At 44.8% G+C, this 288358-nt stretch overlaps 1 protein-coding gene across 1 annotated transcript; it reads left to right on the top strand.

Annotated features, from left to right (window-relative positions):
* The first annotated feature begins 102689 nt into the window (after positions 1-102689).
* Positions 102690-284647, top strand: GRIP2 (glutamate receptor interacting protein 2). Its single transcript, XM_084840214.1, has 24 exons — positions 102690-102876; positions 155307-155387; positions 173796-173931; positions 174436-174581; positions 177168-177254; positions 177542-177617; positions 178671-178816; positions 202397-202544; positions 204233-204402; positions 210061-210186; positions 211577-211729; positions 215910-216096; positions 229771-229916; positions 234485-234565; positions 242092-242155; positions 243594-243739; positions 244020-244164; positions 249888-250027; positions 255132-255305; positions 261336-261492; positions 265961-266081; positions 267283-267510; positions 272773-272919; positions 282311-284647. The coding sequence occupies exons 1-24, from the start codon at positions 102837-102839 to the stop codon at positions 282506-282508; spliced, it is 3243 nt and encodes a 1080-aa protein (XP_084696340.1). The 5' UTR covers positions 102690-102836; the 3' UTR covers positions 282509-284647.
* Positions 284648-288358: the final 3711 nt, after the last annotated feature.

Below are 288358 nucleotides of genomic sequence, written 5' to 3'. Positions count from 1 at the left end.
TAGAATGGCCTATTGTGTTGGATGATGCTTATTTTATCCCCAACTGGTCGTGAATTTTAATCATTCTCAACTGCCAGCCAGCTGCAGTTCTGGGGGAAGCCAATAAAATCAACAGCATGGCTGAGGGGCCAAACAGAGTATGTGGGCAAAGTCTGAGGCAGGAAAAGCATTGCCAAAAAGGCAGTTCTTGTTGGGGCAATTAGTGTGGGTGCATCAATCAGTTAGAAGAGTTCATAAGCCTGTGTATTTTGGCTTTAAAAAGTCATTCCTAAAAATTCGTTTCTGTCACAGATATTTTAAAGAACATTGTTATGATTATGTAACAATAGTCCCCTGTCCCCCCCGGCCCCTGAATGGATATTTTACTTGCTATGCTGAATAATGTTTACTCAGCAATTCTACTCAACTATAAAAATTAAACTAGAGGAAAGTGTAGGGGAAAAATTGGATTATATCTTATTTATGTAGAAATAAGGCTAAAAGATATGACGCTGGAAGATGAGCCCCTCAGGTTGGAAGGTGTCCAATATACTACTGGGGAAGAGCAGAGGGAATTTCCAAGTAGTGCCAGAAAGAGTGAAGCGGCTGGGCCAAAGCCGAAAGGACACTCAGCTGTGGATGTGTCTGGTGGTGAAAAGAAAATCCGATGCTGTAAAGAACAATATTGTTTAGGAACCTGGAATGTAAGATCAATGAATCAAGGCAAGCTGGAGGTGGTCAAACATGAGATGGCAAGATTGAACATCAACATCTTGGGAATCAGCGAACTAAAATGGACAGGCATGGGCGAATTTAATTCAGGTGACCATTATATCTACTACTGTGGGCAAGAATCCCTTAGAAGAAATGGAGTAGCACTCATAGTCAACAAAAGGGTGGGAAAAGCAGTACTGAGGTACAATCTCAAAAATGACAGAATGATCTCAGTACGAATCCAAGGTAAACCATTCAACATCACAGTAATTCAAATCTATCCCCCAGCCACTGAGGCCGAAGAAGCTGAGGTTGATCAGTTCTATGAAATTGAGGAAAACAATGGAATGGGAAAGACTAGAGATCTCTTCAAGAAAATCGGAGATATCAAGGGAACGTTTTGTGCAAAGATGGGTATGATAAAGGACAAAGAAGGCAGGGACCTAACAGAAGGTTAGAAACACCGGGTTGGATGAATCACAGGTCAGAATTAAGATTGCCGGGAGAATTGTCAACAACCTCAGATACGCAGACGATACCACCCTAATGGCCGAAAGCGAAGAGGATCTAAAGAGCCTCTTGTTCAGGGTGAAAGCGGAGAGTGCAAAAGCTGGTTAGAAACTCAACATTAAAAAAAATGAAGATCATGACAGCTGGCCCCATCACTTCCTGGCATATAGAAGGGGAAGAAATGGAAGCATTTTACTTTCACAGATTTTACTTTCTTGGGCTCCAAGATCACCGCAGAGACGCAGACGGTGACTGTAGCCATGAAATTAAAAGACGCTTGCTCCTTGGGAGGAAAGCTATGGCACACCTAGACAGCATAGTAAGAAGCAGAGACATCACCTTGCCGACAAAGGTTCATATAATCAAAGCTATGGTTTTCCCAGTAGCAGTGTATGGCTGTGAGGGCTGGACTATAAGGAAGGCTGAGCGCCGAAGAATCGATGCTTTCGAACTGTGGTGCTGGAGAAGACTCTTACGAGTCCCCTGGACTGCAAGGAGGTCAAATCAGTCCATCCTAAAGGAAATCAACCCTGAGTGCTCATTGGAAGGACAGATACTGAAGCTGAAGCTCAAATATTTTGGCCACCTAATGTGAAGAGAAAACTCCCTGGAAAAGACCCTGATGCTGGGAAAGACTGAAGGCAAAAGGAGAAGGGGACGGCAGTGGATGGGATGGCTAGATAGCATCACCGATGCAATGAATATGAAGTTCAGCACACTCCGGGAGAGAGCAGAGGACAGGAAGGCCTGGCGTGCTATGGTCCATGGGGTCACGAAGAGTCGGACACGACTTAACGACTGAACAACAAGGGAGGAACTATTGTCCTGATGTCACTTATTAAATTGGATTGCTTCCTCTGTTGCCTTTGACATAAGCTTTGGTTCTTTATCAGAATTATATCTGCATTATAGTCAGAATTTCAACAGGTGCAGAATGTCCCATTAATGCATCTCCATCCCATGAAAAGCTGCACCTGTTGACTTTTTTGCCTATTGTGCCACTAATAACAACACAGAACTGTTGAGGAAATGGTAGTAACCTTAGTCTTAAAGTATAGGCCTATAAACGGACTAGGGAGAAATGCAAAAAGGTCTGAGCAAAAGTTTTTCACCTTAAACTAATTTTCTTTGGCTTGTCTTGACTTAGGCATGCACATGCTGGATAAAGCAGGACTGCAAAATCGAGACCAAATATGGGTGGCAGGGAGCCCTGTTGTATGTCTGGCATCCTCCGTGCAGCAAGCTAATAACTTCTAGCATTTTCATGTATCCCTACCATTTGGCTCATAGGGAAATATTTAACAAATTTTACTATTATTGTAGCTCTGTAACAGAAAGAGGGTTGCTGACTGTTGAAATTTAAAAAAAAAACTGGTACTTGGTTGGGGTCCAGGGTAGAATCTAGAAAAACTCTGTTTTTCTACAGTATTTAGCTGTATTTTCAAGTCTCCCAGTACCAATATTATCCACACCTGATATCAGATCACCACAAATCCAGCTAACACAATCCAGGCTACTCTCTGTCACAAGCACAAAGCAAGAACTAAAGCCACATGCAGACTAGGTATCACAAACAGGTGAGCTCAGCCACATATCCAGTCATGTGCATAACACGGATATATGCAGTATACTATTAAGAAATTAAGCATTTAGGAGGCAATCTAGAAAACATTTACTCATTTTGCAGATGGGGAACACTGAGGAGAGAGTCCCAAAGTTGGGATGAGTGAATCATTCTATTTCCAGTCTGTGTCACTTTTGTATGAGTTCATCCATAAGTCATTCCATCCCGTTTCCACATTAATTTGCAATTTTAAAAAATCTGCATGTACATAGCTATTTAAATACTTATGTCAAAACACATTTTCTCTCAAAATAATCCTTTCTAAATGCATTTTCTTTCAAAATACACATTTCAAAATCTATTTTGATACATTCTTAAGCCAAGAATAGCATAGGAAAGTTCAAGAAGTGCTTGGTGGGAAATAATGTGCAGATTGGAAAAGTTCCAATCTGCCTATTATCCCAGGTATAGATTGGGTCAGTTCACATCAGAATTCTCTAAGATTGAATTCTCAAGCATCCCTATTCATCGTTGGAAGATGAATGCATCCCATGAAAGAACTCAAATCCCATGCAGAGTAGCCAAGAAAGGGAAGGAGCAATCCTATGGCCACTAGACACTGTCTAGAGGGCCATAAGATTTTTTGGTTTCGGGGAACCAAAGTCAGAGCCAGGGTTCCAAATGTGGTTCCCAGAAACCACACGCCCTGCCCTCCCATCCCCTCATAGTTTGCACTGTTCTCTCCATGCCGGCTATGTCTCCAAGCTCAGAAACAGAGAACAGAGACAAGGAAAAGGGGGTGGTCCTGGGAGCAGAGAGGGGAGAAGACTGCAGAAGCCACTTTACACAGCTTCCTATGTGCCACACAGCCTCCTTCCTTCCCCTTCCCAGAAGCCATGGCTAGACAGCTGAAATTGCCTGTCTAGCCTAAAATCAGGGTGGCCAGAGCACGGAGCTAAGGATTGCCTCTGTGCTCCAGCCGCCCTCCATTGGAAACTCGGTGGCCTTCAACTTCAGAGGCTGACAACTATCTCAATAGGATTGCACCCTAAACCAAGCCACAGACCATGAGTCAAGTCACAGACTAGATAGTATATCGTCCTTTAATCGATTTTTTATTGTGAGTTTTAACCAAACAACAAAAAACATTAGAAAACAAAAAAATTAAAAAACATAACAACATATTCTAAGATCCTCTGTTTCAAATATTACAATATTCTAAGAAGAAAAAGGAGAGGAAAAAATAGGTCACACACTTCAGTAAAAGCGGACCAGATATTCAAATAGAAGTCCATTTGCAAGTTACGCCTATATATCACTCTTTCAAAAGTTGCTAGCATTGTTAAGTTTAATCCATTGCATTATAGGTGGTGAGCTTTTATCTTTCCATTATTATAATATCAGTCTTTTAGCAACCACAAGCGCACGAAAGATCCATTTACACTGACCATGTGTCACATTGCAAAAAACAGGTAAATAATTTAAGAGAACGTTTACAACAGTAAATATAAAAGAACTTTCCAATACAAAATTTATCCGTATAATAACTTCCTCCCAAAAGGAGGCAACTATTGGGCATTTCCAAAACATATGAATAAGAGAAACATTGACTGCATTACACCTCCAACAATTGGCTGAATTTGACAAGCCTTTATTAAAGAGACGTCCAAACAAAACTTTTTGCTGAATAAGATGCAACCAAAGATTGATAAAGATATCTGATACAGATGCCAAAATGGCAGTCCATTGATTAAACAAAATAAGGCATCCCAATTCCCTATTCCATTCCTGCTGTAAACCACATGTATCAAATTCGTTCATTGATAATAAGTATTTATAAACATGAATTGTAGGTTGATATATCTGGTCAGCTTCAATAAGTATTTCCAGTAATGAAAGAGACTCTGAAGCATTAAAAGCAGCAGAACCAAATCTAGATGCTAACAAATGTTTCATTTGCAAATACTGCCATTCCACTGTAGCAGGCAAGCCACATTTATCTCGCAAAGTTTTAAATAGCAAAAACTCATCATCAACACCCACTAATTGATCCAGGGTAAAGATCCTTTTATCTGTCCAGGTCTGCCATAAAAACATTTTATTTCCAGTTCTTAAATCTGGATTTTCCCATAAAGTCAATTTGGCATGGGAAAATGGGTCAAAGTGTAATTGACATGACATTATACGCCACACATCTCTGACTGCCATAATTGTGGGAGGAACTCTGTCTGCCTTAATGTACCGAGAACCTAATGCTATCCATTGAAAGAGAGGCTCCAGACAAGAAGATTTCAACACTGACCAAAGTGGAAAATCCAATCTGAGTGGAAAAGACCAAAATTTGGTACATGTCAGCAAATAAGCCCAATGGTGTGTAGCTAGATCCGGAAAACCGAACCCGCCTTCGTTAATTGGAAGTTGCATCCTTTTCAAAGATATTCTTGGTGAGAAGGAACCCCAAAAGAATTTATGAAACAAAGCATTAAGTTTTTGAAAATATTGCCAGGTATACATATAGAGATCCCATGTATAACATAAATAATTCGAGGTATAGTATTCATCTTAAGTGTATTGACCTTACCCCATAAACTCAACTTTAAAGATGCCCATCTATCTATATCTCACAAATATCATTAATCCACTTATTTACATTTAAACTAATGATTTGAGATATATGTCTAGGGATAATTATTCCCAAGTAAGTAATAGACTCTGAGCACTGTTGAAATTGCTAATTGGCTAATACACTAGTGTATATCCTATCTCCAATTGACATTATTTCTGACTTTGACCAATTAATTAAACAGCCAGACAATTTACCAAAACTGTTAATCAATTTCATCAAAGCTGGAACCAACGACTGGAGTTTCGAGATAAACAACAAGAGATCATCAGCATAAAGGCAGATTTTAAATTCTAAACCAAAATGGACAAATCCATGAATACTATTATTTTGTGTAATAGCACATGCCGGGGTTCCAAACATAAGTTGAATATCAATGGGGAAATTGGACAACCTTGTCTGGTGCCCCACTCAAGTAAAAAAAAAGCCAAAAATAAACGGTTAGACATCTCGCTCTTGGAGCTGAGTGTAAGATTTTAACTCATTTCAAAAATTCTATAGGAAAACCAAAATTAATCAATGTGGTAAAAATAAATTTCCAATGAATTTTGTCAAAGGCCTTTTCTGCATCCAAGGAAATGATGGCCACCTGGTCAGTTGTTTCAGAGTTTAAAGCAACTAGATCAACAACTAATCTGAGATTATCATCCCCCTGTCTGTTTTTAATAACTCCCACCTGGTCCGGTCTAACCAATGCAGCCATGACTTGTTGCAATCTATCGGCCAAGATTGCCATTAATATTTTGATATCTACATTAATTAATGATATAAGTCGATAGTTAGCACAATAAGTATGATCCTTGCCAGGCTTAGGAATCATGGTAATATAAGCACCTTTTAATGATGAAGAAAGGGAGCCCGCCTCAAAAATATGGTTATAGAGGTGATACAACTTTGGGGCTAAAACATTGGAAAATGGTTTATACCACTCAATTGGGACTGGGTGATTTCCCAGGCTTCATTTTCATTATTGCATTCATAATTTCCTCTAAACGCAGAGGAGCTAAAAGAAGCTGTTGTTGTGAAGAATCTAAACATGGAAGATTCATCTGAGAAAAAAAAGCATCCATATCTTGCTTTGGTATGTTATCACCAGTACAGTAAAGATCAGAATAAAACTTTTAAAATTGTGAGTTTATGACTGTAGGAGAGGTATATACTTTGCCACTCTCATCTTTAATAGCTGAAATGACATTTTGATGTTGATGCTGTTTAAAACGATGTGCAAGGATCTTACTAGATTGTTCACCATTTTCCTAATATTTCTGTCGTAGACAGGTCAGAGCAAATTCTGCCTGCTATGAAAGAATATTATTCAGCTCATACTTAGTATTCTGTAGCTCTTAATAGAGTTGTGCTGTGGAAGAAGTGGCAAACTGGGTTATTAAAGATTCCAGCTTCTTGTTTAATCTGTTGAGTTCTTTTAAGCTTCTTTTGATAAGTAGCATAAGAAATAATTCGACCCTTTATAAAAGCTTTACTGGCTTCCCACTCAATGGCACATGAAGCCACCATACCCTCATTAGTATTAAAATACTCTGTTAGTTCAGCTAACGTCTGAGTTTTAAACTTCTCATAACTGAGAAGAGAAACATTAAAACACCAAGACTGGGGGCCCTACAAGTATCAGGAAGTTGCAGTTCCAAACATGATCTGACACTACCAATGTGTCCATCTTACAATCTTTAATGTGACATACTAAAGATGTAGAAATAAAAAAAAAATAGTCTAATCTAAAGCAATTATGGTGAACTGGTGAAATAAAAGTATACTCTTTGTCAGCAGGATGTAAAATTCTCCAAGCATCAGTTAAACCATATTCCATCATATAAGCCTGGAGCACCAATCTCATAGCAGATTGAGCCTTAGGAGAAGGTGTACTCCTATCTAACAAAGGATCTAAGACCTCATTAAAGTCCCCACTAGGGATGTGAGAACACATCCCAGCTCAGGTTCTCCAGGTGCCCCCAAGCTTTCTTCCCACACACTGGCCCTCCAGGCTGCAGTCAAGCACCCCCTCTGTGCTCGATGAGCAGCCCCCAACTTGCCCGGGCCTGTTAGTCTCTGTGACAATCGCCATGTTTTTTTTTTTTTTAAGGCAATCAGCAGCACTTGCCCATAGAGTTATACACAAAATAGCTCTGTAAACTAGAGTCTATGGGCGATTCACAGCGCTTTTTGCGTATAAGTCTATGTGCCCACCCCTCAGTATCAAGAATCACCTGTTGAACTACCATAGAAGATCACTTATGTATTAAAATTTCAACCACTTTACACCATGTTGAAGTGTCTATAACATAAGCCTCACCAAACCAGTCTTTTCACAACATCTCTCCATCTGCAGCCATCAAACGAGTTTCTTATAAAATAAAAAAAGCCATGTCAACATTACGCTTGTTTACATTTCACAGCCCCTTGACATTCCATGAAATCATGTTAAGCACTGAAAAACAAAAACAAATTGTTTGACCCTCCGCCCAAACACATCTTTCCAAATTTACAAAAAGTAACTAAATGTATATAATGTAAGTGGTATAACAAATACATCCTTAGTTTACATTTAGGACTAACCATTTCAGACATTGTTGGAATATTTCTTATTGCATAGAAACTGAGAAAAAATTAAAATAATTCAAGAATATCAACAGTAATTGAAAATTAAAAAACAGAATAAAAATCAAATGATCTAATTTGTGTCCCCATCCTTTATCTGATACCCAAAAAAGTGCCGCCGCCCCCCCCAACAAAACGAAACAAACCTTAACAAAAACAAAAAATAAAAACGTTTGCCTTCCGTTTGGACTGACGTGCAACTGTAGTACTCAGCTAGGCCCCTCCCACTTATTGAATACATACACAGAGCAATATTACAAACAAGCAGATTTAACCAGCAGGACTAATAATAACAATAAAAAGGAGTTAAAGAAAAACCCAATGGGGTATTTTAAGTAATATTTTATCTGGAGACATATACACATACATACATACAGTCCAAGAATTAAGCTTCTAGGATACATTGACCCATTGCACTCCCATTACACACACAGAAAGACGCATTCCCTCACATCCTATCATAAAGATATATACACAAGCAATAGACATACAGTTTCACATACACAAACACACACACAAGCAAAGATGGAGGTCGTGACTGACTTGATTACTGCTTGTGGCTGATTTTCATCTTTTCTTTCCTCTCTGTGTGAGCTCCTGGTTGCAATCAGTCCTCAGGGACTCCTTGGACTGTAGGAGGCTGCTTTAGACCATATCAGACTATTTGTTCATCTGGCCCAGCATTGTCTATGCTGACTCTTCAGAGTCTTGAGCAGAGGTCTCTTACATCACCTCCTGCTACCTGTTTTAAAATCTGTGTGTTTAATTTTGGGGTGTTTTGAGGTTTTGTTGTTGCTGCTGCCATATTTTATGTTGGGTTTGCTTGTACATTCTGCTCTGTATTTAAATTGATTTTACGTTTGTTTATTTCTTTTTTCACCCTCTTGACTGCTAAAAGACTGATATTACAACACTGGAAGGATAAAAGCTCACCGCCTATAATGCAATGGATTGAAGACATAACAACACTAGTAACATTTGACAGAGTGGCATCTAGGCGTCACTTGCGAATGGACTTACATTGGGATATTTGGTCTGCTTTTACTAAATTTTATGTATAATCCATTCCTTCTTTATTCTTTTCTTTTCTATTTTGAGAGTATTGTAATATTTGGAACTGAGGCCTTTAAAGCAGGTACCTGTACTTGTGAATTTCTTTTGGGGTTGTTTTTGTTTTGTTTTCTTTTGTTGAAACTCACAGTAATTTTTTTTATAAAAACTTTGTTTATTGCAATCCACCCAAAGAACTTTGTTATGGGGCGGCATGCAAATGTTGTCAATCAATCAATCAATCAATCCCTGAGATGCTTTTAAGTGGAGATGCCAAGAATTGCACCTTGGACTCTCTGCTTCCAAACCGCTTCTCCTGTTAAAAGGCATAGTAGGTGATGATTGCTTGCAACAGGAATTTCCTATAGATGCATCTGTCTCTCACAGATAGTTCCATATGACCTTGTCTGAGTTTTAGGTATTGCCTCACCTAAAGTGACCTGAACTCTCTTCTCTTTTGTTTTTGTTTTGTTGTTCATATGGTATTCAATCTGCTCGTGAAACAAGGGAATAAGACCAAAGCCCTAAATTATTCACACAGTACACGTGTAAGCTTTAAAGCTACAAATAAATGCAAACTGAGAGGTGAGCCGACAAGGCTTCCTGCAGCATGAGCACAGAGATCTGGGTTAGCCCTGCAGGAGCTGATGAATCACTAACACCTTGGTCAGAAGAAGCAGAGCTTTCTTCATGCTCAGAGGTGTGTGTGTGGTATGGAGGCGGTGTTCCTTTTCACCAATGGAAAACCCAGTTCTCGAAACGTATGGCTGAAAACTCCCTTAAGCTGGTGCAAACATAAGTTATGGGGATACAAACATGCCTCATTTCACTCAGCTGCAGCTGCTGCTTTCTGACCTAGTGAGGACCCTCTTGCTTTAAGAGCCACTGATGTGGAGCATGTCTAGTGTTTATATGGGGTGAGGGGAAACCATGTTCTTTGTTCTGCATGGTTCTTCCACCACCACCACCACCACCACACCCCACCACCCCACCACTCAACTGTCGCTCATCTCCAATGACAGGAAGTTGGGAGATATTAATGAAAATTTATTTCTAGGCCACCTTTAAGCCTGGAACCTTCTCTGTTCTGTGGCAGCAATTCTTAAAGTAATGGGTGGTAACCCCACTCCCAACTCATGTAAGGGATATCTAGAAGGGGGTCCATAGACCGATTTCTTGTTGAGTTTGGTCCCACAGAGGTTCAGGGTTCTCTCAAGGAATAATTGCTCTGCATTCAAAGAAAGGACTGGGTTTGAAGCACAAAGTATTTTTTGTGATCTTTGACATAGAAACATTTCACTGTTGTAGCCTGTATTTACATGAAGTTACCCATCATCATTACAAATCACTGCAATGTGAAGTAGGTTAATTATTATTTCATAAAGCGCCTAATCCCCTTCATGGATCACTGCCTTGTTGTGGCGAAGGGGCTTGCGTAACTCAGTGAAGCCATAAGCTATGCCGTGCAGGGCCACCCAAGATGGACCGGTCATGGCGGAGAGTTCTGACAAAATGTGGTCCACTGGAGAAGGAAATGGCAACCCACTCCGGGATTCTTGCCAAGAAAACCCCATGGAATGTATCACAAGGCTAAAAGAGATGACGCCGGAAGATGAGCCCCTCAGGTCGGAAGGTGTCCAATATACTACTGGGGAAGAGCAGAAGGAATTTCCAAGTGGTGCCAGAAAGAGTGAAGCGGCTGGGCCAAAGCCGAAAGGACAGTCAGCTGTGGATGTGTCTGGTGGTGAAAAGAAAGTCCGATGCTGTAAAGAACAATATCGTTTAGGAACCTGGAATGTCAGATCAATGAATCAAGGTAAGCTGGAGGTGGTCAAACATGAGATGGCAAGACTGAACATCGACATCTTGGCAATCAGCAAACTGAAATGGACAAGCCTGGGCAAATTTAATTCAGGTGACCATCATATCTACTACTGTGGGCAAGAATCCCTTAGAAGAAATGGAGTAGCACTCATAGTCAACAAAAGGGTGGGAAAAGCAGTACTGGGGTACAATCTCAGAAATGACAGAATGATCTCAGTACGAATCCAGGGCAAACCATTCAACATCACAGTAATTCAAGTCTATCCCCCAACCACTGAGGCCGAAGAAGCTGAGGTTGATGGGTTCTATGAAGACCTACAACACCTTCTAGAACTAACACCAAAAACGATGTCCTCTTCATCATAGGGGATTGGAATGCTAAAGTAGGAAGTCAAGAAATCACCGGGATAACAGGCAAGCATGGCCTTGGTGTACAAAATGTAGCAGGACAAAGGCTAATAGAGTTTTGCCAAGAGAACACGCTGATCATAGCAAACACTCTTTTCCAACAGCACAAGAGGCAACTCTACACATGGACATCACCAGATGGTCAATATCGAAATCAGATTGATTATGTACTTTGCAGCCAAAGATAGAGAAGCTCTATACAGTCAGTAAAAACAAGACCTGGAGCTGATTGTGGCTCAGATCATGAGCTGCTTCTTGCAAAATTTCAGCTTAAACTGAAGAATGTAGGGAAAGCCACTAAACCATTCAGGTGTGACCTAAATCATATCCCTTATGAATATACAGTGGAGGTGAGGAATAGATTTCAGGGATTAGACCTGATAGACAGAGTGCCTGAGGAACTATGGACGGAGGTCCGTAACATTGTTCAGGAGGCAGCAACTAAATCCATCCCCAAAAAAAAGCAGTACAAGAAAGCAAAGTGGCTGACTGATGAGGCTTTACAAGTAGCTGAGGAAAGAAGGGAAGCAAAAAGCAAGGGAGAAAGGGGAAGATATATCCAACTGAATGCAGAGTTCCAGAGAATAGCAAGCAAGAAGGCCTTCTTAAATGAACAATGCAAAGAAATCGAGGAAAACAACAGAATGGGAAAGACTAGAGATCTCTTCAAGAAAATCAGAGATCTCAAGGGAACGTTTTGTGCAAAGATGAGCAAGATAAAGGACAAAGAAGGCAGGGACCTAACAGAAGCAGATGAGATTAAGAAGAGGTGGAAAGAATACACAGAAGAACTATACGGGAAAGATCTTAATGTCCCTGATAGCCATGATAGTGCGGTCACTGAACGTGAGCTGGACATCCTCAAGAGTGAAGTCAAGTGGGCCATAGGAAGCATTACTAACAACAAAGCTAGTGGAGATGACAGTATGCCAGCTGAGCTATTTAAAATCCTAAAAGATGATGCTGTTAAAGTGCTGCACTCAATATGCCAACAAATTTGGAACACTCAACAGTGGCCACAAGACTGGAAAAGGTCAGTTTACATAGAATCATAGAATCATAGAATCATAGAATCATAGAATCATAGAATTGGGGATAAGGTTCAGTACATTGGATAGGCCCTTTCAGAACTTTGGATAGCACCATTAGAGTTTTGGTGACTAAAAAATAAGAATCATAGAATAGTAGGGTTGGAAGGGGCCTACAAGGCCATCGAGTCCAACCCCCTGCTCAATGCAGGAATCCAAGGCAGAGCATCCCTGACAGATGGCTGTCCAGCCTCATCTTGAACACCTCCAGTGTGGGAGAGCCCACCACCTCCCGAGGTCATTGGTTCCATTGTCGTATTGCTCTAACAGTCAGGAAGTTTTTCCTGATGTTCAGCCGGAATCTGGCTTCCTGTCACTTGAGCCCATGATTCCGTGTCCTGCACTCTGGGATGATCAAGAAGAGATCCTGGCCTTCTTCTCTGTGACAACCTTTCAAGTACTTGAAAAGTGCTATCATATCTCCCTTCAGTCTTCTCTTCTCAAAGCTAAACATGCCCAGTTCTTTCCGTCTCTCTTCATAGGGCTTTGTCTCCAGTCCTCTGATCATCTTTGTTGCCCTTCTCTGAACCCTCTCCAGTTTGTCTGCATCCTTCTTAAAGTGTGGTGCCCAGAACTGGACACAGTACTCCAGATGAGGCCTAACCAGTGCAGAGTAGAGGGGAACTAGTACTTCCCGGGATTTGGAAACTATGCTTCTATTAATGCAGCCCAAAATAGCATTTGCCTTTTTTGCAGCCACATCACATTGTTGGCTCATATTCAGCTTGTGATCGACAACAATTCCAAGATCTTTCTCGCTTGTAGTGTTGTTGAGCCACGTATCCCCCATCTTGGAACTGTGCATTTGGTTTCTTTTTCCTAGGTGCAGAACTTGGCATTTATCCCTATTAAATGTCATTCTGTTGTTTTCTGCCCAGCGCTCCAGTCTATCCAGATCACTTTGAATTTTGTTTCTGTCTTCCAAAGTATTAGCTATCCCGCCCAATTTTGTGTCATCTTCAAATTTGATCAGCATTCCCTGCACCTCCTCCTCCAAATCATTAATAAAAATGTTGAAGAGCACTGGAACATTCCAGTTCCAAAGAAGGGCAATGCCAAAGAGTGTTCAAACCACCGCACAATTGCACTTATTTCACATGCCAGCAAGGTTATGCTCAAAATCCTACAAGCTAGGCTTCAGCAGCATGTGAACCGAGAACTACCGAAAGTACAAGCTGGGTTTCGAAGAGGCAGAGAAACTAGAGATCAAATCACCAACATTCACTGGATCATGGAGAAAGCAAGAAAATTCCAGAAAAATGTCTATTTCTGCTTCATTGATTACACTAAAGCCTCTGATTGTGTGGATTACAACAAACTGTAGCAAATTCTGAAAGAGATGGGAGTACCAGAGCACCTTACCTGTCTCCTGAGAAACCTGTACGAGGGTCAAGAAGTAACAGTAAGAACCGGACATGGAACAATTGATTGGTTCAAAATTGGGAAAGGACTACGACAAGGCTGTATATTGTTGCCCTGCTTATTTAATTTATATGTAGAGTATATCATGAGAAATGCCGGGTTGGATGAATCACAGGTCGGAATTAAGATTGCCGGGAGAATTATCAACAACCTCAGATACGCAGACGATACCACCCTAATGGCAGAAAGTGAAGAGGATCTCAAGAGCCTCTTGTTGAGGGTGAAAGAGGAGAGTGCAAAAGCTGGTTTGAAACTCAACATTAAAAAAACGAAGATCATGGCATCTGGCCCCATCACTTCCTGGCATATAGAAGGGGAAGAAATGGACGCAGTGACAGATTGTATTTTCTTGGGCTCCAAGATCACCGCAGACGGTGACTGTAGCCATGAAATTAAAAGATGCTTGCTCCTTGGGAGGAAAGCTATGGCAAACCTAGACAGCATAGTAAGAAGCAGAGACATCACCTTGCCGACAAAGATTAGTATAATCAAAGCTATGGTTTTCCCAGTAGCAACATATGGCTGTGAGAGCTGGACTATAAGGAAGGCTGAGCGTTGAAGAATCGATGCTTTCTAACTGTGGTGCTGGAGAAGACTCTTACGAGTCCCCTGGACTGCAAGGAGGTCAAATCAGTCCATCCTAATGGAAATCAACCCTGAGTGCTCATTGGAAGGACAGATACTGAAGCTGAAGCTCAAATATTTTGGCCACCTAATGCGAAGAGAAAACTCCCTGGAAAAGACCCTGATGCTGGGAAAGACCGAAGGCAAAAGGAGAAGGGGACGGCAGAGGATGAGATGGCTAGATAGCATCACCGATGCAATGAATATGAACTTGAGCACGCTCCGGGAGAGAGCGCAGGACAGGAAGGCCTGGCATGCTATGGTCCATGGGGTCACGAAGAGTCGGACACGACTTAACGACTGAACAACAACAACAAAAGCGCCTAATATCACAGTTTATATTATTGCACTTTTCAGTATTACTTGTGGGAGTGGTGATCATCTCTTTAAGGGCTGATATTTCCAACTCTGCTGCTTGGGGAAGCTCCAGTTACACTCAATGCATTACTTGACAAAATGATATCCTTGGGTATAGAAAGGGAATTACAGTTCAAATCATCAGCATGAGTGATGAATAATAATTTAGTTGCCAAACACATTTCAGCCTTATGGTCTCCTTCAATGGCATAGATGTCAAAAATGGTACATTCCGCGGGGAGGCCAGGGTAAGTGTTCCATTCCACCACAGACTCCGGGGGGGGGGGAAATCCAGCCTCATTGGGGTCTGTTGCGGAATTCTCTGCCATCCCTAACTTTGACCCCCACCTTTGCCTTTGGGAATGCATTTTAAGAAGTCCATTAGAAACTGAATTGCTTGATCTAGTCTTGCATGTTGCTCTCAGCCCCATTCCTGTGCCTTTTGCCCACCTTTGTGGAAGCCTGGCTTTGTGGCTGTGTCTAATGCGAAGAGAAAACTCCCTGGAAAAGACCCTGATGCTGGGAAAGACTGAAGGCCAAAGGAGAAGGGGACGGCAGAGGATGAGATGGCTAGATAGCATCACCGATGCAATGAATATGAACTTGAGCACGCTCCGGGAGAGAGTGCAGGACAGGAAGGCCTGGCGTGCTATGGTCCATGGGGTCACGAAGAGTCGGACACGACTGAACGACTGAACAACTCAAAATGGAATCAGTACAGTTCACTCAAAAAAGAGCTACTCCATAACAGGTGCCCCCCCCCCATTTGTGGAATGAGCTCCCTGATTAGGTTCGCCTGGCACCAACATTATCTTTTTGGTGCCAGGCTAAGACCCATCTCTTTTCCCAGGCATTTGGCAACACATGATGACTTTTACTCGGTCCTGGATGTGTCTCTAAGTTATGACTGACCGTTCAAAGTTGTTCTTAGTTATATATTGTTTGTCTGTGTGCTTTTATGGGAATGACTTTTAAAGTCTGTATGTTGCATTTTAATGTTTTTAACTTCTGCAGACCGCCCAGAGAGCTTCAGCTATGGGATGGTGTAGAAATGTACATCATCGTCATCCCAGTCTTTTCAATCTTAAAACCTTTTAGTGATTTTTAGACCTGCTGGGTATTCTTGGATTTAAAACTGATGATATTTTGGTGCTGGTATGAACTTGATTGTAGTGATTTTGTTTTTGTAGCTGTTTTTATGCTGTATTCATTCTTACAATCTTGTTTTGTGTTTTTCTGTTTTCATTTTCATTGGAAACTGCCCAGAGAACTCATGTTATTGGGTGGCATATAAATATTGTAAATATAATATGATAAATGAAGAGTGCAATCCCATGGTCCTTGGGAAGGTGTCCCAGGTGGCACATAGGGATAATGGAGAAATCCGCCATGGACTCCAATGAGGCCGGATCCTTTAGAATCCGCCCCCCGGAGTCTGTGGCGGAATGGACTACTCCCCCCGCCACCCCCCGAAATCCTCCCCAGATGGACTCTACCTGCTGCCAGCCGGTTCATCCAGGTCCATCCACTGCTGTCCATCCGCTGCCCCAGACTGCTGATGCAAATGGCGTCCAGCGTATCCAACGCCATTTGTGTCCCTGCTCTTTTCGTGATAGACTACATAAATATTTACGTAGCCTATCACTGAAAAGTGCAGGGACACAAATGGCATCGGCTATGCTGGACATCATTTGCGTCCACAGCCCTGCAGTGGATGGAAGTCCAGCTGCGGACGAGCCCAGCCAGCAGCTCGGTGGACTCACTGCAGAGCGGAGCCGGCCGGGGAGGATTCTGGTGGGAAGGACGGATCGCCTCCCCCCCACCCCCGCTGATGCCCCGGATCGGAACGGGGTGAGTATTTCGTACACCCCTAGTGGCACAGGATATAGTGGATTCCCCCCGCCTCCGGGCATAGACAGAGCTACACCCTCAGGGGTGGGAGGCAGAGGCTGTCTGGCACAAAACGCTAAACTGGAGGACAGAGAGGCTGTAAAAGCTTCCATCGTTCCTCCCCGCCCTGCAAGGTTCTTGCTGGGGGGGCTTAGGATAGATGGAGGACTCTGAGATCAGAGGCCTCCATCTATCGAGGATCAATCCTGTAGGATTGTGCTCTAAGTTGGATTAACCCTTCAGAGACTGCCAAAGTCTAAAGCGCGAGGACGGAAGCAGCTACCACAAAGAGGGTCATTGTGTAATTTGGCCCTTACTTCTACCCACTGTCATACTCAAATGTTATCTTTACCTGTAACTTTAGACATGGATGAAACTTGCAAGACTGCACCTGGATTTTTAAAATGTGAGACGTTGACCTTCTTTAGAAGTTGGCAACTGAGGCTTTTCAGCAATAGAAAATGGCCATGCACATAAGCAAACTGGTTTCCACTGCAGAAGAAGACATATACCTGTTTCATGGCAGTTACTCAAGAAATCTTTAGAAGGCTGCATTTCATTGTAGATGCTGATCTCTGGCAGTCTCAGTGGCAGCACAACCCCAAACTAGTGTTTGATAATAATAATTAAAAAAAAAATCAGTGTACAGCAGGACTGAACTTGACTCCCAGAAAAATAAAATTAGATTGATAGTGGTCTGGGTTTAATAATGACTACAGGCTAAACATTGGAGACTGTATTCTGCCTTTTCAGAGTCTGGCAAGGGAATGATTGCTGCAAGTGAAAGAATCAGAAAATATTCTGATATATACTTGGGAGACAGTCTTTTGTCTAGATGGTTAATGTCACCCGTCCATTATCTAAGCATGAATCTTTTCTCAAGACCTCTAAAAGGGTTGTGCACATTTTATTTCCCTCATATTGAGGTGAATGGGAGAAAATGTGCTGAACTGAAGGAATGAAATAACATTTCAGGTTTGCAAACTATATGCTTGATTGATCATATGATTTAAAGCCCAGCATTTTGCCATGTTTTGTTGTCTGTGTCTATCACCACATATTTTAATGCTCCATATTTTCTATGCTCCACAGTTGAGCTTTGACAGGGTGCATTTGGATTTCATCTCAATCCAAAATTGTAGCATTAGTGCTGATCTTTCTTCTTTTTGATTTCACAACTGATCCTGAGGGTTATTTTAACCTACTTTTATGCTCTTATTTTTTCACAGATTAATTATGAGAAGCCAGCAATTTTTGGAATACCATATAAATCAGCATTTATTTGAATGACTTACATAGAATGTGCTCAGTACCTTAAACACACAAACACCCATGAGGGCACTCTTGAAGATTCCCTGCCTCTCTGTCTGTTAGGGCTCTACATTTGGTTTCCAGATGCGGTGCAGTGTGGCTTTTGTGGAGCAAAAGTATTGCCGGACACTTACAAGAAAACTGTCATAGATATAGATCTGGCAGTGAGAATAATCAGAGCAGGAGGAGAGGAACTAGGGTTAGTGAGAAGATGTCAGGTGCTCATTCTGAGGGCAGGCAGATACCACAGAGGGAGAGTACAGGTGATAGGATAGAAACCAGCAAGCAGACAGGCTAGAGGTGTAGACTTTAGAAGGAAGTCTAACGTCTACCCCATCCTATCCCCACAGTGACAAGTTGCCAAGACTGAAGAAAATCAACCAGTATTTTGGTCCTTCAGTAGCATCAAGCTGGCCCTTGATCATCACCTGACTTCCCAGACCAGGAGAATAATAAGCTGCTATGTCAAACTCCTACCTGAAATGGCCTCTAGTTCCCTCCTCCATGCTCCATGGGGCTTCTAGTTTGAGCCCCACATGCCTGGCAGAATGGAAGGTGTGGCTTAAGCCTTTCATTGGCATGCTTATCCATAAGAAGAACTCTGCTGGATCAGACCAACGTTCCACCTCCTCCAGCACACTGTTTCCCACAGTAGACAGCCAGATGACTCTGGGAAGCCCTCAAGAAGGGCATGGACGCAACAGTCCTCTCTTGAAACACTCTTGAACTCTGTCCTCTCTGTAGCCGGCCTGGGTAGATAGGGTCAGTTCAGAGCCTGAGGATACTAAACTGTCTTGGCAGAGGCTGCAACATGCAGTTCAGTGGCTCACCACGTAGCGCAGTCTCACCCACAGAAGAAGGCTGAGGTCAGGATCAGCCAGGAGGGGAGGGACAGCAAGGTGGCAAAGGAGCCGAGTTGCATGGTAAGAGATACCAGGGTCAGCAGCAAGCAAGGGATACAACAGCACCTGGACAGCTCCACATGCTACAACAGCAGTGCTAATTTAGAGCAGGGGTGTTGAATGTCTTTTGGCCTGAGGGCCAAATTCCATTTCAGAGAAGCTCTCAGGGGCCACATTCCAGTGGTGGGCAGAGCAAAGGCAAAAGGGGGCTAGGCCAAAATACCAGCATATTTTAGCTTAATGCCCTTGCTGCCAAGAATGGAGTGGCATTCCAACCTTTCAGAATGGGGAAAAACTACAGAAAAACCAGGCACCCACCAAGCAATCAGTGGTTGGGGAAACGGAGAGGGGCTAGAGGAAGGGACATGGACATCTGGGGAACCCAGAGAGCTAGATTTTGCCCCCAGGCCTGAGATTCTGCACCCCTGACTTAAAGGCTATATTTCAGGTGAACCCTTGTATATCCTGAACAGTCAACACCCCGGCCCTTAAGCTGAAGAAGCAACGTATTTAGAGTAGTGGCTCTAGTTTGCACCTGTGGTCTGTGATGTCCAGCTGTGCATGTTGCTGCCTCAACTGGGGATCTCTAGACAGCCCCCTGCAGTTAGTGGGCTGAGGCAAGGTTTCCATATTTCTCACCTGAAGCACCTGAACTACCACTCCCAGATCCAGTGGCTGGAAGGCACCAGAGTGGGTGGAGTCCTGAACCAGGCCTCCCCTGGTCAGGTTTGGATGCTTTACCTGTGCCACCAGTATCACACATATTTCTACAATATGTCTGGCAGACTGCTCACTACTTTGCCGGTGCCATCTAGGCTGCATTGCAAACCTTCCTAAACATTTAGTCAGCTGGCTCAAGGGACCTATCCTTCTCCATCAGGCCCTGTCACAAAGCCCCAGCCTCAGACCATACTCTTCAGCCTGAGAGACTTATCCTGTGTGTGAGGACTCTCTCTGCCTACACACCTGCTCGCCCTCCTTAGCTTACGCTCTGGAACTCAACCCATGTCTGGGTTTGACTTTGCTTGCTCTCCCCCCATATCCCAGACACTGACTGCCTAGAGTTCGTCCTTTGTTGAGGTTGGACATTGGCTGCCAATCTGCTCTTCTCAGAGGACTCCAAGTTATTTCTTATTGGAGGCTGTTGCAGGTGGGATTGGGGGCTGTGGGACTCCCAGAGTGGTTCTCTCTTGAAGGTCACTGATGGAAAGATATCTGGGTCATGACAGGGAGATGCCCCCCACAAAAATTTTGGCTTCCCCTTTCCCTTCATGGCAGAGCACCATTCTTCTAACAGTGTCAGCATATAATGTAGAGCTTTACAATTTTGTGGAGAATCAGTGCGGTGTAGTGGTTGGAGTATTGGACTACTCCCTACTCTGGCCCAAAGCTCACAAACTAACCATGGGCCAGACATTAACCTATCTCACAGGGTTGTTGTGAGGCTAAGGCAGGAAAAAAAATTTGGATGAAGGGTGAGCACCTTGGATGAAAAGTGGGATATAAATAAATAAAACATAATCCAGATTATGTAGAACCCAGTCTGGAGAAGCCATCCTCCTAGAAGAGTGCTGGATTTTTAGCCTCAACCATTCATGCCTTTGTTTTTGTAAACTGCCCTGGAAGCTACACTGAAGGATGGTATAGGTTGTTTTTTAAAAAAATAAATAGAAAGTAAATAAATGTCTTTTTCAGTACTGCAGTGAGAACTCTTACCACCTAAATACACTATTCAGAAACTATTACTGGGAAACTATTACTATCACACTATTTTCTTTTGATGAATTTACTCCAGAAAGGAAAAGCAAAGCAAATGCATTTCTTTTTATTCCTTTGATCTAAATTCAATAATTCTAAGCATCCATAAACATGAGAAACTTTCAGAATACCACTAATTTGATGATCAGTGTTATGAATATGTGTTCCTTTACAAAGCAAAAGTCAATTTGCTGGAACAACAGAAATCTTTAAATTATTTTTTAAAAACAACAAACAAAAAAACTCATTCCTCCTTCTGCTTTTTGAAGATTTCCTTAATACTTTTCTTAATATCTTGAAAACAACCTCTGCTTCTGGCCTTGAAATCAAGCCAAACAGAAAATAAGCTGCTTTGACCTGAATAACGCATAACATTATACAGTTGGGAGTCCTGGCTTATTTCTGGAAGCAGAAAACTTAGGGAGCAGTGAATAGTATGATGACCTATCAATTGTCCTGGTTTCCATAAAGAAAGTTATTGGGGAAGGTTCACATATGGTTATACAACAGCTGATTTCTTAACACTTGGTTAGTTTATGATTGTTGCCTTACAATTAATAAATGTGAACTGGGGGCCAAACTAGATTGTACAGCAAATCTGTGGCTGCAACCAAAAACAGCCCCTTCCAAAATACTGTAGTACTGCTGCTGGTATGTACTACCAGGGCTGGGCAATTTGTGGCTCTCCAGATGTTTTGGCCTAAAACTGCCATCGGCCCTACTCAGCATAGCCAATGTTGAGATATTATGGGAGTTGTAGGCCAAACTATCTGGAACGCCTCACGTTGCCCACCCCTGACATAGCGGAACACTTCTCCCTTGCCAAATGAAAGCTTGTGGAGGCGGCCTGAATTTCTGAAGGGCTGAGCATGTACAAACCTGAAATGCAGAGCAAGAGTTATTGCTGCTGGTGTGTTTGGAATCTGGCTGCTTTTCATATATATGTTTAAACATGAAGAGCAGCACTGAACTCTTTGCTTATCAGTCTTTGGGTCCCTGGTCTTGTTGGAGCACATTGTTGGAGCACATGGTCAGTCTTCCATTTTCACTTGCACAAAAGTCCTTCAGAGCAAATAGTTGGGTGGAAAATAAATTCAGAGCTAGCCCCAGGGACCCAAAGGTCTATAAAAAAACTTCTAGCTTTTGAGAGTCACATCAGTATTATATAAACTCATTGCCTCAGGTCCCCTAGATTAAAGTACAGAAGCTCTTGGATAGCCTTGTAGTGGTGCTTGATGAGGGATTGCAGTGAAGTTGATACGTATACGTATATGTTAACAGGAGGCAGCTTTTGAAATGCCATATATTAGATTCCTGCCTATTTGTATATTACAAAGATATATACCATCTTTGTCACGTTCACCTAGGTTATTGCTGCCAATGTTTGCTTGCTGTTTTACACTTTTCAAATTCAACTTGTTATATTTGGTTTGTTTTTTTAATTGTGTAAGCTGTCCTGAGAACACACACCTATTACAAACATATATTACACTGGTTGTTGAAGCAATTGCACTGGCTACCTATTAGCTACCAAGCCAAGTCCAAGGTATTGCTGTTGGTATCTAAAACCCTGAATAACTTGTGACCAGGTTATGCCCTCCCCACTGATATCCAGGAAGCAGCAACTGTGTTGTGCTTTAAGTACCTGTTAAAGACCCATCTCTTTACCCAAGCCTTCCCTGAATGATCCCAGGGCATAGTCTGAAGACACATGAGGTGCCTTGCTGGAAGCTAAGCAAGGTTAGATCTGGTCAGTGCTTGGAGGGGAGACTACCTGGGAACCACATGTAGCCACCTTGAGTTGGATGATGGAAGAAAGGTGGGATATACATGTAATGAATGAATGTGCTGCCCAGTTAGTCAGTTTAGTACTTACTGCATTTTTAGTTTTTGTTTTAAATATTCTAAAAATGTTAACTGATGAGCTCTTTCTTGTACTCAAACCAAGAAAAACAAATGACCACCCAAAGAACTATCAACCAATTGCACTGCTAAGCACTGTCTATAAGCTTCTCGAAAGGCTTCTGCATAATAGAATCAGCCAGAAGATACTCCAGATAATTCCAGTGGAACAAGCTGGATTTCCCCCTGCACGAAGCGCTGACCAAGTGCTTTCACCAACAACCTATATAGAAGCAGGATATCAGGCGAAGCAAAAAAACAGATTTACGTGCAGCATATGTTACAGTGTGGAGACATGGACTACTTTATAAATTAATACAAGTAACCTCATGCCGAAAAACTACCCGACTTATTGATAATATGCTTGCTGGAAGAACTTTCTCTGTGACTATAGGAGAGGATATTAGCGTCCCTAAAATTTTAAACAACGGACTATCACAAGGCTCGGTTCTTGCACCTCCCCTTTTCAATCTATACATAGCTGACGTACCACACACAAAGTCGAGGAAGTATGGCTATGCGGATGATTGAGCTATAGCCACACAACATAAATCCTTTGAGACAACTGAAGATGTCCTCACTTCTGATCTAGACATACTGGATAAATATTTCTGTAAGTGGAGGTTACAGCCCAATCCAACAAAGATGGAAGTAACATGCTTCCACCTTTGTAATAGATCAGCAGGCAGAGAGCTCAACGTTCAATTTAAGGGAAACCAGCTCAATCACAACATGCATGCCAAATATCTTGGGGTCACACTGGATAGGACACTTTCCTATAAAGAACACTTGATGAAGACTGCTGCCAAACTGAGAAGTAGAAATAACATTCTACACAAACTATGCGGCACTAGCTGGGACTCAACAGCGGAAACGTTGAGAACGACTGCACTCAGTCTGGTTTACGCAGCGGCAGTACTGTGCCCCAGTGTGGCTTAATAGTCTGCACACGAGAAAGATCGATACACAACTGCATGAGTCAATGCGTATTGTTAGTGGGACGGTACGATCTACTCCCAGATACTGGCTGCCTGTTTTGAGCCATATACCACCTCTGGATGCAAGACGACAGAGCGCCCTTCTTCAAGAATACCGGAAGATTATTGACAATCTCCAGCTACCAATATTAAATGACGTAACCTACTTGGAGCGAAACAGGTTAAGATCGAGACATCCAGCCATTTCTACTGCTAAAGCTCTTCTAGAAAATGATTTCAATATCCACAACACATGGAAACAACATTGGCTAGGAAACTGCCCTCCACAATGCCGAAGCTTGCCCTGCATCTTGGAAAAACCACCTGGATTTGACCAGCCCCGTGCGATATGGACAACCTTGAACCGAATTCGCACGGGTCATGGTAGATGTGCAGATACCTTTTATAAATGGGGCAAAACAACACCATCAAATTGTGATGGTGGGGCTCAAAAACAAACTACCCAACACATAGTGACAGAGTGTCAAAACCGAGCCTACAATGGAGACTTTGCTGATTTCCTGGCTGTGACAACAGAAGTAAAAACTATATCTGTAACCTAGACAAACATTTGTAATATTCCTGTCTATATATTATATTTTACATTTCATATTTATTATGCTCTATGTTTTTATTGTAATGCGATGTAAATGTACGATAAATAAATAAATAAATAAATAAAGTATTTATATTTATTTCTTTACAACATTTATATACTGCACCACATCCAGACAGATTCCAGAGCGGTGAACAATAAAAATACCAAATAGGGTAAAAGAATAAAACACTACATTAAAATAATTACTATTTTTCCAAAGAAAGTCATTATTTGAACATGGTGTTTTATTCTCTTATCCTTTATCCTCTATTCTTTTACTGTTCACTGCTCTGGAATCTGGTATACAAATGCTGTAAATTAATGAACTCAAGAAAGAGTTCATCAGTTAACATGTTTAGAATATTTAAAACCAAAACCAAAAACACAATATGATGTAATTAAATTTTTGGTTTTGTAAACTGCTGATATTTTGGAGATCTTTTTTCCAGTGGTACATAGCTTGATTAAATAAATAAAATAAAATAAACAAAATATTGAGAAATTGAAAAATGCAATAAATGTCATCAGCTGTACATTGTACTATGGTGTGTGTGGTGGGGGTGGGCGGTATGTCATACTAGGTGGGGCAGGGATCTGTGATCAGAAGACTGGACATTGAATGGCTGAGCATGATGGCAGAGCTTGTAGTCCAGAAAAAGAAGGTTCAGATCAAGATCACCCAGGCGGACACAGGAAGGGATAGACAGCAAAGTGACAAAGGATCCAAGCTGCATAAGAGCTTGGATTACACCAGGCTCTTATACAAGTATCCTGCTATAAGAGATGCTAGGGTCAATAGCAAGGGATACAACAGCATAAGCTGCTGCTGAGACATCCCCATTTAGAAAAGGACATGTACATCAGGAAATCAAAGGCTCATTCTGTTTGCTCATCCTACTTGCAGGGCTAACATTGCTGGCACAGATGTTGAAGTCTTTTATCTCTCACCATGTTTGCAAAGAATGCATTTGTCCAAGCCTTTCCAGTTACCTTGAGAGAACAGGGTACATCCAGTTTGCATAGACAGCCTTTTACTTTTCCAAGGGTAGAATCAACACATCAAATGCTATTTACCACACATCCCATTGGCTGTTATTTAGGCTGAAGCTTTCAGCTCCCTCTCTGACACTTTAGGGACTAATTTAGTTGAGTCTCTTTTGGAGCTTAATTCTCTGCTTTCAAAGAGAAGCTATTTCCACTTCAGTTGAACCCATGCTGTACTGGAGTTTTCCAGACTGCCAGCTGTGAAGACTTAGGAGGGCTACACACAAATATGCATATACTCCCCTCCCCCTGCCGCTGCCCACCTCTCTCTCTCTCTCTCTCTCTCTCTCTCTCAAAAGCCCCAATTATGCAAACAGATTGGGGGACTTGAAAATAAATCAGGGAAGCGGGGGAGTTTGCGATGTAAATGATTTGCCATAAGAGACATGACCTCATTTCAATATTCAGGGAGGAGGCTGTGTACAGAAAAGTAAAAACAAAACAAAATGCTATGTTAGTACAGCATGAAGGTTGTAAACTCACGCCACAATCCTACATATATTTATTTGGATCTTAGGCCAACTGATTCCAGTAGAACTTACTGCCAGGTCAGTTTGGTTAGGATTAGGGTTTAAATATTAGCAAATTTCAAAAAGCAATGGGTACAAATAATGTTCTTTTCTTTTCTTTAGTAGAGATATATCCCACACCTTCAACTCAAAATTTCCATAGGGTGGTAAACAATATATAAAAGCATAAAATACAATCAAGTATAAAAACAAATGATATTAAGATATAAAATTTAAACACACACAACACACAGCAATAGCAAAAATCCATCCAACCTACAGCCTCCTCTACATTTCAGCAGCCAACCAGGGCCTCAGGGCATTGGAACTTATGACACATGGAACTTTTCTACATGAGGCATTTATTGTGTGCTCATGATTCCTTACTCAAGGTTGCCTATGAGTTCTTAAGACAATGTCATGATCCTCCAGTTTCACTTCTGTTTTTTCAGGGCACTTTGCCTGGTTTTTGTTATTGTTGTTTGCAGGGAAAATAGGGTATTATTTCTGAAAGCAAAAAAAAGGGTATTTTCTTACTTGTGTAATTGCGATATTCTGCTATAGCACAGTGCCACCTACAGGTTATGTAGCAGAAAAGCAAGAAAGGAAAAGATCCTTGAGCTTGGATCTCAATTCTGTGATGAAACGAAAAGTAGATACAGTGATTAATACCCTTGTATAGAAAAGCTCATGATAAAAAGGAGTGTCCTACCTTTGTTTCGGCAGTATGCTACAGCTTCTCACCCTATACTACAGTTCCTAAGCTGCTTTGTGAGAGTACACATGCAACAAAACATTATGGCAGTATCCAATGCTAGTCCTACCCAGACAAGGCTCATTCATCTCAATGGGTCTACTCTGTGTAGGAGTACCACTGGATCTCCTTCATGGATCACTGCCTTGTTGTGGCGAAGGGGCTTGCGTAACTCAGTGAAGCCATAAGCTATGCCGTGCAGGGCCACCCAAGACGGACAGGTCATGGCAGAGAGTTCTGACAAAATGTGGTCCACTGGAGAAGGAAATGGCAACCCACTCCAGTATTCTTGCCAAGAAAACCCCATGGAACGTATCACAAGGCTAAAAGAGATGACGCCCCTCAGGTCGGAAGGTGTCCAATATACTACTGGGGAAGAGCAGAGGGAATTTCCAAGTGGTGCCAGAAAGAGTGAAGCGGCTGGGCCAAAGCCAAAAGGACACACAGCTGTGGATGTGTCTGGTGGTGAAAAGTGATCACTCATTTGACAGAAGCTTTCAGAACTGGAACATTTAAACTGGCATACCAGCCTTCCTTAACCTGGTGCCCTCCAGAGGTTTTGGACTTCCCATTGGCTAGCCTCCATAGCCAATGGTCAGGAATTGTAGTCCAAAACTTCTAGGGGGCACCAGGTTGGGGAAGGCTGTTGTATTTCATGATACATATATGTAGATTCATGTAGATTCATGTATATGTATATGTATATTCATGTATATTCATATATTTTTTATTTGCACTTGATCCCCTGGACTCCTGATAGCTGTATTATTTAAATGAGGCTTATCAGTATATCTAAGATGAGGTAGGGGCAAGAGGAGGGAAGCTCTCTTCCATCTTTCATGCAGTTTGATCTGGCTCGTTAACACGCTCAGTTGCTATTGTGATTAATTATTTAATCCTCTTCCTTCGGTGCTGGGGTATAATAGCAGCCCCCATTTCTGCTGCGATTCACAGTTCTTCAGTTTTCCTGGGAGTGCCTCGTAGTCCCTTGAAATGCAATGTGGAGAGCTCTGAAATTAGGCTCTTAAAGGGGCCACCTATTGCACTCTTGCCAGGCACAGTTGGCTTCATTCATTTAAGGTATGCTCTGCATCAGGCTGCTCTTTCTTGGCCTTTCTCTCTAAGGCACCTAGAGGAATCAATCAGATCCAAAGAGGGCACATCAAGTTTGGAGTGAGTGTTAGAGAGTGTACCAGTTCTGGTGTCATTTTGGTTAGCTGTTCAACTGGTGACTGAGGCTAGATCTACACTACTGTTTTATAGTGGTTTTGAAGTGCACTGATAACTGTTGAGGGACATTACACATTCGATATACCGCTTTTGTAGTGTTATTTCCTGCTCTTTATTCCACATTATCCCAAATACCACAGCAAATGTCATTGTGTGGTCAGCTTTACCATGATGGGATCGTAATGATATGACACAAGGTATAGATCTGGCCTGAGACTTGGAAATGCTGCAGAGGCTTTTGGGAATGGCTGCCTGGGGGCCAAGAAATCACAAACCAAAAGAAAGTGAAATACAGGAAACCTTATTCCAAAAGGCAGAATTGCCTCTTTCTTTCTTCAGATGTCGCTTGAGTATCTCTCATTTTGTATAGCTGTGATCTTTTCCTTGCAGCTTCTTCGGCGCTAATGTGTGTGTGGATGGACAGTATTGAGGTTTTATAGGTTTTGAGGTTTTATGGTGCCCAGCTCTTCAGGCCTGGTCTTGTAGCTCACTTCCATTTCACTATACACAATGCTTTACAACTGATATCTCATTTTATCCTCACAGCAATCCATTGAGAAGCCAAGAACATTTTCCACAGACCACCCAGTGGTCTCCTTCATGGTTTTAGCAAGTATTTGGCATGACTTTCCCTTTAAAGAAAACCAAACTTTCATCCACCACAGTGGCTCATATTAGCCTGTAGTGCTGTATGTTCACCTGGATCTGGGAAGGATTTTGCAACCTCTGCATGTACAGCAAGCGTTTTTTCCACCCTGGAGAATTTGTTTGCGGACTTTTGCTGTTGAACACTCACTATAAATAAAATAGTATCCTTGCGCCTTTGATCCAGATCAGTGAGTCATTTGCCCTCTCGTCCACAGGGGGTCTTTGGGCCTTTGCTATTAAAACTGTGTTCCTCCCAGCTCCCTCCTCCCACAGGCCTTTGTACTATGTCAAAAAGCCTGTGAACTCAACCGCTTCTCCCCTCCCATCTTTGTTGTTGTTTCCCCCCTTTCCCAAATAGTTCTTGCCTGTCAGATCCATTACAGGCACATTGCCTGACCTTCTGGACTTTGCGTCAGTAGAAATTTGTGCCCAGGCTACATCCCCAGAAGCCTTAAAGCTGACACAGAATCTGGAGGGAGACAGGCCTCGGGAGTGTGCATGTTACATCACTGTGTGTTTCTTTCAGGTATTTCTGTTCAGAATGGATGGAGATGTTTCCAGAGAGAGGCTGAATGCAGTTAAACAGGACTGCAAAATACCATCAGGGTGTACTTTTTTCTTTTTACTCCAGAGTAAGTACAGTGGCCCCAATCCAGATCAGGACCTTAGTGTGGGGGGTAGAGAGCCTTTAACCCTTCCCCCACTGTGGTCCCAAACTAGATCAGGGGGTGGGCTTGTCGCTAAGTGATCGGTTTGCTTGGATCCCAGGCGGCTGATTTGCGATAGAAAAAAAAGGATAAAAAATGGGTCTTTAATTTATTATTTTTGTAGGTTTCTTTCTGCCAGGAAGGGGGGAAAGCACTTATAGGATGTTCTGCATCAGTTGCCAAAATAACTTGACCTAGCCTTGGGCACTCTGCATCTTGACTTGAGGGTTGGGTGAAGGGGGTGGGGATGCCATTTGTGGCTCAGCTTCAGGCAGCAAATTGCCTTGGGCCAGCCTTGAGGGCCTTTCAAAAATTTGCTAACTATTACTACTCCTAAGGTGAGCAAAGAGGAGAGGGCTCTTGTATTTTTCAGAGTTCTGTAGCAGTTGCTGCTTGTCATAAAAGTCTGAAAAAAGGCACCTTGTTGAATTTTCCGTTCTGCACAACTGGTAATACCAGTCCTGGCATCACACATGGCATGCTTGGGCAAATGCTGGGCCCACTGAGGCCTTTATCCTATTATTATTGTTGTTGTTGTTGTTGTTGGGCCAAGCCGGGCCAGGCAGGTGCAGCCACTGCCATCTTTATTGCTCACAGTGCCTCTGGACCTCCTCCCCTACGCAGCATCCCTCTGCAACACTACATCAGGGCCCAGAGGCATTCTGCGGAAATGAAGTCTGCAGCCGCCTGGCCTTGCACGTCTCCTCTCAGAGCTGGCCTGAAGGCATACTGGGTGGCTGGAGCTGTGCTGCTGGTGATCCCCCCTGCCACCTCCCACCCTCACTGCTGCTTGCAACTGCATGTCCCCCACGTAAGCTTGCTTTTGGGGGTGGGGACCAGGATGGCATGATGGAGACTGGAGGGGACCTTGCTGAGGGCCCCCACAAACCTGGCACCAGTCCTGGGTAAAAGTATAGGAACTGTATCCTCATAGGAATATGGGAAGCTGCCTTATTGGTCATTGTTTGCACTGGTCATTGTTTGCACTGACCAGGAGAGGTTCTTCTGGGTTTCAGGCAAGACTTTTTAACGCAAGTGATTGGACCTACGGCTTTTTCCTTGCATACTGTGTGGTCTTCCACTGAGCAACAGGGCTCTCTTGATAGCTAAATCCACCTTATCATCTGGTCACCCTAATTCAGAGGTGGACAACTTGTGGCCCTCCAGAGGCATTGGCCTACAACTGCCATCAGCCCTAGCCAGCATAGCCAATGGTGAGAGATCATGGGAATTGTAGCCAAAACAACTACAGCTTGCCCACCCCTGCCTAATTACTACTGTTGCTGCTTCTCCTTCTACCAAAACTGAGTTGGCCCAGGTTATTAATTCCAGATGCGCGATTAACAAATTTAATAAATAAATAAATAAATAAATAAATAAATAAATAAATAAAATCCCTACCAGCATTGCAACAATAACACTGGTATAACTAGAACAAGTCAACGCATTTACGTTTGTAAATAGGCCTTAGCAGGAATGAATCCATAAATATCAGCTGCTCGTGATTTCATGGTGCTAAATAGGTTTCTTAAAGAAAAGAAAATCAACCAAACTCTTTGAAGTGAAGACAAGTTTAAAATACCATTTCTGTAGAAGCAGCATCCTGAAACCTACTTAGAGAAAGTTGAGATTGCTCAAATTAGAGTCTAAATATTTTATTGCATTTTAATTTGCTTTATTATGTTGCATGAATGCCTGCAGTACCCCTGGCTTCATAAATAAAATTAAAGTTGTGCTGAAAGACTTTGCTGCATAAAAATTAATGTTTTAATGCTTGGGGACTTATACAAACTTCAGTTATTTTTTTAAAGTAATCTACTAGCTCCAACTGACAGTTCCCTGGGACTGCAGACTCTGGCCTCATCCACCAGCCAGAAAACCAAGGGCCACTGGGTGGTTGCGCCTCCTGCCTCTTGGGCAGAACATCATCACAAGGGGGAGACCAGCCTGGTCCTATACATTGGCCAGAGAGGGAGGAGCTGCAGGGAGATTGCTCGACCCCTCCCTGCTAGAAAGATCACACGGCTTTCAGTCGACGAAAGGCTTATAACTTGGGTGAACCACTCAGGGGACCCACAAGGGAGCAGAGGGCCTGGTTTGTAGTTTTTAAAAATTATTGGTGGCTGGTGGGCTTTGGGGTTGTGTTTGTGATTTTAAGGGGAAGTGACAGGCAGAAGTAAGGGAGGCGTGTGTCCACCTGGCAGAGGCAGTGGGGGGAGTTCTGGGGGCCAGAACATACTGAGGCTGGGCGGCAGATGCTGGCGGAGCGCTAGGGGCAGGTCATGCCAGGTAAGGGGAACAGGAGAGAGATGTGTAATATTTGTCCCCTGTTCCGGGCCTGTCCAGAGCCAAAGGATGGCATGACTCCATCCCCTGGCCTTCGTCTGCTGCTGTGTAATGCCAGGTCTGATGCCCATAGAACATCTCTCATCCATGACATGATCCTGGATGAAGGTGCAGACCTGGCATGTATTACAGAGACCTGGCTAGATGAGGCCGCTGCTCCCACTCTTGTGGCCATTTGCCTGGCTGGATTTTCATATGCACAGCAGCTGGGGGTCAGGGAGGGGGAGTGCTGTTATCTACTAGGAGTCCTTGGTCCTCACCAGATTCCCTCTCCGGGAGACCAGGGTTGCTGATTGCATGTACTTAGGGATGGCGGAGAATTTCTCCCCGAAACTTCGGGGGGCCGAGCGCCAACGTGTTCGGCCCCCCGAACAAGTTTCGGGGAGAAATCCTCCGCACCCTTCCGCACCCCGCACCCCCCCCCCGGGACGGGACTTACCTTCGCCGAATGTCCCTCCCGGCGGCGGGTCCAGCCGGCGGTTCGGCGGCTGTTCGTGCGGGGCAGGAGCGGCAGCCGGTCTTTCGACCGGCTGCCGCCGCCGCCATTCCAAGAAAACAAAAAACAAACAAACGCCCCCGTGATAGGCTACGTGACGATTAACGTAGCCTATCACGGCTAGATTTGCAAAGTCAGCCGTGATAGGCTACGTAAATCGTCACGTAGCCTATCACCGGTGACTTAAAAAAAAAAAAGTGCGTACGGATAATGGCGGCCCCCATAGGGAGCCGCCATTCCCGTTCCTTATTTGGTCGCCGTAGTCTACGTAAATCTTTACAGCGACCAAATATGGAACGCGAATGGCGGCTCCCTATGGGGGCCGCCATTAGCGTACGCGCTTTTTTCTTTTTTATTTCACCCGTGATAGGCTACGTGACGATTAACGTAGCCTATCACGGCTGACTTTGCAGATCTAGCCGCAATAGGCTACGTTAATCGTCACGTAGCCTATCACGGGGGCGTTATTTTTTAAAAAAAAAAACTTTCGAGTTCGCGGCCGGGCGAGGCGGGAAGCCTCCTCCCGGCCTGAATTTCAGCCGGGGCAAGGCGGGAAGCCTCCCCCCTGGCCTGAACTTCGCGGGGGGAGCAGCAAAGCGCTTCCCCCCCACTGCGAACAAGCTTCGGCGAAAGGTAAGGGACTTTCGTCCACCCCTACATGTACTGGAGGTTGGGCCTGACAGGCAGTCTGGGGATTCTGCTCATGTACCGTCCACCCTGCTGCACGACAGACTCCCTGGCCGAGGTGCTTGAGGTGGTGTCTGATGTGCGTGTGCAGTCCCCTAACTTGTTGGTGTTGGGGGACTTCAATATACATTAGGAGGCCATCCTTGTGGGGATGCCTTGGGACTTCATGGAGACCATGACTTCCTGGGAGCTGCACCCTATTCCAACTGGGCCCACCCAAGTAGCTGGTCATGTGTTAGACCTTGTGTTTGTTTCTGGTGAGGTGGGGAGTGATCTGGAAATTGGGGGTATATCCACCACCTCCTTGTCATGGTCAGATCGCTACCTGGTGGGGTTGGACTTCTTGGTTCCACAACCCCTCTGCAGGGGTGGAGGACCCATTAAGATGGTCTGCCCCAGGATTCTTATGGATCCAAATGGATTCCTGACTGTGCTTGGGGATTCTTTGAAGCATGCAAGCGGCCGCTTGGTCAAGACCCTGGTGGATGGCTGGAATGCTGCAATCACCGGGGCATTAGACCGTGTGGCTCCAAAATGCCCTCTCCCCCTGAACAGAGCATGGACTGAACCATGGTTCACCCCACAGTTGCCAGCTCTGAAGCAGAAGGTGAGACAGCTAGAGTTCCGGTGGCAGAAATCTTGCTCCAAAGACAATCAGAAACGGGTTAGATCTGTAGCTTCAGCCTACCACGTGGCTATAAGAGCAGCAAAAAAGAATGTTTATGCTGCCTCTACCACGTCTGCAGAGTGCTGTCCCAGGAGGCTGTTCCAAGTGGTCTGGAACCTGATCAGTCCAGTTGTTTTGGAACCAATGGAGCATTCTAAGGCCTCCTGTGATGAGTTTGCAAAGCACTTTGCAGATAAAATCGACCAGATCAGGAGTGCTATTCCGTGCACTGTGGATACAGTTAGTGAACGAGGGGCGGCCAGTGGCAAACCAGTTGTGTGGGATCAGTTCTAGCTTCTTCCTTTGGAGGAAGTGGACAAGGTGCTTTCATCTTTAAGGCTGACCACTTGCTTACTCGATCCTTGCCCATCTTGACTCATTATGAGCTGCAGGGAGAGACTTAGGGAGGGAATCAAAACAGTGGTGAATGCCTCCCTTGAGGAGGGAGTGATGCCATCAGCCCTCAAGGAGGCGGTGGTAAGACCACTGTTAAAGAAGCCCTCCTTGGATCCCCAAGACTTGAACAACTTTTGTTCAGTCTCAAATCTGCCATTTTGGGGTGAGGTGATTGAGCAGGTGGTGGCTTTGCAGTTGCAGGCACACTTGGAAGAAGCCAATTATCTGGATGCATTTCAGTAGGGCTTCAGGCCTGGGCATGGAACAGAAACGGCCTTGGTCAACTTGGTGGATGATATGGGGAGAGCTCTGGATAGGGGCGAATGCTCCTTCCTTGTTCTCTCAGCGGCTTTTGATACTGACAACCATGGTATCCTCCTGGACCACCTGGAGGGGTTGGGCATAGGGGACACTGTATTATGGTGGTTCTGTTCTTTCCTCTCTGGCAGGTACAGGAAGCTCTGGTGGAGGAGACTTCAGACTCTTGGCTGCTCACTTGTGGGGTGCCACAGAGTTCTATTCTCTCCCCGATGTTACTTAACATCTATATGAAGCCACTGGGGGCTATCATCAGGAGGTTTGGGGTGCAGTGTCACCAATACGTGAATGACACACAACTCTACCTCTCATTTAAATCCTCACCAAGGTTGGCTGTAGAAACCCTGTCCAAGTGTCTGGAGTCGGTGAGTGGCTGGATGGAAAGCACTAAGCTGAAACTGAACCCTGACAAAAACAAAGTACATTTGGTGGGAGACAAGGGGAGGTTGGGGGATGTTGACCTGGTGTTCAATGGGGTGCAGCTACCCCTGAAAGACCAGGTCTGCAGTCTGGGGGTCATTTTAGACTCCCAGCTGTCCATGGAGGCTCGGGTGTCAGCCATGAGCCAGGCAGTGCTGTACCAACTCCAGCTGATAGGCAGCTGTGCCGCTGTCTCCCTAACCATCTGCTCCCATCAGTAGTTTATGCCCTGGTTGCCTCATGCCTAGACTACTGTAATGCGCTGTATGTGGGGTTACCCTTGAGGATGGTTCGGAGGTTGCAGCTGGTGCAGACTGCAGCAGCCTGCCTGATTAAAGGCAGCTGTTGGGGAGACCGCATCACTCAAGTGCTGGTTACCAGTTGTTTTTCGGGCCCAATTCAAGGTGTTGGCATTGACCTTTAAAGCCCTATATGGTTCCAGCCCAGTCTATCTTAAGGAGTGCCTCCAGCAACACCAGGGATGCTACTCAGTGAGATCAGCCTTGGTGAGCCTTCTGTCTGTCCCATCAGCCAGGACAGCTAGGCTGGTGAGGACTAGGGAGAGAGCCTTTTCTGTGGTGGCCCCCACTCTGTGGAATGCCCTCCCTAGTGACCTCTGCCATGCCCCCTCTTTGATGAGCTTCCACCAGGCTTTAAAAACCTGGCTGCTCAGGCAGGCATTTGGGATGGGTTAGGGTTTTTTAGAGCAGTGTTGTTTTGTTATGTTGATTATGTAAATTTGTTATTAGTATTGTACGCCACCTAGAGTGGCCAGGTAGCCAGCCAGATGGGCAGCTAATCAATCAATCAATCAATCAAATAAATAAATAATAAAGATGTGGAGAGGGCCCTAGATGTAACATACCTGGATACCTGAAGTTGTACATCAGTGATCTCCAGTACAAGATGATAACCTTTTCAAAGTGAAAAACTATAAGGTTTCACAGTAATAGTAATAGCAACCTTTAATATATTACTAATATTTAAATAGCGCTGTATTCTAGGACAGTAACAAATAATGGCCTAAATAAATGTACACCAGGGGAACATACTCATGGGTAAACATGTGAACTTGAGCCCTTGGATCATTCATTTCAGCATAGTTCCATAAACATCAACTTATTGCTAGAGTAACATACTACAATGTTCCATAGCCCCATTAGTGATATGTACACTACTTCCATTCTATAGCAAAATTAAGTTGAGAATGGACAGTGGAGTACTTCAATCACATCCCATTAGCCATAAACAGTTCCTATGCCTTTAAATGTGTGTGGAAGAAGGAACTTGGCCTGGAGTAATTTCCCTCACCTCTGCATGATAAGCAGCACCTGCTGGACAGTCTACATAAGTATAAGAAGCAGGAGTTATGCCATCTAGTTCAAGGCTATACCAATATCCTCCTTACTGTGACCCTGCTAAGGCAATGCTGATCTCTGTTACAAGGTCCTATGGAGTTTAAGGCTCTCTGTTCTGTGCAGCTGCGAGGTGCCCGTTCTTTAAGGTTCTATCACGTTCTGTCAAAAAGGATGCTGTGGATTGGAGGATGGGGTACTGTCGAGTTGGTATATATGGGTATGTACTATGATGCGTTTACAGAGCTAGAATTCTGTGGTAATTCTTATAATCTGCCATTTACTCTTAATGGACAGGATAGAGGTAGGTCCTCCCTTTCTTTAATCCTGCTTAATCCTGTTCAATTTTTCTTAGACTCAGCTCATTTCCATTATCCCAGACTCTCCCTTACCTTATATCCCACCCTCCTCCAGCCCAGTATTGTCCATCTACCTTACTAATGGTAAGCCCTTGGGGTCGGTGACAATGGTTCTTCTGTGTCCTGTGTTGGTCTACTTATCTTGTATTACTACCATTTCCAAGATGTTCCATGTGGGTGATTAACACACCCTTTTGAAAAACAAATGTGATGTTGAACCTCCCTTACAAATGCTTCAAGGGCATACAGATTGCATCTTGACTAGTTCTGCTTCTAGAATGGCATAGATCTGTAGCTGGACATGTATTGAACCATTTTCAAGTATAATTCTTTCCAACATGCTAAAGCCACTAGAAAAAAAATCCCATTCATCTTCAAGCATATGATAAATTTTAATTGATCCTGGAATCACTTATGGTTATGGTTGTTTGCTTTTGAGATTCTTTGTCTGAAGTTGTTTTAGATATGTTTCCTTTGTGTAAATTGTCTGTTCATGTGTTTTTTATGTAAATGGTTTTTAATCTCTGTATATTGTATTTTAATGTTTTTAATCTTTGTAAACCGCCCAGAGAACTCCAGCTATTGGGTGGTAAAGAGATGTAATAAAGAATAAGAATTCATCCTCAAACCCTTGAGGGGCTGCTGTATGACTTCCCTTCATAGAAATGTATTGGATTGTTTTGTATAGTAAAGCCCTAAGGTATAATCTCCTTCCCTGATTCAACTTTTGGTAAGTAACACATGAAACTCTGCCTCTTGGTCAAAATGAGGTGCTACTTGTGTTTGATCCTTTTTCTACACCTCAGTGTCTTGGCATTAAGGAGATACCCTCAGAAGCAGCAGTTCCATTGACCTGTGATATTTCACAATCTTCTTAACTGATCTCTAAGAAAGAGTTAATTATAGCTTTCCCCTCTTCTTGCTTAAACTTGGTTGGGTATTATCATCAGAGCTGTAATTATTCATGCTAATTGCTTGTTTGGGGAGTTGGGAGAGCGGAGGGGGAGAGCGCGCTAGTCTTTTTCATCAGTGATTACACTGATCAGGCCAGGTGCATTTCATCGGAGCTGGACTGAGTGGTTTGGGGGGCTGTATTTTGCTGGGGGTTGCTGAAGTAACCCAAGTGGTGTGAAGCGGAGCACGTCGGTCAGGCTAATGTTGCTTCCTCCTTTAGGACTGAAAAAAAAGAGTATGCACTTCTTGCAGACCTTCCTACGGTGGAGGGCACTCAGAGGTAACTTCACATTTGACTGGCCCTTTCTTTTTGTTTGGTGGCTTAATTAGTCCCCTTTTAAAGAGGGACTGGAGAGGCTGCTTACTGTTGGTCTGCGATTTGCTTCTAAATTTTACCATGGGGTCAAGTCAGAGGGCTATATGGCAATAGGTGCCTGATGTCGTATAATTAAGGATGTTTATGTTTTACTGATTGGTCTTTTAAGATGTGATTTGAGCTAATTGCAACTGTAGGAGTAGGTAGGCGTTCCCTCTCTTTCATCGGTGTATACATCTTGTTAGCTCCCAAATAGTAAAGGAAAACTAGTGGGGTTTCTGTGTGACTCTTTGCCCCCTCCCCCATCCTTATGAAAAGATGTTGGTGTTGATGTATTGGGTTTGAATTTGATGCATTGGTGGGGTGAGTTTCTTTCTCTCTCTCTCTCTCTCTCTCTCTCTCATGATCTGCCTATTTGTGTGCCTAGAAGCAAAAGCAGGGTAAAAGTTCTTGTGTATTGCTCAGCATAGAAACCTGAGAGCTGGACATTTTGTGCACCAATTGTGGCTCGTGGATGACAGGGGGTGCTACTTCAGGTTCCTGTGTAGCCAGACAACCAAAATCAACTATCTAGCTGCAAAAGCAGGGCGGAGGGAGCACGGAGGACATCCGCTCCTCACCATTCCTCCTGCACTGCACTGGATAGGCGGTCGACCCCAGGGCCGGAGGCAACCATCAAACCAGATAGGATTGCTTACTGGCTTTTCTTGGCATGCAGATAGAGGCATGGCAAAATCATCCTTTGCTTATGTTCTGTATATCTGCCTAACTTCAAGTAGAGAAGTAAGATCAGAGGGAGAAGTTGGCAACCTTCCTTGAACTGTCATGACTTGCCGACTCTGGTGTGTATTTATGGAGTAAACTTCATTGTTTGAGAGGGTTGTCAATGCATTCGGCACCAAAGGTAGAGGCTGAGCTGTGGAATAGCTCTAAAGGACTTGAGGGTAGGATTTCTATGCCTTGAAAATATCTGGTGTTTTTCTTTAAAAGGATCCTCTTTCATTTTCTGTTCATGCTAATACCTGAACAATAAGCAATACATCAATTTTAATTATAAAAATGAGGGTTTGCTCCTCTTTCTAGAGCTTAGAAATGACACCTGTCACTTGAGTCTCCAATTGCAGGAGAATCTTGCATAACTATGTATTAATGTACTTGTTTTGCTTTCTACTATTTAAATAATGCAGACTTTCTTACAACTTCCAAACAAGACACACTCTGTCTTTCTTTTTCCTAGTGGTATCACTGACTCTCCCATAGAGATGTAGAGCAATGTCTTGGTAAAAACTACTGATAGGAAGAACAGAATGTGCAAAAGGTCTTGGGATTCCATGATACGTATCAGTTCTTCCTATATGGAGATAAACTGTGCACTCCGTGTGTGGGGGGGACATCCAAGTATCCATTTTCCCACAAGAATGCATGTTAAGAAGCCAGATTGTCAGTTTCTTACCTTGAGACCACAAGATTCTTTCTAACTCACATCTGCTAAGCAATATAGTCTTTTTGCCTTAATACCTAGGGATGTCAGAGAATTCCACGACGGATCTCAGTAAGGCCGAATGCCAGTGCATTCGGCCCCCCGAAATCCGTTGTGGAATGAAGCCCCGCCCCCCCACCCCATGAAAGGTGTGCGAAACGGAGCACTTACCTGCTCCCGTCCGCGCTGCTTTGCGAATGGCAGCCGTCCTGCGGCCACCATTCGCTTCCTCCTCTTCATAGCCGTGATAGGCTACGTCAGTATTTACGTAGCCTATCACGGCGGGAGGGGGGGAACCCAGCGTACGCAAATGGCGGCGGCTACCACCATTTGTGTACGCTGGGTTTTTTTTCCCCCTGCCATGATAAGCTACGTAAATACTTACGTAGCCTATCACGGCTCAATACACGTACACAAATGGCGGCGGCTACAACAGCCGCCATTTGCGTCCCTGCAGGGCTGCCCAGCAGCTGGATGTCAGGCTGCAGGGGGCTGGAGTCGGCCTGCGGCTCCGCAGCTTGGCCACGGAGCGGAGCCGGCCGGGCAGGATTCCGGGGGGAGGGACGGAGCGCCTCCCCCCCACCGCGGATTGCCTGGTGCGGAGCCAGGTAGGTGTTTCTTACATCCCTATTAATACCACAAAATATAATGCCTTTCATTTTGGGTTTCTCATCTCTCCAGTCCTCAGTTCATTCTCTCCCATTTCCACATCAGTTTCTGACTTAAAAACCAAAGTCAGCACAAATATTTGTATGTGTTCTTGTGCACATTTCTCCTCATATACACATTTTGCCAACTCTATGCACTTTGCAAGCCATTCTCTCTTATAGGATGCTTTTTTGTACATTAAGGGCACAATCTTATGCGTGTTTAGACAGAGGAAAGGCCTACAACTCCCAGCATTCCCCAGCCAGCAAATGCTGGGAGTTGTAGGCCTTTTCTGGGTCTAAATATGCATAAGGTTACACCCTTAAAGAATGCATATATGCATTTTTGTCTACACCTTTCCCTAATATATCCATTTTTATATGGCGAACTGCTTCGCAAAATTCCGTGAAGTGCAAATGCTGAAAGATAACTGTATTCCGGTTTGCATAACTGAATTACATTCTCCCCCATCCAAATTTTAAAGCCAGGCCAGCTTTGTAAGCAAAGAATAATTATACGCTAGTCTATCATTTTGTACATGACTGCCTCCTACCTCATGACCACGTGCTACAAAGTGGCTGCGTCCAGCAATCCTGTTGCCTGGAAGGAATTGCTTTTCATGCTCCAGGTAAGCAACAAAGTACTTTCAGTAAGGTATCTTAGGATGTGACTAGTAACTTGATGATGTCAGAGTCAGCCCTACCATTAAGCAGAGTGAGGCAGCAGGTATTTGGTGTCATGAAAAGACAGCAAATTGTTAGTTATTAATTTATTGGGTCTGATCCAGACTTGGTCATACTTAGTATAGACCCATTGAAATCAATGGGACTTAAGTTAGTCATGACCAGCTTCTATTTAACCCATGCTTGCTTTTGTGGTGAGGGAGAAGAAAGAGTCAAAGAGAGTGGTCTGGTTCACACGACACGGCCGTCTCATTGTGGGTTGTTTAACCCATGATGAGCCGTGGTGCGTGCAACCAGTGTTTTAAATATTCAACCCCCAATCGGGGTGATCGGGGATTGTGTCATGTCATGCAAATCTGGCCATCATGGGTTATTTGAGGGTTAAACAACCTCACATAACACTCAATTAGTCGTAGGGTTCTGTGAGGGTTGTTCAACCCTTGAATAAACCATGATGGCCAGGTTTGCACGACATGGCACAAACCGAGATCACTCCAATCAGGGGTTGCATATTCAAAATGGCAGCCACATGCACCCAGAACAAACCATGGCTCATCGTGGGTTAAATAACTCATGATGAGCTGGCCATGTCATGCAAACTGGCCCAGTGACTCTCCTAGTTGAATCCCTAGCTTCTTCAGGTGTTTGAGTGAATGCCTGTGGGCTTAAAGTGAAGAAGGGCCAGAGGCACAAGCAAACCCAGCTCACACCATCTTCACACATGCCAGCTCCACTTTCAGACTTTGTGCATTCAGCCTGATGGGGGATTCTGAACATATACAAAGGTCAGAAACGGGATTGGGATGATAGGGGTGGGGTTTGCACACACACCCCTCCCCGCTTAAGCCAAGAGCATTCACCCAAACACCTGAATAGGGCTCCTGTTGACATTATCAAGTAGTGATGCTGCAAAATGAGATGCTGCATCTCAGCTTTCCTAGCCCTAGCCCAAGCCCAAGCCCAAAATTCCTCTTCAGTTAACCTCTGAGGCAGTGTGTGATTTTTAGTGCTGGCAAATTCCCACCCCACCCCAAAGTGACAGTGTTACATTGGTATCCCATCCTTCTTCCAAGAACCAGAGTGGTGCCTTTCTTGCTACAACTTGAGAGAGAGTGTGATGACTTTCCTGAAGTCATCCAGTGAGCTCCATAGCTGAGTGAAGGTCTGAACCTCTGTTTCCCATGCTCGTCATTGCAATACACTGGATCTTTTAAGCAGAACAGTGATGTACAGCGTTGCATGATGTGCAACTGTAAGAGCTCTTCTTATATCCAGTGTGTAGAACTGATTGTGTTTCCTTATTCTCTTCTGGGCTCCTGCAGCAGAGTGAGAATGGCTCTGGCGTCCTGTGGCAAATTCACAGAGAGAGTTGCATTTGCTTAAAGATGCATCTAAGAAATTCTCGTCTGCCTGATTATGAAGCATGTTGTTAAGAAAATGTTGCTGCATGTGTTGTGCCAAACCAATGCCCATTACTGAAATATGAGAGTTTGATGGGGCTGGGAAGTATCGTCACAGCATTATTAGCCTCAGAATATTTTTCAATGTGTGGTGTTCCCCACTGTGTCCGTTCTTAGCATTTGTATTTTAGGAAGTGTAGAAACATGTTAATGTGGCTGAGGGTGGCAGGGGAGAAGCTGAGGAGCAACGTCTTTGCCCAAGGAGAGAATGGTGGGGAAATGGCTTTTTAGAGTTAGACTATGTAAAACTTTCTGGCAAACAGAAATTGACTCTGCCTGCTAAACAAGCCATTGATCATTATGATGAATGTCTTGTTGCGCATGGTAACATCTCTAAATGCACTGTGAAAAGCTCAAATCACGCTAATGAAGTATTTAAAATCTACTGAAAGTCTTTACAAAACCATGGCTTAGAAGAGAATCGGCATGGATTTCATAGGGGTAACTTACATTTCAAATTCAACTCCCTTTACGCAGGAAGAATTATAGTAGCTATATCTTGAAATAAAAGGGCATTGATGGATCTCTATGCCTTAGGCCTCGATAATTTTGATGGCGGTGCTACTTTCATTTGAAGGGCATAAAAGTGCTTTCTTTCTGAGTACCTATAGTCCCGGAGCAATCAATTACATGAGGCTTGATCCCGACATTCACAAATAATACCAGACTTTCCTCATTAGAAAAAAAAAACCCCCTACTAAAATGGTTGCAAAGCACGGGAGAGGCCCTGGAGAATGACGGCATCGTGTAAGGAACCTGCAAACTACCATAGATGAGGAATCATAAGTGCACAATAAATGCCTTGTGTAGAAAGGCTCTGAGTGATCTACTGCTTTTTAACAACCCTCCCTCTCCCCTCCTATTGTGCTTTTGTGGCAGTTCAAACTGGGTAGAAAACCTTCAAAAGGGAATGCTCCCAATACAGGTTACTGTGACAGGGAGCACAGATGTGCGTAAGGCACTGGTGCCTTTAAGGGCCCATATGTAACTCAGGATGATTACTTGTCTCGTCGTGAAGTTGAGCAGAGCCATGTCATACAAATGTGATGTTCTCATTCCATACACTCCAAGTATCCATATCAGTACCAGTGTAGGGTGGCCATGTGTCCTCTTTTATGGAGGACAGTCCTCTATTGAATGGCTGTCCAGTCCAAGTCCAGTTTAACTTTAAATATAAAGGACTTTAAGCGGAGAGACTAGTTAGCACCAGAACAGCAGCCTGCACAGGCACACAAGTCACCTGATCAGTCTTCCCCACTATAGCGCGATGCATTGTATATTTCTGTTTAAATTATGGTAATTATTTCTAAATTTGCATCCATAGCTGTAAATCAGCACATGCAACTTTTATGTCAATCTGTATCCTCTTTGAGGAATGCATTTCTTCTTTTCTGGCAATGTGCAAGTGCCCACTCTAATGAGGAACCTTGTTAACATGTCATCGGCATGAATTGTTACAGTTGCTGTTCTTCAGCATCCATTGCCCTCTTTAGAATTTTTAGAAGTTAAAATCTGACCGTGGCTGTATCTTGTCTCTAACACACAGTTGTGGATGAATGCCAAAATGCTGTGTAGTTACTTCACGCAGTGGTGATGTTTATTTTGAACCATTAAGCTTCTATGGCAGAGGCCTCCTCCTTGGCTTCTGAAACAAAACAGTCCAGGCTACTTCAAAATAAATGGCTACTTTACATAGTAATCCTTGAAATGAGATGAGGGGTCTTATCAGCATGTCCCTAGTTTGGCTGGTATGCTTTTGCATTAACCATCTCTTCACCTCTCCTAAACTATTGCAGCCATATTCTCCTCCATTTCAGATGTAATTTGTGTGAATTGAGGGGCAGTGGGGTGTGGGGAGAGATCAGTGCAGGGACTTCTTATGTAAGGGGGGGGAACTACTCTGGCTTAGTTTGTGAGAATTCTGTGAAGTAGCTACATCTCTTATTGGGGACTTCGTTCCTTCTCTATGTTCAGAATAAAGTTATGTTTTGGGGGCGAGAGAGACTTCCTGAGCTGGAGGGAAGAGAGGGAAAGCAGTGTTAAATCTTTGGCAGTCTTAATTTCCTCCTTTTTCCTGGCAAAATTAATTAGATAGAAAGCTACGTTTGTCAAGACGTATTGAGTTTGACAGGCCTGAGACAGTGCTAATTTATGGAGCTATTTTATTTCACATTTAAAGGGCCTAGGCAGCTATTTGAAGGAGACAGAAATCAAACTGACATATATGGCAAACAAGGCGTGGCCATCCTATGAGAGAAGTCCAGAACAAAATAAGATTATAGCCAGAAATTTCCCATGCTCTATCTCTCAATTGTAATAATTAGAAAAGCATTAATAATTAGAAAAGCTTTCTCTAATTGTAGAAGGGTAGAGAAGCATATGATCTTGGGACCAAAACCCTTGCTACAGACATTGGAAAGCGTGCCATAGTTTCCAGTGCAGGGCAGTAGACAGCCAGCCTTCTTTCCAGGGTGGGGCTCAAAGATATGAATCCTTGGTTTCTCATAACATCTATAATTCACAAGCCAATCCCAAGCGTCCACATGTATTTTGGTGCTGGGCAAGGGAGATGTCAGGCTTGCTGGAATCTACTTTATTTTTCGCTAGAACCCAGAGAACTACCAATTGTGGAACCAAGTACAGAAGGCCTACCCTTAGAATGGAAGAGTTCTGAACAATGGGATTTGTTTTGTTTTCAGTTCCAGAAAACTGTCTCTCCACTCACTGTCTTTCCACACAAAAAACAATCCTGGTTACTCTCCAATCACCATCACAAGCTTTCTTGATTTTATTAGTATAATTGGAGGGGGGGCGGTCACTTTGTTGCCACGGTTACACAACTGGGAGTCAGAAATCCTTGCCAATCTTGTTCAGATCACCCAGAGACATACCAATCAATCTTGATCTACCTTCTGTCCACCTTGTTTTAGCATCTATAACTTGTTAATATGAGACATGTACAAGCTGAATAAGAACTATTATTTTGGAGTACAGAAGACTTTTATTTATTTTATTAAATGTATATCCCGCTTTTCCACCAAAAATGGTGCTCAAGGCTCCATTTTTAGGTAGTTGTAATCATCTTCCTTAAAACACACAATTCCTGTTAATGGATTTATGGATGTAGTTAGGCAGGCTATGTGAAAGTTGAGTGTAACAGCAAATTAATTATGAACACTTGGAACTAAAGTGTTTCCTAAGAATTAAGGATCTCGATAGAACTAAATGAACAAGGGTTGCCAAAAGGTGTAAAAAATAAACCAAACCGTTGAAAGTGAAGTACCAGCTAGAGTTTATTTTCTCAAATTCAGTTTTAATCTTACATCACATACTGATGAAAAAAAGGCATCAAGAAGCAGAGTAAGGGCGCAAACCAGCCGCAGTTGAGCACTTTCAAGTTGCATCGTTTCTGATAGAGTAATGCTGTGGTGCATATATGTTTAAGTTTTCCAATGAAATAACTGAGCCTTTAAAAAATGAATTACAACATCAGCATCTTTGGGGTATATTCATATTGGCTTCTGGGGAGATTTTTCTCCTTGGCAAGTTGAGAAAACACCTGCATTCTGAAGTGTGCATGTCTTGCTCTACTGTCTCTAGTTACCTCTGGGGCACTTGCAGCTCTCAGTGCAAGCCAAGGAGCGCACTGCATGTGTGAAGTCTCCCTAGGGAACAATAAAGTTTTGAGCCCCAAAAATGGGCAGCAGTGGGAGGGGGAAAGCCACCACTACCTGCCTGCTGTAAATATTTACAGTAAGATTACAGACTGGGCAAGGAACGGAGGGAATGTGTACCCATTACCACCTTTAAGTGGCTCTAGAAAAGTCCTGTTAGGCACTACTGTGAAAGTGTGTGTGGCTGAATGCTTAAAAGGTCTTGGGGGTATTGGTTAGATATTTTTCTCAGAATTACTGTAAAATATCCCTTGCTCCCTTTAACACTCAGCCATAGTTTTCAAAGAGGGATTTTTTCAAAGATTACTTAAATGACATTTTTAAAATGTGCTCATCACCCTTGCCTGAGCTTGCAAAAACAGCCACTGGCTGTGAGTTTGCTAGGGTGCTTTAGGATCAGGGCTATTTTATTTGAAGTTACCCAGCCCTACTACTACTCAAGCACCCTGCCATGCTCACAGGCATAGCAAGTAAAGGTGGGTTTATTTTCAGGATCTCTTAAGCATGGTAAGGGGAGTCCTGGGTGGGTTGGGTGTGTGTGAGTTTGGAGCACTGCCATTTAAAAACAAACCTAAAATGTCCCTATTCAAAAAAATATCTCTCATTATTTAAATGGAAATGGTCATGGTCATGTCACAAATTAAGAAGCTGTCTCTCTTCCCAAAATTCATAAGAACCTGGGGGGTGAGGGAGACAGGAAGTCACTAGTATCTCCCTGGCAATAACTCTGCTTCAGTGTAAATTTGTATTTTGTCTTCAACATTCCGAGCTGCTAACTAGGGTAGAAACATGAATTTCTCACAACTCAGCTTTTGTTTCTCATGGCATGTTTCTCTTATCTGGATGACTTAAGCATACACGAATATTTATCCATTGTGAGTCTTGACCCATTTGAGACTCTTGGAGCTGCTTCCTGTCTTGGATAATCCAGCAGATAAAATGTTCTACTGTGAAATTGTACAGTGGCTGGATTAATAGAGCATAACTGTAGCCAGAGCATGCACATTTCAGCTCATAATTGCATTCTTAGCAATGCTTGTCTTGAAAAATAACCTTTGGAGAAAATATATATCGGCTACCGAGAGTATCCTGTAGGTGGTTTCTATGTGCTACATAGGCCTATCTTCACCCTACTCTGCACTAAATCAGGGGTGGACAACTTGTGCTCTTCCAGATGTTGCTGCACTGCAGCTGCCATCAGCCCTGGCCAGCATAGCCAATGGTGGGGGATGATGGGAGTTGCAGTCCAACAGTGTCTGGAGGGCCACAATTTGCCCACCCCTGAAATAAACAAACCCAGCTGGCATGTTTCTTCTGTGCTGAAGAATAACATCCATGTAGTTCTACTTCACTGCCTGATTGACCTGAGCTCCTCCTCTCTGGTTGTCCTTAGGCCGCATCTATATGGCACCACTTTGACCCCCCACCCCACCCCATCGCAACTGCGGAGCGATTTGGCTTCAAGTCAGCATTCCCTCCCCTTCATGGATCACTGCCTTGTTGTGGCGAAGGGGCTTGCGTAACTCAGTGAAGCCATAAGCTATGCCGTGCAGGGCCACCCAAGACGGACAGGTCATGGCAGAGAGTTCTGACAAAATGTGGTCCACTGGAGAAGGAAATGGCAACCCACTCCAGTATTCTTGCCAAGAAAACCCCATGGAACATATCACAAGGCTAAAAGAGATGACGCCGGAAGATGAGCCCCTCAGGTCGGAAGGTGTCCAATATGCTACTGGGGAAGAGCAGAGGGTATTTCCAAGTAGCGCCAGAAAGAGTGAAGCGGCTGGGCCAAACCCGAAAGGACACTCAGCTGTGGATGTGTCTGGTGGTGAAAAGAAAATCCGATGCTGTAAAGAACAATATTGTTTAGGAACCTGGAATGTCAGATCAATGAATCAAGGTAAGCTGGAGGTGGTCAAACATGAGATGGCAAGATTGAACATCGACATCTTGGCATTCAGCGAACTAAAATGGACAGGCATGGGCGAATTTAATTCAGGTGACCATCATATCTACTATTGTGGGCAAGAATCCCTTAGAAGAAATGGAGTAGCACTCATAGTCAACAAAAGGGTGGGAAAAGCAGTACTGGGGTACAATCTTAAAAATGATAGAATGATCTCAGTACGAATCCAAGGCAAACCATTCAACATCACAGTAATTCAAGTCTATGCCCCAACCACTGAGGCCGAAGAAGCTGAGGTTGATCGGTTCTATGAAGACCTACAACACCTTCTAGAACTAACACCAACAAAAGATGTCCTCTTCATCATAGGGGATTGGAATGCTAAAGTAGGAAGTCAAGAAATCACCGGGATAACAGGCAGGCATGGCCTTGGTGTACAAAATGAAGCAGGACAAAAGCTAATAGAGTTTTGCCAAGAGAACACGCTGATCATAGCAAACACTCTTTTCCAACAGCACAAGAGGCGACTCTACACATGGACGTCACCAGATGGTCAATATCGAAATCAGATTGATTATCTCCTTTGCAGCCAAAGATGGAGAAGCTCCATACAGTCAGTAAAAACAAGACCTGGAGCTGACTGTGGCTCAGATCATGAGCTGCTTCTTGCAAAATTTCGGCTTAAATTGAAGAACGTCGGGAAAACCACTAAACCGTTCAGGTATGACCTAAATCATATCCCTGATGAATATACAGTGGAGGTGAGGAATAGATTTCAGGGATTAGACCTGATAGACAGAGTGCCTGAGGAACTATGGACGGAGGTCCGTAACATTGTTCAGGAGGCAGCAACTCAATCCATCCCAAAGAAAAAGAAATGCAAGAAAGCCAAGTGGCTGTCTGATGAGGCTTTACAAGTAGCTGAGGAAAGAAGGGAAGCGAAAAGCAAGGGAGAAAGGGGAAGATATAGCCAACTGAATGCAGAGTTCCAGAGAATAGCAAGAAGAGACAAGAAGGCCTTCTTAAATGAACAATGCAGAGAAATCGAGGAAAACAACAGAATGGGAAAGACTAGAGATCTCTTCAAGAAAATTGGAGATCTCAAGGGAACGTTTTGTGCAAAGACGGGCATGATAAAGGACAAAGAAGGCAGGGACCTAACAGAAGCAGATGAGATTAAGAAGAGGTGGCAAGAATACACAGAAGAACTATACAGGAAAGATCTGAATGTCCCTGATAGCCATGATAGTGCGGTCACTGAACTTGAGCCGGACATCCTCGAGAGTGAAGTCAAGTGGGCCTTAGTAACAACAAAGCTAGCGGAGATGACAGTATTCCAGCCGAGCTATTTAAAATCCTAAAAGATGATGCTGTTAAAGTGCTGCATTCAATATGCCAACAAATCTGGAACACTCAACAGTGGCCGCAAGACTGGAAAAGGTCAGTTTACATTCCAATTCCAAAGAAGGGCAATGCCAAAGAGTGTTCAAACTACCGCACAATTGCGCTCATTTCACATGCCAGCAAGGTGATGCTCAAAATCCTACAAGCTAGGCTTCTGCAGTATGCGAACCGAGAACTACCGGAAGTACAAGCTGGGTTTCGAAGAGGCAGAGGAACTAGAGATCAAATCGCCAACATTCGCTGCATCATGGAGAAAGCAAGAGAATTCCAGAAAAACGTCTATTTCTGCTTCATTGACTACGCTAAAGCCTTTGATTGTGTGGATCACAACAAACTGTGGCAAATTCTTAAAGTGATGGGAGTACCAGACCACCTTACCTGTCTCCTGAGAAACCTGTACGAGGGTCAAGAAGCAACAGTAAGAACCAGACATGGAACAACCGATTGGTTCAAAATTGGGAAAGGAGTACGACAAGGCTGCATATTGTCACCCTGCTTATTTAACTTATATGCAGAGTACATCATGAGAAATGCCGGGTTGGATGAATCAGAGGTCGGAATTAAGATTGCTGGGAGAATTATCAACAACCTCCGATATGCAGACGATACCACCCTAATGGCTGAAAGCGAAGAGGATCTCAAGAGCCTCTTGTTGAGGGTGAAAGAGGAGAGTGCAAAAGCTGGGTTGAAACTCAACATTACAAAAACGAAGATCATGGCATCTGGCCTCATCACTTCCTGGCATATAGAAGGGGAAGAAATGGAAGCAGTGACAGATTTTACTTTCTTGGGCTCCAAGATCACTGCAGACGGTGACTGTAGCCATGAAATTAAAAGACGCTTGCTCCTTGGGAGGAAAGCTATGGCCAACCTAGACAGCATAGTAAGAAGCAGAGACATCACCTTGCCGACAAAGGTCCGTCTAATCAAAGCTATGGTTTTCCCAGTAGTAATGTATGGCTGTGAGAGCTGGACTATAAGGAAGGCTGAGCGCCGAAGAATTGATGCTTTCGAACTGTGGTGCTGGAGAAGACTCTTACAAGTGCCCTGGACTGCAAGGAGGTCCAATCAGTCCATCCTAAAGGAAATCAACCCTGAGTGCTCATTGGAAGGACAGATACTGAAGCTGAAGCTCCAATATTTTGGCCACCTAATGCAAAGAGAAAACTCCCTGGAAAAGACCCTGATGCTGGGAAAGACTGAAGGCAAAAGGAGAAGGGGACGGCAGAGGATGAGATGGCTAGATAGCATCACGGATGCAATGAATATGAACTTGAGCACGCTCCGGGAGAGAGCGCAGGACAGGAAGGCCTGGCGTGCTATGGTCCATGGGGTCACGAAGAGTCGGACACGACTGAACGACTGAACAACAACAACAACAGCATTCCCTGCTATACACTCACAGTGTACTGTGCGCTTCCCTTACAGACTCGCCGTGCCCGGGTTTGGGGCCATTTTACTGAAATGCGCAGCTGTGCTGTCCCAGGAGTGTGGGGGTGCAACATTGCAGTGGCTATTTTGTATTTGGGGGGGTTCTGCTATGTCTTTCCGTCCCTTTTTAGGTAAAAAGTGAGTGTTTTGTGCTCCTTCATTTCCGCACCATCAGTTTGTCAGTTCTCCAACCCAAAACCCTTGCGATGGTTCGCACTCACAAGCATGAGTGCTACGTGCCTAGCCATTGCTGCAAAATAGCGGCCGGAGTGATGTTAGTCCTTCCCCGAGACCCCCCCCCAGCCCTTGGGTACTGAGTCCACAACTGCTGCGAAGATACGAAACTACAAAATTGTTCAAAAGTGTGATTAAATAAATGAAAACGACCCTGCGTGCCTCTGTAACTGCACAGCTACAAAGGGATGGAGGAGTAAAGGGGTGTCACGGAGTGATGCAAGCACTACGCACACCTACAACACACCCACTCTAAAATGTGAAGTCAGTTTGGGGAAGGAACAGATGGCCCGCAACCATGGGGGAACCTGCAGCAACCCAAAAAAATCACAGTAAAACGACTCCTTGGAACTCTGCATTTTCTGGGTGAAAGCCATGGATGGCTGCGAAGTCGAGACTGCGTCATCTATCATGAGGGACCTCAACTCGCACCCGCCCTGGACTAAAAGCCTGGTGTAGATGGGGCCCTTAGTCCACTTCCTATGTAGGTCAGGTTATTGTTGGTTCCAGGTTGAACAGTAAAAACAAGTGAGGATTTAAGAGGGTTCTTTCTACAAAGGAATAAAGCAAGGATAGGCAGTCTTCTGTCTTTCAAATGGGAATGGGTAACAAGGAGTGGAGTGTGTGGGGAGGAAAGGAGAATCTTTCCTTCCCCCCCGCACCAGAAAGTGACTGAGAAAAAGAAAGGTAGGAATGTCATAACCTTATGGCACACTCCCCAAGTTTAATTGTGTCAGGGCGTTTCACCTAAATCCAGAAATTACTGGATGATGCAGACCTGATAAAAGGCAGTAGCCTTCTCCTGACAGCATGTGGAGCTCAGTAACTGTGTTCAACTGAACACCGTTGCAGTGCCATTGCCGACTTTCTCTGTCAAGGTCACAGGAGGAAGGGACAGGGCTGGAGTGTACATCCCTGCCGTCCTCCACACTTAACAAACTTTGAATGCCTGAAGAGGCTACAGTCTTGGCCATGCTTACCAGATTCTCAAATGTTACTCAGACTCTTCTTATGCCTGTCACACCCTTGAACAGTCAATGGGCAGGATCCAATAAGGGCCTTGCGCACATGCTCAGCCCTGCCAGTCGCATTCTGCACTTGGCCCCTACCTCTTCTGGCCATGATGTAGTGCTTCAGGGACAAGCCCTGAAATGAGCAGAGATGACCTGCCCCTTGCAGAAATGAGAATTTCCGCTTGTTTGGGGGCTTGCCCCTGGAAGTGCTACATCACGGCTGCAAACGGTAGGGGCTGTGCGCAGACCGCAACCAGAGGGGCTGGCCACACACACAAGGCCCCAGTCACCACTTTCTATTGTCATGGTAGACAATCCTTTCTTGTAAGCTGCCTAGATGACTTTGTTATGTGGTGAGATACAAATGGCGTAAATAAAAAATGAATAAATCACAAGTTTGCAACAGACTCAGAGCTCATAAAATATCTTGAGAGCTGTCTGCCAACAGGCATAATGAAAACAGAATATCACCTCTACTGTCTCACATTATCACAGTTCTTTGCACCTTGACTCAGTTCAAAACCACCCACTTTTAGACCCCAACTTACTTCTGTTCCAGATTTGGGAATCAAAAGTCTATAACATTTCCGTTGCTATGAGTCACCATGAGAAATCCGGTATTGGACTCCTATAATGCACTATTCACATCAGGATGCTTCTTATGACAGACTATCCAAATAAACTGGTTTTGGAATGGCAAATGGAATGCTCAGTGACTGGTAAGCCCAGTCAAAGCAACTTGGAATTCACGTCCACATCCACGAGTTGGCCTGAATGTGAATGCTTGTTTCTTTGCAGTTCTCCTCCTAGCTTGCTGAACAATATGGAGTCAGGAGTTGTTTTTTTAAATTCGTCATTATTCCTTCACGTGGCTTTCTTTAAAATTTCTTTCTTGAACATACAATTTTACCCAGTGGCCAAGGAGTTTGCACAAGAGAGCTGCTTGGGTCAACCCATTTTTCACCTTATGTCATGTGTATAATGTGTACCCGAAGGTTCTGTGGCTCCTTCCCTCTCTGTCTTCAGTAGTTCGTCTTTCTTTACCAAAGCTATACTGCTGCATGTCTGTGTGTGGTTTTAAAAGCTAGAATAAATCTAATCCCCATAGCATTAGCTATTTTAATAAGTACTCTGTAGGCTATTTTTTTTTCTAGGTTGAAGGTGTATACTGCTCCCTAGTGGTTAATGTAGTACTGCAATGGAAGGAAAATGGGGGTGGAGACATGATAAAATCACATTTTATTCATAGGCTACAAGACCAGCGCACACACTTTTTTGTTTTGTTTTGCTAGGGATATGGATAAATGAAGTGTAAAAGCTATGTTCATCCACTGTCTTGTGGAGAGACAAGGGGGTACTTGCTGGTAGTGAAATTGCTATTATAGATCTTACTACTTCGCTATGTTCTTATTCTTGACTAGATGGTATCGATATAAAAACAGACTTTTTGAAAAGGTATGTTGATATATTTTCCTCTAGCCCTGGAATTGAATTTCTCATATGAGAAGTAACATCTCCCTTAGAATGGAATTGAAAAAATTACTATAAGGCTGAGGTAAAAATGACATTTGATCTTAAAAATGCAGGGCACTCCTATAGCTTTTAATACCACTTCAAGTCACATAGTTATCCTCTCTGAGAACAGAATGATCAGTATCTGTTGCATTTTTCTGGGGAGAACTTCTGTCAAGTCCTGACTAACCTTTTTACTAGACCCTGAGAAATTGCTTGAGACTGCAGTTCTATTCACACCTGAGAGTGAGCCCCATTGAACTCAATGGGGCTTAATTCTGAGAAGACATGTATAGAATTGCACTGTAAATTGTTGTTTATTAAGTCCAGGGAGAAGAACCTGCAGACCATGTGATTTCTGTCATAATTAAGATTGTGAGCCCAATGGACAATTGATCCATTAGGAACTGATCTGTATTACAAATATAAACATTTTAAGAAAGGATTTATTGCTGTTTTTATAGATTCAGACAGAATGTTGACAGTTTGAACCCAGTTTGAAGGATTCCCATTAACAGTGGTAATACTTAGAACAGTCAAGATATTGCAATGAAAATATTGATCAGGGTGGGAGGAGTTTCTCATTGTTTGGGGGTGTCGTTTACTTCTTTTTACTGAAGTTTGACTCTTGGTTATATATAACTATTGACTCTTGGTTACATAATACAATTGACTCTTTCTTCTATAAAACAATTCTGAAACAGAAGTTGAGTAAGGGCTTGGATTATTTCCTAAGCAAGCCCTATATTCCTCAGAAATCTTTGCTTCATTGGTGATCCTGAAGCAGGAATTCTGGTGGCAGATGGTGGTTTGAGCTAAGGGGGGGGGGGTGGATTTAGTTTGGTCCACATGTTTAAGTGACCTGAGCTCATTTGAACTAACCAGACTAATATGTGGACTGGAACACAGTTATCTTTTGGATGGCATGCTTCTCTGAATTTTCCAATGGAGTTTCTTAGCTCAAAAGTTGTGTACAGAAATGCATACGTTAGGGAAAGCTGCACACACAGGAACAGACTTATGTTTGAATACATGAGAAATTGACATGGACCACATATAGACATAGAACAGGTTTGTCCATCCCTAATTTGAACTGAAGGGCTGGCTTGCTTCCATTTAAAGCAGCCGAGTCAGAAGACATGTTGCAGCTAACGCGTAGTCTTTCACCTGAGATCTCTAGTCCAGGCATATCTACAGGGCCAGAGACGTGAAGCTTCTGATGATCCTTCACTAGTATTCCATTCAGATGTTTCCCCATTTTAGCTCAGCCACAGGGCTCTCTTCCCTTTCGTTCTTTGTTTTTAACCATAACGGTCACAAGAGGGCAGAGTTGCCCTAGCTTATCCAAGTTCTTTCCACTTTCCAGGGATCTGCTAGCTATTAACTGGAGCTGCTGTAAGAGCTGAACAGAGCAGTTGGCGAAGTTCTTTGAACAAACAGGTGACCCTGGCCCTACTGAGTAAACTTTGGCGTGAATACCTCTCATTGGATAAAACAGCTTTAAAAATGTGCCAACTGGTTTTCCTTATGTATTAGCATGCACACGTCTGCCCTGGCTATTGTAATATTGGGAACAATCCTTAGTGTTACTTCAATGCCATTACTGAAGCTTACAGTTGGATTGTGCCTAGGTAATAAATATTGGATGTTGTGCTGTATTAGTATCTCTCAGAAGTCAAACAGAAACTTATGCATCTGTTGTCAGATGAATGGCTGCTAACTATAACAGGTTGCTCTAAACTGATATTTTGTGACATATTATTTATGTATAATGGCAGTGTAATTTTCTTATGTCCTAAGTAGGCAAACTGAAATATAGGCCTACCAATTCAGCCGACTTGACCATAATAGTGGTAGTGTATTTCTCAACCTGGCTACTGCTTTTTGTTTAGTTTGCTTTACTTTCTGTGACTTTGTTTTAGTAAAAAATGAATGCTTCACAAGAGCTGGGCTGCTAGATTGCACCAGCAGTAGTGGCAATCTGAGGGGGTGTCTTTGTTTTTTGTGAAGAGGCCCATGAGTTTTGTTTATAGCTGCATGAAGTGTCTCTGAATTCATTAGCTTGCTGCAAAAGCTACATGGGGGCGGCTTGTAACGTGTCCCTCCTGGTGCTTGTCATGGATGGGGCGTCTCCAGGGCTGGCTCCACGATTGCGTGGGGTCAAGCGCCCACATCAGGCGGTGGCGCAGGAAAGAGCGGTGAATTGCACTGCTCTCCCCACCCCGCCCCTGCCAGGAGGGCCCGCTGCTCCTTTCTGTTTCAGGCAGCTGCACCGCTCACCCCTTTGCTTAGCCAGCTGCTCTGTCACTTGCTTGGACAGCCGGCTGCCCATTTGCTGCTGCCTGCCTGGTCGCTCCTGCCTGGTGCCCCAGCCACCTCCGGAGCTCCTACAAGCTATCCTGAGAGGCTGGCCCTGGCCAACATCTCCTGGGTGTTTGCTGGACATCTTGTGATAGCTGGGGCACAAGAGGGGAGCACGCTGGCAGGAGCAAGCAATCCGCTGAGCCAAGCAAGTGAGGGAGAGGCAGCTGACTGGGAGAAAGGAACACATGGAGGGGCACTGGCAGCGGCAACAAGGATGGAGGTAGGCTGGCCGGCTCGGGGAGCGGCACTGCACCTCGTTTGAGGCGGCAGGATAGGGCCGGGCCTGGGACTCTCCATGCCCCTGCCAGACATTTGTGTTTAGAATGTGTTGGTCTACCTCCTGCCGCAATATGGCACAAAAGTCTGGCATTTGTCAGAGAAGAGCTCTTGAGTCTGCCTTTCACTTGGAACATCACTGGACTACATTGTGCCTACTAAGGGTGGATGAATTGGTCTATTTCTTATTCAGCCATAAGTCTGTTCCATCCCATTTCTATAATAATTTGTATCTGCATGAAAGTTTACACTTTTAAACACACATTTTAAATATATTTCTACATATATTTTTAAAATCAAAATATGCATCTTTAAATGTATTTTGATACTTCTCCCACCCCCTCTCTTTTTTTGTTGAGCTGAGGACTGTGTTCAGGAAGTATAAAATCTGGTGGGCAAATTAAGTTCCAATTTGCACATTAATTCAGTGCAGGCCAGTTCACGCCGGAATTTGCAAAGATCAAGTTCCTCAAATATCCTTACTGCCTACTCCTGTATTAAGCAAAAGGAGCTATACCGGCAAAGGCAACATAACAGAATAACATGTGATAAACCTTTGGTGGACCCTCCCCCACCCCATTCTTGCCCCACAAACGGGAGACTGAATTTTAATTAAAAGGGAGAAAACTCTGCCCTTGCTTTTCTGAGTGCTCGTCTGGATGGGAGAAGCAATCCAGAGGTCCTTCCACATCCCAGTTGCTTTTTTAGCAGTTGAGGTTATTGCTACCTTAGGTGCCTCCGTATGCAGGGCTCCAAGCACTACCAGTCAACACGCATTGTGCAGCTACTCTGTCATGTTTTTCTGAATGGGTTTTCCGCAGTAAGGGCAAAGACTGAAGATGCAAACGTGGGGAGGACTGTGGGACCCCCTGTGAAACGTCTGGACCCTCCGTAAAACCCTGTGATAAAAGCCTCTTTGAGAAGTGCCCTCACCCCGCGCCCGGCTTGCCTGGCCGTGGGGGGCGGCTGTTGCGGGTGGCGGGGGAAGGACAGGACAAGGGCGAAGGCCATTGGCCTTCGCCCCTGGTGTCACCAAGGGGCAGGTCAAGCCGGCCGCTATTTAGGCCGCGCTGCCCCACTGCCTCCTCATTCCGGCCATTTCAGCTGGAATTTCTTGCGACCTCTTCATCAGTGGCAGCGGCAGAGTTGTCCGTCCCGTCCTCGACTTCTCCCAACACTCGGTGGCTGTGGCGCAATGGCGGCAGCGGCATCACCGGGACGAGGTGGCTACTCAGCAGCATGATTTGCTCCCCTCCCCCCCCCGGCATAAGCGCGAGATTTCTCGCACCTCCTTCCCTTTCCTTTGGGGGGTCCCTGCTTGGTTGCCATGGCGTTTCAGGCCCCCCTCAGCTGATTTCAGGAAGGGGAAGGTCTCTTGTCTCGCCCTTTGCGCACTTTCTGTAGCATTAGCATTGTGCCAGTTTTTTGTGGGGGGGGGGGTCTCTGTTTGGCTTCCCGGCACTTCCGGGTAGCCATTAACAAGGGGAGGGAAGGGAAAGTGTTCCCATGCCTTGGGCTTACCTCCTCCGTTTTCACCTCCGTAGGCCGTTTATCTGCGGCTGCCTTCAGTGCGCTACCAGCTGCTCCCCGCCTTTTGTCCCAGGAGCACACTTGGGATTTTCCTGGGATTTTTTTTTTTAGCGCTCTGCCACCCCCTGGTGGCTTGTGGTGCCTTGAACCCCCTTTGATATATAAAGAAAGGGGGGGAGGAGAAAAGGAGAAAAAACAAACAAACCAGGGGTGGTTTGAGGGGAGCTATTGTAAGGCACAAGGCATTGCCTGGAAAGTTGTTGTTGTTGTTGTTCAGTCATTCAGTCGTGTCCGACTCTTCGTGACCCCATGGACCATAGCACGCCAGGCCTTCCTGTCCTGCGCTCTCTCCCGGAGCGTGCTCAAGTTCATATTCATTGCATCGGTGATGCTATCTAGCCATCTCATCCTCTGCCGTCCCCTTCTCCTTTTGCCTTCAGTCTTTCCCAGCATCAGGGTCTTTTCCAGAGAGTTTTCTCTTCGCATTAGGTGGCCAGAATATTTGAGCTTCAGCTTCAGTATCTGTCCTTCCAATGAGCACTCAGGGTTGATTTCCTTTAGGATGGACTGATTTTACCTCCTTGCAGTCCAGGGGACTCGTAAGAGTCTTCTCCAGCACCACAGTTCGAAAGCATCGATTCTTCAGCGCTCAGCCTTCCTTATAGTCCAGCTCTCACAGCCATACATTACTACTGGGAAAACCATAGCTTTGATTAGACGGACCTTTGTCGGCAAGGTGATGTCTCTGCTTCTTACTATGCTGTCTAGGTTTGCCATAGCTTTCCTCCCAAGGAGCAAGCATCTTTTAATTTCATGGCTACAGTCACCGTCTGCAGTGATCTTGGAGCCCAAGATAGTAAAATCTGTCACTGCTTCCATTTCTTCCCCTTCTGTATGCCAGGAAGTGATGGGGCCAGATGCCATGATTTTAGTTTTTTTAATGTTGAGTTTCAAACCAGCTTTTGCACTCTCCTCTTTCACCCTCAACAAGAGGCTCTTTAGATCCTCTTCGCTTTCTGCCATTAGGGTGGTATCGTCTGCATATCGGAGGTTGTTGATAATTCTCCCGGCAATCTTAATTCCGACCTGTGATTCATCCAACCCGGCGTTTCTCATGATGTACTCTGCATATAAGTTAAATAAGCAGGGTGACAATATGCAGCCTTGTCGTACTCCTTTCCCAATTTTGAACCACTCGGTTGTTCCATGTCTGGTTCTTACTGTTGCTTCTTGACACTCGTACAGGTTTCTCAGGAGACAGGTAAGGTGGTCTGGTACTCCCATCACTTTCAGAATTTGCCACAGTTTGTTGTGATCCACACAATCAAAGGCTTTAGCGTAGTCAATGAAGCAGAAATAGACGTTTTTCCGGAATTCTCTTGCTTTCCCAATGATCTAGTGAACGTTGGCGATTTGATCTCTAGTTCCTCTGCCTCTTCGAAACCCAGCTTGTACTTCCGGTAGTTCTCGGTTCGCATACTGCTGAAGCCTAGCTTGTAGGATTTTGAGCATCACCTTGCTGGCATGTGAAATGAGAGCAATTGTGCGGTAGTTTGAACACTCTTTGGCATTGCCCTTCTTTGGAATTGGAATGTAAACTGACCTTTTCCAGTCTTGTGGCCACTGGTGAGTGTTCCAGATTTGTTGGCATATTGAATGCAGCACTTTAACAGCATCATCTTTTAGGATTTTAAATAGCTCAGCTGGAATACTGTCCGCTAGCTTTGTTGTTAGTAATGCTTGCTAAGGCCCACTTGACTTCACTCTCGAGGATGTCCAGCTCAAGTTCAGTGACCGCACTATCATAGCTATCAGGGACATTCAGATCTTTCCTGTATAGTTCTTCTGTGTATTCTTGCCACCTCTTCTTAATCTCATCTGCTTCTGTTAGGTCCCTGCCTTCTTTGTCCTTTATCATGCCCGTCTTTGCACAAAACGTTCCCTTGAGATCTCCAATTTTCTTGAAGAGATCTCTAGTCTTTCCCATTCTGTTGTTTTCCTCGATTTCTTTGCATTGTTCATTTAAGAAGGCCTTCTTGTCTCTCCTTGCTATTCTCTGGAACTCTGCATTCAGTTGGATATATCTTCCCCTTTCTCCCTTGCTTTTCCCTTCCCTTCTTTCTTCAGCTACTTGTAAAGCCTCATCAGATAGCCACTTTGCTTTCTTGCATTTCTTTTTCTTTGGGATGGATTTTGTTGCTGCCTCCTGAACAATGTTACGGACCTCCGTCCATAGTTCCTCAGGCACTGTGTCTATCAGGTCTAATCCCTGAAATCTATTCCTCACCTCCACTGTATATTCATCAGGGATATGATTTAGGTCATACCTGAATGGTTTAGTGGTTTTCCCTACGTTCTTCAATTTAAGCCGAAATTTTGCAACAAGAAGCTCATGACCTGAGCCACAGTCAGCTCCAGGTCTTGTTTTTACTGACTGTATAGAGCTTCTCCATCTTTGGCTGCGAAGGACATAATCAATCTGATTTCGATATTGACCATCTGGTGATGTCCATGTGTAGAGTCGTCTCTTGTGCTGTTGGAAAAGAGTGTTTGCTATGATCAGCGTGTTCTCTTGGCAAAACTCTATTAGCTTTTGTCCTGCTTCATTTTGTACACCAAGGCCATGCCTGCCTGTTATCCCAGTGATTTCTTGACTTCCTACTTTAGCATTCCAATCCCCTATGATGAAGAGGACATCTTTTTTTGGTGTTAGTTCTAGAAGGTGTTGTAGGTCTTCATAGAACCGATCAACCTCAGCTTCTTCAGCATCAGTGGTTGGGACATAGACCTGAATTACTGTGATGTTGAATGGTTTGCCTTGGATTCGTACTGAGATCATTCTATCGTTTTTAAGATTGTACCCCAGTACTGCTTTTCCCACCCTTTCGTTGACTATGCGTGCTACTCCATTTCTTCTAAGGGATTCTTGCCCACAGTAGTAGATATGATGGTCACCTGAATTAAATTCGCCCATGCCTGGCCATTTAAGTTCGCTGATTCCCAAGATGTCGATGTTCAATCTTGCCATCTCATGTTTGACCACCTCCAGCTTACCTTGATTCCTTGATCTGACATTGCCTGGAAAGTTAATAGGGTGCAATTTAATATAAATAATAATAATAGTAATAATAATAATAATAATTAAAAACAAAACAAAAAAATTAATATGTAAAATAAATATGTAATAATATTACCAATAAATAAATAAGAATTATAGAAATAGGAAACACTCCAAATATATACATACATACATTTCTTGAAGGGAAGTAGGGTAAGTGTATTTCATCCAGGGTTCCATTCTAAAGTTGGTTAGCGCATTTCCCAACACAGTGATGCCGCCCAAGAAGGGTTTGGGAGGTAAAAAAGGCAAAGGCAAAGCCGCTTGCCCCCCGGCCCAAGCCCCCTGCCCCCCAGCTAAGCGCCACTTCCGTAGGGCTGACTCTTCCTCATCCGACAATGAGGATCAAGACATGGCCCGAATTCTGGCCAGACTGGAGGCTGCTGAGCAGGACTTAGGGATCCCTGCATTAACCACCCCTGCCAGGTGGGCTCCCTGGACTTCGGGTTCAAGGGTTACTAGAGGGCAAGCTCGCAAGGATCTATTGCTATCTATTTCAGAGAGGCTGGAAGCAATCGAGGCTTCCAGGGAGGTCGTCAGTGTGCAAACAGCATCTACACCACCCTCAGCACCCGCATGCTCACTTTCGGAGCAGCCCCTTCCAGTGCAAGGGTCGCTGGCACCCATCTCACTGGCTCCTGCAGTTTTGGACCGCAGCCAGATCCCTGACATTACAAACAACCTTGGTTCAGGTGAGGTTCCGGTATCTGGGGGGTTAGTGCCACCGACTGGCTGGAACCAGTTCCCGCCATACGGGTGGTTCCCCTTTACGGCAGGGATGAGTAGGCCTTTTCACACACCAGCAGGGGGCATCCTAGGGTTCCCTCCACCAGGTGTACTGCCCCACTGCTTCGGCCCACGTTACACACTCCCGGCGCTAAGCCATGCCGCACTGGGTGGGGCCGCCATTATGTTGGGCATCCCTGCATTTGCCCGACCCCATGGGGCCCCATCCCTCCTCTGAACCCCGCTGGTGGGGTTGATGGGGGGGAGCACCCATGGCCCCTCCAGCTGCTGAGACTCCTTCGGCCGGCGATGGGGTGGCTCCTCAACACACCCCATCCGCCATTGCTGCCTGCGCAGCTGTGTGGCATGGCCCCATAGGCGAGAGCTCCGAGGAGTTTGGGACGGGCAGGAAGGACCCTTATGCCCAGGTAGAGAAAAGGGCAATCCCGATTGGTGGTACATCCACTCCCCTGGGATATCACCTATTGCTGGCAACAAAAGAGAAAATACTCCGGGGAGAATTCGTTGACGTCTTTTCCCTGTTATTCCGAGAGTCCGAAACAAAGGAGGGGGAGAAATCTGGTGATAGGGATCAGGGTCAGGCGTAAGAAGGTGTCACGCACTTGGGCAAATTGGCTGCCCGGCTTCTTAATCTATATGGGTGTCATTCAGCAAAAGCACCCAGAGCGTGGTTGGGTCCTCACTAAGTATTTGGTAGGGATGGCGGAGAATTTCTCCACGAATCTTCGGGAGGCCGAGTGCCGACGCATTCGGCCCCCCGAAAGTGTTGGGGAAATTCTCCGCCGGCCCCGCCCCCAGGATGGGACTTACCTTTGGCGAATGTCCCTCTCGGCGGCGGGTCCCGGCGGCAGTTCGGCGGTGGTTCAGCGGGGGCGGCAGCCGGTCTCCTGGCCGGCTGTCGCCGCCACCATTACAAAATTAAAAAGTACAGTAAAAAAACACACACACACACCCGTGATAGGCTACGTGACGATTTACGTAGCCTATCACGGCTAGATTTCCAAAGTCAGCCGTAATAGGCTACGTAAATCGTCATGTAGCCTATCACGGGTGACTTTTGGAAAAGAAAAAAAAAAGCGTACGCAAATGGCGGCGCCCCATGGGCGCCGCCATTTGCATTCCTTATTTGGACAGGGGTAGTCTACATAAAGATTTACGTAGACTACGGCGAAAATAAGGGAACGCTATTTGCGTTGCCCTTATTTTCGCCGTAGTCTACGTAAATCTTTACGTAGACTAGACGTGACAAAATGAGGAACGCAAATGGCGGCACCCATGGGGCGCTGCCATTTGCATACGCGCTTTTTTTTTCCCCCAAGTCACCCGTGATAGGCTACGTGACGATTTACATAGCCTATCACGGCTGACTTTGGAAATCTAGCCGTGATAGGCTATGCAAATCGTTACGTAGCCTATCACGGGTGTGGGGGGGTTTTTGGTTTTTTTTCACGGCCGGGGAGACAGGGTGCTCCTCCCCAGCCTGAAATTCGCCGGCGAGGGATGGGGCGCCTCCCCCCCTCGCCTGAACTTCGGGGGGAGAACCAAAGCGCCTCCCCCCCACCGCGAAGCAAGCTGCGGGACAAGGTAAGTCCCTTTCGTCCATCCCTAGTATTTGGATATTATATATAGGGCCTATACCAAATATGAGGGTGGAGCCTGGCTTGCCTATGACGAATCCTTTCGTATGCGGGTGGCATTTGACCCCACATTGCGCTGGGACACAAAAGATCAGGATCTTTGGCTGCAGTTTATGACCCCTGCCTGGCCGGGTTTTGGCGAGCAATCTGATAGTGGGCACATATTAGCTAAGCCGACGCCCGCCTCAGCCCCTAAGGCTGGGGCGGGACAGGTGGTTCAACACCACGCTCTCTGTTGGGAGTTTGGCTCCAGGGGCATTTGCTTTAAAAACCCATGCAGATTTCGCCATGCGTGCTCCATTTGTGGGGGACAACACGCCTTCATTGGCTGCCCAAAGGCCAAAGGTCAGCAGGGCCCAAATCGGGAATGGCAGGGTGGTAGGAAGTCTGGGGGCAGCCCACAACCTCCGCCAAAAGGGGCCCAGTCCAATTAAGTTGGGGCCCCTACAGCGCCTTTTGAAGCGCTACCCGCTCCGGGAGGACGCCCGCTACTTGGAAGAGGGATTTTCCCTGGGTTTCAGGATTCCATTTTGGGGCCAATGCCAGGCCCAAATTTCCCAGAATCAGAAATCTATTGCAGGTTTCAAACAGCTAGTCTTAGATAAGATCAATAAGGAAGTGGCCGCGGGGCGGGTCATTGGTCCATTTGATTCCCCCCCTTTCCCCGACCTCAGGGTCTCCCCTTTGGGCATTGTGCCTAAAAAGGCCGCAGGTGAATACCAGTTGATCCACAACTTGTCCTTCCCCAGGGGGGAGTCCGTGAACGACGCCATTCCTGAGCACCTGTGCACTACACGCCGTTTGACACAGCAGTATCCATGTTGAAGACACTGGGCCCTGGGGCCCTCATGCAGAAAAGCGACATTAAATCCGCATTCCACCTCATGCCAATTTTCCCCGATGACTTTGACCTTTTGGGATTCGGTTTTTCTGGTCAGTTTTACGTCGACAGGGCCCTACCTGTGGGATGTTCTGTGTCCTGTGCTATGTTTGAGAAGTTCAGTTCCTTTTTGGAATGGGCTCTGATTGATAAAACCGGGTCCCATAGCATTGTGCAGTACCTTGACGACTTCCTATTTGCGGGTCCATCCGGCACCCCTCAGCGCGTGCAGCTAATGCGGGAATTTTCTGCCCTTGCAAATGAGCTGGGTGGGGGAAAAAACTGAGGGCCCTTCCCCCACTATTAAGTTTTTGGGCGTAGAACTGGACTCCGTGAATCAGTTGTGTAGGCTCCCAGCCGACAAATTACGGGCCCTAAAGGACAGGATTCTGCACATGCTTCATTCCAAAAAAGTCATGCTGTTGGCATTGCAGGAATTTGTTGGGCATCTTAATTTTGCCTGTCAGGTAGTTTCCCCTGGCAGTGCCTTCCTTAGACGCCTTTGTAACGCCATGCAGGGTCTGTGCTTGCTGCACCATCGCATTCGGGTATCATCAGCCATGAAAGATGATCTTTTTGTGTGGCTGCATTTCCTTAACACATTCAATGGCGTTTCCTTCTGGAGGAAGGAGTTACTATTGGAAGCAGAACTACAGATACATTCTGATTCATCTGGGGCCCTAGGCTTTGGGGTTGTATTTCGCGATCAATGGTGCCACGCACATTGGCCGGCAGAGTGGTTAGCGCTAGGCGTGGGAAGAGACCTTACCTTCTTAGAGCTCTTTCCGATATATGTTGCCGCACACCTTTGGGCGGTCCAGCTTGCTAATTCTGTCCCGCATTTCTGGTGCGACAACCAAGCCACCATCCAGGTCATTAATTCTTTGTCATCGCACAACAATAGGGTCATGGCCTTGCTTCGGGCTTTCACTCTGCAGTGTCTCCAGTGTAATATTTGATTCCGTGCAAGGCACATTCCCGGCACGGATAATGCCTTGGCTGATGCATTGTCACGTAACCAGGTGCAGCGTTTCCAAGAAATGGCCCCCTGGGAATGTGCTACGCCAGGCACTGTGCCAGCCAGTCTTTGGCTGGAAGAGGCAGAACAGGCCATCCTGCAGTCCTTAGCCACTAGCACGAGAGCCGCTTACACCAGGTCTCTTTTCATTCTGGGTGTTCTTTTCATTCCGGGTGGCCGCACATCTCCCACAGTGCTGGCCAATACCGGTTTATCACTTACTGCAGTTTTGCGTGGATGCCCACAGGCGGGATCTAGCAGCCTGGACCATCGGGGGTAGGCTTGCTGCACTTACCTTCTGGTCTAAAATGAAGGGTATAGCAGATAACACTGTGGACTTCCAGGTCCGGCGGATGCTTCAGTGTTGGTCCAGGGGGTCTCTGGTGCCTCCTGACCCAGGACACCCTCTGTCGCCAGACATATTGCTGAATTGCGGGATCTGTGGCCTTCTTTGTACAAATCTTCTCATAAAGCCACTTTGTTTCATGCTGCCACTCTTACAGCATTCTTTGGGGCATTCAGGATAGCGGACTTGGTGGTGTCTGCTAGGGGCGACCTGTCGGGACGAGCCTTGCAGTTTAATGAGTTACAGTTTTCTCAGCAGGGGGCCCTTATTTGGCTTAGGAGGTCCAAGACTGACCAGGGGGGGAGGGACGTCAGCATGTCCCTGTTTCCAGCCCCTGTGCCGGACCTCTGGCTGGTCACTGCATTGAGAGACTTTCTCAAGGTTCGGGGAAATCTGCCTGGCCCCCTTTTTTGCCATAGAGACTCCTCTCCTTTAACCAAATATCAATTTTGGGCAGTCACACAGCACGTATTAAAGGCGTTAGTTTTGGCACACATTCCTTCCAGATTGGGGCCACCTCCACCACTGCATCTCTGGGGTTCACATCAGACAAAGTGTAGTCGGTCAGCAGGTGGCGCTCCAAGGTGTATTGGGCATACGTGAGGCCACTGCCGGGCCTTTAGCCTGTGTGGACATTTCCGTTCATTGCTTTTCTTGTTCTTCTAGATGGCTGGAGTGCGAGTGAACCACTGAAGGTGCTCATCTGCGGGCACAGTATAGTTTTCTGGGCCGGTCGGAGGGCCTTCTCCAGCTGCGGATCCCAGCTAGGGCTCAGCCGCTATGCCACCATTCAGTGGTTGGGCAGACGTGGGATGAGCTGGCAGCGCCTCCTGCCCACGTTATTCCAGCAAGGGCTGGTGAAGGTTCCCCCACAGATTCTAGTGCTGCACTTAGGGGGGAACGATCTCAGCCTGCTAAAAGGCAAGGCCCTGATTCTTCAAGCTTGGGAGGACTTGCGGCTGATTCGGCGTCGCTGGCTGGGAATCACCATTATCTAGCCCAACCTGCCGCCTAGAGTGGCCTGGAGGGATGGCTTGGATCCTCGCACCAGGGATAGGGCCTGTAAAAAGGTCAACAGAGAGATTGGGAACTTTCTAATCAAACAGGGCGACTGCACCATCACCCATCCCGACAATTCTCCTGCCCAGGGGATGCTCTACACGGCAGATGGTGTTCACCTCACCGAACTAGGCAATGATGTCTTTTTGGCTGATCTGCGAAGGGGCATTTGGGAGTGTTTACTGTGCAGGTGGGGGGAGAGCAAGTAAGCAGAGGCTTGTCGCCCTCCTGTGGCAGCTCCAGGCAGGCTCTCCGCTGGGGGAGAGGACAGGTGAGCATTCGTAGGCACCGTTTCAGGTGATTGGTAAGGCCCGAGGCTCCTGGCTCTGGGTTTTGTGGCCCCAATTGGGAGATACGGCTTACCTTTGAGGCCAACCCTCCTCACCCACTCGGGTTCTGTGGCTCAAGGGAGGGTGACAGGGGAAGGTCTCCCAGCCCAGAACTGGGTATGTCTGATTGGTGGGCGAGGGTGGACGCCTTGCCACAGACAACGAATGCCTCACTCTACACCTGTCATGTTGGTCTTGTTGGTGGTGTGCCTGCCGGTGCTTTCTTCGCAGATTGGAATCTATCAATAAATGTGGCCCTGTTTTATCCCAAATCTATTGGTGTCGTCTCGTCATTTCTCCCCCTGTCCACTCGCAAGTAGCCTTCAACTCTAGACCAGCTAAGATGAATCAGGGCAGCTGAAGTTCCGCCCTTGGATTACAGTGTTTGCTGTTTGCTTGGCCTGTGTGGCCCAAATGAACCTTGGCCATGTGTATGAATTTATTTATTTTATTTGTACCCCACCTTTCTACCAAAAAAATGGCACTCAAGGCGGCTATGCTATCCCCACACCTCTTTATCGCTGAGTGAAGAGAAACATGGTGCTGCTGTTGGGAAGGAGCAGCTTCTCTTGACTCAACAGAACATTGCATCCTGAGTTGCCGCTTCTCCAGTGACGTTGCACTTTGCATTTGCTCAAGGTTTTTACTCCCTCCTCCCCACTGGCTTTCTGAGTGTGAAAGAGATCAGACGTTTGATGTGCTGTTGCTTTCTGGGCTTGAGACACCTGCTTGTTTTAAAAGAATTGGCGATGAAAGCAGTTTGAGAGAGAAGTTTTGCTCGCCATGATGTACACACGTGCGTGTGTGTGTCTGTGTTCCTACTGTTGGTCAAATAGGTTTTGCAGACAATAATACTGTTTGCCAGAGGCAAGAGTGAGATGAGCGTTTATACCAGGAGCAGCTATGCCTCTTTTCAAATCACCTTCAACTCTATGGAAAGACAGTCTGTTTCCAGTACATCCAGGACTGAAGTATTAGCCAGTCAGTCTGTCCCCCAATGGGAGTGTGTTGTTTTCATCACTTTGGTTCCTTCCAGCCTTCTGGACTGCATGATCTTCAGGATAGTTTGCTCCAGGCCCTGGCTCAGTAGGCTCCTTAAACATCTGCTCATCTGCTAACATTGTCAGAATGTTTATGGCTACTGGCTTGTATGCATAAAACATTAAATTGGATCATAATGAGAGGGTTCTGATATTTAAGTGCCTAGAAGAAATGGGCACTGTGAATTTTTTTAAAAATGTGGTCCTGCATGAAAGCATGCAGTCTAATAAAAATAATGCAGTATGAAAAAGACTGACCATAAAATCAAATGTACTGTAGTGGAAACAAATGGGTTTTAAGGTGTTTCTAAAAGGCTGGAAGGGACAGGTTCTCAACAGGCAGAACATTCCAAAGAAAGGGGCAACCAAAGAAATTCAGATATGACAGAGGTAGACACCCCTAGTTTAAACAAAAAAAGAACTGTGAGCATAAAAGTTATGTAGAGGAATAAAAGATCTGTAAAGGAAAATGAAAAGCAAGTATAGTGAAAGCACAGAAGAGACAAGAAGGAACCATGGATGTGGGACCCATGGAATAGGTACATTTAAAAGTAATAATCCTGAACTCAATACAGTAGGATTAAGTAATAAATGAAAAGAGAAGCAAAGGAGTTGTATGGTCACTTCAGCCTGTAAAAGTAAGCCAAGAAGGAGAATGAAAGACAGAAATAAGTGTCTCAAAATAAGGGCAACCAGCAAGCAAAGAATTGCAATAATCCAGACAAGATAAAATCAAAGAATGAACTGAAGAATGAAGAGTGTCAACAGAAAGGAAAAAATGAGTATTAAGAAGCTGAAAGTGACAGACCTTATCAATGGTCAAAATATGAGACTGAGAAAGAACAGAGAAAGCCCACCCATATTTGTAGCAGAATAAGAGAGAGGGACAAATGCCAGCAACAGACAACGGGACAGGCAGAAGGAGGTGGGGAGTAAGAACAGGCATAAAAATAAAATGAAAGTTTAGCTACATTAAGCTTCAAAATAAGTAGATAACAAAGGGGAAACTGATAACTAGAAACATTAGAAAAGGATGAAGGAGGAACATCAAGAACAGAAAAAAATCCAACCAACATTGGGTTGAGTGTCTTCTGCATAAATGTGAAGGCCAATGCCAAAAGACCAGAAAAAAGGACTAATCAGATCGGAGCCTCAAGCAACAACAAAAAACAAAAATAGGATCAAAACACACCATCAACAAACACATGAGAAAACTGATCAGAGAGATGGGAAGAAAACCAATAGAGAACAAAATTCCCAGAATCATACAAAGAAGGATCAAGAATACGAATGCAGAAGGAAGATTATGAAGCACAGACCATTGAACTGTCTGTTTAGAAAAGTAAAGAGAACTGCTTTGCCTTTGCACAGGCTTTATGGAATGAGATCAAAACGCTAACTGACCTGGTTGACATGACAAGCCACGATGGGTTGTTACCCTTTGTTTGTTTCAAGGTGGCTTGTTGTGATATCTGAACCTGGCACAGTTTCCTCAGTGTGGCTTGTTAACCATGCACAAACCACTCTGTGAACCCATGGCTTGTTGGGTTGTTCAGGATGGCTTGTCGTGATATCCAAACTCAGCACTGTGGCTTATGTGTGGCTTGTTGAAAAGGTTTACAGAGCCACCTGGAAAGAGCAGCAAAAAACATGGTTGCTCCTCATGATCTTGTTAACAATATCACCTCTCTATTACATCGTGAAGTGACGCTAGTCAGTTTACTCCTCCACTTCACCACCTCCCTAGAGAGCAACACTTCTTTTTTTAACCTTTGGGAGATTTGCACAAATTTAATATGTGGTTTTTTCCACCTTTGGGAAAGTTGTGCAAATGTACCTTTATTTTTAATTTTTTAAAAAAAAATTGAGGATATCTGCACAAATTCGCTAAAGCACAGTAACTACTGTGCTTATGTGCAGTAGTAGTTGCTGTGCTTTAGCGAATTTGCGCAAATCTCCCCCAAAGTTTGTTTTAAGTTACATTTGTGCAAATCTTCCTTAAGGTGGAAAAAAAAAAGCTAAATATGTGCAAATCTCCCTGAAGGTGAAAAAAGTTCTACAAAATAAACTCTACTCCACTAGTGAGCCAGTATGGTGTGGTGATTAGGGTGTAGGACTGAGACGCAAGAGATCTGGGTTCTAGTCTCCACTTGGCCATGAAGCTCACTGGGTCTCATTGGGCCACTGACCCTCAACCTGACCTACCTCACAGGGTTGTCATGAGGATAAAAAAGGGAGAGGTGGAGGAAGATCATGTAAGGCACATTGGGTTCCTTGCAAGAGAAAAAAAAGGCAGGATATAAATGTAATCATCATCATTTGTACTCATTAGCGGAATAGACTACTGAGGTTGTGCCACAAAGGCCCATGGGATACAATCCAGGAGCGGGCAGGAGGACTAATGGGGAAACAAATCATGGCAAGCTGCAAAGCACCTGATTGTCTGTTGGGATTAATGTGGGTTAGCGAGCGAACCCACCCTAACTTATTTTCAAGGTGGCTTATTGTGACATGCAAACCAACCCACTGAAAAGGGTCAAATATTAGCAGAAAGGTAGTTAAGGCACTGAAGGCAGGCACATTCAAAAGCATAGAAATAGCAGAAAAAACAACAACCAGATGATTAGTCAAAATAGTAGGCTGGAGAAGGGTTCTTTTTTAAAGAAGTGGAGAAACCACAGCAGAAATTAAATTTTGTGTGGAATATCCCAGGAGAAAGGAACGATGACTTCATAACATCTAAAGAAGTTTTGAGAAGGACCAATCTGTGTAAAGAAAGATGAAGGAACCTCATCAAGGAAACCTGTACTAGCCTTATAAGAAGCTTAAAGATAATCTAAATCATCCTTCCCCAACCTGGTCCCCACCAGATGTTTTGGACTAGAAATTCCATCAGCCCCAGTCAGCATAGTCAATGGACAGATGATGGGAGTTGTAGCCCAAAATATCTGGGTGGTACTAAGTTTGGGGACCCTGATCTAAAGGAAAAGGAGAAAGAAAAAAGGAGGCAGAGGGCTAAAAGAGGAAGAAAAGATGGTGATAAAGATTATTGTCATGATGTGCATGCGTGTGTTTTGGAACTTATATTCTATGGTACATGACTAGTTTCTCTTGCAAATACTTGTTTTTAACATTCTTGTCTGTTTTTTGATGTATGGCTTTCATTTCTCCTCACACTTTCTTGACCCATTTCAGTAGCTGGGGATTCTAACTTACACATTGACAAAATCTCTGATTCCTTCTAATAGTCATTTGCATTGCTTGAGCTTTATCAAACAGGTGGCAACATCTTTGTCAAAGAAATGCTCAGAACTCAGAGGCAGAGTAATCAAAGAATTAATATTGGAATACAAAGTATGAGAGAGAGTAATCTGAGATTGTTTAGCAGAAGAAAAAAAAAAAGATAGCATATGCTTGAAATGAAAGGAGATGACAAATAGGAATTCTGTCACAACAGTTCAGCAGCGCGAATGGAAGAGACACAACTGAGAAGTGAGCTAAGCAGAAGAATGAAAACAAAAAGATAAATGACCAAAATAGTCAAGATTAGATACCAGGGTAAAAATAAAATTAAACACAAATGCTACTGAAGTAGAATTGGGTTGCAGGAACCTAAGGTACCTGAATGGTTTAACCACAGTTGGTAAAGCAGTAGTATCAAGAAATTAAAGTAAATTATTATCATGAAGGGGGAAAGGAACACTTTAAAAATCAACAAGTAAACCTGAGAAAGTGAGAAGTAAATCAAGGGTACAACTAGCAATGTGAGTAGTGGAGGAATGGAGAAAGTTCAAAGTGCATGCTGATTAAACAGCCAATCCAGACATTTGTTCTTGCAAATCAAGAGCACCAACTAGTGAAACAGGAGAAGAAAATACCAGAAAAGATGAGACATACTTCAACAAGTAACAAAAAAGTAAACTAAAAATTAGGAGTATGGTAAAATACTTTGTAGGATAAATAGTTGTACAGCACATAATTCAAAACTAGAAGTATAAGGAGAAGGAAATTACAATAGAGAAAAAACAGAATCTTGGTGAATGGTCCTCGTCCTCATCTCCCATCCGAGTAGACAGGAAAAGGGTGAAAAGAACTGGGAAGTAAAGCAGCAGGAGTAACATTCTTGGTATTGGAAGTCATGATCCGAGTCTCAGTTAACTATTGTAACACTTGCACTGACATTTTTTTATACGGAATAAGCAAACAGGAAAATATCTGGCTCCTGTATGACATAAAAGCTTATTTTCATGGCTTGTTTGTTTAGGGTAGGGCCCACTATGATAGTATTAGTCTTAGTCAAGAGTGGTAGGCGGCTGTATAGCAACCGAAGCTCTCCCCACGACCTGAGTTCGATCCCAGCGGAAGCTGGGTCTCGGGTAGCCAGCTTAGGTTGACTCAGCCTTCCATCCTTCCGAGGTCGGTAAAGTGAGGACCCAGCTTGCTGGGGGAAAGGTAGTAATGACTGGGGAAGGCAATGGCAAACCACCCCGCTACAGTCTGCCACAAAACGCTAGCGCAAGCGGCGTCCCTCTAGGGGTCAGTAATGACCCGGTGCTTGCACAGGAGGAACCTTTCCTTTTTATTGAGAATATAAAGAGAGCTTCCATGACAGTCTTAGTATGAAGAACTATATGTTGGCAGTGGTGCAGCTAAGTAATTTTAGACCCTGGAGTTAATGGTTTTATGGGAGGTGAGGGCCTCCTTTAGATAGCCATGTGTATTACCTGTGTCATGAAGCAGACAACTGGCATTGCTCTTCCCCTCTTCCCCACTCACATGCCATGCTTTACAACTGCTTCTACAGTCCTGATTCATTAGAACAAAAGAGCCTGTTTCCCAACTCTGCTTAAAAATAAAAATACAATGAGCATGTGCAGTTTTGCATTTTAGGGCTTTTCTACATGAGGCTATTAATACGCTGCATCTACTTTTGGTTTCATCACAGAATTGAGATCCGACCACTACACAAGGAGTATTTTCTTCCTTGTTTTTTCACTGCATAATCTCTAGGTGGCGCTATACAGAATAGTGCAAATACACAAGAAGAAACAGCATTTTCTTTCTGCCACCAGGCAGAAATACCCCATTTTCCCTGCTCTAAAGAAACTTGCCAAAAGTGCTGTTTACAAACAGAAGTGAAACTGGAGGTTCACGGCATCGTCTACAGAACCCGTAAGCAACCATGAGTAGCAAATGATGAGCACACAATAAATGGCTCATGTAGAAAAGCTTTTGAACTCCACTCATAGCACCGTCATGACTACAGGAAGAAAATGGAGTTTGTTTCTGTTGCCCTGATGCTAAACAAATTTACTTGGGAATAAGTACTATTTTATTGTAAAGAAAGTATACTTTTAATGTAAAAAATAATTAAATGAGCATCTATATCTAGAGGAAACTGACAGACAATAGACACAGGAAAATATGTACATCCAATGAATTATTTAAAAACTACACAGACAACAGCCTAATGGAGTATAGCCAATTGCTTTGGGAGATCTGAGCTCACTGTTATGTTTGCGTATCAATCTCAGTTTGCCTTCGTGTCGATATATGGTGGTCTTGAATGATGGAGCATCTTAATCTAGCATTTCTTGTTCATTTGCTACCTCGGAGCTTATTTATTATAATTTATTACAATTATTTATATGCCACCTTTCAAGATACTTGTAAGCCACCTTGGTAGGAGTTGTAACATAACTAATAAAATCACAATGAACAACATGAACAAATATTTTTTTTAAATAACCATGATCCTTTCCTCAGGCAGTTGCATGATAATGGGCCTGGGACAGGGAGCTTGATGTATGCTGTGTGCACTTCTGGATTGACTTCTCATCGCTAGGGTGGCCACTTGTGAATTGCCCCCAGAGAGGGCATCCATCACCAAAAAAGAGAACACCTAGTGGCATAAAATGTGTATATGCTAATTTATATGTATAAATGCAAATTTGGAAATATTATGATTTAAATAGAGATTTATTTATGTATTTGTTACATTTCTATACCACCCATTAGCTGAAGCTCTGTATAGAAATATAGCACATCCCACGACAGTGTGTAAGGCTGTGACTAGGTGACCTGTGTGCCTTGTTCACTCTGTTGACCAGGTGCTATTTATGGGCAACTTCAACTCCCAACTCTTCCTTGGTTCTGCATCTTTATATTGGACTTGCACTGGACAGCAGGAGTCCTCAACCTTTTTTCTGGACCCGTGGGCACATTTGGGAATTTGAGAAACTGTTGTGAGCACCACCACAAAATGCCTAATCAGTGGATCGCTGCTTTGGTGTCTACCTGCCATATCTATGGATCTTAGGCTGCATCTTTAGCAAAAACGTCTGTTTCATATCTTTTGGCACTGCAACGTCTCTTTAATAACAGATTGTTTAATTTGGCTAATTGCTGATGGTTCAATACAGCTAATTCTTCTTTTAAACATACGCTTTTCAGTGTCCAGTAGTTGTTTCTTTTGGGGAGGAGGTTATTACATAGATAACTTTTGTACTGCAACAGTCTTTAATATTCGCTGATGTACACACTCTTTTTAATTATTTACCTGTTTCGTGGAAATTAACAAATGGTCAGGATTCTCTGCACTCTTTTGATGGCGAAAAGCCTGATATTACAATATTGGAAAGAAAAACATTCACCTCCTGTAATGCAATGGATTGAGTACTTTACAATGCTTTCAATGTTTAAACAGGTAGCACCTTCAAATGGATACTTATTTGGATATTTGGTCCACTTTTGTTGAAGCCTATATATAATTGCTAGAAAGTTGTATGCATTTTATATGTATTCATTGCTATGGATTGAATGGGAAGTTGTAGGCCTTTTTTCTGTCTAAACATGCATAGAATTGCACCCTTATTCTGTTTATGGCCTAAACCAGCCTTACCAACCTGCATCTTGCAGTTGTTTTTGACCATTGACCATTGGCCATGTTGGCAGGGGTGATGGGAACTGTAAGCCAAATCCAAGTACATATGTTAAACCGGGGGGGGATTAAAAAATTGTGGGCACCATGTTGGGGACCCCTTCATGGGTGTCAGGGTGGAAACTGAGCCCAGAGAGCCTCAGAGCAGTTCGGATTCTGAGGAGGAACAGCTATCCGTGGGAGAGGGGCCAGCTCATCCCTCACAGGATCAGCACCTGGCAGAGATTCCTTCTGCCAGCATTCCAGAGATAGATAGCGACCCGGGTAGTGGGGGAATGCGGGAGGGGGGCTTCTTAGACGCTCGACACAGACGCAAAGGGGGATGAGCGATGGAGGGTGCAGAAAGGAGGCGTAGTGCCTGTTTGGCAAGCAAGCAATGGCCGCCTCCCATGGACCCAAGGGAAAGAGGGAGGATCTCTCCCTAGCCCATAAGTTCTGGGTCTTCAAGTGACTCTCTTTCAAACGGGGATCAACTGACTACTTGAAACTTAGGCTACCCTGCTGTTCCTTGCTTTAGTCACTGGTGATTAGCATCTGAAAGAGTCATTAAGTTGTAAAAGAATTAAAGCTTTGAAAAGAAATCCTTTCGTCTGTGTCTTGAGTTGGCTATTGGAATCTACTGGGAGAAGTCGCCAGAGTGCTCCTGACAATGGGTGCCATTGGGGGTGGCTGCGTCTGCTGCATTGGAGACCCCTGAAACAGAAGGTGACTTCAAATAGAAGACTGTCCTCTGTAAAAGAGGACACCTGGCCACCCTACATTGCCTTTCCTGTGAGTCTGTTTATCATGAAAATTGATCAGTGTTAATAACAGTGAGACTGGAGTAGATGAAGTATTTCAATTTGGCTCAGATGGGCGATGTTTGAAAATACCTGGCCTAAAGTGATTCAAACAGGACAACATGGTTTACAACTTCCTTCACAAGTTTTGTTATTGTTGGCCTTTTAGGCCTGGCCATAATTCTCTGAATCACCCCTCTGATAACTCTCATGGTTGCACTTCTATAGTGGAGGTCTAAATTTGGTTGCTCAGTGTGGGTAGCGCTTGCAGATCACCGTGCTACAACTAATCTAGCTGTCAGTCTGTCAAACTGGTCTCCGGTGCATTGGTGCTAATCAGGCATAATAAACAGATGAACATTTCAGATTTCTTCTTTTAATGAGGCGACATGGATATATCTTGCCATTAACCTTCTTGCCTTGCTGTAATTACTCAGTTTTTGATCAGCTGGATGCTAATCTATTTAGAATGTAGGAGCTGGGAGAGGAGGAAAGCAAGATTTTAAAGCATTTTGAGAATCAAACCTGTTTAAAGCTGAACTGTTAATCTGCTTTCATAAGAAGGGATGTGTGGGTAAAGAGTCAGTATTTTGCCAATGGATTGGGAACTTTGCGAAAATGGACCAATCTTAATTAAAATGTTCAATATTTCTATCTGTCCCTGTTAAAATATTTATCTTAACCCCCCTTATTGTTTAAGCAGACAGTATTTCTCCTAACCTGGTCTGTATCATTCTTGGTGCAAAGCTTTCTTTCAGATATGATGGTAGTGTTGTTGCTTCTGCATAAATCTAATTCAATTACAAGGGAAACGAAGGGATCTCTCCAGACACCAACTGAGGAAGATGACTGGAGAGCTCAGGAGGCTCTTGGTGTCTACAGCCTGTCTTCCTGGCTGAAGCACAAACTGCTTTGCTTGTGAGCATGGACAGGGTGGCCATTGGCCATACTGGGTGCAGTCTTTGGGTTGTCAGCTGGTTTACAGCCAAACTTGGAAAACCAAGCAGCTGCTTAGTGTCTTTCCACATCATATTTAGCAGAGCCCTGAAGCTTTGGGGTCTGTTCAAAGCTGCAACTTGTGTGATGGACTTATAATGCCCTTCCCCAACTTATTTATGACTCTGAACTTTCCAAGAGTGAATTATTTTAGGGTGTCCTAAAAGTTATCTCTGCTAAAATGTGGTCCCAGTGTCCATCTTATATCCTCTGCTGTAATCTCTTAACTGACAGGAGCTGTTAATGCCACTCTATGTTGGTTTTCCTCAGTTCACATCTTTGTTGTACTCTCAGGACACAATCCTATACATGTTTAGAGAGAAAAAAGTCCTACAATTTCCCAGCATTCCCTAGCCAGCACAGCTGGCTAGGGAATGCTGAGAAGTTGTAGGCCTTTTCTCTCTCTAAACTTGCAGAGGATTGCACCCTTATTCTGTTTAGGGCCTAAACCAGCCTTACCAACCTGGATCCTGCAGTTGTTTTTGACCATTGACCATTGGCCATGTTGGCAGGGGTGATGGGAACTGTAGGCCAAAATATCTGGAGGGATCCAGATCAGAGAAGGCTTCCGTAGACCAAGAGACTTTTTGATTGTGTATGCTACATCACACTGCCAAGCTGCAAAAGCACATCCCGCAAATCTTGAATAAGAGTGAAACCATGCTTGTGACAAGGCTGACGTTACATGAATAGAAAGTTGGTATGTAGAGAGTACCTTACCTCAGCTTTGTTTTGCGTATGCAGAAATGTGGGCAGTGTAAACATTTTGTTTCACTTCAGCTTGAGGGTGCAGAAGTGTAGTCAAAACAAGAATCTGTGTGAATTTTACCATCTATATCCATACCTTTTTGTACAAGGAATTAGAGCTCTGCTTGAAGTTTTCCTAGTGGGAGAAAGCATCAAGGCAAGATAGTCTAGGTAGAAGAGCCTAGAGTCCTTTCAGTGATACCAGCTATAAAGCAGGCTGTCTTTGATACAATCTGAATGCCCCAGAATAAGGGAAGTGTTGTAGCTTGGTGGTTGAACCCTTGCTTTGTTTCCAAAAGGTCCCAGGTTCGATCCCCAGCATCTCTAGGTAGGGCTAGAAAAACTCCTGCTTGAAATCTTGGAGAGCCACTGCTGCCAGTCAGTGTTGACAATACTGGGCTAGATGGACCAAAGGTCTGACTCAGTATAAAGCAGCTTCCAATCCCTCAGTCCTATGCTTTAAGGCATGGTAGGCAACCCTGTGCCATCCAGATGTTTTGAACTACCATTCCTATAATCCCTGATTAATGGTCATGCTGGCTGGGGCTGATATGCATTGTAGTCTAAAACCTCTGGAGGGGCACCAGGTTGCCTACCTCTGCTTTAAAGTTAGGGCTGTATTTTTTTCAGAGACTGCGTAGTAATCCTGCATGAGCATGGAATTTGGTATAAGTTACTAACGCAATGTCATGAATGTCTCTGCTTTTCTTTCTCTTTTCTTTCTTTACGTTTATAGTCCTTTGTAGCTACGAGTATAGACTTGCATGTTTGATGCATAAAATAGGAAATACCTGGGGAAATTTTAGAAACCAGAGAGGGGCTGACCAGGCTTTCTAATAGCCAGAGGACTGGGTCTTCAGTACTTTGTCCATCCCCATGACTAGTGAAAAGCAGAGAATTGCCATCTCAGTTTATTTCTAGTTGGTATGGTAAGTGCAATGGTTTGTGTTGGCATGCAGATCTCTTGCCACCTCTCAATGCACCACATTATGTCTAGTTTTCTGGGGAGCAATTCCCAATTTGTGCAGAGAGTGAGGCAACTTGCTATGCAAGTTGCTGCTTGTGTCTAGAAGCAGTTTAGGGATGCGGAAGGGTGAGCGAGCTGAAACTGAATGCAGATAAGATGGAGGTGCTGTGGGTAAGGAAACAGACTACTCTAGATGGAAGCTTGCAACCAGTCATAGCCGGAATTGCACTCCCCCTAAGGGACCAAGTACGCAATTTGGGAGTTCTCCTGGACTTGGCGTTACTGGGGAAGCTTAAGTGGTGGTAGTGGTGGTGGTGGTGGCGGCAGCAGCCAGGAGTGCGTAGGCTGGTACATCAACTGCAACCTTCTGGAGAGGGTGGACCTTGCTTCAGTTATCCTTGCTCTAGTGCAGGGGTGCAGGCCTGGGGGCCAAATCTTGCCCTCCGGGAGTCCCAATCTAGCCCCATGCGGGTCCCCAGAGGACATGCCCACTTCCCCTGGAAACAGACCTGTTCCCCAAACCAACAATCATTTGGTGGTTTCCCAACTTTTGTGCTGTTTTTTCCCCATTCTAAAAGGTTGAAAAGCCTCTTCTCAGGCTTAGTAACTGGCATTAATAGCTTTAAGTTAAGATATGCTGGTATCTTTGTTTCCTGGTCTACCCTTTTTGCTCTCGGCCCTGCCCACCACTGTAATGGGGCCCCCAAGAGCTTCTCCAAAATAAAATCCAGCCCTCGGGCTGGAATTGGTTCTGTACCCCCACTCTAGCGACATAGGCTGGATAGCTGTACTGTGCTATATGTGGGGCTGCCTTTAAAGACAGTTTGGAAACTTCAACTGATACAAAATGTAGCCACTGGGAGGTGCTAGGTGGTTGGATCATGCAACACATATTGTACTAATTGCACTGGCTGCTGGTGTGTTTTCAGGCCCAATTGAAAGTGCTGCTATTGGCTTTTGAAGCCCTTAGTAGTTTGGGTCCAGGTTACTTGAAGGACCACCGTCATTCACTCTTGAGATCAGCATCAGAGGTCCTACTTGTGTGCCTGTCTCTAAGAGCAATTAGGCTGGCAGGCACGAGGAATAGGGCCTTCTCAGTAGTGGCTCCTGCTTGTGGAACTCTGTTCCAGTGGATGGTCCCTAGGCCATATCACTAGAGGTCTTCAAGTTCAAGCAGGACCTAAAGACTCACCTGTTTGCCTTGGGTTATAGCTAGGGCCAGTCCTTCCTCAGGCGGTAGATCCTGGATGGCGGTGGAACTGTGACATTTTGACGATGTCAAAAGAACTGTGCACCCTGCCCAGTGCTTCAGAAAGCCATGCTGGAGCACTGTGGCAAGAGTGGCAGGCACAACTCTCTGGAGCGCCACCCATCCAGTGCCTCTCTTTGAGGAACCCTCAAGTGGGTAGACTCTCTAGGAAGCCCTGTGTGACTGCTCAGAAGAGAATGTGGCCAGTGTGGCTTTTGAGAGAGCCTGGCTGAAATGTCTCGCTCTAAGGAGTCCTTCCTCAGAGCGAGGCATTGGTGGAAAGGTGGCACTGGAGATCGCCTGTGCTGCCACGGCATAGGCAGTCTCCAGGCTTACCTCCCCACTTCCTCTGAGGAAGAACCACTCAAGTGAGGCATCAAGGGAGGAGACTGGCTGCCGCAGAGGCGGACAGAGGGGGTGATTGCCTCTGCCATTGGAGGCGGAGGAGGGCAGCCACCAGCAGCCAGGGAAGGGCCTTGCTGTCACTGTTGGGGGGAGGAGGGAGAGAAGAGAGCAGCAGCAGAGGAGGAGGAGGGCAGGCGGCCGGGTGGGCAGCAACTGGGGGTGGGGGGAGGGAGGAGGAGGCAGCCAGACGACCGCTGTCATCATGGCCGGGGTGGGGAGAGGAGAGGAGAGAAGGCAGCAGCGAAAGATTTTGAGCCAGTTCTGGGTGTAGCTGAGTTAGGATTCTTCTGGAACTGTTGTATAGACATTACTGTCAGGTTATAATTGTTCTAGTTTGATGACTGTTCTTGATTTGTTACATTTTCTGGTGTCAAACCGCCTTGGGAAAGTTTACCCTAAAAGGTGGCTAATAAATCTAAAGTCATTTTCATATGGAGGAGTTCCTGTCAAGGTGATATGGGCACCTGAAAGGCCTGATACATCCACCAGAATGGAAACGTTGCTTATAATTTTTCTGGGACCACCTGAGTGCCATTGCCTGGAATTTAGCCTGGAGGAAAACAGCAGGACTTAACACATGCCACCATCAACTGCTATTCTCTTTTCCATATGAAACCTGGTTGCTCCCCCACCCCATTTAAATAAACAGCACAAGTCCCATTTCACTGTAACTTCATCGTTGTGTGCATTCCGTACTGAAAATTATATTTAGCTGAATAAGAACTGTAGGTACTTTCTTTCCCTGCTTCTTCTTCTTTTTTTTTTTTAAGAATTAAATGGAGGTGTTTAGAAAGAGTTGCCTAGGGATTTAAATGGTAATGTGATGGGAACCTGAAAGGGAAAAGACTCTGCAATTAGTAAATCTCTCCTATTGTGACAGCTCTATTATTAAACTGTCATAAATGCAAGTCTGTTAATCAGCTGTCTACTCCGTTCCCCCCACGCGCTCTCTGTGCTAACCCCCTCTTGATTTTGCACTCTAAAATATAACCTGCTTTAGTGCTCAACTCTCCTGCAGAGGGAATCCTTTGTGAAGCTCAAATGCACAATGGGGGGCAAGGAGGGGAAAGCCCCATGAGCTGTCAGACTTCCCTCTCCCCCCTCTGAAGCTTTCAGGGTCTCTCTTTGAAGCTGAAGGAAGTACAAAAAATCCTGGTCTGTTTAAGCTCACATTAAGCTTTCTTTTTTTTCTTTTTTTTCCCCTCTAGGAGGAAAGTAGGGAGGAGGGGCAGGCAAACAAATGGCTGGTCTTGACTACAGTTATACCTTTTTAGCCAAGGAGGGAAAGATGTGGATTCCATAAAGGCTATGGGTGTTAATCAATCTGACTTAATAAAATGAGCTACAGCGTCTCCTAATCCCAAGAACCTAAAAAAGAAACAGAGCAGCTATATGTGGCATAGTGGAAGTACACAGAAGCACAACCGGGATCAGAGAAGAAAAGTCTGGTTTCCTATTCCAGCTGATAGGAACCCACTACTGGAAATAGAACACTCCCATATTGAAGCAGTTACACTGGCTTTCAGTTTGCTTCTGAGCTCAACATGCTAACTTGCTCCCATATTAGCCTGCCCCAATGTTGAAATCTGTTGGCAAAGCCCTCTTGCATAGTGTGAATGCACGGAAGGGCCTTCTTGGTGACTGCCCCTTGAATGCAGAATGCCCTTCTGAGGAAAGGTCTCATTTGCCCCCTCACTGATGGCATCACACCACTGTGCAAAACTGTTCCTCTTGAAATAGGCCTTTCACCTGTAACTGTTTTGTTCTCTCTGGTTTTTAATTTTTTTGCTGATACTGCCTGCCTGCTCTTTTTTTAAAAAAAATCCACTACTATTAATAAGTTTCAATTACTTTCCCCCCTGTATTTCTGCTGCTATTTTTAGATTATTTTTTTAAAAATTTGTATAGATGTTTTGATGCCTTGGGCACATAAGATGGGGAGGCCAGATACAAATAGTTGTAATTAATTAATTAAGAAAATATGCATTTTGATAATAGGTGTGCCCCCTTCTGTCCTCTTTTCCTCTGTTAGCTATTCAGCTTTAACAGGATTGTGTTAATTACATCTGCTTTAATTGCGTATCACAAGGAAAAATGTGCTAGTTTAATTCCCCCTTGTTTTTGCCTCGTTATTCTTAAAAAGTCTTACAAAAGAATCTAATGGATGTATTTCAATGCTTCCCTATAGACAAAGGAGGTTTCTTATTTCATGTACCCAAGCTACAAGTGTACCTTATGTTGACAATACTGGGATGGATTTATACTAATTTTGACTCTTCTAAATTGTCCCATATGCAGGCAGCTGCCCATTTTGAGGCAATTTTGTGTAGCAGTTTACCATGCAGAACCTTCAGTCTTTGCCATGTTGTTGCCTAATGTAGGTGAACTGAAATAGTTTTGAAATAAGGCACCAATTCCTGCTGCTTTAAGGGCCAGCTTGCAATTTTCTAGCTCATAATGGGATCAAAGGGTTGATCCTTATTGTATTCTTGTGTATGCTTTCACTCAAATCTGGCAACAGAGATACAAACCATGCTCCCATCATGTTAACTGTCCTTTGCTCAGCGCTTTCTATAGAAATTCGCAGGTGGAAAGAAATGTGTCTTCCAGAACCTCTGACTTTGATTTCCCAGGCAATAGGATCAGATGCACCATTGGATTACAAGACATATAGCTTGCATAGCTTGCCAGGTTCTTTGAAGTGAGTGATGAGTCTCAATAATAAAAGATGTGTAGAAGCACTGCTCTATTTTAATTGTCATATAAGACAGATGGCTGCATGGGTTGCTAAGTCTGAGAAGAGAAAAAAAATTCTCATCCTAGTGGTGGATATTCTTACAGTGGCTGGAATTCTTTACTATTTTAAAGTGAATGGATACCATGGAATATAGTTACAATAGTATACATCATTGGTAGTATTTTGCAAGGCTTTTCTTTCTCTCCCAAGGAAGTCCCATGCAGAACAGAGTTTCTTAAGAAGTTACTATTTCAGAGATCATGATTAAAGCACTAGAAATATTACTACTGCTTAGCAATGATGCAGAAATCTTGAAAATAAGATAGCAATATTTGATGCCAAATATGCATACTGTGAAAAGTTTATGGCTTTTAACTGGGTATATTCAGTTTGGAATTCAAAAGCGAAACGTAGCTTGCCTACCTCCCAGGGTAGGTAGAAATGACTTGTGGTAATTGGATTCCAGCGAGCCACTTGTAGTAAATAAGTAGACATAGTTGGTGCTCGTTCTACTCTTCTTGTAGAATCCCTTTATACTGGCTCATAAAATGAAAGGATTGTGTCTGCTGGCAATGAATGTGAAAGCAAAGTCATCCATGAGCAGTTCTGTGGCTAGTGTATGGGCCATCTATTTGTCTGGTCCCAAAAGAAATCTTCTAGGGGGCTGTGAAGACATCCACTATACATCTCCCAACTTCCCATATGAAAGTTTCAGGACTTCTAAAGATACATATCTAAAAATGCTTATGTGCATTTCCACACTTAGCAGCAGCCATAATGAAGACTGCTCTGTGGGGATTTTACTCGTGTAAGAGTGCAGTCCTACAGGACTGATGCTTGTTAGATGGAGCTTCACTCTAGGAGCCCTCCATCTAGCCTAAGCCCTTCCAGCAAGAGCCAGGAAGGGCAGGATGATAAATGGAGGCTTTCGTGGCCTCAATGTCCTTTTGTTGCATTTTGAGTTAGATGGGCCTCTGAACCTGCCTGCCTGGCGGTGGGGATATAGGCTGAGAGGCTCATGGACCTGGTGGATCCATGTCTTCTCCCCTTCCCACCCCACCCACTGGCATGCCTCCTTTCTTTCCTCCCTGTCCTCTTCCAAGGTCTTGCCACCAACCTCAGGAGAGAAGCCACTGCAGATCTTTCCACGGCATCTTGGAGGCGCGTGTGTGTGCGTGTGCGCGTGCGCGTAAATCCCCACTCAGATTTTCCTCCATCCCAAGGTCATAGCTCAGTCTGTGGCTGGGGGGCAGGGGCAGAGGAGAATCCCCAGCATCCTATGGGAGTTATATTCCAAAACATCTGGAGGGCACTGGATTGCCTAGAATATCAATATAATTTTGTGATGGAAGCTTGTTAGACTCACAGCTGTTAAACTCAGGGGTGCGTAACTTGTGGCTCTCCAGATGTTTTGGCCTACAACTGCTATCAGCCCTAGCCAGAGTAGCCAATAGTAATGATTAGAGTTGGATGCCAAAGCAACTGGAGGGCTACAAGTGGCCCACCCCTTCTGAAAACAGGGATTGGGATTGAGCGATTGTAGCTCTAAGGGCTGATCCAGGACTATTCTGCTTGGCTGAGTCAGTTGCAAGGCTTTTGAGTCTTCATTACAGAGGTCGCTCATGAAACTTTAAAGACCTTTTTGGTGGGTGAAATGCAGGCGGCAACGTGGTGAGAGACCAGAGGCAGTGAAAGATACCTCCACTTCAGATAAGTCACTACAAAAGTATCCTTGGCTTGGCTTCTCAGATGGGCTGGCATAAATCAGCTGTGCTGTGTAAACACTTGGATTACATCTGCATTGAGTCGCTATGGTAACCTAACTGGAAGGCACGGGTAAGTGATTCCAGGGGATTCTTCCAAGCTAGAGACTGTCTGGTCAAGAAAAAAAAACTTGCTGTGTCTTTGGATCCCTTGGTGCTAATAAAGAGGAGCCGGTGCTGGCCTCTTCTCTTTCTGAGGTCGGAGCCTGTGTTTTCATGTACAGCCCTTCCAGCTGATGTGAATATCCATAATTTTCATCTTGAAAGTAAACTGAAACTCCCTTCCTACTTGGGTCCCATATTTTCTGGTTTTGGATCAATGCTGATGTCATCTCAAGTATGTCCCTTTAACTTGAGAACAGAATACACATCTAAGGTAACGCCTATGGAGCAAAAAGTAGTTGGCTTCCTTACTGATCTGAGCTAATGTACATTGCCCTGATAAGGTGAATATCCCGGTTTGCTTGCTGCTGCTTCTGGGCCGGGCCTGTCACAGACTTTCCGCACACTCCACGCATGGACACGGGCAGGTGGGTCTAGCCTGGTGACCTGACATCAGGAGCGGGGCCAGTAGTGCAGCCCCTGTCTCTGGTTCCACCACGTGAGTGACTTACACACAGTGGGCTCTCCCACACTGGGGGCATTCAAGATGAGGCTGGACAGCCATCTGTCAGGGATGCTCTGACTTGGATTCCTGCACTGAGCAGGGGGTTGGACTCGATGGCTTTGTAGGCCTCTTCCAACCCTACTGTTCTATGATTCTATAAGTAATGTGGGAATAGGCTTTGTTTCTTAAACGATGGACATAAGAACAAAAGAAAAGCCCTGCTGGATCAGACCAAGGGTCCATGTAGTCCAGCATTCTGTTCACACAGTGGCCAACTGGCTGTCGATGAGACAACTTGAAAAATGCAGGAATGCAATATTTGAATAGCGATAGTGTTTGGATTCCCTGTAATATTACTCCTACCATGGTAGTCTGTGAGCATTGACCTCTGGAGTTGAGTTCTCTTCCTGGGTGTGACTGAACAAGTTGTTTTATCACTCTATACTTCTGCCGGCACAAAAGGTTACTAAGTTCCACAGGGGAATTCTGATGTTGCTAAGTATTAATAAGAGCTATTTTGTCATCTTGGTGCTCTCTTTTCGAACTGCTACTCATTTGCATTAATATTTGACCTGTCACCAGACATGCTGAAGTGTGTGTGTGTGTGTGTGTATCTTTCCAAACCAGTGGTGTTGTTGGTGGCACCAGTTAAAATCCTGCTGTTTTCAGAAATGTTATTTTTAAAATCATTATTATTGCATAATGCTGTGGAATCCTATGCTATAGAAATTCTTCAGTAAAATCTGTTTTTACCTAGAATGTTCATTTGCATTACAAACTTCCCTCCAGAAATTAGCCTAAATAGCAAAAGGGAGGGTCAAAGGTGCTTGGTGTATTTTCAGTTAAATGCCAAGTGTGTGCGAGCGCTGGAACTAGTTCCAACTCTCCTGCAAGGTAGGACTTGCCAAACCTGGCCTCTGGTTCCCCAAAAGACGCCCAGTAGCCATTCCAAGAGGCACTGAAATTAGCACTGAAGTTACTCAGAAGGAACCACACCAACCTCAGGTTGGATAAATGTTTATTAGGGGAAAAGGGGATGAAGAGGAAGGGAAGAGTGGCGGTAGTAGATCGTATAGAAGGGTACAAAGCTGAAATACTTCAAGAAAGAAACTTGATACGAAGAGCGCCTTTTAGCTGCACGCCCAAGCAAAATAACAAAACTTGGCTAACCTATCCTTCAACATACTACGGTAATGGCCTCCCAGGATAGAGTCCAGCTATCAGCAGGTCCAAAAACCACCAGAACAAAGGGAGACGACACGCCCCTACCTCAGCCTCCTTGCCCAGCTCTGGCAACCCAGGGCAGATTTCCCTTAGCCCATCACCTGCTCAGCCCCTGGGTGTACCACCCTCACCCACGAAAAGGCAGGATTTTCCCACCAAACCCAGCTGTTATCTCTTTCTCAATTGAGGAGGACTGAGCCTGGCCTTGAGAGGCAGGGCCAAGGAGCTTCCAGACAGCACACTCCCAGGTGGTTGCATCCAACGTGACAACAAGGCCTAGCTTCATGGTGGAAAAGCAGGCCGTCACTCTTGACACCAAGTAACTAGCAGTTGTGCAGAATACTAAACAATCTGTCTTAAAGTAATTTAATGTAGTGTGTCTAGTGAAGGGGTGGGTGGGATACATGCAGAATTTCCTTATCCCCCCCCCCGCCCCTGCCCCGAGGGAAGAAGTGTTCAGTAATGGTAAAAGAGAGTTGTATAATTGGCAGGATGAGGGACATTTCAAATAATTGTTCAACCTAATTGCAGAAAGCATAGTAATTTCTTAGCAAGGGAATGGTAACTGCTACAAGTAGGAACTTCTGAACACTCCCCCATGTGTTGAAAGAATGAGTAATGGAGCCACACTCCCCACCATTGCTGTTCCCAGCAGCCACAGCCCCTGCTGCCAAGACAACCAGCTGCCACACCATCTGCATGTTCAGAATGTGTTGGAAGGGGTGGTACATATGTACCAATATGTGCTCAGAGCTCATCTACTGGGGGGGGGGCTGATTGGGCTTGGCCCCCTCTGCACACTGAAGTGTTTGACACACATGCTTCAGGATGTACGTGAAGCCCCTTCAGACATGTTCTGAACGGTAGGCCAGCTGGGCACGTCAGGGGTGGATCTAGGCTTCATGGCCCACTTGCACATTCTTTCAATGTATGAAAGAAAACCCACAGTATTTATTTATTTAATTTGTTTTATTTAAAATATTTCTTGGCCACCTTTCAGGACAGAAGGCGGCTTACAGCAATAAAATACATTAAAGCTTTTAAAATATTAAAAGTGATAAAAACACAAAGACAGTAAAATAGCAATAAAAACAACAATTAAAGCCAACAGCAAAACTAGCAGCAGCAGCAGCAACTACAGCAATAACAGTACTTCATCTGTCCTGTAAATTGCTAGCTAGCTCAATCACTTGGTGCCATGTTGTTTGTCAAGATAGTTTCAGGGTAAGTTGAAGCTCCTCAGTGATGGAGCATATTAAATGATGATGTGAGGTAGTAATTCTTGAAAAATCAGGAGCAACTGCCCATATCAGTGTAGTTGCTCTTTAGGTATGGAGCTGGCACTGCGTTTAGGGCACAATCCTATGCATGTTTAGACAGAAGAAAGTCATACAGCTCCCAGCATTCCCCAACCAACCATGCTGGCTGGGGAATGCTGGGGTTGTAGGACTCCTTTCTGTCTAAGCATGCATAGGATTGTGCCCTTAGTTGGTATTTAGGTATGGAACGGCTACTGCTTTCACTTACTTTAAAATAGAACCTGAAAGTCTAGGTCTTTGGGGGCAGTTTCAGTCGAGCCAGTCATTAGGTGAAAGTAGCCTTCTTCTTGCCCAAGGACTTTTTATTAATAGCTGAAAAACACTTTCATGCTAAGAAATGGAAAACGTCTCATGTTTCACTACTACAGGCACTGCATGATAGAATCTTATGTTGTTCTTTTTAATGGAAATGACAGGATTCTTGTAATGAAATTTTATGTTTTGGACAGTGTTCAAGCTTTTCAGTAAAAACCTGTGAGCCTGATGCTGCGACACTGTAATCTTGAGTCTGCGTGATGGATAAACTGATTGCCTTGCTTGTTGCAACTTAAAAAAACAGAAAGAACTGGGTCAAGTCAAATTTTGCTTCAACTCTCCGCCCCCGCCCCCCACACGTTTAGATAAAATGGCTTAAGGAGCAATCCTATGTTCCCTAGACAGCATCTGGGGGACATAGGATTGTTTGGTTTCCTGGCTCTGACCTCAGAGCCAGGAAACTGCGCTCCCCACCCCCTCCCCTCCCCCCTTGTAGCCGGCGCAGAGAGAACTGCGCCAGCTACCTCTCTGCACTTGCAAAACAGAGTGCAGTGATGGGGAAAAGGGGGCGTTCCTGGGGGCAGGATGGGGCCTGGGGCAACAGCCATACAAGAAATCCTATGGCTGCCCCAGCCTCCTTCCCTCCTCCTCCCCGAAGCCTCCACTGGACAGGGGAAAACGCCCATCTAAAATGCAGAGCATAGTATCCTCTCTGCATAGGATAGTCATAAGCCTCCAAGTTCGCAGTCTTACAAGTACCCAGGGTGCAACCCATAGGATTGTGCCCTTATGAATACTTCCATTTATCTGCGAGTGTTGTACGTTATCCAGACTCTCATTCTCTGCTGGCTGATATCAGAGGTTCTTGTTTTGCTATCTCCTGTATCCCCCTCTGATAGTTCAGTGGTAGAGCATCTGCTTTGCATGCAGATGGTCCTAGGTTCAATCCCTGGCATCTCCAGGGAGCCATCTACACGACAATGGAAGGAGAAGCACATCATGGTATTATCTACATTTTCAGGAAATAGGCCCTGGACCATCAGGGTTACATGAAGCAAGAAATGCGGAGTATACCATACGTGAAACTTTCCACTGGTCACACAGCACTTGAAATCAACATACTTCCAGGTCAGGTGGGAGGAGTAGAACTGAACATCATCAACCTCGCAGGGGCTGCTCAACCAATGGGAGAGGCTTGTTTCCCACTCCTGTCCAGGCTCCCCCCTGCTACTACATGTTATGAATAGAAACAGTGCTGTAGGACTTCTATGAATTACAAAAGGTAGGCTAGATACTTGCTCCCCATGAAAGCCCCCACCACCACCAGCGCAAATAAACTCCATTCCAGCAAACAGTCAGGAAGTTATAGCCCTTTCTCCTTCCCTAGCTTCCACCCATTTTTATTGCAAACATCAGAGAAGCAAAGTAATGCAAACATCAGAGAAGCGGTGAAGTAACACAAGGATCAGAGAAGCACCAAACTAAAGCAAACATCAGAGAAGCAAAGTAAAGCGACACCAGAGAAACGAAGTAAAGCAACATCATGGAAGCACATAATCATGGCTCTCAATGGGGAAAGGGAGGCTAGTTACTCACGCTGGCGTGAAGGAAATATAGCATGATTCTGAAGGCTTAAAAGAGTGCAATAGCACTTTGATCAGTTGGAAAAGAAAGCTAGTTACTCTAATTACTCTCCCCGGGGATAGTAGTGCCAATGGGGAAAATGAGTGGATGGTGGGGCAAGGGGGGGAGAGGCAGTCCCACCGCTTGACCACCTCTCAGCCAGGTCACAGAGGCATGCCCAGGAGTTAATGCAGAGGAATGCAGCACACTGCAGTGGGAGCTGCTTTAGCGAAAAAAGACTGAGTAAAACAACTTTCCGATAATGCCGCTTTTGAAGATGGAAGCTGCTGGTTGGCAGAGCGCTATCCATGACATTGCAAACACTCCCAATCTGCAGGAAATCCCCCGCGAAGACAGCCCCCAGGTAGGGCTAGGAAAGACCATTGGCTGAAAACTTGGAGAGCCACTGCCAGTCAGTGTGTTGACAGTACTGGGCTAGATGGGCCACTGGTCTGACTCGGTCTAAGGCGGTTTCCTCTCTTCCTAGAGCATATCTTTACACTGGACCCTTTAACAGCCTCATACTGCAAGGGTGCAGTGGGTAAGGAATAGAGGCAAAACAACACAGGGAGTTATAGTCCAAAACAGCCTCTTAGTTACTAAGAAAAGGCACTGGAAATGTGAGAGCCTTCAGGGAAACATGTTTACAGTGTCTTGGGGCAAGATAGCTTCTGAATTTGGAGGGGAAATGATGTACTACTTTGAAGCACTTTGTCCCCCTTTTTTACAGGGAGGTGAAACTTTATTTCAGACCACCCAGTTTATGCATGAAAAAGAAGTTCAGCTAGGTGACTGCATCTTATGGGAGAGTCTGTAGCAGGCTAAATAAATAAATAAACTGCAGACAAACTGCAAAAGCTATATATGCTCCCCTGCATCCATTTTACCATTAATACAAAAGAAAATGGAGACCACTGGGCTTGTAAAACCTTCACCGACCTGCTGGAAGATTAGTTGCTTTCAATTAAAGTATTTCAGCTGAAAAGATAATGACCTAAAATGTCCATATTTGTCTCTTTACAATTTCTTAGTTGAATATATTGCTTTCATTTTACAAAGGCCTGACATCCATATAGCTAGCCTAAACCAAAGGCGTTCACTTGCCTCTTTGCAACTGCTTTTTCTCCCACTGCAATAGCAAATGCTTAATGTGACTCCTTGCGCTAGTACCAGCTTCAAGTAGTGCAAATGGACCATTGTGCATATATATGAGAGAGAGAGAGATTGCCACACAAGTAGCAGGCTGTTTAAAACAGTGGAAATGTGGCCTAGTTTAACTTGCCAGTCTAAAGCTAAACTAGATATTTCACTAATAGTGCATATACTTAGATGTAGCCTTCAATATAGAGAGAGTTCAAACAAGCCCCACCACATGTTTTTTGAACACACGGAGGGGGTTTGGGGGCCATGCGGGCTAGCCCAGCCCACCACTGGAATCACATTCTGCCTCCCGCTCCGCAGACAAAGTCCAAAGGATGTTCATGAGAATGCATTCTCAGTGTCCTACGCTCAAGGAGATGCCCTGCCTGAAGAGGGTGCCTCCTTCAGTGTAGGAAGTCTGTGTGTACATCTGTATGTGTGGAGAATTCATTCTCATGAACATCTGTTGGACTTTGTCAGAGGTGGTGGTGCACGCTTCCAGGGTGGGCGGGGTCAGCCCCATCTGCATGTTTTTTTCATCATCTGCAGGGGGTCATGTGTATCCCCTATACCTGTACATGTGATTGTTGTGACAAATGCCTTGGCCAGTACCTGGACTTGTTTACTGTGTGGTTCTGTGTTGCTTTTAATATTTGTCCATTGCATGCATCCAACTTCTGATACCCATAACCATAGAGTAGACTGCAGTGGGTCCTGTCCTGCACATTCCATCTATGGTGAAGATCATGCTTTGCCCCTTCCTATTTGTACCTGTCTGTACTGCCAAGTGATTGTTCTGCCCCATTACTATCTTTAAACTTGCCTTGGGATCCTTTTGCTCTTGTACTCAAAAAAGTTTCAGTTGTAAACTTTAAATCTACTATATCTGCAGCCATAATGTCTCAACCAGTGCTTTCACTTTCCAAGAACTCTCCTGTGCAAGCCAGCCATATACTGACAGGCACAAAGAAAACTCACTGGTCTGCGACAGAAATCTGATGTCCATCCAGATATAGGGAAATTTATATCATCTAGATTGGCTTAACATGTAACCACAGGGCTGTCTCTGAACTCCAGTATATGAAATGTGCACATGTGGGTATGACAGGAACTGGGGAAAGTGTAGGAAGAAGGCCAGATGTCTCAGGCAAGCATATAAGCAGTAAATAGATGACAATAGCCACTTTGGGGACACAGACTCAGTCTGTCTAGTCTTTGACAAATATAATCATTTCCTCTGAATGAAGCAATGTTTGGTGCCCCATTTCACTGGAAACTGTGCATAACTGAGCCATTGCCCATCACTGCCAAGATTTGTGGAGCAGATGGGCAGATTTCCTAATCTCAGATGGGCAGATTTCCTAATCTCAGATAGGCAGTATATTATTGCCGGCAGTTTTAATTCTGGTATTCCTTATTTCTTTATTATCTGGAGTAAATCACTGCCTTGAATGCCATTTTTTGGTAGAAAGGCGGGGGTTCAAATCAATCAATCAATCACTAGGTATTGAGAATTTAATACTTGGAAAAGACAAAGAGTTTAGTTAGAATAATTTCAGGTTACACTGATAGGTGATTGAGAAGTGAAGAGAGAGCACATAGGAAACAGTCCTTCGACAATCATTGACTAATCAAACTGAATAAATACACTGGTCCAATTAAAAATGGGATCCTGATTAATTGGGCACTGTCCCCAAGACAATCTGTCCTCTGAAAGAACTGTTGGAACCTGCTAAACTTACCTTTTAGCCAAGCTGCACTTGAAACTTTTCAAAGCTCCTTGGATCCTTTGGCTTTGTTTACTTCCTGCTGTGTTGGCTGAAGGGGGAACCGCAAGCTTGGCTTGGTTCAAAAGACAAAGGTTAGCAACTCTTGGGCTAGGGACTATGCAGCAGGACCATTCTGGTATCCAGCCAGCAGAAAGGATCAAGCTTTCGTGAGTTTTTGCAAAAGGTTTGCAGGTACTCTAGGCTCCCCCCACCCCACTGGAAAAATGCTTTGGGACCAGGTGATGACAGCAAGTGCACTGGAGGCCCCAATAGGTCCTGTTTACTTGCCAGAATGGGACTGGGACTACCAGTCTCCCTTAGCCCTGGAAGAAAAATGAAGCTATTGGCCTCATTGCAAAAATTAGTGTCATTTTCCTGCCAGGGATGATGAGAGTGGTAGTCACAGTCCACCCCCCCAATGTAGAAACACGCTCCACTGGGGTCTCTGGTGTGATATGGCAGCTCTTGGTAATTTTTGCAAATTGAACCTCCATGTGCTGGGGCAGTATATCTCTGAATAGTGATGGTGGTTTGTAGCTTTGTATTCTCTCTGTGTGTTTATTATTCAATTAACATTCTAAAGAACAAGGCATACCTGAAATAAAGAAGAACATGTTCTTTTTCATCAGAGTTCTTTGTTTTCTGCATACATTGCTTACATAAATTTACATAAATTTAATAAATTAACTAGTATCCTTTCATTGAGTGTCTACCGTAACTGTCATACACCTCAAAGCTACAAGGGATTAATTCCTTTGGTGGGGAGGGGAGAATGTGGACTTCTTGGACTGGAAGGTCACATGCGATTCCCTGAGGAATATCTGCTTGGTTTGGCCTCTTCCTGTACTTTTCACAGCAGCTTGGTATGTAGGAATGAGCATGTGAAACTTTTCAGGAAGCATAATCATCTGCTATTTTCTGCAGGTAATCTTAAAGATCTAGCAGTAGGGACTAGTTCACAAGTTAGACTGTATAGGATGAGGATTTCTATCATGCCATTTATAAATGACATAGTGTACTTCTCTCTTTTTTTTAATCAGGCACAATGTGTTCATTATGAACAGCTACATATGGTTGAAAATGGATATAGGGTCTTCCACTCATTCTGAGCAAAGAAAAGATTTTAAAAGATGAAACTTCTCTAGTGATGGTTAAACCTCCTGTGACTTGCCTTGAAAATTGTTCACTGATTTAGTTGAACTTTCCTAGAAAATTCTCAAAAGAAACAAGTTTAGGTTTAGGTTTTTTTGTTTTGCTTCTCTCTTGTTCACATGTGGGCGGGGTGTTTATGTGAAACACACACCCTCATTCCCTGCCACTCCCCAAACATATTCCCTGCCAGTCCCCCAACATATTTCCAAGCAAATCCTCATTCCCTGCCAGTACAGAGCATGCTACCGTCCAGAGCATGCTCAGGAGCATCCTTTCCTGTAAGGGAGCATGGCTTTTGTAATTTAATTAAATTGGGAGGCAGAGGAAAATCACAACTCCATCTTCCTCAGCAGAAAATGATGCTCCTGATCATAATTAGGTGTGTCACTAGCCAGTCCTCTCTTTAGCAAATCCCCACCCCACCCCGGCCCGGCCCCAGGTAATGGAGGGGGATTGCTGGGGGGGAGGCAGATCAACTGAGCTATTGATAGGGAAGAGCTTCTCCATTGCAAATTTGCCACATCGCTGATCTTCTCCACCCCAGCTCTTCTTCACTCCATTCAAGCCTTAACCACGTTCTCTTCCGTCTGGTTCGTACAGTTTTTCTACATATGCTAATGTTCACTTTGTAGCATCAGCTGATGTCTCATGGAAGCTCTCTGTGCTGCTTCTGTGTGAATATTGCTGCTTTCTTATGACTGGGTTATTGCTTGCTTCATCATAATGCACACATTAACTCTATAATTCCTCTTTTGCAAAATGTGGCAATCAGTTTTTAAAATGTATCCTGTTGCAATGCTTATTAAAATTAAGCCAGGGGAAGGCACGTTTCCATTTGAAGTTCATATATAGCACCTTGGAGAAAAGGCGTCTGATGCGCTAGCATAAAAATGAAGTCTTATTAAGCAGAAATTCAATGCTTCTGTTGAATACCCCTGCAATTAAATTTTATCTTGATTCGTATGCAGGTCAGGACAGTTTCAAAGGAGAACAAGGAAGCAGAGCATCATGGTTTAATGCTATGCAAATTAGTGTTAACATGGTGTTTTATTTCGCATTAATGCATTGTTACACTGTTACTCATTGAAAAGAAACTATGTGACACCTATTACGAGTGATGACCTACTCATTTAGTTTTCCATTTGGCTTGGCAAAGTGTCCCAGAGATTATTGCGGCGCCAGAAGAATTCTTGAAATCGGAAGAAGGGCTGCACTTTAACAACATGTTTAGGTATTATTTTGCCTGGATAGTTTGTCTGGCGTTTATACTAGATCATTTGTTAACACACTGTAATACCTTCCAACAATGGACAAAGATAGGTGTGTGTGTGTGTCTGTGTAGAACTTTGTTTTCTCTGTTCTGAATCTCCCACCAATCAGCTTCATGGGATGACCCTGTGTTCTAGTATTACGAAACAGGGAGAAAAATGTCTCCCTATCCACATTCTCCACACCATGCATAATCTTGTAGACCTCTATCATGTCTCCCCTTGCCCTCCTTTTGTCCAAGCTAAACAATCCCAGCTGTTGTAACTGCTCCAGCCCCTTGATCATTTTAGTTGTCCTTTTCTGCACCTTTTCCAGTTCTCTAATATCTTTTTTTTAGGTGTGGTGACCAGAACTGTACACAGTATTCCAAGAGTGGTCGCACCATAAATTTGTATAGCGGCAGTATGATGTTGGCAGTTTTATTCTCAATGCCTTTTCTAATTAGGCCTAACATGGAGTTTGCCTTTTTTTACAGTGGCTGCACACTGGAGTGACATTTTCATTGAGCTGTCCACCATAACCCCAAGATTTCTTTCTTGGTCAGTCTCTGCTAGCTCAGATCCCATCAGGTTTGAAGTTGGGATTTTTTGCCCCAGCATGCATCACTTTACACTTGCTTACATTGAACCGCATTTGCCATTTTGATGCCCATTCCCCCAGTTTGGAGAGATCCTTCTGGAGCTCTTCTCAATGCCTTTTCGTTTTAACCATGCTTAATAATTTGGTGCCATCCGCAAACTAACTTGGCCACTTCACTGCTCACTCCTAATTCCAGATCATTTATGAAATGAAATGGTCTGTAGGCACCTTGAGGAGCAGCAGCAGCAGCAGCAGGGGCAGCCTTTTTAACTGAAGTTGGCCAAGGCCACGCCCTCCCTGGCCAAGCAGAAACACATCAAAGGTGTTTGTTTTGAACCCTCTTTAAGTGACTGGCCCAAGGCCACCTGGTGAGTGGTGAGGAAGAAAGCTATGCCATGTTTCCGAGAGAGGCGTGCGCTAGATTTGGTTTGCAAACCAAGTTGATGTGATCTAAATGCGTATGTGTACGTGTCGAAAATAAAAATAGCTCTCCATATCTTGTTTGAGAATCAACTTTTTAGATTTTTAGGAACTGTACATGTTAGTTTTACTGTACAACAAAAATGTATTTTTATATTTCAAAAAGATGAGTTGCTCCTGAAGAAGAGACTTTGTCTCAAAAGGTATAAAGCAGAGCATTTTAGAGATTTGCACAATGAATAAACAACTATTAAAACAACTATTATAGACCATACTCAGTGGCACTTTGGGATCTTTTCCTTCCTGGTCTTTTTTGTGATCTAAATCCAGACTGAAAATGTCTGTGCAGTTTTCAGGATGTGTGCACTAACCCATTTCCATGAGCTTTACAAGGGCACTGATAAGCATGGGTTGGATTGGCCGTTGAAAATGGGCTCTTCATCTCAGGAATCCTGGGCCCTTCCCAAGTTCTCAGGTTTTGTGCTCTTGAGTTGCACTTGTTCAAATTTTGCAACAAGAGAGTAAAGCAAATGTATTCCGCTTATTTGGTGTTTCTTATTTATACAGTGCCACTGGTCTACGAAGAAAAGTCTCTGGTTTTGAGGAGACAGCAGGAAACAATAAAAGCAGGGAGAGGGTGATGGCTGGTAGCAGGGGATTGTAGGTGAGTAGCAGGGAAGGGGAGAAAGGAACAGAAATGCAGTGCAGCCCAGTGCCTCTACTTCTCACGGCTGGTTTCTGTTACTGTCAGTGATGCGTTCCATGCAATGGTATCCGGCACTACCAACTTACGTCCATTTCACTTACTCATCCTCAGGTATTGGGGGGCAGGGGCTAAAGTAGGCAAAGATTGTGTGCGCTTTAAAACATCCTCTTCATCTCTGCATTTACACGGTGTTTCTGAAGTAATTGTAACAAGGGATGCTCTGACTTGGATTCCTGCATTGAGCAGGGGGTTGGACTCGATGGTCTTGTAGGCCCCTTCCAACCCTACTATTCTATGATTCTATGATAAGGAAAAATATCCCCTATTATTAGATGATGACTATAGTCTCTCTCTCCTTCCCTCGTCCATAGTCAAGACTCCTATCTTTAACTATCTCGGGTCTTGTGATGCCTTAAAAAGTATATCTAACTTTCCACTTGCTCTACTGTACTTCTTGGTACTATCAGCCTGTTATCTTGGCATGCATTCCAGTCTGATTAGGGATGGCTGCTATGCTTGCAAAATGCATAATCCTGGGACTTCAAGGAGGCTGGTGTCAGATGGAGGGTCACTTCTGCACCACTCCCCTCCCCATTAATCACAGTCCAATCATATATGATGTTCCTGACTCACTGCTCCCCCACCCCCAAGACTTCTAGCTACAGACATTGGCAATGGTGCTGTTACCTTAGGCCAAAGATGGATGTGGCTGTTTGCTGAAATACTGTGTAGCCATACATGTATGGTAATTCTCATTGGATTCCAGTTCTGAGGAAGACAGAATGTTAATGAGGAAGGCTCTAGAAAAAAACTCCACAAGGAAGGATATTCTTCCCTCTTTCTGTGCTCTGGCAGCTTCTATTTCTGAAGTAAGAGCTATAATTGCTTGTTGGAAAGGTCCATTTATCTTGCAGTGCCAATTATTGATGATGAATTAGCTTTTAAAGATGCTAGAAGAATCCCATCTTTATGAAGGAAACATAGAGAAGACCGGTGGCTCTGTGTTTTGAGAGCTGATCTTGAAGGAAATATTTTTCTCTGGAAGAATTTTTACATGTATAATAAACCCACCGATTTGAAATATACTTCATGATGGTTGTGTGAGCATATGCAAGCTTTTCTAATCTTCCTCTTTCCTAAACCCCTCACACTATTAAAGGTGAAAGCCCCCACTTTCCATTTCAGGCCTGGCTTGTGGAGTGGAGCAGGGGCCTGTGGTTGGACTCTGAAGTCCCACTGCACATGCAGAAGCATGTGGTGGGTAGAACCCTGTGTGGTCCCAAGCATTGCCTAACTGTGACTGTGGACAGTTGTAAGTGGGATTTGCACATAGCCTACTTTCTTACTAAAGATGGCGATTTTCCAATGGACTCTTTGTAATAAGGTACCAATCTTGCATGTCTTCTGTAGTTCTTATTAGCTCTGAACACAACTCCCAAGTTTCTGTGGAGCTCAGAAGCCTGTAACGTGAAACAAATGGCTTAAATAAAAGATGGCTGTGATGCAGAGTACCACACATGCCTCTGCTTCCTGTTGTGTGCTAGGGAAGGAAGTAAATGCCACCAGCCCTGTAAATCATAATTCATTCTGTAGCCAACAAGGAAGAATTTCTGGTTATCATGCTCTCTTCTGGAGTTTGTCTGGAGTTTGCAACTGTGTATTGCAGTTAAAAAATGATCAAGGGGCAGGAGCAACTCCCCTTACAACATTTGGAGCTTTTTAACTTAGAAAAAAGGTGAGTAAGGGGGAACATGATAGAGGTATATAAAATTATGCATAGTAGATCTCATAATACTGGAACCCAGGGTCATCCAATGAAACGGAATGGTTGGAGACTCAGGACGGATAGTACTTCTTCATACATTGCATAGTTAAACTATGGAATTTGCTACCACGAGAGTTTGTGATTGGCCACCAATTTGGATGGCTTTAAAAGGGGGTTAGACAAATTCATGGAGGAGAAGGCTATCAATGGCTACTGATCATGATGGCTGTATGTTACCTCCGGTATCAGAGGCAGTATGCCTTTTGATACCAGTTTCTGGGGAACATGAGCAACTGAGAGTTTCATCACGCGGAGCTTTTATCCTGCGATTGAGATTGCCCCTTCACAGAAGTTTGCAGGCTCTTTACATGACACTGTGACCCTGCCGTGACCCTCCTGCACTAAATGCCCTTTGTTCCATTTTTAAATAGATCACAGATAATGAGCTATCAAATTACCCCGTTGTGTTCCACTTCAGTTTCCTCCATGAAAAGAGTTAAAGCGGCAAGAAGAGGAGTGAGATCAATGAAAGATCATGGAAGACTAGGATACGGGGAGAAGGGGGAGGGGAAAGGAAGTACATGTAAAGGGAGCCAATGGTGATCCTGCATTTAAAATGGAAGCAGAAAGCCCCATTTTAAATGTAGGATTTTAGGCTGGTGTAGAAATGCCCTGAGTGCTATTGTACTCTGTTCCCACAGGGCATCTGGGTAGTCCCTGTGGGAACAGAATGCTGGACTAGGTAAGTCTTTGATCTGACCCAGCATGGCTCTCCTTCTGTTATGTACATGTAAAATGTGGTGGATCCCTAAATTATGCTTCCGAGTGCAGGTTCTCTTAATAAGCCATGTATAATTGACTATGCCTTTTGAGAAAAAGATCCTGGATTAACTATGGAGCCCTACAGAGTGTTGATGGTAAAGTGGCAGAATGACCATGCGTGCTACAGTACACTGTGGGATCAATGTGGATTGGGGGCTGGGGGAGAGGAAAGAAGCGTACCTCTATCCATATTACTATGGCTGTATGAATGCAGGTAGAGTGTGGTGCACATGAGTCAGAAGTACATGTTTGCAGGATATGCTTCATCTACAAAGCTCTCATATTCTCTGTCTGCCTGACTCTGGTTTTCCCTGAGTACGTTTGGGTAAGTTACCATATTTCTACTGATAAGCAGCCTTTGTTAATATGGGAAGATCAGAAGTTGAGGATTATACTGCTTCATAAAGAATATACTGATTATCAAGAGAGAACAACTGTCTAGTCCCTGTTCATGTAAATGTTATGTTGCTGCACCCTGGCTATTTTACTGTACAGAAGTTTATTGCAGGATTAGTTGTATTTTCGTGCCCACATCTTCAGTCAACTTTAAGGGGAAAAAAAACAATTTCTATGATGGTGGTGCATTCAGATTCCTTAATGCATATATTACACTTCTTACAGAGGGGAACAGGATGAAAAGGACTCCACTAATGATACAATCAGCATCATTGTAATTTGTAACTAGTATGGTTTATGCAACCCAAATTAGCAGTTTCCAAATCTATTCATTTTCTGAAAATTTTCCAAAGCTCACACAATGATTTTTTCTGGAGAAAGCCGTGCAGTATGAAGGGATTCTAATTGCAAACTCAACTCTGCTGTTAATTATGTCTATCAAAAGACAACTGTGGTGTTTTTCCCTTAATAACAGATTACAGAATACAATTATCCTTTGTATGCTTTGGGGTGGGTTTTTGGGGGGCTAATTTTAGCTTTCTGCTCAAGCAAGTAACTTTGTCTCAAGGTGGAGATGTTCCTGCACATAAATTAGAGTACTGTGGTGAATTTCCACTGCCTATTTAAATTGGCAGTTCCTTTATTTTATGCCAGCCTTCCCCCTCCTAATGCCCTCCAGATGTGTTAGACTACAGCTGCCATCATCCCCCAGCCATCAAGTCTAATGGACATGCTGGCCAGAGATTATGGGAGTTGTAGTCTGGCACATCTGGAAGGCACCAGGTTGGGGGAAGTTGCTGTATGCATTAGGGCTGGCAAATATTTTGTGACCATCACTTGAAAACCTCTTCAAATGGCTCTATAAAGCAGATGTTGCACATAGATGGTGACCAATTTATGTGCAGTATTTCATCACTCCACTGGGATCAGACATTTTCCCCTACACCACTGTAAATGTCAAAAACCCAAGTGATTGCCGGCATAGGCTGTTTGGCATCATGTGGAGCAATTTAAAGCAGTCTTTATGTGACAGCCCCAACATGCACTGAGTATTAGTGTGCATGTTTGCAGACTGGTAATTTTTCAACACCAACAATTGTGTGAGAGAGTACAGTGTTCACATCGCCACCTTTGGTGCCTCCATTTATCATGTGTGGCCCTTGGTCAGCATGCCACTTCTGTGTTTGTTTTTATTACTAAAGAGAGTGGAAAAAACTCCCTGTGCCTACTCAGGACAAAAGTCTTATGCTTATGGCTATTATTCTACTCATTCTCTTTCTCTAGAAAAGCCTTTTTCTGTACATAAATAATGTGTGTAGGGGGGTTATGCATGGAACTGGTCACTGTACATACTTCGCTAACTTTTTAAAAGATGAAGAGAGTTACTTCTCAGTCATGTAACCAAGCTATTTCATGATCCCATTTCAAGGTTTCTTCCCCCGTTCTATTTTTAATTCACTGCATGTAATTCATTAGTGTGCATGCAGGCACATTGGTGATACAATTATGAAAATTCAGTGTCATTTAAAAACTCAAGCTTACAATTCCAGAGGAAGTAACAGATAGTGAGGGACAAGTCTGTTGGTCTGGACGTTCCCGAACTTCCTGATCTTAACTTCAGAACAAAGATGGATAGTTTCACCAGCTGCTAAGCTATACTTTCCAAACCCTCTCCCCCAGAGCCATTCTAAGGGGAAATGAAATGGGGTTATCAGATAAACACAGTCTAGCCAAAGTCAAGCAATTTTGCATCCCTTTGGCTTCAGTGGGAGAGATTTTAAGCACATGCTTAGCTTTCCCATGAAACTGACATGAGAAGTGTTTGATCCAATCATGCCCGATATGTGATGAAGTATGGGATGATGGAGTCATAAAGCATGGCCTGCTTTCAATCTGTCTCTTCCTTGAGCATTGTCAGCTTTCCTCCTTAACTGCCTTGCCGGTGCTACCTGAATGTGGCTGTTGCATGCTTAGCATCCTCAAGATTTGTTTCCCTTAAATCCAGCAATGTGCACCATAAGAGTGGGGCTAAAGTGTTGATGCCACAGCTGTTGGCACTGTTGGGGAAGCCGGCAATCAGATATTGCCAAAGGAGAACAAAGCAATGCCTGATGGCTTACTTCTTTATGGCTGACATATGGGTCAAACGTCTCACCTTTCCAGTGGACAGGTATCGATGACACCTTTTTTATTTAGTGTGAGGAGCACCTGGTAGAATGTGCTTCCTTTCCTTTCCTTTCCTTTCCTTTCCTTTCCTTTCCTTTCCTTTCCTTTCCTTTCCTTTGGATGGCCATTATGTTTCAGAAGTGTAACCCAGTGGTATGATTTAAGTAAAGAATGCAAAGGGTTTGCACAGGCTTGGACTGAGGGCACATAAGATGCAGGGGATTGCAAGTGTCTAGTACATTGAATCAAACTTGGGGGGAAAACTTCCTGACTGTTAGAGCAACACGACAATGGAACCAATGACCTAGGGAGGTAGTGGGCTCTCCCACACTGGAGGCATTCAAGATGAGGCTGGACAGCCACTTGTCAGGGATGCTCTGACTTGGATTCCTGCCTTGAGCAGGGAGCTGGACTTGATGGTCTTATAGGCCCCTTCCAACCCTACTATTCTATGATTCTATGACACAGTCCAAATCGACAAGTACAGCGCTATGTTCCTGCACCAGTTGCTACTTCAAGGCTAGGGCAAAGTCAGTGGAGGCTGGTGTCAGTGGAGTGGTGAATTCGCTCCGGGTTTCAGTCAGAACCAGTCAGAACTCTAAAGGAGCGATCCAAGGTGCAGATCGCTCCTTCAGAGTTCTGACCGGTTCTGACTGAAACCCGGAGCGAATTCACCACCCCACTGAGACTGGAACCACCAGCCTCCACTGGCAGAAGTACCTCTTCCACTCCGGGTTCAACTCTGCACTTTCCAAGGGTAGCTATTGACTGATACAGTGCAACTGTTCCTGTTCCTTTTCTTTCTTTGTATTCAGAGTACGCATTCAGCATTTGGTGCTTTTCTGATTAAAGGTAATACAAGAAAAACAACTCTAAACCTCTAACTTTCATAGGGCGTACGCTAGACAGTATAATTGCATGTGGGGCTGGCTAGTTTGCTGTCCAAAGTAGGGTTAAATTGAGTTATCAGCAAATGCTCTAAGCAGGCTCTGGCACTGCTGCTTCATGCTCATGTGTGCCCCAGCTCTATGGATGTTGAGAAAGGAGCATAATGTTTCGACAGTAGCTTGACATTGCCTTGAAAGGTGCTGGAGGCTGTACAGTCAGTTGACAAAGGGGGTGGGGGAGAGAGTGGAGAGTGCTGAGCGGTACTGCAGCACTTGCAATCTTCTTCTCTTGCACTCTGAACTGTCACTGCTTTTAACTTGGGAGATTTTTTTTTTAACCTGAAAGCCTTCACAACTTTCCAACTTGTGCTGCTGGAAGGAACCTTTGGTTGTATGGCTCTAAGCCAAGAGATATTCAATTCAGCCTTCTGGGGATTGTTATGAATTTCCTGAGCAAGGGCAACAAAAGGTTCCATCTGAAAGATGAGCACACCACCCATGCGGGATGATGGCTGCTCCCTCCCAGTGTGGTCTAAACTGGCAGTGAAGTGTCTGCTTTGTGTTCGCTGTGCAGGTCACTTGGCCCGTGTTCAGTTCCGTTCCTGCTGCTTCTCCTTCAACCAGCTGTTCTTTTTTTAATGTCTAGATTTAGAACTCTTGCTCTGGTCTTCTGCCTCATGGCAAACCAGTTTGACAGATCTGGATATTTTTTTAAGGATCAGTTTGAAATTTTTTCGCCTCTTATTTTTAATTCTGGCACTTGCAACGTTCTGCATCTTCATATCCTGATCTGAGTTTTGCTTTTAAGGGACCGGGGCATTTGTTGGTTGTCAGTCCAATGGACTCAATAGGACTTTGTTCCCTTTAAGTGGAGAAGCATATCGTGCAGTGTAACCCTGCTCTCTTGTGGGAGACGGCCTGAGAGCGAGACTGCTGTAATGTGATTCCAGTGCCAGCCAAGGCAGAGAGAGAGAGAGAGAGAGAGAGAGAGAGAGAGGAGCGCCTCTTGCAATTCAGCTGAATGCTTTGATAGATAATAGCAGACATGCTTTGTGGGCTGAAAAAGGATTTGCAGTCAGATTTCGGTGAGTGAGACCATATCTTTACCTCCCATTTCTCTTTATTTAATCTTAGCTTCTTCTTTTTAATGAAACTTGATCCTTCAAATGTGTTTTTTACAAACACAATGCCCATCCTTAATAGAAGTCTTTTAAAATCGACTCCAATTTTTTTGCTGTGGCTTCTATGCTTTTGTTTTAGGCAGCTGCGTGTATGTGTGAGATATGGGTGTTCTCTTGCATGTAATTAATTTGACTTTGTAACCTTGGAAACTATGGGCTTCTACACTGAGACCCTCTTTAAAGTCTCTCTCTCTTTCTCTCTTTTTTGTAGCTTATATGATTTATGGAGGCTTTATGTGTAAAAAGCCCTGTACAATGTGTATTGTCCCTGTTACTATAAGGCTGATTTTTTCATTGAAAGGACAGGGAACAGTGTGTTAGTAGTAAAAGAGCATGCTAAATATAGAAGGACTGCTAACTCTGGTGTACGGTGGTGGTGGTGATCTTGCATTCTAATGTAATGTATTAATGATCCTAATGCACTAGAAAATTGCCTGTATGATAAGGACTGTTCACACATCATGGATTAAGGGCATACAGATAGGTAGATCCAATGAGTACAGCTCCACACTTGAAATTGGCTGCATGCACCTATTTCACCATGTGTACACGCTGAAGCTGTAAAGTGTGAGGTGGTCCTCATGAACTGTGCTGTGATAGTTTACTTTCACAAATAAGACAGCATTTCAGCTCCCCCCTTTCTCTTTTATCCTTCCTGTTGTGGTTTTGCTAGCTGAAGGACCTGATATTAGAGGGAGTTAGAGGGAGCCAATTGTAGTTTATCACCATCATGCTTAATTTTGCCTGTTGAGTACTATTTCAGCCTTGGGTTTTATAGCCTGCATTTTCAAATGTGCTGCACGAAGTTTTGATTTTCTCTGATTTGGGTGCTCTCCTTCTAAAAACTTCAGCAATTTGAGAACAGGGCTTATCCCGATGAACCCCCAGAGGGGTAGCCATGTTAATCTGTTGCGGCAAAATCAACAGAGTCTTGTGGTACCTTTAAAGACGAACAGGGTCTTTATAGTATAACCTCTTGTGGATGCTACTTCATTAGCTGCTTTCATGGCCATTTGACCTCACTGTTTACCATTTTCTTTTCATATACCAAAGTGTGTGTGTGTGTGTTTGCCTGCCAGCTGAGGATAATATTTCATGCATGTGATGAAGTGTACTCTAGTCGAGGAAAGTTTATGCCATAATAAATCTGTAGATCTCTAAGCTACAAGACTCAATTAATCTTGGAAACATAACTTCTTCTTGACCTGCCTCTAGTCTTATTTGAATAAATGTTTCCATCTCTCCTCTTAATCCTATTTTATATATTGAAAAGATGCAATTTTGGCATAAAAGGCAAGTCTATCTGGCTGTGTGTTCCCTACAAATATTCATGATTTCAGCCAGTTTATTCCATTTTCGAAGCGAACTTGAAACTTTGGCCCATGAATGGATACAGAGTAAGAATGCTGAAAACACAGGACAGGATGGCATTTGTAGCAAATATTGATATCTGGGGACCTGTCTTCATTGCTGAGAGACCTTTTTAAAGGACCAACAGGTCCAGTGTAAGTGCATGAAACCTTTAAAGTTACACAAATAATGTCAGGCAAAAAGTGAACGTAACTAGTCAGTAGCCAGCTCCAGGTTTTTGACAGCCCTTGGGCAAGACACCCTCCATGGGCCCCCTTCCTCAGCGAGTCTCCCTTCTCACTGCCCTTGTCACCAGCTTCTCTTGCTCCTCCTCCTCTTTCTCATCATTGTTACCGCTTGCTTGCTTTATAGGCAGAGAGCCAGGGAGCAAGCAGGCCGTGGCGTCTGCATTTGCTCCTTCTCATCACCACCATTGTCTGGGCCAGAGCGAGAAACAGGTGAACAAGCAGGTTGCAATGATAAAGTACAGTAGCAATTCTAGGGGTCCTCTGCTGGGATGTGGGCCCTCGGCAGGTGCCCAACCAAGACACCATTGATGCTGGCCCTGTAGCTGCTTCTAAACTTCCTCTCCCTTTGGCAGCGTCAGCCACATGTACATGCTGACAAGGACAGACAGCCGTTTCGCCCTGGTGAAAGGCTATTACCAAATCTGGCTGGGCTTCCGTGAGCCAGATTATCCTAGGAAAAAGTACAAACTGGACGTCTTACAAAAGAGGGGACTGATGAGCCCAAGAGAAGGGTTTGCAAAGGGAAAGAGTAACTGCCCTGAAGAGTTCCAAGAATTGGGAAGATGTGGTTTCCTCACATGAATTGCCCTATCCAAAGAATAAGCTGTGTCTAGTGAAGTAACTGGCAAGGTTGAATAAACAGAAAATGTACTTTTGCCTGGCTGGAGTCATCCCATGAAGCTGATTGGTGGGAGATTCAGGACAGATAAAAGGAAGCACTTCTTCACACAGCGCATAGTTAAACTATGGGATTCGCTACCACAAGACATAGTGATGGCCTCCAGTTTGGATGGCTTTAAAAGGGGATTAGAAAAAATCCTGGAGGAAAAGGCAATCAGTGGCTACTAGTCTTGATGGCTATGTGCTTCCTCCAGTACCATAGGCAGTACACCAGTTGCTGGGGAACACGGGTGGGAGGCTGCTGTTGCACTCATGTCCTGCTTGTGGTTTCCTGGTCAACAGCTGGTTGGCCACTGTGTGAACAGAATGCTGGACTATATGGACCCTTGGTCTGATCCATCATGGCTCTTCTTATGTTCTTAATGGACAAAGAATGGGGGGGTTAATTGTCCCCCTCCTAGAGGAGGCCCAGATACAGACTGGGAGATAAAATGCACACATTCTCTCCAGTCTTTGTAGGAGGCATCTTCCGGAGGGTTAAACTGGGTGGTAGTAATGTTCCAGGTGCAATTGTACTGGAGGTGTGACTTCACAAAGAAGTCTGTCTTCTATTAAGCTGCCTGCACCTCTGTCCTACAGCATGGTTTGAAGGCACATGATGCAGCCACTTTGCTGAAGCTCAGCAGGTCTGGATGGGAGACCGCCTTGGAATTCCATGTAGGCCATCTTGAGTTTCATGATGGAAGAAAGGTGGTATATAAATGTACTAAATAAAATAAATAAAATGCTTACATATGTTTTATTTTCCTTGTCCTCTGCTTTATGTGTATTTCTACCAAAACTGTTATACTAACAACTTCAGATGTAAGATTAGGGTTTTAGCTCTTTGAACTTAAACGTCTTGCTCCCTACCCGCCTGTGCGCACATACCGCAGGTGTTAATACCAGGCTTTTGTGAAGTGACTCGTGTGTTTGAAGAGCACATAAAATAGAGCTATAGAATGTTTATGCTTTAAGTTAAAATGGATTGGCACATGTGTGTAAGTTTGGTTTGGAGCTGTAGAAAAGAGTTGTGCAAGTATTAGACGTGATGATTTAATTCTAGTGTAAAGTGCAGTAGTATTTAAGCTGTCCTTGGGGTTATCAGAGAAATCCGTTTGGGGGGTGGAGCTCGATGAGCTTTCGTTGACTCGGTCCCCTGGACTTCGTTCCATTTGCTGCTAACTGGCCCGACTCGGTCTGCAGCAAGTTGGGCCAGCTAGCAGATTTTCCATATTTTTTCCAATTTGCGCAAATTACAGCCCTGACACACACCCCCCAAAAGAAAGCTGCAAAAAGTTCCTGGAGTTCAGGGGAAACCCGCAGTTCAGCTCGCAAAAGCAAGCCAAGTCAGGCAGGAAATCTGTTGAGTCCTAAAAGGGCCGGATTTCCAAATGATGGACATCCCTAGCTGTCCTTTATTGTCAAAAGTGGATGAGTTTGAAAGTAGATATGTTTGTGATCCAGACCTGCCCCAGTCACACACACAGTGAGGTTATGGTGGGAATATAACAAGTTGTCTTATAGCAGGTTGGCCAGACTAGGCCAGTATTGTCTGCTCTGAGGGACAGCAGCTCTACAGGTTGACAGGTGAAGGTCGTGCCTGCTACCTGGTCCTCTAAACTTAGGGATGCTGGAGAAATTCAAGATGGACTGAAATGAGTTCGGATTTCTAAGAATCTGACTTGCAAAATCCACTGAGGACTGGCCTGCTCAAGCCACACAGAGTCAAGAGACTTTTGGATCTTTGTTTTACTTTCCTGAAATTTATGCAAATTTATTCATAGGAAAATACTCGAGATTCTGCTGAGACAAATGCCATCCTGGAAAACATGTGCAAGTAAAAGTTGAATGGAATGGGGGATAATACACTAAATGTTACAAACTAACACAAATTATGTAAATTGTTGTGAACCCTCTTACAGAATTATTTGCATATTTTTCTGCATAACGAAAAATTTGAATCTGTCTGTGAACAGAAACTGGACCAAATGACACCGCACAATCCACCAAACACACATGGGATGGATTTCACAGAATCCGGCCATCCCTATTAGAGATTCTACTAATTGAATCCAGAGCCATATGCTTGCAAAGCAGGTGCTCTGCCATTGAACTATGGTTCAATCCTGTTTAGAGACCTAGTTTTAGTGGGAAATGGGGTGTATGAGTGAAGAGTACAGAACCATCCCAATGCTTATCTTCCTGCAGCCACTTGCCCCCAGAGATTTTCTCCAAGCTAGGGATGATGGAGAAATCCATTGGGGGGGGGGGTGGAGTTTGTCACATTTTCCTAGGTTCAGCCCCCCCAGACTTCATTTCATTTCCTACTGTCGCACCTGACTCGATCTGCAGTAAGTCAGGCCAGTTTGCAAATTTCAGGGCACTTTGTGCATTTTTTTCCTGCAGGTTCCTCAATTTGCACAAATTTCTGAGCAATTTGTAGAAATCCGGCAGTAATTTGCTTAAATTGTGAAACCTGCGAAAGAATGCATACAAAAAAATCCCAGAGTTCAGGAAAAAGCCTGCAGCTCGACTCACAAATACAAATTGAGCCGTACACCACAGAACTCCATTGAGTCAAAAAATAACCAGATTTCCTAGTGACTAATATTCCTACTCCAAGCCAAGCTCGCTTTTGGTATTGGAGCTCAACTGACAAAAAAGGTATCTCGGGACTCAGACTGTGGGGAAGCATGTTGTGGTCAGTGGAAGGGTTTAGTAACCCACTACCTAATTTTTTAAATAGATTTTCTGCTGTTAAAATGAGATGTCTGCCTCCTGATTTCTGTGTGATAGTGGCACATTTGGCTTTAAAACATGTAGATCTGCCATAGTGTCCTGTGTGACTCTGAGGCTCTTCTGCAGTCAGGATTGTAAGATATGCATGTTTGGGGATGTGAAGTGTTAAAGTTATTCCCTTACGGAGATAACAACTTTATTGGGATGCTTCAAATGCTAATGATGTTTGGGGCAAAGGCTTTACATTTTTCCAACACATATCACCTCTACCGTTGTTTTCCTCTAACAACCTTTTAAAAAAAATGTTAAGCTCCTTCTGCACATCTGCCTATGTTTTTTCAACACTGATATAATCCCTTCTTCAGAATTCACACCCATTGATTTTTGCAGTTCTGTAGTGAGGTAACTCTCTAGGGGCTGGTGCAACTCCGCTATGAGGAAAGGTTACAACATCTGGTATTATTTAGCTTGTGTGGCTTAAGTTTGAATAAATGTGCATAGAATTGGGCTACATCAGCCTTCCGCAACCTCACTGTCCTCCAGATATTTTGGACTTCTACTCCCATCAGCCCCAGCCAGCATGGTCAGGAATGCTGCGAGTTGGAGTCCAAAATATTTGGAGGGCTCCAGGTTGGGGAAGGTTGGACTGCATGTTAAGGAGGGAAAGGTGACAGTGAAGCTTCTTATTTTTCTAGTGTAAATTCTCTGTTGATTCCTACAGTGTCTTGGATGATAGGCTTGGAATGCTTGGTGCCTTGATAACAGTTTGATCCACTAGTAGTCAACTTTTCATAAGAACATAAGAAGAGCCATGCTGGATTAGACCAAGGGTCCATCTAGGCCAGCATTCTGTTCACACAGTGGCCAACCAGCTGCCTGCAGGAAACCCACAAGCAGGGCATGAGTGCAACAGCACCCTCCCACCCATGATCCCCAGCAAGTGGTGTACTTAGGCATACTGCACCTGATAGTGGAGGTACCACATAGCCATCAGGACTAGTAGCCATCGATAGCCTTCTCTTCCATTAATTTTTCCAGTCCCCTTTTAAAGCCATCCAAATTGGTGGCCATCACTAGATCTTGTGGAAGTGAATTCCATAGTTGAACTACGCACTGTGTGAAAAACTACTTCCTTTTATCTGTCCTGAATCTCCTACCAATCAGCTTCATGGGATGACCCCAGGTTCTGGGAGAGGGAGAAAAATGTGTCTCTATCCACTTTCTCCACGCCATGCATAATTTTGTACACCTCTATCATGTCCCCCTTTACTCACTATTTTTGTAAGCTAAACAGTCCCAGCTGTTGTAACCTTTCGACTTTATAATCACCTCTGCTGCCACAGATGTCAGAGGGAAAGCCCATGTATCAGGGCCATGGAGATACATGGCAAAGGCTGAAGGAATCCAGTCTGTTGGATGGGGTAGAACAAGCTCTCGCATCTCAAAAACATCAAATTTCATTCCATGTAATATGAATCTGGAACTTTATGGCTTCTCCCAGTTCTAGCTTGATATTATAGTGTACACTTCTATAGTGCAGAGAAGGGAGCTGCTCTATGAGCAAATATGATACTAAATACTCCACATAATACCAGAATTCAAAAATGGGTATAATTAACACCCCTGCATGCTTTGTAATCTTTGTGTTGTCATTTGATGAATGGGGTTGCTCTAATTTCTGGTTTCGTGTCTGATACTCTGCTTGCTGTGGCTCAGACAGTGGCTGTTATAACCTCATTAAGTCTTTGGCTTCTTCTGACACCATGCAATGTTTTGTCAAGATCAGGACCAAGCAGGAATCTAAGGGGAGATGTTTTGTTTTGAGGGGTTTGCTGCTTCTGCAAATGGCGGCAGCAGCTGCAACAATGGTGTTCGCAGCCTGGCCACCATTTTGCATCCCCCACAATGCCCTGGGCCTATCTGTTACACAACAGATAGTGGAGAACATTCAAATAAAATTCTGCAAAATTGGCTTTTTCTTGGGGTGGGGGCAAGAAAAAGAAAAATCCCCAAAATTTTATTAGAAGAATGTTTTCCAGGACATTTCAGCTTAGCTGTAGTTCTGAGGTTCGGTTTTGGGAAGTCATTGCCTATTGCCTCTCTTTTCTTGGTCCATATAATCACTGCTGCCCTTTACCTCTTCCACTATCTCCATACCTCTTTAGGTACCAGTTCTCCCTGCTGTCACTGTAGCTCTGTATGTCTGTGTGTGCACATATGAGGGTGGTTCCAGGTCTTCATGGATTCCTGGACAAGAAACTATCAGTGGGTCCTCAATCCTTCCAATCACCCAGCCTTTCCAGTTGCAGCCACCTCCTTGCAACGGGGCACCCTGTTGGTAACTCCCCCCTTCCCCTGCTTTGCAATAGGTTCCCCAGTCTCTATACCTGATGATTGAAGGTCATGGCCCAATTGCCCTTTGCACCCAGGCTTGACTACATGCACATGCATGCATACAACCATATAACCATTTTCACATCCCAGGGTTTGCTGCCATGATCTATTCCGCAGGTGTATTGCAAAACGTAACAAAGGCAGAACTTTTGTAATACCCTACGGACTTTATTTGCCACAAGGTAGATCATCTGAAAGCAACCTTGGAGGAAAAGTGTGAGTGTAGAGCAGTGGCTAAGAGACAGGAGTGTGATCTAGGGAGCTCCCAGTTCATATCTCATCTCTTCTGTGAACTTGGGCAAGCTAGTATTCCTTAATCACAGCTCCACATCTGCAGTATGTGAGTAATCCCAGCTACCTAGCAGGGTTGTTTTAAGGGTTACCATTACAGAGATAATATAGGTGAAGTGCTTTGAATTCACTATAAAGTGCTATAAACATTATTGAGACAACTCAGGGTAGGGGGAAAAAATGAACTGCAAGGAGGTCAAATCAGTCAATCCTAAAGGAAATCAACCCTGAGTGCTCATTGGAAGGACAGATACTGAAGCTGAAGCTCAAATATTTTGGCCACCTAATGCGAAGAGAAAACTCCCTGGAAAAGACCCTGATGCTGGGAAAGATTGAAGGCAAAAGAAGGGGACGGCAGAGGATGAGACGGCTAGATAGCATCACCAATGCAATGAATATGAATTTGAGCACACTCCGGGAGAGAGCGGAGGACAGGAAGGCCTGGCGTGCTATGGTCCATGGGGTCCTGAAGAGTCGGACACGACTTAATGACTGAACAACAACAACAACAATTATTTATGTCCAGTTCTGACGAGCAAGTTGTATGCATTTTTCTCCCTCCCCACCTCCATTTTTTTTTTTTTGTTAAAAAGTGTTCAGGAGCCTTTTTATTAGACTGCTTTCAAACTCTTACATCCCATTTGCTAAGTCAAACTTCTGATGAAGATCTTATACAAAGGCCACTGTAATTAACCCTATTGGCAGTACTTCGCATGACTAATGGAACTATTTTTGCCAGGGCCAGGAGTTCAGTCATTAATGGCACTGTCCAATCTCTAAGTCCTTCCTTGCACTTCTTTTTCAGTGGAGGGAAGTGCACCTTTCAAGAGTGAAAAGTTCCACTTTGGGGCATCTTTTCAACACACTCATCGGCAAAATGCTACTATGTTTGCTTGTTTTGATTCTTAATAAAATGGGAAGGAATGGGTTTCCTCCTGTTGGTCTGATGATAACATCTACATTGCGAAAAGTCATGAATAATTTTGTAGCTCCTGCAAGCACTTAAGCATATTTCTAATCTTACTGATGCCACTGAGGATTGTGAGTTCCATTGTCAAATACAAAAACAAACTGTTATCTATAGAGCTTTAGAGTATGCAAACACTTTGCATCTGTTTTGTGAAATGGGGATAAGACTGAAAACAAATGATGAACCAAAATCGTGAGTGCATTTCCCGGAGGCCATCCTCAGGGCTTCCAGCCCTGAGCCTTTGCTAGATTTTAAACTCCACTTTCTAGTAGCTATTGTTTAGTTTAGCAATAGAGTCGCATCATCCATTTATAAGTGTTTCAGTAGTTTCCCTTCTTCTTTCTGATTTTGTGAAAGAAGCTGTCTTAGCCAGAGAGAGCTACTGAAGGAAAGCCTATTCCCTGCACCAGTTTGCCCAGGGCCTGCCCAAGACTTGTTGCTGCCTGAGGCAGAGCAGCAAATGACAACCCACCTCCACCGACCCACAAAGTCAAAGTATAGAAGGCCAGTCAAGTTATTTTGGTACCTGAGGCAGAAATTCCAACAAGCTGCCTCTCCCAGGGACCAAAAATACTCGGCCATGGAAGCTCACTGGGTGACTTTGGGCCAGTCACAGACTCTCAGCCCAACCCACCTCACAGGGTGGTTGTTGTGAGGATAAAATGGAGAGGAGGAGGAGTATGTACACCGCCTTGAGTTCCTTGGAGGAAAAAAGGCGGGATATAAATGAAATAAATAAATAAATAAATAAATAAATAACTTTTTTTGCCACAGGAACATAGAAAGCTGCCTTATACTGAATCAGACCCTTGGTCCATCTTGCCCAATATTGTCGACACCGACTGGCAGCAGATCTCAAGGGTTTCAGGCAGGATTCTTTCCTAGCCCTGCTTGAAGATGCCAGGGATTGAAGCTGGGACCTTCTGCATGAGAAGCAGGTGCTCTACCACTGAGCCACCCTTTCATGACACCCTAGATCAGCTGCCTAAGGCACCTCACCGTCTAAGGATTGGTCCGCCCCTGCCGGAACACTGCAGTCATCTGATGACACCTTCTTCCAGGTGCCCCTGCCCTTTGAAGTGAAGCGGGTGGTAACCAGAGGGGCGTTCTCATCTATGGTGCACATCTCTGCAACTCTCCCCCTGCAGGGCTCAACTGGTGCTTACACCGTTAAGATTTCAATGCAAAAGGAAGACCTTTTTTCTTTTATTCTCCCAGATTTGGGGGGAAAAAAACCCTTTAAAATAACTTCTCGATTTCATTCTTTTTTATCCTACTTTTCAGTGCTATTTTGTTGCTGCTAGTTTTGATTGGTGTTTTTTGCACTCTGCCTTTTCTCTGTAAACCACCCTGAAATTGAAGGGCAGTATAGAAATATCTTAACTAAAACAATATATTGGGCCCCATAACACCATGAAATTGCCTAATGGTCACATCTGTTTCAATCACGTGACTATCCTACATCTTTGGGGCTTTGCCTGGTTCAGGTTACAGTGGAAGCTTCTTTGTGGCATTCAAATGTCCAGTTAAGGACGTGATGTCCAGCATGAGGAGAAGGACTGTATACTCTGTATCGCAGCAAACGTAATACACATAAAGGATGGCTAACTCGGTCCTTGTTCAGTCTGGAAAGAGAATAGTTAGAAAGTGTGGGTCAGAGGAGGACATGATTCTCAAATTAGGACTTCCCATGCTGTTTCATCCAGCACCACTTCTGGCAATATGACCTCCACTTTTGGATGACTTACACTTTTTTTTGGTAGGGGTAATTCAGGCCTTGGTTCTGAACTGGTACACAAAACTGCCCTCCTGTGATCTGTTCCACAGTTGTGAGCTGGAGCCCTGAGTCAAAGGGAGTTAATTCCAGTCTCTGCATGCCTACAGGAGTGGAGTTGGCAGGTGTGGTAACTCTTTTGTTTCTTGTTCTAATTTCCTTCCCTAATACTTAAAAAAAAAAATAGTGCCACATAATACTGGTGCTTTAAAACAAATTGCAAAGTGCTTTGCAATCTCTGTGTTCACCATCACAACAACCTTTTGTCATTGTTATTCCTGTTTTATTGATAGGGAACTAAGGATGAGAAAGCAAGAGTGATTTGCCCAGCAGTTATAGGGAACTTGATCCCAGATCCCCCAGAACAAAGCCTATTCTATACACTGGACTACTGCACTGGCTCTTTCACAAAGTACCTTGTAAGCATCCCTGCTGCCTATTTAATTGGAACATAATTTCTTTCTTTCTTTCTTTCTTTCTTTCTTTCTTTCCTTCCTTCCTTCCTTCCTTCCTTCCCCCCCTCCCTCTCTCACTCTCTCTCTCACACATACACACACACTCTAGAGTGAATGCAAAAACTTCCTGGCAAAACGCATTAACTCCACCCTCATCTTAATAAGAATAGTGTTTCGTTCCTTGCTAGCAGTGTGCACACATGTGCATAATGTTCAAGGCCCTAATAATTATATGCTTGGAAATGGAGGCTTTCAAAAAGTATCTTTTCCCTCCCGTTTTCAGCTGGAAATACAGATAAAAATATCTCCCCCAGATTTTTTTTTTTTTTTAAACTCAGAAATCTACATTTATGAGCTCTGCCTTCACTCAATTATCTTGGAAGAACTTGCTTCACCGGGAAATTCATGTCCTAGCTTTGGTGGATGCCAATGTATTTGGCAGATGCGGGCTTTCAGAAAGAAAGAAAAATGAAAATTGCTGTGTAGCAAATTGGCCCCCCACACCTGGGAACTATGAAAGCCTGGAATGCAATTTTTTTTAATCACTGTTAATTTGCCTTGCATATTTTGATTCCTGAAATGGACTCATGAAAGCGATTGGCCTTGTCAAGATGTGAAGGGATGAGCGCATTTAATCTTGCCTAGCTGTTGATGTGGTACTTAACTTGCAAGTTGACAAAAGGGTGCAAGTCGGGTGAAATAATTTGTCGTTCTTTTTACAACAGGTATTTTGTCTCTCCTCCCCCCACATCAAAAAACCCCTTTGATAATTACTAACCATGCCTCTGAATGAGACAGCCAACCTTAGACCAGCATCTCCCAAACTAGTGTTGGACTGCATAGAACTCCCATCTTCCCCAGCCAGCATACCCATTGGTCAGGTAGTTCTAGTTCAACAGGCAAGTCCGCAGTAAAGATAAAGAACCATAAGAAAAGAGAAGAGTGACCTTGAAATTGCTATCAATAGTTAGCACCTGGACAGCTGACTGAGCAGGCAACCAGGTCATGTGGTCACAGTCTTCCCCGCTCTGAGATCTATTCCAGTTCTGTTTAAATTATAATTATTTCTAAACTTAGTGTTGTATAGTGAGAACAAAGCACAAGGGTAGCTAACAGTAGCCAGTCTTTAATAATTGTCCAACAAATAAATAGTAGTTAACCTTAAGTCTATAGGAGACATCTAGGCCTTGCTGAGGCCTGATCCTGCCTGCCAGGAGGAGAGCTGTTGTCTGCTTAGCTGCTTGCTCTGAACTGAAGCTCTACCTCGGTTATCATGTGATAAACCTCTAACAACTGTAGGAGGGGAAAGTCATTTAAAGAGAGCGGAGGACGGGAAGGCCTGGCGTGCTATGGTCCATGGGGTCACGAAGAGTCGGACACGATTGAACAACAACAACACACTCAAATACACAACACTTAGCATATGCAAAAGTGTCCTCTTTTGCCCCCCTCCTCTCCCTTTTGGTGTTGCATAAGTGGCTACCTTACCTACTGAGTTCATAACAGAAGCAACATTTGAACTGGAGACACCCTAGTCTACAGCTCAGTCTCTTAGCTACTATGCTGCAGCCTATTCTGACCAAAGATTTTGCCCAACAAAACTGTTACTTCCTTATGCCTTTTCATGGATATCAGCTGCTATTGGTTTTTTAGATTCTAGTTGTGGTGAAAGAAGAATTTAACTTATGTTCTTCTGAAAATTTATTCTGATCCTGTGGTTGATATTCCAGCAGATGCTTGGAAGGCCATAGAATTCCAAGGCCCACCTATTTTAGTCCTCTGTACTTTAACCACATCCACACACATATTTCTTTACAACAGGGGTGGGCAACTTGTGGCCCTCCGGATGTTTTTGCCTACAACTTCCATCAGCCCTAGCCAGCACAGCTAATGGTGAAGGGAGTTGCAGGTCAAAACATCTGGAGGGCCAGAAGTTGCACTCCCCTGCTTTACAAATTAGTCTGCCTTGAACTAATTGTCACATGTGTAAAACAGGAGCGAGAGATGACTTGGGTTGCTTGTCTTTGGTCTGGCAGACATGATGGAAGAAACAATAACAAGGAACATTGAGTAATCATCTTTTCTTTTCTTTAAACTGACATGGGTAGAAGATCCTTTCTTAGCTGGAAATAGTCAGGTTGACCTTTGGTATTTATTTATTGATGTTGTTTATATACTGCTCCACATCAAAACATTTTGGAGCTGTGAACAGCAGAGATCAAAGAATAAAACACCATGTTAAAACACTTAAAACATTTAAAAAAAGAAACACGTTCTGATAAGACCGAATTTAATAAACGGCGGATATGAAGCAAAACCCGCCCACCAGTTTACCTCAGGCAGATTTCTTGGCACCCAAGCACAAGGCCAGCTCCATTCAGCATTCTGCTTTCTGGTACTTGTTACATGTTTCTCTAATTACAATTTTGTTTAAGCTTTATTTTCCTGCAATCTTTGTTCTACCCTGCCTAGAAAAAATGTTTCTAGTGTTTTCCCACACATTATTTCCTTGCAGGGGTGGATAACTTGTGGCCCTCCAAGTGCTTTGGTCCATAACTCCCATCAGCCCTAGCCAGCATAGCCCATGAGGAAGAATGCTGGGAGTTATAGGTGGGGATGGTGCAGATGCCTGACTGGGTCTGGGATTCCATAGAATCATAGAATAGTAGGGTTGGAAGGGGCCTACAAGGCCATCGAATCCAACCCCCTGCTCATTGGTCTCCCCCCTGCCCGCACCCCAGACCATGCCCACCCAGCCCCCAGCCTTGCTTGCCCCTGCTGGCACCCTCCCGGATGCTTCCCACACTCACCAGGACCCATCTGCAAGCACCCGCCATTTTGCCGAGGTTTTTTATGGGAAAAAGGTGCTAATTAAAAATGCGCATATTTAAATATGAGCACATTCGGCTGGGAAAGCTTGAGCTACGCCATGTTAGAAGCATTATGCCTCTAACATTGCATAGATCAAGCTTTCCCAGCCCAAATGTGCACATAATTAAATATGCGCTGTGTTGCCCCAGCTGTGGGCGTTGAACTCTTAGGTTAGAGGTGCCAAGATAGGGATAAATCAGGCTCAAAGGTTTGCTTACAAGGAGTACTTTGTTGGGTAACCTACAGCACACAGGTGTACCCAATGGTTGGATCAGACAGCTTCTCTGAACCCAGAGCCATTGGGCACAATGGGTCTTATACTCTACAGGTTAGCAATAAGCAGTGTTTCAGCAGCACGCGCCCCTAGCGTTCATTCTCAGCATCAGCCAACAGCACTTGGTTCTCAAGCATAGGCACCTGCAGCTTTAAGGTAAACAAACCCTGCTTCTCAGGCACATCAGAGATAAAGAGTCTCCTCATTAGTAAGGAATGCGCCAAGAAGGCTGTCATCAGCCACTTGACTCATCTGCACATGCTCAGAGGCTTACTAGCAAGGGAATTGCACCAGTAATGAACTTAAGCAAGCATTATGGATCTCTAGGCCCTTCTAACACTATAAATGACTCGGCTACACTCCTGGGGCCAATACATGTGCATTTTTAATTAGCGCCTTTTTCCATTAAAAAAAACTCGGCAAAATAGCAGGTGCTCGTGGATGGGACTCAGGGTGAGTGCGGGTGCCTCGCCAAGCTCGTGGGGACTCAAGCAGGAGCAGTGCTTCAGTGGGAGCCAGCCAATGGGTTCACCCATCCCTTGTTGTAAGCCAAAATATATGGAGGGCCACAAGTTGCCCACTTCTTCCCTATACGGTGCTCTTTGACTGATCTTTTTTGGGTAGCTTCTTTACCCAAAGGCAAGCAAGCTAGCGAGCAGATGAGCGTAGCAGCCCTATCTCTGATTTCTCTGCCAATTTTTCTTTATTCTGTGCTGAACTAATGGTGGAAAATGTGTCTGTGAAGAGAGGAAGGGGGATTTCCTAACACCCAGTAGCGTAGGCAGGGACAAAGGGTTACTCAAGCTGGACACCAACCCAACAAGATAGGCTGCCACCACCCTTATGTCCAACTCAGCCTGAGCCAGGGGACTCTCAGACCTTACAGGACATCCCTAGGGCATAAGAAATAAGGGCCCAAGCCAGCACCCTCCATTTCAAAGCCGTAAGCCTGGAATCTTCAGTTGTAGCAATAACCAAGCGGAAAGCCCTGGACTCTGCACCGCACCTCTGAGTTGTTTTCAGCTGCGTGTGTGAGGCCATAGAGAATACAGATTTATATAACAATCCCTCCGATCCCCCACCCCCTGTGACTTGCCTGTGTGAAGGGGTGGTAGTTGCAGGGCAGGAAAAGAGGATGCCAGCTGCCAGCAAAAGTGAACCCCAGCCACTGGTTGCACCTAAGGCTGGCATCCAGGAGGCTTCCTGGGTGCTTTGTGAGTCAAAACTCACATTTGCCTGGAATCCCGGCTTTTGCGAGAGCAGGAAAAAGGAAATCTTGGGAGATATTCTTTCTCATTTCCACAGGGGGAGGTGGGGAGAGAGCCTTGAGGGAGGCCCTTTTAAGGCCTTGTACCACATGGCTCTGCCTCAGACCTGCACAGAAGCCACTCACTCACCCTCAGGATTCATAGTTACTTCAGGAATTTGCTGGTCATCCAATGAGGGGCCAGAATATTTTTCATCCTGTGCACATTAGCCAAGGATGGGCATGTTTTTCACCTTCTGTAGCATAGCACGCTTAGGGATCTATACATAAATTTATTCCGCACATGACTGTCACAACTTTGGTAGGTAGAAAGTGAAAGGGGGGAGAATGAAGGCCCAGTGAAGTCAGATGTATATGTAGTTAGAGGCAGGGAGGTTGTGTGGGATCCACTCAACAGATTTGGGGCATCTGCTGGAAATGGAAACCACGCTGAACCCAAACTGAAGGTAAACATAGGGCTTCACCAGAGCAGGAGGCTCAAGCTTGGGTTGACCACCTGAGTAGCCAAATGAAGGAGGCAGCCCAGTCAGCTCTTTGGGCAGAAAGAGTGGTAAGGAGAATGAATGTACTTCAGGGGTGGCATCTGTCTCTTTCTCATCATGATATGCACTGTCCTGTACTAGTAACTTAGCACTGAAAAGCAGTTTTGTGTATCTACTCAAAGACATGTTCTCAGCACCTAACAACATGTAATGCTGCACCTGGATGTTCATATCAATGCAAAACATGGTGTCACATGCATAATTTAAAGATGTGTATACCACACATATCTTAATGGTTAAAAGAAAAGTAACCGGACTCTGGATATCTTGATTGGTGACACTCAAGGGATTTTGAAGCAGGAAAGGTGAAATTATAATAAATAGGGCTACAGATATGGATTAAGTCAGTGTTCAAAATCATAAAGAACAGCTTTTAAAATTTCCTGTGGAAGTGTTGCTTTTGGCCCCTGAAAATCTCCTAGCTATTTGTTTTTTATTGCCTGGTTGATGATGCATCTACTAAGAGCATGATACGCAATGACACAATACTGGAGATAAGTTGTCCCAGCTAGAGATTTCCTATACATTTGGGACATGTCTTCATTTTCTTTTCTCCAGCATAATCCTCACATGAATGGCCTAAAATTCAAATAGCAAAATATGTACTTGAATAGAACTTTTTCCTTTAAATTTTCTGGATTATCTCTTTCCTCACTTTAAATTTTCTTTATTATACATATCTATGTGCCTCTCATGGAACCCGAAGGGCATGTTTATGCTACAATTTGAAACTCATATACCACTTAACTAAGAAACTGAGAATTCTAATTCTCAGTTTCTGAAGGGCCTAAGAATTTCCAACAGAGATTTTTCAGTGCCCTCATAGTACTACAATTCTCAAGGCTGTTTTCAGGTAGCCATGACAGAGTGGTTTCAAAGCTGATATAAATTTATAGTGTGAATGTGTCCTCTGTTCCTGTAACCCAACATTAGAAACTACTCTTGCTCATCTATCTTTGGTGTCCTTCAGACCACTTCAGTAAATGAGATTGTATGAAGTGGGGTGAAACGAAGAAATCGAGGGCAAAAGAGACAGACATGGGTTTTAGCACTTTCCAATTTCACTACCTTGTCCTTCATGCACCTATAAAATGGACGGACAGTGTACTGTATGAGCTGAGAGTTAACTAGCGATGGGCAGACCTGGGGGGTGTCTCCGCGAGCAATTTACTCCGAGCTGGCTGCCTTTGGAGGTTGTTAGGGATATATGACGTCATGGCCATCCAGGAGCCACCCTGAAACTTATCAGGGAAAAGCTGGATCTCCTGAGACTGATCAAAATCCAATTCGTTTCCTTAAGTTCGGTTCTCCCCGGTATAGTTGCTATGTGCCCCAGCCCCCGCATTGACACTGGGTATGCTGGCCCTGCCCAGGGGTGTACCTTCCACTGTGACCCCGGTCAAGGGGTGTTTCCTGTGTGTTTCCCGTCCCTGCACAAAACAATTAGTGTCTACTCAGAAGTAACTCCCATTGTGGTCAGTGAGGCTTCTCCCCTGAATACCCACATCAGAACTTACAGAGATCCCCCTCAGTTGAAATGGCACAGTTTAAAACCCAAATTCCGTAAGTGCTGTAAAGCACGATCTTGAGGCTCTGATTCTCCATTGTTTCGTTTATTGCCTTAGGAAGTAACTACTTCACACCTTTGTTATAGAGATCCTGCAGTTAGAAAGGGGGTAGGTCTCCCACCCCTCTCCCCCTCGCCCCTCTCCCAGCACAAGCATACGTGTGTCCACTCGGAAGTAACTCCCATTGTGGTCAATGAGGCTTGCTCCTGAAATGCAGGTGCATCTGGACCTTCAGGAGAAAGGAGAAAGGGAGGGAGACCAGCTCTTATTGGTTGAGCAGCCCCTGCCAATCAAATGACATTCACTCCAACCCCTCCCCCCCAGAAGTGTGTTCTGTGAAGTGATTTTTACTGGTGTGGAGCACTCGCTCATGGAGCCCTGCATGGACCAAAGTGCAGCAAAGCGGATTCCTTTTTAAAAATCTGGTACTCCTCCATTCGCTTCTCTCTCCATTGTCGTGGAGACACGGCCCTGCTCAAGTCTTCTCTGGAATTAATCAAGAGTGAAAAGGTTAATTTCCTGGATGAGCACTGGTTGTCTGGAAAAATTGGAAAAATGGAAAAATTGGAAAAATTAATTAATTGGAAAAATGGAAAAATAAATGGAAAAATTAGAAAAATCCAAACTCTAGATTATGTTGATCCACTTTGTGCAATTTATAGGCATCAGTGGCAGATTTTTTTTATTTGATTTGTATCTTTTCTTTCTACCAAGATGGCAAGATTGTAAAGTAGCTTACAATCACAGGAACTAAAAAGATGTTTTAAATAAAAACTTGATTAAAATAATAAACCAAATACATTAAAACCTCAATTAAAAACTCAACAGTAACAGAAGAAAAACAGCACCCAACCCAGCAGACCAGCATACATGCAAAAGGCCTGCTTGAATAAAAACGTCTTTGCCTGGATGTTGGAGATAATTTTTTAGAAGGGATGGACACCCCCCCCCCTGCCGAGTCTGTCATCCCTCTGCAGGAAACATTCTTGGACAATGAGGAGAATGCATGCCATGCACGCACCAGGGGTGGGGGAGCAAGGAGGGCTCCTAGAATGCCACAGCTGGTATGGGAAATTACAGACTTATAGAGATCTTGAGACTATGAAATGGATCTGAGGTGGAAATCTAAACTCCATTGTCCAAGCCCTCCTCCCTATTTTGGAGTTAACTCCACTTATGGGGTGACTGAATCTCAACTCCAGCAACTTGTACAACTAGCTAAAGGGTAGTAATCTTCCACAGGAATCTTACCTGTGTACCACTCTTCCCCAACTTGGTGCCCTGCACATGTGTTGGACTGCGACTCATAAAATTCACTGCCGGCATGGAGGGTACCCGGTTGAAAAGGAAGGCAAGATACACCTTCATTAAGCAGGTGGCAAACAGAGAAAGGACCCTCCAGTTGTTGCACCCTGCTGTTGGAAGGCCCTCTCCAGGGAGTCTTGCTTGGTGGCTACTCAGTTGCCTTTTGGCACAGACAAATGCCTCATTTTCCAAGGCTGCCTTTCTTTCTTTCTTTCTTTCTTTCTTTATTATTAAATTTATTAATCGCCCGTCTGGCTGGTCACCCAGCCACTCTGGGCGATGTACAACACACAATAAAAACAGTTTAAACAATAAAATTCTACAATAAAAACATTTTCTAAAATATCCTAACCCACCCCAAATGCCTGCCTGAACAACAACATTTTTAATGCATGACGGAAGCTCATTAAAGAGGGGGCATGACGGAGTTCCCTAGGGAGGAAGTTCCACAGAGTGGGGGCCACCACAGAAAAGGCCCTCTCCCTCGTCCCCACCAGTCTAGCTGTCTTGGCTGATGGGACAGAGAGAAGGCCATCCGAGGCTGATCTTGTTAAGCGGCCTGTCTGGTGCTGCTGGAGGCGCTCCTTAAGATAGGCTGGGCCGGAACCATATAGGGTTTTAAAGGTCAAAACCAACACCTTGAATTTGGCCCAGAAAACAACTGGTAACCAGTGCAACTCCTTCAGCACTGGAGTGATGTGATCTCGCCGGCGGCTGCCTTTAATCAGGCGAGCCGCCACGTTCTGTACCAGTTGCAGTTTCCGAACCGTCTTCAAGGGTAACCCCACGTAGAGCGCATTACAGTAGTCTAAACGAGAGGAGACCAGGGCATGTACTACCGATGGGAGCAGATGGTCGGGAAGGAAGGGGCGCAGCCGCCGTATCAGATGGAGTTGATACAGCGCTGTCCGGCTCACAGCTGACACCTGAGCCTCCATGGACAGCTGGGAGTCCAAAATGACCCCCAGGCTGCAGACCTGGTCTTTCATGGGTAGCCGTACCCCATTCAACATCAGGTCAACATCCCCTAGCCTCCTCTTGTCTCCCACCAAAAGTACCTCGGTCTTGTCAGGGTTCAGCTTCAGCCTATTCCTCCCCATCCAGCCACTCACCGTCTCCAGACATTTAGACAGGGATTCTACAGCCAACCTTGGTGAAGATTTAAACGAGAGGTAGAGCTGCGTGTCATCCTCATATTGATGACACTGCACCCCAAACCTCCTGATGATAGCCCCCAGCGGCTTCACATAGATGTTAAATAGCATCGGGGAGAGGATGGAACCCTGTGGCACCCCACAAGTAAGTGGCCACGGGTCCGAAACCTCCTCTCCCAGTGCTACCCTCTGGTACCTGCCGGAGAGGAAGGACCGGAACCACCGCAGTACGGTGTCCCCAATGCCCAACCCCTCCAGGCGGTCCAGGAGGATACCGTGGTCAACGGTATCGAAAGCCGCTGAAAGGTCGAGGAGAACAAGGAAGGAGCATTCACCCCTATCCAGAGCCCTCCTCACATCATCTACCAAGGCGACCAAGGCCGTTTCTGTCCCATGCCCAGGCCTGAAGCCCGACTGAAATGGGTCTAGATAATCAGTTTCTTCCAAGTGTGCCTTCAACTGCACCGCCACCACCCGCTCAATCACCTTGCCCAAAAATGGCAGATTTGAGACTGGGCGAAAGTTGTTCAAAACTTGAGGATCCAAGGAGGGCTTCTTTAAGAGCGGTCTTATCACTGCCTCCTTGAGGGCTGATGGCATCACTCCCTCCTCAAGGGAGGCGTTCACCACCGCCTTGATCCCCTCACCCAGTCTCTCTCTGCAGCTCATAATGAGCCAAGATGGGCAAGGATCAAGTAAGCAGGTGGTCGGCCGTACCGATGAAAGCACCTTGTCCACTTCATCAGGAGGAAGAAGCTGGAACCGATCCCACAAAACCGGTTTGCCACAGGCCGCCTCTTGCTCACTAACTGTATCCACAGCGTGCAGAGTAACACACCTAATCTGATCAATTTTATTTGCAAAGTGCCTTGCCAAGGCCTCACAGGAGGCCTTCGAATGCTCCAGTGGTTCCGGAGCCACAGGACCGACCAGGCTCTTGACCACTTGGAGCAGCCTCCTGGGACAGCACTCTGCAGACGCGATGGAGGCAGCATAATATTCCTTTTTTGCTGCCTTCACCGCCACGTGAATGACGTGATAGGCTGAAGATACAGCTCTAGCCCGTGTCTGATCATCTTTGGAGCGAGACTTCCGCCACTGGCGCTCTAGCCGTCTCACCTCCTGTTTCAGAGCTCATAACCGCGGATTGAACCATGGTGCAGTCCGAGCCCTGTTCAGGGGGAGAGGGCGTTTCGGAGCCACCTGATCTAATGCCCCAGTGATTGCGGCATTCCAGCCACCCTCCAGGGTCTCGACCGAGTGGCCATTGGCATGCCCCAAAGAATCCCCAAGCGCGTTCAGGAATCCATTTGGATCCATAAGACGCCTGGGGCGGACCATTTTAATGGGACCTCCACCCCTGCGGAGGGGTTGTGGAACCGAGAAGTCCAACGTCACCAGATAGTGATCTGACCATGACAAGGGGATGGTGGATATACCCCCGACTTCCAGATCACTCTCCACTTCTCCAGAAACAAACACAAGGTCTAGTGCATGACCGGCTACATGGGTGGGCCCAGTTAGAATATGGTGCAGCTCCCAGGAGGCCATGGTCTCCATGAAGTCCCGAGGTGCTCCTGTGAGGATGGCCTCCGAATGTACGTTGAAGTCCCCCAACACCAATAAGTTAGGGGACTGTACACGCACATCAGAGACCACCTCCAGCACCTCAGCCAGGGAGTCAGTCGTGCAGCAGGGTGGACGGTACACAAGCAGAATCCCCAGACTGCCCTTCGGGCCCAACCTCCAGTACATGCACTCAGCAACCTTGGTCTCCCGGAGAGGGGGTCTGGTGAAGACCAAGGACTCTCGGTAGATAACAGCCACTCCCCCTCCCCGATCCCCAGCCCTCGGCTGCTGTGCATACGAAAATCCAGCTGGACACATGGCTGCAAGGGTTGGAGCAGCAGCCTCGGCCAGCCAGGTCTCCGTAATACATGCCAGGTCTGCGCTGTCATCCAGGATCATGTCATGGATGAGGGAATTTTTCTGGGTAACAGACCTGGCATTACAGAGCAGCAAACAAAGGCCAGAAGATGGGGTCACGCCTCCCCCAGCCATCCTTTGGCTCTGGACAGGCCCGGAGCAGGGGACAGATACTACACATCTCTCCCTTGTTCCCCTTACCTGGCATGGCCTGCCCCTAGCGCTCCGCCAGCGCCTGCCGCCCAGCCTCGGTACCTGGCATGGCCTTCACTTCCAGCTGGTGATGGTCTCTGGCTGCTCTGTTTTGTTTTATATCTGCTGCGCAGTTCTTGTGTCATTTTTGTCATTTTGTCTTGTGTCAGTTCTTGTGAAAGCAAATGCACAGTTACAAGATGGGCGATACGTGGCTCAACAACACTACAAGTCAGAAGGAACTTGGAATTGTTGTCGATCACAAGATGAATATGAGCCAACAAAAAAGGCAAATGCTATTTGGGGCTGCAATAGAAGTATAGCTTCCAAATCCCGTGAAGTACTAGTTCCCCTCTACTCAGCACTGGTTAGGCCTCATCTGGACTACTGTGTCCAGTTCTGGGTGCCACACTTTAAGAAGGATGCAGACAAACGGGAGAGGGTTCAGAGGAAGGCAACGAAGATTATCAGGGGACTAGAAACCAAGCCCTATGAGGAGAGACTGAGAGAATTGGGTATGTTTAGCCTTGAGAAGAGAAGACTGAGGGGAGACATGATAGCACTCTTCAAGTCCTTTAAAGGTTGTCACAGAGAGGAAGGCCAGGATCTCTTCTCGATCATCCCAGAGTGCAGGACGCGGAATCATGGGCTCAAGTTACAGGAAGCCAGATTCTGGCTGAACATCAGGAAAAACTTCCTGACTGTTAGAGCAATATGACCAATGACCTAAGGATGTGGTGGGCTCTCCCACACTGGAGGTGTTCAAGACGAGGCTGGACAGCCATCTGTCAGGGATGCCTTGACTTGGATTCCTGCATTGAGCAGGGGGTTGGACTCAATGGTCTTATGGTCCCCTTCCAACCCTACTATTCTATGATTCTAAATTGATTTTATAGTTTTATCCTTTTTAATTATTTGTTAGCCATGTTGAAAGCACTTGTGGGATGATAACATTTCTAAATTAATAAAATATACTTCTCAGCTCATGGAAGTGGGTATGTTTGCAAATTTCATACTTACTCTGTGTGACAAGATTACTTTCATTCATTTCTATACTGCCCAATAGCCAAAGGTCTCTGGCCAATTTACAAAGATTAAAACCTTAGGAATACAGTACAAATTAATATAAAAACCATTTACATATTATACAAACATACAGAGACAATTTTAACAAACTATAAGAAATCCCAGGACCCATTAAAACTCCTTTCATATGCGGTCAAATGCCTGGGAGTAGAGGAAGGTCTTAACCTAGCCTAGCGCCGAAAAGATGACCATGTTAACACATCATGGTGGGTGAAACAACAGTTAAAAGTTGTAGGTTTTTCTTTCAGTACTCCCATTCCTTCCAGACATTTGTACCTTACTCACACTTTACACTAAATGTGCTGTTGCTACCCCCCTTTTTTGGCTCTGCCATATTCCATCTTTCATTCCCCTGAACCACAAGCAGGTATATCATCTCACCGTTTTCTATAATGGTTCAGTTATGATGTTTTTCAACAGCTCTTGACAATATTCTTGTAGCAACCGAGGATGAAAGCGTTCCTATCAAAGCCATGTGCTATTGTGCAGTGAGTAGTTTCTGTGGTGAAATGACATACGTTTCCATCAGTTTTGAAGAGCTAACATCTATGGTGTGTGTGTGTATGTGTTCATTTTCTAATGACTACTTGCTTGAATGTGTAATCCTGCTCACACAAGTTGGTATTTATTTTGTTAAAAAATACTGCTTCTCAGTCAAATGCTGGTGGGAGAATCGTATTTGTGGGAATTAAATCTTCATAAGATTTAGGATTGATTGTGCACAGCTTTACAAATATGATGAAAGGCTGTAAGAGCCCTAAGAGGAACCGCTTGTATGCTACTTTTGGACTGTGTTGGTACCTCCTATTTTCAACTCCCATTGGGTTAAGCTTATAGTCACATCCTGCCCTATTCCTTTCAAAGCATCTGAAGTAGCATCCCCTACTGTAGAACCCACTCACTACCAAATCTCTTTGAGTGTAGGTGTTAGTCTTTGCAGGCTTATTAATAATCTCAAACCTTTTGAATGCTTCTCAAAATGCATTGGAGCAGTAGCGTAAACTGGGAAGTCAGTTTACACTCTCCAAAGACTGTCTTATTCCAAACGCTCCAAGGTATAAGCAAAGTTTGGAAAGACAGGCTTGGAAGAAAGGCAGGCAAATATGTTTTTATTCAAGCAGGCCTTTGGCATATAAACTGATCTGTTGCTGAAGTGGGTTCTGTGGGGTTGGGTGCTGTTTTTATTTCTTTTATTGTTGTGTTTTTTAATTGTGTTTGCCATCTATTTGTTCTTATGATAGTCTTAACTAAATTTATATTTTTATTACTCTTAGCTGCCTCAAGTGCCTTCTTTTAATGGCAAGCCAGGGTATAAATCAAATAAATACATAAATAAGAAAGAGTGGGCTTGAGTAAACATGCTGCCATTCAGTCATGAAAAGAGGAGCAGGCTGAAAGGTCAAAAGCTCCAGCCCTGTTACCATGACATATCCAGGACGAATGAAGGCTGGCAAATAAAGGGGGGAAGAAGAATTATGGCATTAGGCCCCACCCTGTACATTCACAGGGAGTCCACACACGTCCAATTGTACACACAACGCTTTCTCCCTGTGACTGTGCACCCTGCTTTCCCCAAGATGCTGGCCCTGATATCTGTGGTATAGTGAATTGATCTTAATGGGTCTGTAATAGAACCATCCGCTTTCCCCTCTGATATTTGACTGGTGTGATACTGTCCCACTGGGTATGGCTGTGGTGTGTTCTATCTCTGTATATGTGCTGGAGCATGCTGGAGGCTGCATAGGCTGCATTGCTTTTGTTACCAGAAGATTACGTTTTCATTCCTTGTTCTTAATAAAAAGGAAGCTGTTTATTACCCTACTGCTGTGCTGACCTGAGAGGGGAACCTACTGGGGCATGGAAGGCTCTGCCCCTGGGAGCCACAGGCAAAGAGGGAATATATTTAGAATATCTTTCCACTGGTCTGTTGATTGACATATTGGAACTGGTGGTGTTAAATTCTTTTGATTGGGATGTTTGTGTAACTGTACCCTCCATATCTACTTCTCCTAAGCACAGGTTAGAAATATAAGTGTGTCTTCTTTTACTAAGTGGGGGGCGAGGGGTTGGTAAAGTCTTACTTTGTCCTGGCATTCCCCAGGCATTTTAAATAGGGCTACGCAAAACTCCGATCTCTCACTTCTGTTGCAAAGAAAAGCCCAACAAAGGTGTGTGGGGCAGAAATTCCCAAGACTTGGGGGTGGAAATAATTCTCACAAATTGCGTTTAGAGGTGCTCTGAAGGCTTCTTAACTCCCCGCCCCCTTTTTCTAGAATTTAAAAGCCCCACCATGGCTCAGCTGAGCAATTGCTGGCAATGCAACTCCTGCATACTTTGAATATGGGGCTGCAAATGCCCTGAGGCGTTTGGCTGCAGCATCTCTAGCTTTCCTCTGATGCATAATGTACTGTTCAGCCGATCCTATAGCCCCATTGAGATCTCCTTCATGCGTGCAGTGAACAGGTGGAGAAGGGTGCAGGTAGTGCTTTGGCCCCTCCCCCAACATCATACAGCCTACTTGACCTTGACCTTGATCTTGCATGGAGTGGAAGCTCTGTGAAGCAGTGCCTCTGTGCATACAGCTGTCATGCGTAAGTGCGCCACACAATCGGGAACTCGGTGTTCCCAACAGTGGAGGCTGGTGGCTCCTATTTCAGTGGGGCAATCTGGGTTTCAGTCAGAAGCAGTCAGAACTCTGAAGAAATTATCCAAAGTGCTGAACCCATTTTTTGGGATAGGGTTCAGCACTTTGGATAGCCCCTTTAGAGTTCTGCCTGTTTCTGATTGAAACCCAGAGCGATTCACCACCACACTAAAATAGGAGCCACCAGCCTTCACTGGTTCCCAATCACACGGAGCACCTGTGTACATAGTGCTGCTATATGAGTATAGGTTTCCCTTTACAGGCCTTTGGATCTATGCATGAAGGTCAGGTGCAGGGACCATGATGTGAGGGAGGGGCCAATGGCATGGGAGGGAGGGGCCAGTGGCATAATCCCTGCTCCTGACCTTCACCCACCTCTCCATTACCTGCATGTTCAGTGTGTGAATGGAGAAGGTCTGAGTGGGGTTAATAGCTGGATAATCAATAATACCTGTGAACTAGTCTCCAAAATAGATCTGTTTCTTTGGCTCAGAGTGGAATATTCAGTATATTAATAATTTTTAAAGGGGCAAATAGGTCTAACTAAGTTTTGCTATCCAGCTGCTGTGGGATATAAAGGGCTAATAGTACCAAATGATATGGCAATTGGAAGACTTTAAAATCAGCAGTAGACTGAGGATGTCTTCCTTATTCAGGAGTTAATCTTTGATGTGAATTAGGGGATTTGGGTTTCTTTGAGAGTGGTTTTCCATGCTTAGTTAAACCTCACAGCTCATAATATCTCCACAACAGAAGTTAACACTTTTATGAATTCTTTGGGGAGCACTTATATTATGCCACTAGCACTTTTACACTTAGAAGTTCTACTGCAGTAAAACAAAAAGCTCTTCGCTATGATTTTAGTGTCCTTTTTATTACTGTATTATTATTTTTTAAGCAAAGATAAGCTGCCCTTCATTTCAGTGTTTCAACTTTCATAATCTGGGACTTTTTTGAACTTTAGTTGTGCCTTCCTCGATGTAATGTGGGCTATATTCTGCTCGGCCGCACAATTGCAGTCATGTTGAATTGGCTGAAGTTACTTAGGACTAATGCAGAATAAAAATGGTGCTTACCATTTTTTAAACTTCAGCGAGCAAGGATTTGCTAACTCAGGAAATTTTAAAAGTGGAATCTGCAGGTAACCTGTTCCCTAGCAGTGGGTGAATCATCACTGCTCTCTTAGCTCATCTGAAAGCCCAGTAAGCTTACAAGACAGCACATGTGTGTATTTGAAGTATTCATATCCACCAGAGGTGTGTTTTGCTTCTGGATAAATGAATAGTAACAGTGATTACCATTGACTGTAGTTACTGGGAAAAAATGTTTTAATATGGAGAAAAGGAGGCTGGGGGCATACACTCTGTTAACTAGCATACATTGAACTAACTGAGAACTAGGCTAGGCAAGGTGTCATATCTGTGAGGGGAAATTTCAACTACCCAACACTGCAGTCCCAAACCAATCCCCCTGGCTGCTTTTTTTTTTTAACTTAAAAACAACAACACAAAATAAGGCCAGATCTATGATCAGACTTTCCAATGTTTTGTCTAGTCTGGCCCAGAAAAAAATGTATGAATTCACAAAACAGTCGAATTGTGCCACTTTTTCTTTCTCTTGCTGTGAAGTCACTTTTGAACAGATATCTACGTGCATCCCATTCTTGGGAATGTTTCAACATATCCAGGTGAGACCAGCCCATCTCGTCAAACTTAAATAAATAAACATTTCCAAACATTTTCTTAATTTTTTATTTACATGTATGACAGGAAAACAAAAAACAATCACTTCACAGCAACATTGGTAAACATTTAATACACGTTTCATAAATATATGGATTTATATATACCTGTATCTGATATATGCTATATAAGTCTAGATATCTGAATAAACATCCAAACGTGATTGACAACTATAGATTATACATTCAAATGTCCAAACATGAGTTTATTCATACAAAATACAAGAGGGTCTGAATGTTACTGGAATAAGGAGATGGAGGGAACCAGTGTGCTTCCCGCAGTTCAAAGTATATTTCCAAATAAAGATTAAACACAAGAAACATGTTATTTTGCTCTCTAGGGCTTACTGCTACCTATTCTATTGGCTAATAATTTCTGTAGTATCTAGGGGGAGGTTCCTTAGTAGAATGGCTTTGGTCTTGGTTATTTCTCACTATTAGTGTTGCTTCCGTTGGATAACCTGCATTTCAGGTGGGTCTATTTATTTTGACTTATATCTTATTTTTGTTCTGGGGGTTTCTTCAGATAATCCCATAATCAATATTTCTTTTTAATCAGTTGTTGGATCAGCTGTTACGCAGGCTTCTACTGCCTTATTTATGAAAAGTATTTGCAACGGCTGAGCCAAAGCTGATAGTGCAGCTTGTCAGATTTTGTTTTGTGACTACGGCCCTGACTGGATGACACGTTCTCCCAAATGGTCTCCCATTGTGCTGTCAAGGAGAGAGCATGTCTTCCTGTCCCACATTCACACCAAGTGTGCCTTCCTGCTGGACATCTATGCCATCCGCATCTGATGTTTGAATGGGGCATATGGATGAAAAATCCAGCATGCATAGGCCCAAATCATCTTGTTTATTTCCTGAAGCGTATGAAGGAACTCAGTCATGCTTTTCAGGCCTACATATATTGGATGTTATGTGTACTAGTTATGTGATGGGCTACCCCATCACATTAATGTCTGGTAGGACAGGGTGGGTGGGGCTGTGGGGCCGGAAGGCCTGTTCTCATTCCCACACTGCATATATGGAGAAAATCTTGTCCAGGCCAGGTTTAGTTGGTTTCTGTTTCCAGCTCTCCCTTACCTTCTTAAAGTTGAAATAAAATGGAATGAATATGCCCTCTTCATACACTTGAGCACGCACAAGATCCAATTTTACAGGGATGGGGACGGGGGGGGGGGGAAGAGAGCAGACCAACAGTGTGGTTGTCTCCCCTCCCCCATTGATCCATCACATCTGGCTTGAATAGGGTGCTGTTGCCTTTGACTTGGGACTTGCAAGACTGCCCCGTGGAGAGAAAGGAATAGTCTTTGAACTGTTCGTTTGGATAAGCTCTGGCTTGCCTCACAGAAGTGCATCCAATTAATGTTGCAGCAGGGCCCCAGTTTGGTAAGGGATGATTCTGTATTTTACTTGGAAATAATGGTTAATGCATCTGTGCTTCCCATATAACCTCTGACTTAGATGGGGCACATGAACATGCTGAGCTGTGTACTTAGTACATAGTTCTGAAGGCATGATTCTAAGTAGGGTTGGAGGGCCTGTCAGCTGGTTGAAGTATGGATGCATTAACCTAGCGGTGTTTAGCATCCTTGGGGGGGATGGGGGATTAAAAGGAAAAGTCAGACCTTCTGTTTTTGATTTCTTAATCAGGTATGTGGGTGGAAGAGAGTGTGTGAAAGATACAGAGCTTAGTAGATAAAAAAAGATTAGTCATCTAGGCCATATTAAGCCAATGATTCAAAGCACTGGAAGAAAATACCTCTTTAATTTTAATTACTAAATGTCCTTTTGCAGCAGGTGGAACTTTGTCAGCATGAGGGCTTGATCAATTAGGCAGCAATCCGGTTTGCTGCTAAATGCTCTTAAATCCCATTGATTTTGTATGGGAATTAAGTACATCAGGAAACAGGATTGCAGTTACAGAATGTTTTCACACATGACAGGAAAAAGTGCATTTGATCTGCTCTCATAATATTTGCGCCATATGTGAATGTCATTAATGAAGGGTGGAATGCTGATGAGAAACTGAAACTACATTTGAAGCCCCTGATCATAAGAACATAAGTAGAGCTGTGCTGGATCAGGCCAAAGGATTATCTAGTCCAGCGTTCAGTTCCCAGAGTGGCCAACCAGATGCAAACGGGAAGCCCACAAATATGACATGAATGCAATAGCACCGTCCTACTAATATTCCCGAGTGCAAAAGCTGGTTTGAAACTCAACATTAAAAAAACTAAGATCATGGCATCTGGCCCCATCACTTCCTGGGAAGGGGAAGAAATGGAAGCAGTGACAGATTTTATTTTCTTGGGCTCCAAGATCACCGCAGACGGTGACTGTAGCCATGAAATTAAAAGATACTTGCTCCTTGGGAGGAAAGCTATGGCAAACTTAGACAGCATAGTAAGAAGCAGAGACATCACCTTACCGACAAAGGTCTGTATAATCAAAGCTATGGTTTTCCCAGTAGTAATGTATGGCTGTGGGAGCTGGACTATAAGGAAGCCTGAGCGTCGAAGAATTGATGCTTTTGAACTGTGGTGCTGGAGAAGACTCTTACGAGTCCCCTGGACTGCAAGGAGGTCAAATCAGTCAATCCTAAAGGAAATCAACCCTGACTGCTCACTGGAAGGACAGATACTGAAGCTGAAGCTCAAATATTTTGGCCACCTAATGCGAAGAGGAAAGACCCTGATGGTGGGAAAGATTGAAGGCAAAAGGAGAAGGGGACGGCAGAGGATGGGATGGCTAGATAGCATCACCGATGCAATGCATATGAACCTGAGCACACTCCGGGAGAGAGCGCAGGACAGGAGGGCCTGGTGTGCTGTGGTCCATGGGGTCACGAAGAGTCGAACCTGACTTTAACGACTGAACAACTGATATTCCCAGCAACTGGTATTCAGAGCCATACTGTTACTGAAAATGACTGTAATATGTAGCCATCAGGACTAGTAGCCATTGATAGCTTTCTCCTCCATGAATTTGTCCAATCCCCCTTTAAAGCTGTCCAAGTTGGTGGCCATCATTACATATTGTGGTAATGAATTCCATAGTTTAACTATGTGCTATGTGAAGAAGTACTTCCTTTTCTGAGTCCGCTACCAATCAGCTTCATGGGATGACCCCAGGTTCTAGTATTATGAGAGGAGAAAAACTCTCCCTAACCACTTTCTGTACACCATGCATAAGTTTGTACACTTCTGTCATGTCTCCCTGTACCTTTTTTCTAAGCTAAAAAGCCCCACTTGTTATAACCCACATGTTGTAATTGGCCTGAATGGGACGGAGCATAGAGAAGGGTTACTAGCCCCCTCCTGTCCATTGCTTTTCCCACTTCAAGTGCTGCCACCCCCTCTGCCTTTACATGTGGGGATGCCCCTTGTCTTTATGCAGAAGCCTCCACTGAGCTCTTGATATATAGCAGGGTATGACTCTTAAAAAACAGACATCGCTGTGTGCACCATCTGGAATGCTTGTAAAGGTACTAAGCAGTGTGCCAGCTTTTGACAGTCATGGTATACTTTGTTTTCTTGTTCTTGATTGACCCAACTTTTAAGAGCCAAAGAGATGTGAATTGAAGAAATGGGTGTGGGGTGGGTGTATTATTCTTTTGAAAAATCAATACAGAATGATCCTCCTTTCCTCACCAGATTTGACAGAATCTGTTGCCACTCCTTTCCTCAAAAAGTAATTTCCCCTCTTGCCTGTGTGTCTGTCTTTTAAAATCTATTTTGTGTAGAACGTAATAACTGTTAGTGAAAACTGCATTATATATTGCACCAGATATTTTGATTAGATAAAGATGGCTGCTCAGGGGGTTGCCTGGACTTCAAGGCAATAATAGCCTTCAGATAGTGTATTTTGGAATTGTTCAGTACTCTAAGATGTGGAGCTGACTGAAGGATGACTTTAATTGTTAAAACTCAGTATATACCCACTCCTATCTTTACAGAAACAGCAAATGTGTGCATATATACACAATAGATATTACTAATTCCCTCCCCTACAGATAGAAAGGAGAAAGGAGCATCTGACTGGTGTGGATTTCCTTATTCACTATCACATCTACTCTATTGTCTTCTGTAGCCCTTCATCATTGGCTCTTGATTTCAATCAGCCCACTTCTGTTGGGAATATTGCAACCTTGTCTGCAAGCCACTGGAAAGGAGGCAGTGTGGCAGTTAGTTCATGGGAATTTTGACCACAGCTAGCCCAGGGGCTCCTTCACACTGAGCTTTTATTCTGCAATTGAGATTGCTCCTTCATGAAAGTTTGCAGGCTCTTTACATGACACTGTGATCATTCAAGGCATCTCTTGCACTAAATGCCCTCTGTTCTGTTTTTAAATCGACCACAGATAATGAGCTATCAAATTACCCCGTTGTGTTCCGCTTGAGTTCTCTCAGTGAAAAGAGGAAAAGCGGCAAGAAGAATAGTAAGATCAATGAAAGATAATGGAAGACTCAGATACCGGGAGAAGGGGAGGGGGGAGGAAGTGCATGTAAAGGGAGTCAGTGGTGATCCTGCATTTAAAACGGAAGCAGAAAGCCCCATTTTAAATGCAGGATTTTAGGCTGGTGTAGAGATGCCCTTAGGATCTCTCTAGCCTACAATGTGGTTTCCTGTGATTTCCTACAATGTGATTTCTTCCTTTTGTTCCTCCCCTTCCTTTCTCCACCCCTTCTCTGACCTCCACCATTGCTGGGAGCACACAGTTTTGCTCTCTCGCTCCTTCCTGTGTAATAGAACACAAAATAGACTGAGCAAACTTATTTTTGAAATTCTACATTATACCTGCATTGTATATGCAAAAATATTTGTGAGTAATCTGTTTTCTTTCTTCCACTGAAGAAGGGTGTGGTCTCTCCTTTTATTGTGCTAAAATAGCCTGTGTGCATGTGGGTCTGGTTAATGTTCATTCTATTTTGCCTTTTTGGATTTTTTCTGTCTGCTAATTGTCTTTGTAACAGGAGGCATCATTACCAAATAATCCCATCAACTTCAGGGAATTTTTCTGGATTGGTCAGAAACTGAAGTCAGCTTGTACATACAAGATAGTCTTAATGTTTACATGTTAAGAATGGATTGGAAATTAGTACCTGATTATAAGCCTGCCCTGTCATGTTATCTCACTAACCTAGGGATGGGCGAAAGTCCCTTACCTGTCCTCGAAGCTTGCTTCGCGGTGGGGGGGAGGCGCTTCAGTTCTCCCCCCGAAGTTCAGGCGAGGGGGGGAGGCGCCCTGCCTCGCCCGGCCAAAATTCAGGCCGGGGGGAAGGCGCCCCATCCCTCGCCGGCGAAATTCAGGCCGGGTAGAAGTGCACCGTCTACCCGGCCACGGAAAAAAAGTAAAAAAAACACAAAACACCCCCGTGATAGGCTACGTAACGATTTACGTAGCCTATCACAGCTAGATTTGCAAAGTCAACCGTGATAGGCTACGTAAATCATCACGTAGCCTATCACGGGTGACTTTGGGGGAAAAAAAAGCGTGTACGCAAATGGCAGCCCCCATAGGGCGCCGCCATTTGCGTTCCTTATTTGGTCCCTGTAGTCTACGTAAAGATTTACGTAGACTACGGCGAAAATAAGGGCAACGCTATTTGCGTTGCCCTTATTTTCGCCATAGTCTACGTAAATCTTTACGTAGACTACAGGGACCAAATAAGGAACGCAAATGGCGGCGCCCCATGGGGGCCGCCATTTGCGTACGCGCTTTTTTTTTTCCCAAAGTCACCCGTGATAGGCTACGTAACGATTAACGTAGCCTATCACGGTTTTTTTTTTTTTTTTTACTTCACTTGTAATGGCGGCGGTGGCAGCCGGTCGAAAGACCGGCTGCCGCCCCCGCCCCTGACGAAAACCCGCCGAACCGCCGCCGGGACCCGCTGCCAGAAGGGACATTCGTCAAAGGTAAGTCCCATCCCGGGGGGGGGGTGGGCGGAGAATTTCACCAATTTTGGGGGGCCGAATGCGTTGGCACTCGGCCCCCCAAAGTTTCGGGGAGAAATTCTCCCCCATCCCTACACTAACCCCTCTTCCCATGCCAAGTTAAAGGGATGCTCTGACACTTAATGTCAACATTTGCCATCTAGTTTGTCCATAAAGGTAACTAGCAGTTACTAACATTGCACCACCCCAAATCCAAGACCTATTTAAGATTCGGTCCCTGTACTGCTGTTTTGCATGCACCTACTTGTCCACTTCCCTTCTAAATCCTTCATGCTTTGGTGTCCATCCATCCGTCCGTCCATCCATCTCCTGGGTTTAAAAATATACACACATTCCAATATCGTCACTTTCTAGTTTCTACTTCAGTAATTCCCTTGCACCACGTTTTATATTTCACCTTTACCTACTCAGGCCATTTGTGGATAGCCTCATCATACCAGCTCTTCCCTCTGCAGTAACCAGCCTCTTTTCTTAGAACTGTTTCTTTGTTCTGCATTCCAAGCCCATTCTTGGACATCCCAAGTTGGACTGGCACAATTTTTTTTTAATGTCATAAGACCATGGGAACATTTAAGTGACCATAAGTTTTTTTAATCACTGAGAAGCTTAGTTTTGGGTGAAAGCTGCAATTATGTTTTCAAGGCTTAGCTTTGCAACAATAAGCTTGCTTGGTTTATCTAGATCAATCCTGAACGTGTCATGAGTCTACAAAATGATCGAGTCTCCCTGCTTAAAAATCAAATATCCTAGGGCAGCCTCCGAGAAGTCCTGTTCTCATCCTATTCAGATGTGCTTCTACCCTGGATGGGACCCAGAAGGGTCTCTTTTCCTTATCTTAGGAAATCAGCAGGAATGATATGGAGTAAAATTATGCATGGTGAAAGTGGATGAGTTTTTCTCCCTCTGTCATAATAATAGCATCTGGGGTCAATTAATGAAGCTGAAAGGTGAGAGAGTCAGGACTGATAAAAGGAATTACACCGTACATAGTTAAATTCTGGAATTTGCTGCCACAAGATGACATGATGGCCTCCTCCTACTTGGATGGCTTTAAAAGGGGATTGGACACATTCATGGAGAATAAGGCTATCAATGGCTACTAGTCTTGATGGCTATATGCCACCTCCTGGATCAGAGGCAGTAAATGAAGTCTAACAACTAGCACATTAGCAGTACAATTTTTCTGACTTGATTTGTACTTCATAGGAATTAGATCCACCCCTTCCTTCAGGTTCCTGTGCTCCAGCAGAGTAAAGGGTTTGTGCCCTGGACTGCTTGACAAACCAGCAAAAACTTCCTTAATTTGCTTTATCAAACTTCAAGCAATCTCTGGCCCTAGTGCCAGGCTGACTTTATATGCTTATTGAAAAGTGTGTGTGTGCGTGTGTGCGTAAGGGAGAGAGAGCAATGTTTGCCCCCTTTCCTTTCTCAACCATGTTATGCCCCTCACTAACCTGGTTCTTCTGATTTCCAGAGTTCGTCTATAATTCATTATTACAAATGGCTGCTTATATCAAATCTAAATGCACCCGGAAGTCAATTTTCTTTTTGAAAATCTCACAAAAGAGATTTCAATTGCACAAAGAACAGAGCTCTTAGCTGAACAATGAACGGCTGTGTACCTTACAGATTTCCTTCTCATGAATAAAGCAGCAGGTGGTTATGAAACTTGCATGCCTTAGTAGTGTCCCTGGGAAAATGGATAATGGCATTCGAAAGAGGTGGGGAGGGGAAAAACCTGAAGATGTGCTGCTGCTACATGTAACAGGGAAATAGACCGGAATGTGCAGCTGAAGTTTATCCGCCCCAAGTGTCATTAAAGGTGAGTTTTGCACCAGCAGGTGGCTGCTGCTGGTACTAGAGAACATTGAGAAGTCTATCTAACCATCATGGGGAGGCGAGGAACTTGAGATGGGTCTGTGATTTCTGGCAGCATCATGTCTGTTTCTACCTTTGAATTCAAAAGCAAGCCAAGTTCTTATCAGAGACAAATCATTTGCAAATAGCAAAATGAGGTTGGGATTGTCTTTGTTCTCTTGACAGATCTGCTGCTGCCGTTGGACATTTTTGCATTTGAATGTGAGGCTGCTTCGTAACTACTGCGCAGTGTCTTCTTTTCTGTTTGGGGTCAACTTTGCACGGTGCTTAGTTCGGTGACCCAACAAATATTGCTGTGTGTACTCGCTGAGCTCTGCCAGTCACTCTTGCTCTACACAGAGACACTGTGTTTAAGGCTGTATACAGCTGATCACCTTTCAGAGATGTGAAAATAGTATTGATGAATTGTAATTGCCTGGGCCCTGGGGCAGACATGTTCATTTCTTGTATCTCTCCATGGTCACTAGTCAAACGTGTTGTACAAGTCTTATTTTTTATTTATTCAATATAATTTCTGCCCCACTCACAGGTTGGCTCACAATTTAAAAAGTAAAAATAATATAATCAAATGTAAAGCATCAAAAACAACAGGATAAGATGGTTTTTTCACTCCTTCAAGCAGTATCCTGTAGGAGCCTACTAGAGGCAAAGCAAACTCCCACAAACATGAGCAGTACTGCTGCAGTGATATGTGTACTTTTCCAGTGTGATTTTTGTGGACACCTGTTGAATTAACACACTAGCCAAATGTACCTGGTGCAGCAGTCTCAAAGAGTGGTACTGGGTGATTATTATTCTAGCCTGTGGGATTCTCTGCGGGATCTCACAAGGTCCTATTTCTGTCTCTGTTTTTTGTTTGGTATCTCTATGATGTTTCCAGAGATATGGAATATAGTGTTGCATGCTGATAAACTCCCAACTCCTTTAAAAATATATACTGTCAAAAATGGGGCAAAAATTCTGGTCTGGAAATAAGTGTCTGCAATCTACCATGGACTGGGTGGTTAACAAAGTAGGGCTGAATCCAAATAAGACAGAAATGGTAGTTATTGCGAGCCTGTGCCATTTAGGGAAATGGGTTTCGCGCATCTTAAATGGGATTACACTTTCCCTGAAAGAATCCGTTTGCAGTCTGAGAGTGCTTCTGGGGGACCAGATAGCAGCTCTGGCCAGGTATGTGGTCTACTGGTTACATCTGATACTCTAGCCATGTCTCTTTGTCACTGTCATCCAGGTCTTGCTAATTTTTTTGATTGACTACTGCAATTGACTTTATGAAGGATACCCTTGAAAACTGTCCAAAAATTGCCACTGGGATAAAATGTCATTGCTTGCCTTCTAACAGCTGTTGGTCAGAGACAGGGCACAATTCAAGGTGCTGGTAATAATTACCTATAAAAATCTAAATGGCCTGAACTTGCTATACCTTTATGAGTTCCTTTGTCAATGTGACACCCCTGTCCCCATTTACTAGGATCTGTTACTGGTTCTTTATTACCTGAGAATTATTGAACCTTCTGTGGTTTCACCACAACGTGGATTTTCTTTCCCTAAAGAGGTCCTGCAGAGTTTCATTTTCAGGCAGGCTTTTGGAAATTGTGGTGGTTACTTCACTTCTTTATTCATTTGTCTGTGGTTTGTATAAGTTGTTTACATTGTGCTTACTGGTTTTGTTCATCCCGTTCTGCATTCCTCTTGAACACATAAAGCTTGCCTGATGCTGAGCCAGACTATTAATCCATCTTGCCAGGGCTGGCCCTGCCATTAGGGAGAGTGAGGCAGTCATCTCAGGCAGCAGATGCTAGGAGGTGGCAGCAGAGTGCTGGAGGAGAGAGCTGTGAACCACATAGCCTGCCTTACACCCCCTAAGTTAGCCTGCTGCATTCAGATGCCCTGGTGGACACTGTCCCATGGTCAGTGTTAAAGAAATATTTAACTGCCAGTCCATTTGGCTTTTGTACATGGAGTGGCAGGGGGCTCCATCTCGTTCTTCTCTTCAGGCAGCAAAATGTCTTGGGCCAGCCCTGCATCTAGCTTGGTATTGTCAACTCTGGGTGGCAGCAGCTTTCTGGAGTGTCAGACAGATCTCGCTACCCAAGTTCCTTTTAAATGGAGATGGCAGGGATTGCTCCAGATAAATTTTTTTACATGCAAAGCATTGGCTTTATCACTGAGCTACAACCCTCCTGGACTGCATGGTTTTAAAAATAATATGTGAGAGGTTTGAAATTCTCACAGTTGTACAAATTATACTGAAACAGTCTAACATTTTTCGGTTTGCTCTCCTGTGGGTGGGTGTTTTCTTTCAGAAACAAATTGTATATATTTGCAGTAGAAACCCCAGTAATATGATGTTGCCAATTCTCTTGAGAAAAGAATGCATCTTAAAACTATAATAGGATTTTGAAAACCTACATCCTTCCCTTTTACTTTTTGTACTTGGTTATCTTAAGCAAAAGGGAATCCTTTAAGCCTGTGTGTGAAGAAGGGTCCGGAGCCCTATTGGCCAGGCTCTGCAATGCCACTGAATAATTCTCTCCCTGTCCCACAAAATCCTTTGGAAATGATTTTGCATTTTGTCAAGCAACTACGGCCTTTGAAGGCCTTTCTTTGAGGAAATGTGTGTGGGGGGTGGGGAATGTCTCCTTCAAAACACTAAACAAACCTGGCCAGCTCCCATTGGTCGAATTAAAGTGATAAACACTTGTCTGGGCTTTGAATGTGAGGTCACCTTCTGAATATAATTGTATCTATGTGATTTTTGCAGCATCCCATTTTGGAAATGGCAATAGTCCAATGAAGCTTTAAGTATCTTCAGACTTTCAGATAATGGTAAAAATGAGCAGATCCTCTCCTCCTCCTCATTTCTTTGAACAAGTTGTCTGACATAATGAGATAAGTATTGGGAAGAAATTGTCCTGCAATGGCTTTGTAAATAAATTCCATATGAAATTTCAGATAGAGTCCAGAATGCTTTGCTGGGGAAATCTATATACTTTAGGTTCTCTCTTTTAATGGTACAGCAAATCATCAATGCTACATCGACTATTATTTATTCTGTGAGGGATAGAAAACTGGAGTGCTTCGAGCAACACTAGGAAACCTTACAGAAGCATGGAGAGAGGAATCCTATGTCCCTTAGAGAGCATCTGGGGGAGATAGAATCTTTCAGTTTTCCAGCTCCAAGCTTGTAGATAGCTCTATAAGCTCGCAGCCAGGAAACCATGCTCCCCACTCCCTCACTGGGGCAGAGAGAATTGTGCCAGTGCCGCCTCTGTGCCTGTAGCACAGAGGGGTGAAAACGGCATGTTCCTGGCGAGGGGAGGAGACCACAGAAGCTGTTTTAGACCACTTCCTATATGGTCTCCAGCCCCATTCCTGCACCCTCCCCAAAGCTGCACTTAGACATGCGAAAACGACATCTAAGGCAAAGTGCAGGGCGACTGCACCACGGAGGAAATCCTCTTCTCCATGCTGCTTGAAAAGTATTTCTTCTGGAAGTTGATCAAAGAAAATCAATCAATTTGAACTCAAATATATGGTATTTTAAAGTGCTGACTTTTGGAGCCATGTTCTCTTTCTTATGTTTGCTTACTGGGAACATGATAATAATAACACTGTATAAACACTTTTCTTCATAGTATGATCCCTGGAATATATCATGAAGTATCATCCTCTTTTGTTCTTTTATATTTTCCCTGCCATTGACTCTACGTGATTCTACAAAGGCCCAACCCATTTCCACGGGTGGATGCAAAAATGGTCTTGGCTGCAAGCTGCCAAGGCATTACCATATAGGTAACATCACTGGATTGCTGAGGGTGATGAGCCACTGGTTTGAGGTAAACGTTATGACAGAGATATATGGTGGTTGAAGTGTGATCAAAGGAAAACTCATGCACAGTATGAGGAGGCAAGTTCTGTGTAATAACATTCACTACTGCTCTATAGATAGGAAGAAAAGGGCCAAATTAGATGGGATGTTTCAAACACAGATCTATCCCAATTCCATAGAAAGAGGAAGGGTGGGAGTGTATTTTTGACACCAAAACTGTCACTAAAATGAAGAGTTCTGACCAACCCCCTCTTTCTGCAGTCTGTCTGTCTGTGCCCCCTGCCCCCTTGGATTTTTCTCTTCAGCCAAGCTTCTGTCGCAGAGGTGTATTTGGGCCAGCCTGGCAGTGCTTTGAGAGAGGGGCCTGCAGGAAGTAAGCGGGGGCTGGGGTCAGTTCCATGCTCATTTTTGCTGTTAATATTAAAGAAAACTAGTGTGGTGTGGTAGGTTTCGACTGGGGAGATATGTGTTAAAATCTCAGTTCATCTGTGAATCTCACTGGGTGATCTTGTGCAAGAGTTGTAGTGAGGAAAACCCTGTGTATACTTTCTCGAGATCCTTACAGGAAGGGTAGGACACACACATAACTTTTTAAATGTTGGGGGGTCTAATGAATAGGTATTCTCCATCGAATTGTTCATTGATAACAGCCATTGAAACCAATTGCTTGTTGGAAATGTAAGCAATCCCTTTTTAATAGACTAAAGTCCTGAGGATAGTTCTTGTTATCATTTGTAGTTAGTTGCACAAGACAGCTTTCTTACTGTTCATCCGTTCTGACAATCTTTTTTGTAAATCTGAGCTGTGGATTAATAAAACTTCCATGTTAAAATGTCAGACTTAAGTGTGGCTAAAATCATACTCACTTCTAACTGAGCATTTATTTAAGCAAAAGGGATTTTCTTGCAATGCAAATACGCTCCGAAGCATTTTTTTTTGGAGTCTCTCTGTCTGTCTGGCTCTTTTTAATTTTGAACAACATCACGCAATTATTCTGGAAGGAAAGTGTTTTGTCAATACCCTTATTTTATGGGAGGGGGGTGTTGGTAAGGTGAAATACTTTTCTTTTTCTCTCACACTAGGATTAATGGATTTGCCTGTTTATCTGGCTCTGGACTTTTTGTAATAAATTCAGGTTCCATTAAAAAAAAATATGACTGTGGCTCTAAAGTGGCGACTTTGGAAGTGACATTTTAATAGTCAGATAAGGAAATGCCAAGTTAGTGTCATCCCTAAATGAGCTTATTCCTTCACAGTTGTTGGTCTGATAAGTAAGCGTGACAGAAGTTTCTTTCTTTCCCCAAAAGCTTAACAGTAAGAATGTTAGGTTCCTTCTCACTCCCCTATGGTATTGTGTTAGAAAGCCTCAAGGCATAAACTTAGAAGACAGCTCACTTGCTTTTAGTACACTAGCGAGTAAACAGAAATGTATACGAAATTCTTAATAGATCCATGTGGATGGGGCACGGTGTACTGGGCAGTGTGGAGCTGCTTAACTGAAGGGGGCTTGCCACAGACCTCAACCTGCTCACTTTACTGTAGTCTTGGGATTGAATCCTGCATTGGATCCTGGGGGTGTTAGGTGGACCTTAAGGTTGTGGAACAAAGGGAACTGTAGACCAGCATGGAAATAAAGTAACATAAAATAAATGTGTTTCATTTTAACTGGCTTATTTTAAAATTGTTTAACTTTTAAAATGTTTACACTAGCGAGTAAACAGAAATGTATACGAAATTCTTAATAGATCCATGTGGATGGGGCACGGTGTACTGGGCAGTGTGGAGCTGCTTAACTGAAGGGGGCTTGCCACAGACCTCAACCTGCTCACTTTACTGTAGTCTTGGGATTGAATCCTGCATTGGATCCTGGGGGTGTTAGGTGGACCTTAAGGTTGTGGAACAAAGGGAACTGTAGACCAGCATGGAAATAAAGTAACATAAAATAAATGTGTTTCATTTTAACTGGCTTATTTTAAAATTGTTTAACTTTTAAAATGTTTAAACTTAAGGTGCTTTATAATGTGTTAATTAATTGCATGGTTTTTATATTGTAAGCTGCCTTGGGAAGACTGTGGGCTTGAAAGGAAGCTAAGAAATCTATTAAATAAATAAAACATGCCTGTTTACAGCAATAAGCCAGAGTGGGTCATGTGGTACGCTGATCCATACAAAAAATTCTAGGTCAGGTTTGTTCACAATTTGAGGGAAAGGGGCTTCTCTGCTGGTTACAAAACTCCTGCTACTTTTTTTACTGGATGTTCCTTGCCTTCTTTCAGCTTTGGTCTTTCTTTATTTCCAGTCTGAACTGGAGTGTTGCAACACATAGTTTATAGTCGTAACATACCAGTTATGTACTCCCAGTTCTCATGTTCCTGTACAGAAAAGTAGCAGGCTGGATTGGAATAGCACACACAATACTCCAGTTCTCTTGCCCTCCACGCCCCCCCCCCCAATCTTAGAAAGGTGCATTTGCATCAGGCATCAGCTGACTTCCACTTCCTAACATCCTCCTAGTAAACAGCTGATGGTCAAAACAAGCTGTCCTGCATTATGAGCTGGGGGTCAAGGCCAGATGATCGCGGCCTAACAGGGATCCATGCTTCCACCTCCACATTCTTGCATTGATCAGTTAAACACTGGACCATTGCTCCTTGTTTTATTTCTAGACTTGTTGGCTATTGAATGTCTAATTGTCTGTAAAAAGAAAAATAGGGGAACTGAGAGGTTTTGGGTTAAGAACAGAAAGAATTGCTCTGTAAAGCCAGGCCTCCCTCGTCCCCCATGCATCCCAAACACCAAATCGCTTGACCATGTCTTCCACATTTTGTGCCTTCCCTGCTCCCTGCCCTAACTTCTTTCAAATTATATAGCGATTAGTAGAATGCCCCTTTGCCAATGCCCATGCTGAGCAAGGAAGGGGAGAGAGGCAAAGCACAGCGAAGTCTGAAAGCAGGTTGTGGTAATTTTTTATTTCCTCTGTGACATCGCTGACTAGGATGTAACATCTGTAGAGTAAGTCTGATCCAGGTTTGACTTCGTAGAACCTAGGGGGGGGGGGTGTTTCCACCAGCAATTTACTCCGAGCTGGCTGCATGTTGAGGTTGCTAGGGACAGATGACATCATGGCCATCCAGCAGCCACCCTGGAGCTTATAAGGGAAAAACCAGATTTCTTGAGACTGCTAAACGTCCGATTCTTTTCCTCAAGTTGGGTTCTCTCCGGTATAGTTGCTGTGTCCCCCGACCCCCACATTGACCTTGGGTATACTAGCCCTGGCCAGGGGTGTGCCTTTCACCGTAACCCCGGTCAAGGGGTTTTTCCTCCCGTTATACTGAATGAGGCTTGCCTTCTTAATGCCCACAGAACTTACAGAGAACACCCTCAATTTACAAGGTACAGCCCAGTCTCGAGGCTCCGATTCTCCTTTGTTTGGTTTATTGCCTTAGGATGAAACTACTTTGTTACAGAGATCCTGCGGGTTAAAATCGGGGCTGGCTTCTGTCTTTGTGTTTCCTGCTCTCTTTCCCACAACAAACCCATTAGTGTCTCCTCAGAAGTAACTCCCATTGTGGTCAATGAGGCTTGCCCTATGAATGCCCACAGAATTTACAGAGATTCCCCTCTATTGACATGGCACAGTTTAAAGCCCAAATTCCCTAAGTGCAGTAAAGTGTGATCTCAAGGCTCCAATTCTCCTTCGTTTGGTTTATTGCATTAGGAAGAAGCTACTTCCACCCTTCATTATAGAGATCCTGTGGGTTCAAATGGGGGCTGGTTTCCATCATTGTGTTCTCCCCCCCCTTCCCAGCACAAATGTATGTGTGTCTACTCAGAAGTAACTCCCATTGTGCTCGATGAGGCTTGCTCCTGAAATGCAGGTGCATCTGGACTTTCAGGGGAAAGGCGAAAGGGGGGAGGGGGGAAGCCTCTCTTATTGGTTGAGCAGCCCCTGCCAGTCAGATGACATTCACTCCACCCCCCACCCCCCACCCCCACGAGGAAGTATGTTCTGTGAAGCGATTACTGCGCTGGAGAACCTGCTCATGGAGCCCTGCATGGACCAAAATGCAGCAAAGCTGATCCCTTTTTAAAAATCCAGTGCTCCTCCATTAGCTTCTCCTTCTGTTGTCGTGGAAACAAGGCCCTGGTCACTCATGACCTGGGCTTTGTTTATTAGCAGCTCCTGCAAGTCCTTCATTGCAACCTCATAATGATGCTTGCTGCTGGGCATTTTTATAGCAGTCACCTGCAACAAAATCTTGGCATTTTAAAGGAAATGGAGTGAAGGAGGAGAGTTAACTTCATCCCATAACTTTGGATGTTGGATCCATTTGCAATAAATCCTTTGTTAAGAAGATGTCAAAGCAGCAGGCTGTCCTCTTTTTACCACACAATGAAAAAGATGTCGGCATACAAAAGGAAGGCAGCGAACTACTTAATTTGACTCATTACTGAATCAAATACTATCTGGTTTGCCAATTGCAGCTGCCCACACACCACAAGCCTCTCTTTCAAACGGAACTGAGAGCAGTGTCTGCTCAATAAGAGAAATGAATTGTTATGAGCTATGGCTCTTTTTTTTTTTATTAATGTTTTTGCCTCCATGGTTCTTTTAAATGGTCACTTGCTGTATGAGTGATTTGTCCACTGACTTAACTGCTGTGTATAGAATTGTTTTTACTCCCATAAAAGAAGGAGCTCAAGAGATGTGATGCAGCTCTTGTTGCTATTGGCCATTTATATCGCACTCTGGATTTCCAAAGTGCTTTATTGCCTTTCTGTTTGCTCTTGCAACAACCTTCTGAAATAGGTCACTATTCCCCAATTTTTAAAAACGATGGAGGAATGTGAAGCGGAGTAAATTTTCCCCCAAATCACCCAATTTCAGTACATGATCAAAGGAATACTTAAATGCAGGCCTTCACCTCTCTAACTGCTGGATATTATCTCTGCCCCTTGCCCATTACCGTGCCTAATAAACATTGTAATTTCCTTATACCAGCCATCTCCAGTGTGGTGCAATGTGCTGATGTTATGGACTACAACTCCCAGAGCTAGTGGTTAGGGATGTTGGGAGTTGTAGTCTAAACTATTGGAGGGTTCCAGCTTGGGGAGGGTTGTCTTAGACTATATCGCTTTATAGGAGGCACTGCTGAAGCATTGCTTTGTTCTGGGTTCTGTGTTTCTCTGGCTTAGTTCCGGCTGAGGTGGAAAACCTATGACTGGGCTATACCATTTCAGATTCCAAGTGGGGGCTCACATGACGGGATTGCCCTCAATCCAAAACTAAATTAATAATTTTCCTGCACATAGCCCAGAATTCAAAGAATAGAACAACTGGTTTTATTCATTCGAAGTCATTTATTTGTTACATTTATATCTGGCCTTAAAAAAAAAAACCCATCAGGGTAGCATAGCTGGTCATCCCCCATCCCACTGCTTAAGACTCACAGCTGCTTGTGAGGTAGGTTAGGCTGAGAGACAATGATGACTAGCCCAGGAAAACCTGGTGAGCTTCCTAGCTGAGTGGGGGTTTGAACCTGAATCTCCCTGGTCCCAGGAAGCTTATGCCAATAAGTTGGTCTTTAAAGGTGCTACAAGATTATTTATTGATTTGATATGAACACTGCGATCCCTCTGTAATTGTCCCGATGAAGGTCTAATCCTAGTCTAGGGCTCCTTCCCCAACCTGGGAAGTTGATTGGTTCCCAACCTGGGAACTATAAGTCCCAGTCTTGCTGATCATTGGCCATGCTGGCTGAGGCTGAAGGGAGTTGAAGTCCAAAACATCTGGAGGGCACCAGGTTGGGGAAGGCTGCCCTAGCCTGACATGCTAACTGCTGCACAGAATGGCCATGCTGGCTGGGTATAATGGGAGTTGCAGCCCAACACATCTGGATGGCACCAGGTTGGGGAATTTTGGCATAAGTTGCAATTATAATATCGCTTAGTTTTCTGAAAATAAACTAGCATAAGCATAGGTGTCAAAGCTGAGATGCCAAGAGCCAAGAAAGATCTTAACATCCCAGTTTTTCAATATTGGATACCTGATGGCATCCCTATATGCCATTTTATCTCCTCATGATATCTGCTATGAGTGCTGGTCTGACCATAGCTTTTGCCAGGCAAGTTGCTGGTAATTATCAAGGATGTTCCTTAATGGTCAGTGGCCAAGCTGTGCCACTACATCTTTGTTAGGGAAATTTCAGGTGACTGCCTGGGAAATAGCTGCAGACTTCCCTGGAAAGTGAGAGCTTTGATTTCTGGAAGGAACCTTTGGGGGTGCAGTACTAGTTTCTCAGGACTGGATGAACGGCAGTGGATTTGCTACTTGTAGGAGAGCTAAGCTGTTTGTTTCCCTCTATGCTCCACTTACATATTTGTAAATCACATTTCAAAAATGTCGTGAGTCTTTTGTGATCTCTCAAAAGTCCTTAGTAAGTGCTGCCACTGGAACTTCTCACTGCTTGGAAGTGCCCTCTGCTTCCAAGCACATAGTAACACATCCTTGCTCATCACTTAATGGCAAGAAGAGATATTGGATCTTCGGCAACTGACTGCTGCAAGGGAAGATATATGGGATTGAATGTGCTGTTATTACAAAAATGGGAAATATAATTGAATTTTAGGATTTAATGCAGCCTTCCCTTTTTTTTCTTTTTAATTTTGGAATTAAAATGAAGAAAACACTTCTGGTTTTCCAGAAGTACACTTACCTAACTAATGCAATGTCACTTCGTTTTTGAGGGTCTAACAACTTGCATTATTCAGTCAGGATCCACATGCATTTCTATAGATTTGTGTGTTTTGTGTCTGCGCACGCATGCACATGTGGCAATGTTATAACAGCAAACTTGCAGTGAGATTTTTTGATGCCATGTACAACTTCATTCAATGAGGACACAAACTTCAGGGACTCCTCAAATGTTTCTCATCTGATCTGTCATCATGAGGCCTTTTTTATGCAGAGTAGGAATATTGCTGGTTTCTTTAATACAAGGCTGCTATTCTTCCAAACACTTAGCTTTGCCTAAGTAGATTTTACACAGCTGTTGGAAAATAGTCAAATGATTGGCACTTGAGACAGGAATTGTGGGACAAAAATACTCTTAACGATGTGCAGCTCTTCAATAAGAAAGGCATGTCTACCTCCTGGGTGGTTTTTCTTTCCGGAAAGCTGGTTCTGATGATATGTTGGCAGCTGATTTGAGCAACAAACTGCTTATGTGTATGTTCTACTTGCAAGCTGTGTTTCTTTTCATAGAAGAGGAGCTGCAATCTCATAGGAATTTATGGCTCTGACATTACAGCTTGCACATAAGCAGGAGTTTTTTGTGGAAGAAAGTAGGTGAATGTGGGCTTCCTTGGGCAAGGAATTCCACACTACAGTTGTAGCCATTGAAAATGCATACATCGAATGCTTTCTTGTGGCTGAGTACCTCAAACCATCCAAGTCCGTAGGGAGGTTTGTGTAGCAGAAGCCGTTCCCTGTCCATTTTGCTGTTCTGGTCCTTAATACGGCTGGGTGAAGGTTTATAGAGCACATCTGCACTTCAAACAAATCCAGTTTTAAACCTGTGAATGTCATAGTTTCCCAACCAAGGAATGCTGGCTATTGTAGTTTTGTTAGGATTATGGAGTCTCTGCCTGCCTGCACAGGGCAAGCAACAATTGTAGGCATAATCTATGCAGTACATAATACCTTTTTGTGGAGGTTGTCCAAATGCTGTTCTCCACACTTCTGGTTGTTATATGCTAGTATAACCAAGAGAAGGGGAACCTTCCTGTCTAGACATGGCCCAGAATATCCCAACATGTAGGGAAGTTCCAGTTGGAGCCTTCAGCCAGGAGAGAGGATGGTCGAAGAACTTCTTTTCTCTTTTCTTTATTTCTTTTTATTGGGAGAACAGTTTATTTATTTGTTTGGTTTATATACCACCCAACTGACATCTTCTGGGCAGTTTGCAATAATTAAAGCCCAAAGCAACAAAAAAGAAAGGAAGGGACAGTTGTTTCAGTAAAGCCCCTAGGATGACATGCTAAGAGATAGGATGTGATAATGTCAAGCATACAATATAAGAGTCTTAATGGAAAATGAAGCAGTGGGGGAAAAGAAATCTCTAATAAAGTAAACCTGATTGACAAAGGAGGAAATCAGCCAAACATGAACAAAAGGCGCACAGCAGGGAAACGAATGCAAGCAAATGCCAACTCACACTTCAACAGGCACCTTCCTTGACTGCTCAAACATTTCAGTGAGATAATGAGCAAAAACAAACACTTTAGCATCATCCCCTGTGCAGGGGAGAAGAGTGCAAGGGATGGGGTGAGTCTTGTTGCTAATGGTTTTGCCATCTGAACTGTCAGTGAAATGCCAGAGGATTTTCTTGACCGGCACCCTATTTGAATGGCTAATTGTGAATGGTTGACATAGATTTCTTATTGCCGGCTCAGGCCGTTCAGCTGTTTGCAGAGGCTCTTGATGGTGAAAAGCTGATTACCTTGGGCAACAGTTTTTCAGATGCTAGCTTGGCTATCAAATTTGTTTGTTTGCCAGCATCAGTTGCACTTCTTGGACAGGGTGTTAACTGATTTTGAGGATGTAACATCAAATGTTGCTTTGGGGTTACCAAAAGGAAATGTCAACACTCTGTTTTGGTGGTTGGGAAGGGACTGCTGAGATGTTTATAATGAGAAGCAGATGGCTGATGGCTTGTCTGGGCCACCCTTGTAATGATGGAGCTGGCTTCTGTGGTTCCCCAGTACAGTCCAGCTTTGCTTCTGGACTCGGGGCTTTGTGCCTCCAATGGCAACATTGTGTGCCTGTGTCTGTCTTATTATTATTATTGTTATTTTTACTGTTATAGTAAAAGTCTCCTTGTTTTGACCTACAGTTGACCAGATTCTGAGCCTTTTGGTGGAACCAACCCCAAAAGGTGTTATACCACTTTTTATCTTGGAGTTCCCAAGGCAGCTGTACTCTGAATTGTTCTGAAAAGCTTGAGGAAGTACTGTTGAAGCCATTATTAAGCCCAAAACATCGGCAGACTAACTTGATGCTTGAAAAGAACTTTATTATTATTAGCAGGACTGTCATCCCGTTAAAAGAAATCCCAGTCAATTAAATTGTATGAGTTTTAGTTGATTAGTCAATTAATTAAATTCCCATAAGAATAACAATAGTTATTCTTAGAGGTGCTTCTTAGGATGATGCTTGCCAATGGCATTTCGTAGAAGTATTTTTTATTTTTAAAGTATCTGGTACCAAATTCAACTGAGGGTGGGGGCTTTTCGTCTCTCAAAAGTAATTTTTCACTCAATTAAAACATTGCAGTCTGCCTTATTTTTTCAATTACTCTCACCCCCGTACCAGTGCTTTCTAATAATGCATAGTGGTGCGTTATGTTTGCTCTGCTAAGCCCCCTGATTTGGGGGAACAAACGTTGCAGCAGTGGCTAGCCGGATGTCTGTGGGTGCTCACAGGCAGAACAGGAAAGTGCTACCCAGGCCCAACACCCATGGGACTTTGGGGTGGGCTGGTGGCATCAACCACAGCTCCCTGCCTGTGCCTGTACATCAGCCAGGGCTGCCATATTAACGTCAATAGCCCTGGCTTCTATGTATGCATGGTGGGGACAAGGGCAGAGCCACCAACATAGTGGTGTGGGCAGGATACGTGCGTGGGCTGGGAGTGCCTTAGCCTGCTTGCCAAGCAGTAAGAGGCCAGGGGCGGGCACTGGTAGGGGCCCATGCTGCTGCTGAGGGGACACTGAGGGCAATTTGTCCAGGGCCTCTCCAAACAGAGCCCTTCCAGACCCTTCCACTGTTGATTGTCCCCAGCATGTCGCTTTTAGATACATACCGCTTCTGGTATGCATCCTTTGAAGCCCTATGAGGCTTGGGCCATGGGTATCTGAGGGAAAATCTTCTCCCAAATTAACCTAGCTGTTACACCAAGATGGTCTTGAGAAGCCTGCCTCTGAGGTGAGGGGTGTGTGGCGGCCAGGGAGAGGGCCTTTTCTCTTGTGGGGCCCTGCTCATGAAATTGTCTGCCCAGGGAGAGTTGCCTGGTGCCCACACTAATGCCTTTTAGGTGTCAGGCAAAGATCTTTTTTATTCTCCTTGCTTAAATCTCTGGCAGGTTTTTATCTTCTGGTGGGATCGTTTTAGTGCTCTCTTTAACTCTCATGTTGTTGTTTCATTGTTTAATGTGTTTTTATGCTACGGTTATAAAATCAATTGCAAAAAAAGAAAGAAAATAAATTACGTATTTAAATGTTTTTCAGTAAACACGTGGTTCATCATTCATTTCATTCATTTATTATATTTCTTTACCGCCCCATAGCCAAAGCTCTCTGAGCGGTTCACAAAAATTAAAAACCATTAAAATACATTATATAAAATATAAAACCATTCACATAATAACATAGAACAAATAACACACACAACAGCAACATATATCTAAAACAATTCAAAACAATCAGCCAGAGACAATCAAGAGACTCATCATATGCTGCCAAATGCCTCAGAGAAGAGGGCAGTTTTAACCTGGTGCCAAAAAGATGACAATGTTGGTGCTAGGCAGGCCACATCAGAGAGATTATTCCATAAATGGGGAGCTACCACTGAAAAGGCCATCTTCCTTGTTGCTGCCCTCCGAGCCTCCCTCGGAGGAGGCTCCTGGGGGAGGGCCTTAGATGCAGATCGTAGTGTACAAGTCAGTTCATGCTGAGAGAGGCGTTCTGTCAGGTACTGTGGTCCTGAGCTGTGTAGGGCTTGGGTTCCCCTTAACATATTTTTTTAGCCCTTCCAGTGAGCCATGTCCCCAGCTTCAAAAGTGCTGCTGTGCTCTTACCCATAACCATAACGCACACCCGGCTTTAGGCCTCTTCCCCTACAGTAGTGCAGCTGGGCAATTTAGACTGGACTTTATGGTCTTATGCTAGGGGGCAGCCTTTAGATGGTCATATGTATGACTTCAGTTGTGGGGCACACAGCTAACACTTCTCTTGGCTCCCTACCCCCATCCGTTCCATGCTTTACAACTGTTTCTGCTCTCCTGAAGTGTTAGAACAGCCTTTCCCAACCAGGCATCTTTCAGATGTATTGGACTACAACCCACATCATCCCCAGCCAGCATGTAAGATTCTGATAGATTGGCATCTTTCCCAAACCACGAATTGGAATGCCATGAGTTAGGTTTGTTTTGTACTGCTGTTGTCCAGGATGGCTTCTGTAGTCATAATATGCAAAGTGACCTTGTTATTTAATAGTGCTTCATAAACATATGTTCATTAAATCAATGCTAAGGGTGGTTATTTGTATGTCCACATCTACTCATATCTAAGGATCTCCTCCAGCCCCTCCCATGCAGATGATATTCTAAACATGCTGATTTCTGCCTTCCCTCTGGGGAACACATTTCCAATGGGTGCTGCAGTGATCAGACACTTGATAAGTACCTTTTGCGAGGGAGGAAGTCAATTTGGGGCACTTGGAGTATCTCCTTCTGTGCAGTAAATTATAGGCACTATATTGAGCTGCAGTGAGATGCATTACAACTATTGCACCCTTGGGTTTCCTTAAAACTGTTTTTGTTCTATCGCTCTGAAGTTTCTGTGATTTGATGCAGCCAGTAAGTGTGGGGGAAGTGATTTGGGAGTTCTTATTTCCTGGCAAATAAATACCTCCTTGGAAAAAATGCACATAAAAAGTGAAACCCATATTCAATTATACAGCTTGAATTTTAAACTGATGTTCCTTCAAACTCCATTCCTCTTTTCTCACCCCATCCCTTTTCTATATGCTACTCCAAGCCGCAGCAAGAAGAGGTGACTTTTGAAATAAAAGGATGTAAGGGAATCGGTGATTGAATTCAAGTATGGTGATTTAGTGCTTAGTTGGTATCCTGATGTATTATTCCACTTTCTAGAGACCATGAGTTTCTTCATAAGTATTATGGCATGCTTTAAGACTTATGGGAATGATGTTCTTTCATCCTTAAAGGGTTATCGCCTGACAAATAAATCAGATTGTGCTCTTCTGGAAAAAGTGCTGCAGATCTTGGAAGATAAGATCTTAGTCTTATGTCCAATAAAATCTTCCATGTGCAGGGCCAGATTTGGGCCACCTACCATGGCCCTGCCACCATGTTAAGTGGCTCTTGCGCGTATTGCGAGTAGTTTTGATTCCAGCAGCAATTGCAGGAAACGTGGAGCAGTGGTAAGGCTATTTGCAAGATGATGAGGGCAGTCTGCACAGTACTATAAAAATCACAAGATCAGGAGAGGGCAACATGTGTCCTGCATGCTGCATGTGGCCCCCATAGCGCCCCTCCTCCGACAGCTACCACTAGGCTACTGAATTTGCTACTGAATTTCAGTGGCATAGTGGCAGCAAAAAAGTGTTGATTTGTCCCAGGAATGCGATTTTGCTTTAAAACTGGAAACAAAGCCCTATGAGGAGAGACTGAAAGAACCGGGCATGTTTAGCCTTGAGAAGAGAAGACTGAGGGGAGATATGATAGTGCTCTTCAAGTCCTTGAAAGGCTGTCACAGAGAGGAAGGCCAGGATCTCTTCTCGATCACCCCAGAGTACAGGATACAGAATAATGGGCTCAAGTTACAGGAAGCCAGATTCCGGCTGCACATCAGGAAAAACTTCCTGACTGTTAGAGCAATACAACATTGGAACCAATGACCTAGGGAGGTGGTGGGCTCTCCCACACTGGAGGCATTCAGGACGAGGCTGGACAGCCATCTGTCAGGGACGCTCTGATTTGGATTCCTGCATTGAGCAGGGGTTTGGACTTGATGGTCTTGTAGGCCCCTTCCAACCCTTCTATTCTATGATTCTATAAAACAATCCACAGGCTTTCCATATGCCTTATTTTAATTATAAATTGCTACTTTTTTGCCTTTGGCGGTGCAGCAGTGGTGGGATGTAACCCCAGGTGGGTCCCAGGGGGGAACTGGGCGTCAGATCCCCGGAAGTTGCCCATCCCTGATCCAGATACTCCTGTGGGTGATGGTAAAGCGCCATAGGGACATCATTTTCACGCCATCCCTCTGGCCATGGTAACATGTCCACTAACTGTAGTTATAAAATATTGTCCAAGCAAATTTACAAAGCATGTTAGGATTTCAGAGAGGTAACTTTGAGTTTTAGGCTCTATGAATTCAGAGTGTTCTCTTCTTCTCCTCACAGATGATGGCCCTTACTCCAAAGGGAGCAAAGATTCAGGTGGACTGGACACAACCTTGGTCTCAAGAAGGCAAAGTATACCAGGTAACTGCAAGTAGTCCCTTATCCATGTTTATCTGTTCGAGTTGCTTTGGTAACATGCACAGATAATTGCTTTTTTTACAATATATGCCCATTCTAAGATTACACTTCTGTTAGACCATTGTCAACACGTGATCTAAAATATTAACTCTAAATATGAAGGAAGGTACAGTAACTAATAAACAGGCAGAAAGGCACAAGTATAGTCTCCCATACATTGGGCAACTTGTCAGTGGTCATAAAAAAATAAATGCTCAAGTCAAAGTAATTGATGTACTAAAGAAATGGTGAACTATATGTACCATTATAACAGACTGAAAAAAATTGAAAAAAACACTGGCCCAGCTCACACATAACGACAAGTCAGCATGTTAGCTCACTCCTGCTAAGGCAGAGTTGGAACCCAAGCTTAAACCCTGGGTTCTAACCTTGGGTTGTCTGGGAAGAGACAAGCCAGGGTTCCAGGTTTGGACATTGTGCAAACCAACCCAGGGACAAAGCGTCCCTGGGTTGTTTAGCCACTCTCACTGACAAGACGAGCCAAGCGGGAGCAATCAACTAGCATGAAGTAGCACATTCGGTTGTTCATGACAACACTGTTTTGTTTTTTTAAATGTGCAAACCAGGCCACTGTTACACTTCTCAGTGCATTTCTCGAAAATTTGTGAATGCTGTCCTAGCTAACATTAAATGCATGTCCAGCAATAAGTTTTAGCCACCCCAGCACAGTGCCCTTTGGTGGGTCCCCTCCGACATTGGGGGGCTGCCTGGATTCACCTGGCAGTGGTGGGTGGCCATTTGAATTTTCCACAATGCCCCAAAGAACACTATGCCAGTGGTATTGTGGGAAATTAAAATGGCCACCTGCCGCTGCCATCACCAGGAAAGTATGCTGCTGGGAGGCTAGGGAGGAATTTATTTTATTTAAAACATTTCTTGGCCACTTTCAGGGCAGAAGCCCTCCCAAGGTGGCTTACAGCAATGAAATACATAAACACAGTTAAAATATTAAAAGTGATAAAAACAATAAAACCCAACAATAAAACCAGCAACAACGACAATGGCAGTAACAGCAGCAACAGTCATATCAAGAGAAGGCCATGGTAAAGTAATATGTTTTCAAGGCCTTTTTAAAAGCCTGCAATGATGGAGCATGGTGGACCTCCGATGGCAACTTGTTCCAAAGGTGTGGGACCACTGCAGAGAAGGCCCTTGGTGGGTCCTATCAAGGTGCTTGACCCCTGGTAGCTACCTGGAAGTACTAAGCCCTGATGCTTGGCCTTGTTCATTTTATACTTTATTTTCCTTACTCGGATATGTCTTGCTAACTGTCCCTGAGGTAGTATCTGTCCTTCAGTATTTATAATTCTGTCCTGCTTTTGGGACTTTGCATAAATGATTCTGGCAAGCCCAATCTATTAAACATTACTTTCTCATACATTATCATATAACTGAGTAATAACATGATCAGATCACATTAAATATTTTAATAACTAACCTGCTCTTGGTACCTCTTTCCTGTTGTACATGGTGTACTATAGATGTTAAAAGTAATTTGTGCTTGTGTTTTCCTACTTCTATCAATATTGCTTTTATGTATTCTGAGTTGCTGAAACTTTTCCATGGCTTATATACATACCTTAGGGGCGCAATAGCTGGTGAGCATTCAAAGTAGGACCCCAAAAGGAGAGAAACATCTCAGGATGCAAAGATTTATTGATGGGAAGTCCTTTCATAGCCTCTTGTGCTTAAACTCTATCTCAGGGCTGATTCAAACATGGTGGCCATCCATGTAGAGTTTGCCAAAAAGTGAAGGAAAAGTGATATCGTCAAAGTGATGCAAATCATTATTGTGCTCTGTCGTGAGACCATAAAAACTGCCTTGCTGGATCAGTTCAGCCGTCTATCTAGATCAGTAGTTCCTGATCTTGGATCTCCAGATATTGTTGAACTATGACTCCCATTATCCCCAGGCAGCATGGCCAGTGGTCTGAGGTGGTGGGTGATGTAGTCCAACAAAATCTGGGGACCCAAGGTTGTGAACCACTGACTAGATAATCCCTTTTTCTCCAACAGCGACCACCGTGAGGATCCTTAGAAAGCTTTATGCTTATATCAAAGGCCTTTCAGATAAGGTGATCGTTATGTACCAGAACAACTTTCTTCCTTGCTGGACATGGTCCATTTCATCTAGTGGCCTGTTCATCATGAGATACTGGCCTGTTCATCATGAGATACTGACCTATTGATGAGTTTTTACGAGACAAACTTGTATAGGGAGGAATATCCCAAGTCTTCACATCTGATTTGAAGCCTGGACCAGGCAGGGGAAGGCAGCCGGGACATCGAACAGAAGCAGGTAGGCCAACTTACCATCTTATTGGCCTGCCTGGGACTGTGTTGTTGCCAGTGAGAAGCCACCCCTGAGGCTGGAGCTGAAGAGGAAAAAAACTCCCCTGGGCTAATTGTGGCTGATGCAAGCCAGCTGGGCCCAAGCTCCCTGGGAAGACTCTTATCTGCCCAGCTCTGACGCGGGGCAGCAGTGATGCCAAAGGCGCTGCTGCTGAAGGCAGGGTCACCCCTTTGTGAGGAGCTGCTTCAGGGGAGACGCAGTGGCAAGCCCCCACACACACACTGGGTTGACTGGTTCTGTGGCTTCTATGTGTTGGTTGGTGTTGTTGTTGTTGATGTTGTTTTGCCTAGGATCCTGTTATGTGCCTGAGAGAGAGGATACATGGCCAAAACGGGGCACTTGAGGGGGCCCCAATTAGTGTGGTTACGGGTCAAGGGAGATATGGCGTCGGGAGGAGGGCTAGCCAGGTTAGGGGAACACAGCCCAGACAGTTAACGGCTGTGCTGTGTTCCGGCCCTCCCCCAAACCGCAGGCATGGTGGTTGCCCTAGCAGCCTGCCCTCGGGTCTCCAGATGCTGCTTTTAAATGCCAGATCGGTTCAAAGTAAGACCTCCCTCATCCATGACTTAATAGTGGATGAGGCAGCTGATCTGGCATGTACAACTGAGACCTGGGTGGGGGAGCAGGGAGGCGTTAGTCTCTCCCAGCTCTGCCTACCGGGGTGCTTGGTTCAGCATCAGGGAAGACCTGAGGGCTGGGGGAGGGGGGGTTGCTGTGGTCTATAGGAATTCTATCTCCCTCTGCAGGCTCCCTATCCATGTGACTACTGGTCTGGAGTGTTTGTACCTGGTGTTGGGCCAGCGGGTCAGATTGGGGACTCTGTTGGTGTACTGCCCACCCCGCTGCTCAACAGACTTCCTATCTGAGCTGACGGAGGTGGTCTCTGGTGCGCTGTTGCAATCCCCCAGACTATTGGTTCTGGGGGATGTCAACATTTGTGCTGAGGGCACCTTGTCTGGGGCGGCTCAGGATTTCATGGCCTCCATGACGACCATGGGACCATCCCAACATGTCATCAGCCCAATGCATGTAGAGAGACATACTCTAGACTTGGTTTTCTCAACTGGACATGGAGATGGTGGTCTGAAGGTGGGGGACTTTGCATCATTCCCCTTGTCATGGTCAGATCATTACCTGCTGAGGTTTACAGCAGCTTACTTAAAGCAGCTTTTCCCCTCTGCAAGGGTGGGGGACCTGTTAAGATGATCCGCCCCCGGAGGCTAATGGATCCAGATGGTTTCCAGAGGACCCTGGGGAGGTTTCGGGCTGATATGGCAGGCAATTCTGCCGAAACCCTGGTTGATCTGTGGAATGCAGAAATGACCCAGACAGTTGACACGATTGCTCCTGAGCGGCCTCTCCTGAGTAGAGCTCGTACTGCACTGTGGTATACCCTGGACCTGAAAGCGATGAAGCAAAATGAGAGATGGCTTGAGTACAGATGGAGAAGAAGTCTGAGTGGATGCAATTGAATGCTGGTATGTGCCTGTGGTAAAGTATATTCAGGGGCAGTGAGAGCAGCAAAAAAAATTATCGTGCTGCCATTATTGAATCTTCTATTTGCCGCCCAGCACAGCTTTTCAGAGTCATCTGGGGGCTATTAGATGCCGGCCCTAAGGAAACTGTAGATCCTTCTGAGGCCCACTGTGATGTATTTGCTAGGCACTTCCAGGATAAGATCTCTTGCATCCGCCAGGACTTAGACTCTAGTGTTATAGCAGGTGAATCTGGTGAGGTATCCAGAGCACAGCCTTGTCCTGTTCTCCTGGATGAGTTTCAGTTGGTACAGGATGTTGACAAGGTGCTTGGACAGGTTTGTGCAACCACTTCTGCACTGGATCGTTGCCCCCCTTGGCTTATAAAAACTGGCAGGGAAAGAACAGCTGGCTGGGCCAGGGAGGTGACTAATGCCTCCTTGCGAGAGGGAGTGGCCCTGGGCCACCTCGCTGGACTCAGAAAATCTTAGTAATTTTAGGCCGGTGGCAAATGTTCATTTCCTGGGCAAGGTTCTTGAGCAGGAGGTTGCCAGCCAGCTCTAGACACTCTTGGATGAGACTGATCATCTAGATCCATTTCAGTAGGGATTCAGGCCAGGTTTTGGCACAGAAACAGCCTTGGTCACCCTGTATGATGACCTATGTCGGGAGAGAGACAGGGGGAGTGTGACCTTGTTGATTCTCCTTGATCTCTCAGCGGCTTTTGATACCATTGTCTGAGCTCGGAGTGGAAGGCACTGCATTGCAGTAGTTTCGCTCCTATTTGGATGGCCGGCTCCAGAAGGTGGTACTTGGGGAATATTGCTCGGCCCTGTGGATTCTCTAGTATGGGGTTCCACAAGGGTCAGTTCTGTCCCCATGCTATTTAACATCTACATCAAACCGTTGAGTGCGGTCATCTGGAGTTTGGGGGCGTGTTGTCATCAGTATGCTGATGAAATGCAGCTCTACTTCTCCTTTTCATCTTCTTCAGGTGAGGCTGTGGATGTGCTAAATTGGTGCCTGGCTGCAACAATGGACTGAATAAACTGAATGGACTGGCTAATAAACTGAAACTCAATCCAGACAAGACTGAGATGCTGTTGGTGGGTGGTTCTTCTGAATGGATGGAGGGTGCTCAACCTGTTCTGGATGGGGTTGCACTTCCCTGAAGGAGCAGATTCATAGCTTGGGGGGGTCTCCTTGAGCCATCTTTGTCATTTGAGGCTCAGGTGGCCTCAGTGGCACGGAGTGCTTTCGACCAGCTTCTGTTGGTGGCCCAGCTACGCCCCTGTCTGGACAGGGATAACCTGGCTTCAGTTGTCCATGCTCTGGTAATCTCCAAGTTAGATTACTGCAATGCACTCTTTGTGGGCCTGCCATTGAAGATGGTTCAGAGGCTGCAGCTCGTGCAAAATGCGGCAACCAGATTGATAACAGCGACCAGAAGGTCCAAACATAAAAGATCGACTCTGGCCCACTTGCACTGGCTACCTGTATGTTTCTGAGCCTGATTCAAGTTGCTGGTTTTAACCTATAAAGCCTTATTTATTTATTTATTTATTTATTATTTAATTTATTAATCGCCCATCTGGCTGGTCACCCAGCCACTCTGGGCGATGTACAACACACCATAAAACAATAAAATTCTACAATAAAAACATTTTCTAAAATACCCTAACCCACCCCAAATGCCTGCCTGAACAGCCACGTTTTTAATGCACGACGGAAGCTCATTAAAGAGGGGGCATGACGGAGTTCCCTAGGGAGGGAGTTCCACAGAGCGGGGGCCCTCACAGAAAAGGCCCTCTCCCTCGTCCCCACCAGTCTAGCTGTCCTGGCTGATGGGACAGAGAAAAGGCCATCCGAGGCTGATCTTGTTAAGCGGCCTGTCTGGTGCTGCTGGAGGCGCTCCTTAAGATAGGCTGGGTCGGAACCATATAGGGTTTTAAAGGTCAAAACCAACACCTTGAATTTGGCCCGGAAAACAACTGGTAACCAGTGCAATCCCTTCAGCACTGGAGTGATGTGATCTCGCCGGCGGCTGCCTTTAATCAGGCGAGCTGCCGCATTCTGTACCAGCTGCAGCTTCTGAACCATCTTCAAGGGTAACCCCACGTAGAGCGCATTGCAGTAGTCTAAACGAGAGGAGACCAGGGCATGTACTACTGATGGGAGCAGATGGTCGGGAAGGAAGGGGCGCAGCCGCCGTATCAGATGGAGTTGATACAGCGCTGTCCGGCTCACAGCTGACACCTGAGCCTCCATGGACAGCCGGGAGTCCAAAATGACCCCCAGGCTGCGGACCTGGTCTTTCAAGGGTAGCCGTACCCCATTCAACACCAGGTCAACATCCCCTAGCCTCCTCTTGTCTCCCACCAAAAGTACCTCAGTCTTGTCAGGGTTGAGCTTCAGCTTATTCCTCCCCATCCAGCCACTCACCGTCTCCAGACATTTGGACAGGGATTCTACGGCCAACCTTGGTGAAGATTTGAATGAGAGGTAGAGCTGCGTGTCATCCGCATATTGATGACACTGCACCCCAAACCTCCTGATGATAGCCCCCAGCGGCTTCACATAGATGTTAAATAGCATCGGGGAGAGGATGGAACCCTGTGGCACCCCACAAGTAAGTGGCCACGGGTCCGAAACCTCCTCTCCCAGTGCTACCCTCTGGTACCTGCTGAAGAGGAAGGACCGGAACCACCGCAATACGGTGTCCCCAATGCCCAACCCCTCCAGGCGGTCCAGGAGGATACCGTGGTCAACGGTATCAAAAGCCGCTGAGAGGTCGAGGAGAACAAGGAAGGAGCATTCACCCCTATCCAGAGCCCTCCTCACATCATCCACCAAGGTGACCAAGGCCGTTTCTGTCCCATGCCCAGGCATGAAGCCCGACTGAAATGGGTCTAGATAATCAGTTTCTTCCAAGTGTGCCTTCAACTGCACCGCCACCACACGCTCAATCACCTTGCCCAATCACCTTGCCCCAAAATGGCAGATTTGAGACTGGGCGAAAGTTGTTCAGAACTTGAGGATCCAATGAGGGCTTTTTTAAGAGCGGTCTTATCACTGCCTCCTTGAGGGCTGATGGCATCACTCCCTCCTCAAGGGAGGCCTTCACCACCGCCCTGATCCCCTCACCCAGTCTCTCTCTGCAGCCCCTAATGAGCCAAGATGGGCAAGGATCAAGTAAGCAGGTGGTCGGCCGTACCGATGAAAGCACCTTGTCCACTTCATCAGGAGGAAGAAGCTGGAACCGATCCCACAAAACCGGTTTGCCACAGGCCGCCTCTTGCTCACTAACTGTATCCACAGCGTGCAGAGTAACACACCTAATCTGATCAATTTTATCTGCAAAGTGCCTTGCCAAGGCCTCACGGGAGGCCTTCGAATGCTCCAGTGGTTCCGGAGCCACAGGACCGACCAGGCTCCGGACCACTTGGAGCAGCCTCCTGGGACAGCACTCTGCAGACGCGATGGAGGCAGCATAATATTCCTTTTTTGCTGCCTTCACCGCCACGTGATAGGCTGAAGATACAGCTCTAGCCCGTGTCTGATCGTCTTTGGAGCGAGACTTCCGCCACCGGCGCTCTAGCCGTCTCACCTCCTGTTTCAGAGCTCGTAACCGCGGATTGAACCATGGTGCAGGCCGAGCCCTGTTCAGGGGGAGAGGGTGTTTCGGAGCCACCCGATCTAATGCCTCAGTGATTGCGGCATTCCAGCCACCCACCAGGGTCTCGACCGAGTGGCCGTTGGCGTGCCCCAGAGAATCCCCAAGCGCGTTCAGGAATCCATTTGGATCCATAAGACGCCTGGGGCGGACCATTTTAATGGGTCCTCCTCCCCTGCGGAGGGGTTGTGGAACCGAGAAGTCCAACGTCACCAGATAGTGATCTGACCATGACAAGGGGGTGGTGGATATACCCCCGACTTCCAGATCACTCCCCGCTTCTCCAGAAACAAACACAAAGTCTAGTGCATGACCGGCTACATGGGTGGGCCTAGTTAGAATATGGTGCAGCTCCCAGGAGGCCATGGTCTCCATGAAGTCCCGAGGTGCTCCTGTGAGGATGGCCTCCGAATGTACGTTGAAGTCCCCCAACACCAATAAGTTAGGGGACTGTACACGCACATCAGAGACCACCTCCAGCACCTCGGCCAGGGAGTCAGTCGTGCAGCGGGGTGGACGGTACACAAGCAGAATCCCCAGACTGCCCTTCGGGCCCATCCTCCAGTACATGCACTCAGCAACCTTGGTCTCCCGGAGAGGGGGCCTGGTGAAGACCAAGGACTCTCGGTAGATAACAGCCACTCCCCCTCCCCGATCCCCAGCCCTCGGCTGCTGTGCATACGAAAATCCAGCTGGACACATGGCTGCAAGGGTTGGAGCAGCAGCCTTGGCCAGCCAGGTCTCCGTAATACATGCCAGGTCTGCACCCTCATCCAGAATCATGTCATGGATGAGGGAGGTTTTCTGGGTAACAGACCTGGCATTGCAGAGCAGCAAACGAAGGCCAGAAGATGGGGTCACGCCTCCCCCAGCCATCCTTTGGCTCTGGACAGGCCCGGAGCAGGGGACAGATACTACACATCTCTCCCTTGTTCCCCTTACCTGGCATGGCCTGCCCCTAGCACTCCGCCAGCGCCTGCCGCCGAGCCTCGGTATGTTCTGGCCCCCAACACTCCCCCCACTGCCTCCATCAGGTGGACACATGCCCCCTCGCTCCCGCCTACCAGGCAGGCTACCCGTCCCTAAAAATGCAACAAAATCCCCCAGAAAAACAAACAAAAAAACAATTAAAAATCCCCTTAAAAATAATGCCAGGCCGGAGTCCACAGGGAAGGCCTGGTGGTGGTGGTGGCGGCAGCAGCAGCAGGCACGCCTCTTCCCCGATGGTGGTGGTGGCCTCTCCTGCAGGCCCTGGCTCTCCCAGGCCACCTCAGCCAGCCAGCTTATGTAGCCCCTCCAGGGAGGGGCAGGTAGAGCAGCACAGCTGGCTCTGTACCTGGGGGCCTGGTCCTGCAGGGACTGGCGGTCTGCCAGGCAGAAGTCTACAGGGAAGGCCTGGTGGTGGTGGTAGTGGCGGCGGCAGCAGCAGTAGCAGCAGGACCAGCAGCAGCAGGTCCGCCTCTTCCCCGGTGGTGGTGGTGGCCTCTCCTGCAGGCCCTGGCTCTCCCTGGCCACCTCAGCCAGCCAGCTTATGTAGCCCCTCCAGGGAGGGGCAGGTGGAGCAGCACAGCTGGCTGGGTACCTGGGGGCCTGGTCCTGCAGGGACTGGCAGTCTGCCAGGCAGAAGTCTACAGGGAAGGCCTGGTGGAACAATTAAAAATTGTAAAGCCTTACATGGCTTGGCACCACAATACCTGATGGAGTGCCTCTCCCAATACGAAGCTACCCATATACTACGCTCAACATCAAAGGCCCTCCTCTGGCTGCCTACATCGAGGGAAGCTCGGAAGATTGTGGCAAAGGAGAGGGCCTTCTTGGTGGTGGCCCCCAAATCTTGGAATGCTCTCCCCGATTAGGCCTGCCTGGCACCAACATTGTTATCTTTTCGGTGCCAGGTTAATACCTTTCTCTTTTCCCAGGCATTCAGCAGCATATGATAAGTTTTAATTGATCCTGGAATGTCTTATGGTTATGGTTGTTTGCTTTTGAGATTGTTTGAAGTTGTTTTAGATATATGTTTCTTTTGTGTATATTGTCTGTTCATGTGGGGTTTTTTTATGTAAATGGTTTTTAATGTCTGTATATTGTATTTTTAATGTTCTTAATCTTTATAAACCACCCAGAGAGCTTCAGCTATGGAGTAGTATAGAAATGTCATAAATCATCATCATCATCATCATCTGTCTAAATTGTTTGTTTATTACATTTATATACCGCCCCATAGCTGAAGCTGTCTGGGCAGTTCACAGAAATAGTTAATAAATAGTAAGTGCCATAGAATCCTCTGGGAAAAACATTATGGTTGGCCCAAAGTCTCAAGGAAGGAATGAGTTTAGCTATCTCAAATGGCAAAATCATAAGGCAGGTTGTCACCCTGTTCTAATGTCTTAAGCTTGCTGCCTTAAAAAGCTCATCAAGGAAAGGCATGCTACATTCTTTTGTCTGAGGCTGCTTTGCTTCTGCTTCGAGTAGCTAATCCTGATTGGCAGATTAATTTATACTTTTCTATGGTAACTCAGAATTGCTACATGTTACTCTGAAGATGTAGCTAGCACCTACAGATCACTTTCTGGAAATGAAAATTACAGGTGTGAGACTCCCAATCTGGATTGGGAATACAATAGGTTAAAGCCCCTTTATGCCCCAGTGATTAAGAGTACTGCATTTTTATCATTATTTCTAAATGTTTAGATTTTATGTTTCTATCTCAGTCCTTTGAATAAATAACTTGTCTTTATTTTGGAGTTCTGCTTTGGCTCACAAAGCCTTATTGTTCAGTCTAAAGCTACTCAATGTTTGTATAATCCAAAAATTTGTTTATACTTCTTGTCAGTCTGCACCTCTTTCTGTTTAGGTGCTTCCACATATTCCCTAAACACCTGTAGTTGCATATGTTGGGTAGTGGCAGTAATTATCCTTGGATATGATGTGTTGGCTTCAAAACTGTAGATTTGAATCTGTTTAAGTTCACACTTATTTTGTGTCTGAGCAGAGGTTGAGAAGTTTTTGCTAAGTAAGCAAGCTCTTTGATGACCACTGATCAGTCAGTCCTTCCTGAATTTGTCTAACAGCACAATCCTATGCAAGTCTACTCAGAAGAAAGATCCACTGGGTTCAGTGGGTATAGGATTGGAACCTACTTCTAATTAGGGGTGTACGAACCCCACTCACCGTTCCAGAGTGGGGCGTCCATGGTGGGGGGAGGATATCCGTCCCTCCCCCCGGAATCCTCCTCGGCCGGCTCCGCTCTATGGAGAGTCTGCAGAGCTGCCGGCCAGGCCTGTCTGCAGCCGGACTTCTTTCTGCTGCAGGTCTGGCATAACGGACGCCATTTGCATCCCTGCTTTAGCCATGATAGGCTACATAAATATTTACGTAGCCTATCACGGAAAAGAGTAGTGACGCAAATGGTGTAGCGGACGCCATTTGCATCCCTGCTCTTTGCCGTGATAGGCTACATAAATATTTATGTAGCCTATCACGGCTACGCCGGGCGCCATTTGCGGCCGCAGACCAGGGCAGTAGACGGCAGCAAATGGACCGGACCAGCCGGCGGCAGGTAGGGTCCATCCAGGGAGAATTTCGCAGGGTGGCGGAGGGGAGTGGTTCGTTCCACCACGGACTCCGAGGCGCCGGATTCTTTAGATTCTCCCCTCATTGGAGTCCGTGGCAGAATTCTCCACCATCCCTACTTCTAATACTTTCTAGGCTACTGGCTACTACATGTCAAGGGGGAAACCAACCTGGCCCAATATGTTGGTCAGTGATGTATTTGCTTTCTTTCCCCTCCTCCCTCCCAATCCCTTTTCCTTTTGTTTCATGTCTTTTAGATTGTAAGCCTGAGGGCAGGGACTGTCTTAATATTAGCTTTTGTAAGCCACTCTGGGAGCCTTTTTCGGCTGAAGAGTGGGGTAAAAATGCTCTAAATAAATAAATGTCTTCCTTATGTGGGTCCTGTCTTATGCTGCACTGTTAGTACATGAGTAGGACTGAACACATGGTAGATTGTTGCAATATTGTATTCCAGGTGAATCTCAATATGCACTGATTGTAAAATCAATGAATTGAATGAATGAATGAATGAATGAATGAATGAATGAATCCTAGTAGTGCTAAGCTCTGTGAGAGTGGCTTGGATGTTGGCTATGATGGAGATTAGAGAAATAATGGCTCATGTTTAATTATGGAGAGGGAATATTAGTGACAATTTCCTCTGATTTCTGGGCTTAAATTTGCTCAAGATTGGTTGTGATGGGGATTCCCACAAATGGTGACAGTGAATGATATATAGGGGCTGCCAAGGTGCCTCGCCCATCTCTGCTTTGTACATATGTTCTAAGAAAATTCTGAATAGAATTTCTTCTTCAATCTTAACTACTTGATAGAGAATTGTGCTCTGTGTGGTCTTGTTAAGCAGTTGGCAGAAACTGATGGTTAACTCCCATCGACAATGTAATAACATTCAATTGTGGCTCCATCAGTGTTTATTTGTCGTTTCTTTGATTTTTTCTAGAGGAAATTTGTAAGATTGTGCCAGATGGCATTCAATTTAGAACAGCAGGGAATGGTGAGAAAATGGCCGGCACTTACTGAAATTTTGGAGCAGTATGCTGAAAAGTTACTATATTTTGCCTTCAATTTGTTGTTGTTGTTCAGTCGTTCAGTCGTGTCCGACTCTTCGTGACCCCATGGACCATAGCACGCCAGGCCTTCCTGTCCTGCGCTCTCTCCCGGAGCGTGCTCAAGTCCATATTCATTGCATCAGTGATGCTATCTAGCCATCTCATCCTCTGCCGTCCCCTTCTCCTTTTGCCTTCAGTCTTTCCCAGCATCAGGGTCTTTTCCAGAGAGTTTTCTCTTCGCATTAGGTGGCCAAAATATTTGAGCTTCAGCTTCAGTATCTGTCCTTCCAATGAGCACTCAGGGTTGATTTCCTTTAGGATTGACTGATTTGACCTCCTTGCAGTCCAGGGGACTCGTAAGAGTCTTCTCCAGCACCACAGTTCGAAAGCATCAATTCTTCAGTGCTCAGCCTTCCTTATAGTCCAGCTCTCACAGCCATACGTTACTACTGGGAAAACCATAGCTTTGATCAGATGGACCTTTGTCGGCAAGGTGATGTCTCTGCTTCTTACTATGCTGTCTAGGTTTGCCATAGCTTTCCTCCCCAGGAGCAAGCGTCTTTTAATTTCATGGCTACAGTCACCATCTGCGGTGATCTTGGAGCCCAAGAAAATAAAACTGTCACTGCTTCCATTTCTTCCCCTTCCATATGCCAGGAAGTGATGGGGCCAGATGCCATGATCTTCGTTTTTTTAATGTTGAGTTTCAAACCAGCTTTTGCACTCTCCTCTTTCACCCTCAACAAGAGGCTCTTGAGATCCTCTTCACTTTCTGCCATTAGGATGGTATCATCTGCGTATCTGAGGTTGTTGATAATTCTCCCGGCAATCTTAATTCCGACCTGTGATTCATCCAACCCCGCGTTTCTCATGATGTACTCTGCATATAAGTGAAATAAGCAGGGTGACAATATAGAGAGCATTAAGAAATTAGAAGATGTAGTTATGAGGTTAAACAGAGGCAAACAATGAATAAATGCCTTCCAAACCAGTGTGTTGGTCAGAACATTATTCCCCATTTCTGTTCAAGTAGGGGAGTGCACCAGGAGGGTGAAGGATGAAGTACACAATATTGACACCCCAGCACCACATGGAATGGTGTGATTCTACCATGAGTAACTGTGCAGTCTGAATTTCTCTGAAGAACTGGGCTGCATAGTCAAGAATTGGAGGGTGTTTGGGGAGTTGTTCTCCCAGGCTTGTCTTCCTGAGATCCCAGCTGTGTACATGAACAAGGCAGTCCACAATCATTCAACTCCACCTAGTGCTGTGCCGAAAATTTTTATTCTTCCATTTTCAGCATTTCATGAGGGGATGGGGGCAAAATGTAAACCCTGGCAAAAGAGGCTAGGAGAGGTGAGAATTTTGGAGAATTTTCTCGCAGAGGAGGACAGGGTTTCCACATACCTTTTTAAGTGTAGGCAGTTCTTGAGGGGTTAATTTTAATTTTTTTTAAAAAGCATCCCCTTCATATGCAGGATCACAAAACTGTTCTCCAGCCTGGCAGTTCTTTCTGAACTCCAAGGAGACCATAAGACTTCATCCTCTCCACTAGGCATTCAGGAAGAACTCCCAGATGGAGAAGAGTCCTGGGCTCCTACAAGTGCAGGAGGTGTTTAATAAGAAAGAAAGAAACCCCCTCAAGAATCACCTATGCTTACAAAACCCTGGTGGAAACCCTGTCTCCTTCCCCAAGGAGAAAATTCTCCAAAATTTTCCCCCTCCCCACCAAAGAGGCAGAAAAAACAATACTTCTTTTGCAAGAAGAGAAAAAGTTCCCAAAAGTAGGGGGCCGGGTTTGGCACAGCACTAACTGCATCCCTGGCGATTATCATGGGTTAGTCATGGATTTCCAAGGAGCATGCATTTTAGGTTCATGAGCAAAGTAATAAGATGCCCCATTTCATATTTCTCAGGTGACCTCCACTGTGACAGAACTTCTGGATTTGTTTTAAAAGGCTGATTTTCACTAGAAAATTTGGGGAAAGAAGTCCTTCCTGTTTTATTCTTCCCAAGCTCCCTGTGCTTGGTAGCAGGTGGGCCTTCGCTGAAGGTTGCCTGAGATCTTGGCATGCTTGCAAGTTCCCAAAAGCAAAATGTTGATAGAGTGCCAGCTTTTTTATTTTTAAAGGCTCATTCCTTGCTCTCTCTGTTTTAGAAAAGAAAAGGTTTTCTGTATATTAGCTCATCTAGAACAAAACATGCTAATTTTCATTCTAGAAAATGGGGATCCACCCCTCTCTTGTCTATGTGTTTTCTGGTTTGGATTACACTTGGTGATCTTAAACGTCTCCGCTGTGCAAATGTGTATAGTATCAAGTTCCAAATGGAGCAAGAATCAAGGATACTCAGTAATGGAATGATTAAGAATATAACACCCATTGTTTAAAGGATAATCTATTAATGCAAGAGAAAAAAGTGAATAAGTACTGTATAATGAGTACCCTATAAATATTTATTACTCTTCAGCCTTGTAATGCATGTGAGCAGAGAATGTTTTACAAGTCGCCAGTATTACAAGCTCCAACTGGTACAGAATATATCAAAACTCACGTGATTGATCAAATATGAAGGAACAATAAAAATGAAAGTTTAAATATGTTCCCCAGTTGCTGTTTGCCATGACCCATTCTCACCTTCAACATTTCTTCTGTCTTCCCCTTTTGACTATCTATTGATCTATGATAGTTTTAAAAATTACTTAGGCCCGATGTAATACTGCAACAACTCTTAACAGTGGTTAGGAGCTCAGGAGTGCTGTATGGGTTTGCATGCCCCTTTTCATTCCTGAGCATGTGGACACTCCCTTTAATTTTGCATCTGCACTGCCATTTTGAAGATTAGTGTGAGCCATTTCCAACCATGATTGGCAAAAACAGTGGTGTAATGGTACATTATAGTTAATTCTGAAAATGACCAAGCGGATGGAATCCACACAGAAGAGGAGGACGAGGGAAGGGGGAAAGATCACGCAAGCTCATAGGAAGCTCCTGGCCTCCCTACAATGGTCAAGATATTTCATCTGGTCTGGACCATACTACCTCAGACTGTATTGGCTACCGGGGTTTGAATGACTGAAAAAATTCTAAGCATGGAACCTAGCATGTCAAGGAGAAATCTAGGCTACAACTCCCACCCACCACCCAGCCCTAACATCTAGTACTACGTGTGGGAGGATTCTATATGTAGCATCATCCAGTCATGCAATTTCCCCCATATGCAGCCTGGACTGCAGAGGCAAGGAGACTTTTTTCCGCTGAGAGCTGTAGAAGAGTTGAGGGTAATCTATTGGGGGCCGCGCGCTGGCAATGAGAGAGGCCAAAGCCAGCAGTGGGCAGGGCCAAAGCCTCAAGTGAGTGAAGCCACCTCTTCTCTCTCTCTCTCTCTCTCTTTCTCTCTCTCTCTCTCACCACCACCCACTCTTTCTCTGTCCCTGTCCTTCTTCTTCCCCATCTAGTGGACTGCCAGGACAGGGACCGTTCACTCTTGCCAGAAGTCTGAACCGATTGCTTGCAGAAGGCTTTTGAAATTCAGCCAAGGGCTGCATGTTGCCTACCCCTGCTGAAGTGGGAACAGCTTTTAGCCCCATTGTGCATGCAGGTTGACTGAATCACTGAAAATTACCCCATTCTTTATCTACAGTTCTCAGGCTTTCCAATCCCGGGCCCATCTACATGGAGTCGCTTTCCAACGTAATTCAGTTAAAAGCCGCGTTTTCATACAATTGGATTTGCTCCTCCCATGGCACATGCAGCCAATTAAAGCAGCATATACAAAAAGAAAAAGAAAAAAAAGAACCTCCTTTGCCTGGCGGTAGGAGTCCACGAAAGCCACTTACCTGGTCTCGCAGCTTGCTTCGCGGTGGGGGGGAGGCGCTTCGCTGCTCCCCCCGAAGTTCAGGCCGGGGGGGGGAGGCTTCCCGCCTCGCCCGGCCGAAATTCAGGCCGGGGAGGAGGCGCCTCGCCTCGCCCGGCCGCGAAATAAAAAGTAAAAAAAAACAAAACGCCCCCGTGATCGGCTACGTGACGATTAACGTAGCCTATCACGGCTAGATCTGCAAAGTCAGCCGTGATAGGCTACGTTAATCGTCACGTAGCCTATCACGGGTGACTTAAAAAAAAAAAAAAGCGCGTACGCAAATGGCAGCCCCCATAGGGAGCCGCCATTCACGTTCCTTATTTGGTCGCTGTAGTCTACGTAAATCTTTACGTAGACTACGGCGAAAATAAGGGCAGCGCAAATAGCGTTGCCCTTATTTTCGCCGTAGTCTACGTAATCTTTACGTAGACTACAGCGACCAAATAAGGAACGTGAATGGCGGCTCCCTATGGGGGCTGCCATTAGCCGTACGTGCTTTTTTTTTTAAAGTCACCCGTGATAGGCTACGTGACGATTTACACAGACTATCACGGCTGACTTTGCAAATCTAGCCATGATAGGCTACGTTAATCGTCACGTAGCCTATCACGGGGGTGTGTTTGTTTGTTTTTTACTTTTATTGGAATGGCGGCGGTGGCAGCCGGTCAAAAGACCGGCTGCCGCCTCTGCCCCTTTCGAAGACCTGACGAACTGCCGCCGGGACCCACCTCCGGGAGGGACATTCGGGAAAGGTAAGTCCCGTCCCGGGGGGGTGTGCGGGGTGTGGGGGGGTGCGGAGAATTTCTCCCCGAAACTACTTAGGGGGGCCGAACACGTTGGCACTCAGCCCCCCGAAGTTTCGGGGAGAAATTCTCCCCCATCCCTACCTGGCGGACTGCATGGGAAATGGCATCAGTTTGGGCATATGTGGGTGGAGTCTCGCAGCATCAATAAGCTTCCTTTTTAAAAAAAAAAAACCTCAGCTCCGTGCTGAGTAAGTGCAATGGATGTCAATGGGAATTACTTTTGAGTAGACATGTTTAGTGGGCTGTTTTCAGAGCAGATGTAGTGATTTCAAAAGAACAAAATCATCCCAAAGCGCAGGCTCATTTGGGGGGAAACCAAGAGTGTTAAAGTCATTAACATGATGCGAGAAGGTGCACTCCTCCACTCCTCCAGAAAAGGGGAGATTCAGAACAGCAGGCTTTCCCACCGCTCTCCAGCTCCATGCTGAGTAAGTGCAGAGGAGGTCAATGGGAATGACTTCTGAGTAGACACGTTTAGTGGGCTGTGTTCAGGGCAGAAGTGAAGACTGCAAAGGAACAAAAGTCATCTCATAGCAATGTGCTGATTTTAAGGCTCATTTGGGGGAAAACACAGCACAATCCTGCGCATGTCCTGTCTTCTGGATATGAGGCAACTTTCCCTTCCTCCTATCAGTGCTGCACCCCCCAGCCAATGCTGAAGGCAGTATAACTAGTTGAGGTCACACAGACTCCCAAACTGCACTGAAGCCGATGCAATGGGAAAATCCATCACAAAATGACTTTGCAAAAGTGCGGGTTTTACAGAATGAAAACATGTGGTTGCTGCAGGGAGGGGGGAATGTCATGTACCATGACTGTCTCTGAGGTACAGTGGCACCAGAGTAAATTCCCCATGTAGATGGGGCCCCTAAGAACTTTTAGTGTTTTTTAAAGATCTTTTTCTAGTAATGTTACTTGCTGTTGCTTGTTTTATTCTGATTTTATGCTGTTGCTTGTTTTATTTTGTTTAGATTCCAAGGTTGTTGTTTGTTTGTTTTTTACTATTTATGGTTTAAATGTTTCTATCCAGAGAAATTTCATTATTGGGCTGTATACAAATAAATGCCCATGCTTCCTGTCCAGCTGCTCAAACAATACTTTTTGAAAGTTTCGACCTGAATGATCAAGAAACTCCTTTTCTACAGTTACCTAACAATTATACAATGTCAGAGTTGTTCTAGCAAACACGAGGGTGTTTGACTGTTCCATTCATATTTATTTAATTTTGCTTATTCTCCTCATGCATTCCTTTTTTTAAAAAAAGGTGGGATGCAAACTATTATTCAAACTAGTTTCATTTTTCTTTTTAGCATAGGCACATATTACGATAAATATTTTAAACTGGATTAGTTTTAATTCTTTTATTACTAGTATTGTTGCTGAAGACACATTTTAACTTTGTGTGTGTTTTTGTAAGCTGCCTTGAGCATCTGCTTTGTCAGAGGTGGAGGGGCGGGATATAATTGCCCAACTAAATTAAAATGTTGATGGTTTGACTTATTAGATGTGCTGGGTAGTGTAACAATGTCCAGCGAACTGACTTGCTCCCACTTTTTATCTCCAGAGGAATTCAGAGGAGTCACCATTGTGGAACTGATTAAAAAAGAGGGAAGCACCCTTGGATTAACTATATCTGGTGGCACAGATAAAGATGGGAAACCAAGAGTCTCCAACTTGAGACCAGGAGGGCTAGCAGCAAGGTAAGACAGGCACATAGAAAAGTATAGAATTACAGTCTGGGGTAGGGTTACAAGGTGTGTGTGTTGTTGTTTTTTTAATCAAGTGCTTTGAGCATATCAGATAGTTAATACAGAGCATGCCAAAGTATAAAAAAATTACTCAACTGGAATGGCCTTGACAGTCCATTCTCAGCTTCTTGCCATGATGAAGCCAAAGCATGTTTTGGGATGGCTTCTTGGTGCTTCCTTTGGCCCCACCACCTAATGCACCTTTTCTAGTTGTGATTCAACAGGTATTGAATCTCTCCACTCCCCTGCACATTCCCTTTTTAAAAAATTTGCTGGTGCAGTGCTCAGTTATTGAGTACCATCTAGTGTTGCCCTGGATGGGGTTTAAATTCACATTGTTCATTGTGTAGGTCTCTGTATTTAGTTAGCCAGTAAAGATGTAATCCCAGATAAACACGCATTATGAAAGGGGCCCTGGAAAGATATAATTGAGATATTTTGTTTTGCATATCACAGGAGCGATCAGCTAAACGTTGGTGACTACATCAAGTCAGTGAATGGGATTAACCTGACAAAACTGCGACATGATGAAATCATAAGCCTGTTGAAGAATGTGGGGGAAAGGGTAGTATTAGAGGTAGAATATGAGCTACCCTTAGCTGGTTAGTACTGATGCTATTTTTGTGGTTACAAATTATGTTTCAAGATGCAGATGACTTCCCTTCCTCTCCTTTTGTTTCATATGAACATACAAAGTTGCCTTGTATTGGCTGCTTCTGTCTAGAGAAGGCTTTTCATCCAGCAGAGGGATCCTGCTGATGGAAAGGAGAAGCACCTTCTGCCAATTTCCCCCTGCTCCCGCAGCCCTGGGTGCCACATCTCACACTGTTCTGGAGGGGCCCCCAACCCTCCGGAGCAGAGTTCTGGACTGGCAGGAGTGTCCGCTGAGGGGAACTCAGTTCTCAAGAAATGTTCCCGCTGGTGGGAACGAAGTCTGAATCCAACCGAAATTAGGGCTGCCATTCAGTGAAAGGAATCTTAGTTGGCTGCTTGTATGAGTTTTTGTAGACGATGATTAAATGTGCATATGAGTTCTAGCATTAACAGAAAGCGTAATTTCTTTTTAGATTGTGCATGTGCATCTTGTAGCAGCCACCCTCTCTGAAAATTGCCTCTCCTAAAACGGTGGCTGCCATCTACCATGTTCTAAAGTACTTGGATTAAATATAATATCCCCACCCCCACTCCAGATCTGCCCAATTTTAACTGGTGAACCTTTTTAGTTAATCAAAAGTTTTGTAAATTGCTTAATCTAACTGATTAATTGATTTAACGTTTAAGCTATAATTTATATGCTGTTACATTAAAGAGGCAGGCAAATTGTGGTGTAGCAGGTGGCAACACTGATGAAAACACCGAATGCATGTAGTAGGTGACTGTTTACTGCTAACATTGTCTTCATTTCTTTTTACTTAGCTTTCATAAATGTTAGAAATTAAATGAAGTACCAAATTAAGTATGAACAAAGTTACGTTTCCTCCAGAATTGATTTACGCTTAATCATTCTTTCTACTTAAAGATCGCAATCAAAAACTATCCTTTTAGCTATGAGGATTTGAGTTTATTCAACTGAAGTTGCCAGCTGGCTTATTACTAAATATATGAGAATCCAGCAAACATCTGGACAAAAACATGGCAAATGCGGTTCAATGTAAACAAGTATAAAGTGATGCACATTGGAACAAAAAACCTTGCCCCACTTCACGTATACACTGATGGGATCCAAGCTGGTGATGACTGACCAAAAGATCTTGGGGCTGTGGTGGACAGCTTGATGAAAATGTCAACCCAGTGTGCGGCTGCTGTGAAAAAGCCAAATCCCATGTTAGGCATAATTAGAAAAGGAACTGAAGATAGAACAGCCAGTATCATACTGCCCCTATACAAATCTATGGTGTGACCACACTTGTAATATTGTGTACAGTTTTAGAATAGAATAGAATAGAATAGAATAGAATAGAATAGAATAGAATAGAATAGAATAGAATAGAATAGGCTAGGCTAGGCTAGGCTAGGCTAGGCTAGGCTAGGCTAGGCTAGGCTAGGCTAGAATCATAGGGTTGGAAGACCATCAAGTCCAACCCCTGCTCAATGCAGGAAGCCTGATTCCCAGGCGGTCTCCCATCCAGGGTTGACCCTGCTTAGCTTCTGAGATTAGATGAGATCAGGCACATCCAGCCCTTTTTGGTCCCTACGCCTCCAAAAAGACATCGTAGAGTTGGAAAAGGTGCCGAAAAAGGCAACTAAAATGGTCAAGGAACTGGAACAACTTCCCTATGAGGAAAGTTTACAACGTTCAGGACTATTTAGTTTTGATAAAAGGCAAGTAAGGGGAGACATGATAGAGGTGTACAAAGTTATATGTGTTATGGATCTACAGTGTTAGGTAATAGCGCTGGCATCATTCTAAAGACCATTGAAGTGACTCTGTACAAAGAAGGCAACAGTTTTGGATTTGTAGTACAATGACATAATATTAGAATCTAAGATCATCCTGTGAAACTGATTGGTGGGAGATTCAGATCAGATAAAAAGAGGTACTTCTTCACGCAGTTCATAGTTAACCTATGAAACTCGCTACCACAAGATGTAATGATGGCCATCCATTTGGATGGTTTTAAAAGGGGATTAGACAAATTCATGGAGGTTGAGGCCAGGAAGGGCTTCAAGTCATGATGGCTATATATTACTTCCAGTATTGGAGGCAGTATGTCTCTGTATACCAGTTGCTGGGGAACACAAGCAAGAAGGTGCTGTTGCACTCATGTCTTCATGTGGGCTTCCCATTGGCAGCTGGTTGGCCAGTGTGTGAACAGAATGCTGGATTAGATAGGCATTTGGTCTGATCTTCTTATGTTCTTATTTTTGACAAGACCTACCAGCTTCTGAAAGGAGCAATCTGCTTTGAAGCTTGTAGAGAAAGGGCAATGGTTCATTTTAAGACTTGTGTATGTATTAAGATTGATTGGCGGGCAATCTAGAAGACAGATTGAACTGTATTTTAATGCTATTATTAAATAGCTTCAGATATTTAAGGCAACGTTTCTGTTCATCTAATTCAAAAGTCCTTCATATTGTAAGATTTGTATGAACGATTAGGCAAATTTTAGATCAAATCCAGAACTAAAAAATGAAGAAGGGTATGGCAGGTTTGATATTAATTCATCCCTTTACTTTCTTATCTACAGCTCCAGATAATAGTGCTGGCATCATCCCAAAGACCATTGAAGTGACCCTGTACAAAGAAGGCAACAGTTTTGGATTTGTACTACGAGGTCAGCATCTTTTTTCTTGATGATGAGAAAACCACGCTGCTGGATCATTTGAAAGAAAGGGGAGGGAACAAAGCTTGGTGTTCTGTGTAAATCAAAAATCCTAAGCTAATAGATGTGTAAAGCAATCTTCAAAGACTGACAAACATAGATAATAGGGTTTTGTGTGCGTTTCTATAGAATCTTTGGTAGCCATTTGCTGACAAAAGCTTCATGTCTTCTGTTGTAATAAGAGATTTCTCATATCTGTGAATTTACAGTTCATGCATGATTTTGCAATTTTATTACAGGAGGAGCCCATGAAGACTGGCACAAGTCCAGGCCATTAGTATTGACATATGTTAGGCCAGGTGGCCCAGCAGACAGGTAATGTTCACATTGTACCTCATTTCGCAATGGAGCTTAAACAAATAGACGTTTAACCAACCTACAACATGAATTTCTTAGTAGGTTTGTATCCCAAGTGTGTACCTAGGTCCTAGGCTAGGTGTTAGAATCTTCTTTTTCTTTTTCTTTACATGTACTTATGTCTCATATTTATCTTCCCCAAGTGATCTCTTGAATGGCAGTCTTCAAGGAGACAGGGAAGAGCTTCAGGCCAAATCCAGATCCTGATGTTTAAAATTTACTGCTAATTTGAACTATGGATTTTCAAGATATTCAGTTAGCTGTATGTATGCTGTGATTGAGGCTTGCAGTTGATGATCTGTTGTATGATCCCTTATCTGTTTTGCAGCTAATTGTTCAGTATCTCCTATTAAGGGCTGACTCAGAAATAAAGTGGTACATGTGATATAGTCCTCCATGCAGCTTTGCCCCCCTCAAAATGCACATGGGTATCCTGCTTTGAAAGTGCATCCACTGCAACATTTTCCCTGCAGGTGGAATGCTGGAAACAACAGGAGAAAGCTTCTACTTTGGAGGACTACAATGTGCATTAGAATTTTCACATACCTTTACTAGCATGGTTCCATCTGCATATGCATTTTTGTTTTATTATTTTTAACATCTCAGTGAGAATTTTCACTCTGCCCTTCCCCTGTGTTCCCAGTGCTCAGGGTGATGTTACTCCTGTGTCAGTCCTAATACATACAGACTTCCACCCAGTGGTTCATCTTCTATGTTTATGTACCATGAAAGCAACATATCTCTAAGTGGGCCAGACATTGCTTGCATTATTTTATAAATTTTCCAAAAACCTAGATCATGTGAATCTAGGTTTAACATAAACCTAGATTCATATGATCCCAATATATGCACTACATTTGCATATATTGGGACCAGTATAGGAGCAATTACAGAAGCAGCAGTAGCAGCCATGCCAGTAAAGCAGGGCTAAGAATCCTTGTAAGTATTTTTCTAGGGTAATATTCTGGTTCCAGATGTGTTCAAGATTTCTTCATGCACTTTTTCCTACAGGGAGGGGTCTCTGAAAATTGGGGACAGGCTGTTGAGCGTTGACGGGATTCCCCTTCACAGTGTGAGCCACGCTGATGCACTAAACATCCTACGTCAGTGCAGCCAGGAGGCACTCTTCCAGATTGAGTATGATGTCACCATAATGGGTAAGGGGTTTTGGTACATGCTCCCCCCTGGGGAACAAAGGCCTGGATGATGGGAAGGGACAACTCAACCTCATATATTTTTTCCCATTGCAAAATTGGAATGTATTTTTTATAGAACTTGACTTGTGTGTAGTGGAACTTGGAACAGGTGAACATACCCAGAGTTGCAAGGAGTCACCAACAGATTATTGGCTAAGATTAATCATGACATAGTTTGCATAGCCAAAAGCAGGCTGAGTAACAGTTTGTATGCGCTCTTCTGGGGCATGTCGTAAATACTTCTCATTTGGCCAAAGACTCCAGACTAATCTAAGGAACATCCAGTGATATTTGCAAGTATCATTTCCAAAGTTTTGTGCACCAGTTTGCTGCCTTAGCAACAAGTACTTAGGATGAGGCAAGTCAGGTAATCGCACTAGTGCAACAGCACAAGTTGGTACAAAATGGTGGTGCTGCAGGTGAGGACTTTGGTGCAAATGTTACAGCTGTTGGTGTAAGAACAGTGGGGCAATGGACCATGTTGTCTAAGTGAGCTGTGGAACATTTTGGGGGAGGTGTTCAGCTGGCTATACATGGAAAAAGTGGTTTCAGAGCAACTAAACCTGCCTTAGTTAAGGGAGGTGGGTTTGATGTTGACCAGACAGCAGAGATGGTACAAGTTTCCACCAAAATAGATCACTCTAAGAGGTTGATCACATGAGGCTGAAATCCCACATCCTTACCCGGGCTTTCTGCTTCTGGTTTCTTTGCAGGATTACGATGGGCTCCTTTGCATGGGGGACATGTGATTTGAATTGAAAACTTTGTTTCTTGGCAGTGTTCTATATATTTCATTATACAGCGCCATCTAGTGGCTGTATTATAGTGCAATGCCGTCATTACACACTGCCGATATCTCGCATTAACGTTTGTTATCGGCTTATCTCTGATCTTTTTAAAAGCGGGATAAAGCTCAAAAAGTGGAAGAGATGCTCTGGAGGTTGATGACGTCATGTAAAGGACTCACAAACTTCTGTGAGTGAGCAATCACAAGCGTGCAATAAAAGCCTCATGTAGAAATGCTTGAAGTCAAGTGAAGAATAAATACTTAGAGTCTCTGTCTATAATGGAGCCAAGTGGCTCAGATGAACAAAGACAAACTTGTGGTGCAGCGACATATCGATGACAGCCCCGATGAAAGCAAGCAGGTACTGAAAAATTGGAAATTGTGCTGCAGGCAAAATGGCAGTCAGTCATCTTGCAGCAAGGGAAAGAGCACATAAACTGCCAGAAAAGTATCCAGACAGGAAGATCTAGACCCCTGTCCCTGATCTTGAAGTCCCCACATCTTTACTTCACCCATAATGCTCAAGACAATCAGTGTATATGTGCACACCTTCATTCAGATCGTATTCCTCAAGCTATGTTCAAAGACAAGAGAAAAAATTATAAGAAACTTTGTATTCTCGTGCTTTAAGGCTGACAGCAGTGGAGGCCAGTGGCTCCGATTTCAGTGGGGCTGTAAGTCCATTCTGGGTTTTAGTCAGAATCAGCCAGAACTCCAGAGGAGCTATCCAAGGTGCCGAACCCTATCCACCAAAATAATTTCAGCACCTTGGATAGCTCCTTTGGAGTTCTGGCTGGTTCTGCCCAGAATGGATTCACAGCCCCACTGAAATCAGAGCCACTGGCTGACAGTAAATGTAAATGTCATTCTGCTTTATGTATAATGTTGTTGACTGATGGATTTGATTTGTACCCTGCCTTTCTGCCAAGAAAAATGTTACTCAAGATGGCTAAATTCTTACCTAGTTGTCTCCTGATGCCTATCTTGCTGGGAAAGGAACAGCTTAGGAGTTGGGAATCTCTGCTAAACTTGAGCATCTATGTAGCTCAAATCTACAGTTCGTTCAACATCTGCCTTTAATGTGGGCAGAGCAGAGGTTAGTCTTAAAATTAACGGACATCCTCCTTCCCAGTAGAAAATGTCGACAGATCCAAGCACACACAACCGTGCGTTTGTTCTGCATATTCAGTTCATTGCCAGACCCTGTTGCTTCTTCATTTTACAATCCAGCCAAAGACCCATATTGTGTTTCTGTGCTTCTGCCTTTACAAGATTACAAAATTAGGGTCCTTCTTCTCCAGCCCATCAGCAAAAACATGGGTCCATGCCCTGGTCATCTCCCATCGGGATTACTACAAATTCCTCTGTGTATTCTGTTGGCCCTCCTCCCCTCCTTCCAACACTCTGCTGCCAAAATCGTTCATCTCTTTCATCGCTCTGATCATATGTCTTCCGGATCCAGCAGAAGCTCCTTGACCTTACCTTAAAATCCCTTCATGCCTTTCTCACTATACATCCCTTCCTGTGACCTTTGTGCCTCCAGCTCCACTTCCCTCAGCCATCCAAAGGTCTCCTTCACCCTCAAAAGACTCCACCCTTTCTCTCTTACTGCCCTGTATGCTGGGAAACAGCCTCCCACAACACACCCGTGAGGCCACCTATCTCCCTTCCTTCCAAACGTTCCTCAAAACCCACCTTTCCTGTGAAGCCTTTAGCTCACCCCCCCACCTCAGTTCCCATGCCCTACTGCAATTGAACTTGTAAGCAAGTCTAACTGAAACAACCATTTACTGCTTACCTGTTTACTCCTGCACACCCTTCCTCTGTTGTTTCCATCCACTGTGGTGAAATTTAGGTTGTATGCTTGTTGGGACAGGGGCCTTCCGCTTGTACTCTATAAAGAACCATTCACACTGATGGCACTACTGAAATAATAATAATAATAATAATTAATAATTAACAATAATTATTAATAACAATAATAAATAATAATTTGGCTCACTGGGAAGGTGTGGATTGGTGATACCTGCAGGAAGTCACATCAAGAGGATATGACGAAATTGGGGGCAGAAGGGATTTTGTGGTGGCCCTCAGAACTGCATGTGCTTCTTTGGGAAGGCCTGTCTTCTCTCTCTGACAATCGCATTCAAAGAAAACAAAAGAAGGTGGTGCAATAAAAATTGGTGGGGTGTGTGAGACTTGCCTGAACTTAAATCAACTCCCAGCGTTGCTGTTGCCTGTGGTCTTTTTCCTACACAGTGCAACCTGTATGTTCTCTTCCCTATATGTCATTCTATATGGCTTTCCATTCTATATGGCTTCCTCTGCTCAAAATCCCTTCTGTGCTCACACATCTGTGTTCGTGTCAGCTCTGGTGACAAAGCTGCACTTCGAAGGCTAAAACTGGTACCTAGTAGTACCTAGTTCCTTCAGCGTGGATGTAATAGCCAGGGATAGCTGGAGTACCATACTCATGTCCAAGGAGAGAGGCCAAATTGGCTGTTTGCTGCTACTTTCTAGATGGGAGACAGAACCCTAGTTGCTTTCGTTTGATAGGCAGCTAGAGAGCAAAGCCCAGCCCAAAATGTTTTGAGGCACACAATCTCTTCAGGCCTTTAAATTTCACAGAGCTTGTGTGGGAGGCATGGAGTTTCTGTGTAGCAATTTAGAACATACTGGAAAATACTGAACAGAATGTACAGATGATGAGTTTAAGGTTACCGCTGAGTCCAAAGCTGTGTTGGCTGTAGAAGCTCAGTGAACTGCTGCAGAGCGTGATGCCTTGGGGGGGCGGGGGGGGGAGACAGACTGGCCGTCCTATTTTTAAAGCTCTTTTTTCCCATGCTAAACCTGTGACCCATATCACCATAGCTCAGCTCTGGAGTCAAGAAAGGAAAATACTAATGGTACCCAATTATATTTCTAATTTACCATCAAATTAGTAAATCAAATAGGCTTGCATTTCAGAATGTGTCTAGATGTGATTAGGGACTATGAAGCTGTGTTTTTCCAAATTAAAAACTGTTAAAACATGTGCAGCTGAATATGTGTGTTTGTGTGTGTGTAATGACTGGAAAAGCTTTCCAATATTTGTCATGCAGGACTTCAATCAGTGAAGATTTCCAGCTACAAATTTGGGTGGGGTGGACCAGAATTAAGCAATGGGGTAGAGAGTGAGATCCACCCTTAGGCTAGGGCGGGGGGAAAATCTGACCTCCGGTGGTCATCCCATCTACCCCCTGCAGAAACATCTACAGTTCTCCCCTCCCCTTATATTGGTCAGGAGAGGCAAAAAGGGGGAGAATCAGGGGCATGGTGGGAGGCTTTGGATCCCATGATCCTCCCAGACCCCGAACATGCCCCCAGCATTGGGGGAAATATATGTTAAGTCTGGCGCTACGCCCTTTCAAAACAAACAGTTCATGGTGTCGTAAAACTGGACTGCACTACATCTCAGTGTAGGCAAGAGATTTTACTGTATATACGGCAGCACCTATTTCTGTATATACGGCAGCATCTTTTTCTGTATATACAGCAGCATCTATTTCTGTATATACGGCAGCATCTATTACTGTATATATGGCAGCATCTATTACTGCCGCTGTACTTGCTACCACTTTTTCGGTTGGGCCAGCAGGACCCACTGCTAGCACAACAGGCAGCTTGCGCTTCCTAAAGCACAAGCAATCCCGGGAACAAGTGGAAACACTCATTTTGGGAACAGGATAGGTCAGGGGAGCTCCCTTTGATGAACCCTGCTGATCTGCCCTGTTCTGGAAATGTTTTGGCCCGTTTCCATTTGCTTTGGGATCTGCCATCTTCCCGTTGCACTAGGGGTGAGGCCCACTAGTGTGTGGGCAGCATTGGATACTGTCCTCTATCTATCCATCCATAATGTCCGAAAGAAGGCTCGGCTAGAACCCTTCTACCTGATGTTTAGTAGAGCAGTATTTAACGATGCAATCCTTCATCTGCATTCTGATGTGGTAAGGCCCAGTTTTACTGCATTTGAGCTGTTTGAAGGCCTTCATTGCGCTATCATCCTGCCTCATTCACAGACATCTAAAGGGGATCTGGACAATGTTGTCCCCCATTTGCAACCCTCCTGTGTTTTCCCACCACTTTTTCCGTCGAGAGGGGAAAAACTGAATAGCAGCACAATGCCTTTTGGCTGGTAGCACCAGGAGCTGTCCGTCAGTAAATACCCTTGGCCTAAGATCCAGAAGTCACAGTTATCTAAGTTTGTGAAGACTCTGTGCTGCTCCATTGCATTCCAGATTAAATGGCCCCTTCCAACTCTATGATTGAAGTAATACAAACTTTCCAGCTGCAGTTTTGTGCAGATTACTAAAGTAAATATGTAGTGATAGAGTTTGGCTTCTGAACTTGAATTTCTATGTCCAGAACTTATGGCTGGTATCCAATGGGGTGCTTATGCCCCACTGATTCTCCTGCACCCTGCCAAATCTGTTGCACAAGCGGCCCCCACCTCTTGCACAACAGTGATATAGTGCTTCTGGGGGCAACCCCAAATGAGCAGGACCACCTGTTTCTTGAAGGAGACAGGTCGGTTGAGCTTGCATAAGGGAGTTCCACTGACCTGCCTCCTTCCAGAAATGAATGTTTCCGCTCGTTTCAAGGGTTCCTCTAGGAAGTGCTAAATCTCGCTTGCGTAAGTGGTGTGTCCTGCTTATGCGACAGAATCGACGGGACCCAGTGCTCACAGAAGGGAATCAGTGGGGGTGAAAGCACCCCATTGGATACTGCCCTATATGTCTTGTTGACTCTTAATGTACCTATATAGTATGAGGGTCAGACAAAATTGGGCTTAATGTACCTATATAGTATGAGGGACCCCTTCATGGATCACTGCCTTGTTGTGGCGAAGGGGCTTGCGTAACTCAGTGAAGCCATAAGCTATGCCGTGCAGGGCCACCCAAGACGGACAGGTCATGGCAGAGAGTTCTGACAAAATGTGGTCCACTGGAGAAGGAAATGGCAACCCACTCCAGTATTCTTGCCAAGAAAACCCCATGGAACGTATCACAAGGCTAAAAGAGATGACGCCGGAAGATGAGCCCCTCAGGTCGGAAGGTGTCCAATATGCTACTGGGGAAGAGCAGAGGGTATTTCCAAGTAGCGCCAGAAAGAGTGAAGCGGCTGGGCCAAACCCGAAAGGACACTCAGCTGTGGATGTGTCTGGTGGTGAAAAGAAAATCCGATGCTGTAAAGAACAATATTGTTTAGGAACCTGGAATGTCAGATCAATGAATCAAGGTAAGCTGGAGGTGGTCAAACATGAGATGGCAAGATTGAACATCGACATCTTGGCAATCAGCGAACTAAAATGGACAGGCATGGGCGAATTTAATTCAGGTGACCATCATATCTACTATTGTGGGCAAGAATCCCTTAGAAGAAATGGAGTAGCACTCATAGTCAACAAAAGGGTGGGAAAAGCAGTACTGGGGTACAATCTTAAAAATGATAGAATGATCTCAGTACGAATCCAGGGCAAACCATTCAACATCACAGTAATTCAAGTCTATGCCCCAACCACTGAGGCCGAAGAAGCTGAGGTTGATCGGTTCTATGAAGACCTCCAACACCTTCTAGAACTAACACCAAAAAAAGATGTCCTCTTCATCATAGGGGATTGGAATGCTAAAGTAGGAAGTCAAGAAATCACCGGGATAACAGGCAAGCATGGCCTTGGTGTACAAAATGAAGCAGGACAAAAGCTAATAGAGTTTTGCCAAGAGAACATACTGTTGCTGATCATAGTAAACACTCTTTTCCAACAGCACAAGAGGCGACTCTACACATGGACGTCACCAGATGGTCAATATCGAAATCAGATTGATTATGTCCTTTGCAGCCAAAGATGGAGAAGCTCCATACAGTCAGTAAAAACAAGACCTGGAGCTGACTGTGGCTCAGATCATGAGCTGCTTCTTGCAAAATTTCGGCTTAAATTGAAGAAAGTCGGGAAAACCACTAAACCGTTCAGGTATGACCTAAATCATATCCCTGATGAATATACAGTGGAGGTGAGGAATAGATTTCAGGGATTAGACCTGATAGACAGAGTGCCTGAGGAACTATGGACGGAGGTCCTTAACATTGTTCAGGAGGCAGCAACGAAATCCATCCCAAAGAAAAAGAAATGCAAGAAAGCAAAGTGGCTGTCTGATGAGGCTTTACAAGTAGCTGAGGAAAGAAGGGAAGTGAAAAGCAAGGGAGAAAGGGGAAAATATACCCAACTGAATGCAGAGTTCCAGAGAATAGCAAGGAGAGACAAGAAGGCCTTCTTAAATGAACAATGCAAAGAAATCGAGGAAAACAACAGAATGGGAAAGACTAGAGATCTCTTCAAGAAAATTGGAGATCTCAAGGGAACGTTTTGTGCAAAGACGGGCATGATAAAGGACAAAGAAGGCAGGGACCTAACAGAAGCAGATGAGATTAAGAAGAGGTGGCAAGAATACACAGAAGAACTATACAGGAAAGATCTGAATGTCCCTGATAGCCATGATAGTGCGGTTACTGAACTTGAGCCGGACATCCTAGAGAGTGAAGTCAAGTGGGCCTTAGCAAGCATTACTAACAACAAAGCTAGCGGAGATGACAGTATTCCAGCCGAGCTATTTAAAATCCTAAAAGATGATGCTGTTAAAGTGCTGCATTCAATATGCCAACAAATCTGGAACACTCAACAGTGGCCACCAGACTGGAAAAGGTCAGTTTACATTCCAATTCCAAAGAAGGGCAACGCCAAAGAGTGTTCAAACTACCGCACCATTGCGCTCATTTCACATGCCAGCAAGGTGATGCTCAAAATCCTACAAGCTAGGCTTCAGCAGTATGCGAACCGAGAACTACCGGAAGTACAAGCTGGGTTTAGAAGAGGCAGAGGAACTAGAGATCAAATCGCCAACATTCGCTGCATCATGGAGAAAGCAAGAGAATTCCAGAAAAATGTCTATTTCTGCTTCATTGACTACGCTAAAGCCTTTGATTGTGTGGATCACAACAAACTGTGGCAAATTCTGAAAGTGATGGGAGTACCAGACCACCTTACCTGTCTCCTGAGAAACCTGTACGAGGGTCAAGAAGCAACAGTAAGAACCAGAGATGGAACAACCGATTGGTTCAAAATTGGGAAAGGAGTACGACAAGGCTGCATATTGTCACCCTGCTTATTTAACTTATATGCAGAGTACATCATGAGAAATGCCGGGTTGGATGAATCAGAGGTCGGAATTAAGATTGCTGGGAGAATTATCAACAACCTCCGATACGCAGACGATACCACCCTAATGGCAGAAAACGAAGAGGATCTCAAGAGCCTCTTGTTGAGGGTGAAAGAGGAGAGTGCAAAAGCTGGTTTGAAACTCAACATTAAAAAAACGAAGATCATGGCATCTGGCCCCATCACTTCCTGGCATATAGAAGGGGAAGAAATGGAAGCAGTGACAGTTTTTACTTTCTTGGGCTCCAAGATCACCGCAGACGGTGACTGTAGCCATGAAATTAAAAGATGCTTGCTCCTTGGGAGGAAAGCTATGGCCAACCTAGACAGCATAGTAAGAAGCAGAGACATCACCTTGCCGACAAAGGTCCGTCTAATCAAAGCTATGGTTTTCCCAGTAGTAATGTATGGCTGTGAGAGCTGGACTATAAGGAAGGCTGAGCGCCGAAGAATTGATGCTTTCGAACTGTGGTGCTGGAGAAGACTCTTACGAGTCCCCTGGACTGCAAGGAGGTCAAATCAGTCCATCCTAAAGGAAATCAACCCTGAGTGCTCATTGGAAGGACAGATAATGAAGCTGAAGCTCCAATATTTTGGCCACCTAATGCGAAGAGAAAACTCCCTGGAAAAGACCCTGATGCTGGGAAAGACTGAAGGCCAAAGGAGAAGGGGATGGCAGAGGATGAGATGGCTAGATAGCATCACGGATGCAATGAATATGAACGTGAGCACGCTCCGGGAGAGAGCGCAGGACAGGAAGGCCTGGCGTGCTATGGTCCATGGGGTCACGAAGAGTCGGACACGACTGAATGACTGAACAACAACAATAGTATGAGGGTCAGACAAAATTGGAGAACATCCAAAAATAACCTGATGGAAACGAGAGAACAAGTCTCAGGATGCAGGAAAATAAAGTTTTATTCTTCAAAATAGCCCAGTGAGTTTGAGTCCTGTGGCATATATTTCTGGGCCTTCAGGGGCTGTAAGAAGGCCCAGAAATATATGCCACAGGGCCAAAACACACTGGGCTACTTCGAAGAATAAAACTTTGTTTTCCTACATCCTGGGACTTGTTCTCTCGTTTCCATCGACCTATATAGTTTGGCCAGAGTTGCTCTGCATACCATCTTTGCAACTGAAACACAAACATAATTTGCCATAGCTCCTCAAAGGAGACCTGGAGCTGAGAAAGTAAAGAGCACTGCCGAATAGAAATAGATAGGCATTGACAGAAATGAAGAAAAATAGGTTTACAGATTGCAAATAACTGGCACAGGAATAGGCTTTTGAAGACAGCAGTCTAATTCATGCTTACTGTATATGGTTGGTTGATACTGATATGAACAGGCTTATTGAAGTAAAGCACAGCAGAGTGAATATTTTCTTATGCTTCTGCCTTGTAGGCACAGATATTTCTTCAGTTTTGTTTGCTTCTCTGTATCAGCCAACATGCATTACTTTATTGTGACACTCTTATTCCTTAGGTTTTCTACTTGGGGTGACAGTAGGGGCAGATGTCTCTTGTTGCTAAGTTTCCATCTGAAGCACAAAAGTTCTTGGCATTCTTTGAGTGGGACAGAAAAAGTGCTATGGAGCTGTTTCCTATGAAGGAAAACTTCTACCCTACTAGAAATTCTTGTCCAGAACTTTAATGGAGAATCTGGGTCCGGGTGGTGGTGGTGGTCATGTTTGATCTGCAGAGTTGGTCTTGTGAAGCTCACCACCATAGCTGGCTATGCTGTGTTAAGCCAGGCTGAAGTACGCTTATGATCTTTAGATTTAAAATGAGACTTTTACCCACCCTCCTTCCAATTTCCTTTTCATTTGACTTCTGTAGTATCTTTCATGGATGAGTAGTTGGTTAGAGTGTTGGACTGTGACTTGGGAGGGTTCTAGTCCCCACTTGGCCATGAAGCTCACTGAGTGACCTTAGGGCCTAACCTACCTCACAGGGTTGCTGTGAGGATAAAATGGAGAGGGGGAGGGGGACCATGTGAAAATTGCCTTCAGTTCCTTGCACAAGGAAAAAAAGGCTGGATATAAATATTAAAAAAAAATAATTACTTAAGTTTCAAATTAATCCAAATCATTTGGATTATAGCTCATAATCCACACCTTGAAAGATGGAATAAACAGCTTTCCAGGGGTTAGTTTGAGAATTAAGGTAAGAGCTGAGCTTTGATCTAAAAACACCTAAATCCTTCCTATACTTGAGTGAGAAAGGTATATGTTTTGCAGACAGGGAATGTGCAGTTTGTCAAGGATCTCTAAAGAATTGTGTGATGGTGGTGGTGGGATAATAGGACTTCACTCATCCATCTTTCAGGGACCGTACAATGCAATGTGAAGGTATTATTCTTTTCTTTACTGAAAGCCCCATACTGTTCAGTTTGCTTGGAGTATTTAAATGGGTTACTTTCTCAGAGCATGTCTTCTGTCATCTGGTGTGTTGCGAGCATGTGTGCATTGCTTGTGTATTCTTTCTGTTGATTTTGTATTAGAAGCCTATTTTGTGTCTCTGGTTGATATGTTATTTTGGACAACTGGACTTTGCCTCGGGATGGGTTATGACTTTGTGTTCCTGTGTTTATAATCTCTTGTTCCATTATACAGTCCTCTGACCGTGTCATATATGAGACTGATGGTAAGCTGCTGGCTTATCTTGTGGATTTCTAGGGCCAGTCAAGGAATATACCTTCTTTTTTCTTTTAAAACACACACACATCAGCATCAAGGCTAAATGGCCAAAGGGAGGGTGTGTGGAGTAAGAGAGGTAATCATAAGGCTCACAGGTGGCAATTGTGAGGGGCCAGTTTCCACATCACAATAACCATGGGTGTTGTGAATGAGCGAGAGTGTTGGTGCACCAGAGAGCAGTCCTGGGTTGTTTGCCATGATGCATGAACCAGGAACTCTGCCTTGTCTCTCCAACAACAAGCCAGAGTTGGAAACCAGGGGAGAGACAAGCCAAAGTTCCTGGTTCATGCATCATAGCAAACAACCCAAGGATGGAGCAATCCTGGATTGTTTAGTCACTCTCATGTGCCGCAGGAGTGATTGGACAGCATGTATGCGCATGCTGCTGTATTCACAACAACCCAGGGTTTTAGAAACCCCAGGGTTGTTGTGAAATGCAGACTGGGTGGGATTACTCCATGCATTTTAATCTAAGGGAACAATCTAAAGGATAAAGGAACAAGACTGAGGTTGCTGGCTTCTGTTTGTTTGTTTTTTAAAACTGGTTCTTGGGATGGAGTTGGGAGTGTAGAGCCTGGGGAGGGTCAGGGGCTGAGGCTGCAGAGGTGTGGGGAAATGGCCAGAACCAGTAACCCCGGGACCTGTAAAACTGGATCTCTGACAGTGACTTGGCCTGGCCTTGCAAATGGTCTAGTGTTTTGCATGCTGTTAAAGGGTTCAGTGATCTTACAATGTCCTTTCTAAAGAAGGAGCACCACCTGTGGTTTGCCAACATCCAGTTGCATATGCAGAAATCCTAAGAATGGAGCAGAAACCAAAATGGAGTGCCTTAGTGTGCCTATGTGCTGCAGCCACACACGCACAACACAACACATGTGTGCTTAACAGAGGATGGTGGTGAGGATTAGTTGGTTGTCTCTCTAAAATTCAGACCACTCCCAAAAGTTCTGACAACTGGCCACAGGGTGGGGGGAAGACCCTGGCTGGTTGGTGAGCCCAAACAAGCTTTGTGAATGGAGTGTGGATCGGGATATATTTAAGTGGGATGATAATGCTTGTGTATTTTGGATATGGCAGGGAAGGGGGTTCTGGAGAGATCCCTAGCAGGCATTGGTTGAGGTTCAGGTCCAAATCAGATGTGATAGCTGCATAGCCACAGCTCTGTTACAATCACATAGAAAGTGAGGGATGAGGTGATCCAGTCTAAGGAGCAGAAAGGTTAGGGAAGCTGGGCCCTTCCACAGTTTATCTCCCTGTTGTCCCCATGTTTTTTCCCTAGCTGGGGCTCCAATACCAGAATGGAGCCTGGCTGATAAAGAAGTGCACAGTTAAGGAAGGAATTTAAGGAGGTGAGCTGAAGAAGCCCCCCCCCCCCCCGCATGCTTTCTACACGATTTTAGCAGGATTTTCTGCTGTTGCTTCTACCTTGGCCTTTCAAGAAGCCAGGAACAGCGGCTTGTTGTCTTAAGTCATTTAGTGGAGTGACTCAACCAAACATGAAAGATGCACAGCCTTGCAGTATCCTTTCTGAAGGGGTCTTTCTGCTAAATCCAAGAGAGAAAGAGAGAGGGGCTTCTGAATAACAAGAGTTATATTCGAAGTTCCCATAAGGAGAATATATGTGATTTTTGTGTAAGCACCCAGAGAGCTTTTATCTATTGGGCAGTACAGAAATAAAATAAATGAAAATAAATGAAATATGTGTTATCTGTTACACTCTCCCCGCTTCTCCCGAGCAGTGAGAAGTTCCCAGGTGCAGCGTTTCCCCAAGTTTTGTTTCCTTTGGGAAGGAGGCCACTGGTGGCTTATGGCATATTGTAATATTTGCTTTTATTTAAACATTTGTGGTGTGTTGCAATATTTGCACGTGGGTAGAGGCACATCTCCTAAAGCACTTCCAACAGACAGTCAAATCCACTGCCCCCATGAGATCTCCGGAGGGAGGCAGCTCCCCCAAATGCTTACAGTGCTGTTCTCTGCCTCTTCCTCTGTATTCCACTCAAGAACTGCGGTCTCTCCCTTTTGTTTCCATTCACAAACACCTGGATGGCATCATACTCAGCAGGGGCGGGGAAGGTGCGGCTCCCTTCAGGAGACTTAAGGAAGATCCAGATTATCGAGAACAATCAGCCATACATTTCCCTAACAAAATATGTACCTGACAGTTTTGCCACTGACTACTGAGGAAGTCTCCAGCAGTACATCTGGGTCCACTGACCATCTCCTGTCCAAGTCCCTCAACCTTACACCACTATGTTGGGCTTCTTCACACGGAGCTTTTATCCTGCTATTGAGATTGCACACTCACGGATGTTTGCGGGCCCTTTAGATGATGTTGTCGACCTCCAGGGCATCTCTTGCACGAAATGACCTTTATTCCGTTTTTTAAAAGATTGGAGATATTGAGGTATCAAATTACCGTGCTTGAGTTCTGCTTGAGTTCCCTCCATGGAAAAGGAAAAGCGGCAAGAAGAGAGCTAGACCAATATGGAAGACTCAGATAAGGGGGGGGGAAAGGGGAGGGGGAAAAGGAAACACGTGTCAAGGGAGTCCCTTGTGATCCTGCATTTAAAACAGAAGCAGAAAGCCCCCTCTTAAATGTTCATAATATTGCTACGTGCTCCTCACTTCCCCAAGGAGTGAGACATTCTAGTGCTACATGGGTATGACCATGCTGGGTTCTAAATCACGGGAGGAACCTCCACTGGCAGCGCAGTCTCCCTGCTTGGGACCCCTCCCAGTGGAGGCTGGTGGCTCCAATTTTGGGGGGCTGTGAATCTATTCTGGGTTTCAGCCAGGTCCAGCCAGAATGCTAAAGGAGCTATCCATATGAACCCCACCTCGATATGGGTTCAGCACCTTGGATAGCTTCTTTAGAGTTCTGGCTGAAACCCAGAATGGATTCATAGCCCCACCGAAATCGGAGCCACCAGCCTCCTCTGGATCCCCCACCCCCACCCCAGCGAGAAAAGGATGTGGATGGTGGGAGTGTTATTTGACATAGTGAACATTCCATCCACATTGAAAAGAAAGTTTTTATCTGATTATTTAGTTCACATGATCTGGTGGTATGTCATCCCAATTAGTAAGTCAATCCATTTTTAGGGTCACTTCACACATTACATATTTTAAAATGTAGGATGTAAGTGTGACAAATGCATGTCTTGCGAACATGTATATCTTACAGATAGGCTTAGGGAGCTGTGATTGGCTGCAACTCCTTGCCGAGTACTCTTGGTGGCAATTCCGGATTTGTTCGTGCCATGTGTGAAATCACACTTATAAAAAAAAGCCACACTCATGCCACTGCTGAGCCACTGGAGATGCCCTCCTGGGGCAATTTAGCTTTCAGCATGTTCTTATCCGATAGCCCCTTTATGAATGGTGTTTGTAATGTCCTACTGGAGACACACACAATTAAAAAAGCAGTTTTCCATCTGGCAAAAAAAATCCAAGTTGTTCTTACTAGGTGTCTTCTGAAGCATAACTATGTTAGTTCACAACTAGAAATCAGCAAATGGCTGATGTTGGAGAAAAGTAAAATTGATCTCTTCCCCCAGCTTCCCAAATTGTCAGTTTCATTCTGGTTGAAAGTGGGATGACTTTTATGGGGCAGCGCAGTATTTTGATCTCTTTTAGGCCCTTTGTTGCTGTTACTTCCCCTAGTATATTCTTGCTGAATCTGTTCATCTACTAGTTTCCCTCTTCGTGAATTACAGGCAGTCTTCTACCTCCTAATAATGCTGAGGGAGGCCAAATTCCTTGCTTGTAAAGCATTTTGAAATTCTTACAGTGTAGTCAATACAGTTGTGCAAGATATTATGAGGCTTTCAGGGCCCAGCTTCCTTTATTGATCACTTCTGCATGAATTATAAAAGCTGCTGGGTTTTTCCCCTCTCGGTACTTGTACATCTCTGCCCTTTTTCCTCTGTTAGCTCAGCAGTAAGAGATGTCTAGCCCTTGATAGTTACAGTACCATATTTAACTGGTTGTTATTTATTCGGTCAGTCACTTCCGACTCTTCGTGACTTCATGGACCAGCCCACGCCAGAGCTTCCTGTCGGCTGTCGCCACCCCCAGCTCCCCCAAGGTCGAGTCCGTCACCTCCAGGATATCATCCATCCACCTTGCCCTTGGTTGGCCCCTCTTCCTTTTGCCTTCCACTTTCCCTAGCATCAGCATCTTCTCCAGGGTATCCTGTCTTCTCATTATGTGGCCAAAGTACATCAATTTTGCCTTTAATATCATTCCCTCAAGTGAGCAGTCTGGCTTTATTTCCCAGAGTATGGACTGGTTTGATCTTCTGGCAGTCCAAGGCACTCTCAGAATTTTCCTCCAGCACCACAGTACCACAGTTTAACATTTTAACATTTAACTGGACCGCCTCTTAAATTCCTGAGTCTGAAAACAGTTGGAAGGAGCAATCGTATGGGGATAGGTGGCTGCCTCTGAACTCGGAGGCGGCCGCCTATCCAAGGAGGGCGGGCAGGGTGCAGTGGGGATCTTCGCCTCCGTGGTCCAGCTGCCCTGCATTTGCGGCTAGATGGCCGATTTTGGCTGTCTAGCTGCAGAGCTTCGGAGCAGGGAGGACGGCCAGATGACACATAGGAAGTGTCGTACCGGCCCTTCCGAGGTCCCCGCCCCTCCCCGCCCCCAGGAATGCCCTCTTTCCTCCTGCTCCACACTGCTCATAGGCAGAGCCAGGACGATCTGCACTGCCTAGGAGGCGGTGGGAGAGGAGCCGGGGAGGTGGTTTTCTGGGAACTGACCTTGGAGTGTGGGCTTTGAGGTTGGTTCCTGAAAACCGAATAATCCTATGGCCATCTAGCCGCTGTCTAGCAGCCATGGGACTGTGCTCTAACTGTGTTTCAGTAAGAATCATATTAATATACTGAACTTTGTAGTTATCCATGCAGGTTTCAGTATAACTATGCCATGATTTTTCCTGGATTCCTTCTGTTCTGCCTATGGCACAAAGCACCTTTGAAAAGTTCTTGAGGCCATTTTAGAGTCAGTTTCCACTGACAAATGCATGTGGAGCCTGATGCCACAGTTTCACCTTCTTCACTCAAATACACAAGGAGATATGGATTCAACTCAATTTGCCTATTCCGTTTTTTAAAAACATGTCTTTCAAATTAGTTTTGACTTAATACATCTTTCTTCTGCTACTTTTAAGTTTCTGGACCCTAATTTGAGCCAGATTAGAACTATTTCTTATCTAAGGTCAGAACTAGACCTTACAAGAGATTCAGAACTGACACCAGTCTACAGTTCAAACATCAACTTTTCCTTTGTGCCTATGAGGAGTTTGGAAGCTTCTGCTTCCAATTCTGTACAAACCGCTGTTACCCAGGACACCCAAACTTGGGAAATGAGGTTTGTTCAATCATTAGTTAGTGAACAAACCAGGATCTGAAACCATGGTTTGTTCCTGGCTTGTTCTTATGAAGTAGAGTTTAAATACATCACAGTTACTTGAGTCCAGATGTAACGAGAAACTGTGATTTGTTTAAAATATGAAATAGGAGGAGACCATGGCTTCCTGTTACGTCTGAACTGGGCTTATTTCTATTTCTGTCTTGTGTGTTCCACTGACCTGGCAGCCAGTTATGTGAGGTGGGCACTAGAAAATGTTCAGAGCAATCATGTCTTGTATTATACGAAATACCATATCAGAATACAAAGCTATGTATTTCAAGTCAAGCCATTGGTGCCTCAAGCCCAGTATTGTCTATTTCAACTGGCAATGGCTCTCTGTGGTCTTGACCAGAATTATTTTCAGATCCTACAGTCTGAAAATGTAGGGTGGACAAATCTGTCAATTTTGGTTTCACTCAATTTCTCATTTTTTAAATCGAAAGTTTAGTCCATTCCAAAATGTTGTGAATTTTTTTTAAAAAAAACTTTGCATGAAAATTTGTACGCACTTCTGTGCACATTTTCCTAAACTGCATTTTTGTGTGCGATTTAGCCTAATGTACACATTTTTGCAAGCCATTATTTCACTAATGTATGCATTTTGTATGAATTTTTGTCTGCATTTGTGACTGGCAAATTCCACTGCAAAATTCAGAGAACTACACATTTTGAAGGATAACTGTGTTTTGGTTTGCATATTGGTTTGAAAATGTGAACTGAAATGTGAAACAAACACATTTCTCCCCCATCCCTATCCTGAAGCACCTTTTGACTGGGGATACCAAAGTTGGAACTCCAGAGCGTTTACATGCAAAGTAAATGCTCTACCACTGACCTGTGGACCTTCCCCTAAACCAGACATTAGCAGGAGAAAGAGACCTGGCACCGCCACATCTAGTGACATCTAGTTTTGCCCTTAGTGAAAATTTGGATGGGTGATCTCTCTTCAGCATTACCAGTGGGAGCCAGAGCCAGACAAAGAATAAACCCTGTTTGCTTTACCTGATGTCAGCAGCATGTGGTGTCTGATACGCTTGGCTCTTGGCAGGGTTGCTAATGTGAGCATTGCCAAGCAGTCTGGATCTTCTGGCTGGAGGAAATGAAAGCATCTGATGCCTTTTAGGTTTGTTGCATTCCTTTTGGTATTTCTTCCTATACTTTTTATTTCCCCTTTTAAGTTTTCCAATGTGGGCTAAAAAAAAATTAAAATAAGCTTAAATTAAATGTTGATTATATTGGCGTTTTTTTATTTATTTGGCACCTTAAAAATGTTGTGTAGCATTTTAAATATTTACTCACAGTTATATTGCTGGTAAGTCTGGGCCACTGCTGCTGATGGAAGATCGTGTTCCTGTCCAGTAGTGTGGGTGGGTGGCGAGAATTGTAACCTTACTGCAGGGCAGATAGCTTATTTTTATTATTAAACACTGGAGTGGGATATTATAGGATTCATTGAAAGGGCTAAAGCAAGAATAGGTGGGAAACCAGAGGAAAAATGACAAAGTAGTGAACCATTGCCAAAGGGAAGGGGGTAGTATTGCAGATCATGGGCAGCACATACCCCTGGCACATGTGAATGCAGCATATAGTGTGGTCACACAGCACCATGAATTGATGTGCTGTGGGCAGGGGAATTGCATTCTCTCAACAGTGAAAGTTTGGAGTGCTGAGTGACTTTCCTGCAACATCAGCATTATTGTGAGAAAGATGTTTGGATCCCCTGAAAACAACTAAGTAGCAACTGCACATTTATTGCTCAAGAAAACATAGTCTGGAAAGGCCTTTAGAGGAGGGGAAGACATGTAAAAAAGGTAAATGGCAATGTCCAACTCTATAAAGCTTTTTCAGTATATTGATGAACTTTGTTTCATTACATAATAAAAGTCGGCATATGTTTTTGTTGTTGTCGTGAATAGCACCGTCATTACCTGGCTGTGGATTTTCTATAATAAATTCTGAATCAGCATTATAGAAATAACATCCCAAAAGCAATCATGTGCGTTTTAGCTGTAATTGTAAAGTTCACTGGAGAGATGCATAGCACAATTGTGCCTAATGGGTAGCAGTCACTGTGCTCAGGACTGTGCATCAGGTATCTGCGAGATCCAGACAGCAGGGAATCTGGGATGTGTCACCAAATTTGGGTTCCTAAAAGTGTTCCTCACTTCTTATTAAATCCAAGCTTTAGGTTGCAGGAAGCTCTTTTGAAAATTAATAATACAAATGGGACCTGCAACGAAATTTTGTAGTGCAAAGTGCTGCTGTTCAGGGTGTCAGCAAGCCAGCTGTGCCATCTTCCCAGATATTCTGTCCTTGCCACATCTGTGTTATGTTGTGTTTTTCTAGAACCCTGAGATTCACCAGCTGGGCGCTGGTGCAAAAGACATACAGTTAGAATTAAAGAATTCTGAACCCAGTAAATTGTTTTGAGTAACAGGACTAAGTGAAAACTACAGTCCTTCCCCGCAACATCCGCTTCTGGCTACCCCAAGCTTTCTTCATTTTAGCAGTATAATGGAGGTGCAGGGTGTTGTGGGGGGGGCGGGTGGGAGAGTCATTTTATTGCTGCTATTGTTAAACGATTGCCATTCAGTAATCCTCGCTGATATACTGGAAATCACCCAGAGCTCTATCACTACATCTAGATCTACCTTCTGCCCACTTTTGCTCAATTCCACCCCCTCTCCAGTTTTCCATCCCCTCCCCCCACACCCTTCAGTCAGTGGAGTGACTGAGCATGCTCAGTCCTCATTAGGCTTTTGGGGGTATGTTCTCCCTTTAGGGTTCTTTTCTAAAGATGTTTGTCCTTCTGCAAACCTTGGGGCTCACCCAGGCCTGCCCTATATAAGACAGGAGGGCAGGTAGGCAGGGTGCAACACTTCCGAAGCAAGGAAAGCCAAAGGCTCCCTTATTCCTTTCTGCTCAGGAACTCTTAGGCTCTGCTTTGTTCTGTCTTATTGGTGCACTTCTTACAATGCTCTGGTAAGATGTGCAGTGGGAGAGCTGGTGGGAGAGGCAGATGATTTCCTATGCTAGTGCTCCCAGATCCTGGGGAGAGACCTGAGACTGTGTTCAGAAGGCAACTTCCTGCATGGTTCAGTGCCAGTGCAGAAGGCACTGTTGCAAAAAAGAGGGGCGTGGTTGCATGTGGATTTTGCACAAAAAGCCCTTCCATGGCCAATAATTTGGTCTTATCTGGGTTTGAACATACCAGTCCCTCTTTCTCTCGGACCTCTGGGGCTGTGCATGGGAGATTGGCAAGTCTTTCTGTGGTTCATAGAATCATAGAATAGTAGGGTTGGAAGGGGCCTACAAGACCACTGAGTCCAACCCCCTGCTCAACGCAGGAATCCAGGTCAAAGCATCCCTGGCAGATGGCTGTCCAGCTTCATCTTGAATTCTTCCAGTGTGGGAGAGCCGACCACCTCCCTAGATTGTTGGTGCAGAGCATAGAGTTGGTGTGCTTGACAGCCAAAAAAACCCTCCATAAGGAACTGCTTTTATTGGCTTACCTGCTGTAAGCTGATTAGGATGTGGGGACCCATGAGCTCTGGATCTTACATTGCAGTTGGCTGGCTTGCTTGCTTGCTTGCTTATTTATTTATTTATTTAAAATATTTCTTGGCTGCCTTTCAGGGCAGAAGCCCTCCCAACATGGCTTACAACAATAAAATACATAAAAACAATTAAAATACTAAAAGTGATAAAATATAGAAACAATAAAAACAGCAATAAAAACCAACAATGTAACCAACAATGATGTTAACAGCAGCAACAGCAACGACAGCAGTCACATCAATAGAAGGCCAAGGTAAAATAAAATGTTTTCAAGGCCTTCTTAAAAGTCTGCAATGACGGAGCATGGCGGACCTCCGATGGCAGCTTGTTCCAAAGGTGTGGGGCCACTGCAGAGAAGGCCCTCTCATGTGTGGTCACCCACCTGACTGCTCTCACGGGTGGACAAATGAGAAAGGCTTCTCTTTCTGATCTTAAAGTGCAGGCAGGCTGATATGGGTGTAGGCGGTCCTTCAAGTAACTTGGTCCCAAACCATTTAAGGCTTTAAAGGTCAAAACCAGCAGTATGTGGAATGGCAAGCTGTGTTCTGCATGGTACCGTTAGTTTTCATGTACCTGCATTTACATGGATGTGCACTAGAAACCAGATGCATCCACCACCCTGTTCAGAGATTTAACTTCTAGAGATTATGGGCAGAGGCAGTTGAACCCTGAAGAATGGCAGTGCTAGCAACCCGTGCTCAAAGCTTTTTAACGAGGCATCCCTCAAAGGCAAAGTCAGGGACCATTCATGCACCAGGGGCAGGTACCAGAAAATAGGGACTGTCCTTGGTAAAAAGAGGCAGCTGGACCCTATACCAGCTTCTTAGCAGAGCAGACATCGGCAAGTGCCATGGGAGTGAAAAGCCTTGCTCTGTCATCAAGAGGCAGGGGATGGAGGATTTCATTGAACTGATTCCATCAGCTTTTCTTTTGCAGGCTGTATGGATATACATACATATACATACATACATATATCTGCTTGATAAATCCTCCTGCTTTGTGACGGCCTTCTCCTGCCTTAGTGGGAGGAGGTTTTTATGCTTCTAGACAAGACAGGTATTTGCTGCTCGGCGCGTGCTCCTTTATCTCCTGCAAACCTCCTTCATATCATTAAAACATATTTCTTGTATTAGTGAGAGGTGCCCAGTACTAATGTGTGCCAAGTCATCGGTCCTTTAATTTCCAAACGTGCAGTGCTTGGATATTATTCCTGCCTCAGATGAGCAATGTTTGGCCATCACCTATGGTCTGCCGGTAATTTAATCTGGACAGAAATAATATTGAAAGCAGTGCTATTAAGGTTCCATTCTTTCTGGACACCCTAACACTGACCTTGACCGTGGCTCAAATCAAGCCCCAGAGGTTGCCGCTACTCTTAGAGAGGAACAATTAACCATTGGGCATGTGAATGTAATGGATGTATATTTACAAACGTAACAGTTGTATCTTATCTAGCAATGAGTTTGAAATGCATATATGAATTAGATTTCTTAAAAGGCCTGATCCAGAGGGTTTAAAGTGGCCAAGTAGCAGTCCTGCATATGTGCATCAGAGAAGCATGAACACTGTCCCATTATTTAAGGCTGCAATCTTAAACACAGTTAATTGTATGGAAGTCCTATTGAAATCAATAGTATTTACAGTCCTATAACTGAATGCCAATGCATAGCTTAGCTTAGCTAGTTAGGCTTTCTTAAATTAATTTTGGAAAGCTTTTATTCCTATCTCTTGTTGTGTTAACCAGGCTTCATTATTCAAGAGCTGACCAGGTCTAAGCAACAAAATGTTCTGCAAGCTTTGCAGCTCAATTTCTTGCCAATGCAAGATAGCTTTACTAAATTTGAACAGCTGGATAGCTCAGATTAAAGTCATGCAAGCAGATCTTGCAAGGCTTTGGTTTGGTGCTGTCTCTAGCTGTTTAGATTTAGCAATGCTTCTTAAGTAATATTTAATTAGATTCTTTGAAACAAAGGTAAACAGGATATGGCTAGATTATAGTTTAGGAAGGGAACAAAATAATGTTTGGATCTATGTAAAATATTACAATGCAGCAATGTGAAGCACCCTCAATATTTTAGATTTTAGGCTGCATTTAAGAATATGATCTGAATGAATGCAAATATTTAAATACAATCCTATGCATGTCTACTCAGAAGTAAGCCCCATTGAGATCAGTGAGACTTACTCCCAGGTAAGTGGGTATAGAATTGTAGCCTTATTGCTTTCTTGTTCTTGCTTTCATTATGGGTGAAGTAATGGGGATGAGGGCTGGGGACTTCAAGACTGAAAAGCCTATTCACACTTCATAATGTTGTTATACTCCAGGGCACATGAAGAGCAGGGGTGCCTCTCCGAACAGGACTTGTGGTGGTTCTACGCTGGGGAGGAGCAATTGCCCAGGGCTCCTTGGCACATTCCCTTGCTTTTTCTTTTGTCTCCCCTTTGCACTTTATGATGTGAAGCACTGTTATCATGGCCTTATGCAGTGAGTCAGATGCCAGCTCAGATGGTGGGTACCATATATAGCCCCCAGCTCAGAGCTAGACACCAAACTGGAAGATATGATACTGCAGAAAATCGTGTCAGTTTTATTGAACCTGCAGCCCAGTCTGTGGCTCTGTCCAGAATAGACAGATAGACAAGCAGTCCATGCTACTGAGCAGCCAGCTGGAGCCTTCTGAGGAACAGCTCCACCCAGAGCCCCACAGCAGCCCAGTCATTCATCCCTGAGATGCCCAAGGGCCTGCCAACAAGCCACACAGTGCAAAAGAAAGGCTAGGCTGCTGGCTTCTGCTGACCGTTACCAGCTGGTGACCTGCTGCCTATCTGTCTGCCATTCCAGTCCGTCCTCAGCAGATTTTATCCTGCCCCTGTGAATAGGGATGTTAGAGAAATCCACAATGGAACCAAATGAGTTCTGTATTTTATGACTCTGACCTGCCGGTTTTGTGGCAAATCAGCTTTTCCCCTGTCGGGCAGATTCCACAGACTTGCAGACCAGTTTTCTATCCTTTGCAAAATTTCACCCAAATTCGCCGCAGAAAAATACGTAAAAATGAAAAAAAACAACCAAAAATGTGCATTTCCCCCACAGGCTAAAGCATGAAAATGTGCATTTGGGGGGGACGTGTGCATTTGGGGGGGGGAATTCGTGCATTTTTGCACATGTGGATTTGCACAAATGTGGAAACTTTGAAAAATTCCAATTCCATCAATGGGCGGACAGGCCGTGAAACTTAGGCAGCTAAGAAAGGCATCGGCAAACACAGACAGGATGGAGGGGGATGTGTGGCCAGCACCCTCATCATGTTGTGTGTAAGAGCAATTCTTCCTTTGAATTTTCAAGGGTGACATATATATGTAAACAAGAGGAGCTTCTCAGTAAAGATATGAGGTTGGATCCAGTTTTTCATCAGTGGGAGCATTCCCTGAGCAGAGTTCCATTCATAATTCTCCCACTGGGGGAAATGGGGGGAAACGTTATCGATTTGCCCTCTCTTTGCTGTCCACAGCACTGCCTCCCACACTGTTCTTGGGGATCCTCTAGCCTTCTGGAACAAATCTGGGTGGGGGGCTAAGGGACTGTAGTGGGACAAAGATGGTTTCCTTCCTCATTTCACCAGCAGAAATGCTTCACTGGATCAGAAACCTTCCCCAGACGGAAGGAGCCCTTCCATCTGCAGAAGGAAGACCCTGAAACCAAGACACGTGGCCGTATGTTTGAAGCATAGTATGATCATCACTGTTTGTCCTTTCCAGTCCGGTTGGTGTCCCATTTGGAAGAACTTAAGTTGAAGCAACTTTAAATTCCTGTTTTGTTTTATAGATACAGTAACCAATGCTTCAGGCCCTTTGCTAGTGGAAATGGCAAAGACTCCGGGCTCTGCACTAGGAATCACGCTAGCAACGAACACCCATCGGAATAAGCAGGTCATAGTCATTGACAAGATCAAGCCAGCCAGTGTGGTAGACAGGTATGAAGCTGAACTGTGATGGTGTTTTCCCAGCTCTGTTTTGTTTTCTCTTTCCCCATATTTGAAATGTCCCTCTCTCCCTTCCCCCCCTCTCTAAACTAACAGGGAGGTTTTCAAGGGGTATGTGAAAACTGGCCTTCCACCATTATGAGGGGGACTCTACTACACCGGTGATGCTATAGGGTTATCCACTATATCCTAAAGAGCTGAGATGTACAGGAGTATACATATAAGGCTGTGGTTTTCAGACTGTGTTGTGGGGAACTGTGGGTCCCTTGGAAGCTTATGAGGGGTTCCTGCATGAGAAGATGAATAATGGAAGGCAAGCTTCCTGGAAAGAGAGTATGTGACTCTCATACAAATCTTTCCTGCGATATGCAGATGTGTGTCTGTTAGGACACGTTCTCAGTTCTCACAGAGCAATAGCAAAGCCCAACAGACTAGGCTAGTACCCTGTGCAAAATGAGTGTATACCTGTATATATATCCCAGAGTTCCCTGCAAAATGCAGGGATCCAGGGCAGACACTCGGAGATCCTTGGAAGGCAAGTTAATGTGTAAAAATGTTATTTCAAGGTAAAAACTTTGAAAACCTTTGATATCAGCCAACTCCTGTGGAACACCTGGGTCAAAGCTTTATAGTAAACATCTGACAACGCCACTGTGGGGATTTAGCATACCATGTGGTCAAAGTTAACCAAGTTTAGTTTGTCAGAGATTAATTAGGCCTGCTTGAATTTGCAATATGAAAATAAATCCACACATTTCTTTGGAGATCACATATGTCTGCTTGAGATCCTAGCGGGTGTGCAGAATGAAGACTTGGTGGCAAAGGGTAAGATGCTGTGAAGTTTGCCTTCTTGTTTTGTGTGCAGTTAAACACACAGTTCATTTGTTGTACAGGTTCTACAAGTCTTTCCTGGTAGGGGGATATTTTATTTCTCGAGCACACAAAACTGCCCTTTTTCTTATTCTTTGTTGCTGAGGAAATATGATTCTGCTCCCCCCCACTCAATCCAGCTGCAACACCTTTTGCTACTTCGGGTGTTTATTCCATGTGACTATATAACACGTACCTTGGGAGTGTTCCTCTAGCACTTTACAAAAGGAAGTATGAAATGCTATCTAGTACCAAAGTGTGCCATTTCACAAACATTTTGCTTTTTTAAAGCTCTTCTGAGTTTTAAAAGGTTCCCTTTCTCCAGTGCTGGATCACATCTGCCCTGATTTCTTTCTCTGTCTCTCTCTTGTATTTTGTTAAAGTGCCAAATGGCAAAGAATAAAAGCAAATGAAAATGACATCTGGGTTTATTTATTGCCTGTAAAAGCCCTTGGATTCTTACAATAAAGATAACTTTCAGACTTTCTTTGGTACGTGAATGATTCTACTAAAGTTCATAGAGGAAGGTCACATGGCGTTTTGGCCAAGCTGTCTTGATCTTCCTTTGGATAACATCTCTATGCTTTCAGATGTTTGCAGCCAGAGGAATCCAAGGCTGGATGCCTGGCTCTTAAAAAGTTGACTTCAGCTGAACTCCAGCAAGGAACATTGCCGAAAATAGATCTGACACAGTGCCACCAGGACCTGGGCTAGGGGGCGCGGGAGTGAATCTGTTTGATTTTGAATGGGTGTAGTAATAGCTATAGACTGACTCCTCTGCATGTGTGGTTCCGTGTTTTTTCTTGCAGGTGTGGGGCCTTGCACGTTGGCGATCACATCCTTTCCATTGATGGTACCAGCACGGAGCACTGTTCCTTGTTGGAGGCCACCCAGCTTTTAGCTGCAACATCGGAAAATGTCAAGTTGGAGATACTGCCTGCTCACCAGAGTCGACTTCCCCTCAAGCCTCCAGACACGGGTGTGTGTGCCAAGACTGACTGTAAGATATGAAGCACTACTCCTTCCTCTTGGAGCTGGTGTGCAACGTTGTCAGCATTTGAAAGCAGCTATGTCCAGTGAGGGAATATTGGCTGGCATTGGGATTACACTGAAACATGAGATAAGGCTCTTAAAGGAAGCTAAGAGCAGGTGGGAGGTGACTGGTACCTGGCCCTTTATTGTATCATAGGACTTGTACAGATAGCCTTCTCCTCATCTGGGCTTTTAAGAAGGTTTTCTTTTCTTCATACACAATAGCCGTTACAAAAAGACTGCATTCACGATTTCATATCTGTTTAGTCAAACAGGCAGATAAGGGTAGCTGGTAGATCTAAAATGAGATGCATGCAAATATTGACCTTTCAGTTATGACACCTGGTTTTCAAACAAAAGGTTGGTAGCTAAACTGAAGGTATGTCTGTGATCTGTACGTTCATATGTGATGAAGTAATAAGATATCCTATGTTCCTGTGTTGCTATCTTCATGGGCAAAGCTGCAATATGGATCAAACCTGAGCTGCAACTTTAATTGAATCAGATGAATTTATTTTAGAAACCCAAACTTCTGATCAATGAATTAAAAGGGGTCCCAATTAATTGTGCGGGCAACTTTTAAAAATTATATACTTTTAAATAAAGTACTTTCAAGAACAGTGGATAGCAGCTTCTGTTTTAGAAAAGGCTGCTCCCTCACCCAGGAGATACTGTGTCTTCTAAAACCATGCCTGCTATGACACACGTCTGCATCATCTAAAAACAAGTATGCTTTTTGCTTCAGAACCATTGTGCTTATTTATGAAAAGTTATGCAAATTGGATTGATTAACTAATTGGCTAAAACGTGTATGATTAATCGGCCTAGATTTAAGATTTCTTTAATTGGGTGACAGCGCTCGATCAAAGTCTACCTGCTGTGTACTAAAAAGGTGTTTGGGATCAGGACCAAAAATTATTTGGCAAGAGTAGGAAGATCATTGCCAAATGATGGGAATGTCTGAAATCTGCACCCTAGCCTAGCCTGTTGATTGGAGTTTTAAAACTTCCAGCATTCAAACATGGAGCAATCCAAAGGAAAAGCATGGTTTTCTGGCTGCTGGTGTCACAACAGTTCTTAACTCTGCATTGAGAGAGCCTTTTCCTTACTGCTTCTTCTAGGGAAAACTGGTGTGGGGGCTTCACTCCCAAGTGAAAGGTTGCAGGTTCCCCACACACTGTTCCCTCTTGGCTTTTAATGGTACCTGGCCTTTCTGCACTAGTGAAACAGTTCAAAATATGTAGATTGACAGTGGTTGGTGTGTACACAGACTTATAGCTATCTGGAACATAGAAGCTATTCAGAAGTATGGCTATGAAAAACTGACTATATTTTCAGTCATGGATGAATTTCGAGAAGTCTGGCTTTTCAACTGATACTGTCACTTTAACTCCAGTTCTTTTAGCCTTGCACAGTCTGATAACCATCCTTCACGGATGAGATACTCTCTACAAATTCAACTTTCAGATGCAGCTTAAATGCTGGCAGCACATAGAGAACCAGATATTACAGAGGAATAGTTCTCTAACGAGGGCACTACCACAACAAGCACCTGCGCTACATAGTTTTGATCTAAAACATCGTGTCCATGGATGATATAGAACATCAGCAGCCCATTTCCCCTTTGTCTGCTGCCCGGTCTACCCTAAGCTTCGGTGGGCAATTGATATCAGCATAATGGTTTGAGTTGTTTGTTTGTAGTTGTGTTCTGGGTACTCTCGTTTCTGGTTTGATCAAGAGACATTACCAGCTGCATTCACTATCTAATCTGCAAAAAAAGAGAGGAGAGACACAAACATTTGTATTCTTTCATTCAGTCGTGCTTACTAATTCAATCGGAATCAGCAGGGCTCCACAAAGGACTGCACTGCACCATTATAAGTTGCTGACTTCTGGGGAGTGGGGGAGACTGGAAGTGAACGTTATCAGACTGGCAAAGGCTGCTCAACCAGTAAGAGAGCCTCCCCCCTCCAGGCTCTGTTGCCCTTAGTGGCAATCTTGGGAACAAGCCTCATTGACAACAGTGGGAGTTACTTCTGAGTAGACTTCTCGGACCAAAGCCCCATTCTGCCCATTTTTTTCTTTTCCCTCTAAATACCAGGGTACCACATTAACAGGGATCCCTGAATAAATGCACTATCATGCGATAGAGCAAATGTGTGGTGCTGCATGTAAGGGAACAAGCCTCATTGACCACAGCAGGAGTCAGCAGGCGCCTCTGAACTCATGTGCTATTGTGCGATAGCACAAATACATAGTGCTATTTTGTGACAGAGGGATAGCGAGACACTGACATAGAGGATATGTGTACTGATGGAAGATCTGTGCAAAGATGTTATAATGAGATAGTGCCTTAGCGTGTAAAATGAAAGTTGAACTATGAAGCTTGCGGAACGGGACCAAAGGACACAAAGGAATATTAGCCATGGACCCTCCCCACATGTAGTTCTGGGGAAGCGACCTCAGATAAACCTGATTCAGGCCGTAGTGGCAGTACTTGCTTGCCCATGAGAGCACGCTTATACGTGCTAGTGATCTAGTGCTTGTTTTCAATGGTTTTTTTAGAGTTGGCCCCTCAGCATCCTGCTCCAAAACGGTGTTGAAACTTCCAGAAAACAGGGAGGGAAAGGGTTGGGTCATAGAATCATAGAACAGTAGGGTCGGACGGGACCTATAAGACCATCAAGTCCAACCCCCTGTTAAGTGCAAGAATGTAAGTCAAAGCATCCCTGACAGATGGCTGTCCAGCTTCATCTTGAATGTCCCCAGTATGGGAGAGCCCACTACCTCCCTAGGTAATTGGCTCTATTGTCATATTGTTCTAACAGTCAGGAAGGTTTTCCTGATGTTCAGCCAGAATCTGCTTCCTGCAACTTGAGCCCATTATTCCATGTCCTGCACTCTGGGATGATCAAGAAGAGATCCTGGCCTTCTTCTCTGTGACAACCTTTCAAGTACTTGAAGAGCGCTATCATATCTCCCCTCAGTCTTCTCTTCTCAAGGCTAAACATGCCCAGTTCTTTCCCAATTCAGTGTGGTCACATGCAGGTAAGCAACACCCCCCCCCCCAGGGGCAGGGCTACACGCCCCCATGGGAGGACTATGATACCGACACCAGTGTGGGTGATGGAACACTCCCCAACAGGACCGGAACTGAGCCAAAGTAAAGAGGGAAAGTTGGGCTATAACCAGTCTCAGAAGAACCAGTTTTTCCGCGATAAACTCTGGGACACCTGCTGGATGGCCACGAAAATCATCTAAACCAAGCAACCTCCACATGCAGCTAGGTTGGAGTAAATCGCTGGTGGAAACACACCCTTAGAAGAACACCACTAGGAATATCTTTCATGACCTTTTAAATTCAGGCACAGTAGAGGCTTCCTCTAATGGCCAACATGCTAGGGTAGCTGTTTGTGGCCTTAACTCAGCCTTCCCCGGTGTGGTGCCTTCTAGATATTTTGGACTTCAACAACTTTCAGCGTCAACCAGCATGGCCAAAGGTCAGGAATCCCAAGAGCTGAAGTCCAAAACATCTGGAGGGCACCAAGTTGGGGAAGGTTGCCTTAGCTGATAAGGTAGAGGACTCAATTCACATCTTCTGTGTCAGAATCCTGGGCTCTCTGTCCTTTTGTGTTTGGGGTCAGGGAATGCTTAGGGGTAGATCCCATGTTTTGCCTGCCAAAGATCACATCCCTGGCATCCCCAGTTAAATGGACTGAACTGGAAATGACCCTGCTCTTTCTGAGAGCTGCTGCCAGTTGGGTGTAGATGATACTCCCAACTAAATGAACTGAGGATCTGATTCGGTAAAAGGCAGCTTCATACATTCATCTGGCCTTGCGATCGCACTTCTGCTAAAATTGAGTGAGCAGCAACAGCTTGTTTCTTGTTTTGTAGAGGCTGCCTGAACCGTTTACAGCACAAACTTATACGTGTCTATTCAGAAGTAAGTCCCATTGAGTTGAACAAGGCTTACTCCCAGTTAACTGGGTATAGGGTTGCAGCCTTAGCCTCTTAATAATCATTTTAAAAAACTAATTAGAATTCTTTCACAAAAGCTATCCCCCAAATTCTCTGTTGACAAGTTCACACATTCTCAGATGAGCATTAGAGCACTGCACTTAGGAACAGATGTACACGGGGAAATAGTTAATGCCCCAACCCGCCCCCCAGCCCCAAGAAAGCTGGCATTCATTGAGGAAAGGGAGAGCATTGATTGATTGATTGATTGATTGATTGATTGCACTTATATCCCACCTTTTTTTCTCCTGCAAGGAACCCAAGGCAGCTTACGTTATCCCCCTTCTCTCCATTTTATCCTCACAACAACAACCCTGTGAGGTAGGTTGGGCTGAGAGTCTGCCCAAAGTCACCCAGTGAGCTTCTATAGCTGAGTGGGGACTAGAACCCAGATTTCCCAGCTCCCGGTCCAACACTCTCACCGCTACACCACATTGGCTCTCTATTCTGTTCCAATTCTGTATGGGCCATGCAAAGCAAGAGTTTGCTTATATTCAAACTCAGAAAGGAGCTTGTGCTGTAGGGTGGGATTCCTAACAGGCACTTGTGCAGCCTGTAGACTGATGGAATTAGAGATGTACAAAATTATGCATGGTGTGGAGAATGTGGAGAATGAGACTTTTTTCTCCATCTCTCATAATACTAGAGCTTGGGGTCATCCCATGAAGAACAGATAAAAGGATGTACTTCTTCACACAGCACATAGTTAAGCTATGTATTCGCTACCACAAGATGTAGTGATGGCCACCAATTTGGAAGGCTTTAAAAGAGACTTAGACAAATTCCTGGAGGAGAAGGCTATCAATGACTACTAGGCTTGATGGCTTTGTGCTACCTCCAGTACCAGAGGCAGTATGCCTAGGTACACCAGTGACTGGGGAACATGGGCAGTGGGTGCTGTTGCACTCATGTCCTGCTTGTGGGTTTCCCATGGGCAGCTGGTGGGCCACTGTGTGAACAGAATGCTGGACTAGATGGACCCTTGGTCTGATCCAGGAGGGCTGTTCTTACATTCTTAATCTCTACACACTGCATACCTCTCAAGTTTTCAAAGCTGTATGGCTGAAAATAAAGGCTTTAGTAGGTGGCAGCATATTTATTTATTTTTAGCCCATCTTTCAGGCCACACTGCCCTCACAAGGCAGCTTATAATATTATAAAAACATGAACATACAAATAACAATTAAGCACACATGCCCAGAGCAGCTAATGATTTTTAAACACCAAATGTAGATTGGAATAAATGTGTCTTTAGGGTTGTTATCTTTTAAGCCCGCAGTGGTTTGTCCCTGCGGAGAGAGTTCTAAAGGTGCGGGGCCACCACTGAGAAAGCCCTATGCCTAGTATCTGCCTTACTAATGGTTCTTGCTTGTGGGCCAGAGAGTCGGGCCTGTGATGGTGATCTTATCCTGTAGTCCACCAAACAGGAGGAGACCCTGTGCTGATTTGGATTGTCTGTGCAACTCACAAGAGTGGTCTTGTCAGATTCTTTCAGTGGCAGGCTTACCAGCAGTCTTTCTTTGCATGTCGTATATATTTCTGACATTCTCTTTTTGTTATGTTTCCTATATTATGCTGGACAAAGTCAAAGTGCAGAAGAGTGACCACCATCATTGCTGGGATCCCTGTGTCAGTTACTGCCATACCCACCACCCAGGCCACTGCAAGACGCCCACCTGGAACCAGACATCCAGCCAGGATTATTGCAAGTGTAACCCAAACTATTTTCCTTCTCCGTTGATCTGCACAGGCACAATTTGGGTTTTCAGCAAGCAGCGCTGCAAGGCAGACACTATCTGAGGGTTAAGCAGACTGTGCCGCAGTGAGTGGCTGCTCCTGTGGACTTGGCCTCTCCATTTGTCAAGCCATCTCCTTCTCCTCCTCCCCATCAACTGGGTTCACACAACACGCTAACCCACACCCAGTGGTTGAGCATGGGTTGTTGTTAAACCATGGGTTAGTGTGTTGTCTGAACCCAGGATATTTTCTACAGGGTGGCTTGTTAACCATACAGTATGGCTTATTTTTCTCAAACAAGTCACCTTGAGAACCCATGGTTTGTTGTTGGGTTGTTCGAGAATAATAAGCCACACTGCATGGTTAACAAGCCACCCTGCGGAAAGTGCCCCAGATTCAGACAACACGCTAACCCACAGTTTAACAAACACGCCACGGTTCAACAACAACAACCCACACTCAACCACTGAGTGTGGCTTAGCATGTTGTGTGAACAGCCCCAATGGTCTTTTAACAAAACCTTCCTTAAAGTATCCTAGTCTTTCCTTTCTTGCTTCTCACTGTCACTTGATTCTGTTGGAGAAAGCCACAATGGGTTTAAATGAGTTTGGATTTCTATGAATCTGACCTGCAGATCCTTCAGCAGACTGGCTGTTTCTGAGTGGTGTGGATTCCACAGACTTGCAAACTGGTTTTTACTTTTGGGGCAGATTTGCACAAGTTTGCACTTGCACTAATGTACATTAGCACTAACATGCACTTGCACTAGTGGAACAAAATTCTTGTAGCTCCCTCCAAAAGTCCAATTCCATCAATGAGCAAATGATGGAAGGAAAGATGCCTGACAATCCACGAACCACAGACAGAACAGATTCAACAAAATCTGTACTTCCCTAACCCATCCTCAGTACTCCTCGGAAATCTGCCTCTTTTCCCCTCATCCCTATCTTGTCCATTGAATGTAGTTTATAATTTCAGCCTTTGGACCAAGAATGTGAGTGAGGAGTTGAGGAACACCCTACAATGAATGTTCTGGGGAAATCCCTTGAATAATGTGGGATTTGGCAGCCTTAGCAGTTTTGTAGGCCAGAAAATATGCTGGTATCCTACAGGAGGTGGTGGTGGTGGGCAGGGGGAAGCTTCAACATAATGATTCTTGGGGTGCTGTGGAGATGAGAAAATACTCGCCCGTTAGTTGCTCATTCTGGTATACTCTCAGGCAATCCTGTGGGTATACAAATGAGCAGGTGTCATTAGGTGACAGGAATAGCTGAGCGTAGGTTCAAATTGACTGCCAACAATGCTGGCAAGGCTGTTTCCTTTCCATCGCTAAACTTGGCTCTTGTGTGTGTGTTTTTGCCCAGCCCTCGTAGCTGCCAACTTTGCATCTCCCACAATGAACACATCGGGGTTTGCCTGCCAGAATTCCAGTACTCTACCTCGGTGCAACCATCCCATGAGCCCGCGGGCCACCATGATGCGGAGAAGACAGCGGAAGAAGGAGCACAAAAGCTCATGTGAGGGTCACAGTCACTTTTTGGGGGAGTAGATAAGTCTATTCTGCTTGAGGTTCCTCAGAATTGTTAGTGCTTTCCCTTACATTTCTGTCCACGTTCCTTGCTTTTTTGGAGGGTGGGGTGAGTTTTAAAAGGAGAATGGACAATCTGTCCATTCTTTCTCCACTACATAAGGTACTGTTGGGAGCTCCTGAGCTCCCCATGGCCTTTCAATCCCCCCACCCCACTAGAAACCAGGAACTCCTGTGCCTGTGATTTGCATTGATGAAAGAAGCTCATATTGCTGCCAATGAAAGCTTTTTTTTCTAATGCAAATAGGAGATCTGGACTGGGGGGTGGGGAACAGATTAAAGCACCCTTCCCTCCAGATCCCAATCCAGATTCCATACACGCACACACCCGTGCTGTTTATTATTTAAGGGCACAATCCTATGCATGTTTAGACAGAAAAAAAGCCCTACAACTCTCTGCATACTCCAGTCAGCCATATTGGATGGAGAATGCTGGGAGTTGTAGGAGCCATTCATTCAATTGCTAATTGCATGAACAGTATCATGTGTAGTTTGGCCTACAGAGGGGCTATTCAAGGGGAAATTACTCACTAGCTCCCCGCCCCCACCAGATCAATAACAAGCAATACACTTTCATTTCAAGTTGTTGGGGACTTTTGCTGAATGGAACTTACTTGTGAATAGACAGTATAGAAAGATATTCAGTTTTTAGTTCATCAGTTTCAAAAATTGTGTTAGTGCACTTTTAGATCAGTGCACTACTGCTAGCTTTTATTCGGGTTTTAAACCTAATATAGCACTCTGTTAACTGTTGTGTGGAATCCCTGTTTTAATTCCACTTCCAGTTAATTGTGGAAAAGCAATGCCACAACACCACTAAGGGACTTCAGTGTAGAAGCCAACTAGGGAGGTGTGAAGTGCTTCCTCTCCTTTGACTTATACCAAGAAGGCTTATAACAAATAAGGACCATAGGCAACATAAAATGGGGGTGGGGGATGTCAAACCAAAGCTTGTCACTCTGTGATGGAGAGCGTACTGCATGTGAACCTCCCCATCATGCATATAAGGAGTTGTGTGAACATGGTACTCCATATTCATAGCCCATATGTGTAGAAGGCCAATTCATGCACTCTTTCTAAAGAGCATGGATATCAAGCCCATGAGCACCTGAGCCTACCTATGGAGCACTCAGCTCACACACTGCATTATATACAGTCAGGGCCAGAAATATTGGAACAAGGGTAACTGTTTTGGCAGTTGGCCTCTGTACACCACCACATTGACGTTGAAAGGAAACACACCCAGATGGGAGCGAAGTCAGGACTTTCAGCTGTAGTTCAAGGGGTGTGACAAAAGTGAGGCACTAACCATTCAGGGAGGACAGCCAGTGGCACACACACCTCTCGTTGGTGGCTCGTAAGTAATGGAACAAACCAACATCATTTCAAACTTAAGGATCGCCTTTAATACCTGGATGAAGATCCTTTGCAGTCAATGACTGCCTGAAGTCTGGAACCCATGGACATGACCAAATGCTGAGTTTCCTCCCTCGAGATGCTTTGCCAGGCCTTTACTGCAGCTGCCTTCAGCTGCAGCTTGTTTGTGGGTCTTTCTGCCTTCAGTCTTGTCTTCAGTAAGTGAAAAGCATGCTCTATTGGGTGAAGATCAGGTGACTGACTTGGCCATTGAAGAACATCCCACTTCTTTGCCTTGAGAAACTCTTGGTAGCTTTTGCTGTATGTTTGGGGTCATTGTCCATCTGCAATATGAAGCGGCGTCCTATCAGTTTGGCACCATTCAGCTGAATCTGAGCAGAAGGTATAGCTCTATACACTTCAGAATTCATCCTGCTGCTTTGATCAGCAGTCAGGTCATCAAGAAACACCAGTGACCCGATTCCACTGGCAGCCATACATGCCCATGCCATAATACTGCCTCCACCATGTTTGACAGATGATGTGGTATGCTTTGGATCATGAGCTGTTCCTTTCCTTCTCCATACTTTTCTCTTCCCATCATTCTGGTACAAGTTAATCTTGGTTTCATCAGTCCAAAGAATCTTATTCCAGACCTGGGCAGGATTTTTATGTGTTTGCTGGCAAAGGCTAATCTGGCCTGGCTGTTCTTGAGCATTATCAGTGGTTTGCCCCTTGTTGTGAAGCCTCTGTATTTACATTCATAAAGCCGTCTCTTGACTGTAGATGTTGACAATGACATGCCTACCTCCGCAAGAGCGTTCTTGACCTGGCTAGATGTTGTGAAAGGGTTCCTCTTCACCATGAGCAGAATTCTGCGGTCATCCACTTTAGTTGTCTTCCGTGGTCTTCCAGGCCTTTTGCTGTTGCTGAGCTTGCCAGTCAATTCATTCTTTTTCAGGATGTTCCAGACTGTTGTGTTGGCCACTCCCACTGTTTTTGCTATCTCTCTCTCTATGGGTTTATGTTGTTTCCTCAGCCTAATGATGGCCTGCTTCACTTGCATGGACCCCTCTTTGGACCTCATGTTGGGAGTTCCACTGAACAGCTACCAAATGCAAATGTAACACTCAGAACCACCTCCAGGCCTTTTATCTGCTTGCTTGGTCATGGGTTAGCCAGGAAACAGGCCCCACCTGGCCATGCAGCTGCTTGTCAGCCATTCGTTCCATTGCTCATGAGCCACCAACGATGGGTGTGTGTGTATGCCACTGGCTGTCCTTCCTGAATGGTTCGTGCCCCACTCTTGTCCAACCCCTTGAATTACAGCTGAAAGCCCTGACTTCGCTCCCATCTGGGTGTGTTTCCTTTCAACTTCAATGTGGTGGTGTACAGAGGCCAACTGCCAAAACAGTTATCCTTGTTTCAGTATTTCTGATTCTGACTGTATATCAGTGGGCTGGAGCTAGGGATGTACGAAAGGCACTTACCTGGTCCCGCAGCTTGCTTCGCGGTGGGGGGGAGGCGCTTCGGTTCTCCCCCCGAAGTTCAGGCCGGGGGTGAAGGCGCCCCGCCTCGCCCGGCCGAAATTCAGGCCGGGGGGGGAGGCGCCCTGCCTCGCCCGGTCGAAATTCAGGCCGGGGAGAAGCACGCCGTCTCCCCGGCCACAAAATACAAAAGTGAAAAAAAAAAACCCACCCGTGATAGACTACGTAACGATTTACGTAGCCAATCACGGCTAGATTTGCAAAGTCAGCCGTCATAGGCTACGTAAATCGTTACGTAGCCTATCACGGGTGACTTTGAAAATCTAGCCGAGATAGGCTACATAAATCGTTACGTAGCCTATCACGTGTTTTTTTTTTTTTTTACTTTATTTTGTAATGCCGGTGGTGGCAGCCGGTCAGAAGACCGGCCCCCGCCCCCGCCGAACCGCCGCTGGGACCCGCCACTGAGAGGGACATTCGCAGGAGGTAAGTCCCATCCCGGGGGGGGGGCCGGGGGGCGGAGAATTTCACCGCCAATTTCGGGGGGCCGAATGCGTTGGCATTCGGCCTCCCCGAGATTCGTGGAGAAATTCTCCGCCATCCCTAGCTGGAGCATATGTTGCTGCCTGCTCCTTCCACCACAAAGAGGCAGCCTTTAACCAAAACATTTGTGAACTCCCTGACCAAAGGTCGTTCACCTGTACGATAATGAACAGATTATTTGGGTCCCTTCCCTTTCCTTCTTGTTCTCATCTTTCCTGCAGCAGCTACTGGAGGAGGGTAGCATAACCACAGCACTAGTTTATCCACGGTCTTGCAAATTCTACATGTGTCTGTCTTTGAACTTGAGACCAGCTAGGTTTGAGTTGTCTCTGTGGGCCCCATCGTCTACATGTATATTGCACAGTATGACAATAATGACTTTCTCTCTAGATTTTCTCTGCCCCTCAAACTAGAAGGGTGGATTTGATTAACCAATTAAGAAATTGGATTCCACTAGTACTACTTGGTACACATTTCTGGGTTGTTCAATGAAGAGTTGTTCTGGTGCCAGAGGCATTCGTTAGACCTCTTCAAAAAATCTAGTTCTGCCATTTGATTTCTGCAAAAGCCAACACTAAGGGAGGAAAGAATCTATTTTAAAAATGGCAGGTTTATGCTTGCAGATAGGTTTCTTGTTATAAGAAGGGAGGACCACTGTCGATAATAGTTGCAGATGTACCAAAAGGGTGTGTTGCTAAGTTGATCATGTCTCTCTTGTTTCAGTGTCATTGGCCTCTAGTACCGTGGGTCCTGGTGGGCAGATTGTTCATACAGAAACGACAGAGGTGATTCTAAGAGGCGACCCCCTGAATGGCTTTGGACTGCAGCTGCAGGGGGGGATCTTTGCTACTGAAACCCTCTCTTCTCCACCTCTCATCCGATTTATTGAGCCTGACAGCCCAGCAGAAAGGTTAGAGACCTTGCTCTTGGGTTTCAAATGATGATGATTGTGTTCCCTTTTGTTAATAGGTGTTGCCCACACATAGAGGTCACTTCTGTATTACTGTTCTCTGAATTCTAATTGTTTGTGACTTTGAGCTTGTGCATCCATCAAGGGAGTAGTAATAGGAATCTCATGCCTGCCATGAAATATTTATCAGAAAGCCCTACCTATTTATGTTCTGTTTCAACACAGCTTGCTATATTTCCTTGTTAGGCTGAACATCATTTGTGGGGTTTGATTTGGGGGTGGGGTGGGGGTGTAATGTTTCTTGCTGTAGCATTCAGACATTAACTATCAAAAGCAACCTACCATGAAATGGTCACAATCCGTTAAAGTTGCACTGTAATTGTCTTGGTGGTCCCGCAGCTCAATTAACCCACAGGGCACTCTGTTTTAGGGCCTAAATTCAACCATCCTGATATGGCACCAGAAGGAACAGATTATTTTGATATTACTTCAGTTGTCTGAAGGACAGCAGCAACCTCGCATCTTCTCAGAAATAGCAATGTTTTCTGTTGTTTTTTATAAATACGTTAAAGTACCTGCCATCACGTTGGATGCCATTTCAAGAAGCATTAACTGAACCAAGCACACAAAGATAATTTTGCTTTTAAGTGTTCAGTTAGGTGCATCTAGGTATGAACAAATTGATACGCACTAAATAAATGCAGGCTGGAAGTGAAAAATTTACATTGGAAAGAGAAACGTATTGAACTAGTTATAGTAAAATTCAGTGCCTCTTTAGAAAACTTATAACAATGAAGACAATTTTCCACTTAAGGAAAATCAGTGCCTATTTGTGTTCCGTTTTTTTTAATTCATAGTCCACATTTTGCCCAGGTAGCCCTTTTGGTAGCGGATACCACTCCCGCACAAAAAAAATAATATAAATTGTAATTCCAGTGTGGATTGTGGTTGCATTGTGTCACAGATCGTTTGTGGGTGACACAGATGATATGTGACCCATTCTCTGTGTGTGTGTATTCATTTACACAGAACTTGACCATTAAATTCATATTAGATTTTTATCACACGTTTCCTTCAAGAAGCTCAGGGCAGTGTTTTCAGTGGAAATAAAAGAACGTGTCCAAGTATTGCTGCTGCTACTCCCTGTAAATGTGGTGGACTCAATGGCTGTAAAATTGCCCGTTTAAAAAAAACCAAAACACTAAATAAATAGATCAGGCTTTAACAAAGCTTGTCTTCCCAGGGGGCTTGGAATCAGCCCAATTCTCTTATGCTCTTGCCAAGCTCTAAGCAAGACTAATGTGTTGCTGCACAGGCTCGCCTGAATCAAATGAGTCACCTTTTCCTCTGAGATGCCTACCCCGCAGGATTCTTGCCTTGCTGGCTATTGGCTCCTTCCACTTTTGATTATGGAGAACGATGGGTTGTTCTCTAGAATAAGTTAGTTACACTTGGGTTTCACTGATATCAATGGGACTTAAGTTAGTCATGATAAACTTTTCACATTGATTTCAGTGGGACCTAATTGCAACTAACTTAGTCTGGGCCCAACCTTATTTCTGCCCTGCTTAGCTGGATAATTTTTTAGAGTCTGGTAATCACTGGCTGCGGCAAGGCGTAACTTGCACAAGTTACAATCTGCAGCCTGTTCAGTCAGTGCAACACCTCCTTTTGGTGTATTCACTTTGTGCAGCATAATCTGCAAGTTTTATATTGGGGCTGCACACCTTGGGATCAACCTTATTTGACAGCTCGCTAAAGGCCCAGATCTTCTTGTTTTCCTGTTTGTTTGGGGGATTGTTAAGTACACAATACGTGGACAGTGTGTTGTGGTCAGCCAGGTGAGTCACAAACTGTGCAGGCCTGGCTTATATTCATGGCAGATGACCTTTGACCCTAGGCTTGCCTTGAAGGAATCAGAGTTTGAAGTGGTTAGATTCAGTCCAGTGGGCCAAGAAAAGTTTCTCCCAGAGGAGGCCAGTGGATGAGCTTTGCTTCACACTTACAAGATCTAGCTGATTGTCACATTTAGGACTTCAAAACAGTTTTCTCTTGGTTCAGGTTTGCTAATGATATAATGATAATGATATAATGGATATTTCCCCCTTTCCTTGTCCAAACCAGGCTTGCCTGCATCCACCTTCTGGATTGATGAGTTGGTAGCAGATACCATTTTCAGTTTTAGCACAATGATACCTAGAAATAAATAATTATTCTGTACGCAGCCTAACCACGAGTAATCTTTGCTGTTTGGAGAGTCTTGTTCATTCTTGCAGTAGTAGTCTGCTGTAATCTAGATTTATATGGATTAATCTGCCAAGGGATGCTGTGGATTACTGTGGAGCCACAGTATCAGTGTGGATGACTCTGTGGAAGACCCTGCCTTGGGACAGAGCAGGGTGGGGGCTGAATGGCCTATGGCTGTGTCCCATTACTGTGAAACTATATATAATTGCCACTCCCTTCCCAGCAAGTTAAGCACTTGACCTGTTTCTATCCTTGCTGTTTGCCTGTCACAGACCTTCATGACAGAGAGTTTCAGCTATTGAGCGGTATGAAAATGTATTGAATGAATGCATAAATGACCATAATTTTTGTGTTACCTTGGAATGCAATGGGATTCCTAATGGAACTCCTAGTACTACTAAAGTGCAAAAGACTGTGTGGGCTCTCCTTCACTGGAAGTATTTAAGCAGAGGCTGGGAAGCCATGTTCTTGGGATGCTGTGGTTTCATCCTGCTTTATAGGCCTGAACTGAGGAGGGAGTTGGAGTAGATGACCTCCAAGGTCCCTTGCAACTCTAAAATCGTATGATTACTGTGTCGCTGTTACATTTAAAAATCATTTTCTGGCTGCTGCTGGTTTTTATACTGACTTTTACTGTGGCTTAATTTCATAGATGTATATCATATCCATTTATATTGTTTTTACTTTCTATTACATTGTTTACCATATTGAATATTCTTTTTATAGAAAGGCAGGCAGGATAGAAATATTGAAAATCACTTCTTAAATACTTTAAACCTAAAACCTGACAAGACTGTACACATTCTGCAAATGCAAACCTTTTGATCTTGTGAATGATTTTTCTCCCCTTAAGGAGAATTCAAACAAGGTAGAATAGGTAACTTGCATTAATAAACAGCACAGAGATTACAGAGGGGGTGGGGGATGGGACAGAATTAAAGCTGAAATGTATTTACTCCCAATTTCCCCCCAATTATTCTTCGTGAATTTTGATATTAATATTCTTCAGGTATGTTGACTAGATAACTTTTTTGTAGTTGTTAAGCAGTTTTAAATATCTTACTCAGGGATGTTTCATCTCGTATGTCCGTATTTTTGGTAGTCCACATAGCCTTACTGTGGGGTTTCCCAATTTCTCTGCTTCCTTGTCCTGTGGCAGTATCTCCTGGTCTGGCTTTCTCCTCATACTTCCTAATGAATAAGCAGGGGGTGGGGGGAAGCTCTGTATTTCGAACAATGTATTTATGGTTTTTTTAAACATTATTTTAAAACATTGTTTTGCTGTTTATTTATGTATTTATGTATTTATTGCATTTATATCCCCCCTTTTTCCCTCTTGCAAGGAACCCAAGGTGGCTTACATGATCCTCCTCCTCTCCATTTTATCCTCACAACAACCCTGTGAGATAGATTAGATTGGTAGTCAACGACTGGCACAAAGTCACCCAGTGAGCCTCATGGTCAAGTGGGGACTAGAACTCGAACCTCCTGAGCCCCAGTCTAACACTCTAACCACTACTCCACACTAGCTGGCTGTTGCACTCATACGCCTCCAGGAGGCAAAATGCAGGAAGTCAATTTTCTATCCTCACCTTCAATGTTAACATCCTTTCCTTCACATAGAAACTTGGTTATGGTCTCTGATTCAACACAAATGCCATTATGTGTCCAAGCATGGCACACAGTTCTGCCTGTGGAAACAAATCTGTTGATCCAATTTTAGGCGTGTGTGTGGAGAGCCTGTTCCGGCAGTCATGCATGATGGGTAGTAAGCATGAGGGTAGCAAAGAGTTTTTCTGGAAAAGGCAGCCCCCTTTTTCAGTGTACATTTGCAAAATGCGAAAAGTGTATATTTTCTTTCGAGATACCCCAGTGAAGATAGAGCAGCAGCACTTTAAATTCTTCTCTGCTACTCAAAATATGAATGTTGCATATTCTACAGCTATTGTTGCCCTTAACAAGCTAAAGCTGACATAGCACTCTGCAAGGACCATCAAAATAACACACAAGGCATTTCGTTTTTTCCCCCCACCCCATTCTTATGCATGTCATAAAACTGGTATGCATTAAATCCCTCCACCCCCCATTAGTAGCAGAGCTGCTCTGTGCTGAATTCATGATGCCTGAAAGCACTTGATCAATTAGCCACATAAAGTATCTAATTCAAATGCCCCTGAACATTTGCTCCTGTTTTTTATGGAGTGAATTCTTAGGGCCAGTCAAGTAGCCACACTCTGTTAGATGAAAGACCAAATGCTTTCAGTTGATTAGGCTGTGCCCAGATGAAGCTTTTATTGTGCCAGTGCCCTGCCTCACTCGCAGAATTGCACAGGAGGTCCAGGCAATGATGTCTTCCACGCATAACCCTCCCGTATTTTCCAACCATTTCTCCCACCTTTTTTCTTCTTGTGGAAAATCCATTAAGGAAAACCAGATGGAATAGCTGCACAACGCTGTTAGCTCTAGGAACTGTTTGTCTGGAAGCACCCTTAAACTAAGCTGAAGGTACCATCTGACCATGGGGATCTCTACACCTCAAGTTTATTGCGCTTTCATGGTTGCTCACTCATCAAATTGTGTGGGTCCATTACATGACGTCGTCGTCCAGTCGTTATTCCACTATTTCCTCCCACCTATCCCGTGTTGTCCTCAAACGGAAAAAATGGGGTATTTTTCCAGATAGGCGCAAATGGAGTGCCATGTCCTCCCCGTGTATTTCTCCCGTAGCGTGCATGAAGCGCCAAGTGCGGTTGCTGGGGGCGCGGTCATGATGTCGAAGGTGGTGACGAAGGTCTGATGGGCGTTCAGCCTTCCGCTCCTGCGCCATTTTGGCTCCTCGCCATTTTCAGCCTGCCTGTTCAAAACGAGCAGCAGAATGGCAGAGCAGCAGCGAGGGGGGGTGGCAGAGCGGAGGAGCAGCAGAGGGGCTGAGCAGCAGGGACTGGCCAAAAGCGTGGAAGAGGGAGGCGGGGCCTGGGAGATTGTGCGGGGCTGTCTGTGTGTCAGTCCCCATCCACCACTAATGTGCAAGGGGAGGGAAAGGGGCAGGAGCCCAGCAGCAAGTATCGCTGAACCTGGAGCGTGTGTAATGCCTCTTTACGGAAACATAACGCTACGGGAACAGCCATCTACAGAGAAGGAAGCGCGTGTAAAGGGAATCCGCTGTGATCCTGCATTTAAAATGGAAGTGGAAAGCCCCGTTTTAAATGCAGGATTTTAGACTGGTGTAGAAATCCCCCATGACAAGATATGTCACAAGTGTTCTAATGCAGAGAGAACAACAGTCCTATAATAGAATCAAGGTGTAGGCATCTTGATTTTCTGATGGTCATCCATTTTGGTGAATACCCAAATCACACAGCTGAGGCTCAGCTGAGTCTTTGTGCCCATGGGTCAATAATGTCCATTCCTTATTTTTGGCACTTGTATTTCTATAGCAGACTGCCAGCTCTAACTTCTCTCTCCCAGGGTCAGACACAGTGTCTCCTCATGAGTCTTGACAGGAACATAGGAGGTTGCTTTGTATTGTGTCAGACTATCTGAAGTCCCCAAATTTTGACTGGCACTGTCGGAAAGGGCTGTACCTTTGTCTGATCCCACGTTGAACTTCAGATGTGTTCAGAGCACCTCCAGCTTGCGGTGTGAGGTATGAGATGGCCCATCCACCTCCCCCAGCAATGAGCTCAAGAGGAAAGCTGGAGCTTGTCTGTTTCACAGCGTGTTTCTGAGGTACTGAGAGTCCAACCCCCTGCTGAATGCAGGAATCCAAGTCAGAGCATCCCTGACAGATGGCTGTCCAGCCTCGTCTTGAACGCCTCCAGTGTGGGAAAGCCCACTACCTCCCTGGGTCATTGGTTCTGTTGTCATATTGCTCTAACAGTCAGGAAGTTTTTCCTGATGTTCAGCCGGAGTTCTGTAGCTCATCATGCTCGTCAGAAGGGAGCATTTAGATTCCCACTTTTCTCCCCTCCTTTTCGCCTCCTCCCCACCTTCCTGCTCAGGGTTTCCTTCCCCTGCCGCCTCTCCTTTCTTTTTTCCTCCTTTCTCTCTGCCCCAACTGCTTCTTCCTCCCACTACCTCCCTCCTCAACCCTGTTGTTCTCCCCACTCATCCACACTGCCGCTTCTGCCTCCCACCATGCTCAGCAGCAAGGAAGCAGGAAGCTGGCAGATCGGGCAATACGTCTCCCAGTCTGCCAACTTCCTGCTTCCTAGCTATTCAGCATGATGGGTGGCAGAAGTGAGTGGAGGGGTGAACAATGGGGTGAGTGGGTAGCACAATGGGTCCTGGTGGGCACCAGAGCCTGCATTGAGCAGTGGGTTGGATTAGATGATCTCCGAGGTCCATTCTAATTCTATGATTCTAAGACCCCCCATATCTTGTACCCAAGGTTTCATTACAACTTGCCCCTCTGATGATGGCTAAATGGAAGGAGTTATCTTGTCTAGAACTAGCGAGTGGAATTCTTCCTTCCGTTAATGTATCCATTGTTCTTGCAATTGGTGTGTGGAATGTGGAGGTCAGCGAGAGACAGCCTGGTGTTGGAGAGCAGAGCTGCGTGTCCCAAGCTTCTCCTAGCCTACTTCCCTCAGGTTTGGTGGACGATGCGGTCCTGTCACCAGTGTTGAAGTGAAATTCAGTTGACAGTCTGGTCAGCTTCTGGAATGGGGTCGGGGCAGCCATCTTGTCCTTTGCCTCAGGCAGCAAAATGTTTTGGGCTAGCCATGAGTATAGTTCTGAAAAGAAAGTTCTCAGTTATATATGCGTGTATGTGTCTTTTTTCTTTCTTTTAATTTCCTGTATTCTTCTAAAGTCTTACTGAAGGACTGGAAACAAAGGCACAAAAAGAAGCCAAATACATCATATTAAAAAAAAAACCACTTAAAAATGTCAAGGATTGATAATTTTGTGTAAATCAATTCCACCTTTATTTTTGCTGCCACATTTTCAGATTGGCTCTGTAGTAATGGCATGTGCCTTATGTATATTCATTCCCATAAACTTTGCAGATGAGAACCTTAAGATGGCTATGCCATTATTATTATATGAAGTGGTGTTTTTGCAGTCCTAGAGGCTGCAGAAAAGTGCCTTGATGGGTCTCATGTGGCGCTGCAAGGCAAAGCCAGAAAGAAATGGACTCTGGTTTTTTACACCATGACTCAGTATGTTTAATTTATTTTTGAAGAATCTAGCTGTGGCATCTCATATCAGTGCCTTTATTAGAGGAACAACTGATCATGGGTTCACTTCAGAAAATTTTACAAACCTGCAAGATTTGGGTATGAAACATCCTCTTAACTCTGTTCACTCTACTAATAAGAGAGACAAAATGCTTTTGACATACCAAAACTATCTAATACATAGAGCAAAAGGATGTTAAAAATATTTCATTTCCTGGGTGAAACTATATAACTATTACCATGATTTGCTCCTACTAAACAGAGATCCAAAGAGGGTTAGACAATATTGCCTAGAAGCTCAGCTCAGTGGCTATACAGTCAGGGCCAGAAATATTGGAACAAGGATAACTGTTTTGGCAGTTGGCCTCTGTACACCACCACATTGAAGTTGAAAGGAAACACACCCAGATGGGAGCGAAGTCAGGGCTTTCAGCTGTAATTCAAGGGGTTTGACAAGAGTGGGGCACTAACCATTCAGGAAGGACAGCCAGTGGCATATGCACACACTCATCGTTGGTGGCTCATAAGCAATGGAACAAACCAACATCATTTCAAACTTAAGGATCGCCTTTAATACCTGGATGAAAATCCTTTGCAGTCAATGACTGCCTGAAGTCTGGAACCCATGGACATGACCAAATGCTGAGTTTCCTCCCTCGAGATGCTTTGCCAGGCCTTTACTGCAGCTGCCTTCAGCTGCTGCTTGTTTGTGGGTCTTTCTGCCTTCAGTCTTGTCTTCAGTAAGTGAAAAGCATGCTCTGTTGGGTGGAGATCAGGTGACTAACTTGGCCATTGAAGAACATCCCACTTCTTTGCCTTGAGAAACTCTTGGGTAGCTTTTGCTGTATGTTTTGGGTCATTATCCATCTGAAATATGAAGCAGCGTCCTATCAGTTTGGCAGCATTCGGCTGAATCTGAGCAGAAAGTGTAGCCTATACACTTCAGAATTCATCCTGCTGCTTTTATCAGCAGTCAGGTCATCAAGAAACACCAGTGACCCGGTTCCATTGGCAGCCATACACGCCCATGCCAGAACACTGCCTCTACCATGTTTGACAGATGATGTGGTATGCTTTGGATCATGAGCTGTTCCTTTCCTTCTCCATACTTTTCTCTTCCCATCATTCTGGTACAAGTTAATCTTGGTTTCATCAGTCCAAAGAATCTTATTCCAGAACTGGGCAGGCTTTTTTAGGTGTTTGCTGGCAAAGGCTAATCTGGCCTGGCTGTTCTTGAGCGTTACCAGTGGTTTGCCCCTTGTTGTGAAGCCTCTGTATTTACATTCATAAAGCCGTCTCTTGACTGTAGATGTTGACAATGACATGCCTACCTCCTCAAGAGCATTCTTGACCTAGCTAGATGTTGTGAAAGGGTTCCTCTTCACCATGAGCAGCATTCTGCGGTCATCCACTTTAGTTGTCTTCCGTGGTCTTCCAGGCCTTTTGCTGTTGCTGAGCTTGCCAGTTAATTCGTTCTTTTTCAGGATGTTCCAAACTGTTGTGTTGGCCACTCCCACTGTTTTTGCTATCTCTCTCGATGGGTTTATGTTGTTTCCTCAGCCTAATGATGGCCTGCTTCACTCGCATGGACCCCTCTTTGGACCTCATGTTGGGAGTTCCAGTGAACAGCTACCAAATGCAAATGTAACACCCAGAACCACCTCCAGGCCTTTTATCTGCTTGCTTGGTCATGGGGTAGCCAGGAAACAGGCCCCACCTGGCCATGCAGCTGCTTGTCAGCCATTCGTTCCATTACTTATGAGCCACCAACGATGGGTGTGTGTGTATGCCACTGGCTGCACTTCCTGAATGGTTAGTGCCCCACTTTTGTCCAACCCCTTGAATTACAGCTGAAAGCCCTGACTTCGCTCCCATCTGGGTGTGTTTCCTTTCAACTTCAATGTGGTAGTGTACAGAGTCGAACTGCCAAAACAGTTATCCTTGTCCCAATATTTCTGGTCCTGACTGTAAAAAGAGTAGTTAAAGTAATGATGCTTTCCCAGTCCTATAAGGATAGTTCAGGAACATCTCAAATTGACTGAAAGAGCAGTTTGTGCACTTCCTCAAATACTTCTCCAGTCTCCATCCATTCATCATAATAACTGAATAGGAAGGGGTTTAGAAAAGAAGGGTGAAAGTTGCCTCTTTAATCACTGAGGTATTCATAAGGACCTCTGCTTATATGGAGTGTGTATTTTCTTGTAGTAGACCATAACTATATTTTAGTCTTTGAGAGAGAGAGTTCTTAAAGCAATAAAAAAATACCTAGAGCATTTCTGCACCTGCCTAAAATCCTGCAACTTTACAGGGGCTTTCCGTTTCCGTTTTAAATGCAGGATTACAATGGACTCCCTTTACATGTGCTCCCCCTCCTTTCTCCCCTTATCTGTGTTGTTCGATATATTCCATTATACAGCCACTAGGTGGCGCTGTAGTCTGGCTCCTCTTATTGTGGGATTTCCTCTTTTCACAAGGGAACTGAACAGGCAGTAATTTGGTAGCCCATTATCTCCGATCTTTTAAAAAATGGGATAAAGGCCATTTAGGGGATGCCCTGGAAGTTGTCAGTGACATGTAAAGGACCTGCAAAGTTCTGTGAGTAACCAATCTTAATCGTAGGATAAAAGTCCTGTGTGGAGAAGCCCCTAGACCATATAGGTGGGCAACATGCGGCCGTGGGCTGCATGTGATCCCTACTACCCACCAATGCGTCCCCCACAGCCCCCCCCAATTTACTTTTTAATTAGCAGATAAGCTGATTTTGATTCTTGGTGCTCTCCATAGCCACTATGGACACTATTTTTATTTTATGTTTTGTACCCACACAGGGTGTGTGTGGCCCATGGAGGGATTGGGGGCCCAAAAATGACCCCTGGACCTCCCTTATAACTTGCTTATCCCTTCCCTGAACAGTTTGGGACCAGGATATATAAAGAAAGGAGTGCCTTCATCCATATGACCCTGCCTGCACACTGAGATCTGCTTTGGAAAACTTGCTTGTGTGCCCAACTGTAACATCAATTAAGTTATCAAATACACAGGACCAGGGTCTTCTCTGTGGTAGCTCCTCAGCTGTGGAACACCCTCCTGATGGAGTTGCACCTCTCCTATGCTACTCAATGTTTAAATGAGCTTTTAAATACATTTTTGAAGGCTGCTCTTGACTAAACTATGGCTCATAGGTGCATACTCTAAAGAACAACTGTCTACATCAGCTTTCTTCCTCTGGTATTGCCTAAATATTGCTGTCTTGTACCTTACTATTCTAGTAATGTACATCACTTTGGAAAAACATGGCCCTAGAAAGCAGCTTAGAATTCCCTTATAAGGAAGAGAATAAGAAAGACATGGCTCTGCTGTTCTGCATTGAAAAAACAAAACCACATTTTGGGGGCCGGTGTGGAAAAGAGACATGCCGTTTGTCCCTCACTTGTAAGTTGGCAGTAGGAGATAATATCCCCCTTTAAGTCACCTCCAGCTAGAACAGAAACCACAGGAGCACTTTTTTCTTCAAAGGGTCCAGTCACATGGTCCTTCAACTGGACACCAGACAGGAGACGAATTAATTTCTAGAGATAGTGAATGTTGAGTCTCTTCTCTCTACTAACTGTCCAAAATATTGCATTTTATATATTGGGGCAGGGGACACAATATCCTTGCAATAGAAGCACTTCCTTGAGTAAAGACATCTGGGTTTACCGCAACAAACAAGGAACCGCATTTCCTATTTACTGATTTATTTATATGCAGCCCTATAATGAACTTCTCAGAGCAACTCACATATGGACACTGGAAAGACCTTAATCAGCAGGGCTCCTCTTAGATATTTTGATGCGCTGGGCAAAATTTCAAATCAGTTCCTTGCTTTAGACCATACCCTGGAGATCAAAAGGCTCATAGAGCTGTCCTCACTCAACCTCCCTGGAATTGTGGCTTCTCATGACCAGATGAAGTCTTCCTGCTCCTCCCCAACAAACACACACACACACACACACACACACACACCTGTGGCAACCACTTAACAAGCTAGATTGTCCAACATATCTTCACTCCTCTCTATCCCCAGACTCTGTGGACTGTTAGAGCTGGCCTACTCATGTCTTGACCTCATGTCTCGACTCATACCCTCAAAGGCGGACTGTCATTTAGGACAGGAGGTGTCCTCCACATCAGACTCCCAGTTCTCTGCCCCTAAAGTGATGTGTTTCTCCCCTGCTTTTTTGTTTTTTTATTTACCAGCTGCTGAACTCCCAAGTCCACTGTGACTAACTAGAACTCTGTTCCCTCCCTGAGCAGAGTTGGGCATGCATAAAAGGAGCAGAGCTCTGTGCATGCTCCAAACTACGATCAAAGTCTTCTGGCTTGCCAGGCAGGTAGGGAAGTTGTCAGGGATGACTGCATTTCCTGGATGCCATATTTGGACATATCCTGTGTGTCGTCCCCTTCTTCACACACACACACACACACACACACACTGTTCTTTGTTGGTATGATCTTCAAGTTAATGTTGCTCAGTTTCCCTTTTCTGTGTTATCAGTTTCTGGCTACTGTGGATTAAAAAGACTGGTTTCCTTTACTGCGTGACCATGCAGATTCCACCCCACCCCCACACACCTTTTCTGCCATGGCTTTAACGTTAACTTTCCTTTGTTTCCTCATTCTGTGAAATGGGTTCCTGCTGCAGAGCAGAGAAATATGGGCTCACAGGACTGTGTTAGTGTGTTGTGGGGATCAGACCAAGGCTCCCCCTTGCAGTCATGCTCTCTGCCAAGCAACTTGTTTATATGCCTCAGTCTGCCTCAGTGTGACATGTCAATGTTACTTAGATACTAAATACCTGTAATGCATCTCTTGAGTGTCCCTAGGATCTTCACAAGAGAAGAGATTGAGCAAAGGCCTGGCTGCGCCTGATCTCGGAAGCTAAGTAGGGTCAGTCCTGGTCAGTACTTGGATGGCAGACCTCCTGGGAATCAGGCTTCCTGCAAAGAGCAGGGGGTTGGACTTGATGGTCTTGTAGACCCCTTCCAACCCTATGATTTTATGTTAAGGTTCTATGATAAGGACGTGTAGAGAACTAGCTGTAGCTGGCTCCACCTGTGGTGACCCTGCCCTCCGTCTCACCAACCACCACGGCATACCCTGATCCCTCTTGGCCTCGTCTTTTCACTTTTGCTGGGATCTCCACCTGTTGCTTGACTCCTCCTTGCTTTCCTATGGCATCAGACTTATTTTCTGTCTTTCTTTCATTCTGGCTGTCGCAAAACTCACAGTACACAACAGCCGGTGCCTTACAACAAGTGCAGGTCAAGGCTATGTTGGAAATGTGTCTTATGCTAATATTGGCTTTTCAGCACCGTTAAGCACCACCTGTGCGCGTTTGGCTTCAGGAAGGGAAATTACAAAGGATAAATGATTACCCAATTTGCTGAGACGCTGAAGTGAATCTACTGAGTTGCAGCTTGAGATATTACCCATATATTAATCAGAGGAGTTTGTAATTTTCAATGTCATTAGTCTGGGTGCCGGTGGGTTCAGGCATGCTTAATGTGACTTTTGTGGCATTAGACATGGTTTCAAAGCAAGAGCAATATCAGTTTCTCTACCTTTCATACAGTTTTGATTGATCTTGATTATAATGTAGCTTTTCCTGGGTGGCAGAAATATATTTTCTCTAGAATGGAAGTAATTTCCACAAGAGTTGGCACTGATTTTCAGGACACATCTGAGAATTCCAAAGAACGTGCCAAGATCAGCCATCCATGTGCATGAATACCTTTGTTATACTGAGCACCTCAGAGCTGTACACTCTTAGACCTTTTCTACGTGAGGCAGTAAATCCGCTATATCTACTTCTGGTTTTGTCACAGAAATTGAGATCCGAGCACTACACAAAGAGTGTTTCCTTTCCTGCTTTTACTTGACATAACCTCTAGGTTGCACTGTGGCATAGCAGAATAGAGCAATTACATAAGCAGAAAAGGTGTTTTCTTTTGCTTTTACAAATAATACCACATTTTCCCTGCTTTAAAAAAAACTAGCTGAAAGTGCTATTTAAAAACAGAAGTGAAACTGGAGGGTCACATCGTCTAAAGAACCTGTAAACTATGAGTAGAGAATGACGAGAACACAATATGTAGAAAAGCTCACAATCCAGGTTGCCTATTGGTATTGTTCCTATTTGGAAAAGGAACTTTATAATCTCTATGAGTATCCTCCTTTCCTGACTTTCCACCACTCTGGACTGCAGGTGTGGCCTCCTACAAGTTGGAGATAGAGTGCTTTCCATCAACAGCATTGCAACAGAAGATGGGACAATGGAAGAAGCCAATCAGCTCTTGCGGGATGCAGCACTTACTAACAAGGTTGTTCTGGAGATTGAGTTTGACGTGGCAGGTATGGGAATGCTTATTTTGCCACAAGCCTGAATTCCTTTTTAATGATGCTTCATTGATGGCTTTGAATGCTTTCTTTTAAAATCCATCAACTCTGCAGAGTTAAGACAACATAGAGCAGTAAATGACCAGATTGTTTTCAGTGATCCAGAGATCAGGCTATGGCATGATCTCACTTTTTCTTGGCCACTGCATACTTTGTTTGAGCTAGAACCAGAAGCTTTACCCAAGAATCTAGCATCACTTCAATGTACACTTTGGACAGCCTGGTGAAAGCTCCAAATGTACTACCAGGAGTGATGCAGCTCTAGTGGAGCTGCATTAGAAGAGGAGCCGTAGCTCAGTGGCAGAGCACATGCTTTGCACATATAAGATGCCAAAATCCCTACTGTATCAGATAGTAGGGTTGGGGAAGACCTCCACCTGAGAACTTGTAGAACTGCTGTTAACCAAAAGTAAGTCCTCTGCTAGATATTTATTTATTTATTGCATTTATATCCCGCCTTTTTTCCTCTTGCAAGGAACCCAAGGCGGCTTACATTATCCTCCTCTCCAATTTATCCTCACAACAACAACCCTGTGAGGTAGGTTGGGCTGAGAGTCTGTGACTGGCCCAAAGTCACCCAGTGAGCTTCCATGGCCGAGTGGGGACTAGAACCTGGATCTCCTAGCTCCCAGTCCAGCACTCTCACCACTACTCCACGCTGGCTCTCTGGACAGACCAGTACTCTGATTTGGTACAAAGTAGCTCCCTGTGTATTTTTATGAAAGGTTTGTGATACCTGTGTCAGATTTATGGCTCACAGCAGCTCTGGTGCATGGCAGTGAGAGAGGTTTGTATCTAGCTTTTCCCATTACAACACTGCAGGAAACATTTCTTATTTCTGAATTTTCATCCCACCCTTTCCCCTAAGAGCTTATGGTATATGTGGTCCTCCCTCCCTCCACACATCCCTTATTTTATCATCGCAACAGTTTCTCTTGTAAAGCTGGTTCAGCTGAGAGATAGCAACTGGCCCAAGATCACCCAGTGATCTTGATGGTTGTGCAGATTTTGACTTGCATATTTCCGGTCCTAATTGGCACTTTAACCACTGCACCATGCTGGCTCTCAAGTGAAAGGCGTAAAAGCATCCTTTAGTATCAAGCAATCTGATTGTGATTAGCTAGAGAAGGTGACAGAAACTCACCACAAAGTCCCATCTGCTCGTAACAATAAAATGTGGGACAATAAAGCTTTAACCTGGCAGCATGATTTCACTCATCCTACCTGGTGCTGCAGCTTGTCAAGCAGCTCTTCAGCCACAATCTTGCAGCTGATTGTGCTGCTGCCAGCAAAGAATTGTCCAGCCTCTGATGTCGCCATAGTTGTAAAAATGAAAAAGGTTAGACTTGGGGGGGGGGGGGATTAAATACATAGCTAGGTTTTGTGTTCTTGTTAAGACATCTGGATTCTTTCTCTTTGTTTTAGAACCACAGCTGCCAAGCCCTACAAACATTTTTAATTTCCTCTTGCAAAGGGAAAAATCACTCATACATGGCAGTTTCTTCCAGGGATAAAATGGACTATGGGTTGGGGGTTGTTTTGTTTTTGGTATGTTGACATGAAACTATACTGAGTATGCGTATATATCCAACTAATTCAAAGACAAATGTCTCATATACACCACCTACCCTTCAGATATAAATGGTCATCTGTGCAAAAAGATGGCAACTATAATTTTAACTGTGAATTACAGCCATTGTGTATTACTAGTCACTGGATTGGGATGAAATTATTTACAGTTTCTTAATAGTGTATAGATTTTGATAGTTCATTCCTTAAACTTGGGACGTGAGCCATTATAAGGTTTTGTTTAAAACTAAATAAATAACTACTATAGTTAGTTGTAGTAAATGAGAATTCGTAGAATCATAGAATAGTAGGGTTGGAAGGGGCCTACAAGGCCATCGAGTCCAACCCCCTGCTCAATGCAGGAATCCAAGGCAGAGCATCCCTGACAAATGGCTGTCCAGCCTCGTCTTGAAGGTCTCCAATGTGGGAGAGCCCACCACCTCCCCAGGTAATTGGTTCCATTGTCGTATTGCTCTTACAGTCAGGAAGTTTTTCCTGATGTTCAGCCGGAATCTGGCTTCCTGTCACTTGAGCCCATTATTCCGTGTCCTGCACTCTGGGATGATCAAGAAGAGATCCTGGCCTTCTTCTCTGTGACAACCTTTCAAGTACTTGAAGAGTGCTATCATATCTCCCGTCAGTCTTCTGTTCTCAAGGCTAAACATGCCCAGTTCTTTCAGTCTCTCTTCATAGGGCTTAGTTTCCAGTCCTCTGATCATCTTTGTTGCCCTCCTCTGAACCCTCTCCAGTTTGTCTGCATCCTTCTTAAAGTGTGGTGCCCAGAACTGGACACAGTACTCCAGATGAGGCCTAACCAGTGCTGAGTAGAGGGGAACTAGTACTTCCTGGGATTTGGAAGCTATGCTTCTACTAATGCAGCCCAAAAGAGCATTTGCCTTTTTTGCAGCCACATCACATTGTTGGCTCATATTCAGCTTGTGATTGACAACAATTCCAAGATCCTTCTTGCTTGTAGTGTGGTTGAGCCACGTATCCCCCATCTTGTAACTGTGCATTTGGTTTCTTTTTCCGAGGTGCAGAACTTGGCATTTATCCCTATTAAATGTCATTCTGTTGTTTTCTGCCCAGCGCTCCAGTCTATCCAGATCACTTTGAATTTTGTTTCTGTCTTCCAAAGTATTAGCTATCCCGCCCAATTTGGTGTCATTTGCAAATTTGTTCAGCATTCCCTGCACCTCCTCCTCCAAGTCATTAATAAAAATGTTGAAGAGCACTGGGCCCAGGACTGAGCCCTGCGGTACCCCACTCGTTACCTCTCTCCAGTTTGAGAAGGTCCCATTGATAAGCACTCTTTGAGTCCGATTCTGTAGCCAACTGTGGATCCACCGGATCATTGTTGCATCTAGCCCACTTTGAGCTAGTTTGCTCACCAGGATATCATGGGGCACTTTGTCGAAAGCTTTGCTGAAGTCGAGGTATATGATGTCATACAGCATTCTACAAGGGAGGTGACTTGATCAAAAAATGAGATCAGATTTGTCTGGCAGGACTTGTTTTTGACAAATCCATGTTGGCTTCGAGTAATCACGGCATTGTTGTCAAGGTGCTTCCAGATGGATTGCTTTATGATCTGCTCCAGAATTTTCCCAGGGATTGATGTCAGACTGACTGGTCTGTAGTTCCCAGGTTCCTCCTTTTTTACCCTTTTTGAAGATAGGGACAACGTTAGCCCTCCTCCAGTCATCTGGCACTTCCCCGGTCCTCCATGATTTCTCAAAGAGAATAGACAGCAGTTCTGAGAGTTCTTCTGCCAGTTCCTTTATGACTCTAGGATGCAGTTCATCTGGCCCTGGAGATTTGAACTCATTCAAAGTCATTAGGTGTTCCTTGACCATATGCCTATCGATCTCAAGCTGCAATCCTGCCCCTTCAGCCTGTACTTCACCTTTGCCAGGGGGGTCATAGACCCTCTTTTGGGAGAAGACTGAGCCAAAGTAGGAATTGAGCACCTCTGCCTTTTCTTGGTCATCTGTTATCGTTTTGCCATCCTTATTTAATAGCTGAACCACCATTTCTTTCCTCTGCCTTTTACTATGCACGTAGCTGAAGAAAGCCTTTTTGTTGTTTTTAGTATCCCTCGCTAACCTCAGCTCGTTCTCAGCTTTAGCCTTCCTGACGCCATCCCTGCAATTCTGTGCTACCTGCCTGTACTCTTCCTTTGTTACTTGGCCTTCTTTCCACTTCCTATATGTGTCCTTTTTTGTTTTCAGGTCATCGCTAAGCTTTTTGTGAAGCCACACTGGCTTCTTCTGTTGTCTTCCACCTTTTCTTCTTGTTGGAATTGTTTGTGATTGTGCCTTGAGAATTTCCTTTTTTAAAAGCTCCCACCCATCTTGGACTCCTTTTCTCGTTAGCGTCGCTTGCCATGGGACCTTACTTCAGGGCAGCTGTATCTGTTATAATCCCCACGTCAGGGCTGCCATAAACTACTTCTGCTGGTAATGTTCTGGAAGCCGCCTCTTGCATGTACTGGGCCAATTGTGTGGCAAATCTTGATGCTGGTGGCAACAGCCTCCATCAGTGGAGGCTGGTGGCTCTGATGAAGTGGGGCAATGAATCCGCTCTGGGTTTCTGTCAGAACCAGTCAGAACTCTAAAGGAGCTCTCCAAGGTACAAAGCTATCCAAGTTCTGACTGGTTCTGACTGAAACCCAGAGCAGATTCACCGCCCCAGTAACATCGGAGCCACCAGCCTCCACTGGCCCCCAGTTATGTGTTGTGCTGACATGGAGAGTTGCATGCGTCAAGGCCCAGGGCAGATGGGGAGAGGCTCACAGACATTGTGGGCCCCACATCAAACATCATCTCTGTGTGAGGGCTAGAAGGTATGCCCCTGTAATTTATCTTCACAAGTTGGGGACTCTGCAGTACTACCCAGTTAAGCCATGTAAAACTGTATCCCCTGATCATCTAATTTGTTTCTTTGTTCTCTAGAATCTGTCATTCCCAGCAGTGGCACCTTTCATGTCAAGCTACCCAAGAAAAGAGGTGTGGAGCTTGGGATTACCATCAGCTGTAAGTATTGCTAAGCCGGAAGACGTATGTTAGCCTTTTCTTTACAATGGAAGGATGTTCTGGAGGAGACGCTCTCCGCATCTGGTAATCACTGGATAAAAGCACATCCAGCCACACATTTAGGATATCTGAAGTGCTGTATCAGTGCTTCCCAGCCTGGCGGGGTCTGCAGGATCAAGCCATCCTCCAGTGGCACCAGCTTGGGGAAAGCCCTGTACTTTTGCGAATAGCTCCTTGGCTGCGGGCAGTGTCAGCTTGAAAACCATGCCAAGGGGAGGGCTTTCCCAAGATTGGCAAACCAGCCCTGCAAGATTGCCAGCAGAGCTCACCTCCAAGCTGACAACACAATAGCTGTCATTTCAAAGAAATGCATATGGTCACCTGACATTGGCTTGAAGCTCTATCCAGAGCTTTACTTCTTCTGTAAAGCACATCTCTGAGCAGCATAGGTGCCCTTGAAACTGGCTGACGTTTGCATCATGTTCCCTATTGGGAAGCAAGCATTATTTCACAGCTCCTTCCTACTCCACACTGGTTCTTTTTTAAAAAAATTGTTGTTAGGGTACCTGATAAGGAAGAGCTCACCCTTACCATTAACAGGCCTTACAGCTTTCTTCATTGCCATAATTTGGTCTGCTGGCCACCTTAGTGCTGACCACGGTATTTAACTACAAACGATGTTTAAGGGTTATTCCAGGGATTGAGCGTACCAGCTCTTAGGAGTCCTGGGAGAAGAGAGGCCTTGTCATCAAAACACTCTCTGGTTCTTGTTATTCTACAACAGCAAGAGGCAAGATGGTCGATGTTCTTATTTACTATTCCTGATTTACACCCAGGCTCCCACCATCTCTGCAGGGAGGCAGGCTACCTCTGCTTTATGGCATGATGGATGAAGTGTCTCAAAACACATGTCCATTTTGTGTTTTTAATAGGATGCATAATGACTTGGATTGGGAAATTATTCCCCTCAGAGGAGTTTGAGCACATAACTCACACGCACCAGTGACTCCGCCAGTTATAAAACACCTTCCGCTATTGATTGAGACAAAGCAGCATTTGGGAAATGTGTAATTAAACACAGTCTAATACCGCTATAAAACCACATCTCAGGAAGGAAGTGTTCATAACAGTTGAAAGAACGATTTTTAAAAATTGAATCCAAGGATTGCTGAGTGAAGGGGAACACAAATTCATGAAGGGCAAAACTCATTTCAGGTCTGAATGGCAACAGAAAAGCAGTCAGCCCCAAAAGCCACCACCACAATACTTCTTCTGCGGAATCCATTAACATAAGAGAGAGTTGATAAATTAAAATATTCTTCTAGCAGGATATTCATTATCAAACTAAATGTATTTGTTCTCTGAATCTTTACATTTTGAACCAAGATAGAGAACTGAACAATTCATAAAGCCATTTCTGAGGGGAGAAAATTATTAATAGTTGAATTCACTTTCATCTACTACCAACAGTTCAGGTGTTGAAAGACTCCCCAGCCCCAGATATTAAGGATCAGGGATTTTAAGATTGTTTTCAGTACCAGAATAAACACTCAGTCCTTTTACACTCAGTGTATGAGTGAATGCGTGTATGTGTTTGCATGTGTGTGGGGGTGGCAACAGGGTGCACAAGCGACAGCAAGCAACAGTGACAACAGGATGCAACAGGATGCACCACAGTAGAGAATTACTCCTCTCCCAAGTCTAATTGCTGGGATGGGGTGAGGGGGAGGAAGTGTGTGGGGAGGAGTATGGCTGAGGGCATCCATGGTGACACCGGCAGGGTTGCAATCCCGGGGGCTCCAGGGAGCTGAAATTGACCCCCAGAGTCCCCAAAGTTGCCCACCCCCAACGTAGAAGTCAAATGACATAGGGGACAGAATGGAACTGTCTGGGACACCATAGACCAATAGCTGTGGTGCTGAACAGCAGTCCCACAACACCACCTTCTGTACACAACCTGACAGGAAGGACCAGAACCACTGCAAAACAGTGTCCCCCGTGGCATGGCACGGCCCAGCCCCACCAGGTGGTCCAGAAGGATACCATGATTGATGGTACTGAAAGCTGCCAAGAGGTCCAGAAGAATTAGTAGGGCCACACTGTCCCCATTCAGTTCGCGGTGTAAGTCATTGTAGTTCATAATAAGGTTACTTATTTTGCAAGTGTGAAAAAGTGAAAAGACGGAATATCAGAGGAGCTTGGAAATAACATTTAATTTAGGATAGAGATTACTCTTCAGAACATGCTGTGATAGGTCCACCATCCCACCCATTATTTCCTATATTAAGGCTAACCATTGGCTTGTAATGGTAAATTTAAGTTTATTGGCAGTTAATCACTGTATTATATATGGTTGACTATTCTTATTACAAAAGGGGCTGCGGTGGCTTAGTGGTTAAGACGCTGAGCTGCAGACTGGAAGGTCGGCAGGTCAGCAGTTCGAGACCCGAGTGCTGCGTGACGGAGTGAGCTCCCGTCTTCAGTCCCAGCTCCTGCCAACCTAGCAGTTCGAAAGCAAGAAATTGCAAGTAGATAAATAGGTACCACTTCGGCGGGAAAGGTAACAGCATTCCGTGCACCTCAGTGTTCAGTCATGCCGGCCACATAACCACGGAAGTGTCTTCGGACAGCGCTGGCTCTTCGGCTTAGAAACGGGGATGAGCACCGCACCCTAGAGTCGGACACGACTGGTTCGGGACACCTTTACCTTTTTTATTCTTATTACACACATACAAGTCTAAAGTAAGGTTTTTTTATGCTTCTTTACATTAGCAGGATATGTAGAAGGCATTAAAACCATGTATGGCCCTTGACCAAAGTTTCACTGAGGTCCAAGTATACAGCCTAGAAGTTAACATATTCTCTGGAAGGAAAACCTCAAGTACCCCGAACTTCAACGTAGTGCAGTATTTCTTATGTCTTACATCAGGAGTAGGCAACTTGCAGACCTCCAGATGTTTTGGCCTACAACTCTCGTCATCCCTTACCATGCTGGCTAGAGCTAATGGGAGTTGTAGACCAAAACATCTGGAGGGCCACAAGTTGTTCACCCCGTCTTACACCTCCGATTTGACGTGTGTCAGCATATTTAAGTCATGACATTTCTACAGATCAATGATCTGCCCCCACCAGCTCGCCAAACAGCTGGGGCCTGGTTCTGCTGCGATTCAAGCGCACAAGGAGAATAATGCCCATGTCCCCTTTTGAAGACACCCTTGCTTGCAGAGGCCCATTTGTTGGGCACACGAGACAAAGCTTTCTCCTGTGGTGTTCCCAAAGTCTGGGACGTACTCCCTTTGGAGTTGTGACATGTCCCCACTCTCTCTGCATTCAGGAAGGGGATCAAGATACATCTTTTTAACTTACCTTTTTAAAATGTTACGGTTTTTAATGTTGCCCATGCTTTACTATGTATTTATTTGATTATGGGTTTTATGTTTTGAATTTTTTGTTAACCGTCTTCGTGGATCCAGAAAGGCAGTATAGAAATACAATCAATCAATAACAGAGTTCAGGCTAAAACCTACAATGATATAGGCCTAGTCCGTATTGAAGCAGAATGCCAGATTGCACAACCTGGATTTAGTTCATGTACTTTGAATCCTGCAATGCTGTGGGATCCAAGGCAGCTGCAGTTTCTCTGGCCCATTTCCTCTCTAGTCCTGTCATTTGCCACCCGCCTGCTCTGGTAAGACAGGCTTAAGCATGCCGCACAGCAGGCAGTAGAGGGAGATGGATGACAGGATTGGGGAAGGGTGAACAGGAGGAGCTATAGCTGCCTTGTTACCTGCTAGCTCTTACAGCTTTCCTCAGTTTGCAACCTCAGCAACCATAGGCTGGAAATCTGTTTTATTTTTTGCTGGTAGTATGATCATCCTGTGTTTATTATTTGTGATTGCTACCACTTTAAATTAAGTGTCTTGTGTTCTCTTAACCAGCATGCCCTGTGATCTTCAGTGGTTTGTCAAGTAAGGCTAGAGCAGGAATGGGGAAACTCCAGACTGCGGGAAGTCCTCATCCAGCCCACCAGCTCCTCCCCCGGGCCCCTCCCCGCACCAAAATCTCTTCTCTCCAATCAGCAGCTGATCAGAGATTTTCCCAGCTTCCCCCCCCCCCCACATTTAGGCCTTTAAGAAGCCTCAATTGGTGCCGATGGACATTTTTTTAAAGCCTGCTTGGTCTTTTCTTTATTAATGGATTTTTTGCATTAAGGAAAAGGATGGAGGAAGTAGTGGGAAAACAGTGGAGGCTCACGATGCCAGGATCCTCTGTAAACGTCTGTGACTGAAACAAGCCCTGTCTGGAAGAACTGTGTGTGAGGGAGAAGTGTGAGGGAGAGGTGTGTGAATGGGATTTGGCCCATCACATTGGGGGCCACATGCCAGTAGCGGGGTGGCCATTTGTTGTCATGCTGGCCAATTCCTTCTAGTACAGGGGTAGCTACACACCTTGGCGTACTACAGATGTTCTGCATTACAACTCCCATAAGCCCCAGTCATCATAGCCAATGGTCATGGGGTTGTAGTCCGAAACACCTGGAGGCCATCAGGTTGCCTAGTCTTGCTCTGGTACTCTGGGAATCTAGTACCATGTCCTTTTCAGCCACCACTTCAAGGCTGGATGAAAGCTTTGGTGGAAGAGAATGCAGATCTATAATAACACTCTAATATGAATGGCAAGATAATAGGCATGAGCATAGAGTAGTTTGATGCATTAAAAGCAAAGCCAGCCCATCTATGTTTCAAGGGAGGATTAAGTATAGGCCAGCTGGAAGCAAACCTGAATGAACAGCAAAGGGAGTAGCTTGCCAATGAAAATTTAATTTAGCTAATAAGATCTATCAGGGTTAATTGAATACTAATTGGCTACAGAGCTGTCTTCCTCACCCAAATTAGTTTGTATCTTTTGCATTTTGGGAGGGCCATTGTAAAACAGTCAGTACCATATTGGATTAATTTTTAACCAACTTTTCCTAGAGCAGAGTGTCCTTTGTTTAAAATTATTAAATCTGCTTTTGTAAACCATGCAAATTAGATGTGATCATTTTAAAGTAAATTGAATTTTTATCAGTTATGCTGAAGCCTGATCTGGAAACTAATTATTAGTATGCAAAATAGGTTTTGAGACCTATACTGTCACATCTAAATAAAATACCATTAAGTCTATTTGAAAAGGGTAGTTCAAATTGTTTTCATAGATAAACCCTCTGTAGAGATTTCTCAATTTCTGATGGTTGGGCACATCTGATTGGGCACATCTGATTTTGCACTTTTTTCTCCCATGCAATAGTCATGTGTATAGTTGCCATTGTAGGATAAGTGTTAGCTAGAATGCATCTCTAGTTTGCTGTCACTGTGACTAGAGAATGGTGGTTTAGGGCAGTTACAGGTCACATTCATGGAGAAGAGCAATTGGGTGTCTCTGTTTTCTAAAAGTGTCCTTCAGCAATTCAACCTTTGTAAATGCGGGAAACACATCCAGTCATTTTGCTAAGAGTCAGCTGCAGTGGTCATCTGGGATGGACCACTGGGCTGGTGTGGTTAGGCACACCAAATCTCAGAAAGGAATGACCCATGCTTTCAGATCCAGTCACCTTGGACTTTTCAATCTCAAGTACATCTGAATTGTCTGGTTGTAGCATCATCCAGTCTGAGATTAAATGAGAACTGGACTTCTAACTTCTGGGATGCGGTCAGTTGACTGCCATGGGTCACCAGTTCTGAATAGATTCTTCTTCTGTTTCCCATATTTGTCACTAATATGTATTTTCTTGAGCCCATTTTTGATGAAGCATCCAGAGTCCCTCCAGATGTTTTGGATCACAACTCCCATCAGCCCCAGCCAGCTTGGCCAATGGTCAGGGATGACACAAATTATAATGCAAAATATCTGGGGAAGTCTGCTTTACTTGATTCTTTGTACTTGGATATAGACAAGCGTAGACCTGTGAAAAGTGTTACAGTTGGTGTAGCGGAGTACATCCACATGTCCTTTGCTTCCCATCAGCCAAACTGTGAGCCCCTGCTTATCTGAACTTGTGCCTGAATGTTCCACATTGCTGCTAATATTCAGTGGCAGCATACACGCAATGTGCATGCACAGCTCTTCGACCCCATGCATTTTGAGGGAGGTGTTTTAAACACCATAGATCTCCCTACATATCCAGGGGGTCCCCCCCTCCAATACATAGAAAATCCTGTCTGGCCTGGCCTTTCCCCTGTTTTCCAGCTCCACACATCCTGGGGGAGTGGTACCCAAAGGCACCTCAGTTGTGAGGAGCATATGCTTATAGCTATGCTTCCTTTTAAAATACACAGATGTAGGGGCGACTGAACAACAAAGGGGCTCAGTCCTTCCATCTATTTTAGAAGGAAATGAAGCTAATTATACCCATGTTAAACTTTCATAACTGACAGGGTCTGCCTCTATTTGGAACTAGAGTATTGATACCAGAGATTAAGGGATTAGTCTGTTTCTGGCCCTTGTTAGTTTTGCATATGTTCATTCAAAAGTCCCATTTCAATTCCATCCCATTTCCACATTAATGTCTGTTTTTAAAAATGCACAAAATGGACAGGAATAGTATTTAAATACATATTTTGAACATCATTTCACAAAACACACATTCTAAATGTATTTTATCCTAAAATACACATTTTAATCTGCGTTTTGGTATGTTTTTTGAGCCAAGCGCTGCATTGCCAAATTCGGAGAAGTGTGCAGTCCAAAGGATAACTGTGTTCCAGTCCACACAGTAGTCTGGAAGGTGTGGATCAGGTCCCTTTTCTTTGAAATGTGGACTGAACGAAATCCTTGAGCATCCTTAATCTTTATCAGAGTACAATAAATTCAGTGAGAATCTGTACCTGTCATATTTAGCTCTGTGCTGCTTAGGTGATGATGTGTTTTGCCAGCACTTCTACAATGTTACATCAAGATTTGAAAGCTTAGTGATGAATGTGGCTAGAATATTTGTCCTTAACATCAGCTCCGACCATCCCACCGCTACTGTCTACCCAGGACATAATTACGACTGATTGGGCTTTGTAGGGGTATTGACTGGTGATATTTTTACATTATTACATTGAGGCGAATTTGTTCAAGTAGAACTTCCTTCACATCACAGTCCAGACCATTTGTGTGCATATGACACACACTGATCATAGAGAACAATGAAATACACAGAGACGGACGTTCCTTTTCTTCAAGATGCTGCATTCCGTATTGTATTGTCATTAGCAACATGGTACAATGACAGTCCAGAGGTTAATCTCCTTTTTTGGGGGAAGGATGCAAAAATGTGCTGTTGCATTCTTAAAGTGCCTAGCTATGCCTGGGCTTAATAAATTTTAGGCTAAGCATTATTAGTTCTCAGTAGCAATCTTTTATTAAGTTTTAAATTGCAAAACCAAGTGTAATGGAATGTTTCCTACTTTAGAATGCTTGTGTAGTACAGTGCTTAAGATGATCCTATGATTCTAGATGCCTGGATTGAGTTTTGACTGCATGTCTCTCTTACAAAACAGCAAGCAGAAAGTCTGGGGAGCCTTTAATTATCTCTGATATCAAGAAGGGGAGTGTAGCACACAGGTGAGTGATGTACCTGATTTCCCATTTACTAAGTAAGTAGGAATGGGTCTGTCGAAGGTTAAGATCTGCTACTCCCCCTTCTCCATGTTTTATAGGGAAACTCAGTCTAGATGCGTAGCTGAACCCAATTAGTAAATATGAAGCTGCCATATACTGGGTCAGACCACTGATTCCTCTGGCCATTGTCTGCTCTGACTAGCAATGGTTCTCCAAGCTCACTAGCAGGCGTCTTTCCCAGACCTTCCATCAGAGATCTTTTCAGCTGGAGATGTTGGAGACTGAACCTAGGATTTTCTGCATGCCAAGGATATGCTCTGCCACTGAACTATGGACCCTTCCCAGAATTCAAGGTCGAAGAACCATACCTCCCAACATTTTCCACTTGTGTTGAAGTTCACAGGTGTTTGCATATTCTCCTTCTATGCATAATATGAGCAGCCTCCGCATAGAAGTACATCTAAATGGAGCACAGTGTTGACTTTAATAGATCACTATTTTCTTGTGATATGGACTCCTGGGGTCCCCCTTAAGTGTAACTGATTCCCATACGAGAACTGCTGTTGGTAATACCTTGTGATGTAAAAATAGAACATGCAAAACATAGAGTTTGCTCTCTGACTATGTCTGCACTGGCTCATGTTCTTATGACATCTCTGGATGTGGGCAACAGGAGTGGGCAACATGTGGCTCTCCAGATGTTTTGGCCTACCACAAGTTGCACACCCCTGCACCAGTGGGTGGGGCAACCAGCACCTGATAACAGCATGTTCTTGTGTCCTCTTGTGGCATATAATTATTATTATTTATTTACTGCATTTATATCCTGCCTTCTTTCCTCTTGCAAGGAACCCAAGGAGGCTTACATTATCCTCCTCCTCTCCATTTTATCCTCACAACAACAGCCCTGTGAGGTAGGCTGGGCTGAGAGTCTGTGACTGGCCCAAGGTCACCCAGTGAGCTTCCATGGCCGAGTGGGGACTAGAAACCAAGTCTCCCGGCTCCCAGTCCAGCACTCTCACCACTACAACGCAGTGGCTCTGTGGTATATGGTAAAAATTAGAACTGTAATTCACAAAGTGGATTGTTACCACCAGCATCCTTCACTTTTTCTTCTGATGAGAGGCCATGACATGATCTGAAATTCCAGGATTTTCTCAGTTGTTTAAGGCACTCAGCCTGAAACATTGAAAAGATATCTAACTTGTCAGCAGTTGGGGAATAGCCACTGAAAATGAGGTATACTCTCCAGCTGGTTTTTAGTTATCCTAAGCCTGTTCCACACAAAACTATTTTTTCCCCACCTTGTGTTTTCAGTCACTATCCTTGTAGAGAAGAGTCGTTATACTGCCAACAATATTGCAGCAGCTCTTGAAAAGAACACATTTTGCCGCTATCTGGAATGTGTTAAAACATGGGACTGTTTTTCCTTTGTACACAGGACTGGCACCTTAGAGCCTGGAGACAAGCTGTTAGCCATTGATAATATCCGACTCGACAATTGCTCAATGGAGGATGCGGTGCAGATTTTAAAGCAGTGTGAAGAACTTGTCAAATTGAAGATCAGGAAGGATGAGGATAATTCTGGTACAAAAAACTCTGAATCAAGCTGTTATCAGGCCACATTAATAACATTCTCCAATGGTAAAAAGGCTGGCAGACAAACTGAGTGAGAACCATTATTCAGTTAATTAGTACATGCGCTCAGATGCCCTCTTTGGTGTGTACCTGTGCACATGGAGGTTCCTACAAAGAGATGTAAAGCCTTAAAAGTCACTTAGCGTTTTGCTGAGAAATAGTATGAGTTTTGAAGGCTGTGTGGATGGCTTCTATAGCCTTTACTCAGCATCTTGCTTTCTTCTAACAGACGAACAAGAAACGTCTGGTGCCATTATCTACACAGTGGAGCTGAAGAGATATGGTGGACCCCTAGGAATAACTATTTCAGGGACGGAGGAGCCTTTTGACCCAATAGTCATTTCTGGCTTGACAAAACGAGGGCTGGCAGAAAGGTGAGTTACAGGTTGCATCCTAATGGGAAGACGTCTGTGGTGGTGCCACAGGCACGAACCACCAGAACGTTCTCCTGCTCGTGTCCCGTTGAACTATATGGGAGCTGAGTAGGAGCTCAACCATTTTGTTGTGCACATACAGCAGGGGTGGGTCACTTGTGGCCTCCAGATGTTTTGGCCTACCACTCCCATCAGCCCTTGCCAGCATAGCCAATGGTGAGGGATGATGGGAATGCAGGCCAAAACGTCTGGAGGGCACAAGCGGCCCACCCCCGACAGACAGGCAGAGAGAGAGATTTGTTGCATATAATCTTGAGCGAAGGGGCGAGAGCTGTTTTTCTCTTGAACAAATATCACGTGTTCTGATCTCTCAAAGTGCAATCGTGTATTCCTTGGGGAGAATGTGAAACTTCTTCTGGGTAGCATATCTGTTGCTGTTGTGACCGCAGTACTGAATATGGTTGTGCAAGTTCACGAGCACCGATTTGGACTTGTGTCTGCGTGCCTGTCGCAAGCAAGGAACCTGTCAGGATGGTTGTGTTTGAAACGTGCAGCCACAGAGCCATTTGTAGTATTTGTTTATTTTTGAGATTCATGTCCTGCCTTTCTAAAAACAAAACTCACACACACACACTTTTCCCCAAGATGGCAAGCAGGGCAATTGTGGGCACCATTTTGCCAAATTACTCTGAAGGAGGAGAAATTCTCCACCTGCTCCTTGGGGTGGGGCTTACCACAGCAGTGGTAGTAGCACACCTTTTTTCCTAATGGCGGGTGTTGGGGGAGGGGTCCTGCTGCTGTAAGTGACAGCAGCAGTAACTGTGCTGCCAGCTTGACCAACATTCCCCCCCCCCATAATGCCCCAGACCAAGCGTCATTCTGGGGCATTAGGTAGGGTGGGGGGCACAAAAAGTGGTGGAGGATATTCAGAAAAAAATCTGTAAAGCAGCCTTCTTTTTCTAGGGGGCTGGGAAAAAGAAAAATCTTAGAAATTGTTTCCTCTCCTGAGAAATTTTGGCTCTGCTCTAGCATCTGCCCCATTCATTTCAAAGGCACCTTTGAACCCTCCCATGAGCCCTCCTGGGATTGAAGGCTTTAGACATAAAAATGACTGGAGTCTTCTAACCCCATTGAAAGCATCCTGCCTAAGGTCCATGCGAACAGTGGACTCTTTAAGCAGTGTGCCTTGTGTGTTCGGTTGTTTATTGCCCTGCATTTTTTCCTCTTGCAAGGAGCCCAAGGCGGCTTACATGGCCTCCTCTCCATTTTATCCTCACAACAAGCCTGTGAGGTAGGTCAGGCTGAAAGTCAGTGGCGAGCCCAAAGCGAGCTTCATGGCCAAATGGGGACTAGAACCCGGATCTCCCTGGTCCCAGTCCAACACTGCAACCCTACACCACACTGGCTCTCGCTGGCTTGTTCATGGGTTGAATTCCGGTGAAGGACTTGCCCTGGAACCATGTATATTTTATACCCCTTTGTGTTGATCGGTAAGTGTTGTTCCTGCTAAATCACGCATGCAGAGTAACAGGCCCAGGTGAGCCTAAACTTATCTAGCGCTTGTGCTATTGTACTACTTGGTATACTATACACTATTGGTCTTTAATGGGTAGGTTAGGACCCACTACTGTGTTGCAGCCTGGCCTGAGGTGGGTTGCAACAGCAGCCCCACCACCAGATCAGATATATGGTCTGCAAATTAAAAAGTGGGTTCCCAGCGGCAGGCCTGGGCTAAAGGTAGGCCCCAGGTCTGAAAGGGCTGCTATAGACCATCTTAGAATTTGGCCTGCTTCAGACATGCTGGTTGTAGCCATACCCTGAGATTTAAGGATCCCTTTGACCCAGGGCTGCCGTTTTTCTTGTTGCATATACCTAGCTATGGGCAGAGCTGAGTCTGAGGCAGGATGACAGAGGGTAAGTTCCTTAGCTCCAGTCTCTATCTGTAAAAATCTCCATTTGTTAGATGTATATCAGCAATAACCCACCTTCCATTGTGGCTAATAGTTAGCCGCTAACTGCTCATAGTCATAGTACAGAGAGGAATATCTGTTTTCAGTGGTGCATCAGTAATTTTTACCAATGGCAGGAGAGGCAGGATGGAGATGTCTGAATTAACACAGCAAGGTTTTTTATTCTAAAATAAAAGTAATGTACCTGCTTATAGGATGTTACAGAATGAAATTGTGTTATTTCATGGATAGAAAAGAAAGAGCGCCTAAACTTTGTTTAGGAGACTTACTAATGGAAGTTCAGCCTCTTATTGGTCCCAAACTGTAGGTTAGAAGCTGAAATCGTCGTATAATATTTCAGTGTCTGCAGTGCCCTCTGCTGGCAGTCTGACTGCCCACTAACAAGGCAACGTTACAATAATCCATTGTTGGGACTGAGCAGAATTCCCCCCACCCCAACACACAAACACACATTCTCTCTCTCTCTCTCTCTCTCAATCACATCCACACAAACCCCTACCAACCTTTGCAAGACCTTCATCCCTGCAAAGTTAGGGATTGAACAGTGGTGACTTGGAGGGCTGGGAGTCACGCCACTTTTGGAGGCTGTACTTACATTTCAGGGTGGCTGAGAGTTTGCTGCAGGGTAGGGCGTTAACTGGAAGGGAAAAAAAAGACTTGCCACCACTTCAGGCAGTGGCTTGGCTCTTCAAAGTAGGCATGCTGCATTTCTGAGCAGAACACCCATGATAACGTGTGATGATGTAGCATAGTTTCTTTGGGGAACAGGGGAAGATGTCTGCCACCTTATTTAAAAAAGAATTCAGTAAAGAAATATTTAGCCGCCTTAGAATCATAGAATAGTAGGGTTGGAAGGGGTCTACAAGGCCATCGAGTCCACCCCCCTGCTCAATGCAGGAATCCAGGTCAGAGCATCCCTGGCAGATGGCTGTCCAGCCTCGTCTTGTATGCCTCCAGTGTGGGAGAGCCCACTACCTCCCTAGGTCATTGGTTCAGTTGTCATATTGCTGTAACAGTCAGGACATTTTTCCTGATATTCAGCCAGAATCTGGCTTCCTGTAACTTGAGCCCATTATTCCGTGTCCTGCACTCTGGGATGAAAGTTGAAAAAACACTTGAAAGTGTTGAAAAAACTTTTACCTTGTTGAAAAGTAAGTACAACCACCTCTGTAAGTGATGTGACTCTTCCCCCTCCCTCCCCCAAAAGATGAATCAATCTTCAGGGAGGATTTTCACACACACACACACACACACACACTGCCCAGCCTCATCTCTAAATGCGATGAAAATAGCTGAGGCAAATCCTTCAGTCCAGGACTATGCTGTGTGCTCCGAACCCCACCCTTCGGGAACCTTAACTTTTTTGCTTTGATATTTGAGTGACACCATAGTGACCCCTAGTGGATGGTTAGGAAATCAATGAACTGAGTCAAAACAGGAAAAAGCACCCGATGTGAAGTACCTGAACTATATCCTAATGAACTGCTGACAAACAAGATGTGGAACACCGACTGCATAGCGGTGTGCTACGTTTTTGCCTTCTGTACCTGAACATAGACTGTGTCCTTTTGTGTCCTGTGAGAGCTGAAAGCAAAAGCAATTTATATGCAAAAGGAAGTGTAAAGGAAAGGTAGGGCAGACTCTTCTGATAAAAAGATACAATAAGATATAGGTTCTTATAGATCCTGTCATCCCTGATAGGTAGAACAGCAGAACTACAGTGGGAGGGGACATTCTTTTCTGTTGCTGCTGCCCGGCAGGGTTCCGCAAGCCAGCTGAGCCTGGCTATACAGTATTGGTCTCTGCTGTGTGACTTCTTTGTTCTTGTGTCTCTCTGTATTTAACCAACCCCTCGCTCAGCAAGCATTGCAGCTGATCACATGCATAGAACTGAATGTCTGTTACAGCAGAAGCCAGCTCAATAGAATAACTGTGATATAAAGGAAGATATGACATGATATTTTTTTTATTGTATCCAATATACAAACCACAGCTGAACCATTCTTTGGGCTCCAGTCATGTGCTGGGCGATAGAATGTGGGATTGGACAAGGAATCACGTTGTTCAAAAGTAATCTTCATTATTGTAGTCCCAATCTGCAGCACCTCGGGGGCTGAATAAATGCACTGCTCCCAGTAGATGAATTGCTACATTCTGGCTAACTCATATTGAACAAAATCAATTTGCTTGAAAGTTCACTACACTGAGGAACACTCTTTATCAGGAATAGGCAACATCTGGGGCCAATTGCTCCCCACTGGAATCCACTGGGGGCTGCCCCCCTGCCCCCTGGCATCACTGCCCTGCCAGAGGGCTGTTCTTCCCCTTTTTTGCGGTCTCATTGCTGAATTTCAGTGGCTAACTGAAGCTTGTTTTCTTTAACTGTTAAAGGAAAAATTGGAAGAATCAGCCCTTCGGGGCTACCATGCTGCCGAATTTTGGCAGCAAATTCAGAGGCAGGAGTAGGAGGGCTGTATGTTGCTGACCCCTGCTCTGTATACAGTCCCCACTGTGTTACATGTTTTGTGGTAGTTCATTTCATAGTATTCATTGGGGGGGGGGGAATCATTCTTAATTATAGACAAGACAGCACCACATCTTCTGTAATTTTAGTGTTCCTTTCAAAATTAACTATTTCAACATCGTCAGGCAAATGACAGGAAAAATACTTGCTTCACTGAACATTTGTGTTTTATCGCTGCTGTTCAGCACCTTTTTGTCCCTCTGGTTCCTGACTGTGGGCAACTTCTCCCTCTCCTTTGACATCACTGTCTTCAACTTCATCTGACCTCACTTTCATTTAATCTGATTGGCTGTGGCAACCCATATCATTTTGCTTATGGGCATCCGTGGCATCATCTCAGATGTAACATTGCAGCAACATTGGCTGTGATGATCCACGTATTCCCCCCCCCCCGACAAAAAGAAATCAGGTTAAAAGGCAGTAAGGGCAAAGAAGAAATGGTCCTGAGTCCCATTTCTGTTTCCATGTGCATGTGGATTTCTTGTATATGGGCTTCTTCACATGGAGCTTTTATCCTGCTATTGAGATTGTTCACTCACGGACATTTGCAGGTCCTTTCATGACATTGTCAACCCGCAGGGCATATCCAGAAGTATTTTCTGGTTATTCCCTCTCAAAAAGATCCTGAAATAATGCACCATTTATTTAAGTTGGATTGTTATGCTATTAAAACAGACATTAGATGGCACTGTTTCATTGATATCTATGGAACCTTGAAAATTAAACGCTTCCCTCTCAGCAGTCACGTGGTTGCCATCCGGGAGCTCGCTGTAAATGTGGAAAGGCTCCACAACAGGAGGACTGCAGGTTTTTTCTTTAGTGTAAAGGCAGTCTATGTGGGCTTCTCAGTTTGTTACAATGTAGGATGTAGAATGTATATGCACATACATACAGGTCTCATTTTTGTTTCCATTGAAATTGATGGGTCAGCCCTTGTGGATCATTGCGTGAGTGTGTGTGTGTGTGTAAGTATGCATATGGCAGAGAGCTTCTATCCCCATAGTAAATCCTTGGATTTGAACGAATGACTGCTAATCTGTACATAGTTGGGCGGTTTTTTTATGTTTTGGTGATGACCACGATACTCTTGTCTCTTGTCATATGTGCATCAACTCACTTAACATATCTTTAAGTACCAGTGAAATAGGCTTCTTTGGGACTAATTCCTGACTTTTAAATGAAATCGCTGCCATGCACAACAGCTGCAGTTTTCTTTACTTGGTCTTTAGAACTGGAGCCATCCATGTAGGAGACCGGATATTAGCTATTAATAACGTAAGCCTTAAGGGGAAGCCACTGAGCGAAGCCATTCATTTACTCCAAATGGCTGGAGAGACTGTGACTCTGAAGATCAAGAAGCAAACCGAAAGTAAGTTCTGATTCTTTCACCTCACTTCACTGTAAATCTGCATGTTGCATCTGGTACACAAGAGCCAAAATGAGTGTAGATCAGTCTGGCAGCACATAGATGATGAGCAGGAGGCAAGGTTTTATGTGTGAATATGAGCGTGCTTGCCGAAATAGCACAATCCGTTCAATGAAAGAATGTTAGGGGAACCTTTCAAAATTTAAAGTCAAGAACGGAATACATGATGATTACATTTTCTTTCTACGGTGTTAAAACTGAAGTTCCTGTTAATGCCAACGATGTGTAGGACTGCTAGGTAGTAGGGAAACATTAGTTTAGGAGACCTCTTTGAAACAAGGAGATGGCAAAGACAAAGACCAGCTGGTGAATCACTGGCAGGTGTAATCTGAAGCATTTACTTGAAATTCTGATTTAAGAAGCTGACTCCTTTTTTAGCTGTCTGTCTTTTTTTTTTTTTTAAGGAAAAACATCTTTCAGCCCTGTAATATAATGAGTATCTTCAGAACGGCCAATGTGGAATGTTCTTTTTCCTTCTTCTTTGCACACATTTCTCTCCTTCCTTAATACTGGTCAAGCAGCCCCACTTCGATGAGGCATTACATTTCTAAAAGAATTTCTGAAAAGCCAATTGGAGAAAAATTTAATAGGCCTCCTTCGCTGCCAGTGACCCGTTAGTCAAATATCACACATCAGACTCTGTGTCCCTTACTTTTGAAATTTTGACACAGGCAGCAGCCTCCCTTGCTAGACTAAGGATCCCAGCCAATGCCTTGAAAGGAGTTCACTTTCAAGTCTTGACTGATCTTCAAGTTTAATACTGAGGAATAGGTCTCTGCCTTCAGTTCTTTGCTTTAATGAAGACAACTGACAGAACATCCATGCAATTTAATTTTCCTGCTTGCAGGGACCATTAGTTTTAAACCACATCTATTTTCCTGCCTCACTTGTTCAGTCTTTCAGCACAGAGGACTTTCCTGGTGCAATCCTTCCTGCTTTCCTACCTAGGGCCCCTTCACACAAGGCTTTTGTCATGCACTCATGGAAGGTCATTTATGGAAGTTTGTGGGTTGTTTTCATGACATCGTCAACCTCCAGGGCACATCCAGCAGTTTTTGAAGTTTATCCCACTTTTTAAAAGTCCAGAGATAATCCAATATTTAAATGTAAATCTGCTTTAATGGCCATGTGCAATTGTGCGGTTCTGCTATAACCACAGTCTGGGAAGAAGAAGCCATTGGGTCGGAGCAGGAAAGTCACAACTGCCCTTTCCCGCCACGCCCACCCCTCTTCCAGAGTGTCTGCCTGCTGACTTGGGCTGGGAGGAGAGTTTTCTTGTCAGGGCTAGGAGAGGCTCAAGGCAAGCACGGAGCTGGTGGTGGAGGAGGAAGAAGACAGCGACCCCTCATGTAAACAACTGACAGCGACAATCCCTGCAGTGCTTTGCAGAGAGAGAGAGAGAGATTTAGATCTGTCGGAAGACCCCCTGATTTGTAGCTCATTCTCTTGCTCTCTGCCCCGAGGCTGTGGAGAACTTCCAGCCTGTGTCAGCCTTTGTAAGGAACTGATATTTAATCCCACATAGAAACCAGAAGCAGAAGCCCTGGTAAATTGCAGAATAAAAAGTCTGATGTGGTGAAGCCCCTTGTTGTTGTTGTTGTTGTTGTTGTTGAGTCATTCAGTCGTGTCCGAAATCTATCCCAAAGAAAAAGAAATGGTGAAGCCCGTAGTCACTGATTAATTAGATCTTCTGGTTGCCCAAAGCCTGGCTTTCCCTCTGGTGTCACTTCCTTTTCCTGTTGCTTCCTTGGCCCTTTATATTCTGGCTAGAATAAAATGCATTGTTCACCTCTGATCTGCTTTAAGTCTTTTTATCCCTACAACAGCAGTATAGCCCACTGAGCCTCATTGAAGGCTCTGGCCCCTCCCTGAAGCCCCATCCCTTGGGAAGGGCAAGAGCAGCGGGGAAGAGGGAGCTCGCTGCATTTCTGTGTTGCACACTGAGGAGGAGGAGGCTCCCTTCCTCACAACCCAGTACAGGCACAGTGCATTTGGGCCACATACAGAAAGAGAGTGTTCTCTCTCCATGTTCATACCGCTTGGCTTCTGTGCTTAGCTTCTGTGAGGAGAGGCGCCTGCTACACAGCACAGAATTGAAATGGGGTTGTGCGTGTGGTAGGGTGGGGAATGTGGAGTGTGATGTGAAAATTTGGTGTGTGTGAGTGTGTATGTGCATTTGGCCTGCCTGCTTTTTTATTGGCCCCTCTCACCACCACAATGCAGCCCCCAACCACTTCTCCATACCCCTCCCCCAGTGAATGTGGCTCTCATGGGGGAAGAGGTTCCTCAATAAGGAGTTTTATTACATGGCAGCTGTAATATATTTTTTGTACCTTCCTCCAGTCTCACACTTTTTAAAGTGCAAAAGACTTCTGGTCTTCCCAGAACCAGATGAAAAATGGAAGTGGCTGAAGAGAGCAGCAGTTTCTACTGGAAGCAGAAGACACCACTAGAATCATAGTAGTAGGGTTGGAAGGGGCCTACAAGGCCATTGAGTCCAACCCCCTGCTCAGTGCAGGAATCCAAGTCAGAGCATCCCTGACAAATGGCTGTCCAGCCTCATCTTGACCGCCACCAGTGTGGGAAAGCCCACCACCTCCCTAGGGAATTGGTTCCATTGTCGTATTGCTCTAACAGTCAGGAAGTTTTTCCTGATGTTCAGCTGGAATCTGGCTTCCTGTCACTTCAAGCCATCATTCCGTGTCCTGCATTCTGGGATGATCGAGAAGATATCCTGGCCTTCCTCTCTGTGACAACCTTTCAAGGACTTGAAGAGCGCTATCATATCTCCCCTCAGTTTTCTCAAGGCTAAACATGCCCAGTTCTTTCAGTCTCTCCTCATAGGGCTTTGTTTCCAGTCCCCTGATCATCTTTGTTGCCCTCCTCGGAACCCTCTCCAGTTTGTCTGCATCCTTCTTAAAGTGTGGTGCCCAGAACTGGACACAGTACTCCAGATGAGGCCTAACCAGTGCTGAGTAGAGGGGAACTAGTACTTCCCAGGATTTGGAAGCTATGCTTCTATTAATGCAGCCCAAAAGAGCATTTGCCTTTTTTGCAGCCACATCACATTCTTGGCTCATATTCAGCTTGTAATCGACAACAATTCCAAGATCCTTCTCACTTGTAGTGTTGTTGAGCCACGTATCCCCCATCTTGGAACTGTGCCTTTGGTTTCTTTTTCCTATGTGCAGAACTTGGCATTTATCCCTATCAAATGTCATTCTGTTGTTTTCTGCCCAGCGCTCCAGTCTATCCAGATCACCTTGAATTTTGTTTCTGTCTTCCAGAGTATTAGCTATCCCACCCAATTTTGTGTCATCTGCAAATTTGATCAGCATTCCCTGCACCTCCTCCTCCAAATCATTAATAAAAATGTTGAAGAGCACTGGGCCCAGGACTGAGCCCTGCGGTACCCCGTTCATTACCTCTCCACAGTTTGAGAAGATCCCATTGGTAAGCACTCTTTGAGTCCAATTCTGTAGCCCACTGTGGATCCACCGGATCGTTGTTGCATCTAGCCCACTTTGAGCTAGTTTGCTCATCAGGAGATCATGGGGCACTTTGTCGAAAGCTTTGCTGAAGTCGAGGTATATGATGTCTACAGCATTCCCACGGTCCACAAGGGAGGTTACTTGATCAAAAAATGAGATCAGATTGGTCTGGCAGGATTTGTTCTTGACAAATCCATGTTGGCTTCGAGTAATCACTGCATTGTTTTCAAAGTGCTTACAAATAGATTGCTTTATCATCTGCTCCAGAATTTTCCCAGGGATTGACACTAAAATAATTGTGTCTAGAAATGACCAATCTGAGATTTGCAGGCCTTGAAATCACTCTTCTGCAGTGCAAAACCTATTGTTATGCCATCCCTAAGAAGATCCAGAGGCAGCACTCCCTGGGTTTAGCTTCCTTTTGGAGGAGAGATCACTTGAGACATGGCTTTAAAAAAAGAGATGTCTTTACAAATATACAGGTAGAGCACAGGTGGAGGGAAGCAGTATCTCATTCCTAGCAGACGGCAGACCCACTGCCCTGCTTCAGATCTCCAGAGAAAGATCCTGCACCCCAAGGTGCCTTCCAGTCTTCAGCTCAGCGCTATCTTTCTCTGTTCCCCTAAAAACTGTCATTTTTGTTACACACAGAGACCTTAAGAGCCACCTTTTCCTGGGTTGAGGAATGTCCTTCCCCAAATGGCTCACGTTCCAGGAGAACCTCTCTGTACCTCTCAGCTATTGGGAAAACACCCTGAGCCATTTACTGATGTTTCCCTGAGAAAGGATATGCCTGGCAAAGCTTGGCCAGCCTTCATAGCAATAACTTTTTCTTTCAGAAGCTCTTCGGGGCACTTTCTGCATGCAATCCATGTGTCAAAATGACTGCAGAATGGGATGAAGTTAATTCCCATTGATCATTCTAAGTCTGAAGTATCCGAAATTGGAATTCCATGGCCATCTCGACTTAGTCATTATAAGCAATTTCATCTGTCCTAATTTTGGGAGACTACAGATTTTTTCTTCTTTAAAGAATAGTCTTTATCTCAGGAGATGTTCTAAGGTGAAAGAGCAAATTGCCTAGATGATGATGGTTTAAATGTTCAGTAAAGAATAAATCACTTCGCTACCGCTAAATCCAAAAACCATTTGCTTGGAAATAAGTCTCTAATTGATTTCAGTGAGCATTGCTTGCGAGCAAATGCGCTTAAAATCACACACTGACAGTGTCAGTGGGTGTTCTTATGTGTAGGAAATCCTTAGTTTCAGTTATGGCTGATGCAGCTTGAAGCCCCCCATGCTCCAAAAAACCTTGCAAGATGAAGGGGCAGGAAAGGTACCTTGCTCTTGCTACAGTCCTAAGGGAGCAGTTGACCTCCTACATCAGGCCCTATATTCTCTGGAGACACAGTATTGATCCTGCACCTTATGAAATCTACTCACCATTAGTGGGTGGCTGCAACTGTACATGATACAAAGACAGCAAGCTGCTACCTATGGGAATATGTCTCTGTAACATTTTGTGAATATCTGTGCTTCTTTCTTTTTGGTCCCAGGGATTTATCCCCCAAAGTCTGGAAGTATGAATGAAGTGAGTGACCCAGAAGATGACTTGACGGATTCTCAAAAAACTAAGCTCTCTGAGATCTACTCCACCACAGTTCCTAGTGTGGACAGTGCTATGGAATCCTGGGACGGTTCTGGCATTGATGCAGGTTATGGAAGCCAGGGTGAGTTGGCCCACCTGTTCCATTATGGTGTGAATGCATGAGTTACGGGGAAGACGTTCCTAGCTTTTATCGGAACGGTTCTCTGAGAGACTCAATTAGCTTTTCCGGTTCCATTCTGAATTGCTAAAGGCTAATCCGTACATCTATTTCTGTGGGGATAAAGTGTACTCATGGAGGGGCTACAGCTCAGTGGTAGAACACCTGTTTTGTATGCAGGAAGTCCCAGGTTTGATCCTAGGCATTTCCAGAAAGGGTGGAGACAGACCCCTGACTGAAACCCTTGAGAGCCATTGCTGCCAGTCAATGTTGACAGTACTGGGCTAGATGAACTGGTGGTCTGGCTCGGTATAAAGTAGCTTCCTTTATTCCTAAAATTTGTCATGTGGGCTTGCAATTAACTACATAATCAGAAAGTAGTCATAATCTTAGTTTATCATATGGATTTCTATAATGCCCTCCAGTGAGCATTTTCGGGCTAGTTCAGTAACTGTTGGGTTGGCAGTAGGTGCTTGGTATATTGTTGGAAATGCCATTATCTAGAACAACCTTCCCCAATGGCCATGATGGCTGGGAATAATGGGAGTTGTAGACCAATCTGGAGGGCAAAACATTGGGGAAGACTGATCTAGAATGATCGAGGTCTTGTAAGCAACACTAGGGCTAAGGAAGTCCTACCTGCACATGGAAACCAATTCACATTTCGCATGGCTTTCTTGATTTTAACAAAGCTGCTCCTTTCAATTTACTTGTAGCCCAAAGATCCATCTCAAATAACCTCTGCACTGCTTTACTGGTGCCAACTACCATGCTGGCTGGGAGTGCTGGGAATTGCAGTCCAACATATCAGGAGGGCACCAGATTGGGAAAGGCCGGCAGAGTGCTCAGAGGCTTGAGTGTTGAATCTAGAAGTCCCGAATTTGACCCTCACTTCTGCCATGAACTCATTAACCTGATTTGGGCAACACAACAGCCCTCCGTGGGTTAATTAAACTTTGGGGTGCTGTGGTGGATGCCGTCCATCACTATGAATATGCAAGCTCCTGCTGGGGGTTGCCGTGGCTTGTCATGTTATCTGAACCCAGGCATCAAGGGTTATTTGAGGGTTAAACAACCCTCGCATAACCCATGGTCTGTTTTAGGATCCAGATGACACGACATGGGGTGTTATGTCGTGCAAACTGTCCCATTAAGTGGTCTTGGGCAAGACTCTCAGCTTCGTTCCTCCGTCTGCAATTTGAGCGACAATAACACTGACCTACTTTACGTGGTTGCTGTAAATATAACCACAAGATAATGTGCGTGAAGCACATTGAATGCTGGGAAGCACTATGCAAGTAATCATTTTAGTAAATAGTAAAGAGAAAATAGTTGAGGAGAAAGAACAAAGCTGTGATATGATACATTTTTGCCAGAACTGGCCAGTGCAGAGGATGGGGGTTGAGCTCCATGCTTGGAAGGCTCAGAGCCCATTAGCTCATGCATCAGGATCGAATGGGCTCTGAATAAGCCTAGAAAGGCCTAGTGTAAAATGGGGGGCCTCAACAACCAGCAGTGCATTTTGGGGGAGTGTTCCTGAAATTCCACCACAGGCTGTACTGCAGTAGAAGAAACCTTCAAAACCACTGTCAAATTTAACTTTGGGCAGAATTCAACAGCAACCGTAAATTGTGTGCCTTTTCGTAACTAAGATCCCATTGTTCACTGTGGAGGCCATGAAGCTAGTGCTGACTGAACAGTGAAGGCCTTGTGCACAAGTACAGACAACTGAGCAAAGTCAGTTTTACACCTGCCTGCTGGCATGCCCCCTGCCTCCACACATGTGCCTTATCTGCATGGCATGGCATGGATACCCACAGTGCCCCACACAGGCCTGATAAGTGTAAGATGCTGTGTGTGAGAATCTAGAGGAGTAAGTGGTCTTTAAATATTTATAGCAACAGCATGGCTGTGACAGGGGTGGGCGGAGTGTATCCCTGCTGTGCCCACCACCACCATGAATCGTGTTGGTCTTCTGAATGTGTGCACAGGGCATCTCTACACCAGCCTAAAATCCTGCATTTAAAACGGGGCTTTCTGCTTCCGTTTTAAATGCAGGATCATGACGACTCCCTTTTTCACGTGCTTCCTTTCCCCCCTCCCCTTTCCCCCTCCTTCTCCCCGTATCTGAGTCTTCCATTATCTTTCATCGATCTCGCTCCTCTTCTTGCCGCTTTTCCTCTTTTCACGGAGGGAACTCAAGCGGAACACAACGGGGTAATTCGATAGCACATTATCTGCCATCTATTTAAAAACGGAACAAAGGGCATTTAGTGCAGGAGGGTCAGGGCGTCATGTAAAGAGCCCGCAAACTTCCACGAAGGAGCAGTCACAACCACAGGATAAAAGCCCCGTGTGAAGGAGCCCACAAGCCCAGAGATCTTAAAGGAAGGATTATAAAAGTGGCTGAGTAACATCCAACTCTTACATTGCCAGCAGCAGTGTGGTGGCTGCTCCCATGTTGCTCCACTAATGTTTGAAAGAAGTGGAACCGGTGGATGAGGCTGGCAACAGGTGACTCCCTATGCTGCTCTCCGCCCCAACCCCACATGCACACATACTGCTGGTGGCTTTGTGTCCTCTTGTGTTAGCGAACGGGCAGTGGAGTCAATAGGTTAGTCTTTTTGCACAGAACTCCTGCTTTTTAAATATGGAACTAGTGTTCCTTTAAGAAACAATAACAGACTGTGGCCTCTTCAGTGGAATGATTGGCGATGCAACTGGCAGGTGTTGCTCCACGGCTCCTTCTGGCTTCTTTGGTACAGTCATTCTGTAGAAATATGCCATGGTTCACTGAAGGGCAGCAACGGCTCATAGGAAAACACAACCGAATAAGGCAAATGGGGGACAAGAATGAATGCTGAAGGTTTTGTTTTGTACTAATTTGATGGTCTGCTTAAAAGCTACTAAATAATTGATGTAAGACCCCCTTGCCTCGTCCCCAGCCCCTCCACCACTGCCCTAAATTGCTGTATGTTTGCCAATAAGCCATGTGAAAAGTGGAACCCAACAACAAAAAGTACGAGTGTCTGTCTAGCTATCATCTCTCCAGTATAAATAACATACGTGATATGCACTAGGGAGGTATGAATATCACATAAATGATGATATAATCCATAAATAATGTATGAAGATGTTTCAAACAAACTTAGTCTTCACAGTTGCTGCTAAAAATTACATAAAGCAGCATGCTCTTTTTTCCTTTGACAAGGAGGCAACATCCAGCTTAGGATAAAGGACCCATTGTTGTCTGATACTGTTGGGGATGCTCAGCAGAGGATAAAGAAATGGCAAAATGTGAGACTGACAGCATCATATCGCAGCTAGAACCTTTACACTCTGTCATTCAGTAGCATTTTGGAAGTTCACTTTTTGCATTTATGGGTTTTACTGTTTTTGTGATATTATTACTCCTTAGTGTGTGTGATATATACACACAGAGTATATTTTTGCATAACTATTTATGAATGGTTATTTAGTTACTTTGGGAGACACACACATCCTTCCCCATGTTTTTGGAAGTGTATTTGTACTGGACAGATTGCATTCATTTTTATGAGTCGGAATTGCTTTAAATCTGTGCTGACTTCACAGAGAGTCAGGGCTACTTGAATGCAGGAGTTCAGTGAAAGCATTAGCTCAGCATGCAGCTGCCATAAAAGAGGCAAATTCCATGTTGAGGACCAGACAGTTTTGTAGTGATCTGTGGTGCAGCCACATCTGCAGTACTGTGTCCAGTTCTGTTTGCATCCCAAAACAGATGTCACAGAATTAGGAAAGTGCAGAAAGGAGCAACTGAAATGTTCAAGGGTTTAGAACACCTTCCTTATGGGGAAAGGCTGCAGATGTTTGGGCCTTTTTCATTGAGGGAAAAATATTTGTAAGGGCAGACATGATAGACATTTATAAAATTATGGCGTGGAGAAAGTGGCCAGAGAAAATGCTCTCCCACTCTCTCAGTTCTACAACTTGGTGTCACCCACTGAAATTGATGGGGAATAGGTTCAGGGTGGACAAAAGAAAGTACATTTTACCAAACATGTAATTAATTTGCAGGATTGAGTGCCACAAGATATACTGAGCGGTATTGGCTTCAGTTGGGGCTGTTTACATGACACAACAATCTACTGTGGGTTATTTAACCCACGGTGAGGCTGTGCTCTGTGCGGGGCATGTACAGCCACCATTTTAAACATGCAACCCCTGCTCAGGGGTTGTGTCGTGTGAACCACGCAAACATGGTTTATGCAGGGGTCAAACAACCCTTGCATAACCCAAGGTCTGTTTTAGGGTTATGCGAGGGTTGTTTAATCCTCACATAACCCACACGCACTGGGTTTGCATAACATGACAACTCCTGAGTGGGGATTGCATATGTAATGTGGTGTCCATGGGCCCTGCAGCTCAACATGGTTCGAATAACCCATGATGAGATGCTGAGTGTTGTCCAAACCTGGTCAGTGCTTTAAAAAACAAATTCATGGAGAAAAGGTTAATCAATAGCTATTAGTCCCGATTGTGATATAGGAGCTCCAGGTTCAGAAGCAGCCTCCCTCCGCCTGCCAGGTGCTGGCTGGGGTTGGGAGGTGCTGCTGCCTTCATTTCCTGCTTGCACACTTCCTGGAAACATTTGGTTGGCCGATGTTGGAAACAGGATGCCAGACTATGTGGTCTAATGCAGCAGGACTTACCTTATGCCAGCCTTCTCCTACCTGGTGCCCTGCAGATGTGTTGGGCTGCAACTCCCATAATTCCCAGCCACCATGACCAATGGCTGGGAATTATAGGAGTTTCAGACCAGCACAGCTGGAGGAAGGCTGCTTTATGCTTATGTTCACCTTGCAAACAATGCAGTGTTGTGCAGTAGGTATACCCTGGTTTCTGGTTCTAGCATTAGTGGTATCGTTTAGGGCTGGTGATGGGGAGGGATTATTCCTCAGAAGCAGTTAAGAGGTATAAAAAAGCAACCACAACAAATGCTCTAAAAATACATGTCTGTTTGCAATTTTAATAATGACTTTTTCTAAGAGCAAGCCTTTCAACCCTGCTGTGAATCTGAATAACTGAATATCTGAATAACTTGGGCCAGCGTGATGACATGCCCCATTTGTGTCTGTCTTCTAAATTAACCCTTGCTTCCCTGGCTGGTTTTGCAAAGCTCACCTTACTGAGTCCTTTCAGGTTGTCTTCAACACCTGGGGAGTACACCAGACCCAGGGGAATGTGGGGTGCTTCCAGATGGAGGGCTCCTATCAACCAGAAGGCACTGTGGAGCAATTCCGCCTTTGGGTTTTCTTAATTCCTTAACGGGTTTTCCACATTAGGGAAAAGAAAGATGGAAGAAGCTGTAGGAAGACATGGGAGGGCTACAAGTGGAAGACGATGACGTATGGACCCCCCAGAGATAGGGCGGTGGTACTATAAAAGCCTCAGCTGGAAGCAGCCCTGGTGTGGGTTAAAGGGCGCTTGGGGGCATCACTCTGCTGTCCAATCCTTTCCACTGTGAGGAAAACAGGTCAACCAACACTGCTTTGTTTTAGTTTTCATAGCACCTGTCCTGCCAAGTTCTCACTGAGATCTTGCCAGCAGTGAGAAGTCCATCTCTCAGCAATTATCAGTCTTTTCAAAGAATTTAGCACTGTTAATCAAAGCAGACTGGAACTTGGAAGAAAAGTAGTACTGCCTCAAACAGGTAGTAGTACTGCTTCAGGTCTGAACAGATGGGGGAACCCCCAGTGCCTTTCTCTTTCTCATCCCAAGTTTTGATTCACTAGAGGCCCTCAAGATGGCACGGGATTTAAATAATCCAATCTTCTAACAATAAAATTGATGCAGGAAGTCTAAGGCCAGAAACGGAGCCCAGGTTTCACTGTCAATCAACACAGCCATCAGGTGGCCTTTCTCCCTCTAGATGTATCAGTAGGATTTTTAAAAAACCAAACAAAAACAATCATATCCTTCCTGTTTTTGTCTTTCCTCTCCATTCTATCCCAGTAGGTACATACTTACCTCAGGCTGTTGGTATTGCTCTTCACCCTCATGAGTGGAGATCCAGCAGACAGAAGAGCAGCACACCTCCTGGGGACCCCAGAAAGAGTTACCCCTTCATGGATGGCAGTTTCAGTGAGGATGACTGGGAGAAGCCCAGCAGGTATGCCAGGCCTGTAAGAAAATGAGGGGGAAGGGTGAATGCAAGGGGGAAGAATGAATGTGCATTCATGTTGATCACAAGCGTGGGGCATGCATGCATGTCTGTGTATGATGGAGATTATTGACTGGCAATAGGAGAGACTCTTAAAAAACGTGTTTCCTCTCACTAGCTATGTGATAGCAGCTGTGTTTATCAGCAGGAGCATTAACACAGGTGGCTGTCGGAGCTTCTGTGGCCCTGCTGACCCACAGTGTTAACATGCAGCATTAACGAAATGCTCTGGTGTGTACACGACTGTGGTGTGTTAACATCAAGGGGCATGAAACTCTCTTGTCTTTGGTGAAATCATATCTGTCCATCTCAGAGCACATGTTTTAGGGAACAGGCATCTAGAGACCTTAATGGATGCAGTCATACAGAGAGAAGGAATATTGCAATTCAGAATCCAGTAATTCTTTTGAAATCATGAACATCTGATTTTCCAGTAAACAAACACAGATTTTCATGATTCCAATGGAATTAATGGATTTTGCGTTAGCTGTCACCTTCTGTCTTTCACTGAAAGACTGCATCCATTAAGTTCCCTAGACACCCTTCTCCTAAAACATGTGCTCTTAGATGCACAGGTAGCTCTTTTCCCCTGTCTCTGCCCCTCATATTTCAATGGCAAGATGTTAGGACTGGACTGAAAACAGTAAGGGGTCTGGTTGGCTGGTTCTTATAAATGCAGTGTCCAGCCACAAGAATTTGTCTCGCAAAGCTGATGTGTGATGATTCTCGTGGGTGAAGCTAATTGGCCAGGTTCACAACTGGATGAACGATGCCTGAAAAATATGTTTGCTGTTACTAATGCAGAATGATGCTTGAACACATTTTTCTGTTAATGGTGTTCCAACTAATCTTCCTTTCAGGGTGCAGTCCTATTGCAATGATTGTAAGCCTCTGAACTCAGAGGCTGACAGTCATCCTATCCAGGCCAGGAGAGTGGTGGAGGCGATCTTCACCTCCCTGTCCTCCTGCCCTGTTTTTTCGCTAGATGGGCTTTTTAGCCCATCTAGCAAAAGCATCTTGGAGGGGGAGGGAGGGAGGCTGGAGACGCCTCGGGATAGTTCATATCCTGGCCGTTCCAGTCTCCTCCCCTCCCCACCCACCAAAATATCACCTTTTCCCCCTCTCCGAGATTAAGTTCCCAACCTTGCAGAGGCAGCCGCCTTGGTTCTTTCTGTGCCAGCTGTGAGGGGGAGAGGGGTCAGAGCTCCAAGGTTGGCGTGCCATCTCTTCCCTCGGATCTGGGAATCGGAACTATCCTGAGGCCCCCCAGACGCTGTCTAGGGGCCTTAGGATCGTCCCCTTAGCTGCTTAAGCAACGATAAAAGGAATTTGTTCTGAAAACATTCCAGTCAATCTATATTTTCCTGAATTCAAAAGGAATGTAGTACAGAAAGAACTACGGCCTCACCTGCATTTTGAGAAAATAATGAGGAGTGCAAGTAGAACGGTGACCTGTTCTGATTAGTGTGCATGCATTTAAATAGCTTTCTACTTTGAATAAAATGACATTGACATTTTGAATTCAGTGTCTGGCCTTTTCTGAATGTCCAGACTCTAGTTTTATTAGCATGGGATATCCTTTTAACAATGGTGTTCAAATGACTGGAGGGGAATAATAATCTTTTTAATATGTGGTCCGCATTTGAGCTTTTGAGTGTTGACTCAAAGGTCATCTATATTTGGACATGTTAATTTAGGATGTATACTTCTATGTAAGAAACATATATATATATATATATATATATATATATATATATATATTTTGCCTGTGTGGCAATTATTATACACTTGCACATGTAAATGTGCATCTGGTTGATGTACCACCAAAAAGGACTTTACAGGCTCCTCCTTCAGTGGCCCAGTAGGTTTCACCCCTGGGACCACACGAGCAGGCACAATATCACAGATGTAGAATTGGATTCATGCACCAATATTGGCCAAAGAGATATAAATCTTTTTTTCCCCTAAATACAAAAATGCAGCTACAATTGTGCTGAGAATGAAGCATATTAGAATTGTCCTCTTGTAAAGGCATATTTTACGTTCCATGGGGTTTTCTTGGCAAGAATACTGGAGTGGGTTGCCATTTCCTTCTCCAGTGGACCACATTTTGTCAGAACTCTCTGCCATGACCTGTCCGTCTTGGGTGGCCCTGCACGGCATAGCTTATGGCTTCACTGAGTTACGCAAGCCCCTTCGCCACAACAAGGCAGTGGTCCATGGGGTCACGAAGAGTCGGACACGACTGAACGACAACAAAGGCATATTTGGAGGGTAGATTCCTGCCCTGGTTTTTAGCAGTAAATTGGAAGGCATGAAATACTTACCTTAGTGGCCGGCAGAGAAGTTCCAATGGCATTAAAGTCTAGACTATGTTGCCCAGGCTGACCACACTAATTTTCCAGTTTGGACCAGTAGGGATTGACACAGTCCCTATGTGGCTTGAGATTGTCAAGTGGCTAGAATCCATTTGCACGAATACCTTAGTAATTCTCCATCTGGAAATGTCCTAACTTCTTGTCGCAGTTCTGTCTTCTATGCCTCAGCAGTGCAGCATGGAAGTTCTGTGGGCGGCCATAGGACTTACAGGCTGCTTTAACCATAGAAACTTTGCCATGCAGCTGGGTCGCCTCAGTTGCTGCAGTTTCTGTGGAACTCTGAAGTGCCAGCAATGGCACTGTTGGCATACAGACATGAAGACAAAGGCAATTGTGGACCAAAGAACTCTCCGTCTAGGGGAGGAGGAAAAGGGGGTAAGGATGGAAGAACAAAAGGGAAGGCTGTTACATAAAATCAAGAACCCCAACCCTCAACTCAACATCTCCTCTGTTTGTGTCACAGTTCTTCGTAGTGTTGACCCATTGAAACAATAATCATTTCCTTGGCATGAATTTCCAAAACCATTTCATATGACTTTAGTTCATTTTTAATTACTGTTTTACCTTTAGAGATCTAAGGGGTGACACCGAAATGTGAAACTAACTGACTCTTCCATGAGAATGAGAAGCAGGCATTGCTCTTATGCACTTAGTAATTAAGTGCTGACAAACAATAAGACCCTAGCAAAATGCCCGTCATGAGGATAGTTTGCCTGCGTGCAAAGGGACACATTGCACTGCTCTGTGGTCTTCCTGTCAGCAAGGGTCAGCCCAGCCAGTGTCGGGGGCAGTGGACAGGTTTTCCCTTCCCCACTACGGTGTCCCTACATCCAGCACTTGGCTTTCCCCCCACAGGAACAAATGACTTCCCCCCATAGGAACAAATGACAACCATTCAAGTTTATAAGGGAGGAAGTAAAGCTCTGCATTAGGGGGTGTAACTCAGGTGGGGATTCAACCCACTCCCTGTCCCAAGTGAACACAGACATTGAAACTCAAGCCATTGAGAATCAAGCTTGGCTCTTTTCTGCATAGCCACATCCTGGGCACTCTGTCTTGGGCTGAATCTACACATAGCAGTTATACCGTTATCATAACTGTTGGTACACATGACACCAGTGGGCACCAATAGTAATGATAACGGTATAACTGCTATGTGTAGATTCAGCCTCCGTCACACCAAAGTGTGATGGAATGTTGGGTGTGTGGGACAGAATGTGGGGAATTGGCTCTTATATACAGGGAGGGCTGGGAAAGAACTGATTTGCCCACTTTTTGCAAAGAAGGGAGTGGGTATCAACAAGCATATCTCTTTCAGCTCCTCCAAGAGAGATGTTTTCCTTATCTCATATAATGGGAAGGGCCAACAGCATAGGTTTAAAACTAGATCTATTGCAAGTACGACTGTTGACCCATGGCAATGAGAGATGAGACATATATGGACTGCGTATAGGTCCTGTTCAATCCTCTGTATATAATGATGGAGACTGTTTAATTGCTTGCCTAGTCTAGGGAAAATCATTTTATATACATCTTTTTTACATTATATACTCCCACAGAGACCTGATGTATTTATCATTTTCTCACCACGTCTGTTACCCTCTGTGTTTTTCTCTCTTTTCTCAGGTGTTCTGTGTCTCAGATCTGAACTCTGTCCCATCCGCCTTTGTACTAACAGTCTCTGAGGCTCCTGGTTTACCCATAATGCATCCTTTTTTTCTTTTACTTCTCTATTTCACCAAAACGTCTTCCTAAACCTACAATCTTCCTACAGGCACTTTTTATTTACCCTTCTGAACGTGACATTACTACACCAATTTAATTCTTCCTTTTGAAGGACTTTTGCCCTGTTAGTGAAAGTGCATGGAGGTTTTGTATTTGGACTCTCTTTCTTGCCTGAAAAGTTCATATTGTTTGCTTTTGTATATGAAGACTCTGCCAAGTCTCTGCTTTTACTGGCGAGCCACTTGCTGTCGCCTTGCGGCTTCCGCCCCGCTCCAGAAGAGTGCTGACAATCTTTGGTTCCTACGTTACAACAGATATCCCAGCCACCAAAATGGCCTTGAGACTCCCCACGAGGACAATTTTTGGCGTGTTTTTGGAGAAGCTTTGGAGGACTTGGAAACATGCGGCCAGTCTGAACTTTTGAGAGAGATTGAGGTAAATTAACATTGTGAAAGCAGAAGTGGTCTAGCTCTTCCGCTGCCGCCACTCCTAGTAAGTTTTTCCCTTTGTACCTCTTGAGCTGCCTCTCCAGTTATGATGGGAGCAGGGACCAAAGGTGGGCTGAACAGACAGCTTTACATTTTCCCTTCCTTGAATCGTCAGAATGTCCAGGCTGCCCTTCTAACGGTTTTGTTTTCAAGGTAACATCACTAGAAGCTGATAGTGTCCCTCCTGTTTATAGATGTGCAGGAAGACTAGATATCGCAAGGAGCACAAACCAGCACACAAGCAGGTCAGACCCATTTCCCCCCCAATTTGGGCTTTTGCCTGCCAGATCCAAACTGCCACTGCACTTTGCATACTTTCTTCCAGATAGAGACTGGTTTTCTCATCTCCTCGCTAGCAGAAGGAAGGCCCTTGTATTCCTTGTCGCACACAAAAACTAAAGGCAGTCATGTTGACCATAAGAAAAATTCCAAAATCCGTATCAGCGTAACACCTTTATTAGGCCAACCAAACGATCACAATGAACGTGCAATTTCAGGATCTGCTTTTATGACATCTTTCCTGATGAAGAAATCTGGAGATCTCACTTGTCCATTTTTTATGATCTTTTGGTTGGCCTAATGAAGGTATTATGCTAATATGAATGTTTTATTCCAGGTGCTCCGAAGAGTCAGACTTGCATCACAGACTAAGCTAAATGGAGGAGCTATTTTGCATAACAGTGCAATAGGACTTGCAACAACACTGCTACGCTGTGGGCTGATTCACATGAATCAAATGTTTGTTGCCTGTGCAGGCTGACATTTCTCATCTTCACAGATTCAAGTGTGCTCACGATGAAGCTTGAGCAGAGATTGCAGCTCAGCAGCATCCCAACAAACCGGAAGTGTATTGAGCGATGGTGCCTTGTTCTCTCTCTGACCTTCTTTGTTTGTCTTGCCAGCTTGTGGTGTTGTAGGTGGGGGGTGGCGGGGGTTGCAAGGCATATACATGTGCTGGGGTAATATGGGGCTACCTTTTATCAGCCTCTCAACACAACACGGGTTACTTGATGGGAGAAGGAAATGCCTAAGGCCTGGGGTATTGAAGGCACTTCTTTCATGGCAATGCCAACTTCACAAGGCTCGCTTCTTCTTGCATTGGGCTTTACTGTTCTGTGTGTGTTTGTTCATTTTACTTTTCCCTATAGGCATCGATCATGACTGGGAGTGTACATAATCTGGGCCTTGATGGGGGCAAGTTGGTCATGAACTCTGTGAACCAGTCAGGACTGAGCCCACAAAGGAAAGGGGACTGCGAAGGGCAGGGCAACAGCAGTGTCACTCCCACCAAGAAGAATGACAGGAATTTGGAGATTAAGATGATGAAGGAAGAGATTCAGGACATCATGTCTCCCACCCCTCTTGAGCTGCACAAGGTATGTGCTGAAGAATAGCTTTGTTATGGCTTTAGCAACTGTGGGGCAACTCTCATATGACCTGAAGGGTTTTTGAGAGGATAAAAAAAAAAAAACCTCTCAGAAAATAGTTCTGTCAACAGTTACGCACCAAGTTGTCTGGGTAAACATGTCTGAGCACAAAATGGCAGAGAGTGAGGTATTCCTCACCTCACTTGTGATAGTAGTAGCTGGTGTCCTCTGGTGGGGAGTGAGCCTCTTCCCATAACTCCCTTGTAGTGCACTTGCACACGCTTAGCAAGACTGGGATGGGTAATTGGTCCGTGATTGAGCAGCCCGTGACATCTCCAGGTAGGGCTGGGAAAGGCTCCTGCGTGAAACCCTGAAATGCTGCCACCAGCTAGATGGACAAATGCTCTGACTAAGGCAGATTTCTGTGGCTGCACACAAGTGTGTACATGTCTATATAAGAGTGATGGTACCTGAGAGGAAGAAAAGAGAATTTCACAGATAGCGTTGGGATCTCCACAATATCCTCTGTTGACAGCCCCAGTTTCATTTTTTTGGTGGTGGGCACAATGCAAGGCCAGGAGCAATGGAGCACACCTTCCTCCCATCATTTACTATCACTTCTGAAAGTCCTGTGAGAAACTTGAGATTAGACATACCAATGCAGTTCTGTTATCAGGGATTTCTAATCTCACCTCATAGCAATGGCATGTAATCCATTAACCTCCTAGTTCAGTGGAAATCTTACTATGGCACCAGCCTCTCCAAAGAGGCTTTGGGTGACTGGAAGTATTTCAGGCATTTAGTTAAAAATCAAACACTTCTGTTTACACAGCAAGAGGTTCATTCTGGAGTCAGCTAAGGTAGTCCATTTAAAATTGGAACAGCCCCCGCCTCCGAAATTGGGTAAGGTTAACTGTAAATCTATCAATTTACTGCTGTTCAGTCGTTCAGTCGTGTCCGACTCTTCGTGACCCCATGGACCATAGCACGCCAGGCCTTCCTGTCCTGCGCTCTCTCCCGGAGCGTGCTCAAGTTCATATTCATTGCATATCAATTTACTATGTCACCCTAAAAATACTTTCATGACTGATGCTTTTTTTTGTGTGTGTGTGACTAGAACATACTCGCTGGAACAAACATTGCCATGACCTTTCAGTTATTATTATTGAAGACAGATGTTAGAGAACAACCCGAATATCCAGTTCCTATATTTGTTTTTATTTTACCTCCTCAGTTTCACCTGGTGAATACTACTTATGTATATGCCCTCCAAGTTGTGATCTCTGACACTTATTACCTTTGGGGATCTATTTGTTCTCAAGCAGGGCTCCATGAACAAGTGCACCGCACCATTCTAAGTTGCTTCACAGGAACATACTTCCGGATGGGGGGATTGGAGTGAATGTCATCAGACTGGCAGATTGGCTCAACCAATAAGAGAGGCTCCCCCCACTTCCAGACTCTACCCCCGTTTCCTTCCCCTGAAGCTCCCGTAATGCGAAGGTTCAAACCTTCGCATTAATGACTTCCTTAGAGCAACAAAGCAAACAGTAAAGAAATGCAGCATCGATATTTAGGGAACAAGCCTCATTAACCACAATGGGAGTTACTTCTGAGGAGACAACTGCTTCCCCAACCTATGCCCGATTCTGCCAATTTTGTTTTTATTTTCTTCCTCCCCATCTCACTATCTCACATTTGCTATCAAGTCTTATAGCCCCTATCTCACTATCACACAGTTGTGTGATAGTGAGATAGGGGCTATAGGACTTGCTGGCAAATGCAAGATAGGGGGTGTAGGTATTTCCCGACAAAAGCACTATTTCACTTTAATGCATTACCTTTCAAAAAAAAGTTAGAGGCTGCCTGGAGGACACCTATACTTTGCGGGGATGGCGACCAGAGTTTAGTGGTAGGCAAGGTGAAGTAAACGCCATGAGGTAGCGCAGAACTCTTGATGGCCAGCCGCGAAACGGTGGAAACATTGAGGAAACACAGGCTGGGAAAACACTGGGGAAACACCTCAGTGAGGTCACGGCCAGGTGAAAGACGCACCCCTGGGCAGGGCTATCATGCTGGAGTAAATGTGGAGGGTGGTACACATCACAACAGAAGCGAAGACAAGCTGAATTAAGGAAAACAATCAGACTAAAAGTAGTCTCATAAGAACTGGTTTTTCAGTGTGAAACTCCAGGGTGGCTGCAAGATGGCCATGATGTCATGTGCCCCAAATGACCTCCAAATGCAGCAATCTCACAATAAATCGTTCATGGAGACCCCCCCACCCCCAGGGAACTCATATGCTGGCTAGTTGCAGCTGGGTCTTTCATGCGTTGAGCTTTGCTCCTGAGTAGACCCTTCCCCACGAGTATACCCTGGGAGAAAGGGTCTTCTGGCAACCAATCAGGCAGTGACTGTCAGCATCGCACCTTGTCTGTTGTTGCCCGTGCTCTGATGATCCATGGGTAGAGGGAGTCCAGGGCCAGGGATAGGCTCAGAACAGGGCTAAAGGGGTTCTCGGGGGCATCGGGCAAGACATCCCTGCCACTGGACCCTCATGTTGCCCCAGGTCTACTGCAGGTGAGGGTCGTGCTGGGGGGTTGGACTCCTCCCCCTCCAAAGAGGTCTCTGCTGGGCTTGGGTCCAAGTGGCAGACTTCTCATGCTCTCCCTACTCCCCTGATCCTCACAGTCCAGAAAGTGACTGGCTTAAGGTCACCCAGTGATCTAGCTACATGGCTGTGTAGGGGTTTGAAGTGACATATTAATTCTTCAGTGATAGATACAGAAACATGAATGTCCTTAAGAAATAAAATTGTGTAGTTCTGCACTGGGCTGCTGCCAGGACCGGGCAAGATTCTCTAGGAATCAGCATTCATCTCCAGGGGATTATTGAAAGCAATTCTGGAGATGTTCATGAAAAAGTTGTGAAAAATAACAGAGGGGAAATCTCCAGGAATCGCTTCAGGCAGAGCTGGTTGTGTTGTGTATTTGTCTTTGCATTGTGGCTTCACACAGCCCCTAGTATGGAGACCGTTTGTTGTACCGTGCTCATGCTGAAAGCCATGGAGCGCGAGCAGAGAGTACAATAAACAGACTCCACGTTTGGGGCAGTGGGACGCCACAGAAACACAGAACACCACTCTTCCCCCGCCCCTGGCCAAGGTCATGTTTCTGTGATTCAGCAAGGATAGTAACAGACTGAAAACAGGTTGTGCATTCTCCAGGAGAGGGGAAGCCATGAATACTGCACCATTACAAAAGTGCTGTAAAGCAGATCAGCTGGGAAAATGGAGTTAAGCAATATCAGGATGGCTGCCCACTCTAAGTTCATGCAGACAGTATACCTTTGAGTCTTTGATGTTTTGGGGATTTGTCACTCCCAAAGATACTTTATAGCCTGGCCTCAGACTGCCTAACTTTATTTACAAAATAAAAACAAGCAGGGCATAAGTATCAGATCTAGTGTGATAATGGGATCAGAAGTGACTGCATCAGAGCAGTCATTTATCACAGGCGCGATAAACAAACGCGGGGGGGGGCTTTGCGTGGGGAGTGCCGCAAACGGCTTTTGTCTGCATACAGTGGTTATCCAAGAGTGCGCGCGCGCATGCACACAAATGGTACTACAACTGTTGGAGTGGCGTGATGGTGTTCGGTATCCTTTGTGCGCAGCTCCATCTCACCTAGGCTTTTCCCCCATCTGGTCTCCTCGGTAGACTGAACCAAATCATTGCCAGCTCCATCTGAATGCTGTTTGCATAATTATTCTGCCCTTTGGGGGTAAACAAGTCACATACTTGAGTGTCTCTATCTCCAGCTGATGGTCTCTTTGCTCTTTCTCCACTGAAGTACACAGTAGCTTTTGGTTAAAGACCCCAATGCATGTCATTCTGGTATACGTGTGTATGTATATACACCTGTAGATGGGGGCATGTGGGAACACACTGATTGGGCCAGATTGAGAGGGCAAGTGAGCGGGCAGAGGCAATGAGGAGGAGGTCCCGCTCAGAGACACCTTGCCCAAGCCCGCAGCCCCTAAACCTGGATCTGGCACTGGCAGTGATGCCAAATTTTGACCCCCAAGCCTTCTGTGTATATCATTATAGGATGGAGTTAATGAGGTTCAGGGAGTTAATAGTTAGAAGTTATGCATCGCTAATGAACACAAGTCAGCCACAGAGGATGAGGTTCTCAGGCTTATGAGGCTAATGGGTGGTGCTGTTTTGAAGGATCTATAATAAGCAGCTGGCGCCAGGTAACTGAATACATACTCAGAAAGCTTCCAGGGATAGCGTTGCTTTGCTGTGAAATGGCCTTGCCAGATAAATGTGGCAGCTTAATGACACCTGCGTTCCACTTCCAAGTTTCAACTGCCTAGTGAAGCCGACTCGTAGTTCCACATATCCCTGAACTGGCTTATAGAAGACTGAAGATCATGCACCCGCCTCGCCTCTGTAGCATAAATATTGTATTTATTTTATTTACTCTATTTATTTAAATAAATAGAAATAATATACTCTATTTGTTCTATAGATAATATATTCTTTCGATAATATTATAAATTCTATAATAAATATTCTATTTATTTTATATTTATTTTAATTTTTGTGGACCACCCAGAGAGCTTCAGCTATTGGGTGATATAGAAATGAAATAAAATAGAAATAAATACGTTCTTTCGTGTATCTGCCCGGAGAATTATTCCTGATGACCATGGACAGCATCTTTATGGTTGCCTCTAATGTCACTGTTTCGTTGTGGATGTTGCCTTAATCTCTCTCTGTCTCATCAGGATAAAAGATGTATCTATCATTTTAAAAATCTGGATAATATGACCTATATGAAAACTGGAAAAGAGACTCCTCCCTCTTTATCTCAGAAATTATTTTGTGGACAGTATTTATATCCTGCCCTTTCTCCAAGGAACTCAGAGAAGCTTAATTGGGTTGTGTCCTCCACCCGACCTCCCATTTTATCTTTATAACAACCCTGTAAGAGAGGCCAAGCTGAGAGTAAATGGCTCCAAGGTTATGGGTGAACAGGGATTTGAATCCAGGTCTTGCCAGAACCATGTCTGACAGGTAAGCCAGTGTGGTATAATGGATATTCATCAAACTACCATTTTGCCCAAGTTGTCAGAAACGTCACGATGAGACCCTTGGCAGAACCTTGTCGCTCTGTGCCCTTGGCCTTGCACATGAGGGTTTTCTTACCATGCTTTCCCCTCTGTTTTTGCCATTCATACCAAATTAGACATCTTTTCTTACAGATGACTATCTACAAGGATCCAGAGATGGAAGACTTTGGCTTTAGTGTCTCAGATGGCTTGTTGGAAAAAGGCGTCTATGTGAATATGATCCGTCCAGATGGGCCAGCGGATCAGTGTGGACTCAAGTCCTATGACAGAGTCCTTCAGGTAATAAATACAAGGAATGGCAAAAGGAATCAAGGGAATGGTGAAAACAACAATATCTGACTCATTCGAAGGACAGCGTGCATGGGGGAGAGCTCTCGCTGTTTCTGCTGGCGACTATTGCCATATCCCATCTAAAACCATGCACCCCCTTTCTCTGTGTGCCCTCCTGCTGCCCTCATTCACTGCTAGGAAGGCAGCAGGTGGTTGTGCCGCTCTTAGGTTGAGGCTTCTGTGTCCCTCAGCCTGTCCTCTAGCTCTGCAGCGCTACCATTCCTGGCCCAAGGTTTTCCCTCGGGTGTCTGCCCCTCTGATCCTCATGCCTACTCCACACGGAAGTCAGTCACCTAGTCTTTCAATAGCTCTGCTGGAGACACTCTATTTATGTATGTATGTATGTATGTATGTATTTATTAAATTTATTAATTGCCCATCTGGCTGGTCACCCAGCCACTCTGGGCGATGTACAAGCATATAATAAAACAGTTTAAAACAATACAATTCTACAGTAAAAAAGTTTTCTAAAATACCCTAACCCACCCCAAATGCCTCCCTGAACAACCACGTTTTTAATGCACGGCGGAAGCTCATTAAAGAGGGGGCATGGCGGGGTTCCCTAGGGAGGGAGTTCCACAGAGTGGGGGCCACCACAAAAAAGGCCCTCTCCCTCGTCCCCACCAGTCTAGCTGTCCTGGCTGATGGGACAGAGAGAAGGCCATCCTCAGCTGATCTTGTTAAGCGGCCTGTCTGGTGTTGCTGGAGGTGCTCCTTAAGATAGGCTGGGCCGGAACCATATAGGGTTTTAAAGGTCAAAACCAACACCTTGAATTTGGCCCGGAAAACAACTGGTAACCAGTGCAACTCCTTCAGCACTGGAGTGATGTGATCTCGCCGGCAGCTGCCTTTAATCACGCGAGCCGCCGCGTTCTATACCAGCTGCAGCTTCCGAACCATCTTCAAGGGTAACCCCACGTAGAGCGCATTACAGTAGTCTAAACGAGAGGAGACCAGGGCATGTACTACCGATGGGAGCAGATGGTCGGGAAGGAAGGGGCGCAGCCGCCGTATCAGATGGAGTTGATACAGCGCTGTCCAGCTCATAGCTGACACCTGAGCCTCCATGGACAGTTGGGAGTCCAAAATGACCCCCAGGCTGAGGATCTGGTCTTTCAAGGGTAGCCGTACCCCATTCAACACCAGGTCAACATCCCCCAGCCTCCTCTTGTCTCCCACCAAAAGTACCTCAGTCTTGTCAGGGTTCAGCTTCAGCTTATTCCTCCCCATCCACCACTCACCATCTCCAGACATTTGGACAGGGATTCTACGGCCAACCTTGGTGAAGATTTGAATGAGAGGTAGAGCTGCGTGTCATCCGCATATTGATGACACTGCACCCCAAACCTCCTGATGATAGCCCCCAGTGGCTTCTCATAGATGTTAAATAGCATCGGGGAGAGGATGGAACCCTGTGGCACCCCACAAGTGAGTGACCACGGGTCCGAAACCTCCTGTCCCAGTGCTACCCTCTGGTACCTGCCGGAGAGGAAGGACCGGAACCACCGCAATACGGTGTCCCCAATGCCCAACCCCTCCAGGCGGTCCAGGAGGATACCGTGGTCAACGGTATCGAAAGCCGCTGAGAGGTCGAGGAGAACAAGGAAGGAGCATTCGCCCCTATCCAGAGCGCCCTGGCTCATATTGCTGGTGTTTCTGGTGAGAATGGAGGAAGACGCCACAACTGTGGGATCAAACTGCGCCTTATGTTAAATGTGTGATTGCATCTAACACATCTGTTTAAAAAAAAGCAGCAACAGCTGTTGGGGGTGGGGAGAGAGGATCAGGACTGTGGCACAAGGGGGGAGGCCTGTGACCCTTTCTGTCAGGATTGATTCTGAGTGCAGGGAGATAGATAGCAGCTCAGATTCAGAAGAGGAGCAGCCAGAACTGGGGGAGGCATTTTCACAGGCCAGTTCAGATATGGGTAGGCGTGCTTCTCAGGTTACCAGCTCCCAGATGGCCGGGCATGAAGCTTCCTTCTTGCCCCCCTCTGTGCAAAGCAGCGAGCAGGAGGAGGAGGGGATTGGGGATGTGACCTAAGAGACGCGAGGTGGTGGCACAGAGCTAAGAGGGAAACGTCAGGGGCGGAGCTCAGACGGTTGACCTGGTTAGCGATGCGTGAGAGGCTATGCAGGGAAGCATCACACAAGGGGCAGGACCTCCCTCCCTACGTTAGCCTAGTCAGACAGCCGCCCTTTCAAACTGCGGGCAAGCTGTCAGGGTTCCTTTGGCCCCCTCCTTCCTCAAGCACTCACAAACACACAAGAAGCGAGGCTTCAGTCTCATGCCTTTAATTCATTATTCACAGGTTCATTACAGATGCAAATCCTCGAAGACTCTCTGGCTACAAAGGAATGCCTCCAGGGGATTCAAATGGGATCACCGAAAGTTGCCCGCAGTTTGAAAGGGCGGCTGTCTGACTAGGCTAACGTAGGGAAGGAAGTCCTGCCCCTTGCCTGCTGCTCCCCAGCGTAGCCTCTCACGCATCGCTAAATGGTTCGAACACCTAAGCTCCGCCCTGATGTTTCCTTCTTAGCTCTGCGTCTCCGCCTGGCGTCTCTTAGGTCACAGACCTCAAGCCCCACCTCCTCCTCCTACTCGCTGCTTTTCACAGAGGGGGGCAAGGAGGAAGCTTCATGCCTGGCCATCTGGGAGCTGGTAACCTGAGAAGCATGCCTACCTATATCTGAACTGGCCTGTGAAAATGCCTCCCCCAGTTCTGGCTGCTCCTTTTCTGCATCTGAGCTGCTAACTATCTCCCTGCACTCAGAATCAATCCTGACACTTCCCCCTATGCCATATTCCCAAGGAAATGTTCCCTCTCCCAAAATACAACCCCCCCCCCATTGTGTGCTGCAGGATGGAAGTTTCTGTTGGCATTATTGAGTTCTGAATCTATGCAGGCAAGAAGTTTGAAAACAGCTAAAGAGAATTGCCAGGTGGAATAGAGTGAAAAATACAGACTGGGAGATATTTATCTACTGACATAATTTGTATACTGCCCAATAACACAACATCCTTTGGGAGGTTCACAGTAAAAACAAAAATATACAATATAAACACATATCTGAAATCCATTAAAACAGTATCAGGACAAAAACCTGCAACAGAGCATACCAAATGTGAGCGCGAAGAGCTTTTCTACATGAGGCTGTTAATCGGCTGTTAATCCGCTGTATCTACTTTCGGTTTTATCACAGAATTGAGATCCGAGCACTACACAAAGAGTGTTTCCTTTCTTGCTACATAACCTCTAGGTGGCACTGTGGTATAGCTGAGTAGTGCAAATACACCAGGGGAAAAAGCAGTTTCTTTACTTTTTCAATTAAAAACCACATTTTCCTTGCTCTATAAAACCTCGCCCAAAGTTCTTTTCAGATACGGGAGCAAAACTGGAGGGTTATGATGTCATATAAACAACCTGGAAACAACCATGAGCAGGGAATGTTGAGTGCACAATAAATGTCTCATATAGAAAAGCCCTAAAACACTTTCATTTTGAGATTAAAAAGCCCAGGAAAATCAAAAGGTCTTCACCTGGTGCCCCAAAGACCATAACATAGGTGCCAGGCAAGCTTCACTGAGGACCTTCCACAACTGGAGTGCCACCACTGAAAAGGCCCTCTTCCTAGTTGGTATCTGCCTTGCCTCATTTGGTGGGGACACCCAGAGAAGGACCTCTGAAGATCTTAAGGTCTGGGTAGGCCTATATGTGTGGAAACCATCCTTCAGGTAACCTTTACTGGATTCTGTTCCCAGCAGTAGTTGGCCTTTAGTTCCTTATAAGCCCTAGAGTTGCCCTTATACCCACTTGAAAGGTATTCTGTGTCCTGTTTCGGCTCATAAGGCCCATCGATGCTGATCAAAGCTGGGATAGAGAGTAGGGAGAAACTAGGCGGCTTCCTGGGTATTGGCTTGTTTGGCTACTTGCACTGTTGCTGTGTATGTAAGCCAATTTATAGGATTGGGCTGGCAGTCGACCAAGGTAGAAGAACAAAGGGGAAGGGGGAATTGAAAATCCAGACAGAAAATCGAGACACAAATCCCTTCCCCAAAGGGCCACAGCTGTGTCAGCTTTCTGTTGCTCAGCATGTGGGTCCAGTCAGAGGTTTATTCTCGCAGGCCTAGTGCTTGCAAGGTGCTGATGATGCAGCCAGCCAGCTGTCAGGGTGGACACTGAGCCCATAGAATCCCAGAGTAGTTCTGATTCTGAGGAAGAGGAGTCGCTCCTGGGAGAGGAGCGCGCTCCTCTTTCCCAGGACCAACAGCTGACGGAGATTCCTCCCACCAGCATTCCTAGCTTAGATAGCAATCCTGGGAGTGACAGAGAGTGGGAAGCAGACTTGATGGATGCACGACGCCGACGCAGAGAGCGGCGCCAAATGGAGGGCGCAGAAAGGAGGCGTAGTGCTCAGTTGGCGCGCAAACAATGGCTGCGCCCAGAGGATCCAAGGGAAAAGGGGAGGGACTCTCCCTAGTCCTTAAGTTCAGGGGTCTGCCAGTAATTCCCTTTCAAACGGGGACCAACTGTTCCAATGTAGGGCAACTCTGCTGCTCATATCTAGTTGCTAACGGTAGAGTTGTTAAGTTGTAAAAGAGGAATAAAGCTTTGAAAAGAATCCATTTGTCTGTGTCTGGACTTGGCTACTGGATTAGACTGAGAGAGGCCTCCAAGGAGCCCTTGACACCAGCCATGCCAAATAATGGCTTTGGTGTGCCAGTGGCAGATACATGAGGAGAAGGCACAAAACCTCGGGTGCTGCCTTAGAGTGAGTGAGACCATTTTGGCCTGTATTGTTGAGACCAACTGGCCGCAGCTCCCCAGGGTTTGGGACAAGGCCTTGCCCAGCCCTGCCCAGAGAGGCCGGGAGCCTTCCACATGCAAAGCAGGTGCTCTCTCATGGAAGTACAGCTCAGCTCCTGGCACCCCTGGTAGCCCCTATGTGATTGGTACGTCTTGTCCGCCACTCCTGAGGCAGCTGCTCTCAGTCCTAAAATACTGGAGGCCGTTCTTACAATCCCCGCCAGCTGTTCTGCTGCAGTTCTGCTGGTTATGTCCAAAGCCTTGAAATGCCCCCGTACGTGTTTTTTTTGGTCCCTTTTAGCATGTTAAGGGGCGTGATTGGCTGCACCGCGGTTAACTCTTGCATGTGTAGAGTCCCTGATTGAAAATCTGGCAACCAGCTATGGAGCTCCTTTGTGCTGGTTATAGTCCATGGTTCTTTCTCAGCCTTAAATGAAAGGCCACCAAAAATAAATTAGAAATGGGGAGGGACAGAGAAATGAATTAGGCTGTCAGCCACATTTCTGCTGAATGTTAGCAACATCACAGCCCGCAGAAGCACCACTATTTTCCCCCGTGAATGTGTGCAGAATTCAAAGAAAGACCCCTGTCTGAGACCCTAGAATTCTGGGAAAGACCCCTGTCTGAGACCCTAGAGAGCTGCTGCCAGTCAATGAAGACAACACTGATCGAGATGGACCAATGATTGAGATGGACCAATGATCGAGATGGACCAATGATCGATGGACCAATGATGGACCAATGATGGACCAATGATCGAGATGGACCAATGATCGAGATGGACCAATGATTGAGATGGACCAATGATCGATGGACCAATGATGGACCAATGATGGACCAATGATCGATGGACCAGTGATCGAGATGGACCAGTGATCGAGATGGACCAATGATCGAGATGGACCAATGATCGAGATGGACCAATGATCAATGGACCAATGATGGACCAATGATCGATGGAGCAGTGATCGAGATGGACCACTGATCGAGATGGACCAATGATCGAGATGGACCAATGATCGAGATGGACCAATGATCGATGGACCAATGATGGACCAATGATGGACCAATGATCGATGGACCAGTGATCGAGATGGACCACTGATCGAGATGGACCAATGATCGAGATGGACCAATGATCGAGATGGACCAATGATCGATGGACCAATGATGGACCAATGATGGACCAGTGATCGAGATGGACCAGTGATCGAGATGGACCACTGATCGAGATGGACCAATGATCGAGATGGACCAATGATCGATGGACCAATGATCGATGGACCAATGATGGACCAATGATCGATGGACCAGTGATCGAGATGGACCAGTGATCGAGATGGACCAATGATCGAGATGGACCAATGATCGAGATGGACCAATGATCGATGGACCAATGATGGACCAATGATGGACCAATGATCGATGGACCAGTGATCGAAATGGACCAGTGATCGAGATGGACCAGTGATCGAGATGGACCAGTGATCGAGATGGACCAATGATCGATGGACCAGTGATCGAGATGGACCAGTGATCGAGATGGACCAGTGATCGAGATGGACCAGTGATCGAGATGGACCAGTGATCGAGATGGACCAATGATCGATGGACCAATGATGGACCAATGATGGACCAATGATCGATGGACCAGTGATCGAGATGGACCACTGATCGAAATGGACCACTGATCGAGATGGACCAATGATCGAGATGGACCAATGATCGAGATGGACCAGTGATCGATGGACCAATGATGGACCAATGATGGACCAATGATCGATGGACCAGTGATCGAGATGGACCAGTGATCGAGATGGACCAGTGATCGAGATGGACCAATGATCGATGGACCAATGATGGACCAATGATGGACCAATGATCGATGGACCAGTGATCGAGATGGACCAGTGATCGAGATGGACCAGTGATCGAGATGGACCAATCATCGAGATGGACCAATGATCGATGGACCAGTGATCGAGATGGACCAGTGATCGAGATGGACCAATGATCGAGATGGACCAATGATCGGGATGGACCAATGATGGACCAATGATGGACCAATGATGGACCAATGATCGATGGACCAGTGATCGAGATGGACCAGTGATCGAGATGGACCAATGATCGAGATGGACCAATGATCGATGGACCAATGATCGATGGACCAATGATCGATGGACCAGTGATCGAGATGGACCAGTGATCGAGATGGACCACTGATCGAGATGGACCAATGATCGAGATGGACCAATGATCGATGGACCAATGATGGACCAATGATGGACCAATGATCGATGGACCAGTGATCGAGATGGACCAGTGATCGAGATGGACCAGTGATCGAGATGGACCACTGATCGAGATGGACCAATGATCTAGATGGACCAATGATCAATGGACCAATGATCGATGGACCAATGATGGACCAATGATCGATGGACCAGTGATCGAGATGGACCAGTGATCGAGATGGACCACTGATCGAGATGGAACACTGATCGAGATGGACCAGTGATCTAGATGGACCAATGATCGATGGACCAATGATGGACCAATGATCGATGGACCACTGATCGAGATGGACCAATGATCGAGATGGACCAATGATCGAGATGGACCAATGATCGAGATGGACCAATGATGGACCAGTGATCGAGATGGACCAGTGATCGACTTGGACCAGTGATCGAGATGGACCAGTGATCGAGATGGACCAATGATCGAGATGGACCAATGATCGATGGACCAGTGATCGAGATGGACCAGTGATCGAGATGGACCAATGATCGAGATGGACCAATGATCGATGGACCAGTGATCGAGATGGACCAATGGCCTGACTTATTCTAAGGCAGATTCCTATCTAGGGGAAGGTATTTGTATGGGCCTTTCTAAATGATAGAGAAAATAAATGGAGTAGTGTGGCCCATAAAGTCCTAGTCCTGGTGCCTCTGTACACCAGTTGCTGAGGAACATGGGCAGGAGGGTGCTGTTTCACTCTGATCCTGCTTGTGTGTTTCCCCCGGGCAGCTGGTTGGCCACTGTGTGAACAGAATGCTGGACTAGATGGACCCTTGGTCTGATCCAGCAGGGCTCTTCTTAAATTCTTAAGACTCCGGCGTGGAAGAACTAGCCTGAGAATAACGCTGGCTCCTCTGGGAAGCGAGGCTCGAAGCAATCTTAAAAGCACTGGAGAATAGGAAAGCTCTCTGATATGCGAGGCATCTGCCTTGATCCCTGGTGTATAGTCTTCCAGGATCTGCTCGTCCTCTTGTTTGTCTTTACATGCTACAAAAACAAAGGAGCAGTCCCACCTCTCCCACTTGGGTGTACTATTTAGAATATAAAACTGTCCCTTGGAGTATCCAGCTGCTGTTGCTTCCGAGCATGTTTAACAATGTGGCTCTAACTTCTGCCTCTGTGCTTACCGGGAACATGATTTAGCTCTCACTCACCAGTTTGGATGGTTTTGTTCCCTACCCTGCACTATTTTTACCTTCGCCTAAAGCAGGGGTGACCAAATGGCAGTCCGTAGGCCTGATCTGGCTCCTGAAGTAATATCAGGTCCCTGGTAGCCCCGTGACATTTTGATCAAGTTAGAGTAAAAGCTTTGCCCACAGTTTTACCAGTCGTAAGGAAAAGAATTGTTTTCAAGTCATAAAGAACAGAGATACTCCCATTTAAGTGTTCCATGTCTCTCTTGGATTATGTACAGTATGTCTCAGCACATGCTCTCCCTAGCTGCAAGATGGCACTAACTGCATTATGGAGCCTGATGACTTCGTGAAGGTGAAGACCTTTGTATTCCCCCAGGCATTTTAGCATTTTAGCTCTTTAGACATTTAGCTTTGCTGTTTTAAATCTGTATTTTAAATCCCTGCACTGCTGCTAGGTTTTATTCTGGTTGTACTGTTTACTGTGGTTTTAATGTTTTATATATTTTGTATTGTTTTTTGGTGTGCCCTTTGGTTTTAATTTTTGTGAACCGCCCAGAGAGCTTCAGCTGTTGGGTGGTATAGAAATAATAAATAAATAAATAAGTCAGTCAGTCAGTGGGACAAAATACATTTAAGGGTTCCAGACCATTGGAGAATAAGGTGGACCCCCAAAATACAAAAGTTCACCATCCCTGACTTAATGCATCTCGTGGGATTGCCATCAGAAGCAGTGTCCCACAAAAAGGCTACTATTTGATCTGATGCATCTTGCTACCCCTCAAGTGGCACAGGGATTTAATGGCCCCAGGAATATGTTTTCCTAGATCATTGTACCATAGCATTAGCATGATTTAGTTTTGTCTGGTTTTTATATGTAGCAGAATACCCCTGAATTGTAAACTATTGAATGTTCAACCTTGACACAAGGTGACTTTATAAGACAATCAAATATAAGACAATCAGATGTTTCTAAAGGATTTGTCTAGGTTTGCCAGTTCATGTTCTGTCTCTTTCCTCCTCTTTCTTGGTGCGTTCTGTGTGTGTGTGTTTTCCCCATTAACCCACTATGAATCTTCTCCCATTCCTTCAGGTAAATCGCATCCGCACAAGGGACTTTGATTGCTGTCTGGCTGTTCCTTTGATATCTGAGGCAGGAAACAAACTGGAACTGGTTGTCAGCCGAAATCCCCTGGCCTTCCCTGCCAAGGCCCGGCTAGATGAGCACGGGGATTGGCCCAGCCAGCAATCTGCTGGTGCGGAGGTCAAGGCCAACACACAGGCGCTCTGAACAGGGGTGGGCTTGGTGTCAACTGTCCTTGAGGTCCAGTGCGGGGTAAAGGGATGAATGGGTGTCTGTTGTGCTTTTTGAATTTTCTTTCGCACTGGTATTTGTGCTTACTCTGTGTAATGTAACTGGCCATGAGGAACTGGGTTTCCAGTTCTATCTTAAGCCTATCAGCCTTGGCCTTCAAGGTCCAAGCTGAGATAGATGGAACAACTTTGGTGAACACAAGGCGAAATGGGTTGCTGAGGGCAAGAAAGCAGCCACCAGTGTAACTCGCCTGTGAGAGAACATTCTTTGCTTGTAGCATGAGTTTCCCCAGTGCACGGGGTGATAGGGCACAGATTGCCCTGGTCTGAAGGGCTGGGATACATCACATGGTGCTATTTTTGTTGTTTGCTTTGTTGAATCATGTATAGTAAATCTTAAAATTAACCCCCTTGTTTCTGTGAAAGGCACCCCTGCACTATCCCATGGCCTTTTCTTAAACCACTGCAAGAATCTTGCATCCTTTCCCCAGTTCACGCTCAGTCCCTCACTGATCACAGCGCCACACTGAATTCCCTTTAAAACCAAGAGAAGATTTCACTCACAAGTTCTATAAAAGCTGGGCCTGTTGTCACAGGAGTTGGAGCTCAGACCCTTAGTACTCTTCCCCTGCCACACTGGAGGCAATTCTTTTGGGGGATGTAACAGAAACACTTTCACCACTATTTCACTTCAAGGCAGAGTTTATTTTTCTTCATGTCCTCTGTTTTAGAAAGCACTTAATGTTGAACACAGCATGCAGGAGACTAGCTTTCCAATGATCTTGTGTGCACATATAAGGCACCAGAAAACTCTCTTCATTGAACCCCTCATCTTGTGAGTGAGCAGTTTGTCACACGCGTCAACCTGCCCCTAATATTTTGTATGTAGTGGTGGGGAAGCCTTGTATCCCTTTGTCACTGTTTAGCATGAGACAACTTCTGCTAGATTGATATTGTGTCTCCAGGTGCACCCTCTGTGGGTCGTCTTAGTGCAAGTACGCGTGTGTGCGTGTGTGTGTGTGTTTATCACTGATGATGTTTGACACCCTGTTGTAACCAGCCATAGCAGCAACCCTAAGTTTTCAGTAGTTCCCTTCGCCTCCATGGCTTGTGAGCACAATGCCTTTGTGACCCTCAACCCTGCATCTCAACCCTGCATCTGCATCCCCCCAACCAAATCCCCTTGTAGCGATAACGAGTGTGATATTCACATTCATTGAAGGATCTGCCTATAGCAAACAAGTTGGACTGCAACCGAAGCCGTGAACTCTTCCTTTCACATGGCAAAAATGCCGGGATTTGCTAATCTCTCACTGGCCAGTGCAATTGCTGTGCCGGAGTTTCTGGAATAGCACTTTATTGTGATAATTTTTGATTGACCTCTGTTTGGGAACTCAAGCAAGTCTGTGATCCGGGAAACTGGCTCCTCTCTTCCTTTGTATTCCCTTTGTTTTTCTTTTGTACTGTCCTGATGCATATTATGATGCCATGTTTTGGTACAGGTTGGAAACTTTCTCCATTATATCATACTAGGCCAGGACTGGTGTCTGGTTCCCAGGTCTGAGCCCAGGCCAAGCTGTGATTGCATCTATCTTTATTGCTCCTTCACTTCCTGGGCCATGTCAAAGTTTCAGTGATTTCCTTAAGATGTGCATGGAGCCCCATCGGGCTGTCTCTAGCTGTAGCCATTCTCTCTTCTCAAAGTATGCAATATTCCATACCATTGCTGCCATAACCTAGATAATGTGCCATAAAAGAAACTGCAGAGTATAGACAGTTGAGCAGAAAAAGGGGGTTTTATATGCAATATTGTCAAAATGGCAGAAGCTCAGTGTGGCTTCAAATAAGTTTTTAATGAAAACTTTTAATAAGGCTTTAAAAAAAAATGGTCCTTGTATCCCTTCCTATGCATTTTGAATGATATGAAAATGAAATGCATTACTTAAATGTGTATTTTTATCCATATATTATAGTGTATTCCTTGTAAAGTATTTTTCTATGCTAATTTTCTTATGTATCTATGAAAGCACAATATTCAAAGAATATTTTAGTCCTGTTTTGGACCTATTTGTAAATCTATGTATTTAAATGGTATTGCAATTAGATTTTTTTAATTAAATAAAAACAAAATGAAAGACTTCTTGTTCTTTTCAAAAAGTTGGAGTCAAAGTCATGAAATGTCTATAGTGTTTCTGCTTGCACTCAGATCTCTGCTGGCTGAGGCCAAAGTCCTGTCTGCTTGATTCCAGAAAATTGTCTCTGGATTCAGCTTCAGAATTGCCACAAGAGAAAAACAGAAGCTGAGTTATAATCCAACCAAAGGAAACATTTTTAAAAAAATTGATTTGGATTGGAAAGATATACGGGACAATCCTCTGCACGTTTACCTGGAAGTGAATCTGGCTGAGTTTAACGGGACATACTCCCAAGTTAGCGTTTTTAGAATTACACCCTTAAGCACATGCTTAACTCTGCCGTTGCAGATGCTCTTCGTTACAGAACTGAAGACCGGAGCTGGCACAGCATTAGAAATAACGAGCTCTTAGATATGATGGTATTCCCTCACCACCAGTGGTATTCTAAGCACAGTACTTAGAGTGATGGCTATGCCTGGTCATGCAGTGCATTATTCATAGGAGTTAATAAAACAAAGGTATGCAAGCCATCAGTGTTTAGATATGTGAGACTAGTTTTTAGAGCTGAACTGAATTTTCTCTGAAGACATTTTTCTGAGATGTTCTTCTTACCCTCTAGAAAAAGAAAATCACTTTGCAGACTTCTGTCATAATATTCTCTACTATTCTTTTTCATTGCGGCTGCCATTCCCCCCCCCCCCCGAATGACACGGGGGGCTTTCTCACACAGAGCTTTTATCCTGCGATTGAGATTGCTCCTTCACAGAAGTTTGCCAGCTCTTTACATGATGCCGACCCTCTGGGGCATCTCCTGCACTAAATGCCCTTTGTTCTGTTTGAAATAGATTGTAGATAATGAACTATCAAATTACCCCATTGTGTTCCACTTCAGTTTCCTCCGTGAAAAGAGTTAAAGCGGCAAGAAGAGGAGAGAGATCAATGAAAGATAGGGAAGACTCAGATACGGGGAGAAGGAGGAGGGAAGGGGAGTGGGGAAAGGAAGCACGTGAAAAAGGGAGTTGTGATCCTGCATTTAAAACAGAAGCAGAAAGCCCCGTTTTAAATGCAGGATTTTAGGCTGGTGTAGAAATGCCCTGTGCGCACATTCAGAAGACCAACACGATTCATGGTGGTGGTGGGCACAGCAAGAACACACTCTGCCCACCCGTCACAGCCATGCTGTTGCTGGTGTAGAAATGCCCTAGGTCTGGGGCATTGTGGAGGATGCAAAATGGTGACCAGGCTGCTAACACAGTTGCTGCACAAACTCAGGAAAAAAGAAACTCTGCTACTGCCACTGCTAATGGTGGATCCCACCCCTGATAAATTGTTGGAGAATTTCTTCTACATGTGGAGAAATCTGGTGAAACTGCCCTCCCCAATTCTCTGTTCACAAATGTGCTGAAGAATTTCAAGAGGCCATTTGCACAGAACTCAGTTGTTGTTGTTTTACAGTAGCTCTGAAGCTGAAAACACTTTCTCTCCTGTTTCCCCTGACCCTTTCTGGTTAATGTTCACCAGGGAAGATTTCTGCTTCCAGCAAACAACTCTTATCTCTGCTCTCTGGCCCTCTTCTGTGGTAGCAATTTTTAACAGACCAAAGACCTTTAGAGCTTTGGCACTTGGCAGCAGGTTCCTGTTCTCTATCAAGGCAGACTTGGAGAATTGTGCAAATGCTTGTCAACAACTAATGTGTGGCAAATGCAGTTCCAGCACGCAGTAAGGCAATTTGCTAGGTTTGGGGGGGCGCAGCTCAGGAAAGCACAGGATTGACATGCTTGCCCTACAGTAAATGCAGACTCTTGCAAAATGTTTGTGGAGGTAATTTACTGCAGAAGGTATAGACAAGGCCGTTCAAGGACTTCTGGGGAGATCATGAAGAATCTTGTATGATACCGGGGATGTGATATGCATTTCTTGCCCTTGACTGCCACTTTGCTGGGAATTGTTTGAACTGCCAGTGGCTAGATTATCCACTGACTGTGCAGGACTTTGCAATGCTTTTGTTTGTGTAAATGTTTTCAGGTGGTGCTCTCTGAACCTCAAAAATGCTTTCTCCCCCCACCCCCAAGTTCAAAAAGAAGTTTGGGGATTTGGTGCAAAAGCCTTTTCAGTGCTGAAATGTGAGGTGCTACACATTTCAGTGATTTCTGCTATGAATGTCCCTAACTGATTTCCCCTTCAATAACAGGAAAACGGCATTGCCACTAGGGATGTCAGAGATTTCCCCCACAGATCTTGGTGAGGCCGAATGGCAGAGCATTCAGCCCCCGGAAATCTGTGGTGGAACGACCCGCCCCCCTGCCCCCCCCCCCGCAGATCCTCCCAGGACGAGACTTACCTGGGGCGGATGTTCCCGGCGGTGCCGGCGGCTCCGGCGGAAGCAGCGGCAGCATCTGGTCTTCCGACTGGCTGCCGCCACCACCATTTGCAGTCTTGTCGGGGGGGGGGGTTAACAGAGATGTAATAGGCTACGTAAAGACTCATGTAGCCTATCACAACCCGTTTTTTTTTTTTAAAAACCGCGTACGCAAACGCGGATTTCTGGCTGTGGAGGGCTCTGGGTAAAAACACACACAAAAAACGCTCACGCAAATGGCGGCGGCTACAGCCGCCGCCATTTGCGTTCCTTATTTTTCTTTATTTTTCGCCGTCTTAGTCTACGTAAATTTCCTTATTATTCCTTATTTTTCGCCGTCTTAGTCTACGTAAATATTTACATAGACTATTACAGCGAAAATAGAGGGGAACGCAAATAGCGTAGTGGGTTAAATATTTACGTAGGCTAAAATGGCGAATCAAAAAGGGATGCAAATAGCGCCCACTATGCTATTTGCATTCCCCTTTATTTTCGCCGTAATAGTCTAGGTAAATATTTACGTAGACTAAGACGGCGAAAAATAAGGAATAATAAGGAAATTTACATAGACTAAGACAGCGAAAAATAAGGAACGCAAATGGCAGCGGCCATAGCCGCCGCCATTTGCGTACGCATTTTTTTGTGTTTTTTTACCCAGAGCCCTCCATGGCCGGAAATCTGGCTGCGGACGGCCCTGGCCTTTCAGCACAGCCGGCCGTCAAGGATTCCGGGGGGGAGGACTGGATCGCCTCCCCGCTCATCGAGGATTCCGGGGGGAGGGATGGAACGCCTCCCCCCTCATGAACATAATCCGCGGAAAGGTAAGTGACTTTCGTACATCCCTAATTGCCACTGAGCAGATATGGTCTTTGGATAAGACACAGCATCAGCACCAGCTCTCAGCACCGAGCATTCTTTCCTCCAGTTTCCACATCAGTCACTTCAGTATACAACAGCCCCTCTTCACAGGGTGATGGTATAGTGCCGCCTCCAAAATGCACACCTTTGTGGTGGGTTTAGGTTATTAAAAATGGCAAAGATTAGGGTAGCAACACCCCCATTTTCTAGACAGACTAACAGGCAGATACCCACTCTAGGAATTCCTTTGGCTGGACCTCTCAGCATTTTTTGATACCATTGACAGTGTTCATCTGATGGGATTGGTCTGCATAACAGGGTTTTGTGAAGGCTCTGAGCCTACCTGCAGACAAGTTCCAGAAGGTGGTGCTGGGGGAACTCATATTTGGCGCCTTGGCTTTGGGCATCTGCTGTCCCATGCTTCCATCTTGTCCCCTATGCCTTTAAACGTCTGCATGAAGCCACTGGCCAGGGT

The sequence above is a fragment of the Heloderma suspectum genome, chromosome 2 (assembly GCF_057233095.1).
Source record: "Heloderma suspectum isolate Gila_16-S chromosome 2, 16-S_ref, whole genome shotgun sequence".
Lineage (NCBI taxonomy): Eukaryota > Metazoa > Chordata > Lepidosauria > Squamata > Helodermatidae > Heloderma > Heloderma suspectum.
Note: the sequence above shows the minus strand (reverse complement) of the source record. Positions and strands in the feature narration are given on the sequence as shown.

What these genes read in the sequence shown, in the direction of transcription:
- GRIP2 (XM_084840214.1), top strand. Translation starts at nt 102,837, where the DNA reads ATGCTTTGTGGGCTGAAAAAGGATTTGCAGTCAGATTTCG. An exon ending in CCTCAAGCCTCCAGACACGG is followed by an intron (nt 204,403 to 210,060) that starts GTGTGTGTGCCA and finishes TGCTGGACAAAG; the next exon opens with TCAAAGTGCAGAAGAGTGAC. An exon ending in CCTATGACAGAGTCCTTCAG is followed by an intron (nt 272,920 to 282,310) that starts GTAATAAATACA and finishes CCATTCCTTCAG; the next exon opens with GTAAATCGCATCCGCACAAG.